This window comes from Ranitomeya variabilis, chromosome 6 (genome assembly GCF_051348905.1).
Source record: "Ranitomeya variabilis isolate aRanVar5 chromosome 6, aRanVar5.hap1, whole genome shotgun sequence".
Taxonomy (NCBI): Eukaryota; Metazoa; Chordata; class Amphibia; order Anura; family Dendrobatidae; genus Ranitomeya; species Ranitomeya variabilis.
Window position 1 is genome coordinate 33,806,871 of NC_135237.1, and position 244,844 is coordinate 34,051,714.

At 44.9% G+C, this 244,844-nt stretch overlaps 4 protein-coding genes across 7 annotated transcripts in view; 2 read left to right on the forward strand and 2 right to left on the reverse strand.

Annotated features, from left to right (window-relative positions):
• The first annotated feature begins 10,344 nt into the window (after positions 1 to 10,344).
• On the forward strand, positions 10,345 to 174,332 carry CDK6 (cyclin dependent kinase 6). The gene is made up of 8 exons (XM_077268202.1): positions 10,345 to 10,504; positions 15,753 to 16,206; positions 65,059 to 65,194; positions 82,901 to 83,068; positions 150,020 to 150,129; positions 168,557 to 168,607; positions 170,963 to 171,098; positions 172,439 to 174,332. The coding sequence occupies exons 2-8, from the start codon at positions 15,971 to 15,973 to the stop codon at positions 172,598 to 172,600; spliced, it is 999 nt and encodes a 332-aa protein (XP_077124317.1). The 5' UTR covers positions 10,345 to 10,504; positions 15,753 to 15,970; the 3' UTR covers positions 172,601 to 174,332.
• Positions 174,333 to 182,203: 7,871 nt separating this feature from the next.
• On the forward strand, positions 182,204 to 193,663 carry LOC143781555 (uncharacterized). Of its 3 annotated transcripts, none has more exons than XM_077268194.1 (8): positions 182,204 to 182,473; positions 185,148 to 185,526; positions 185,682 to 185,825; positions 187,458 to 187,634; positions 187,934 to 188,054; positions 188,969 to 189,181; positions 190,459 to 190,671; positions 192,060 to 193,663. In XM_077268194.1, the coding sequence occupies exons 2-8, from the start codon at positions 185,389 to 185,391 to the stop codon at positions 193,160 to 193,162; spliced, it is 2,109 nt and encodes a 702-aa protein (XP_077124309.1). In that variant the 5' UTR covers positions 182,204 to 182,473; positions 185,148 to 185,388; the 3' UTR covers positions 193,163 to 193,663. The 3 variants fall into 3 exon arrangements, with proteins under 3 accessions (XP_077124309.1, XP_077124311.1, XP_077124310.1); XM_077268196.1 differs by having other exon boundaries at positions 182,210 to 182,473; positions 185,148 to 185,530; XM_077268195.1 differs by having other exon boundaries at positions 182,210 to 182,473; positions 190,459 to 190,560.
• A 3,575-nt stretch (positions 193,664 to 197,238) lies between these two features.
• On the reverse strand, positions 197,239 to 205,479 carry GATAD1 (GATA zinc finger domain containing 1). The gene is made up of 6 exons (XM_077268203.1): positions 205,270 to 205,479; positions 200,038 to 200,256; positions 199,433 to 199,558; positions 199,027 to 199,086; positions 198,047 to 198,230; positions 197,239 to 197,907 (listed from the first exon to the last, which is right to left on the reverse strand). The coding sequence occupies exons 2-6, from the start codon at positions 200,254 to 200,256 to the stop codon at positions 197,717 to 197,719; spliced, it is 780 nt and encodes a 259-aa protein (XP_077124318.1). The 5' UTR covers positions 205,270 to 205,479; the 3' UTR covers positions 197,239 to 197,716.
• Positions 205,480 to 217,527: 12,048 nt separating this feature from the next.
• The window catches only part of ANKIB1 (ankyrin repeat and IBR domain containing 1), a 93,987-nt gene continuing 66,670 nt past the window's right edge, over positions 217,528 to 244,844 (reverse strand). Inside the window, exons 17-20 of one of the 2 annotated variants that reach the window (XM_077268198.1) lie at positions 234,117 to 234,168; positions 232,819 to 232,927; positions 218,601 to 218,641; positions 217,528 to 218,493 (exon numbers count right to left, since the gene is read on the reverse strand). In XM_077268198.1, coding sequence (XP_077124313.1) covers positions 217,777 to 218,493; positions 218,601 to 218,641; positions 232,819 to 232,927; positions 234,117 to 234,168 — 919 coding nt within the window. In that variant the 3' untranslated portion in view covers positions 217,528 to 217,776. Of the gene's footprint in view, positions 218,494 to 218,600; positions 218,645 to 232,818; positions 232,928 to 234,116; positions 234,169 to 244,844 lie in introns of both variants that reach the window. The other variant, XM_077268197.1, reaches the window with a different exon arrangement.

Consider the following 244,844-nt stretch of genomic DNA (forward strand, 5'->3'; position numbering starts at 1 on the left):
CCCCCACACACATAAATGGTCTTTGGGTGCTTTACTGTTGCCAGACACAGGACTCACCTTTTTCATTCTTCCAGAGGTCCAAAACAGTCTGAAGGGGGTTTCATCAGAGAAAATACCAGGAAATGCATTGATCGGACTTCAGATGATGGGGGTAACGTTATTTTTTTCTGAAGAGGCCTTGATTTTGGGGAATCTGGAATATACATGTTGCTCCTTTTGATTTCAAGAAAAATTAAGAAAAATTATTTGTTTTTTTTTTGTATTAATTTACTGTTTTCTTTTACGTTTTATTGTATTACTGGTGCTTTCATTACACACCTCTTTTATCTATTTTTTTAAGCAGTACAGATGATAGATCATTGGAGGTCCAACCACAGAGACCCTCAAACTGTTTGAGTGAAGTGCCAGTGAATATGCTTGACCATCGCTCCATCTATTCTCAGTAGCAGACCTGGGCAAACTGCGTCCCGAAGGCCGTAACAGCCGAAAGGGCTGAAATAGTGACCTCTGAGCAGCACCATGCCCCTGCCTGCCGTCCGCCCGCCGCTGTCACCGCTATCTGCATCCTCAGGGTGCAGACAACATTAATACATTGGTGGATGAGGGGACTGCCGGCTCCATCTTCTAACAATCAGCGTGTGAGACAGCGGACGCAATTACATCATTTGATCGTGCTGCTGAGGGAATGAGGGTGAGATAAGTATGTGGGGTTTTTCATGTGCATAGGATATTTGTATGAATATAGGAGTCTATGTGAGGCTCACACTATATATATGGAGGCTATGTGAGGGTCACACTGTATATATGGAGGCTATGTGAGGGTCACACTATATATATGGAGGCTATGAGGGGCTCACACTGCATACATAGAGGTTATGTGAGGGTCACACTGTATATATGGAGGATATGTGAGGGTTACACTGTATATATGGAGGCTATGAGGGGCCTTACACTGTATATATGGAGGCTATGTGAGGGTCACACTGTATATATGGAGGCTATGAGGGGCTCACACTATATATGGAGGCTATGTGAGGCTCACACTGTATATATGGAGGCTATGTGAGGGTCACACTGTATATATGGAGGCTATGAGGGGCTCACACTATATATGGAGGCTATGAGGGGCCTTACACTGTATATATGGAGGCTATGTGAGGGTCACACTGTATATATGGAGGCTATATGAGGCTCACACTATATATATATGGAGGCTATGTGAGGGTCACACTGTATATATGGAGGCTATGTGAGGGTCACACTGTATATATGGAGGCTATGTGAGGGTCACACTGTATATATGGAGGATATGTGAGGGTCACACTGTATATATGGAGGCTATGTGAGGGTCACACTATATATATGGAGGCTATGTGAGGGTCACACTGTATATATGGAGGCTATGTGAGGGTCACACTGTATATATGGAGGATATGTGAGGGTCACACTGTATATATGGAGGATATGTGAGGGTCACACTATATATATGGAGGCTATGAGGGGCTCACACTGCATACATAGAGGTTATGTGAGGGTCACACTGTATATATGGAGGCTATGTGAGGGTCACACTGTATATATGGAGGATATGTGAGGGTTACACTGTATATATGGAGGCTATGAGGGGCCTTACACTGTATATATGGAGGCTATGTGAGGGTCACACTGTATATATGGAGGCTATGAGGGGCTCACACTATATATGGAGGCTATGTGAGGCTCACACTGTATATATGGAGGCTATGTGAGGGTCACACTGTATATATGGAGGCTATGAGGGGCTCACACTATATATGGAGGCTATGAGGGGCCTTAGACTGTATATATGGAGGCTATGTGAGGGTCACACTGTATATATGGAGGCTATGAGGGGCTCACACTGTATATATGGAGGCTATGTGAGGGTCACACTGTATATATGGAGGCTATGTGAGGCTCACACTGTATATATGGAGGCTATGTGAGGGTCACACTGTATATATGGAGGCTATGAGGGGCTCACACTATATATGGAGGCTATGTGAGGCTCACACTGTATATATGGAGGCTATGTGAGGGTCACACTGTATATATGGAGGCCATGTGAGGGTCACACTGTATATATGGAGGCTATGAGGGGCTCACACTATATATGAAGGCTATGTGAGGCTCACACTGTATATATGGAGGCTATGTGAGGGTCACACTGTATATATGGAGGCCATGTGAGGGTCACACTGTATATATGGAGGCTATGTGAGGGTCACACTGTATATATGGAGGCCATGTTAGGGTCACACTGTATATATGGAGGCTATGTGGGGCTCACACTGTATATATGGAGGCCATGTTAGGGTCACACTGTATATATGGAGGCTATGTGGGGCTCACACTGTATATATGGAGGCCATGTGAGGGTCACACTGTATATATGGAGGCGATGTGAGGGTCACACTGTACATATGGAGGCTATGTGAGGCTCACACTGTATATATGGAGGCCATGTGAGGGTCACACTGTATATATGGAGGCTATGTGAGGGTCACACTGTATATATGGAGGCTATGAGGGGCTCACACTGTATATATGGAGGCTATGAGGGGCTCACACTATATATGAAGGCTATGTGAGGCTCACACTGTATATATGGAGGCTATGTGAGGGTCACACTGTATATATGGAGGCCATGTGAGGGTCACACTGTATATATGGAGGCTATGTGAGGGTCACACTGTATATATGGAGGCCATGTTAGGGTCACACTGTATATATGGAGGCTATGTGAGGCTCACACTGTATATATGGAGGCCATGTGAGGGTCACACTGTATATATGGAGGCTATGTGAGGGTCACACTGTATATATGGAGGCCATGTTAGGGTCACACTGTATATATGGAGGCTATGTGGGGCTCACACTGTATATATGGAGGCTATGTGAGGCTCACACTGTATATATGGAGGCTATGTGAGGGTCACACTGTATATATGGAGGCCATGTTAGGGTCACACTGTATATATGGAGGCTATGTGGGGCTCACACTGTATATATGGAGGCCATGTTAGGGTCACACTGTATATATGGAGGCTATGTGGGGCTCACACTGTATATATGGAGGCCATGTGAGGGTCACACTGTATATATGGAGGCTATGTGAGGCTCACACTGTATATATGGAGGCCATGTGAGGGTCACACTGTATATATGGAGGCTATGTGAGGGTCACACTGTATATATGGAGGCCATGTTAGGGTCACACTGTATATATGGAGGCTATGTGGGGCTCACACTGTATATATGGAGGCTATGTGAGGGTCACACTGTATATATGGAGGCTATGTGAGGGTCACACTGTATATATGGAGGCCTATGAGAGGCTCACACTGTATATATGGAGGCTATGAGGGGCTCACACTGTATATATGGAGGCTATGTGAGGGTCACATTGTATATATATGGAGGCTATGTGGCGATTATTACTGTATATATAGAGACTATGAGGGGCTCACACTGTGTATATGGAGGATATGTGAGGGTCACACTGTATATATAGAGGCTATGTGGGGCTCACACTGTATATATGAAGGCTATGAGGGGCACACACTGTATATATGGAGGCTATGTGAGGTTCACACTGTATATATAGAGGCTATGTGGGGCTCACACTGTATATATGAAGGCTATGAGGGGCACACACTGTATATATGGAGGCTATGTGTGGGCTCACACTGTATATATGGAGGCTATGTGAGACTCACACTGTATAAATGGAGGCTATGTAGGGCTCACACTATATATGGGGGCTATGTGGGGTTCACACTGTATAAATGGAGGCTATGTGGGGCTTACACTGTATATATGGAAGCTATGTGAGACTCACACTGTATAAATGGAGGCTATGTTGGGCTCACACTATATATGGAGGCTATGTGGGGCTTACCCTGTATATATGGAGGCTATATGAGACTCACACTATATAAATGGAGGCTATGTGTGGGCTCACACTGTATATATGGAGGCTATGTAGGGCTCACACTATATATGGGGGCTATGTGGGGCTCACACTGTATATATGGAGGCTATGTGAGACTCACTGTATAAACGGAGGCTATATAGGGCTCACACTGAATATAGGGAGGCTAGGTGGGGCTCACACTGTATAAATGGAGGCTATGTGTGGGCTCACACTGTATATATGGAGGCTAGGTGGGGCTCACACTGTATAAATGGGGGCTATGTGGGGCTCACACTGTATATATGGAGGCTATGTGGGGCTCACACTATATATGGGGGCTATGTGGGGCTCACACTGTATATATGGAGGCTATGTGAGACTCACACTGTATAAATGGAGGCTATGTAGGGCTCACACTATATATGGGGGCTATGTGGGGTTCACACTGTATAAATGGAGGCTATGTGGGGCTTACACTGTATATATGGAAGCTATGTGAGACTCACACTGTATAAATGGAGGCTATGTTGGGCTCACACTATATATGGAGGCTATGTGGGGCTTACCCTGTATATATGGAGGCTATATGAGACTCACACTATATAAATGGAGGCTATGTGTGGGCTCACACTGTATATATGGAGGCTATGTAGGGCTCACACTATATATGGGGGCTATGTGGGGCTCACACTGTATATATGGAGGCTATGTGAGACTCACTGTATAAACGGAGGCTATATAGGGCTCACACTGAATATAGGGAGGCTAGGTGGGGCTCACACTGTATAAATGGAGGCTATGTGTGGGCTCACACTGTATATATGGAGGCTAGGTGGGGCTCACACTGTATAAATGGGGGCTATGTGGGGCTCACACTGTATATATGGAGGCTATGTGGGGCTCACACTATATATGGGGGCTATGTGGGGCTCACACTGTATATATGGAGGCTATGTGAGACTCACTGTATAAACGGAGGCTATATAGGGCTCACACTGAATATAGGGAGGCTAGGTGGGGCTCACACTGTATAAATGGAGGCTATGTGTGGGCTCACACTGTATATATAGAGGCTAGGTGGGGCTCACACTGTATAAATGGGGGCTATGTGGGGCTCACACTGTATATATGGAGGCTATGTGGGGCTCACACTATATATGTGGGCTATGTGGGGCTCACACTGTATATATGGAGGCTGTGAGTGGGCTCACACTGTATATATAGAGGCTATGTAGGGCTCACACTATATATGGGGGCTATGTGGGGCTCACACTGTATAAATGGTGGCTATGTAGGGTTCACACTATATATGGGGGCAATGTGGGGCTCACACTGTGTATATAGAGGCTGTGTGTGGGGAGGCTTATACTGTATATAGTGAGGCTTTGTGGGGCACATGTTGTATAAGAGATGCTTTGTGGGGCTCACACTATATATAGGGGCTATGTGGAGGTTGATACTGTATGTGGGGCTGTTAGGGCTCATATTGTATTTAGGGGCTATGTGGGGGCTCATAGTGTATATAGGGGCTTTGTGTGGCTCATATGGTATATAGGGGGCTGAGTGTGGCTGAAACGGCATATAAGGGATGTCAGCATATTAAATTCTGCTCAATATTAAGTGATACAATAATTATTAATAATTATAATGAATATGCTAATATTGAGCAGAATTAATTTCAGCCTATTGGTATGGCTCCACAAATTTCATGGTCTCTCAGGAAAATGAATTGCCCACCCCTGCTCTATAGGACTGCAGTGATATCCAGCCGACGAAAAAAGAATAGATAGGTGCATCCAATAATATATATTTTTTTCAAGCTTTATTTAAGTTGCATAACATTAAATTCCACTTGGAAATGACGCGTTTGTGGCACCTACTGCGCTTTTGGGCTGTGTGCACACACTGCGGATTTTGATGCGTTTCCGAAGTGTTTTTGGATGCGTGGAATTGCATCAAATCCGCAGTGTAGTACAGTCACAATGTTAGTCAATGGGAATTTGAGAATTGTTGTGCACATGCTGCAGAAAAATCTGTGCGGATTCGCTGCGTTTTTTTTCCACAGCATGTCAATTCTTTGTGCGGAAACGCAGCGTTTCTGCACCCATATACACTGAGTAAGGCAAATCTGCACATCAAAAAACGCATGACAATCCGCAAGAAATCCGCGTCAATTCCGCAAGCATTTTGGCCTGCGGTTTTTGCCAAGAGATGCAGATTCTGTGCGGAAAGTTCCTCAAGCCAATCTTCAATGTGTGCACATACCCTAAAGCTATGTGCCCACGTTCAGGATTGTTCAAAGAATTTTCCTGATCAAAACCGGACTCCTTTCGCAGGAAATCTGCACGCGTTTTTATCGCGTTTTTTTAGTGGATTTTCCGTGTTTTTTTCCAGAGCATCCAAACACAATAATATAGTGGCAAATTCACAGATTTTCCGCAAAATTAATGAACATGCTGCGTTTTTTTCCGCAATGCGTTTTTTTGGGAAAAAAACGCAGCATGGGCACAAATATTGCGGAATGCATTCTAATAATGGAGTGCTTAATGTAAGCTTTTTTTGCAACGGAAAACTGCCGCAAAAACGCTAAAAAAAAACGCGAAAATTCCTGAAAGTGGGCACATAGCCTAAGTAATGGAGTGTGAATACTGAAATGTTACAACCACATTTACATCTTATCATGTGCTAATTAATTAATAAATCCACATAAGACAATCATGGTCAGAAACGCCCACAGTCAGTGTATCATTAGCTTAGAGCTCTGTTCAAATGACGCCTGTACTTTAGGTTTCTTGTGTTGAACCCAATATGGAACTGGATCTGCAGATAGAGGCGACGATATCTGGAGATTGGGGGCTCTTTCTTAATACAAGTGTATTAGTAAGTAATAAATATTTACATTTTAAACAAATCTATGCTATATTTTTTATTTTCAGTTCACATCCCCTTTAATAGATTTTGCATAAATTTGCACCAATGGCAGATGCAGTAATGCAGAATGCTCTCATTTTACTGTACAAGGGAGAGCAGGGAATTAGCAGCTCTAATTATAATAAAATATAAATTACTGGGAAACGGGAACAAAATTCCAAGTGCGGTGAAAAACACAATTCAGTCATTGCTTTTTTTTGGCTTTTTTTTTTAAGCCACTTAAGGTGACTTCAGCCTGCTATCTGCTGATCGCTTGTTCTATGTCCTGCAATATCGCTGTCCTACAGTATATAGGTAAAGTCGCCATCGTGTAAGAAGCCCAAACTGTGTCTGAGCTTCACAGCAGCACCAACATGGAGTACACCTATCAGCACTGAGTACACCACAGTGTAGGTGCATAAACTGCCCTAACAATGCTGGCTGAGCGAGCAGTATATACACCTACACCGCAGAATATACTCATACACTGCTGGTGTGCTCACAGTATACGCGGTGCTCGGTGCTGTACTCTCAGTATACGCGGTGCTCGGTGCTGTGCTCTCGGTATACCCGGTGATCGGTGCTGTGCTCTCGGTATGCGCGGTGCTCGGTGCTGTACTTGCTGTATACGCGGTGCTCCGTGCTGTACTCTCAGTATACGCGGTGCTGTGCTCTCTGTATACCCGGTGCTCGGTGCTGTACTCTCGGTATGCGCGGTGCTGTGCTCTCAGTATACCCAGTGCTCGGTGCTGTACTCTTGGTATGCGCGGTGCTCTGCTCTCGGTATACCCGGTGCTGTGCTCTCTGTATACCCGGTGCTCGGTGCTGTGCTCTCGGTATACGCGGTGCTGTGCTCTCTGTATACCCGGTGCTCGGTGCTGTGCTCTCAGTATACCCGGTGCTGTGTTCTCGGTATACCCGGTGCCGTGCTCTCAGTATACCCGGTGCTGTGCTCTCGGTATACGCGGTGCTGTGCTCTCTGTATACCCGATGCTCGGTGCTGTGCTCTCAGTATACGCGGTGCTCGGTGCTGTGCTCTCGGTATACCCGATGCTCGGTGCTGTGCTCTCAGTATACGCGGTGCTCGGTGCTGTGCTCTCGGTATACCCGGTGCTCAGTGCTGTGCTCTCTCAGTATACGCGGTGCTCGGTGCTGTGCTCTCTGTATACCCGGTGCTGTGCTCTCGGTATACCCGGTGCTCGGTGCTGTGCTCTCAGTATACCCGGTGCTGTGCTCTCGGTATACCCGGTGCTCGGTGCTGTGCTCTCGGTATACCCGGTGCTGTGCTCTCAGTATACACGGTGCTCGGTGCTGTGCTCTCAGTATACGCGGTGCTCGGTGCTGTGCTCTCGGTATACCCGGTGCTGTGCTCTCGGTATACCCGGTGCTCGGTGCTGTGCTCTCGGTATGCGCGGTGCTCGGTGCTGTGCTCTCAGTATACCCGGTGCTCGGTGCTGTGCTCTCGGTATACCCGGTGCTCGGTGCTGTGCTCTCAGTATACCCGGTGATCGGTGCTGTGCTCTCGGTATGCGCGGTGCTCGGTGCTGTACTTGCTGTATACGCGGTGCTCCGTGCTGTACTCTCAGTATACGCGGTGCTGTGCTCTCTGTATACCCGGTGCTGTACTCTCAGTATACCCGGTGATCGGTGCTGTGCTCTCAGTATACGCGGTGCTCGGTGCTGTACTTGCTGTATACGCGGTGCTCTGTGCTGTACTCTCAGTATACGCGGTGCTGTGCTCTCTGTATACCCGGTGCTCGGTGCTGTACTCTCGGTATGCGCTGTGCTCGGTGCTGTGCTCTCAGTATACGCGGTGCTCGGTGCTGTGCTCTCGGTATACCCGGTGCTGTGCTCTCAGTATACGCGGTGCTCGGTGCTGTGCTCTCGGTATACTCGGTGCTGTGCTCTCGGTATACTCGGTGCTGTGCTCTCGGTATGCGCGGTGCTCGGTGCTGTGCTCTCAGTATACGCGGTGCTCGGTGCTGTGCTCTCGGTATGCGCGGTGCTCGGTGCTGTGCTCTCGGTATACCCGGTGCTGTGCTCTCGGTATACTCGGTGCTCGGTGCTGTGCTCTCGGTATGCGCGGTGCTCGGTGTTGTGCTCTCAGTATACCCGGTGCTGTGCTCTCGGTATACCCGGTGCTCGGTGCTGTACTCTCGGTATGCGCGGTGCTCGGTGCTGTGCTCTCAGTATACCCGGTGCTCGGTGCTGTGCTCTCAGTATACCCGGTGCTCGGTGCTGTGCTCTCAGTATACGCGGTGCTCGGTGCTGTGCTCTCGGTATACCCGGTGCTGTGCTCTCGGTATACTCGGTGCTCGGTGCTGTACTCTCGGTATGCGCGGTGCTCGGTGCTGTGCTCTCAGTATACGCGGTGCTCGGTGCTGTGCTCTCAGTATACGCGGTGCTCGGTGCTGTGCTCTCGGTATACTCGGTGCTGTGCTCTCGGTATACTCGGTGCTCGGTGCTGTGCTCTCGGTATGCGCGGTGCTCGGTGCTGTGCTCTCAGTATACGCGGTGCTCGGTGCTGTGCTCTCGGTATGCGCGGTGCTCGGTGCTGTGCTCTCAGTATACGCGGTGCTCGGTGCTGTGCTCTCGGTATGCGCGGTGCTCGGTGCTGTGCTCTCGGTATACCCGGTGCTGTGCTCTCAGTATACGCGGTGCTCGGTGCTGTGCTCTCGGTATACTCGGTGCTGTGCTCTCGGTATACTCGGTGCTCGGTGCTGTGCTCTCGGTATGCGCGGTGCTCGGTGCTGTGCTCTCAGTATACGCGGTGCTCGGTGCTGTGCTCTCGGTATGCGCGGTGCTCGGTGCTGTGCTCTCGGTATACCCGGTGCTCGGTGCTGTGCTCTCGGTATGCGCGGTGCTCGGTGTTGTGCTCTCAGTATACCCGGTGCTGTGCTCTCGGTATACCCGGTGCTCGGTGCTGTGCTCTCGGTATACCCGGTGCTGTGCTCTCAGTATACGCGGTGCTCGGTGCTGTGCTCTCAGTATACGCGGTGTTCGGTGCTGTGCTCTCGGTATACGCGGTGCTCGGTGCTGTGCTCTCGGTATACCCGGTGCTGTGCTCTCAGTATACGCGGTGCTCGGTGCTGTGCTCTCAGTATACGCGGTGCTCGGTGCTGTGCTCTCGGTATACGCGGTGCTCGGTGCTGTGCTCTCGGTATACCCGGTGCTGTGCTCTCAGTATACGCGGTGCTCGGTGCTGTGCTCTCGGTATACCCGGTGCTGTGCTCTCGGTATACGCGGTGCTCGGTGCTGTGCTCTCGGTATGCGCGGTGCTCGGTGCCCCGGGGGTCTGCAGCGCACAGAGGAGGCGGCGGCGCTTTGTAGTCGGGGTGGAATGCGGAAATGTACAAGCCGTGTCAAAGTTTTGAAGTGGGGTCAAGTCACACTGAGCAGCGTGGGAAAAGCTGCAACAAAAAGAGCGAGGAAGGAGGCGGCGGCGGCTCTGGGACAGCTGCACCCTGGGGCCCGGAGCTCGGCAGCCCCCGCTCTCTGCTGACCCTGCCCCTTGTGCTGCACTCAGGATGGCGCTGCGGAGCGGAGCGGAGCTACCTGTGTGGCCCGGCCGGGGCTCTGCGGCAGCCAGGACCATGTAACCGAGCACCGGGACGGATCTCCAGCTCTGCCACACTCGGACCCGGCGCTGCTCTGCGGCAGGTAAAGGCTCTGCCCCCCGGTGCACAGCGCTCATTGTGGGGATGCCATGTGCTCTGCAACGCTGTACGGCCATGCAGTGCTCTGCACACAGCTCCTGAGTCCACACGTGTACCCATAGAGGTACCCACAGATGTACCCACAGATGTACCCACACACGTACCCACAGAGGTACCCATAGATGTACCCATACGTGCATACGTGTACCCACACACGTACCCATACATGTACCCACAGATCATGTACCCACACATGTATCCACACACGTACCCACAGATGTACCCACGGATGTACCCATAGATGTACCCATACATGTTACCATACGTGTACCCATACATATACCCACATATGTACCCATAGATGTACTCACACATGTACCCATAGATGTACCCACAAGTGTACACACAGATGTACCCACACATGTACCCACACGTGTACCCATAGATGTACCGATACGTGCATACGTGTACCTATAGATGTACCCACACATGTACCCATACGTGTACCCACACATGCACCCACATGTGTACCCATACATTGAAGCATACGTTTACCCATACGTGCACCCACACATGTACCCATAGATGTACCCATAGATGTACCCACACATGTACCCACACATATACCCACACATGTACCCATACATATACCCACACATGTACCCACACATGTACCCATAGATGTACCCATACATATACCCACACATGTACCCACACATGTACCCATAGATGTACCCATACATATACCCACACATGTACCCACACATGTACCCATAGATGTACCCATACATATACCCACACATGTACCCACACATGTACCCATAGATGTACCCATACATATACCCACACATGTACCCATACATATACCCACACATATACCCACACATGTACCCATACATATACCCACACATGTACCCATAGATGTACCCATACATATACCCACACATGTACCCATACATATACCCACACATGTACCCATTACTGCAGGCGAGTGCGGATCAGCGCTGTGTAATAAGTTCTCATTTCCAGCAGTCACATTCAGGCGATGCTGACACACAACACTTTTTTTTTTTTCCACTTAAAAAGCAGAAATTCTGCACTTTTTTTCGTAGATTTTTAACTTCTTTCATCTCACCGGGGAGAAACTTTAATAACGGAGAAACAATTGACATCCTGCTTTTAAAAAACAAAAAAATGGGGAAAAAACATCTCCCTGTTATCGTGAAACGCTTCGGTGTTTTTTTTTTTTCTGCTTTAAGAAACCGCCGCGTGTGAACAAGCCCTAAATATTCTCACGGCAAAAGCCGGCAGCAATTTATTCCCAATGAGACCGTCTTTATTTTTAATCGGGGCATTAATGAATATTCTGAGGGAAGGATGTGACGAGAGAATGCTGCACCCTGCAGAACAGCTCCCCGGCATATGTCAGCTGCATCCATGAACCCAGCGGACGCAGGACGGTGCATATGGCTTATACCATAAGGATATATATATAATGTCTGTTTTTCTATGGTAGCCTATAGATTGACGGACGCCTATAAGTTGGGAAACGCGTAGAAGTTGGGAAATCCTCCTGTATTGTCCCTGTGACTAAATGTATTTTTAAAAGACCGACCCTGCCATAAAAAAAAAAAATTCCAATAATAACTTTGCCGATCATGGAAAGGTGGCGGTGAAGGGTTAATGGGACCTCATGCCTGAAAAACGTGCTCGCATTTAAAGGTCCAGGCACGCGGTAACATCTGCAGGAGTGAAATGTGCAGCACAGAAAGCCACGGTGCTGTGAAATACGTCATTTCGTTCAGGATTTTGAGGGTTAAAGGGGGTCGCATCGCTGGAAACCTCGTGTGAGCCCCCAATTACTGGCGTCCCGGTCGCTGGCGCAGTTGAACAGTTCTGTTATATTCACCATCTAAAACAAAAGAAGATGAAATCCTGAGACCCGACTTCATTATTTTATTTGCACCTTTTTGTCTCGTTTTTAGTATTTTTTCGCCTGTTTTTCATTTTGGCCATATTCTTTTTAGTTGCTGCCTTCTTTTACAAGTCTATTTTGCGTGTTCCCCTGTTTGTTTGTTTTTATGTTTTGCCTTTGTGGTCGGGGTTTGGGGTTTTCCAGATGTTTTTAGTCGATTCATCAACAACAAAACTCTTTAAGTCGCAAAAGTTTTGCACATGTGCCCCCCCCTCCCCCCGACTCCTGGAGTTGTTTTATGGGCGTCAGTAAATTCTGTGCAAATCTTGCAACCTATTAGCTAAACGTGTGACTTTTTGCGCAAAAAAAGTTGTATAAAAAAAAAAAGGGTAAAAACTAAAGTAAATGAAGAATTTGGTGGAAAAAAGTAAATGAATATAAGACAAAAAAAGATAAGGAAGTTAAAAAACCCCCCAGCAAATTATGAATCGTGCGCATAGATTTTTTTTTTTTTATTTGCAAGGAAATTGGCAGATTTTTTTTTTTCATCATCTGGGGTGATTTATGGTCTGCAATGACAATTCCAACCTTATGAAGAAGAGTTTTCTAACTATTATACGTGGATGTTTGCCTAGACGGATGGCGCGACTGGACTCATTTATAAATTAAACTGTTTGTCGTTTATTATTACCATTTTAAATAATTTTATTTGAATTAATTAATTTACAATTATTTATAATTTAAAGGGATTGCCTTAGATGGATGGTAGATGTGGATCCCTGTGATTGAGATCTGCAGGAGGGGAAGTCAGAATTCCCATCTATTTGTATGGGAGTTCCGACCACCTCTTGAATGAAAAACGCATGGCCCTGTTCTCAAGATGGATGCATCTACCAGACATTTCGGCCATATTGTGTCAATTTACCATAAATATAGAGATGGAAGTACCCGTTTATGATAGAAGGGTCTTATGGTTGGTAGTTGCGTACAATGATGGAGGATTATGTCTAAATCACCGAAGGCGCTCCTACTTTGCCCATCCTGCCTGCAGCCTCGTTCCTCATCTTGGTGAAGGGCATCGGGAATGACGGATGACTGTGAACAGTGTCTTAGTGGCTGGACTTCTGGACTTGGGGAGTTTGTTGACCTTTGTAGGGTCCACCTCTACCAGTCCCTGGGAAGCTGGTGGGCGTCAGGTGTATTCATGGAGACGTCAAGAACTTTCCTGTGACCCAGGTCGATGTTGACACAGACTGTGGATCCCACAAACTACGAGTGGTCAAAGACTTGTTATATCCCATAATTATCGGTTATGATTTTCCTCTGTTTTGGGATTTGAGGGGGAAAGTGTTATAGCCTGGTAACTCAGCTGATAACCAGGTCACAACTGAAGAAACCTCTTCACGGGCCACAGCCATTGAGCTGCCGTTGTTGATATTTTTTGGCAAAATGGAAGAGGAAGCATCCACTGAAGCCAATATACCTGAGCTGGAGGTGTCCAGGGGAAACCTTGGGACCACCCAACTTTGGTAAAGAAAAATACTTGGAAGGGGTGTAGCCAGGAGTGGCAGGGGGGAGTGAGGGTGTTCAATGTTATCCTCCAGAACTGGTGTTCGGGTTAAGTGTTTGGCTAGGCATAATGACTGGTTATGTCAGTGGACCAAGGGGACGGGTCAGGTAAAAGAGCGCCTCCTCAAGGCACAATCCAGGGTATATATTCCATTGTCTCGGGTGAAACAATATAAACCTGGAGATTGGGTGTGGTTGTTGCTGCCCACCATGGGGAACAAATTCCTCACCAAGTGGCAAGGACCCTATGAAGTGTTGCTAAGGGTTTGTGATGGCCTCTATAAAGTTTACCAAGCAGCGAAAAGGAAGCCTCACTAGCTATGTGATATCGACTTGGTCAAGCCTTGATGGGGGTTCACGATTGGTTGATTGAAGATGCCCAGCCCCTGGCTTTGGACAGAGGGGAAGGGTATGTAGATAGGCTCCTGGAAGAATCCATCTAGGAAGTGTTGGTTAACAAGACCAATATATGGGACCGGGTTTTTTAGGAATGATTAGTTGAGATGGGCGAAATTAGTCATTCCCACCTTCCAATTCAGGAGGTGCAGCTGGTTTAAAAGGGTAGCTGAGCTGTTAATTTCTTGTCAGGGAGTGGAGGAGCAAACACCTCTGGTATTTGGGTCTGTGGAAGCAAGGTGGAGAATGTGTGTATTTTGTTTAGACTGTGCAAGAGGCTGAGTATTGGACTTTGAATATTGAGCAGCTGAACCACGGTTTTCTCATATTTTTGAGAATTAAAAGGGTTTTCTCATGGCAGACATGTATATGTCATAGCCACAGGATATGTTATAACCTTAAAATACAGGTCCCACTTATGGGTTTCATTATAATCGAGAGAAACGCGACCGACAGCGAGAAGCGGTGTCCATGCATGTGCCATCTTCCACCATTTGCTGCTATTGGAGTTCCAAATAAAGCTGAGCGAACTTGAATGAAATGGCGCTTATGGAGTCACCTCTTCTGTCACTGTAAAAAAAAAAAAAAAGAATAAAAATAAAATAATAAAAACAAAACTACAAAAACAAATTTGCTATCATCAATTGTATAAAAGTCCGATCTATCACAATATAAAATTATTTAGTGTAAACCATAGGTGAAACCAAGATAAAAACCTTTGAAATGTCAGAATTGCTGTTTTCTGGCTGCTACAAGTTTTAAAAAAAATGCAATAATAAGCCATCAAAACAACATGTGCCTCAAAATGGTATCAATAAAAATGTCATCTCACCACACACAAATAAGCCCTTACGCCGCTCCATTGACGGAAAAAATAAAAAAACCTTACAAGTCTGAGAACATGCGACACAAACCAAGTATTTTTTTTTTTTTTTTTTTTTTAACAAAGTCCTGATTTTATAATTTTTTTTGTAAGCCCTTAAAATACAAAAAACCCTCCCATATAAGTTGGGTATCGCCATAAGCGTACTGACTGGATGAATTGTATCGCCGAATGAAAAACAAAACTCAAAACACGCCAGCAGAATTTAAGTTCTCCCCTTTTTCACCTCAGAACATTGCATGGTAAAGTGAATGGTGAACATGAAACACTACAACTAACCCTGCAAAAATAAATGTAAGACCTCACACGGCTATGTCGACAGAAAACTTAAAAAAAAAAAAAATTACAGCAACAAAAAATGAGAAAAGAGCAAAACCGGTCATAAAGGGATTAATACAAGCTGATATGTTTTTATTGTAATTTTGCTGGCTATTGCACGGTAACGACTCTGACTACGTTCACACGCGTTTCGCTGTGTCTTCCCTCCAGATAATGTGATCTCCTTGGGCTGGTGCTATCGATGTGCTGCTTCCTGCATCTCTCCGTCCAGCTGTGCGCAGCTCTGTCTGCAGCTGTCTCGGGCAGCTCCGGCTCCTTCTGACCATCACAGTCCTCCTTCCATATCTGGATTACAAGAAAGAAAAAGAGGAAAACCTAAATCTTCAGCTCCTATCTCGTCCCTGGACCTCCCTCCCCCTCCGAGGGTGATGATGACGATGGAGAAGGACTGCCTGGCAGATCAACAGTATGAGTGTGTGGCGGAGATCGGGGAGGGGGCGTACGGCAAGGTGTTCAAAGCTCGGGACCTGAAGAATGGTGGGCGCTTTGTTGCCCTGAAGCGGGTACGAGTACAGACTGGAGAAGAGGGGATGCCACTGTCCACCATCCGGGAGGTGGCGGTGCTGCGACACCTAGAGACCTTCGAGCATCCTAATGTGGTCAGGTGAGAACGGGTCACATCTTCTATCGGAGTTCACGGCGCACTCGTCTCAGAACGCGAAAAAACATGGTGACGGTAAAACTCAGCGTGGGCATTCATTGTTTTATTTCTGCTGCTGCAGAACCTCTTGGTCTTTCTTTTTCCAGCTGCAAAATTTCACATCAAGTTATTAAACATGTCCTTCAATGGCTTAGTTGTCAGTTTCTGGGAAAGTTGGGTGACAACCTGTATGGGCACCACGACTTGTCTCACCATGGTTGTCGCCCTTCTTTCACAGTTCTGGTAGGAGATTTGTAGGAGAAGCTGTGGGGAGAACCAGAAATATGTGAAGGATGATGACTCAGGGAGGTGACTGTACCGGGGAGTTTTCAGAGGGAATGTCCCGAAATCACAATGATGACTTATTTTTCTTACTGTTTTTTTTTATTCTGGCATCTCACTTCTTAATGTCGAACGTTTGCTTAGTCAGAGTGTGATACAGTTCTCCTGTCATCATGGCCGTGTGTGGCAAATCTGATTCATATCAGCCATAGTAATAAAATATGTAAATGTATAAGTAGTGTGTCATATATATATATATATATATATATATATATATATATATATATATATATAGTCAAAGAAGCTTTATTCGCAGGACCAAACAAACATTAGTTGGGGAAAAAAAATTATATGATTTTTTTCCCCAACTAATGTTTATTTGGTCCTGCCAATAAAGCTTCTTGGAATTGAATACAATAAATATATAATAATATATCATATATATTTATATATTATATACTTATGTGTACATCCTACAAGAAATTCTAAGAATATTAGAGTTTTGTGATCCTATAAAAGTCTATAACTGTAAGTTCTTTGGCAGCTGAGGTGTTTATTATGAGGTTCTGCAGCAGCTGATGTTCGTATTATGAGGTTCTGCAGCAGCTGAGGTTCGTATTTATGAGGTTCTGCAGCAGCTGAGGTTCGTATTATGAGTTTCTGCAGCAAATGAGGTTCGTATTATGAGTTTCTGCAGCAAATGAGGTGTGTATTATGAGGTACTGCAGCAGCATAAAGAGCATATTTCAGTGATCCGTATATAAATTATATACAGTTATATGAAAAAGTTTGGGCACCCTATTAATCTTAAGCTTAATGTTCTATAAAAATGTTTTTTTTTGCAACAGCTATTTCAGTTTCATATATCCAATAACTGTTGGACACAGTAATGTTTCTGCCTTGAAATGAGGTTTATTGTACTAACAGAAAATGTGCAATCTGCATTCAAACAAAATTTGACAGATGCATAAGTATGGGCACCTCATCAGAAAAGTGACATTAATATTTAGTAGATCCTCCTTTTGCAAAAATAACAGCCTCTAGTCGCTTCCTGTAGCTTTTAATGAGTTCCTGGATCCTGGATGAAGGTATTTTTGACCATTCCTCTTTACAAAACAATTCCAGTTCAGTTAAGTTTGATGGTCGCCGAGCATGGACAGCCCTCTTCAAATGATCCCACAGATGTTCAATGACATTCAGGTCTGGGGACTGGGATGGCCATTCCAGAACAGTGTAATTGTTCCTCTGCATGAATGCCTGAGTAGATTTGGAGCGGTGTTTTGGATCATTGTCTTGCTGAAAGATCCATCCCCTGCGTAACTTCAACTTTGTCACTGATTCATGAACATTATTGTCAAGAATCTGCTGATACTGAGAGGAATCCATGTGCCCCTCAACTTTAACAAGATTCCTGGTGCCGGCATTAGCCACACAGCCCCAAAGCATGATGGAACCTCCACCAAATTTTACTGTGGGTAGCAAGTGTTTTTCTTGGAATGCTGTGTTTTTTGGCCGCCATGCATAACGCCTTTTTGTATGACCAAACAACTCAAATCTTGGTTTCATCAGTCCACAGGACCTTCTTCCAAAAAGAAATTGGCTTCTCCAGATGTGATTTTGCATACCTCAGCCGACTGTTTGTGGCGTGCTTGCAGAAACGGCTTCTTTCACATCACTCTCCCATACAGCTTCTCCTTGTGCAAAGTGTGTTGTATAGTTGACCGATGCACAGTGACACCATCTGCAGCAAGTTGATGCTACAGCTCTCTGGAGGTGGTCTGATGATTGTTCTTGGCTGATCTCACCATTCTTCTTCTCTGCCTTTCTGATGTTTTTGTTGGCCTGCCACTTCTGGCCTTAACAAGAACTGTACCTGTGTTCTTCCATTTCCTTACTATGTTCCTCACAGTGGAAATTGACAGGTTAAATCTCTGAGACAGCTTTTTGTATCCTTCCCCTGAACAACTATGTTGAATAATCTTTGTTTTCAGATCATTTGACAGTTGTTTTGAGGAGCCCATGATGCCACTCTGCAGAGGAGATTCAAACAGGAGAACAACTTGCAAGTGGCCACTTTAAGTAGCTTTTCTCATGATTGCATACACCTGGCTATGAAGTTCAAAGCTCAATGAGGTTACAAAACCAAAAAAAGTGCTTTAGTAAGTCAGTAAAAAGTAGGTAGGAGTATTTAAAACAAGAAAATGATAAGGGTGCCCATACTTATGCACCTGTCAAATTTTGTTTGAATGCAGATTGCACATTTTCTGTTAGTACAATAAACCTCATTTCAAGGCAGAAACATTACTGTGTCCAACAGTTATTAGATATATGAAACTGAAATAGCTGTTGCAAAAAAAAACAATTTTTATAAAACATTAAGCTTAAGATTAATAGGGGTGCCCAGACTTTTTCATATAACTGTATTTTTTTTCTTACATGATATTTACTCTTCTATTTAGATGATTTGTGGCTATGCACTTCCTGAGAACTTCGATTCTTTCAGAAAATGTTCACAAACGTTCTGCTCTGCTTGGTCCAGAAATCTATAATGAAAGATGCTGATAATAAGCATTTACATAAAGTCGGAACCTGTTTCTTGGTTGATAATCAATGATTAATATAGGGAGGGAGGTTGTTCCAAACATCTTGAAGGTCTGACCACAGATCAGCTGCTGCAGAATTAATTTGGAGCCAGTCAGACGCCTCCCTGATGGTATTACATGATGGGTAAGTATCTGCCTGGATTTCTCACCATTGAGGACACCATTCATTTTGACCAAATCTCCAACTCCATTTGCTCTAACGCATCTTCAAGCTTGCAGGACTGTCGTGATTCTCAATGGCGAGAGAACATAGCCCAGCATATATGAGAACTAGCTCTTGGAAGATGGAAACTATACTGACCATGAACTAAACCTGCCGCACAACTAGAAGTGGCCGGGTAGCATGCCTACGTTTTTTTATCCCTAGATGCCCAGCGCCAGCCGGAGAACTACCTAATCCTAGCAGAGGAAAAGACAGTCCTGGCTCACCTCTAGAGAAATTTTCCCAAAAGGCAGACAGAGGCCCCCACATATATTGGCGGTGATTTTAGATGAAATGACAAACGTAGTATGAAAATAGGTTTAGCAAAAATCGAGGTCCGCTTACTAGATAGAAAGAAGACAGAAAGGGCACTTTCATGGTCAGCAGAAAACCCTATCAAAACACCATCCAGAAATTACTTTAAGACTCTAGCATTAACTCATAACACCAGAGTGGCAATTTCCGCTCACAAGAGCTTTCCAGACACAGTAACGAAACAGCAGCTGTGAACAGGAACAAAATGCAAAAACACACAAGGACAAAAGTCCAACTTAGCTGGGAGTTGTCTAGTAGCAGGAACATGCACAGAAAGGCTTCTGATTACATTGTTGACCGGCATGAAACTGACAGAGGAGCAAGGTTATATAGCGACTCCCACATCCTGATAGGAGCAGGTGAACAGAGGGGATGATGCACACAAGTACAATTCCACAAGTGGCCACCGGGGGAGCCCAGAATCCAATTTCACAACAGTACCCCCCCCTCAAGGAGGGGGCACCGAACCCTCACCAGAACCACCAGGGCGATCAGGATGAGCCCTATGAAAGGCACGGACAAGATCGGAGGCATGAACATCAGAGGCAGTGACCCAAGAATTATCCTCCTGACCGTATCCCTTCCATTTGACCAGATACTGGAGTTTCCGTCTGGAAACACGAGAGTCCAAGATCTTTTCCACAACGTACTCCAACTCACCCTCAACCAACACCGGAGCAGGAGGCTCAACGGAAGGCACAGCCGGTACCTCATACCTGCGCAACAATGACCGATGAAAAACATTATGAATCGAAAAGGATGCAGGGAGGTCCAAACGGAAGGACACAGGGTTAAGAATCTCCAATATCTTGTACGGGCCGATGAACCGAGGCTTAAACTTAGGAGAAGAAACCCTCATAGGGACAAAACGAGAAGACAACCACACCAAGTCCCCAACACAAAGCCGAGGACCAACACGACGACGGCGGTTGGCAAAAAGCTGAGTCTTCTCCTGGGACAACTTCAAATTGTCCACCACCTGCCCCCAAATCTGATGCAACCTCTCCACCACAGCATCCACTCCAGGACAATCCAAAGATTCCACTTGACCGGAGGAAAATCGAGGATGAAACCCCGAATTACAGAAAAACGGGGACACCAAGGTGGCAGAGCTGGCCCGATTATTGAGGGCGAACTCCGCCAAAGGCAAAAAAGCAACCCAATCATCCTGATCCGCAGACACAAAACACCTCAAATATGTCTCCAAGGTCTGATTAGTCCGCTCGGTCTGGCCATTAGTCTGAGGATGGAAAGCAGACGAAAAAGACAAATCTATGCCCATCCTAGCACAGAATGCCCGCCAAAATCTAGACACGAATTGGGTCCCTCTGTCAGAAACGATATTCTCCGGAATACCATGCAAACGAACAACATTTTGAAAAAACAGAGGAACCAACTCGGAAGAAGAAGGCAACTTAGGCAAGGGAACCAGATGGACCATCTTAGAGAAACGGTCACACACCACCCAGATGACAGACATCTTATGAGAAACAGGCAGATCCGAAATAAAATCCATCGAGATGTGCGTCCAAGGCCTCTTCGGGATAGGCAAGGGTAACAACAATCCACTAGCCCGAGAACAACAAGGCTTGGCCCGAGCACAAACGTCACAAGACTGCACAAAGCCTCGCACATCTCGTGACAGGGAAGGCCACCAGAAGGACCTTGCCACCAAATCCCTGGTACCAAAGATTCCAGGATGACCTGCCAACGCAGAAGAATGAACCTCAGAGATGACTCTACTGGTCCAATCATCAGGAACAAACAGTCTACCAGGTGGGCAACGATCAGGTCTATCCGCCTGAAACTCCTGCAAGGCCCGCCGCAGGTCTGGAGAAACGGCAGACAATATCACTCCATCTTTAAGGATACCTGTGGGCTCAGAATTACCAGGGGAGTCAGGCTCAAAACTCCTAGAAAGGGCATCCGCCTTAACATTCTTAGAACCCGGTAGGTAAGACACCACAAAATTAAACCGAGAGAAAAACAACGACCAGCGCGCCTGTCTAGGATTCAGGCGCCTGGCAGACTCAAGGTAAATTAAATTTTTGTGGTCAGTCAATACCACCACCTGATGTCTGGCCCCCTCAAGCCAGTGACGCCACTCCTCAAAAGCCCACTTCATGGCCAAAAGCTCCCGATTCCCAATATCATAATTCCGCTCGGCGGGCGAAAATTTACGGGAAAAAAAAGCACAAGGTCTCATCACGGAGCAGTCGGAACTTCTCTGCGACAACACCGCCCCAGCTCCGATTTCAGAAGCGTCGACCTCAACCTGAAAAGGAAGAGCAACATCAGGCTGACGCAACACTGGGGCGGAAGAAAAGCGGCGCTTGAGCTCCCGAAAGGCCTCCACAGCATCAGGGGACCAATCAGCAACATCAGCACCCTTCTTAGTCAAATCAGTCAATGGTTTTACAACATCAGAAAAACCAGCAATAAATCGACGATAAAAGTTAGCAAAGCCCAAAAATTTCTGAAGACTCTTAAGAGAAGAGGGTTGCGTCCAATCACCAATAGCCTGAACCTTGACAGGATCCATCTCGATGGAAGAGGGGGAAAAAATGTATCCCAAGAAGGAAATCTTTTGAACCCCAAAAACACACTTAGAACCCTTCACACACAAGGAATTAGACCGCAAAACCTGAAAAACCCTCCTGACCTGCTGGACATGAGAGTCCCAGTCATCCGAAAAAATCAGAATATCATCCAGATACACAATCATAAATTTGTCCAAATAATCGCGGAAAATGTCATGCATAAAGGACTGGAAGACTGAAGGGGCATTTGAAAGACCAAAAGGCATCACCAAATACTCAAAGTGGCCCTCGGGCGTATTAAATGCGGTTTTCCACTCATCCCCCTGCTTGATTCGCACCAAATTATACGCCCCACGGAGATCAATCTTAGAGAACCACTTGGCCCCCTTTATACGAGCAAACAAATCAGTAAGCAGTGGTAACGGATATTGATATTTAACCGTGATTTTATTCAAAAGTCGATAATCAATACACGGCCTCAAAGAGCCGTCTTTCTTAGACACAAAGAAAAAACCGGCTCCTAAGGGAGATGACGAAGGACGAATATGTCCCTTTTCCAAGGACTCCTTTATATATTCTCGCATAGCCGCGTGTTCAGGCACAGACAGATTAAATAAACGACCCTTAGGGTATTTACTACCCGGGATCAAGTCTATGGCACAATCGCACTCCCGGTGCGGAGGTAGTGAACCAACCTTGGGTTCTTCAAAAACGTCACGAAAGTCAGACAAGAATTCAGGAATCTCAGAGGGAATAGATGATGAAATGGAAACCAAAGGTACGTCCCCATGAGTTCCTTTACATCCCCAGCTTAACACAGACATAGCTCTCCAGTCGAGGACTGGGTTATGAGATTGCAGCCATGGCAATCCCAGCACCAAAACATCATGTAGATTATACAGCACCAGAAAGCGAATAACCTCCTGGTGATCCGGATTAACACGCATAGTCACTTGTGTCCAGTATTGTGGTTTATTACTAGCCAATGGGGTGGAGTCAATCCCTTTCAGAGGTATCGGAGCCTCCAATGGCTCCAAATCATACCCACAGCGTTTGGCAAAGGACCAATCCATAAGACTCAAAGCAGCGCCAGAGTCGACATAGGCGTCCGCGGTAATAGATGACAAAGAACAAATCAGGGTCACAGATAGAATAAACTTAGACTGTAAAGTGCTAATTGAAACAGACTTGTCAGGCTTCTTAGTACGCTTAAAGCATGCTGATATAACATGAGTTGAATCACCACAATAGAAGCACAACCCATTTTTTCGTCTAAAATTCTGCCGCTCGCTTCTGGACAGAATTCTATCACATTGCATATTTTCTGGCGTTTTCTCAGTAGACACCGCCAAATGGTGCACAGGTTTGCGCTCCCGCAGACGCCTATCGATCTGAATAGCCATCGTCATGGACTCATTCAGACTCGCAGGCACAGGGAACCCCACCATAACATCCTTAATGGCATCAGAGAGACCTTCTCTGAAAATCGCCGCCAGGGCGCACTCATTCCACTGAGTAAGCACAGACCATTTGCGGAATTTTTGGCAGTATATTTCAGCTTCATCTTGCCCCTGAGACAAGGACATCAAGGCCTTTTCCGCCTGAAGCTCTAAATGAGGTTCCTCATAAAGCAACCCCAAGGCCAGAAAAAACGCATCCACATTGAGCAACGCAGGATCCCCTGGTGCCAATGCAAAAGCCCAGTCTTGAGGGTCGCCCCGGAGCAAGGAAATTACAATCCTGACCTGCTGTGCAGGGTCTCCGGCAGAGCGAGACTTCAGGGACAAAAACAATTTGCAATTATTTTTAAAATTTTGAAAGTGAGATCTATTCCCCGAGAAGAATTCAGGCAAAGGAATTCTAGGCTCAGACATAGGTGCATGAACAACGAAATCTTGCAAATTTTGTACCTTTGTGGCGAGATTATTCAAACCTGTAGCTACACTCTGAAGATCCATTTGAAACAGGTGAACACAGAGCCATTCAAGGATAAGAAGGAGAGAAAGAGAGGAAGGCTGCAGTATAGGCAGACTAGCAAGTGATTCAATTAAGAGCACACTCAGAACTAGAGGAAAAAAAAAAAAAAAAAAAAATTGTAGCAGACTTCTTTTTTCTCTCCTTTCTCAGCCAGTAATTTAACCCTTTTTTTTGGGCCGGTCAAACTGTCGTGATTCTCAATGGCGAGAGAACATAGCCCAGCATATATGAGAACTAGCTCTTGGAAGATGGAAACTATACTGACCATGAACTAAACCTGCCGCACAACTAGAAGTGGCCGGGTAGCATGCCTACGTTTTTTTATCCCTAGATGCCCAGCGCCAGCCGGAGAACTACCTAATCCTAGCAGAGGAAAAGACAGTCCTGGCTCACCTCTAGAGAAATTTTCCCAAAAGGCAGACAGAGGCCCCCACATATATTGGCGGTGATTTTAGATGAAATGACAAACGTAGTATGAAAATAGGTTTAGCAAAAATCGAGGTCCGCTTACTAGATAGAAAGAAGACAGAAAGGGCACTTTCATGGTCAGCAGAAAACCCTATCAAAACACCATCCAGAAATTACTTTAAGACTCTAGCATTAACTCATAACACCAGAGTGGCAATTTCCGCTCACAAGAGCTTTCCAGACACAGTAACGAAACAGCAGCTGTGAACAGGAACAAAATGCAAAAACACACAAGGACAAAAGTCCAACTTAGCTGGGAGTTGTCTAGTAGCAGGAACATGCACAGAAAGGCTTCTGATTACATTGTTGACCGGCATGAAACTGACAGAGGAGCAAGGTTATATAGCGACTCCCACATCCTGATAGGAGCAGGTGAACAGAGGGGATGATGCACACAAGTACAATTCCACAAGTGGCCACCGGGGGAGCCCAGAATCCAATTTCACAACACAGGACCTTCCATCATACTTCACTGTTCCTGCAGACTCTCATTATTGTGCTGTTCTCCAGCCCTGCCTCCTGTTACAGACAAATATTTCACATTTTAAGTCATCATTCCAGAGCACCTGATGCCATTTTCTGCACCCCAGTTCCTATGTTTCCTGCTTAGTTGAATTTCTTAGCCATATTTCCATGCAGAAGGTTTCTGTCTTTGGCCACAATAGGTCCATGCAGACCACTTCTGGCCAGACTTCTCTGAACAGAAGATGGGTGTAGCTGTGTCTCGCTGGTTGATGTCAGTTCTGTGCTGATGGCACTGCTGGACATCTTCTGATTTCAAAGGAAAGTATAGGAAAAGCATGATGTGACTTTCATCTGCTGCACTAAGTTTTTTTGACTGACCACTAAGTCTATGGTCCTCAATGATGAGAAATACAAGCAGATACTTACCCATCAGGGAGGTGTCTGATTGGTTCCAAATTCTGCGTCAGGACGACGACCCCAAATATACAGCTAATGTTATTAAGATCTATCTTCAACGTAAAGAAGAGCAAGGAGTCCTGGAAGTGATGATCCGGCCCCCGCAGAGCCCTGATCTCACATCATCCAGTCTGGCATCACATGAAGAGGCAGAAGGATTTGCACAAGCCTCATCCACAGAAGATCTGGGGTCAGGTCTCCGAGACGTTTGGAGCAACCTCCTGCCGATTTAGTTTTTCAATGATGTGCAAGTACCTAAAAGGATTGATGATGTTTTGAAGGTAACGGGCAGTCACAGCAAATATTGATAAGATTTTAGATTTCTCTTTTGGTCATTCATTTTGCATTTCGTTAAAGGGGTTGTCTGGTCCAAATCCATAAGTCTGCAGGCCCTCTGTGTGACTGCTGACTTATGAATCCCCTCAGCACACGCTCTGTGGGTATTCGCCGGTGTCTGACCCAGAGTGCAGCCTCTCTCTATACAGTTGTATTGAGCCGAGGACGCACCCCGACTAGTGACATGGCCGTCTAGTGGGCCTGGCCAAATAGAGGTCGCGGCCTTGCTCCATGCAGGTATTTGAATGTATATAGTGGCTTACAAAAGTATTTTTTGTGTGTTTTGCCACCTCACTGGGTTTTATTTTTTTCAGGGTTTGCATCAGTTCATGTAAAGAACATGCCTGCAACTGTGAACATTTGGTTTTCTTTTTATTGTGAAGCAAATAACAAATGGGACAAAATAAGTGTAAACTTCAGTGTGCGTAACTATTCACCCCCGTAAAGTCAGTACTGTGTAGAGCCTCCTTTTGGAGCAATTACAGCTGCAAGTCGCGTTGGATAAGTCTCTATGAGCTTTCCACATCTTGCCACTGGGATTTTTGGCCATTTCTCAAGGCAAAACTGCTCCAGCTCCTTCAAGTTTGCTGTTCACCAGAGGAAACCACCTATCTTCAAGTCCAATCACAGATTCTTAATTGGATTAAGGTCTGTGCTTTGATTAGGCCACACCAAAACATTTACAGGTTTCCCTTTAAACCACTCGAGTGTTGCTTTAGCAGTATGCTTTGGGTTCTTGTTGGAAGATGAATTGTCCGTCCCGGTCTTAGAACAACTGACAGACTGAAACAGGTTTTGCTCAAGAATATCTCTGTATTTCATACCATCCATCTCCCCCTTGACCCTGACCATTTTTCTTCGTTTTGGTGGCCCTCTCTTGGCAGGTTTGCTGTGATAACATGTTCTTTCCATTTGATGATAATCGATTTGATGGTGCTGAGATTTCACATTGGGATATCTTTCTTTTTTAATAACCCAACCCTGACTTTTACTTCTCAGCAACTTTGTCCCTGACTTGGTCTTTATGGTGTTGTTTGGAGATCTCCTTGGTCTTCATGGTGTTGTTTGGAGATCTCCTTGGTCTTCATGGTGATGTTTGGAGATCTCCTTGGTCTTCATGGTGTTGTTTGGAGATCTCCTTGGTCTTCATGGTGTTGTTTGGAGATCTCCTTCTTCTTCATGGTGTTGTTTGAAGATCTCCTTCTTCATGGTGTTGTTTGGAGATCTCCTTGGTCTTCATGGTGTTGTTTGGAGATCTCCTTGGTCTTCATGGAGTTGTTTGGAGATCTCCTTGGACTTCATGGTGTTGTTTGGACATCTCCTTGGTCTTCATGGAGTTGTTTGGAGATCTCCTTGGTCTTCATGGAGTTGTTTGGACATCTCCTTGGTCTTCATGGAGTTGTTTGGAGATCTCCTTGGTCTTCATGGTGTTGTTTAGAGATCTTCTTGGTCTTCGTGGTGGTGTTTGGAGATCTCCTTGGTTTTCATGGAGTTGTTTGGTGATCTCCTTGGTGTTTATGGTGTTTGGTTAGTGGTGTCTTTTGTTAATGGTGTTGCAGCCTCTGTGGTCTTTCAGAAAAGGTAAAATGTATATACGGACAGACATGTGACACTTGGATTGCACACAGGGGAGGTCCTGTCACTAAGCATGGAACTTCTGAAGAGAATAGTTTGCACCAGACATTTTTAGAGGCTTCATAGCATAAGGGGTGAATACATATGCACAGGCCAATTCTTAGTTATTTGATCCCATGAATGTAGTTTATGGCTATATTTTTCTCACTTCACCAACTTAGACTATTTAGTGCTGATGCCTCACACACAAATCGGATTACAAAAATACTTAAACACAGGTTGTAATGTAACAAAATAGGTAAAATGCCAAAAGGTGTGAATGCTTTCGCAAGCCACTGTGTACGTCTGTGTGTATGTATGTATATATATTGCCAGTAACATGGGCCCCCTGATAATCATGGTGGGGATGATAATCATGGTGGTGAGTACAGTGGAGTAAAAAGAACAAATTAATTGAAGTATATTCCTGTCCATACGCCAGAAAAGCGAATCTACGCCTGCTATGTATGAGCAGATGCTCTGTCTGTCCTGATAAAGTCCACCAACTTTATGGATGTGTGAATTGCAGAACGGATTACATCTAAATGTGCGACGCCTGTACGTAATGAGCCAATAATAATCCCCCCTCCCCATTTTTGTCATTGTCTTATTCACATTATTCATTTAATAATGATGGGTTATCTCTATTCTATTCAGATTTTTACATCTTTTTCAGCCATGGAATTAAAAACAAATTCTTGCTGCCATTTGTCACCACAAGAGGGAGCTCATAGCATACATATTCTAATGATGTCAGCTGGAGCAGTATAAATCCATAGGCAGCAGGCTCCCCCTAGTGGCAGATGTAGAGGCATGCGCTCCCTGTGTTTATTTCATTTTTATATATCGATGTTGATAATAATATTTGTTTTCTCATGAGGTATTTGAATATGTTAAGCGGCTTCCTGTATTGAGATTCCTTCGCTTGCTCCTGTGTAGTATAATAAGTGGTGGTTTCTTATATCTGGCTGAAAAATTTATTTTATCCATACATTTATCCCTTTATTGCTGCTCTATTCACTCTCTATAATTTTATTGGATTATCGTATTTGTGCGCTTTTTTTTTTTCACTTCGCAATTTCAGTCTATCGTACAAGTCATTTCAATTTTCTTTTTTTTTCTACGTATATCTTCATTTTCAGCCTCTCAAATCTTATAGTAAATGTTTCCCCATGAATACTTGACTTAACAAGTCAGTCCGGATTAATATTCTATTATAGGGGGTCAGAGCTGTGTTTAGTGTATAGATTTGAATGATGAAATTGTGTCTGCCAGCGGTCACCACTAGGGGGAGCATAAGATTCTCCATGTGAGAATAAGTGTGCTGTGGGCTCCCTCTAGTGGTGGCTGCCGGCAGCGTACCAGATTACTGCAGCATAAAACAGCAGCAGAGTTTACACATCAGTAATAAAAAAAAACAAATTAAACAAAAAAATATATATTTTTTTTAATTTTTTTTTTTAGTATGTTGCCTTTTTTTACATTTGCAAGTAGTATATGTAAATTAGCCAGCCCCTTTAAAGGGGTTGTCCAGTCCAGCACTACTTTTCTGCTCCCAGCGCATTGTCCCCTACTGGTCTCATCATACAAGCAATGTTATGCGACCGCTGCAGACCATCATCAGCTGTTGATCTGCTGCAGTCTTCACAATAACGTCTGAGTGGAAGGACAGTGTTTTTTCCTGTTCTGTTGCAGTCGTGTGTGTGTGTGTGTGTATATATATATATATATATATATATATATATATATATATATATAGCCTTTAGTCACCACATTGTGTATTTGGACGATTCTGCCGTGAATTTTCCAACACACTGCAGAACATTAAGGACTTTGACAAACGGCATTATTAAATTATATGGCGGTATTATTTATGCAGGTGTTTTCCATGAAGGTATTTGCCCTCCCGGCTGCTGCTGCAGCCGTATTATGGATACTTACGCTACAAATGGCCATCTGTAAAATTCGATGGCGCAGTTATATTGATTTTCAAGAGACCCGTAAGGTCATTATACATCAGGGAAAAGAAAAGGTATGAGTTATATATTTTGACAAATGCTAGGACGCCTTTTATAGGTCTTTTATGACTTCAGGCCTAATTAGGTTTAAAGCGTACTAGCTATGGAAATCTACACCAAATGAAACTTTTAGATATATTTTTTTCATGTTCCGTTATTAAAACACATGGGGGGAAAAATGGTGTCCTTTCTTTCTAAGACATTTCATTTTAAGTCACAGTTTAAAGAGGACATGTCACTGGATCAAAAGTGAACAATTTTTGCTCTTATTTTATTCCTTCTGCTCTCCTGAGTGTTCTGTTTTTTCTTTTTTTAAAATCGGCTATACGGTTGCAGAGATATGGGCTAATTTCTATAATTACGGGGTTTTTTTATCAAGGGGGCGTGGCTCACAGGGAACAATGCAGAACAGCCTACAGCCACGCCCATAAAGAATCATGAGCCACGCCCACCTAGTGAACCCCAGAAAAATTGATAAATTAGACGCACTAAATAAAAAGGCTCGTATCTCTGAAACCGTATGGCGTATTTAAAAAAAGAAAAAAACAGAATACTCAGGGGAGACGTGAGTATAAAATAACAAAAAAACTGGCCTCTTTTGACCTGGTGAGAGGTCAGCCTTAAAGGGTTGTGAAAATGTTACTACAACCAGCTCAATATAAAAAATAAACCAAAATCTTTTATGGAGATCCAAAAATATGAGTACGGAAACGAGATACCAATGAAAGCAGACCTATCCCAGACAATCCGGTGCTACCCTGCATTATATAATCATACGCACCTTCATGTAATTTTTAATGAAAGTGTAACTTTTGCAAAAAAAAAAAAAAAGTCTAAAATGTCATGCTTGTGGCTAGAAATCTGACCGAATCAGAAACCAAGATGCTTAATTTAATAAATATTTAAGTTTAGGATGTGCAGAGTTCATGGTTTTTCGCCTGCACTAAATAGACCAAAATCTCCCAGATGCAGTGTATTGACTTACATAATGGAGATGGTCGACAAATGTAAGTGCAGAGAGAGATTAGATTTGTAACTGCGCACATTCTAATTCCTTTTCTAAAATGACAGTGGGCACATCATCTTATTTCTGAATGAAAAGATGGGGTGGTAACACGACGAAATGTTCCTGGATTCCTCCCAACCTCGTCATTGTTGACTGTAAAGAGGGAGTGAGTTCAAAAGGTTCCTGCACCTCCCCTAGATCCCCGTAAGGCTGTTTGGGAAGTAGGTGATAGTTACAGGTTATGATTGATAAGAAGGGTGATGGCATGAAGAAAAGTTCCTGTATTCCCCTGGGCCCACTGGTGGCTGTACAGCAACACGAAATCACTGCAAGGCTGTTTGGGGAACAGGTGATAGTTACAGGCTGTGATTGTAGGGTGATAGCATGAAGAAAAGTTCCTGTATTCCACAGGGGTCATTGGCAGCTATACAGGGACAACAGAAACAGTAATAGGCTGTGATTGGTAAGTAGGGTGATAACATGAGGAAATGTTCCTGTATTCCACTGGTGTCTCCGTTGGCTGTATAGGAACCGAAAAAACAGAAACAGGATGTGATTGGTAATTAGGGTGATAGCATGAAGAAAAGTTCCTGAATTTCCCTGGGCTCACTGGCGGCTATACAGGGACATTAGAGACAATAATAGGCTGTGATTGGTAAGAAGGGTGATGGCATGAAGAAAAGTTCCTGTATTCCACAGGGGTCATTGTCGGCTATACAGGGACAGATAAGCCACTAACAGGCTGTGATTGAGAAGTAGGGTTATAGCATGAAGAAAAGTTCCTGTATTCCACAGGGGTCATTGTCGGCTATACAGGGACAACAGAGACAATAATAGGCTGTGATTGGTAAGTCGTGTGATAGCATGAAGAAAAGTTCCTGGGTTCCCTGGCAACTATACAGGGACATCAGATACAATAATAGGCTGTGATTGGTAAGAAGGGTGATAATGTGAAGAAAAGTTCCTGTATTCCTATGGAGTCACTGGTGGCTATACAGGGACAAAAGAGACAGGGACAGGGTTTTTCTGCAATGAAATCCATGTGGAGCAGTGGAAATGTGTCAGAACAGGAGCCATGACGTTGTTGACGATCGTCCCTGTATCTTAATATTAATGATCTCCATGATTATAATTGTCTGGAATTCTAAGTATTTCTGGGAATGGAGTAAAATTCAGAAGAAACTGAGTTGAATAAAAGATCACTTTCACTTATTGGAGGTCACGATCAGTGAATCATCTTAAAGGGGATTTCCACCGTTGGATAAGGCAGATGGTGCCGCAGCACTGATGTGTGATGTTTGTCAGTACGACAAGGAGACATGTCTTTGTACGTAGAAAGCCACAAGTGCCCTTAAAGTGTAGCTAGAAGCCATATTATGTCCATGGGCCTAGAAAAATAAAAAGGCACACTCATCTTTCATCCGAAAAATACACTTTAAAATTAGCATTTTTCATGTTATGTATTCTTGAAGAGGTTTTCCAAGTTGTGATAAATGCAGCATCACATCTAAATCAAAGAAATAATACCCTCCATTCAGTAGCCTCAGCAATATATAGCCAGAGTCCGCTATGTCAGACCTTAATTTGGAACTTTTTGTATATTATTTTTATTGCTCGGATGAGTCGAAAGATAGAAATTTACTAAGTTTTTAAATAGCGGTAATTAAAATTGTCATTTTAGAGTTTACAGCTTCTATACAGAGCCACATGTCTCCACGGTAACAGACTACAAACAAACCCTGTGTAGTCTGGTTCTGAAGTCGTATTGTAAACTATTTTTTGCTAACCTACCACAGGCATAATAGCAAGACAGATAAAAAGGAGCATAACTGCAGAATTAGACTACAAAGAGGTAACGATTTAAAGGGAATCAGTCAACAGGTTTTTGCTATGTCATTTGAGGACAACACGAGGTGGGGGCTCAGATACAGATTTCGGGAATATGTTGCTTATTAGGCTGTGAGCAGTGGTTTTGATACAATAAGTGTTATCACCAGGAGATTATCACTGCCTGGACTACAGCGCTTGTGAACCCTAGTCTGACCACGCCCCACCCCCTGATAAGCAGCTTACTGGCAATATACAATGTACACAGAATGCTGTGGTGTGGGTGGGATCAGTTTTTGAGCTTTGCTACATCTAAAAAATATCACAACTGCTGCATGCAGTAAAATAAGTGATACATTGTTGGAACCAGGGTCCTACTCTACCTGGGTTCCGATGAGGTAGCAAAAAACCCAGTGACAGATTCTCTTTAAAAGGTGAATATAAGTTATTTTATTTTATATTCCCTCTTGACAATTTTGTAGCATCTCAGAAAACCCCTTCAATGTTTCCCCTACTGAAATACATGTCATCAATATACCTCAGTCTATGATCATATATGGTGTTGAATATCATTACCAACGAGTCTTGATGTATAACCCTTTAGACACATATCATATGTTTCATGTTCAAGTTTTAGGGCTCCCATTCACATTAGATAAGTCGGTCAAATTTGCCTATTTCTATCTCATGTGTATGGAGCGGGAACAGTCGAGCAGTTGAAATTCAAACGCTGGGTGGGAACAATCGAGCAGTTGAAATTCAGATGCCAGGAGGGAACAGTCAAGCAGTTGAAATTCTAACGTTGAGTTGGAACAATCGAGCAGTTGAAATTCAATCACCGGGAGAGAACAGTTGAGCAGATTAAATTCAAATGCTGTGTGGGAACAGTCGAGCAGTTGAAATTCAAACGCTGAACGGGAACAGTCGAGCAGTTGAAATTCAAACGCTAAACGGGAACAGTCGAGCAGTTGAAATTCAAACGCTGAACGGGAACAGTCGAGCAGTTGAAATTCAAACCCTGAACGGGAACAGTCGAGCAGTTGAAATTCAAACGCTGAACGGTAACAGTCGAGCAGTTGAAATTCAAATGCTGAACGGGAATAGTCGAGCAGTTGAAATTCAGACGCCGGGAGGGAAAATGTCATGGCTCCCAATGGCAGGGACTCAGGCAAAAACGGACTAGCTCTAGGAATGATGGAATCTCAGATGACCGCGACGCTGAACCTAACACGCAACTAATAGTAGCCAGGGGGTGTGCCTACGATTATCCCTAGACACCTCGCACCAGCCGGAGATCTAGTTACCCCCTAGTAGAGGAATACACAGACCTGGCTTGCCTCCAGGGAAACCCCAAAAGTGATAGTAGCCCCCCACATATAATAATGGTTAGGTAAGAGGAAAACACGTACGCAGTATGAATATAGATTCAGCAAAGAGAGGCCCTCTGACTAGATAGCAGAAAATACAAAAGAGGACTTCGCGGTCACCTCAAAACCCTAAACAGCCATCCTGAAATTACTTTAACTCCGTTATCAACTCATGACACCGGAGTAGTAATTTCAGATCACTAGAGCTTCCAGCAGCAAGAGAAATAAAAATGCATGCTGGACAAACAAACACAAAAAATGCCAAAGATCCAACTTAGCTGAATTGCAGACTTGGAGCAGGTAGCAAGCAACAGAGGTGCTCTGGTAACATTGATTGCCGGCACTAGAATGAATGAGAAGCCAGACTAAATAGGAAACTCCCAGTTTCCTGATGGGAACAGGTGCAAGACAAAAGTCAGCCAGTACCACCAGTAACCACCAGAGGGAGCCCAAAAACAGAATTCACAACAGGAAAAGTCGAGCAGTTGAAATTCAAATGCCGGGAGGGAACAGTAGAGCAGTTGAAATTCAAACGCCGGGAGGCAACAGTCGAGCAGTTGAAATTCAAACACCGTGAGGGAACAGTTGAGCAGTTGAAATTCAAACGCCGGGAGGCAACAGTCGAGCAGTTGAAATTCAAACACCGGGAGGGAACAGTCGAGCAGTTGAAATTCAATCGCTGAGCGGGAACAGCCGAGCAGTTGAAATTCAAATGTCGGGAGGGGACAGTCGAGCAGTTGAAATTCAAATGCCGGGAGGGAACAGTCGAGCAGTTGAAATTCAAACGCTGAGCGGGAACAGTCAAGCAATTGAAATTCAAATGTCGGGAGGCAACAGTCGAGCAGATGAAATTCAAACGCTGAGCGAGAACAGTCGAGCAGTTGAAATTCAAGTCTCGGGAGAGAACAGTCGAGCAGTTGAAATAAATACCGTGAGGGAACAGTCGAGCAGTTGAAATTCAAATGCCGGGAGGCAACAGTCGAGCAGTTGAAATTCAAATGCTGAGAGGGAACAGAAGAACAGTTGAAATTCAAACACCAGGAGGGAACAGTCGAGCAGTTGAAATTCAAGTGCCGAAAGGGACCAGTAGAGCAATTGAAATTCAAACGCTGGGAGGCAACAGTCGAGCAGCTGAAATTCAATTGCCGGGAGGGAACAGTCGAGCAGTTGAAATTCAAACACCGAGAGGGAACAGTTGAGCAGTTGAAATTCAGGCACTCAATCCTTTTATTTTCAGGGGGGCAAGCTGCTGACAGTGCTTTCTGGCAGTGGCTTTCTCCCATCTGCCCACTGAAAACACATGAACTTTCTGTCACACTGAATTTTAATGTGTATAGAGGAGCGTAACCGCTGTCAGCTAACACATGTGTATGGCCATTTTTTAGATTATTGCATTGACTACAGGAAGTCGAAAAACAGCTGTTGTCTGCTGATGTCACCTTGTTAAGTTTGCGGTTATCTAATATTTCTATCCTATGAGCACAATGAAGTGTTTCTTTAAGAAAAAGGCAAATAAAAGCTCCCCCATTCCCATTTATATCCCAGATTTACACACAATTCAGTGTATTAAAGTCATCTGTTTCATCACCCACACAACATTCTTCATCGTGTTCTGCAAGTCACAGGGGAAGTCTGGAAAAGAGTTAACGTTTATAAAATAATAAGTATCCTAACCATAATATCAGGAACATGTGTGCCCCGAAAAGCAGGAAGTTCTGTGCCCGAGACCCTCAGTGCTGACAACCAGTGATGAACAGGAGAATATTACAGGATGGCGAAAAACCTCACAGACAACATCCCCTGGGTGGCTGATTTCTGCTCTCTAATTCAGAATGTGGATGCGAAATGCTGAAGCTGCAAATTAAACTGAATGTATACAGAGCAAAATCTTCGGCATCTGGCGGTCCAGAAACATTAGGACCTGTCACAAGTGGAATTTAATAAATTAGCTAAAACTTCAAGGATCGCAGTGATTGGTGGAGATCCAGATTCTCGGCGATCGGTGTGATCCTAGAAGTTGTATCAGGTTTATCAAATTCTAATGCTTCTGGACCATCAGACCACTATGATCTGTAGGGATCCGGAATCTCGGCAATCACTGCGATCCATGAAATTTTATCTCATTTGTCAAATTTTATTTGTTCTGACATTTCTGTTCTTCCAGATCATTCTGATCGGTGGTGATCCGGATTCTTGCCCATCAGTACGATTCTTTAAGTTTTTTACTAATTTATCAAATTCCATTTGCGATGGGTCCTGATGTTTCTCTACCGCCGGATCACTATGATTGATCGGATCCTGATTCTCAGCAATCACTGCGATCCGTGAAATTTTAGCTAATTTATCAAATTCCATTTGTGACGGGTTCTAATATTTTTAGATCACCAGATCAATTCGATCGGTCGGTGGGGATCCGGATTGTCAGTGACTGGTGTGATCCTTCAACTTTTGGCCAATCTTTCACAATCCATTTGTAATGCCCTGACCTTTCTCAGCCACTGGATGACTGTTTAAACTGAGACCTTTCTGAATTGGTAGAGCATAAAGTTGAGGTTCTCTGCTGAATTTGTTGACCCCCTTAACCCATGATGGCACTTTTTGTAGATCTTAGTGTGGGCGCAAAACCAACTATGGGCTGAGGACAACTGGTAAAATTGTTTTCCCATCTCCATTAATTAACCCAACCTTTCATCTTCGTTAACATTGTGCTTCCTACAATCATTTCTACCGGAACGGAAGTTGTAGTAAAATATCCGAGCATTCTTGAGCCCAGAAGTTGGCATTTTCTTGGGCGATCTGTGGTAGCACCATTAGGAATGGAGGGACAATGTTCCGAGGACCTCAAAAGCCTCCCATAAACAGGTTTCCTGGGCCTGCTGTGATGGCTCGATAACGAGCCCGACTTCCAATCACAAATTCAGGAATTAAGAAATGGGTTATAAAAACAAAAAAGGGGCAAGGAGAGGCATGGCTGTAAGAGATCTTGTTTGGCATCCTGGTTTCACGCGGAAGAATTTGCTATCCAGGAGAAATATGTAACAACGTATATTTGAACTGGAATGGCTACCATGTCACTTTGGGGAAAAAAAAACATCCAAGAAGGAAACTACAGATTTTTTAAGATCTTAGAGAGCACCTTAAAGTGATTCTCCGTTTTGGACTGTTTCTACTTGTCAAAAGGGTCTCCTAAAAAGTTCATCACAACTTGTCTGGTTACTGGGACTCCCGCTGATCAAATCAACAGTAAACTGTAGGAAAACCTGACATAGGGTGTTAACATTTTCCTGCAGCTCCTCCGCAGGAGAAATGAAGTATTACACAGTGCCTGTTCATAATAATGTGTATAATGTAGGACATGACAAACAGGTCTTTCAGAGCGAGAGACATTCTTTGTGGCCAAAAAAAATGAGGCTCCTCTATTAAATCAATCACCTTATACAGTAGGGAAGTGATTCGAGATTAGCAGAGTTCCCTCAATTGTTGGAAGTCAGATAAAATCCGTTTTTATCCTTGCTTGATTTTCCTGTCTCCCAGCGAAAGTGTGGCTGATACTCTGTATTATTTTACTGGTTCCATTTTAGAAAAATAAGAAGGTTGGGTAACTCTTTCCACTTTATTGTTTACTGAAATAAACTTAATTGAACTTGCAGAAATTCTTATTACGTAAAATATTCTAAGTTCCTCTATATCGTTGAAAAAAAAAAAGAAATGAAGCTGAGACTCAAAATTAGGAAGCAATTTTTCAGAGCAGTTTTAATTTCTGCAATTTTTTTTTTCTATAAAATACTTTATTTATATGGCGTACTCAAAGGAGAAATTCAGTCTTTGCCAATACTCCCTTATTCTTTCCATTATGAAAGGTTGAACAGTTTTCTAATATATTTTCTGTATCCATTTCTCACGGTTTTCAAGATCTCTGCTTGCGGAAATGTGGGGCGAAGCCTTGGAAGTGCTGCTCAGCCAATCACTGGCCACAGTGATGAACCGCCTCAGCTCGTGATTGGCTGAGCAGGTATTTACGGTATGTCCATTTCCTGTGTATTAAAACTGGTTCTATAGGGATTCGGTGACTGCCTCTTCTTTTTCATTTTTTATCCCCTCTCTTCTGGGCAAATTTTTTTTCTTGTGATTTTGTTTTTTTTCTTCCTATACTTTATCCAAGAGCCATAGCTTTTCAATTTTTTTCATCGAGAAACCAGTATAAGGTCTTGCTTTTTATTGGACGAGTTGTAGTTTTTAAAGACACCCTCCACTTATCCGTATAATATACTGAAATATGGGGGGGAAAAATCCAAGTGGAGCAAAATGATAAAAAAATATAAAAAAATTCCACCATTCTGTTTTTTTTTTATTTTGGTTACAGTGAGTATTTTGCATGTTTCATAGCCTGGACTATACTTTTTGTGCCAAGAAGGCAGCAATGGGGTAAGCCGGTAGGAGCGCAAAATGTCACATCATATGCATAATGCCGAGATCTGAGATATAAAAAAAGGCTTTTATGGGTTAAACGAAACAATGGAAAACAGTCTTAGGAGCGCAGGAAAGAGACACAGACAAGAGATGGGGTTAAACCACAACGCGTTTCGACGGAGGATCCGTCTTCATCAGGTGGATGTGGTCATATGACATCCACCTGATGACGGATCCTCTGTCGAAACGCGTTGTGGTTTAACCCCATCTCTCGTCTGTGTCTCTTTCCTGCGCTCCTAAGACTGTTTTTCATTGTTTCATTGCTCCGATCCTCCATTGGAGGTTTTCGGCTGGAGCTGCGGTGGAGACCCGACATCCTGTCCATCACTGGGCTGCTTCCTAAGCGCTCCTACATGACCGCTCATCACTGACTCTTATTTATGGGTTAAACGGCACGATCTGAGATGGCTGGCAGAGGTGCATGCCGGCTGCATAACACAGCCGGCATACAATGGTGTGGAGCAAGCTCAGCTCCTGAGCCTGCTTCATACTCTGCATTTAACATGTGACGTACATCGGGAAGGGGTTAATTAGTTGGAACTTTTTATTTTAAAAAGGTTCTTTCTTTTTTTTGTTTGTTCTGGAATACCACTTTAAATCCTCTGCGGTTCTGTAGACCGTTGCCTGCATGTCATCCTCGTTTTGCTTGTTGTTCGGTTGTTAAGAAGCTATCAGAATAGTCATCTCTCCCTTTTAGAAATATCTCATCTGTTTTGCAGCGACCGCCCGTAACCAGGCACAACATACAAATAGACCTGCTTCTCTGTCGTGTGGCCAGCACCGGAACCTGCACAACAATTCTGTAGCATTTTTTTTAATATACACCTCTGTATAGGGCTGTTCCTATTAGAAATACTGAATACATTTACAACTGGGTGTTGCCAACTGGGGGCGTGTCCCTGCACAGTCTGACACACTCCGTTCTGATTGGATGAGGTCAGACACACCTCCAACTGGTCACGCCTACTGTCAATTTATTCAGAGGAACGGCACAGCACAGAGCTAAAAAGGAAAATGCTACACTTTGGAGGCCGATATGTCCCGAGAGATGGCAAATACCCTCCAAAGAGTTTCCATGTCTTAGTGACTATTTGCATAACTGATATAAGAACATTGTCAGACCACCTCTGTGACCTCCTCACTGTTCCTCTGTTATTCCTCCTTTTAAAACGGAGGATTCAGTTGACTAACAGGTGGTACCATTCCCCTTTAACATATGGTATGTCACTACACAATGTGACTAAACACCAATTAGACAGTATCAAAGTGTATACAGACCCGTTCCCTGACAAGAGGTATGGAAACCCCAATCACCAGTTTATTTCCAGGAGGACTAACCGAAAAACGGCTCAATACAAAGTTGTAAACCATTATATTGCAGGAAGGAAAGTATTTTTGTTCACAGACTGTCAGTAATTATGATCGATATCAGATATGGACGATGGCCATGAGCGATAATTTCTGTAAGTATAACAGGTGACCGCTGAAGCCAGTGATTGGCTGCAGTGGTTAAATGTGTCATTGCTCTAAGGGACCAGCAAGCAGAGACTTTGTTGATGCAGTTTAACTACCTTGTGTTTTGCTGATGTGCTCAGGCTTGTCATGGTGTATGACATGTGACCAGAAACTGTCTTCTATAACCTCACCTTTTGTAGAAGACTTTGTCCGTTCCTCACCCAGTTTTAAGCTTCTTACACTGCTTTTTCTGTTTCAGTTAATACATAGGAAAATGATGATCATTATCACCTGTTTCGTAGAATTGATTACTCATACACCTGACTATAATCCTACAAAATTCCTGACATGACATGAAACTGTCTTCCACAACCTCACCTTTATAGAAAACCAGAGAAGAAAACGCGATCGAGAAAGGCCAAAATAGTAAAAAGTAGAAAAACTTTATTTATACATATAATTTAACAGGAATTAACAGTGGGTACTCCCACAGAACAAATGGGCTATCTAACAAAAGAAAACGCGGGACATCTTTTGTTAGATAGCACATTTGTTCTGTGGGAGTACCCACTGTTAATTCCTGTTAAATTATATGTATAAATAAAGTTTTTCTACTTTTTACTATTTTGGCCTTTCTCGATCGCGTTTTCTTCTCTGGTTTTCTATTTATATTTGTGGCGATTGGGCCTGAAATATTTCCAACCTTTTGCGGCTATTTAAATGATGGATGATTCCTCCTTTTTCTGATACTAAATATAATCTTTGATATAATGCTGCCTAATGGTTCATTGAGATTTCTTTTAACCTCACCTTTATAGCAGACTTTATATTTTCCAACACCCAGTTCTAAGCCCCTTAGGCTACTTTCACACTAGCGTTAACTGCAATACGTCGCAAATGCGTCGTTTTGCCGAAACTACGCATCCAGCAAAAGTTCTTGCTGGATACGTTTTTTTGTCATAGACTAACATTTGCGACGCATTGCCAAACGGTGCGTCCGTTTTGCGACGCTTTGGCGTGTGGTAGCGGACCGTCGGGAGAAAAAAACGTTACATGTAACGTTTTTTGCTCCCGACGGTCCGCTTTTTCCGACCGCGCATGCGCGGCCGGAACTCCGCCCCCACCTCCCCGCACTTCCCCGCACCTCACAATGGGGCAGCGGATGCGTGGGAAAAATGCATCCGCTGCCCCCGTTGTGCGGCGGAGACCACGCTAGCGTCGGGAACATCAGCCCGACGCACGGCGACGGGTTGTTCCCGACGCTAGTGTGAAAGTAGCCTTAAACAGCTGTTTCTGTTTCAGTTAACCCCTTACTGACCTCGGACAGGATAGTACGTCCGAGGTCAGCTCCCCTGCTTTGATGCAGGGCTCCGCGGTGAGCCCGCATCAAAGCCGGGACATGTCAGCTGTTTTGAACAGCTGACATGTGCCCGCAATAGGCGCGGGCAGAATCGCGATTCACCCGCCGCTATTAACTAGTTAAATGCCGCTGTCAAACGCAGACAGCGGCATTTAACTACCGCATCCGGCCGGGCGGCCGGATATGAGCGCATCGCCGACCCCCGTCACATGATCGGAGGTCAGCGATGCTTCAGAATAGTAACCATAGAGGTCCTTGAGACCTCTATGGTTACTGATCCCCGGCAGCTGTGAGCGCCACCCTGTGGTCGGCGCTCACAGCACACCTGCAATTCTGCTGCATAGCAGCGAAGATGAGATCGCTGCTATGTAGCAGAGGCGATCGGGTTGTGCCTGCTTCTAGCCTCCTATGGAGGCTATAGAAGCATGGAAAAAGTAAAAAAAAAAAGTTTAAAAAATGTGAAAAAAATAAAAAAAAATATAAAAGTTTAAATCACCCCCCTTTCGCCCCATTCAAAATAAATCAATAAAAAAAAAATCAAACCTACACATATTTGGTATCGCCGCGTTCAGAATCGCCCGATCTATCAATAAAAAAAAGAGCATTAACCTGATCGCTAAACGGCGTAGCGGGAAAAAAATTTGAAACGCCAGAATTAAGTTTTTTGGTCGCCGCGACAAAAGAACGTATCTGCACCGAATTGGAATCATTAAAAACGCCAGCTCGGCACGCAAAAAATAAGCCCTCAACCGACCCCAGATCATGAAAAATGGAGACGCTACGAGTATCGGAAAATGGCGCAATTTTTTTTTTTTTTTTTTAGCAAAGTTTGGAATTTTTTTTCACCACTTAGGTAAAAAAATAACCTAGTCATGTTAGGTGTCTATGAACTCGTAGTGACCTGGAGAATCATAATGGCAGGTCAGTTTTAGCATTTAGTAAACCTAGCAAAAAAGCCAAGCAAAGAACAAGTGTGGGATTGCACTTTTTTTGCAATTTCACCGCACTTGGAATTTTTTTCCCATTTTCTAGTACACGACATGGTAAAACCAATGATGTCGTTCAAAAGTACAACTCATCTCGCAAAAAATTAGCCCTCACATGGCCAAATTGACGGAAAAATAAAAAAGTTATGGCTCTGGGAAGGAGGGGAGTGAAAAACGAACACGGAAAAACGAAAAATCCCAAGGTCATGAAGGGGTTAATGGTTGTGTTTCATCTACATATGGAAATGATGACCATTATCACCTGTTTGGTAGAACTGGTTACTCAGACACTTGAATATAATCCTGCAAAATCCCTGATTTTATGTAAGCACCTAGGAGAAGTCACCAAATATTGATGGGATTTAGAGTTCACTGTGCATTTTGTTGATTCAAATAATACTCAATTATCACTTCTATTTTCCAAACATTCTTGCTTTGCTGCATTTTTTCCACACTTGCCTAAATTTTTTGCCCACTATATACTGTATATATATATATTTTTATAGGAAAATGCAGCACATATTGGGCATTTTTAACATTGTGGTCGATATGCAGCATATCCTCAACTCCCATCACGAATGATAAAAGGACCTATAGACCTCAATTCAGCGGACAGAGACCATTTTGGCCTCTATTCAGCACTATATGTGAGGATTTCCATCTTTGTGGCTGCGCTATTCCATCACCAGGAGCCAAAAAAACACCCCAAACCTCTGTGGGAAACGAGTCTAAGGCAGGGATTCACTTTAGCATTCTACTTTGAATCTATGCTTTGTCAGGGGTTATTCGAGTTTAATTGGGCAAATGGAGTCCAAAGTTTGCAATGTTGGGTTTGTCTTTTTAGCCTCGGTTCTGACTATTTGTATTTTTGGCGGGACTCAATAGCTTAGTCCGGTTACAGGCCAATGTGAACGTAGCCTTAAACGGGTTGTCCAGTGCAAACAATTGATCACCTATCCACAGTATAGATGATAATCTTATTGATCGATGGGGGTCCGACCGCTGGGATCTGCACAGATCGGGAGAATGGGGCACTTTCATTCCCACTAGAATGGAGGTCGGTTGTTGTGAATTCCGTTCTCGGACTCCCTCCTGTGGTCGTGAATGGTACTTTGTTGAGTTCTGTTCGTGGGCTCCCTCTGGTGGCTTTGAGTGATACTGCTGGTCTTTAGCTGGGCTCCCAGCTGCCTCGTTTTCTGCTATGCTGGCTGCCTATTTAACTCCACCTATGATCTTTACTTGTTGCCAGCTGTCGTTGTATTCAGTATTGGTTCAGATCTCTCTGGAAGTTCTCTTGTGACCTGTCTCCTCCAGGAGAAGCTAAGTTCATGCTAGTTCATTTTTGCTCATTGCTTTTGGAAAATGTTTCTCAGTATATGATAAGTTCAGTCCAGCTTGCTTATATGCTATTTTCTTGCTAGCTGGAAGCTCTGGGGAGCAGAGTTGCTCCCATCACATCGTGAGTCGGTGTGAGGGTCTTTGGTATTCTCTGCGTGGATATTTTTGTAGTATTTTATACTGACCGCACAGTTCACTTGCTATCTTCTTACTATTTAGTACTAGTGGGCCTCCTTTGCTAAAAACCTGCTTTCATTCCTATGTTTGTATTTTCCTCTTAACTCACCGTTATTATTTGTGGGGGGCTGACTTTACTTTGGGGAAATTTCTCTGAGGCAAGTGAGGCTTTTGTTTCTCTCTAGGGGTAGCTAGCTCTCAGGCTGTGAAGAGGCGTCTAGGGAGAGTTAGGTACGCTCCACGGCTGCCAATAGTGTGCGTGATAGGATCAGGGTTGCGGTCAGTAAAGTTTCCACGTCCCCAGAGCTTGTCCTATATTTCTGGTTTACCTATCAGGTCATTCCAAGTGTTCCTAACCACCAGATCCATAACAGTCGGTGCACATGTTCGACCACCGATCCATTAATTTCTTGTTGCGCCGCCAAGTGTTGTGCTCCATAGAGAACGATTGGATCATCAGTCGGGTATCCGTTATGTAACGGAGGTAAAGAGTGCGCCATTCTGCCGAGTGGTGGGTGTCCCAGCTGTCGGACCCCCCACCGATAAGTTATCACCTATCCCAGACAACCCCTTTTAGATGTATAGACTGGATGCCCAATTTTCTCTGTAAATATGATTATGAAATAATCCCTTGAAGCAAATTCTGAGAATTGGCGTCAGACAGGAGTTCACATCTCTAAACATCTGATCTTCGTGTAAATGACAATGGCGTTAATTGGCGGCGTTATTTTTTTGCTTTTTTTTTTAACCCTGTGTGGATTTGCAAGGCCTGGACATGTGTTTTATGTCAGAAACAGATGTCTTGCGAGGTCTGGTGGGGATAGGTGTAGTTGCCTAATGTCTCGTAGAACAGATTTAACAGGCTGCAATGTATGATGGGAAATATTTAAAGGTGTAGTGGATTCGTCGCTCTTTTGATGCAGTAAAACAGTAAAAAGTGTAGATTTGGAGATTTATGGCCCCCATGTAAACTGTATGCCCATTATTGGACTACTAAAAAAAATAATAAAATTAAAAATAATAAATGAAAAAATTAATTAAAGGGGTTCTCCGCTTTAGGCAATTTTTTTCTTTTTAGAAGGATCCCTTGACAATAAGCTGATCAGTCTGTCTCTGCTGGAACCCTTACGATCTGCTGTTATCTTTATGGAAGCTTGGCAGTAAGTGGTCTGTTTCGCTGCAGCGCCTCCGCAGGAGAAATGTAGCATTGCACAGCGTTTTCTCACATCAATGGGTTGTCTGTGTAACACAGGAGTGGACAGGTCCTCCAGAGCGAGAGACGCTCTTTATAACACGCTTGAACGGAGGACCCCTTCCCATTTATTAACTTACATTTCCTGAATTTAAGCTTTATAACCCCTGTATATTTGATGCTTGGGCGTCATCTAATCATCATGGTGTAAATGTAAGATTTTTAGCCAGACATGATCTGGAAATGCAGACGTTGGATTAGATTGCATAACTCCATTGCCTATATTGCCTGCTTGTTCTGTGTATGTTACTTTTTTATAGTAAAAATTAGGAGTTGTCACAGCACAGAATTTTGGCAATTTCTTTTATAGCTGCCATTTTTAAAAGGATCCTGTCGACTCGTTTTTACATATGGGAATAGGGGTATAGGCTGCATAGGCACCTGTCTCCCAATAAAAATTACGGTATACTTTTTTTTTTGTAGAGATCCGATGTGCCAATCATGAGAAATCTAGAAGTGATGTGAAATTCGGGCAGGAAGTGCAGTGGGGAGTGTCCATGTAGTCCAAGTGCACTAACACGCCCCCGGTGCACTTCCAGCCTGATTTGCATACAGCTTCTAAATTAGATTTCTCATGACTGGCACATCCGATCACTACAAAAACTGTATAATTTTTATTTGGAGGGGTGTGGAATTTATAAAGGGGGCTTAGCTGTTTAAAATGGGAGTATGGTGTATGGCCCCAAATTTTTAGCTCTCTCATCTCCCCGACCATAATTTTTAAACAGTATCGTGTGGCAAATATCATAAGCAATAGAACTATTTGTGGATGTAAATTGTCAGGCCTCCATTGACAAGGGAACGACTGCTTGTTTCCAGCACCAGAGGGGTCATGATGACCTTGTTGGTGGGAGATGGTTCCCATCGTGCTCCTACAGAAGATCTTTCTCTATGGGGACTCAAGTTTTCAATGGAGCTGAATTTTTTTTATTGTTAAAGTGGTAATCCCTTTAACACTACCCATAATAGTACTAACCGATTTCTGTGAAGTGTAACTTATTTACATTATCATTGCTGTCCCTATTGGGACTATCAGTATGTCTCTGGAATATGGAAGGAAACTTACTGCCTCTTGCAGATGTCATCCTGGGTGGGATTTGAACCCAGGACTCCAGCGCTGCGAGGCTGCAGTGTTAACCACTGAGCCACCGTGATATCACAGAAGGCCTGTTGACCATTTTTCTCAGTGACTGCACTATGTCCTCCGAAATGAGCGATTATCTTTACTTTTTCTCCGCTGTGTATTGATTTGGTGAAGGACTACATTCAGTGACATCCATAAGTCCGGTCCAAAGTAAAGGACTACGTTCAGTCACATCCGTATGCCAAGTCCAAATTGAAGGACCACGTTCAGTGACGTCCAAATTGAATGACTATGGTCAGTAACATCCGAATGCCCACATCTCATTTAAATATGTCCACTTTTTGCTCTCATTTTCTTGCCGCTGCTCTCCTGAATGCTGAGCTATTTTTTTTTTAAATTCCACCTCACAGTTTCTGAGATAAGGGCCTTTTTATTTAAGGCCATTTTTTCCCCCTGCTATTTAAAAAAGGGCGTGGCTCACAGGGCAATAATGCTAAGGACACTCCCCTGAGGATCCTGAGAGACTCTAAAAATCATCAATAAATAAAAAGACCTATATCTCTGGAGCCATATAGCTGATTAAAAAAATTAATAAATGCGGAATACTCAGGGGAACAACGGGATTAAAATAGGAGGCCCTTTTGAACTGGTACCTTTTTATATTAGTGGGTTTTTTTGTTTTAAACCACTGTTTCATAATTAGTAAACTTTACATTACTTAGTCATTAGTTTCTTATAATTACATCTTTCGCGTCCTTGGTTCGCATTAGTTCTCGTCAGTCATGGAGGGGCTTTCAGTCGTATTTCCCCTTTATCTCGGTGACTTTTAGCTTCTGCTCGGCGCGTGTCTTGGTATTTCGTGTTGACTTCCACGGCATCGCACAGATCTGGAGGAGTTCTAGGTTTGGTGTGACGGAAGCAGGAAGCCATATGAAAAGCTTGTGATTTCTGGTGGCTTTCAACACCCGACGTGTATCACATACAGTAATGTAACACCAAAGGAGGTAAAATCTGCCGCAGACACCTATTATTGAATTCCGTAACTCTCTCATGTATGTTGCTGGTTCTTAAAGGGGTTGTCCAAATATAAATAAAAAAATAAAACTAGCAGCAGGAAATGAAACAACCTTTGAAATACTACGCCACTCCGGTGCCTTCGTGCCGATAGTCCTCCAATGGTCCTTTGCTTTCCAGGAACCATGTGATTGCTGCAGTCTTTATCTTTATTACTTGCCCTACTTATGGCATCACCAATGGGGCAGGAGAACACTTGATGCTACCGGAAAGAAGGTCTACCCAGTAGTATATAAAGTATACCCAGCAGGGACCCTCAGCGATCAGGTGTTGTCTGTTAGGCCGGCCATACGCATTACACGGCCGCCGGCTGAAAGATTCTTCATTTGGGTGAACGCTCTTGTGTTGTGCCGTCGGCTGACTCGAGGAGAATAGTGCAATCGGCAGGCCGAAATTGGCTATGTGCGATCAATATTTCTCTCGACCATCACCCCCACACATATTAGCCCATGGGCCAAGCTCGTCAATATCGAATGTTCACCTGACATTAGTCTATTGTGTATGGGGGGCTTTTAAATCCCCAAGCTGTAACTGTTCTGTTTCCCTGCATCACCCCCAGAGGGGAAACGGAGTATTACACTACGCCCATGCTGTCTGTATTGGAAAGGATAGGTCCTCCAGATAAATAAAAGGTGTTGATTGTTACCGACTTACACTTTGGCCAAGAGATGAGGATCCTGAACAGAAAATTCCCCTCTATTAACCCAGAATATCCCAGTAGAGTATGTGAAAAAGGACAGACCGCAGTGATATTTACTTTTGCATTCATGTCTAGAAGTTTATGCAGAATTGTCATCAATATCAGGTTGGTGGGGTCAGACACCGGCACCCCCACTAATGAGCGGTTTGCAACTCCCTTGATACAGACAGAAATAGAACAGTGCAGCTCTGCACTGCGCAGCTCCCATTCACTTCTATAGTAGCTGAGCCGCAGTACTCCAGAACGGCCACTATACCGTGCATTGAGCTCCGTACACTGCGTACATCCAGCCAGATGATCAGGGTGGCATCTGGGTGTCGGACCCTCACCTATCCTTGATTGATGAGCTATTCTAAGGAGAGGTCATCAGTATCTAAGTAGTGGACAACCCCTTTAAATAAGGGTTTTTTATTTTTACGAATATTTTCATAAACCTTATTATTGTTATTTGATTCTCCAGACAAACTCTCATTCCACGATCCATCCATAAAACTCCCCTTTCTGTTCCCGTATTTATTTATATGGGATTTAAAGTCTTCACTTATCTGCTGAAACTATTAATACCCCATATGTAAAAATAATATCTGATTCCCAGCGAAGATGACGCCGATTCAAGACTTGATTAATGAATCGTCCATCAAGCCCTCGAGTCAGAATATGAGACTCTGTCCACCAGGACGTGGAAAAAGTTATGTCCTAAAACTATTAATCATGTCAGACGGATGTAGCCCCCCTCGGTGGCCAAAAGGGGGCTACATCTTCATAAATGGATATTGTTGGAGAGCACTTTTGCAATTTACTGTTTAGTAAAAATATTAGCCCTTCTTGAAACATTCACACTTTTTCTTTTGTATACAGCCCGTTGCCTTGGTGACTGACCACCACTGATGACTAACGGCGGTGGTCGAACGTGCACAGTGCTTACAAGCTTTTCTATTGATCTTTGATACTGTCTGGGTTCTCTGGAGGGCTCTGTTGCTCCCTAATCCAGGCCAGCCTCATCGCTGTGTTTAACAAGTTAGACAGCCGTGGTGGTCGGTCTCCTAGGCAACGAGCGGTAAACAAAAGAAGTGTTACAATCTCAAGAATGGCTGCAAATTTAAAGAAACAGTAAATTGCAAAAGCGCTGGTTTTTACAAGCTATATCCGTCAATAAAGACGTTAATTTTTAACCATAAAATGCATACAGCTGGTGAAATAGGTATTGAACACGTCACCTATTTTCTAAGTAAATGTATTTCTAAAAGTGCTATTGACATGAAATTCTCACCAGATGTCGGTAACAACCTATCCAATCAACACAGACAAAGAAATCAAACCAGAGACATCTATAAATTAAGTTATGTGTAATAATGAGAAATGACACAGGGAAAAAGTATTGAACACGTTACTGAAATGTATTTAATACTTTGTACGGAAGCCTTTGTTGGTGATAAAGCTTCAAGATGCCTCCTGTATGGAGAAACTAGTCGCAGGCATTGCTCTGGTGTGATTTTGGCCCATTCTTCCACACAGTCTTCAAATCCTGAAATTCCCTGGGCTCTTATGAACTCTGAGCTTTAGTTCCATCCATAAAATCTATTGGATTCAGGTCCAGTGATCGGCTCGGCCATTCCAGCAGCTTTTTCTTTCTCTGAAACCAATTGAGAGTTTCCCTGGCTGTGTGTTTTGGATCATTGTCTTGCTGAAATGTTCACCCTCGTTTAATCTTCATCATCCTGCCAGCAGATTTTTATCAATAATGCCTCTGTACATTTGACCATTTAACCTTCCTCCAATTATATGAGTCTTGCCAGTGCCGTATGCTAAAAAAAAGCCCCACACCATGGTATTCCCACCTCCAAACTTCACTGTTGGTATGGTGGTTTTGGGGTGATATGCAGTGCCTTTTGGCCTCCAAACATGGTGTGTATTATGGCATCCAAAGACAATTTTGGTCTCATCTGACCAGACTATATTCCCCCAGTATTTCACAGGCTTGTCTAAATGTTGCTGAGACAAACTTTAAACGTGCTTGAACATGCTTTTTGTTCAGCATTGAAGTATTGTGTGGTGAGCGGGCATACAGGCCATGGAGGTTAAGTGCATTACTTTATAGTTTTCTTTGAAACAATTGTACCTGCTGAATTCAGGTCTTTCCGTAGCCCTCCACAGGTGGTCCTGGGCTCTTGGAAAACTTCTGATAATTTTTTTCACTCCTCTGTTTGAAATCCTGAGAGGAGAACGTGGTCGTGGCCTGTTTATGGCGAAATTACCTTCGTTCGTCTTCTGGTTTATGGCCTCAACAGTGCTCACTGGAACCGTCAATAGTTTAGAAATTCTTGTGTAACCAATGCTAGCAGTATGATTTGCAGCAATAAGTGTTAGAGACTGGTGGCCTAGGAGCAGCATGGACGAGCTCTGGAGTAGGTGGCCTCTATACTGACCGCAGACCCTGAACTTAACACATCAACTAGAAGTAGCCGTGGGATGTTCCTGTCACTCCCTAGACACCTCGTCACGGCCGGAGGACTAATTACACCTAAAGAAAGAAACAGGAATACTATCTTGCCTCAGAGAAAATTCCCAAAGGAAAGGCAGCCCCCCACAAATATTGACTGTGAGAGGAGAGGGAAATTACAAACGCAGACTGAAAACAGAATTTAGCAAAGGAGGCCACGCTACCTAGAAAGAAAAGACAGGAAAGAGTACTGTGCGGTCAGTATAAAAAATACTACAAAATCCACCACAGAGAATACAAAAATCTCCACACCTAACTAAAGGCATGGAGGGTAACTCTGTGACTCCAGAGCTTCCAACTTGGCTGAGTAAATCTTAACACAGACAAAGCTGGACAAGAAAAAACATAGCAATTCACAGAACTATTAAGTCCACCGCATGTGGACTGCAAAAACAGAGCCAGGACTTATCTTTGATGATTTGGACAATCCAGAAGGAGAAACCAAGCAGAGATGTGGATCCCTAGAAAACAATGGACAACTGGCACTCACTAAAAGAAGGAGCCAGACTAAATAGCCCCGTCCAAAGTGGAAGCAGCTGATGACTGTTGTGAAGGACAAACAGCAGCACTACCACTTATAACCACCGGAGGGAGCCCAAGAGCAGAACCCACAACAGAATTCACAACAAATAAGGTTGTGAAGGTCTTGAGACAACTCGCTGGTTTCACCCATCATTAAATGTTGGTAATGAGACACCTTTTATAGGCCATGAGTTGCTCCAGCTGATATTATTTGTCACTAACTGGCAGGATTGCTTTTCAATTGTGTCATGACTTTCCATGGCATTTTGCACCTCTATTTTTTCTTGTGTTCAATACTTTCATCCCTGTATCATTTCTCATTATTACATATAATTTAATCTATGGTGATTTCTTTGACTGTGTGGATTGGATGGGTTATTATTGACATCTGATGAGAATTTCATGTCAATAGCACCTTTTAGAAATATATTTAGTTAGAAAATCGGTGACGAGTTCAGATCTCGGTCATTATAGTTTTGGCCAAGTGGTGGGGTTGGTCAATGGGCCAATAGCAGACAGGTTTTGGTATCCAATAGGGGCGCATGGTTCTCTATATAAATGTCCCTGCGCTCGGGTCTCGGTGTTTTGGCTGCAGCGGTGACGTCAACTTTCAAGTACCTTTTTTCCAACAACTAAAACTTTTACCACCATCTTTCTGCAATTTTGGGTTGCCGATTAGATCTAAGCAGAGCGTCCCACTCGAATAAAAAATTAAAATCTTGCAGAATTTCCATTAATTGAAACTTTTTCCTGAGCTTTCCAGCACTTGGAGAGTTAAGTGCGCCTCCTCGGTTCCCCCAAGAATGTAATTATTAGCTGTAAAGCGTCTTTTGTCTCTGTGGAGCGGTGGAAGGGACCGATGTCTATCGTTATATTTTTTTGCTTTTTTTGATGTGGTCGTTTGCATACAGCTGCCGAGTAGACAGTTACCTTTGAAAAGAACATTTGGCTGCTTTAATTTGATTAGGGAAAACCACCTCAATCATTTGTAGACTAGAAGCGTTCTCATTTTCACTTGGCAGAAGGAGTTGGGAATGTACTGTTTGCCGTGACATTACGAGGGGGAGCGCTAAGGGGGACATGGCGAGGCGCTTAAAGGCACAGTTCCGCTTTCATTAAAAATGATAAAAATCAATGATTATGTGGACGATCCTGTCAAGTTAGATGTGAAGCCGCAGACCTCGATGACATGATGGACTTCATGTCATAACAGCTGGAAAGCCGTAGGTGCCATCTCACAAGGCCGGGTTCACATATATGGACAAAATCATATGCCCCCTCCACATTGCACCTACAGGGGCTTTTATGAGCTCTCGCTCTTCATCCAACGACATTAATATGGGGTCAGTCCCTCTGCAGGTATAACGGCACCCGCTCTTCTGGGAAGGATTTCTACAAGATTTTGGAGGCGTCGGTGGAAAGTTTTGCCCCTTTATCCAGGAGAGCATTTGTGAGGTACAATGATGATGTTGGGGTGAGCCCGGGCTCATAATCTCCATTATAGGTGTTGGATGGGGTTGGGGTCCGGGCTCTGTGCGGCCGCTCATGTTCTCCTCCCATGTCTGTATGGAGCTTGTGTACTGGGCACAGTCATGGGGGACAGATAAGGATCTTCCCCAAACTTTTCCCACAAAGCTGAAGCTAAAATTGTCCAAAATGTCTTGTGATGAAGATTAAGATTTCCCATCACTGGAAATGAGGGTCCGAGGCCGCCCCCTGATAACAGCACATAGCATTATCCTCCTCCACCATCTGTACAGGGGGCACAATGCAGTCAGGGGGTAACATCCTCCTGGAATCACCAAACCAAGATTCCTCCATCAGATAGAGAAGTGTGATCCATCACTGCACAGAACACGTCTCCTCCAGAGTCCGGTGATGGCAGTTTTACACCACTACATCCGACGCGCAGAATTGTGCTTGGTGATGTACGGCTGCATGTAGTTGCTCGGCCATGAAGCTCCCAGAGGAGGTACAGTGTCTTTGCTGATGTTATACTAGATGAGGTCTGGACTCTGCAGTTATAGGGTCATCAGTGCGTTGGTGAATTTTCTGCCCTCTGCTCCTCTACACTCGGCCCTCGCCGTTCTGTAATGTTACGGGGTCTCCACTTCATGGCTGAGTTGCTGCGGTTCCTTCCACTTCTCAGTAATATCACTCACAGATGATGGGGGGAAATCAGAAGGCAGAAATGTCACGAATGGACTTGTTACCCCGGTGGCTCCTATTACAGGACCGTGCTGGTATCAGTGAGCTCTGTGCCACCGGCTGCTATGTCATTTGGTAGTAAAGGCAGGTGGCATGTGGGGGGCTGGATGTTATACTCTGGGGGCAATGAGGATGGATGTTATACACCGGGGGAGGGGGGCGAGGAATCGGATGTTACATTGGGGGGCAATGAGACCTGAATGAATGGAGTAAGAATTGCTTTTTCCATTCCAAATATATTATTCATGCCTCGTAGATACTGCAGTTATAAATGGAGGGCTCTTTCCATCTTGCTGTTCTCCTCCTTGTACCGTCACTTACTACATTACGGTTCTCAAAAGGTGTCTAAACTTATAAAATAAGTTTTGATTTGTTGTAGCCATGGTTTTGTTTTGCTCAGTGGTGGTCTGGGTTCAGAGACCCCACCAATTTCTTAATCCTTAAAGCGTGAGCAGAGCGGTGTTTGGAGCCACCGACTTTCTATGGAGACAATATTTTGTTCTTCCCCTTCCTTGAAGCGATCAGTTGGGCTCTCAGGACACAAACCCCAACAATCAAAACTACTAAACAGTGGCTACAGCATATCAAAACTTTTTAAACTTTTAGCCTCCCTTTAACACTCTTGGCCTTTTCCGTTATGCAGAAACAGAGTGGGATTGAACCTGCAGCTGCATCCCCCTCCTCTCCTTCCCTTTCCATCTTCTATTGTCTGTATTTGTACAAAGTGATTTTTGGGAAGACTAATGACTACAGTGATGATGCCACAAATATGTTTTTCTAGTGTAAAGGTGAGACTACGTGTCTTGTAGTATCCCGCAGTCCCTCACTAAATGAACATTCAGTTGCCGGATTTTTATTATGAAGACTGCAGCTCTAGTTGCCTGCTCTTTTACCCTTTATCAATTCTTGGAAAATCCCTTTAAGGTTAAGACTTCGCAAACTTCAAACAGACACTACTGTGTTCCAGGATATGCTAAATACTAGTCAGTTGCCAATAAAACAGGTAAAGCTGAAAAAAAAAGTTTACAAATCACTGGGGCAAAATTAGCAAACAAACTCCTGGTGACTCGGGTCACTCTGACACCAACTCCGAGCAAACAAGGAGGTGGCTCCAAAATTCTACCAAACAAACACTGAGATAGAAATCTGGCATGGAAACACATGTAAAGCAGGGTACTACCAAAAAGTGAGAAGGTACCGAATATGCACCCTTGAAGGCTTATTTCAGGATAAACAAAAAGTCTCTAAGCGCCCACAAAAGCCACCTGACCTCCTTACTTTACTTTTGGCATTTGTGTCCAGAGCCCACGGTCCTATCGGTTTCTTCCGGTATTTCTGGTCATGTCCCTTCTTTGCCTCTAAATCTGTATATACCCTTATTCACCCTTCCCTGCTGCCTTTTCACTTTTCCATTTGCCAATCTTTATGTAGCACGAGTGAAGTTTATGCTTTAGGTCCTTCAGATCCTGTAGTTTTAGGTCCTTCGGATCCTGTGTCCTGCTTGGACTGAATGTGACTTTAGAAGCCTCAAAAGCCTAAACGGGTAAGTATATGCTGCAATTTGTGCATTGGTGGTATTGACATACCCAATATGGTGGAACTATTGTCAAGTATAAGTGTCATGAGAAAGCATTGTATGGCAACTACTGTGACAGTCTTAAGGTCACTTGTGTCATGAGCTTGGCTTCCTTGAATCCAGGAGTGATCATCTGTCAGGCTACACTGGTTTGCTCCCGAATTGACTTACTCTTCTGCGAGCCAATCAAGAAGTCTGGCAGACTGGCCGGTTACTGGAGCCAGGCAGTGATCCTATCGAATGGTGGGCCCTACAAGAAGTAGAGGTCCTTAGTTCCTTATTTTAAGAGGTTCTCTTGTGTTCTTTAGAAGCTAGCAGCAAAAAGAGATGCTTATAAAAGAAATTAAAAGGCATACTTACCCAGGGCATGCGCCTTCCACTTCTTCCACTCCGTTCTTACTTTGTCCGCCTACACTGAATTGGAAGAGATGACACAACGACCACCAGTTGCCTGACTCTACAGCCAGTTGGAGGCTTCAGCGTGTAGGTGATTGGTGGTCATGACGCCATCTCCCCCAGCCAGAGCTGGAGTGACGTACCAGAGGACAGATTCCAGAGGTAAGTATGCCTTCTTTTTTTTTATCAGGATATCTTCCAACTGCTACCTTTTTGACGTAAGACTGAAAAACACTTTCTTTTGCATATTTTTGTTGTAACTTGACCCAGATTCTGATTACTATGATTTTGAAATACATTTTTGTTTGCATCCTTGTTGCTTTAGTACAAATCCAGCTTGTTAAATTCCACCTTCTGAACCCAGGTGTCCTTGAGTTAGGTCTCACCAGGTGGGGTGGGTCCTCTAAGCCTTAGGTCTGGGTTGGAACATGGCCTTTGGGCGTTGATGCAGGAAGGGATGTGAGCAGCAATTACTGTAAAAGCACACCAGGAATCTCAGGGTAGGATCAGTAGGGCAGATGAAGTGGAAAGTTAAGTACAGTATGCACAGAAGGTGGAGCACACTAAACAGAGGTCTAGCGCCTCAATCTCAAGACATGGGGGTGTGTGTCAATGGGCCTCAAATAGGTCTAAGTAGATGATGTCATGGATTCACCCTGGGCAACCTTGAAAACTCGATATGGAGCACAACAGAGGGCGGCGGTGCCAGGAGAAGGAAACAGAACTTAGGATACCTGGTACAAGTGTGTAACACACTGCAGAGAAGATCAGCTCTGGCCTTCAAGAATCACCAACAGATCATGTTTTCGGGATTTCCTTAGTACTGCAGAGGTGGTGGTCCCATCACATGTTCAATAATAAGGAAATCCTGAAAACGTGATTTGATGGCAGGCCTTGAAGACTAGAGATGGGAAATACTGGGTTCGAAGGTAGATGCCTGGAATCTCCATTGTCCTGGTAAATTGGAGTTGTCAGCACCAAATCTGACTTTAGAAGCCCAGTTTAACTTGCTGTATCTTTTTGGAAAATTTTTGGAATTTTCCCATGACTCCTAATTACAATGACTCCTCGTCTCACCCTATGCTCATTAGCATCAATAGAATACAGGCCAATTATAGACTGGCACCAGTTGTAATTTCCTTGCCACAGTGACCACAAGGTCATATAACTGCCCAGTTGTATGTAATATTTCATCCGTCATGGGCTTCATAATTGCAATTGTCGTAATTAATTTCAGATGGAATTCAATGGAAAATGCCGTATAGCAGCACCTCTCAGTTCACTGCTTTAGTTAGTTTTCCGCGATGGACGCGGATAATCCCTGGAACAGAAATGTTCTGGTTTATCTGTTTACTTGTGGTACTGAGGCTTAGCGCTGGTTACATGCATCCTCACATTTGTAAACCTCCTTTGATGTCTTAGTGTGACTGACGTAGTAAGCAATGACTGATGAAATTATTGGAGTGATTCACTTTAGTGTGCCTTTCCACATTAGCAATCTGTGTGGTTCAGATACTTTTTCTTTTCCAAACCTAATGATGCTCTGCTAGCTCCAGACTTATATAGCAGCATTCATTCTGTACGAGCGGTGCTCTACGGGTTACGTACCAATAGTAATGTTTGGGTCAAGTTATAAAACTAAATAGACCCTGATGGAATTGGAACTTGAAGAACCAAGTTTACAAAGACTTTTCCAAATTCAACAAAATTTATGTTGCGTCTCAGGACCCATGAAAGATGCCAACCAGAGAAGCCCCTCAAAGAAGCCTGTGCTTTTAGACAATTTGGTAGATAATAAAATATATAGAGGATCGGCAAATCACTTTATTTAGAAATATTATTGTTTATCCTCACTCCGAAGTGCCGGCCATTAGGTGTCTTTCTTCTGTTACCTGTAATCCGTCTCTAGAAGCAAAGACATTGAGACGAATTACAGGATGTGGGGATGGCTGTTTCTCTACAGGAAGTGGGGGCGTGCCCCTACTGGTACAGGAAGTGGGGGCGTGTCTTAGTATATTTACAGGAAGTTGGGGCGTGTCTTCGTCTCTCTACAGGAAGTGAGGGCGTGTCTTTATCTGTACAGGAAGTGGGTGCATGTCTTTGTCTCTACAGGAAGTTGGGGCAGCTCTGTCTCAGCAGGAAGTGAAAGTATTTATATTCTATATATTTTTTATATTTTTTTCTATATAGGAAGTGAGGTTGGGTATTTTTCTCTACATGAAGTGGGAGTGGCTCTGTCCTACAAAAAGAGGAGGCTGGTCTTTTATTTCCACAGGAAATGGGGGTGGTTCTGTCTCTACAGGAAGTGTGGACAGGCCTTTGTCTCTTTACCAGAAGTCGGGGTTTCGGTGTCTCCTTACAGGAAGTGGGAAGCAAGTATTTGTTGCTCTACAGGCAGTGGAGGCTGGTCTTTTTCTCTCTACAGGAAGCTGAGGCAGGTGTCTCTACAGGAAGTGGGGGCGTGTCTTTGTCTCTCTACAGGAAGTGGGGGCGTGTCTTTGTCTCTAGAGGAAGTGGGGGCGTGTCTTTGTCTCTCTACAGGAAGTGGGAGGTGTCTTCATCTCTACAGGAAGTGGGGCGTGTCTTTGTCTCTATAGCAAGTGGGGGCATGTGTTTGTCAGCAGGAAGTGATAGCAGTTTTTATATTTTATATATTTTTTATATTTTTTTCTATATAGGAAGTGGAGGCAGGTTTTTTTTCCCACAGGAAATGGGGGTGGTTCTGTCTCTGTACAGGAAGCGTGGACGGGCCTTTGTCTCTTTACAAGAAGTAGGCGGTGGGGTAGGTCTTTGTCTCTTTACAGGAAGTGGAAAGCAACTATTTGTTGCTCTACAGGCAGCGGTAGACGGTCTTTTTCTCTCTACAGGAAGCCAAGGCAGGTTTCTCTACAGGAAGTGGGGGCGTGTCTTTGTCTGTCTACAGGAAGTAGGGGCGTGTTTTTGTCTCTCCAGGAAGTGGGGGTGGTTCTATTTAAATCTCTACAGGAAGAAAGGGCAGGTCTTTGTTTCTCTACAGGAAGTGAAGGCGAATCTTTTTCGCTGTAGAGGAAGTGAGGATTGTCTTTATCTGCAGAAAGAAGAGGAGGGTCTTTGCCTCTCTACAGGAAGTGGGGTGGGTCTTTATTTCTCTGTTTCTGCTTTCTTGACTGACAGATTGCATACAGGCATAACAGAAAGATAGGATTTCAGTACAGGGCAGGCAAACTATTAGACAGTGGCAAGGAGCAATGGAGCCTGGGAGTTGAGAAAGGAGGTTCATGCCCCTATAGTGCTGGTAGACTGCTTAAGAAGAACTAAAAAAAGTATATAGGAAGTTACAGAACATGAGTAACAACACAGTTCATGGACATATTAGACTGATATGAGTACCAAAAATGGTCTCAAATTTATGTCGGGAGTTGAGGGCATCAATGACAGGTACAAAACACCTATCACTTAAGTTAAGTATCTGATCACCATTATTTTTGTCTTCAGAGTGGTTTAAGGATCATTCTATTTGCTGTAAAATTAAGTATATAGTTTTGGTTGCGGAGTCAAGACATCTTGTGCTTCCAAATGCAATATCTGGATTACAGGCTCTATCCATCACTGTGTAAACTTATGTTGCCCTTGGAAAAACGAAAAAAGAGGCTATGATTTATGTATTCCGCTCTATTACTGGGGATTTTTTTTTTTTTTTTTAGTTTTGCCAGTGCACTAAATACCTGGCAGGAAAGGTGTTTTCGAAAATTTAAGTAAATGTAGGTCAACACAAAGGAATCATACAGCGGGGAATATTTTCCAGTGTTTATACTACGCTGTTGAGACCTGCCTGGTTCCTCAGTATTTGCATGTGTTGGGTTATAGGCAGTTCTCCTGCATTCCTTGTGTCCATAATATAAATGTTTAACGCAGGTTACTAAAGGACAGACAGACCCCCGTAAATGGGGGAACAAGATCAACATAGTTCGCTCACTGGTTACGGGGATCCTCAGAAAGGTTTTGTAGTTAGAAGTGATGTCCCTGTGAGTCGTTCTTGTGACTTTTTGGATTGTCTTGACCAGTCTGGAGTATACCACATGGTTATAGAAGCACTCCAGCTAATATTTTCTTTTTCCATGTACAGTGCATCCTAGGATATTATTTAAGAATAATGTAGAGATTTGGGGTATGTCCTGTGTATAATTGTTTACTTGAAGTGACATGTCTGGCCTGTCTGCCACCTTAATTCCTTCCTTCCGCTTTGATATAGTTCACCTGTTGCAGACTACATTTCCCTTGATACTGGAGTCTCATACTTCCCCCTATTCCTTCCTAATGGAAACCAGTGATAGATCAGTAACATAGAGCTGCTGTTCAATCATATATAGAGCAGAGTCTCAGTGTTTCTTATGTGACGTATATACAGCAGTCTGTGTATCCTATGTGATGTATATACAGCAGTCTCGGTGTCTACTGTGTAATAAATACAGCAGTCTCAGAGAATCCTATGTGATGTACGGTATATATATATATAGCAGTCTATCCTGTGTGATGTATATACCATTCTCAATGTCTCCTATGTCTACTTACATCAGCCTCAGTGTATCCTATATGATGTAAACAGCAGAGTCTCATTGTATGCTATGGTATGTATACAGCAGTCTCAATGTAACATATATGATGTATACAGCATACATCTAGTTTCTCCTATGTGATGTAACAATCTCAGTGTTACCATGTGACTTATATATACAGTAGTCTCAGTGTATTCAATGTGATGTATGCATCAGTTATTGTTTCTGCTTCTATGTGATATACAGTTGTGTGAAAGTGTTTGCCCCTTCCTGATTTCCTATTCTTTTGTGTGTTTGTCACACTTTCATGTTTCAGATCATCAGACAAATTTAAATATTAGACAAAGATAACACAAGAAAACACAAAATGCAGTTTTGAAATGAAGGTTTTTATTATTAACCCCTTAATCCCATTGGACGTACTATCCCGTCAAGGTGACCTGGGACTTAATTCCCAGTGACGGGATAGTACATCCAGCGCGATCAGCTGGATCGTGGCCGGGTGTCAGCTGACTATCACAGCTGACATGGTCACGGACCGCCCCCGGCACATTAACCCCAGGCACACTGCGATCATACATGATCGCAGCGTTCCGGAGGCATAGGGAAGCATCGTGCAGGGAGGGGGCTCCCTGCGGGCTTCCCTGAGACCCGCGATACAAGGCGATGTGCTCACATTGTACCGAGCGTCTCCTCCCTGCAGGCCTCAGATCCAAAATGGCCGCTGGGCTGCTTCCGGGTCCTGCAGGGAGGTGGCTTACCAAAGCCCGCTCAGAGCAAGCACTGGTAAGCCTGCAGCCCTGCATGTCAGATCGCTGATCTGACAAAGTGCTGTGCAAAGTGTCAGATCAGCGCTCTGACCCTATAACATGATGCCCCCCGGGCAATGTTATAAAGTAAAGAAAAAATATTCATATGTGTAAAAAAAAAAAAAAACTTGTGGGGGGTTTCTACTGTTTAGGTACATCAGGAGCTCTGCAAATGCAACGTGATGCCTGCAGACCAAACCATCTAAGTCTGCATTCCAAATGGCGCTCCTTCCCTTCCGAGCCCTGACATGCACCCAAACAGTGGTTCCCCTCACATATGGGGTGTCAGCGTACCCAGGACAAATTGGACAACAACTTTTGGGGACCAATTTCTCCTGTTAGCCTTGGGAAAATACAAAACTGTGTGTTAAAGATAATTTTTGTGTAAAAAAAATATTGTTTATTTTCACGGCTCTGCGTTATTAACTGTAGTGAAACACCTGGGCGTTAAAAATTCTCACAACACATCTAGACATGTTCCTTAGGGGGTCTAGTTTCCAATATGGGGTCACCTGTGGGGGGTTTCTACTGTTCAGGTACATCAGGGGCTCTGCAAATGCAACGTGACGCCTGCAGACCAATCCACCAATCCATCTAAGTCTGCATTCCAAATGGCGCTCCTTCCCTTCCGATCTCTGCCGTGCGCCCAAACAGTGGTTCCCCCCCACAAATGGGGTATCAGCGTACTCAGGAAAAATTGGACAACAACTTTTGGGGACCAATTTCTCCTGTTAACCTTGGGAAAATACAAAACTGGGGGCTAAAAAATAATTTTTGTGGAGAAAAAAAAGAATTTTTATTTTCACGGCTCTGCGTTATAAACTGTAGTGAAACACTTGGGGGTTCAAAGCTCTCACAACACATCTAGATAAGATCCTTAGGGGGACTGCTTTCCAAAATGGTGTCACTTGAGGGGGGTTTCAATGTTTATCACGTACTCAAGACAAATTGGACAACAACTTTTGGGGTCCAATTTCTTCTCTTACCCTTGGGAAAATAAAAAATTGGGGGCGAAAAGTTCATTTTTGTGAAAAAATATTATTTTTTATTTTTACGGCTCTACATTATAAACTGCTGTGAAGCACTTGGTGAGTCAAAGTGCTCACCACACATCTAGATAAGTTCCTTAGGGGTTCTACTTTCCAAAATGGTGTCACTTGTGGGGGGTTTCAATGTTTAGGCACATTAGTGGCTCTGCATACGCAACATGGCGTCCCATCTCAATTCCAGCCAATTTTGCATTTAAAAGTCAAATGGCGCTCCTTCCCTTCCGAGCTCTGCCATGCGCCCAAACAGTGGTTTACCCCCACATATAGGGTATCCAGGTACTCAGGACAAATTGTACAACAACTTTTGGGGTCCATTTTCTCCTGTTACCCTTGGTAAAATAAAACAAATTGGAGCTGAAGTAAATTTTTTGTGAAAAAAAATTAAATGTTTATTTTTTTTAAACATTCCAAAAATTCCTGTGAAACACCTGAAGGGTTAATAAACGTCTTCAATGTGGTTTTGAGCACCTTGAGGGGTGCAGTTTTTAGAATGGTGTCACACTTGGGTATTTTCTATCATATAGACCCCTCAAAATGACTTCAAAGGTGATGTGGTCCCTAAAAAAAAAATGGTGTTGTAAAAATGAGAAATTGCTGGTCAACTTTTAACCCTTATAACTCCCTATGAAAAAAAAATTTTTGTTTCCAAAATTGTGCTGATGTAAAGTAGACATGTGGGAAATGTTAATTATTAAGTATTTTGTGTGACATATCTCTGTGATTTAAGGGCATAAAAATTCAAAGTTGGAAAATTGCGAAATTTTCGCCAAATTTCCATTTTTTTCACAAATAAACGCAGGTAATATCAAAGAAATTTTACCACTATCATGAAGTTCAATATGTCTCGAGAAAACAATGTCAGAATTACCGGGATCCGTTGAAGCGTTCCAGAGTTATAACCTCATAAAGGGACAGTGGTCAGAATTGTAAAAATTGGCCCGGTCATTAACGTGCAAACCACCCTCGGGACTTAAGGGGTTAATGGAAATAGAAATCCAAACCTACAAAGCCCTGTGTGTAAAAGTGATTGCCCCGTAAACCTAATAACTGGTTGGGCACCTTAGCAGCCACAACTGCAATGAAGTGTTTGTGATAACAGGCAGTGAGACTTTTACAACACTCTGGAGGAATTTGTCCCACTCATCTTTGCAGAATTGTTGTAATTCAGCCACATTGAAGGGTTTCTGAGCATGAACCACCTTTTTCAGGTCATGCCTCAACATCTCAATTGGATTAAGGTCAGGACTTTGAATTGGCCACTCCAAAGTCTTAATTTAGTTTTTTTTCTTAAGCCATTCAGAGGTGGACTTGCTGGTGTGTTTTAGGTCATTGTCCTGCTGCTTAACCAAAGTGCGCTTCAACTTAAGGTCACGAACAGCTGGTCAGACATTGTCCATCAGGATTTTTTGGCAGACAGCAGAATTCATGATTCCATGTAACATAGCAAGTCTTCCAGGTCCTTAAGCAGAAAAACAGCCCAAGACCATGACACTACCACCACCATATTTTACTGTTGGTATGATGTTCCTTTTCTGAAATGCTGTGTTACTTCTACGCAAGATGTAATGGGACATGCACCTTCCAAAAAGTTCAACTTTTGTCTTGTCAGTCCACAGAGTATTTTCCCAAAAGTCTTGGGGATCATCAAAATGTTTTCTGGCAAAACCAAGATGAGCGTTTATGTTCTTATTGCTCAGCAGTGGTTTTTGTCTCGAAACTCTGGCATGCAGGTAATTTTTGCCCAGTCTTTCTTATGGTGAATTTCTGACCACTGACCTTAAATGAGGCAAGTGAGGCCTGCAGTTCTTTGGAAGTTGTTGTGGTGTCTTTTGCGACCTCTTGGATGAGTTGCCCCTGCGCTCTTGGAGCAGTTTTTGTCGGCTGGCCCCTCCTGGGAAGGTTCACCATTGTTCCATGTTTTTGCCATTTGTACATAATGCGTCTCACTGTGGTTCGTTGGAGTTCCAAAGCTTTAGAAATGTCTTTAGATTCTTTTCCAGACTGATAGATCTCAATTACTTTGTTTGTCAGTTGTTCCAGAATTTCTTTGGATTGCAGCATGATGTGTAGCTTTTGAGGATTTTTTGGTCTACTTCACTTTGTCAGTCAGGTCCTATTTAAGTAATTTCTTGATTGAGAACAGGTGTGGCAGTAATCAGGCCTCGGTGTGGCTAGGAATTTGTACTCAGCTTCCCACTGATGTGATAAACCACAGTTAATTTTATGTTTTAAGAAGTGGGGGGGGGGGGGGGGGGGCAATCACTTTTTCACACAGGGCATTGCAGGTTTGGATTTCTTTTTCCCGTAATGATAAAGACCTTCGTTTAGAAACTGCATTTTGTGTTTACTTGTGTTATCTTTGTCTAATGTATTTACATTTGTTTGGTGATCTGAAACAACATTTAAGTGTGACAAACATGCAAAAGAATAGGAAATCAGGAAGAGGGCAAACACTTTTTCACACAACTGTATATGCTATGCACAATTGCAGAGACCAGCAAGACTGGCACCAAAGCAGCAAAAGGGCAGCCACAGACTCACTTGGTGCAAACTGCGTCATCTAGATGGACCGTAAAAGGCCGGGAATGCTCTTCACTGAGCTCCCACTAAATAGGAGGCTGACTTTGGAAGGCCCCCTCTCAGGCCCGCTGTCGTCAGGCTAGTGGCATAGGGTGACATGACCAGAGCATAGTCAGAAAAGGTAAATACCTCTGCGAGAAACCCAGGGAGTGTAGCACGATGAAAAATGAGAGCAACCAATACTGCTAGCACCTCTCACCACCATAGGACATAGGAACTGCAATAAATATAAGACAGTTTCAGTGTATCTTGTGTGATTTTCCCATCAGTCTTGGTGTATCTTGTGTGATGTACGCAGCAGCAGTCTTTGTATCCTGTGTGATGTATGCAGCAGTCTCTGTGTATCCTGTGTGATGTACGCGGCAGTCTCTGTGTATCCTGTGTGATGTATCCAGCAGTCTCGGTGTATCCTGTGTGATGTACGCGGCAGTCTCTGTGTATCCTGTGTGATGTACGCAGAAGTCTCTGTGTATCCTGTGTGATGTACATTGCAGTCTTGGTGTATCCTGTGTGATGTACAGTACAGACCAAAAGTTTGGACACACCTTCTCATTTAAAGATTTTTCTGTATTTTCAGGACTATGAAAATTGTACATTCGCACTGAAGGCATCAAAACTATGAATTTAAACATGTGGAATTATATACTTAACAAAAAAGTGTGAAACAACTGAAATTATGTTTTTTATTCTAGGTTCTTCAAAGTCTGTACTGTACATGGCAGTCTCTGTGTATGTATCCTGTGTGATGGACATGGCAGTCTCTGTGTATCCTGTGTGATGTACACAGCAGTCTCTGTGTATCCTGTGTGATGTACACAGCAGTCTCTGTGTATCCTGTGTGATGTACACGGCAGTCTCTGTGTATCCTGTGTGATGTACGCAGCAGTCTCGGTGTATCCTGTGTGATGTACACGGCAGTCTCGGTGTATCCTGTGTGATGTACGCAGCAGTCTCGGTGTATCCTGTGTGATGTACGCAGCAGTCTCGGTGTATCCTGTGTGATGTACACGGCAGTCTCGGTGTATCCTGTGTGATGTACGCCGCAGTCTCAGTGTATCCTGTGTGATGTACACAGCAGTCTCGGTGTATCCTGTGTGATGTACGCCGCAGTCTCGGTGTATCCTGTGTGATGTACGCAGCAGTCTCGGTGTATCCTGTGTGATGTACACGGCAGTCTCGGTGTACCTGTGTGATGTACACAGCAGTCTCTGTGTATCTCATGTTCAAATAAAATTATTTCCTGAACATTTTTGTTTTTTTTTCCCCCAGGTTATTTGATGTTTGTACCGTTTCACGGACAGACAGGGAGACGAAGCTTACACTGGTTTTTGAACATGTCGACCAAGATTTGACAACGTATTTGGATAAAGTGCCGGAGCCTGGAGTTCCCAATGAAACGATAAAGGTATTAATGGCTTATGAAATTCAGTATTACACATACCCTAATAGAAACAAGTAGGGACCCTTGGGAAATGATCAGGACCCTGATATCGTTGAGGGCCGCAATAAAAATGTAAGGTCTCCGTTGCCTCCACCTGTAGCTGGGCGTCATAGGAGATCAATAATAATATACTACAATACTTTATATTACAGTATATCGAACAAGTGATCAAATCATTGCAGGTTCAAGTCCACTAAGAGGATGAAAAAAGAAAGTAATACTTTTTAAAAATGTAAAAAAAAAAATTAAAACACCTCCTCCCTTTTTCCCAATTCAAAAAGGGTCTGCAGAAGACCCTCGTGTCTGTCATTGTGATACTCCTGTGAACGCTGACTTGTGGCCGGCATTCATAATGTTATCGTCATTTCTGCTATATACAGTATAGCAGTGCTGAAGCCCTGCTCTGTGTATCACAGGTGATCGGAAGATCGCAACTTAAAGTCTCCTAAGGGGACTATTAAATAAAGTAAAATAAAAAAAGTTTTAAAAAAATATAAAAAAAACCCCAAAAAGCTTCAAGTTCAAGTCCACCCCTTTTACCTCATTGAAAATAAAACAATAAAAAAATACACATTTGTTATCATTGTGTTCATTAATGTCCGAACTATCAAAATAAAAAGTACATTCATCCAATCAGTAAACTGCGTAACCAAAAAAATAAAATAAATCAAAATGCCAGAATTACGATTTTTGGATGCAGAAACATTGCGATAAAATGCAATAAGAGGTGATCGAAATATTGTATCTACCCCAAAGTGGTATCAATAAAAACGTCAGCACAGGACAAAAAAAATAAGCCCTCTCCCAGCCCCAGATCCTGAAAACTGAGAGTGTTACTTGTTTTGGAAAAAAGGCAAAAAACGCGCAAAAAACTTTTTTCCATACAAACTTCAGATTTTTTTTTTCCCCACCACTTAAATAAAAAATAAACTACAGATGTTTGGTATCTGCGTACTCATACTGACTTGGGGACTCATATTGCCAGGTCAGTTTTACCATATAGTGAACATGGTAAATAAAAAATCCAAAAAACAATTGTAGAATTGCACTCTTTTTGTAATTTCACAGCACTTAGATTTTTTTTTGCCAGTGTGGTAAAATAAGTGGTGCATTTTAAAAGTACAAGTCGTCCCGCAAAACGGAAAAAGGCCCAGGGGTGAAGGGGTTAAGATTCTTTTTTGTGTCAGGAAGCGTCTTCCAGAGCAATGCATACTAATAGAAATATAATGAGACTTGACAGCATTCAGCCACCAGTGTTCAAGACGCTTTGTATCTCCGTCATGGGGCGCGCTCGCTAAAATGGACAGAAAAGAAACTTCTCTTTGCCAGGAAAAATATTCGTTGTCTTAAATAAAACATTTCTCCTACCGGAAACTAAATATCTTTCACATCAAGAAACGTCCCACAGGCATGAATGGCCGCTTACTGTACTTTCCTGCTTTATATATAGTCGTCGAAAAACATTTTTTTATTTTTCTTGTCAGGCGACTATAAAGTCACAGTAACACTATACAGTTAGGCAGTGTTCACATTGCACTTTGATGCCCGTTCAGCTTTTCCTTCTGAATATCCGGAAAACAGTAATCAGATGTTCCCCTGATTGAGTCATTGATCTCAGTGAGACTGTCATACAGTATTACGAGTCACTATACCGCCATATTACCATACACCGCCATATACTACTATATACCAATCCCACTATAGACTTTCTACATTTCTACACATCCACTATACCGCTGTATGCTTCAAGTTATATACCAACTAGATTCACTATAGCATTAGTACAGTACTACAGAACCACTATACCGCCATATACTTATACACTACTATATACCAATCCCACTATAGACTTTATATAGTACCACAGAGACACTATACCGCCATATACACTGCTAAAGCGTAATCCCACTATTGACTGATTGACAGCTCCTCAGTGTCCCTCCCCCTACCGCTGCTGAATCTCCGCCCACCTATCCTGATTAACAGCTCCTCTGTGTCCCTCCTCCCTACCGCTGCTGGATCTCCGCCCACCTATCCTGATTGACAGCTCCTCAGTGTCCCTCCTCCCTACCTCTGTTGAATCTCCGCCCACCTATCCTGATTGACATCTCCTCTGTGTCCCTCCTCCCTACCACTGCTGGATCTCCACCCACCTATCCTGATTGACAGCTCCTCAGAGTCCCTCCTCCCTACCTCTGCTGAATCTCCGCCCACCTATCCTGATTGACAGCTCCTCACTGTCCCCCCTCCCTACCTCTGCTGAATCTCTGCCCACCTATCCTGATTGACAGCTCCTCAGTGTCCCTCCTCCCTACTGCTGCTGGATCTCCGCCCACCTATCCTGATTGACATCTCCTCAGTGTCCCTCCTCCCTGCCTCTGCTGAATCTCCGCCCACCTATCCTGATTGAGCGCTCCTCAGTGTCCCTCCTCCCTACCGCTGCAGGATCTCCGCCCACCTATCCTGATTGACAGCTCAGTGTCCCTCCTCCCTACTGCTGCTGAATCTCCGCCCACCTATCCTGATTGACAGCTCCTCAGTGTCCCTCCTCCCTACCGCTGCAGGATCTCCACCCACCTATCCTGATTGACAGCTCCTCAGTGTCCCTCCTCCCTACCGCTGCAGGATCTCCACCCACCTATCCTGATTGACAGCTCCTCAGTGTCCCTCCTCCCAACCGCTGGTGAATCTCCGCTCAAATATCCTGATTGACAGCTCCTCAGTGTCCCTTCTCCCTACCGCTGCTGAATCTCCGCCCACTTATCCTGATTGACAGCTCCTCAGTGTCCCTCCTACCTACCACTGCTGAATCTCCGCCCACTTATCCTGATTGAGAGCTCCTCAGTGTCCCTCCTCCCTACCGCTGCTGAATCTCCGCCCACTTATCCTGATTGAGAGCTCCTCAGTGTCCCTCCTCCCTACCCCTGCTGAATCTTCGCCCGCCTATCCTAATGTATGCTATTGATATGGAGGTATTATTATTATTTTTACGGTGTAAAACTTCTATTTTGATACGCTGATCAATAAATCTTAATGAGTGTTCCTGGTGATGAGGATCATGTGGTCCCTGTGATTGTGTTGGCTATGTGGTGTGTGACTGCTGTGCATTTTACCACTTCCCAAGGTCCAGTTACATGCAGTCATGTGATATCCTTCAGGAATCACGCCGACACCATTAGAATGGGAAAAGTCTGTTCACTGTCTTACTTTTTTTTTTGTCCACTCTAAGGCTACTTTCACACTAGCGTTAACTGCAATACGTCGCAAATGCGTCGTTTTGCCGAAAATACGCATCCTGCAAAAGTTCTTGCTGGATACGTTTTTTCGTCATAGACTAACATTAGCGACGCATTTGCGACGCATTGCCAAACGTCGCGTCCGTTTTGCGACGCTTGGGCGTGTGGTAGCGGACCGTCGGGAGAAAAAAACGTTACATGTAACGTTTTTTGCTCCCGACGGTCCGCTTTTTCCGACCGCGCATGCGCGGCCGGAACTCCGCCCCCACCTCCCCGCACTTCCCCGCACCTCACAATGGGGCAGCGGATGCGTGGGAAAAATGCATCCGCTGCCCCCGTTGTGCGGCGGAGACCACGCTAGCGTCGGGAACGTCGGCCCGATGCACAGCGACGGGTTGTTCCCGACGCTAGTGTGAAAGTAGCCTTAGTCATAGTCTCAATAGTTTACATCTCTCATTACAGTTATCTATAAAAGGCTGGGAAGTTTATGTAGTGTGTGAAAAAAAAATGTTGTCACAGTTTTGATATGTGTTTTGTTGATGTTTAGATTTGTTTTAAAGGGAATCTGTCAGCAGGTATTTGACATTTAATCTGAGAACAGCATAATACAGTGAAAGAGAGACTGATTTCAAGGATGTATCACTTATCACTGTTTACAATACAATCAGTGTTTTATCAGCAGGATATTATCACTAGAGGACTATGTCTCATGTGCAGGCTAGTCAAGCTAATCTGTGTAATCCCGCCGACACGACTGATTGGTAGCTTGCTGACAATGCACAGTGTACATCAATCAGGGGCGTGGGCGGGGTTATTCACAGCTCAACAGTCTTATCAAAACTGCACCAAGCAGCCCAGTAAGTGACACATTTCTGGAATCGGGGTCTCTGCCCCTATATCATATTGCTCTCAGATTTCATAGAAAAACTTGCTGATAGATTACCATCATTAAGGGAACTCTCCAGCTGAAAAAAATGTTTTAAAGGGTTTTTCTTATTTCAGAAAAGTTATATTCCCAGGCGCAGTTTGATGTAAAAACAAAAACAAAACATTTTTGCTTTATTCACCCTTCAAGGGTCCAGCGCTGAGTTTTACGGCACTGCCCAGGTCTCTTGTTTGTTTGCAGTGGTGACCTCACATCGACCGCACTGCAGCTAATCACTGTGTTAGACGGCTTGTAACTTCTACATGGCCAGGTCCGATGTGCAGAAGCAGAAACTTGGCACTGGATCTGGGGAGGGTGAGAAAAGCGCAGTTTATTTCTGAGGGAAGGCCGTTTTGGAAAACCTCTTCAAAGAATTCCCAACACCCTCCTCACTTCGGGTTCGGATGTATGGAGTGGTCTTGCCTTGGGAGCTGGGGCTCGGATTCATAAGAGAACGTAAATTTAATATATACAGCAAACCTGTAGTGTTGACATACAGTATATACTGTAGAACCAAGGAAAAGTGAAAAAAAAAGGGTTTTCAAATGTTTAAAAAATGTAAACATACAGTTAGCTCCAGAAATATTTCAACAGTGACACAAGTTTTGGCATTTTAGCTGTGTACCAAAAACATATTCAAGATACAGTTCTATAATCAATATGGCCTTAAAATGTCGACTCTCAGATTTAATTTGAGTGCATTCATGTCCTAATTGGAATAAGGTTTTCGGAATTACAGCTCTTTAATATGTAACTGTTTCTCCTTAAAGGGACCAAAAGTAATTGCACAATTATCTCAAAAGTGCTTTAATGGGCTACATGGGCTATTCCCTTGTTAATACATAATCAATTAAACAGGTAAAAGGTCTGGCGCTGATTCTAGGTGCGGCATTTGCTTTTGTAAGCTATTGCTGTGAACCTACAACATGCGGTCAAAGGAGCTCTCAATGGAACAGAAACAGACAATCAATAGGCTGGAAAAAAAAGAAGAAATACATCAGAGAGATAGCAGAAATGTTAGGAATGGCCAAATCAACATTTTGTTACATTCTGCAAAAAAAGCACACTGGTGAGCTTGGCAACACAAGAAGGCCTGGATGTCCACGGAAGATAACCATGGTGGATAATTGTAGAATAATTTTCTTGGTGAAGAAAAACCCTTCACAACATCCACCCATGTGAAGAACACTCTCCAGGAAGTTGGTGTATCAGTATCTAAGTCTACCATAAAGAGAAGACATCAAGAGAGCAAATACATAGGGTCCACCACAAGGTGAAATCAGCCTGAAAAATAGAATGGCCAGCTTAGACTTTGCAAAAAAACATCTAAAGAAGCCACCCAGCTTCTGGAAAAGGAAAACTAAGATCATCCTGTACCAGAATGATGGGAAGAAGACAGTATGGAGCAGACTTGATGGCTCATGATCCTCAGCACAGCATACCCTCTGTAAAACATGGTGGAGGCAATGTGATGGCGAGGGCACACATGGCTTCCAATGGCACCTGGTCACTCGTGTTTATTTATGATGTGACTGAAGACAGAAGCAGCCGGCTGAATTTTGAAATGTCCACTTCCTGCGAAAGGAAAGACGTGGAATATTCTGCAAAGGCGGAGTTATGACCAAATCTCAACCTCATTGAGCAGCATTTCACAGGCTTAAAACAAAATTTAAGGCAGAAAGACCCACAAACAAGCATCAATTTAAGTCAGCAGCACTAAAGACCGGCAAACCCTCACAAAGGAGGAAACCCAGCTTTTGGTGACGTCCATGGCCTCCAGACAGACTTCAGGCCTTCATTGCCTGCAGAGGGTTCTCTACGAAGTGTTACAAATAAACGTCTTATTTATAGTAAAAGGTCATTTGTCCAATTACCGTATATACTCGAGTATAAGCTGCCCTGAGTATAAGCCGACCCCCCTAATTTTGCCACAAAAAACTGGGAAAACTTATTGACTCGAGTATAAGCCTAGGGTGGAAAATGCAGCAGCTACCGGTAAATTTTAAAAATATAAAAATAGATACCAATAAAAGTAAACGTAATTGAGACATCAGTAGGTTAAATGTTTTTGAATATTGAAATCAGGAGCCCCATATAATGCTCCATAAAGTTCATGATGGGCCCCATAAGATGCTCCATACAAAATACGCCCCATATAATGCTCCATAAAGTTCATGATGGCCCCATAAGATGCTCCATACAAAATACGCCCCATATAATGCTCCAGTTTATGATGGACTCAATAAGATGCTCCATACAAAATACGCCCCATATAATGCTCCATAAAGTTCATGATGGGCCCCATAAGATGCTCCATACAAAATACGCCCCATATAATGCTCCATAAAGTTCATGATGGGCCCCATAAGATGCTCCATACAAAATACGCCCCATATAATGCTCCAGTTTATGATGGACTCAATAAGATGCTCCATACAAAATACGCCCCATATAATGCTCCATAAAGTTCATGATGGGCCCCATAAGATGCTCCATACAAAATACGCCCCATATTATGCTCCATAAAGTTCATGATGGCCCCATAAGATGCTCCATAGAAAATGTGCCCTATATAATGCCCGATAAAAGTTGATGGCTCCATAAGATGCTCCATAGAATAATATGCCCCATATAATGTTCCATAAAAGTTGATGGCCCCATAAGATGCTCCATAGAAAATATGCCCCATATAATGTTCCATAAAAGTTGATGGCCCCATAAGATGCTCCATAGATTATGGCCCCATAAGATGCTCCATAGAATAATATGCCCCATATGCTGCTGCTGTGATTAAAAAAAAAATAAAAAAATGACATACTCACCTCTCGTCACTGGGGGTCAGGTGCCGGTGTCGCCGCTTGTTCAGGCCCCCGGCACTTGCAATATTCACCTGTCCCCGTTCCACCACCGCGTGCCGCTTTGTCTTCCGTGTCTCTGTATAGATTTTTCAGGCAGAGGGCGTGCACTAAATACGTCATCGCACCCTCTGACCTGAACGTCACAGCCAGAGGACGCGGAAGACAGAGCCCAGCGGTGGAACGGGGACAGGTGAATATTGCATGGCTCACCCTCCCCCGTCATACTCACCCCATCCTGGTGCGGTCTCTGCACTTCCCTGCTTCTCCGTTGTCCCGGGGCGGCAGCTCCTTCCAGTGCTGAGCGGTCACATGGTACCGCTCATTAAAGTAATGAGTATGCGCTCCACGCCTATGGGAATGGAGTCGCGTGCATATTCCGCTGAACACAGGAAGAGCTGCCGGTGTCGGAGACCATCTGAGAAGCAGGGAAGTGCAGAGACCGCGCCAGGAGGGGATGAGTATGATGTGACAGCTGCCGACTCCTGCCGCTCTGCTGACCCCCTGGTACAATGACTCGAGTCTAAGCCGAGAGGGGCACTTTCAGCCTAAAAAAATGAGCTGGAAATGTCGGCTTATACTCGAGTATATACGGTACCCTGAAATGAGGCTTTGTAGAAAAATGGTTGCAATTCCTAAACGTTTCACAGGATATCTTTGTTCAACCCCTTTAATTAAGCCTGAAAGTCTCCACTTCAATTGCATTCTCATTTGTTTCATATATTAAATAAAAAATAGTGGCCTGCAGAGCTGAAATCACGAAGATTTGATCACTGGCCAAACTTTTTGGACCTAACTGTATGTGATATTGCTACATCCATAAAAGTCAAGATACCGGTATATCAAAGTATACATTTTTTTTAACCCATATGGTAAACGTAAATTAAAAAAATAATTGCCAGAATTGGAGATTTTTGCCTCTTTGCCCCAAAAATGCCATAAAAAGCAATCAAAACATCATATGTACCCCTAAAAGGTACCAATAAAACATAATCTCACAGCACAAAAGAAAAACAAGCTCCATCAAAAAAAAAAAAATGGTCTCAGAAAATAGTAAAAGACCCGATTTTTTTTTTTTTTTTTACAGACTTTAGATTTTTTTTTCATCACTAAAATAAAAACTACAAGTTTGATATCAACTGGAGAAATTATGTTGTCAGGTCATATACACTTGTATAGAGCAGCTTGTCCGGCCATATACTTGTATGGAGCGAGGCCGCCCCCACTGGCCGGGGGTGTGTGTAACTCATACATACCCTCCATGCGCTGGGGGGATTCATAGTTCTGTAGTCACACAGAGTGACCGGACAACACCATTTCGCATATACCATTACTTGTATGTACGTCTTCTTGTAACTGTTTATTCATTCCTATCAGGATGGTGTTTCTTTAGGACAAAGTCATGTTCGTTATCAGTGTCTCATTCTAAATATACATTGTCCTCCTGGCATCCATCTTGGCTACACCATGTTAATCATGCAGCTGTTCTTCTATTAGGCATATTTGATATATTTTATGTCATTTTATACTTTGCATTAGCCATTGGGCTTATTTAACATATTTTACGTTATGTGACACTTTGCACTTTAAACTAATATTTATATAATGATATTTGTCATTATTGGCTATTTTTCCTGTGGATTTTGATTCTCATACTTGATCGGTGGTAATCCCATTATATTGTTACCCTTTGTATTCAGTATCCTGCATGATTCACTTTAGACACTGAGGCTATGTGCCCATGTTCAGGATTTCTTGCAGAAATTTCCTGACAAAAAAACGGACATTTCTGCCAGAAATCCACATGCGGTTTTTTTGCCGGTTTTTATGCGTTTTTGCGCGTTTTTTTCGCGTTTTTTTCACGTTTTTTCCCAATGCATTAAATAGCGGGAAAGACGCGAAAAATCCGCAAAATTAATGAACATGTTGCTTTTTATACTGCGATGCGATGCGAATGCATTCTAAATGATAGGATGCATATGTATGCGTTTTTATGCGTTTATGCGAAAAAATGCAAAAAAAACGCGAAAAATCCTGAACGTGTGCACATACCCTGACAGTTTCTCCTGTTATTTGATGTATTACCGGAGACTACTATCATATTGAACGTTAATTGTATACCTGATTGTTGTGGTATTTATGTGTATATCTACTATATAATTGTCTAAGGGTCACTTTCGTCTGTCCTTCTGTCTGTCACGGATATTCATTGGTCGCGGCCTCTGTCTGTCATGGAAATCCAAGTCGCTGATTGGTCGTGGCAAAACGCCCACGGCCATTGACACGACCAATCAGCGACGGCCATAGTCTGGCAGCGAAATGGCCGCTGCTTTACTGCCCTGCAGTCAGCGCTGAGCGCTCACACAGGGTTAATGCCAGCGTTAACGGACCGCGGTGTAACACACTCCGTTAACGCAGCTATTAACCCTGCATAACCAACTTTTTACTATAATAGTAAAAAGATCTAATGTTACAAATAATAATAATAAAAAAAAAAAAGGTTATTCTCACCATCCGACGTCACGCGCTGTCCTCGGCAGTGCAAGCGGCAGGTTCCGGTGCCAAGGATGCTATGCAAGAAGGACCTGCCATGATGTAACGGTCATGTGACCGCGAAGTCATCACAGGTCCTGCTCTCATACCAACCCTGGGACCGGAAGCTTCCGCGTGTACCGCACACCGGCGCCAGGACTTCAGGGGGCCTTCGGAAGGTGAGTACGGTATATGTTTATTTTTTATTTTAAGTCTTTTTTAACCACTACCGCATAGCTGTGCAATATACTACGTGACTGTGTTATATACAACGTGGCTCTGCTATATACTACGTGGCTGACCAATATACTACGTGCCTGTGCAATACTCTACGTGGCTATATACTACGTAGCTATGTTATATACTATGTCGGTTGTGTAATATACTACGTCACTATGCAATATAGTAGGTAGCCTGTGCTGTATACTACCTACATATTCTAGAATACCCGATACTTTAGAATATGGCCACCATCTAGTAACAATATATTTGCATTTTTTCTCATTGGACTATTATGTATTTTTCCTGATTGCTGTCACTTTGTTAATTTGCTATGTTTTTTTTATTTTGATCAGCTCTTATGTTTTTAATAAAGCCATATTTTTTCGTCTTTCATGCGAGAGTGTGCACCACTACTCTATTTTCCGTATATTTTTTGTGGTGCGGACTACGTCTTTATTCCTGGAAGAACAAGCAAAAAGCGCGAAAAAAACCCACAAAAATTGGCAGCAAAGTAGTTAAGTTATGTAAAACTCTGAGATTTTACCATAGATCCTGGGTTAGGATACAGTTCACACATGTGTACATAGGAAATAACTGCGGTGCCCATTGATGCCGTCCCACTAATGACTCTCATTCTTTTGGTTACTGTTCTTATCAGCTGCCCGATTCGGTCATGTTTCCTGATAGCCGCGATCGCCTCTATTACAAGTTTTTAATGTCAGATTTCCGGATTTGGGATGGCAGCCAATTCTGTTCATTGAAGTATCGCTCGCTGCCCTCAGACTACCCCAGTAAACAATGTTTGGCATTGTATGGAGAGGATGAGGATTTCATTACAACTCAATGAAAGACGATGTAGATGTAGATTCAAGGGCAGCGTACGATTTTTCTATGTGTTCGTCGGGGTCAGGGCACAGCCGAGGACCTGGAGGGTCCGACGTATAGATATACAGATGCCCAGTGTGTCCAATTAAAGGTCTAAGCCGTCTGCTTTCTGTGGGTACGGACTCCTGTTGTGAGATATATTTGACTTATATGCTAATATTATATCACAATAACAAGCATTAGACTCGACCACTGTGGAGTGGGTTCACTTACTTATGAGCTAAGAATGAACACCAATCAAGGATATAGGAAGCCATATTGTAATCATAAAGGAGGGGTTCATATGATCAGTCTTTGCTCCTTTACTAATGTTCTCGTGTTTTAATCATAAAGGAGGGGTTCATATGATCAGTCTTTGCTCCTTTACTAATGTTCACGTGTTGTAATCATAAAGGAGGGGTTCATATGATCAGTCTTTGCTCCTTTACTAATGTTGACGTGTTGTAATCATAAAGGAGGGGTTCATATGATCAGTCTTTGCTCCTTTACTAATGTTCTCGTGTTGTAATCATAAAGGAGGGGTTCATATGATCAGTCTTTGCTCCTTTGCTAATGTTCACATGTTGTAATCATAAAGGAGGGGTTCATATGATCAGTCTTTGCTCATTTACTAATGTTCACGTGTTGTAATCATAAAGGAGGGGTTCATATGATCAGTCTTTGCTCATTTACTAATGTTCACGTGTTGTAATCATAAAGGAGGGGTTCATATGATCAGTCTTTGCTCATTTACTAATGTTCACGTGTTGTAATCATAAAGGAGGGGTTCATATGATCAGTCTTTGCTCATTTACTAATGTCTACATGTTTTATTCATAAAGGAGGGGTTCATATGATCAGTCTTTGCTCCTTTACTAATGTTCTTGTGCTGTAATAAAGGAGGGGTTCATATGATCAGTCTTTGCTCCTTTGCTAATGTTCACGTGTTGTAAACATAAAGGAGGGGTTCAAATGATCAGTCTTTGCTCCTTTACTAATATTCACGTGTTGTAATCATAATGGAGGGGTTCATATGATCAGTCTTTGCTCCTTTACTAATGTTCTTTGTTGTAATCATAAAGGAGGGGTTCATATGATCAGTCTTTGCTGATTTACTAAAGTCTGCATGTTTTAATCATAAGGAGGGGTTCATATTGTTGATCATGGCTCATTTACTAATGTCTACTTTTAATCATCCGGAGAGGTTTATATGATCAATCGTTGTTCATTTACTAAGGTCTACGTGTTAATATGAATTATCGTTGCTCGTTTACCACTGTCACTTGTTGTAATCATCAGGAGGGGTTCATTCGATCAGTCGTCGCATAAAAAATGTGATCAGCAAAGAGTCGAGTAAACCATCATCGCCCCATGTAAAAGCCCTTTAGTTCTACAGCGGTAATTTCTATTAACATACAAAGCCGTGCGGCATGTTTTACGACCCATAGATAAATCTACACAGCACAATGTACCATAACTCCCAGCTAGTATATATAAACTACGGAGGGCAGTAGTCCTAGGCATCTTTCCCATTTCTTAGGAATGATTGTTTCCAGACAATTGTCCTGTTCACATTAGATCCTAATCACCCGATGAACAAGCAAAACACTTATTATTTTTTAATTATCACTCTGCAGCACATTGTCCTGTGTATTGTTACACAGGGCAATATTCTGCCGAGAATGATGATTTTTAAGCAAGTTTTAATAGCATTTGACCTGATTAATGAGCGTTTTTCTGATTTTGTATCAGTCAGCCTATTTAGACAAACTGATAATCGGGAAACAAGCGATCCTAAGAACACACGTTTCCATTAATGGGTCAGTGTAAATGCACCTTAAGCCGGAGACGTGCTGCCGAGAACAATGATCTTCTATGCACAGAACGATCGGTAGTATAATTGTTCTGTGAGCATGGAAGTGAAGTTCTCAGTCATTTAGTAGCCCAAGTAGCTTTAATAGCCATGGGTCGGCCGCCGGAAATTCATCTTTAGTCTGATGGCAAATGGGTGAAGCATCCACGAATCAAAGATTGACGGCCTATCCACGCGGAAGTCCTGGAAAGCTTCTTTAAGGCATTTGTTACTTAGGAGAAGCAGCTGAGATGACGCACAGACATTTTTTTTTTATGGTCTTGTGTCCGTCGAGTAGGTTTGGATGAGATTCGGGGGGAAGGCTGAGGGGTCTGCAAAAACTACAAGAGGGTTAAAACAACTTTGCTTTGGAGCAGTTGCTAAACCTTTCCCTCTGTGACTGCGAGGCATTGTTTTATCTCTTTAATCAGCAACCAGCTGGCTTGTCAGTGAATAGCGCAGTGGGCCCCTGGCCACGTTTCATGTGAGGTCTTGGCTCGGTGGCCGAGCAGGCAGCCCGCATCCAGTGTCACAGCTATTCAAGGCTATTGGCACAGCAGTGTCCCCATTAATTTCTGCTTGTCACATGCTGTCATGCAAGTTACACCAGAGAGGAAATGACCGTTATAGAGAAAAAAATGTCTTTCGGGCTCCTACAGACATTATCTCTGAGGTGACACGAGTGGAGAGAGTTTGCGTCTATCCAGTCACAGCTGCAGGAAAGGGGATACGAAGAACCAAGCCCCATGCTGTAACGTACCTTTCCTGCCTGCCCGCAGCTTCGCTTATCAACATCTGCCACATTGAAGTTCCTCAAACTACCACCGATATTCCATTTCCTGGAGTCGCGGTTCATTCATTGAAGACCCAACGAAGATCTGAAACGCGTTTGTCACCTTCTTATATTATTTACAAAAATAGATGGTTCACATAACTGCGGACCTGGAGAAAAATCAGTAAAGTCTATTCCACCAGTTATGGATGGATGTCTTCCATGATGGGGGTCACTCATCTGGGACATCAATAAATCGGAGTAGAAAGCAACTGCAGAGGCTTCTCCTTCTCTGAAGAACCCAGTCTGTCGTTGCATTACATGGACATCCTTTTGGTTTTAGTACGGACTGTGCATTATTCATTTCTCCTGTGGAGGTGCTGCAGGGAAATTGAACACATGTTGCTAGTTCCTCCATAGAGGAGGTGAAGGCTGCAGGACAAACTTCAGCTTTTATAGGGGAAATTGTTCAAAGAGGACAACCCATTTAAAGGTCTTTTCCATCTCCATAAGCATTTATAGGATATGCCATCATGTAATGATATCTGAGGGTCTGATCTCTAGGAACCCTAAGAGTCTTGAGAATGAGGGGTCCACAGCACTGACTTAATTCAGTGGCCTCTTTAACTGTGTTTCTTCTTTGGAGGTGCATTCATGACCAACTTTCTGTGTAGGTATTATATCTCACGTGCTAAGATGGATCCTCAAAGCCCTTGATTTAGATGAGCAGTTGTCAAACAGCACGGACAGGAAACATCGGTGCAGCAGGCAGATCCACATGGAACAACGGAAGATGATGTGGCAGATCGGCAACAGGAGAAGCAACTGGGAATCATAGGATCTGATGAAGCAGAGATGAGGTAACAGGATAACATGTAAAACTCGTTTTCCTGCAGAATTTATGCAGATGAATAAAGGGGCTTTCTTCTCTCACCAATCCCTTTATACTGCAAATACCCATCTGAAAATAAGTTGATTGCAGGAGGAAATACTGCTGAGACCCCTAGCAATCATCTGTGATCTGCAGCGATGCATGTTAGCAAGTGTTTATTTCTCTTTTAGGGGCACTGCAGGAAAATTAAAGTATAAAACGATGTCCATTAAAATATTCGGAGAGTACAGTACAGAGCAAAGGTTTGGACGCACCTTCTCATTTAAAGATTTTTCTGTATTTTCATGACCATGAAAATTGTACATTCACACTGAAGGCATCAAAACTATGAATTAACACATGCGGAATTATATACTTAGCAAAAAAGTGTGAAACAACTGAAATTATGTCTTATTCTAGGTTCTTCAAAGTAGCCACCTTTTGCTTTGATGATTGCTTTGCACACTCTTGGCATTCTCTTGATGAGCTTCAAGATGTATATCGTGTCTACACCTACCACTTGATGGGAGATGTTACATTGACTCACTGGCAGAAAAGCACTTCTGGTATTGGTTTAACCTGGAAGAGCTTTCACGGTCATCCTCTTCATCTCCTCTTCTTTTTTTTTTCTCTGTGTCTCTCCTCCATTCCATAAATCGAGACACACCAGGAAATGTTGTCAAAGTACTCATTAACCGTGCCGGTGACTGTCATGAGGACCAAAACATTTGAGAATGTATTTTTTTCGTTTGTCTGTTTTTTTCAATGCGGCTACTAAATTTGAGATTTTTTCAGCCATGAGGTTGCTTCCAGTTCTATTGACGGTCTTCAGTTTTAGCACTCTTGTGTCTCTGCTCCTATATTGGGCCTCCACCTCCGACTCTCCGGTGGCCTGCCTGTTGTTGTTAAATGACGTTACACCTGCATCTCCAAGCTTAAGAGATATTTCCCCATTTAGGCCGTCAACGAATACCCAGCTGTCACTGCAAAGTAAAGAGCTGCATGAGAACGTGCAACTGTAGAAGCGAGGACTCCAATACCAGACACAACCAGACCACAGAGAAGGCAGAGATGGTTTATTACCATCTATGCCTTCCTAATCGCTCCATACACATTTCTAAACAATACCGCTGACAGTGCTTCCTCCTTCTCCTCTGGACATAGCGATCATATGATCATCAGTTTTTGGATGAAGTAACAAAGTTAAAGGGTTTTTACAATTGGGTAGAAAAAGGATCTGGTCGATAGAACAGTTATTTACAAACTCTGTCCTTTAAAAGTTTTCAACAGCTCCATGAGGAGTTCAATTTATCGCGTAACACTTTTTACCAATATTCTACAAGTCCGACATGCTTTCTCAGCTCAATCGGGTTTGGTGGATCTTGGCATACAGCATCATCCCCTAGTAGATACTATTACTTTTACGGGTTATACATAGAGTTTTATTTCTACCATATACAAGTGCCTGTTGTCATTCCAACAGGATATTCACCCCCTGACAGTTGCAGCTAAATGGGGGGGTGGATAATATAATCTGGTTGGAAAGAGGAGTCTATCAAAAACGGAAGTCTATTTGCAAATTTGAGAAAATGCGTAGTCCTTGGTTGGCTCCTCTAGGGCGGCCCACAAATCTTCTAATTAGAGAGAATATTTATCATGCTATCTCTTAATTACAGTAGTAGTCCTGTTTTTTTTTTCCCCTTCTCTCCTACGAATTTTATACTCTGTTATTCTAGAACTTCTCTGAAAATGAAAATGGTCCTCTCTGGAATTTCGGGATTTGGGTCTAGGGTGGGTTAGGGATTTGAAGTTGAGATACTTTGTTTTTGTTTTATACTATGGAATTATTACGTCATTTATGGTATTTGAATGATGGAAAATTTGTATTTGGAGTTTTTCAATAAAAATTATTTGATTTAAAGAAAAAAAAATGTTAACATGTTCCCAAAGGGCCTTAAGAATGGTGCAATGCGTGAAAAATGCATTAAAAAATAAAATAGAAAAGTGAAAGGAAAAAAAGCTACCGCCAGTCCCAATCACGGTTTATAGCCACACCCAATCGAAAAAATAAATAACACTTGACCAATATATAAAAAGAATTGTTATGCAAAGGGGACACCTTTTAAAATGTACTTTAGTGGTCCTTTGTGGTTGTAAAATAAATGAAAAATAGACACAAATTTACTTATTTTGCCTCATGATATCGGCTAAAAAACAAACAAACAAAAAAAAAGAATATAAATACATATAACGACATAGAAACTAAACATCATGTATGACAAAAAAAGGACAAAAATTATTAAAATATCTGAGTGAGAAACATTTTTAGAGCTCTTTAAAACCTCATGTACACGTATGAAAAGGAAAGCACCCCCCGATCATGACGGGTGGAAAATGACCCGCTCCTCAATTGGTTTAAAAGAAGAAGCTGATAAACGGCCTTCTACGATTATTGTATTTTTTCTTTTTTGTTTTTTTTTATTTTTGCAGCATCTTTTCCTTTTTTTGATTTATTTAAAACCGTAACTGTATTTTTTACATGCATTTTTTTTCAAGCTCCACATAGAACTTTGCAACTTTTCAGGGAAAAAACATACTGTGAAAGCCGCCGGGAAACTAGTTGAACAGGTTGGTCTCCGGAGGCTTCTCTCTGCCCACTCCCCTGGATTGACGGGTTTCTGCCTATGCGACCATGCAGGGAGAGACCCGTCACTCAAGGACAGCAGGCGGGGAGAAGATGTCGGGGGCCTGCCCGTCCGACTAGTCTCCCATGCAGCTCGGTTCCCGCGGCTTTTATATGTTTTTCTCTGAAATGCCGCAGTGTTTCAGATTCCTATGTACCTGCCTGAAATCATGCAGCCAGTGTCTGATTCATGCTGCCCGTGGATCGGGGAACATGTATCAACAATCAGGTTCCCTTTAAAAATGCAGCAGGTTTTCTGCACAGAAAAAAAAGCTGAATTTACGCTACATGGCCTACAGATTTATATGGGGAGCCTTAAAAGATGCATATAAAAAAACAAAAAGTTTTTAAGTGCAGAATTCCAGCTTTTCTGCACATTAAAAACACTTCAATCTGCACCAAAAAAGCGTAAAATAGGGAAAAATGCACAAAAAAAATGCAATAATCAGAGCAGGTTGCTATTCCTTTTTTTTTTTTTTTTGGTAAAGCTGTGGAAATATGACCACCTCTGTCACTGTAAAATAAAATTAGGAAAAATTAATGGTGCATTTTTTTTGTGTTTTTTTTTTTTGCTGCGTTTTTCAAAAATACGGTACAATTGCTTCTGCTTTGCGAAAATGTGTTGTGCGAACAGGGTCTTAAATAATAGCAGGGTCTTGTCAATATTCTGCCAGCAAGAACGCATTGACATTTCACTGTAGATGGTCAGCAGATAACCAAGTTGGATCCAGGGCCGGTTTCATGGCACATTCCCACTGTTCTGCCTCTTCTTCTGCATCGGATACACTTTTCGAGTGATTTGGAGCTGAGATGTATTCTCATCTTTTTTTTTTTCTGTCTCTCACTGTTTTTTCTCAGGACATGATGCATCAGCTTCTTCAAGGACTGGACTTTCTCCATACGCACAGAGTCGTACATCGAGACCTTAAACCTCAGAACATCCTGGTCACCAGCAACGGACAGATAAAGCTGGCGGACTTCGGCCTCGCCAGGATCTACAGTTTTCAGATGGCCCTTACGTCGGTGGTATGTTTCAGATTTGCGTTATTACATTGGTTTGTATTATGTACATTGTAACTGTTCCCACCAGGTCCAGATTCGCTATATTCTGCTTGTAGTATGGACGAATTGTTGGCTCCACACATCCAAGTTTAACAGCTCATGTACGGACTGTGATTTCCAGACCGGCCCGAATAGGCTGTTGAGATCAGGTCAGGAGTTCCGTGGCCGGTCTAGAAATCGCCGTCCATACAAGGGCCATAAAATAAGGACACGACACCGCAGAAGTTTACTGTCTGTTGGTGAATGTTGTATATAGGACCAAAGTCAATTATAAGAATATTCCAAATCATGGGGCTGCGACACTCATACATCTCACTGAGCTCTCTGTTATTTAGGCCAGTTTCACATTAGCGTTTCTGCGCGCAGCGTAGGCCTGCGTACTTCTTTCCTTAAGATCCGCATGCATCTTGTGTACCTATATTTAACATATAGACATATAGACATGCGTTGTATGCGGATGCTTCCCCGTGCGTTGTTTTGACGTGCCCGCTGAGCGCAACATACAGATCATACAAGTTTTACCCTTTAAAAACAAGGCCTCATACATCAAGGCCTCATACGGCCACATCAGCAAAAATAAATAATTAAGTAAAAAGTTCTGACTGCTGAAATGCAAAAGCAAAAAAAAAAAATTGTTTTAAATTGCCGGGTAATTAAGGGGTTAATATTCTTGTTTGTTTCAGGGTAAAAGCAGTGATAACCAGAACTCCGTCCTATTAATACGATTTCTCTGTAGCTCCGAATATAGTGATCCTTCCCATAGTGGTCGCCTCTTAGTCACGGATAGATTTTGAGTAATAAACAGTATCAGAAATAAAACTCGCCATTTGTAGAATGAGTAACCTGGAAATTACCAGGTCGGGCTGAGATGTATCATGTCCTGCAGCCAGTCAGACGCAGAAGATGAGCCGTCACTCCTGGACTACAGAGATGACTTCTCCGCAGTACTAAGAACCTGAATCTCATAGGAACAGTTATTTCACAGAGGCCTCCCAAAGAGACCTGAAAAATGTAAAAAATAACAAACTCAAAACAACTCAAAATGTCAAAATTTCCTTCCTTTTTTTTTGGTGTGTGTGTGTGTGTGGGGGGGTTCATTGCACCTCCTTCAAAATATAAAAGAAAAAGTCATATAAAACTCATACACAGATAATAAAGAATTCCGCCCTATTGGTAGAAAATTCAGAAAGTTATATATTTATTTTTAGAACAACTTTTTTTTCCAGTTTTTCAAATATTATACTGGAAATGAAAACGACCATGAAGATATAATGGAATGACATAAAACCAATAACCAACTGGGGTCCTTTTCTGTATTGATTTTTTGTTATCCTCAATAAAACAATACTAAATATTTGAGTTCTGACAGTTTTTCCACCCTGCCAGTATTTCCCCAACCTCCTCTCAGGATCTCCTAGTTGTTTATCTCAGGCCCCATACACTGGATCAGAACACACAAGTACTAGAGTCCCTCTCATTTTTCCATCTATTGTGGAAATGTTTACAGTATTCATGTCCAATGTAATAATATCATCTTGTTCGCTATGACCGATCTCTCCAGTGACATTCTGTAAAGATTGCTTTAATATATTTTTTGACTTGAGCAAATTGTATCGCCTGAACATGAGAAATTCCATACTTGTCTATAAGCTCTATACACGTCAGCCTAATCTATATCACAAATGTGACGCTCGTCACTACTCACGGACAAGCCGCGAGGCTGGGCATTCAAGAGGTCCAAGGTCAAAAGACAGGAGGATACGTCATAGATAGATGGGTGAGACAAAGCCAACAGTCCAAGGTCAGAATTCCAAGAAGGTAGCTGATCACAACAAAAGGGCAAGGCAAACGGATGGTCAAGGCAAATCCAAGGTCAAGCATAAAAGATCAGAATACAAGACTAGGCACACAGAGCAAACACACAGCACTTGAGCAAAAAACTACTATTGGCAGCAATCAAAGGCAGAGAGCTGGTTAAATAGCCAGGTAATTAATCTGAAAGGAGAGGCATGGATAAAGCCCCGGAATACCCTGGTCCTGATTGGACGGCTAAACTGTCACTCAAGACACTGACAGCTCAGCATGACCCTTTCCTAGATTGGACGGCAGAACTGTCATTCATTGCGTTCAGACACTCTGATAGGATGAATCGTGACACCATAGTCGTTCTCTAACTGACCATATACCTATCAGATACCTAGCAGAAGACTTCATCCACTATAAGTTCATGCTCAAAACCTATAACTCTGCCCTTTATCTGGCCAAACAATCCTACTTCACCACCCTCATCACCTCACTATCCAACAACCCAAAACCACTTTTTGAAACCTTAAACTCCCTCCTGAAACCTAAAGTACAGATCCCCATCACCAACCTCAGCGGTGAGGATCTGGCCACTTATTTCTTAGAAAAAATCAACCACATCCATCAGGATATCTCAGCGCAATCTCCTCAGTGCCTGGATCCCCTTCCCCGCCGCACCTCAAGCTCACTAGACATCTTTGAGCCTGTTTCAGAAGAAGAAGTTTCCAAGCTCCTCGCTTCTGCTCGGCCTACAACCTGCAACAGTGACCCCATTCCTTCACATATCCTGCAGTCTCTCTCACCAGTGGTCACCACTCACCTGACTAAAATATTTAACCTCTCTCTTTCTTCAGGTATCTTTCCCTCCTCATTTAAACATGCCATCATAACCCCTTTACTTAAAAAGCCATCCCTGGACCAGAACTGCACTGCTAACTACAGACCTGTCTCTAACCTTTCCTTCATCTCTAAACTCCTGGAATGCATGGTCCACTCCTGTCTAATCAGTTATCTCTCGGATAACTCTCTTCTTGACCCCTTACAATCTGTTTTCCGCTCTTTACACTCCACTGAAACTACCCTCACTAAAGTCTCTAATGATCTAATAACAGCTAAATCCAAAGGTCATTGCTCTCTGTTGATTCTCCTGGATCTATCTGCCACATTCGACACTGTGGATCACCAGTTCCTTCTCACTATGCTCCGCTCCATAGGCCTCAAGGACACAGCCCTCTCCTGGTTCTCCTCCTACCTCTCTGACCGCTCCTTCACTGTATCCTTTGCCGGCTCTTTTTCCTCTCCTCGTCCCCTTACTATCGGGGTTCCACAGGGCTCAGTCCTAGGCTCCCTCCTCTTCTCTCTTTACACGGCCCCTATTGGACAAACAATCAGCAGATTTGGGTTCCAGTATCCTCTCTATGCTGATGACACCCAATTATAAACTTCTTCCCCTGTCATCACCCCTACCCTAATTCAAAATACCAAGGATTGTCTGTCTGCTGTCTCTAACATCATGTCCTCCCTCTACCTGAAACTAAATCTCTCCAAAACGGAACTTCTTGTGTTTCTCCCTTCTACTAACCTCACTCTACCCAACATCAAAATTACCCTGGAGGGTTCAACCATAACTCCCAAGCAGCATGCCCGCTGTCTTGGGGTCACATTCGACACCGATCTTTCCTTTACTCCCTATATCCGATCACTCACTCTTGTCACCTGCATCTTAAAAACATCTCCAGAATCCGACCTTTCCTCACCATTGAAACTGCTAAGACTGTCGCTCGTATTCATTCTCGTCTGGACTACTGCAACTCTCTTCTGATCGGTCTCCTTCTTACCAAACTTTCTCCTCTCCAATCCATCTTGAATGCTGCAGCCAGAGTCATATTTCTGTCCAGCCGCTTCACTGATGCCTCCATCTTGTGCCAGTCATTACACTGGCTACCCATTCGCTACAGGGTCCAGTATAAACTCATCTCTCTCACCCACAAAGCTCTCCACAGTTCTGCACCAACTTATATCTCCTCTCTCATCTCTGTATATCGCCCTACACGTGCCCTCCTGTTGTGAATTCTGTTTTTGGCTCCCTCTGGTGGCTACTGGTGGTACTGGTTGACTTTGGTCTTGTGTTTCCAGTGCACCTGTTTTCATCAGGAAATTGGGAGTTTCCTATTTAGTCTGGCTTCTCAGTCACTCTAGTGCCGGCAATCAATGTTACCAGAGCATCTCTGTTGCTTGCTACCTGCTCCAAGTCTGCAATTCAGCTAAGTTGAAATCTTTGGCTTTTTGTGTTTGTTTTGTCCAGCATGCATTTATATTTCTCGTGCTGCTGGAAGCTCTAGTGATCTGAAATTACTACTCCGGTGTCATGAGTTGATAACGGAGTTAAGGTAGTTTCAGGATGGCTGCTTAGGGTTTTGAGGTAACCGCGAAGTCCTCTTTTGTATTTTCATCTATCTAGTCAGAGGGCCTCACTTTGCTGAATCTATATTCATACTGCGTTTGTGTTTTCCTCTTACCTAACCGTTATTACATGTGGGGGGCTACTATAACTTTTGGGGTTTCCCTGGAGGCAAGCCAGGTCTGTGTATTCCTCTTATAGGGGTAGTTAGCTCTCCGGCTGGCGCGAGGTGTCTAGGGATACAACGTAGGCACACCCCCTGGCTATTTTTATTTAAGTGTTAGGTTCAGCATCGCGGTTACCTGAGATACCATCTTCCTAGAGCTGGTCCGTTTTTGCCCATGTCCCTGCCATTGGGAATCATGACAGTATTGCCGGCCATAATGTATTAAAGGTATTGGCTAAAGAAGGAGAGAAAAAAAGAAGTTTCTGACACTTTTTTTTTTTTTTACTCAGAGGTTCTGTCCAGAAGTGAACGGCAGAATTATAGGCGTAAAAATGGGTTGTGCTTCTACTGTGGTGATTCTGCTCATGTTATATCAGCATGCTCTAAACGCACAAAAAAGGTTGATAAGTCTTTTGCAATTGGCACCTTACAGTCTAAGTTTATTTTGTCTGTAACTTTGATCTGTTCATTATCAACTATTACTGTGGATGCCTATGTGGATTCTGGCGCTTCCTTGAGTCTTATGGATTGGTCCTTTGCCAGACGTTGTGGGTTTAGCCTAGAGCCTTTGGAAGTTCCTATCCCTCTGAAGGGTATCGACTCCACACCTTTGGCTAGGAATAAACCACAGTTCTGGACACAAGTGACTATGTGTATGACTCCTGACCATCGGGAGGTGATTCGCTTCCTTGTGTTGCATAACTTGCATGATGTCTTAGTGCTTGGATTGCCATGGTTGCAAACTCATAATCCAGTCCTTGACTGGAAAACAATGTCTGTGTTAAGCTGGGGATGTCAGGGGGCTCATGGGAAAGTACCTTTGGTTTCCATTGCTTCACTCCCTCTGAAATTCCGGCATTTTTGTCTGATTATGGTGATGTTTTTGAGGAGCCTAAACTTAGTTCTCTCCCCCCTCACCGGGATTGCGATTGTGCTATAGACTTGATTCCGGGCAGCAAGTTTCCCAAGGGTCGTTTGTTCAATCTATCTGTGCCTGAGCATGCTGCTATGCGAGAGTATATTAAGGAGTCCTTGGAAAAGGGACATATCCGTCCATCCTCATCCCCTTTAGGAGCAGGTTTTTTTTTTGTGGGTAAAAAAGATGGCTCCCTGAGGCCCTGTATTGATTATCGCCTGTTGAATAAGATTACAGTCAAATACCAGTATCCTTTGCCACTACTGACTGATTTATTTGCTCGTATTAAAGGGGCAAAGTGGTTCTCTAAGGTTGATCTCCGTGGGGCGTATAATTTGGTGCGGATCAAGCAGGGAGATGAGTGGAAAACTGCATTTAATACGCCCGAGGGCCATTTTGAGTATTTGGTAATGCCTTTTGGTCTTTCTAATGCTCCTTCAGTCTTTCAGTCCTTTATGCACGATATTTTAGGTTAGGTTCAGCATCGCGGTTACCTGAGATACCATCTTCCTAGAGCTGGTCCGTTTTTGCCCATGTCCCTGCCATTGGAAATCATGACACCCTCCATTCTACAAATGACCCCTGTAATCCGAACCTCGCACCTCCGTCTCCAAGACTTCTCTCGTGCTGCGCCAGCTCTCTGGAATGCACTTCCCCAGACGATCAGACTGATACCTAGCCCCGACCTATTCAAGCGCGCTTTAAAAAACCATCTCTTCAAACAAGCCTACCACATCAACTACTCAGTAAACTAACTTTGCCCTGTTCCCTCCTTCCAAATATTACCCTGAATCTGCACCCTACTATTCATCTGTCTCCACACCCTCCATGCACACGATAACTGCACTGGATACTCGACTATTGCACTTAAACACACGGGCTGATGACCGGATCATGCAGCTTTATATGAAAATCCGTATTTATTATAATTGCCAGACCTGAAATAACAAGCACTTTTCACCTATTGTGTCCCCCCATTTCCTTGTAGATTGTAAGCTTGCGAGCAAGGCCCTCACCCCTAATGTCACTGTTTAAATTGTCTTAACTTGTATGGAATTTATTGTCTGTACATGTCCCCGCTTAATTGTAAAGTGCTGCGGAATATGTTGGCGCTATATAAATAAAAATTATTATTATTATTATTTCTTGCCATTCTTTAACATTCTTTAAATAGCTTAATAGCCCTGTGGGAAATCAGGGTGTATCCATAGACCCAAATATTTCAGAATTTTCCAGGATAGGCCGTATTTCTTTCAGAGCGCCTTTGGATAGGGTTGTGTGAAGATTAGAGCCTGAATCCCATGGGTGACAAAATTCTGCATCTAAAGACACCATATCTGGCCTTTCTGCTTCTTTAATTTCCTTTTATAACATCCATTAACAGCAATGCCTTGTGAATATTTATGACTGCGGATCTCCCTTTTATAATACCCACTTGTGGTGGTGAAATTAGTGTGGGTAAATATAAGGCAAGACGATTCACCATTCGATTCAAAAGTATTTTAAGATCTTGATTTATTATTGAGGTTGGCCTATAGTTTATTGGGTTGTCTTGTTTTTATCTCCTTTTGGTAAGACTATTATATGGGCTGTGATAGTCTTGAATCGTTTGATATCTTGTTACAAATATTGGTTATATTATTATTTATTTAACGGCCCTCAGCTCGAACTCGAGACGTGGCAACTTGATGGATGAACGATCTGTAGGAAGATCGATCTTGTGCAGCCTAGATAGGTCCACCAGGGTCTTCTCCGATGTTATCTTGATTGTATCAAGCCATCGAGTTGCTGGACATCCTCTTCGCCTTGTTTCTTCTACCTTGTTCCTTCTATTCTTCCAACCATGATGTCCTTCTCCAGTGATTGCTCTTTTCTTATGAGGTGTCCAAAGTAGACAAGTCGTAGCTTGGTGATCCAGTAGGTGTAATTTGATCTCTTTAGAGCTTTATAAAATTCTCCCGAGAAACCATCTGATCCAGGTGTTTTACAAGTGTGTAATTCTCCTATTATTTTCTATATCATTCTCCTGATATTTCTTCATCTAAATTGTCCAAGTCTTCCATTGACAGGTGTGGTGGTTTAACCTTCTTAAGCCACTCTCCCCTTTCCTTTCCATATGAACAGAGCTACATTTCAATTCCTAAAATTAAGGAAAATTTGTATTCCTATTACTTAAGCCTTCATCTCGCTCTCGAGCGACGGTGACTCAATGGATGAACGATCTGTAGAAAGCAGGGCTGTGAAGTCGGAGCCCATTTTGGTGGAGTCAGAGTCAGTGTCCTGGAAATTGAGGAGTCGGAGGTTTGGCTTACCGACTCCACAGCCCTGGTAGAAAGCTTGATCTTGTGCATCCTAGATAGGTCCACCATGGTCTTCTTCACCGCTATTTATAGTATCAAGCCATCGGGTCGCTGCTCTTCCTCTTATTCCTCTTCTTTCTATTCTTCCAACCATGATGTCCTTCTCCAGTGATTGCTTTCTTCTTATCATGTGTTTGCCCATCTTTAATGACCTGGTCTTGGATATAGCTACAGAAAACTTGAGGCCCATCGGTGCTTGTCCCTTGGCTTCCATAGTCGGCACCAATGGGATGACAGATGGAGCTCACTCTTTGTTTAACCGCTTAAACGCTGCCGTCATTATTGATCGCAGTATCTAGGGGGTACATAATATTCAGTGCCATGAGCAGAGCTCATTTTTTGATCCTTAAAACTTAGGGTAATTTTTTCTATGATGACCCTCATTGAGGTCCTACTCGCTTCTATACAATGTGTTAGGTGTGCCATTATTTACCAGTCAGGAGGGTAACATGCTTGGCATTCCGGTACGTATATAATGTCGGCTGAGATTGTGTACCTCGGAGTACAGGGATACAGCAAGGCCCCCTTTCCTTTAACCCTCTCCTGGCTGTCAGCATTTTGATGTAGACTTGCAAATACCAGAAGGCTCGGAATAGGGCGAGTTCTGCGCAGCGTATCAGTTCTTGTGGGAAAATATGCTCCAGTGAGTTGTTGGCACCGGGGCTGGAATGTGGCATTTAGAGGCACCTTTTTACAGTGGGAAGGAATTACTGAAGAATAAACAATCCAGCAGTGCTAATCGGACCGTGGTAATCGCATAACCCAGAAGCCTCTCGCTGCCAGATATTTACAGGACGCACATTTACTGTACGCCATTCCTGGTTGTAATCGCTATGTTATGCTGCGTCCAACAGGGGTTTCCAATTTTTTATTTTTTTTATCAGAGCAGTGGGAGGTCCTACACCTGAGACCCCCGCCAATCAGGTGTTAGCAGATCTCGCAGGCGCTGAAAGTGCAAAGTGAAGCCAGAATATCACAGCGCCATTCACTGTGTAGTGGCCGTTCTTGCGTACTGCAGCTCATCTCCTATTGAATTGAATGGGAGCTGAGTGTACGGAGGTGTGGAATGGGAGCTGAGTTGCAGAACCTGAGAACGGCCACAGCACAGTGTATGGAGGTGTGGTGTATGGTCCCCTACACTGTATACCTTCAAGAAGCTGCTAACAGCTGATTGATCAGACCCCCATCGATCTGGTATTGATGACTTATGCCAGGGCTAGATCATCAATATCATATTCCTGGACAATCCCGTTAATGTCAGAGGCACAAGGGTTTGGCATCTAACACCTTCACCTTTGCTGATTACCAGCTTGAAGGCTCTCTGGTTTGAGAACGAACTGCAATACCAGGTACTGCCACTACAGCACATATAGCACTGTGCCTCGCAAACGAAAACAATGGCGTCTCGCATTGTGCCCCACAAGGAACCGCGACTGTGACATGCAAGTAGCAAAAAAGGAAACTGGTTCTGACTTTTTGGGACTTTCTTGCCTCAGATGCAGAACTTTGCGACCTTTTCACTTACGTTATGCTGTGAAGTAGCAACAGCATACAGCGATCTTTGGCTACGTGATCTGTGTCGTGGCCAGAGTCGCTGTGTAGACCCTGTTTAGGCCTATCCAGCAGATCAGTGGGGGTGACAGTAGTCTAATGGTTGTTTTTAGCGATAATTTGCAATCACTGTAGTGTATCATCAGAAAATAATGTAGTGTTTAAATCAGATTTTTGCATTCAATGTATTTTTTTTAATTAAAAATCACAAATTGTATTAAAAATTAAAAAATATAAATCTTGCAATTTTCTCACTGGCCACTGGGGCTTTTGATTTTTAACCTTTAACTTCCTATTGTTTCCTGAACACACGTACGTTAGCCACAATGGTCGAATCCTGACACTACTATTGTAATTAATCATCTAAGGCCGGGTGCCCACGATCCGATACTACCGTAGCAGCGCTTTGGAAGCAGCACATGTTCGCTGCCGGCTATTGAACGCAGGAGGTGAGCTGTGACATCATCTATTGTGATTGGTGGATCCTGTGTTATCTACTGTATATACTGTAGATGTGTTATCAGTCATTGTACAGGAGGAGGAGGTGAGCTGTGACATCACCTATTGTGAATGGTGAATCCTGTGTTATCTACTGTATATAGAGGTGTTATCAGTCATTGTATAGGAGAAGGTGGTGAGCTGTGACATCACCTATTGTGAATGGTGGATCCTGTGTTATCTACTGTATATAGAGGTGTTATCAGTCATTGTACAGGAGGAGGAGGTGAGCTGTGACATCACCTATTGTGAATGGTGGATCCTGTGTTATCTACTGTATATAAAGGTGTTATCAGTCATTGTACAGGAGGGGAGGAGGTGAGCTGTGATATCACCTATTGTGAATGGTGGATCCTGTGTTATCTATTGTATATAGAGGTGTTATCAGTCATTGTACAGGAGGAGGTGGTGAGCTGTGACATCACCTATTGTGAATAGTGGATCCTGTGTTATCTACTGTATATAGAGATGTTATCAGTCATTGTACAGGAGGAGGAGGTGAGCTGTGACATCACCTATTGTGAATAGTGGATCCTGTGTTATCTACTGTATATAGAGGTGATATAAGTAATTGTACAGGAGGAGGAGGTGAGCTGTGACATCACCTATTGTGAATGGTGGATCCTGTGTTATCTACTGTATATAGATGTGTTATCAGTCATTGTACAGGAGGAGTAGGTGAGCTGTGACATCTATTGTGAATGGTGGATCCTGTGTTATCTACTGTATATAGAGGTGTTATCAGTCATTGTACAGGAGGAGGAGGTGAGCTGTGACATCACCTATTGTGAATGGTGAATCCTGTGTTATCTACTGTATATAGAGATGTTATCAGTCATTGTACAGGAGGAGGAGGTGAGCTGTGACATCACCTATTGTGAATGGTGGATCCTGTGTTATCTACTGTATATAGAGGTGTTATCAGTCATTGTACAGGAGGAGGAGGTGAGCTGTGACATCACCTATTGTGAATGGTGGATCCTGTGTTATCTACTGTATATACTGTAGATGCGTTATCAGTCATTTTACAGGAGGAGGAGGTGAGCTGTGACATCATCTATTGTGAATGGTGGATCCTGTGTTATCTACTGTATATAGAGGTGTTATCAGTCATTGTACAGGAGGAGGAGGAGGTGAGCTGTGAGATCATCTATTGTGAATGGTGCATCCTGTGTTATCTTCTGTATAACAAAGGGGGCAAGGGGGCATCCTCTACGTCTGGAGGAAAAAAGGTTTAAGCATAATAACAGACGCGGATTCTTTACTGTAAGAGCAGTGAGACTATGGAACTCTCTGCCGTATGATGGTGTAATGAGTGATTCATTACTTAAATTTAAGAGGGGACTGGATACCTTTCTGGAAAAGTATAATGTTACAGGTTATATATACTAGATTCCTTGATAGGGCGTTGATCCAGGGAACTAGTCTGATTGCCGTATGTGGGGTCGGGAAGGAATTTTTTTCCCCATGATGGAGCTTACTCCTACCACATGGGGTTTTTTTGCCTTCCCCTGGATCAACATGTTAGGGCATGCTAGGCTATGGGTTGAACTAGATGGACTTAAAGTCTTCCTTTAACCTTAATAAAGTAACTATGTAACTATGTAACTATGTATATAGATGTATTATCAGTCATTGTACTGGAGGAGGAGGTGAGCTGTGACATCACCTATTGTAAATGGTGGATCCTGTGTTATCTACTGTATATAGAGGTGTTATCAGTCATTGTATAGGAGGAGGAGGTGAGCTGTGACATCACCTACTGTGAATGGTGGATCCTGTGTTATCTACTGTATATAGAGGTGTTATCAGTAATTGTACAGGAGGAGGAGGTGAGCTGTGACATCATCTATTGTGAATGGTGGATCCTGTGTTATCTTCTGTATATAGAGGTGTTATCAGTCATTGTACAGGAGGAGGAGGTGAGCTGTGACATCACCTATTGTGAATGGTGGATCCTGTGTTATCTACTGTATATAGAGGTGTTATCAGTCATTGTGCAGGAGGAGGAGGTGAGCTGTGACATCACCTATTGTGAATGGTGGATCCTGTGTTATCTACTGTATATAGAGGTGTTATCAGTAATTGTACAGGAGGAGGAGGTGAGCTGTGACATCATCTATTGTGAATGGTGGATCCTGCGTTATCTACTGTATATACTGTAGATGTGTTATCAGTCATTGTATAGGAGAAGGAGGTGAGCTGTGACATCACCTATTGTGAATGGTGGATCCTGTGTTATCTACTGTATATAGAGGTGTTATCAGTCATTGTGCAGGAGGAGGAGGTGAGCTGTGACATCACCTATTGTGAATGGTGGATCCTGTGTTATCTACTGTATATAGAGGTGTTATCAGTAATTGTACAGAAGGAGGTGAGCTGTGACATCACCTATTGTGAATGGTGAATCCTGTGTTATCTACTGTATATAGATGTATTATCAGTCATTGTACAGGAGGAGGAGGTGAGCTGTGACATCATCTATTGTGAATGGTGGATCCTGTGTTATCTACTGTATATACTGTAGATGTGTTATCAGTCATTGTACAGAAGGAGGAGGTGAGCTGTGACATCACCTATTGTGAATAGTGGATCCTGTGTTATCTACTGTATATAGAGGTGATATAAGTAATTGTACAGGAGGAGGAGATGAGCTGTGACATCACCTATTGTGAATGGTGGATCCTGTGTTATCTACTGTATATTGAGGTATTCTCAGTCATTGTACAGGAGGAGGAGGTGAGCTGTGACATCATCCATTGTGAATTTTGGATCCTGTGTTATCTACTGTATATAGAGGTTTTATCAGTCATTGTACAGGAGGAGGAGGTGAGCTGTGACATCACCTATTGTAAATGGTGGATCCTGTGTTATCTGCTGTATATAGAGGTGTTATCAGTCCTTGTACAGGAGGAGGAGGTGAGCTGTGACATCACCTATTGTGAATGGTGGATCCTGTGTTATCTACTGTATATAGAGGTGTTATCAGTCATTGTACAGGAGGAGGAGGTGAGCTGTGACATCCCCTATTGTGAATGGTGGATCCTGTGTTATCTACTGTATATAGAGGTGTTATCAGTCCTTGTACAGGAGGAGGAGGTGAGCTGTGACATCACCTATTGTGAATGGTGGATCCTGTGTTATCTACTGTATATAGAGGTGATATAAGTAATTGTACAGGAGGAGGAGGTGAGCTGTGACATCACCTATTGTGAATGGTGGATCCTGTGTTATCTACTGTATATAGATGTGTTATCAGTCATTGTACAGGAGGAGTAGGTGAGCTGTGACATCTATTGTGAATGGTGGATCCTGTGTTATCTACTGTATATAGAGGTGTTATCAGTCATTGTACAGGAGGAGGAGGTGAGCTGTGACATCACCTATTGTGAATGGTGAATCCTGTGTTATCTACTGTATATAGAGATGTTATCAGTCATTGTACAGGAGGAAGAGGTGAGCTGTGACATCACCTATTGTGAATGGTGGATCCTGTGTTATCTACTGTATATAGAGGTGTTATCAGTCATTGTACAGGAGGAGGAGGTGAGCTGTGACATCACCTATTGTGAATGGTGAATCCTGTGTTATCTACTGTATATAGAGATGTTATCAGTCATTGTACAGGAGGAGGAGGTGAGCTGTGACATCACCTATTGTGAATGGTGGATCCTGTGTTATCTACTGTATATAGAGGTGTTATCAGTCATTGTACAGGAGGAGGAGGTGAGCTGTGACATCACCTATTGTGAATGGTGGATCCTGTGTTATCTACTGTATATACTGTAGATGCGTTATCAGTCATTTTACAGGAGGAGGAGGTGAGCTGTGACATCATCTATTGTGAATGGTGGATCCTGTGTTATCTACTGTATATAGAGGTGTTATCAGTCATTGTACAGGAGGAGGAGGAGGTGAGCTGTGAGATCATCTATTGTGAATGGTGCATCCTGTGTTATCTTCTGTATAACAAAGGGGGCAAGGGGGCATCCTCTACGTCTGGAGGAAAAAAGGTTTAAGCATAATAACAGACGCGGATTCTTTACTGTAAGAGCAGTGAGACTATGGAACTCTCTGCCGTATGATGGTGTAATGAGTGATTCACTACTTAAATTTAAGAGGGGACTGGATACCTTTCTGGAAAAGTATAATGTTACAGGTTATATATACTAGATTCCTTGATAGGGCGTTGATCCAGGGAACTAGTCTGATTGCCGTATGTGGGGTCGGGAAGGAATTTTTTTCCCCATGATGGAGCTTACTCCTACCACATGGGGTTTTTTTGCCTTCCCCTGGATCAACATGTTAGGGCATGCTAGGCTATGGGTTGAACTAGATGGACTTAAAGTCTTCCTTTAACCTTAATAAAGTAACTATGTAACTATGTAACTATGTATATAGATGTATTATCAGTCATTGTACTGGAGGAGGAGGTGAGCTGTGACATCACCTATTGTAAATGGTGGATCCTGTGTTATCTACTGTATATAGAGGTGTTATCAGTCATTGTATAGGAGGAGGAGGTGAGCTGTGACATCACCTACTGTGAATGGTGGATCCTGTGTTATCTACTGTATATAGAGGTGTTATCAGTAATTGTACAGGAGGAGGAGGTGAGCTGTGACATCATCTATTGTGAATGGTGGATCCTGTGTTATCTTCTGTATATAGAGGTGTTATCAGTCATTGTACAGGAGGAGGAGGTGAGCTGTGACATCACCTATTGTGAATGGTGGATCCTGTGTTATCTACTGTATATAGAGGTGTTATCAGTCATTGTGCAGGAGGAGGAGGTGAGCTGTGACATCACCTATTGTGAATGGTGGATCCTGTGTTATCTACTGTATATAGAGGTGTTATCAGTAATTGTACAGGAGGAGGAGGTGAGCTGTGACATCATCTATTGTGAATGGTGGATCCTGCGTTATCTACTGTATATACTGTAGATGTGTTATCAGTCATTGTATAGGAGAAGGAGGTGAGCTGTGACATCACCTATTGTGAATGTGGATCCTGTGTTATCTACTGTATATAGAGGTGTTATCAGTCATTGTGCAGGAGGAGGAGGTGAGCTGTGACATCACCTATTGTGAATGGTGGATCCTGTGTTATCTACTGTATATAGAGGTGTTATCAGTAATTGTACAGAAGGAGGTGAGCTGTGACATCACCTATTGTGAATGGTGAATCCTGTGTTATCTACTGTATATAGATGTATTATCAGTCATTGTACAGGAGGAGGAGGTGAGCTGTGACATCATCTATTGTGAATGGTGGATCCTGTGTTATCTACTGTATATACTGTAGATGTGTTATCAGTCATTGTACAGAAGGAGGAGGTGAGCTGTGACATCACCTATTGTGAATAGTGGATCCTGTGTTATCTACTGTATATAGAGGTGATATAAGTAATTGTACAGGAGGAGGAGATGAGCTGTGACATCACCTATTGTGAATGGTGGATCCTGTGTTATCTACTGTATATTGAGGTATTCTCAGTCATTGTACAGGAGGAGGAGGTGAGCTGTGACATCATCCATTGTGAATTTTGGATCCTGTGTTATCTACTGTATATAGAGGTTTTATCAGTCATTGTACAGGAGGAGGAGGTGAGCTGTGACATCACCTATTGTAAATGGTGGATCCTGTGTTATCTGCTGTATATAGAGGTGTTATCAGTCCTTGTACAGGAGGAGGAGGTGAGCTGTGACATCACCTATTGTGAATGGTGGATCCTGTGTTATCTACTGTATATAGAGGTGTTATCAGTCATTGTACAGGAGGAGGAGGTGAGCTGTGACATCCCCTATTGTGAATGGTGGATCCTGTGTTATCTACTGTATATAGAGGTGTTATCAGTCCTTGTACAGGAGGAGGAGGTGAGCTGTGACATCACCTATTGTGAATGGTGGATCCTGTGTTATCTACTGTATATAGAGGTGTTATCAGTCCTTGTACAGGAGGAGGAGGTGAGCTGTGACATCACCTATTGTGAATGGTGGATCCTGTGTTATCTACTGTATATAGAGGTGTTATCAGTCATTTTTTTCCTGCCTCTGATGAAAAGGAGACTGCTGAAAATGCTTCGAGAAAGCACAAGTAGTATGAGTCTAAAATAGGCCCCATTGCTAGATTACTTACTAGATTTTTTTTTTCTTTATAAAGATCAATATGAAAAAAAGAAAATTAAAATTACCAAAAATGTGTTACATGTAAGAGATACATGTGATTTAAACAATAGGTAATTTTTTGATGACGACCTTCTTTTAAGGGTTATGGATAGGCGATAATAACACAACCCTTTAAGGGTGCCTGCGTGAATAAAAAGCAGATACATTCTCTAACCAGGGTGAGGAACCCAATGAATAATCCCACAATGGTAGACACAACAGGATCAGGAAACAGAGGACACCCTGGAGTGTCTGGCACACATTGTTAGCAGACCCCATAGGAGGGCAGACAAGAAAAACAGAATTAGGTAAGACAGAAGGAACAAGACTAGGAAAACAGAGCTGAGGAGGCCAGACGAGGCAACATGGCCACAGCGGGGCGGAGCGGACATGGCAAGAACCCTATGAGCCTGTAGCACAGAAGTGAATAGAGCTGACCTGCAATACCACACATAACATATGGTCAAGTGGGGCGCTGTATCTGAAAAAGAATAAAATAAATCAGCCGTATGTTTCAAATCTTGCCAACCCCTTTTGGGCATGTATGCATTAATTCACTAAATATCAGAATTACAAAAAAAGGAAAATATGAAAAAAACAAAACTGGAAAATACTGGAAATGTATGACATTAAAAACACTGAAAAAGATTAATATTTATTATATCTATTTCATGAATATATTTATATAATATTATGATTATTTATTATGTATATTTCATGAAAATAATAATATATATAATTATTATTTATTATTATATGTATTTCATGAAAATACTCTCCAAGAGCTCCAGAGCTTCTGCATATGAAACTTTTTCAGTGTTTTTTAATTAAATGCATTTCCAGTATTTTCTTGTTTTTTTTATTGTTTTTGTAATTCTGCTATTCAGTGAAAATAATAATATTATTATTAATTATTATTATTATTATTATTATTATTAATATACATATATTTGTAGCTTTCATTTAAAGAGAACTTGCAGCAGAATATCTGGCTCCGCCTCTAGCTCCTCCCTCTCCATAGAATCTTATGAGCACCAAGAGTCATTTTCTGTCTTGGTAAAGGGAAAATTTGTCTTCACTGGATACAGATTTTACCCATTAATCGAGACTGAATCATCAGTCCAGGAGGATAAAGAATAGGAATTCTTTGATTAAGAAATATTCCAAAGTTTATTCTTTTTAAGTGTTTTATTGATTTGTGAAGTAAAATTAAAAGGATGTTACCCTTCCTTTAAATAAAAAAAGCAACAAAAACTGTAAAGAAAGCAGTTAATCTAAATACATCTATGGGATGTGATGGCCGGGGGGCGCCCTGGAGGCGAAGGGTGAATTTCTGCGCCTCTCCCAGTATAAATAGTAGAAATACCAATACCTATAATGCAAACACTGAGCGCATCCAAATATAACATTCGCCTACTCCACGGCAACCTACAGAATGTAAAGGAGGCCTAGATAAAATACAACAGGCCTGTGTACGGGGATCAGGTTTTCCTGTGCTAAGCGCTTTTCCATTACTGCTTTTGCTTTTCTTCAACATTACAGGCGACAGTCTTTCTAGCGTTTGTCTAGGGTGATCCTTAAAGCCAGCGCCCCTGAGAAAATCCTCTCAAATGTGAGAGCACCAATGAAAATGTGAAGAAAAGGACAGGAGCCTGGAAAAGTGGCAGCGGCAGCCACGGGGCCCCCATAGCGGACAGTCACAGCACCTCCACAACAATGGCAGCCAAAGGACCTCCACAACAGTCACAACCACAGCATCACCATAAGTATCAGCCATAGCACCTCCACAACAGTGTCAGCCACAGCATCAACATAACAGTCACAACATCACCACAACAGTGTCAGCCACAGTATCACCATAACAGTGACAGCCACAGCACCTCCACAACAGTCACAACATCACCACAACAGTGTCAGCCACAGCATCACCATAACAGTGACAGCCACAGCATCACCATAAGTGTCAGCCACAGCATCACCATAAGTGTCAGCCACAGCTCCTACATAACAGTGTCAGCCACAGCATCACCATAACAGTGTCAGCCACAGCATCACCATAACAGTGACAGCCACAGCACCTCCACAACAGTCACAACATCACCATAACAGTGTCAGCCACAGCATCACCATAACAGTGACAGCCACAGCATCACCATAAGTGTCAGCCACAGCATCACCATAAGTGTCAGCCACAGCTCCTACATAACAGTGTCAGCCACAGCATCACCATAACAGTGTCAGCCACAGCATCACCATAACAGTAGAACAAATAGAGGAGAAAATCCAGCTTCCAAAAATATCAAAATTTATTGAAGATAAAATCCAGAGTCCAAAAACATGGTTCACAGGAGAAGAAATAGCAGCAAGCTACATGTTTCGAACAATAAGTTCTTTTTCAAAGCTGCTCACCATGCACCAGAGTGAGGTTTAAATAGCAGCTGTGAAAATCACAGTGAATCACTCCACCACCTGATGCAGCAGTGATTATATACAATAAAAACGCAAAAATATCACAAAAAAACAAAGAAATATATAATATACATATGTAAAACATATAGTACAACTAGACAATGTGGATCTCTCAGTAATGAAACATAATTTCCTTGCGAGCATTTAAGCCCATGGGATAGCAAGTGTTAAGGTAAAACATCCAATAAGCTTCACGCGTCATTAGACGTCTCTTCACCATAACAGTGTCAGCCACAGCATCACCATAACAGTGTCAGCCACAGCATCACCATAACAGTGTCAGCCACAGCATCACCATAACAGTATCAGCCACAGCACATCCACAACAGTGTCGGCCACAGCACCTCCAGAGCAGTCACAGCCACAGCATCACTACAACAGTGTAAGCCACAGCATCACCATAAGTGTCAGCCACAGCACCTCCACAACAGTGTCAGCCACAGCACATCCATAACACTGTCAGCCACAGCATCACCATAATAGTGTCAGCCACAGCACCTCCACAACAGTGTCAGCCACAGCACCTCCACAACAGTGTCAGCCACAGCATGTCCATAACAATGTCAGCCATAGCATCACCATAACAGTGTCAGCCACAGCATATCCATAACAGTGACAGCCACAGCATCACCATAATAGTGTCAGCCACAGCACATCCATAACAGTGTCAGCCACAGCATCACCATAACAGTGTCAGCCACAGCATCTCCACAACAGTGTCAGCCACAGCATCACCATAATAGTGTCAGCCACAGCACAGCTATAACACTGTCAGCCACAGCATCACCATAATAGTGTCAGCCACAGCACCTCCACAACAGTGTCAGCCACAGCATATCCATAACAGTGACAGCCACAGCATCACCATAATAGTGTCAGCCACAGCACATCCATAACAGTGTCAGCCACAGCACATCCATAACTGTGACAGCCACAGCACCTCCACAACAGTGTCAGCCACAGCACCTCCATAACCGTTTCAGCCACGGGTCCTCCATAACAGTGACAGCCACAGCTGCTCCATAACAATGACAGCCAAAGGACCTCCACATCAGTGACAGCCGCAGCACCTACAGAACAGTGACTGCACAGGACCTCCACAATAGTGACAGCCACAGGTCCTCCATAACAATGACAGGCACAGACAGCCACAGCCGCTCTATAACAATGACAGCCAAAGGATCTCCACAACCGTGTCAGCCACAGGTCACCCAAACTAGTGACCGCACAGAAGGACCTTAACAATAGTGACAGCCCAGGACCTCCACCATAGTGACAGCCACAGCATCTCACTAACAGGGACAGCCACAGCACCTCCACGATAGCAACTACCCAAGACCACCATGATAGCGAAAGCCCAGGGACCTCCGCCACGGCGGCAGCACAGGTCATTGTAGGGAACCTTGTATTCAGAGGAGTCATACTTTTAGATTAAAAGTCCTCAGATTAGTTTTGGAGAAAAGCTTTTTAGGGTTCAAATGCAAATAAGGCACAGGAAGCACAATGGAATGCTAGCTTTAATTGAGCCAACCATCCTTGCGGAGATATCATGCATTCGCTGACTTACATAGTATTGGCGCATGCACAAAAAAGTCGAATTGATTCAGACGAAACCAGCAAAGTCAATCAGTGCACCAGAGGACATAGATAGCTGGCGAAACCGTTTGATGGGAGTTGTTCCAGACCACCAACCCCGACCATTCTGCTCGGAGCGCTACATTTCCTATTCAACCTAAAGAAAGTTGCTCTTCTCGGAGTAAGGAGCTGATCTGGACTTTGGACCAGACAGGCTCCCTTTGATACTTGCAGCCTTGTCCCAACCGGTGACCCATTTTCCTTTCATAACGTGGTTCGAGGGAATGTTTTTTTAAAAAACATTCCAGGCAATGAGGGAGCTGATATTTTTTTGGCTACTTTCAGGAATCTATTCTACGTTTCTCCTTGGGAATTCTGGTATAAAATCATTAGAACTCTTGTTTATTATCACAGATCATAACCCGCGGGTTGGCATGGCTGAATTAGACTATGAAATGACTTGAAAAAGCAGCATTCATACGTGGGGCCGCTCTACAAACCGCATTCTGCCTAGATGTGGAAAAAGCGAGCGCTGACTCCTCCAGTCCGTGCCAGGGCAGGAGGCGCTCGACTACTCGGTGTTAAGACATTTGCAGACAGCCGTTCCTCCGAGGCTTGCACTTCAGACACACAGACGGCCTCAGTTTACTTTGTGGGACGTAAGGACATCACAGCCCGGTCAGCCGGTGGCATGTGAGGTTTGGAACATAGAGCTGTAACCAAAATGAGAACCAGCAGTGTCACAGGTCCGTCCCGCTTGGTGTTTATTTGTGATGGCAAAGAACCGCAGCAGCCAGACCCCATACAGAAGGGACAGTATACATACATCACCACATAGGACCTCGGCCGGCGAGTGTCGAGAAACCAGGAAATGAGACACTTAGGAAAGGAACGTGTGAAAACGACATTCCGAGTGTCGAAGTGACTGACATCTTACATAATGGACCTGGTGTGGGAAAACTAGTGCAGACTCTGACTCTGGGAATAATAGGGAGACAGCGTCATTGGCATCCCCTCTCTCCGTACCTACCCCACCGGCTCTCCGGATTTTTCCATTCACCCATTTATTTGACTATTTATGCTAGATTCATTGCACACAGAGAACACACATTAGCATACATTTAGCTAATAATATTAGTATACAAAAAGTTGTTTACATCCTGTATTATGCTCGAGAGCTGCACTCACTATTCTGCTGGTGCTGTCACTGTGTACATACATTACATTACTGATCCTGAGTTACATCCTGTATTATACCGCAGAGCTGCACTCACTATTCTGCTGGTGCAGTCACTGAGTACATACATTACATTACTGATCCTGAGATACATCCTGTATTATACCCCAGAGCTGCACTCACTATTCTGCTGGTGCAGTCACTGTGTACATACATTACATTACTGATCATGAGTTACATCCTGCATTATACCCCAGAGCTGCACTCACTATTCTGCTGGTGCAGTCACTGTGTACATACATTACATTACTGATCCTGAGTTACATCCTGTATTATACCCCAGAGCTGCACTCACTATTCTGCTGGTGCAGTTACTGTGTACATATATTACATTACTGATCCTTAGTTACATCCTGTATTATTCTCCAGAGCAGTATTTACATTTCTGCAGGCTTCAGAGCTGAAACTTTTCAAGATCACCTGTTGGCTGCAAATCCGCAGCAAAATCTGTGTACACCTTGATAAAATCCAATGTTCGGAAATAATTGTGAAAACCCCTTTGCACTTCTTGTTCTGTACATTCTCTTGTGGATTTTCAGTGTGAAATTCACAGTACATTTTCCATGGCTGACTTTGGTCTTCCGTTTTCCATTCTTTTCAATTCATTTCTCTGTCTTTTTTCATTTTTGTGAAATTCAGAGTATCTTGGAAAGTTGCTGCACTTTTCACACTGGGATGGCTATCTTCTGTCTTCTTTCATGGCTGAATGGGACATTGTATACATTTTCGAGGTAACATTCCTTGAGTTTTTTTTCCTGACTTTTCCCACATTTGACCTGTCCTGTCCGGCTCCTGGCACCGTGCTTTGAAACCGTCCTGTGTAGTGAAGTCCTTGGCACTCTCTCCTTGGAATCCGGGCCCGGATGGAATGTATGTGTGTAGGATTCCAGGATATGCTTTCTAGCTTCCATTGATCAACAATTGCCTATTAAGTTGTGAAATCGCAGCGTTCTGTGCATTGGCATGGTGCACCATTATCCTTTGTATGGTCAGTGTCTGGCACATGCCAATGGCTTTAGTAAGTGTAGATATAGTCCTTAGCTGAGAAAAGTGAAAACTTAAAGTAAATTCTCATAGTGAAATGCATGGCGGCTGTAAGTCGGTCCTTAGTAATGAGGTTTTACACCCATCCTTACGGTTGGGAGCTTAGGGGTGGTTAAGTCCCGTCCCTAATTTTTTCAGGAAACTCCTATCCCAACCAATAATGCCTATTGTCGGGTGAAGTTTTGTGTCCACCCTTTTTCCAGCCCAGGAAGACCTTGAATTTGCAGGGATTGTGTCTTAAAAATTGGGACAGTTCCTACAAATTCGACAAAGTGATTATGACATGTAAGTTCTCACTAAGGGCGCATTCAAATGGCCGTACAACACGGACGAAGATCACATCTCATTGATCGGACTGAACGTCGGCTCTCCTGACCCAAGCGGGACAGCATGGAATTCTAGCCGGTTGTCTCTCTCAGGTCAGGAGAGCCGCCGGCCAGTCCTTACCAGGGCTGTGAAGTCGGAGTCGTGGAGTCGGAGCCCATTTTGGTGGAGTCGGTGTCATGGAAATTGAGGAGTCGGAGGTTTGGCCTACCGACTCCACAGCTCTGGCAGGGCTGTGGAGTTGGAGTCGTGGCGTCGGTGTCATAGAAATTGAGGAGTCGGTGGTTTGGCTTGGCGACACCAGAGCTCTGGCAGGGCTGTGGAGTCGGTGTCATGGAAATTGAGGAGTCGAGGTTTGGCTTACCGACTCCACATCTCTGGCAGGGCTGTGCAGTTGGAGTCATGGAGTCGGTGTAATGGAAATTGAGGAGTCGGAGGCTTGGCATACCGACTCCACAGCTCTGGCAGGGCTGTGGAGTTGGAGTCGTGGCGTCGGTTGTCATGATTCCCAATGGCAGGGACATGGGCAAAAAACGGACTAGCTCTAGGAAGATGGTATCTCAGGTAACCGCGATGCTGAACCTAACACGCAAATAAAAATAGCCAGGGAGTGTGCCTACGTTGTATCCCTAGACACCTCGCGCCAGCCGGAGAGCTAACTACCCCTATAAGAGGAATACACAGACCTGGCTTGCCTCCAGGGAAACCCCAAAAGTTATAGTAGCCCCCCACATGTAATAACGGTTAGGTAAGAGGAAAACACAAACGTAGTAAGAATATAGATTCAGCCAAGTGAGGCCCTCTGACTAGATAGATGAAAATACAAAAGAGGACTTCGCGGTTACCTCAAAACCCTAAGCAGCCATCCTGAAACTACCTTAACTCCGTTATCAACTCATGACACCGGAGTAGTAATTTCAGATCACTAGAGCTTCCAGCAACACGAGAAATATAAATGCATGCTGGACAAAACAAACACAAAAAGCCAAAGATTTCAACTTAGCTGAATTGCAGACTTGGAGCAGGTAGCAAGCAACAGAGATGCTCTGGTAACATTGATTGCCGGCACTAGAATGACTGAGAAGCCAGACTAAATAGGAAACTCCCAGTTTCCTGATGGGAACAGGTGCAAGACAAAAGTCAGCCAGTACCACCAGTAACCACCAGAGGGAGCCCAAAAACAGAATTCACAACAGTACCCCCCCTTAAGGAGGGGGCACCGAACCCTCATGAGAACCACCAGGGCGATCTGGATGCGCCCTATGAAAGGCGCGAACCAAATCAGAGGCATGAACATCGGAGGCAGTCACCCAAGAATTATCCTCCTGACCGTATCCCTTCCATTTAACCAAATATTGAAGTCTCCGTCTGGAAACGCGAGAGTCCAAAATCTTCTCCACAACATACTCCAATTCACCCTCCACCAGCACAGGAGCAGGAGGCTCAACAGAAGGAACAACCGGTACCTCGTACCTCCGCAACAACGACCGATGGAAGACATTATGAATGGTGAAAGATGCTGGTAGGTCCAAACGAAAAGATACAGGATTAAGAATCTCCAAAATCTTATACGGACCTATGAACCGAGGTTTAAACTTAGGAGAAGAGACCTTCATAGGGACAAAACGAGAAGATAACCACACCAAGTCCCCAACGCGGAGATGATGACCTACACGACGATGACGATTAGCAAACTGCTGAGTCTTCTCCTGAGACAACTTCAAATTGTCCACCACATGACTCCAAATCCGGTGCAGTCTATCCACCACCGAATCCACTCCAGGACAATCCGAAGACTCCACCTGACCAGACGAAAAACGAGGGTGAAACCCTGAATTGCAAAAGAAAGGAGAAACCAGAGTAGCAGAACTGGCCCGATTATTGAGGGCAAACTCTGCCAACGGCAAAAAGGCGACCCAATCATCCTGATCAGCAGACACAAAACACCTCAAATACGTCTCCAAGGTCTGATTAGTTCGCTCCGTCTGGCCATTAGTCTGAGGATGGAACGCAGATGAAAAAGACAAATCAATGCCCATCCTGGCACAGAACGCTCGCCAGAACCTAGACACAAATTGAGATCCTCTGTCAGACACGATGTTTTCCGGGATACCATGTAAGCGAACCACATTCTGAAAAAATAAAGGAACCAACTCCGATGAAGAAGGCAATTTGGGCAAGGGTACCAAATGAACCATCTTAGAAAAACGGTCACACACCACCCAAATGACGGACATTTTCTGAGAAACCGGGAGATCCGAGATAAAGTCCATAGAGATGTGCGTCCACGGCCTCTTCGGAATAGGCAAGGACAACAACAATCCACTAGCCCGAGAACAGCAAGGCTTGGCCCGAGCACAAACATCACAAGACTGTACAAAGGTACGCACATCCCGAGACAGGGAAGGCCACCAGAAGGACCTGGCCACCAAATATCTGGTACCAAAAATTCCAGGGTGGCCCGCCAACACAGAAGAATGAACCTCTGAGATGACTCTACTGGTCCACTCATCTGGAACAAACAATCTCCCAGACGGACAACGATCAGGCCTATCAGTCTGAAACTCCTGCAAAGCACGTCTCAAGTCTGGGGAGACAGCAGACAAAATCACTCCATCCTTAAGGATACCCATAGGCTCAGAATCACCAGAGGAGTCAGGCTCAAAACTCCTAGAAAGAGCATCTGCCTTCACATTTTTCGAGCCCGGCAAGTATGAAACCACAAAATTAAACCGAGAGAAAAACAATGACCAGCGCGCCTGTCTAGGATTCAGACGCCTGGCGGACTCAAGGTAAATCAGATTCTTGTGATCAGTCAAGACCACCACCTGATGTCTAGCACCCTCAAGCCAATGACGCCACTCCTCAAATGCCCACTTCATAGCCAAGAGCTCCCGATTACCGACATCATAATTTCGCTCGGCGGGCGAAAACTTTCGAGAGAAGAATGCACATGGTCTCATCACTGAGCAATCGGGACTTTTCTGCGACAAAACCGCCCCCGCTCCAATCTCGGAAGCATCAACCTCAACCTGAAAAGGGAGCGAAACATCAGGCTGGCGCAACACAGGGGCAGAAGAAAAGCGGCGCTTAAGCTCCCGAAAGGCCTCCACATTTTTACCCACGAAAAAAAACCCTGCTCCTAAAGGGGATGAGGATGGACGGATATGTCCCTTTTCCAAGGACTCCTTAATATACTCTCGCATAGCAGCATGCTCAGGCACAGATAGATTGAACAAACGACCCTTGGGAAACTTGCTGCCCGGAATCAAGTCTATAGCACAATCGCAATCCCGGTGAGGGGGGAGAGAACTAAGTTTAGGCTCCTCAAAAACATCACCATAATCAGACAAAAATGCCGGAATTTCAGAGGGAGTAGATGAAGCAATGGAAACCAAAGATACTTCCCCATGAGCCCCCTGACATCCCCAGCTTAACACATACATTGTTTTCCAGTCAAGGACTGGATTATGAGTTTGCAACCATGGCAATCCAAGCACTAAGACATCATGCAAGTTATGCAACACAAGGAAGCGAATCACCTCCCGATGGTCAGGAGTCATACACATAGTCACTTGTGTCCAGAACTGTGGTTTATTCCTAGCCAAAGGTGTGGAGTCGATACCCTTCAGAGGGATAGGAACTTCCAAAGGCTCTAGGCTAAACCCACAACGTCTGGCAAAGGACCAATCCATAAGACTCAAAGAAGCGCCAGAATCCACATAGGCATCCACAGTAATAGTTGATAATGAACAGATCAAAGTTACAGACAAAATAAACTTAGACTGTAAGGTGCCAATTGCAAAAGACTTATCAACCTTTTTTGTGCGTTTAGAGCATGCTGATATAACATGAGCAGAATCACCACAGTAGAAGCACAACCCATTTTTACGCCTATAATTCTGCCGTTCACTTCTGGACAGAATTCTATCACATTGCATAATCTCCGGTGCCTGCTCAGAAGACACCGCCAAATGGTGCACAGGTTTGCGCTCCCGCAAACGCCGATCAATCTGAATAGCCATAGTCATGGATTCATTCAGACCTGTGGGCGTAGGAAACCCCACCATGACATCTTTAACGGCGTCAGAGAGACCTTCTCTGAAATTCGCTGCCAGGGCGCACTCATTCCACTGAGTAAGCACAGACCATTTTCGAAACTTTTGACAATATACTTCAGCTTCATCATGCCCTTGAGAGAGGGCTAGCAAGGCCTTTTCAGCCTGAATCTCCAAATTAGGTTCCTCATAGAGCAACCCCAGTGCCAGAAAAAACGCATCCACATTGAGCAGCGCAGGATCCCCTGGTGCCAATGCAAATGCCCAATTCTGGGGGTCACCCCGCAACAAGGCAATAACAATTTTAACCTGCTGAGCGGGGTCTCCAGCGGAACGAGATCTCAGAGAAAGATACAATTTACAATTGTGCTTAAAATTCAAAAAGCGAGATCTATCTCCAGAAAAGAACTCAGGTATAGGGATCTTGGGTTCAGACATAGGAGCATGTATCACATAGTCTTGGATATTTTGAACCTTAGAGGCAAGAGTATTAAGATTAGAAGCTAAACTCTGGATATCCATTTCTCAACAGCAGAGATCTGAGCCATTCAGGGGTTAAGAGGAGAGAAAAAAAAACAAAAAACAGCAGATTGCAATTATGGCTAGACAGAACCTCTGAGTAAAAAAAAAAAAAAAAAAAATGTCAGAAACTTCTTTTTTCTCACCTTCTTTAGCCAATACCTTTAATACATTAGGGCCGGCAATACTGTCATGATTCCCAATGGCAGGGACATGGGCAAAAAACGGACTAGCTCTAGGAAGATGGTATCTCAGGTAACCGCGATGCTGAACCTAACACGCAAATAAAAATATCCAGGGAGTGTGCCTACGTTGTATCCCTAGACACCTCGCGCCAGCCGGAGAACTAACTACCCCTATAAGAGGAATACACAGACCTGGCTTGCCTCCAGGGAAACCCCAAAAGTTATAGTAGCCCCCCACATGTAATAACGGTTAGGTAAGAGGAAAACACAAACGCAGTAAGAATATAGATTCAGCAAAGTGAGGCCCTCTGACTAGATAGATGAAAATACAAAAGAGGACTTCGCGGTTACCTCAAAACCCTAAGCAGCCATCCTGAAACTACCTTAACTCCGTTATCAACTCATGACACCGGAGTAGTAATTTCAGATCACTAGAGCTTCCAGCAGCACGAGAAATATAAATGCATGCTGGACAAAACAAACACAAAAAGCCAAAGATTTCAACTTAGCTGAATTGCAGACTTGGAGCAGGTAGCAAGCAACAGAGATGCTCTGGTAACATTGATTGCCGGCATTAGAATGACTGAGAAGCCAGACTAAATAGGAAACTCCCAGTTTCCTGATGGGAACAGGTGCAAGACAAAAGTCAGCCAGTACCACCAGTAACCACCAGAGGGAGCCCAAAAACAGAATTCACAACAGTCGGTGTCATAGAAATTGAGGAGTCAGAGGTTTGGTTTGCCGACTCCAGAGCTCTGGCAGGGCTGTGGAGTCGGAATCGTGGAGTCGGAGCCCATTTTGGTGGAGTCGTTGTCATGGAAATCGAGGAGTTGGAGGTTTGGCGTACTGACTTTACAGCTCTGGTAGGGCTGTGGAGTTGGAGTCGTGGAGTCGGTGTCATGGAAATTGAGGAGTCGGAGGTTTGGCTTGCCGAGTCCAGAGCTCTGGCAGGGCTGTGGAGTCGGTGTCATGGAAATTGAGGAGTCGGAGGTTGGCATACCGACTCCACAGCCCTGGTCTGTACACTGCCATGTGATTGTCTTCCGTGTTATACGGCCGTCTGACTGCACCTCAAGGGTCTGATTCATTAAAGATATCAGGTCAGAATTGTGGCGTAAAAGCTTTAAAAAATTGCAAAAATTTGGGAACCACTCGGAGTTGTGCACTAGTTTTTCTCACCCAGTTTCTCCCAGCTCTGCCAAAATGGGCAGAATTGGGTGCAGGGGTGCAGCGGCGTGACACCGGAGCTCGTCTAATTCTTGATGTTCTATTGTAAAACCACTTTGGTGGTATTACGTTTTGGTCTTTTCTTGCGCTTCTGGTTTTGAAAAATGCCGGGTGGGAAAACAGAAGGTGCATGTCACTTCTTTGAAGTGTCTTCTGATGGAACCCTGCTCTTCACTAAGCACTGTCTAATTAAAAAGCTGCAAAAAAAAAAAAAAAAGCTTCAGGGAAAAAAAACCCCTTGAAAATATTCTTCAAAACTGATTGTGCGCCAGACTAATCAATAAAGTGTGCACCCAAATCCCCCTGCACAATTACACAATAAATCATCATATGATCGCCCCTGCGGTGATCGGCTTTTGTTAGGTAGAATTTGCACTGAGGTTTTTCCCTACAGTGGCCACTACAGGTGACATGTAGTATTACATGCTGGTATTCAAATGCTATGCGTGTAGTAAAAAGACAGTCTGTATATATAAGCACCACTGCTTATTAGTTACTCTTCACGCTGGAGTTTTGAAATGAGTCCTAAGCAAAGGATCCACCCCTTGACATCTGTATACCGTAATTATGCATATGAACTGGGCTTGTCTTTACAAGCCTACCTCTTTTAATCTATCATACATGCATTTTTTTCATATGGATTTTAAAATGTAGTTATAAAAAGAGACCTATTATCAGGTTTTACATGTCATGGATTTTTAAAACCTTTCTGGAATTTTTTTTATAAAAAAAAAAATAGTAATCTTGCACATGTGTTGTTTCCTGAAACATCAGAAGTTAGAGTCTAAAAAAAAAAAAAACCCCAATGGCCGGTGTGAAAACTTGCAAGATTTCTAATTTTTTATTATTGTGATATGTAAATAAATAAATAAATACATTTAATGCACCCAGATTTAAACAGCAGGTAATGTTCTGATGATATTTTCCTTTTAATCAGGTTTTGAATGCAAAATACAATTTCCCAGCCGTTTTTCTCATTGCTGCAAAGTTCTAGGATTGTCCCAAAGTTTGATTTAACTGAATTTTTTCCACTAACGGCAGGCAATCTGATAATATAATAAAGTAATCTTTTACATCCTTCACCGGTTCATTGATCACATGACCGCTGCAGCCAGTCACCGGCATGTGCGTGACATGTGACTGCAGAGGCCACTGATTGGCTGCATAAGTCACATGTTTGATGCACAAAGCTACAGCAGGTGCAGGATCGGAAGGGACCTATGTACTGCAAAAAAATATATATATTTTTTACTATGTATTTTTTTTTTACATATATGTCAGGAGCCAGACAATCCACCTGTGCACAATTTGCCTTTAGTTTTTTATTATATATGTTATTTTTTACAGTTCGACAGTGCTCGTGGTCTCAATTTTCACCCATGTTTCTGGTTATGACGCCGTACATAAGCATGATAGAGGTGAACGGCGCTTTATGTCACACTGATGTGGCTCAGCCGCCTCGGCCTTTCACTGCGCTGGGGCCCGAAACAATTGATTACGCATGACAGACCTTGGAAAACAACGAGTCTGTGTCCCGAATCTTCCAAATGAAGTGTACACGTCTCCATTACATTGTAAAACGAGGGGCCTGTGAGAAAAAGAAAAAGGAACCTTTTTTTATTGTATGTGTTTTCTTTTTTCTATAAAGCATTTTTATATACACTGCTCAAAAAAATAAAGGGAACACTAAAATACCACATCCTAGATATCTCTGAATGAAATATTCCAGTTGCAAATTTTTATTCATTGCATAGTGGAATGTGTTCAGAATAATAAAACAGAACAATTATCAATGTAAATCAAAATGAATATCCCATGGAGGTCTGGATTTGGAATGATACTCAAAATCAAAGTGGAAAATCAAATTACAGGCTGATCTAACTTCAGTGGAAATGCCTCATGACAAGGAAAAGATGCTCAGTGTTGTGTGTGGCCTCCACGTGCCTGTATGACCTCCCACTGTACAACGCCGGGGCGTGCTCCTGATGAGTCGGTGGATGGTCTCCTGAGGGATCTCCTCCCAGACCTGGACTAACGCATCCGCCAACTTCTGGACAGTCTGTGGTGAAACGTGATGTTGGTGGATAGAGCGAGACATGATGTCCCAGATGTGTTCAAACGGATTCAGGTCTGGGGAACGGGCGGGCCAGTCCATAGCTTCAATGCCTTCATCTTGCAGGAACTGCTGACACACTCCAGCCACATGAGGTCTGGCATTGTCCTGCATTAGGAGGAATCCAGGGCCAACCGCACCAGAATATGGTCTCACAAGTGGTCTGAGGATCTCATCTCGGTACCTAATGGCAGTCAGCTTACCTCTGGCGAGCACATGGAGGGCTGTGCGGCCCTCCAAAGAAATGCCTCCCCTCACCATTACTGACCCACTGCGAAACCGGTCATGCTGAAGGATGTTGCAGGCAGTAGATCACTCTCCACGGCGTCTCCAGACTCTGTCACGTCTGTCACATGTGCTCAGTGTGAACCTGCTTTCATCTGTGAAGAGCACAGGGCGCCAGTGGCGAATTTGCCAATCCTGGTGTTCTGTGGCAAATGCCAAGCGTCCTGCACGGTGCTGGGCTGTGAGCACAACCCCTATCTGTAGACCTTGGGCCCTCAAACATCCTCATGAAGTCGGTTTCTAACGGTTTGTGCAGACACTTGCACACTTGTGGCCTGCTGGAGGTCATTTTGCAGGGCTCTGGCAGTGCTCCTCCTGTTCCTCCTTGCACAAAGGCTGAGGTAGCGGTCCTGCTGCTGGGTTGTTGCTCTCCTACAGTCTCCTCCACGTCTCCTGGTGTACTGGCCTGTCTCCTGGTAGCACCTCCAGCCTCTGGACACTACGCTGACAGACACAGCAAACCTTCTTGCCACAGCTCACATTGATGTGCCATCCTGGATGAGCTGCACTACCTGAGCCACTTGTGCTACCACGAGTGTGAAAGCAAAACCAACATTCAAAAGTGACCAAAACATCAGCCCGAAAGCATTGGTACTGAGATGTGGTCTGTGGTCCCCACCTGCAGAACCACTCCTTTATTGGGGGTGTCTTGATAATTGCCAATAGTTTCCATCTGCACAACAGCATGTGAAATTGATTGTCAATCAGCTTCCTGAGTTTGATTTCACAGAAGTTTGATTTACTTGGAGTTATATTCTGTTGTTTAAGTGTTCCCTTTATTTTTTTGAGCAGTGTACTAGCTATTTCCTATTCCAGCTGCAGGAAATGTTCTGTATTTTTCTGTGTTAATAGTAAGCCACTAATGGCAGAAAGCCAAAAAAGTAAAGCGACAGATAAGGAGGGGGATGAAATGGCATCTGGACATTAAAGCTTTAAAAGTGCTGGAAAGTAAAAGGGGGGAAAAAAAAAACAAAAAAAAATTACGGCATAGATCTGGAATTTTCCAACTAACGATGCACGGATGTGGTAGGGCAAGAGAAAAAGAGCCAAACTGAGCTGCTTTGTTCAGGACAAGAGGCCCCTTCTGCATTCCATTCAGTGTGTGTATCAGACTCCACTTGTGCAGCGCATAGAGCCGTCCTGTTGTTACAGTGTGCCCCCCATTGCGTGCCCCCCATTGTATCTGCGCTCCTCCTCGGGTCAATATTTTATGACAATGGGGTTCACTTACATATTCTGGATTCTGCCGCCATCATGAATATTCCTAATTGAATTATGAAAAATATTAGAAAAGTTGTTCTCTTGTTTTTCTATCTGGAAAATGGGAGCAAATTTTATTTAAATGAGTTTTCCACTTTAACAAAAATGCTTTTGTTGATGTAAAATTGCATATGCAGCAGGTTTTCACCCTCTCCACGTCCAGTGGCGGCCCATCGCGGATGTCCCGGCGCACATCACCACTGCAGCCAATTACTGAGCGTAGAGGCCCCACTGAGCTCAGGGAGGCGTCTGGGGGAATTTTACTCCTTCATCCAGAAGAGCATTTGTGAGGTCAGGCCCTGGAGCAGAGGCCCTGGAGCAGAGGCCCTGGAGCACAGGCCCTGGACCAGAGGCCGGGCTCACAATGTCCGGTCTAGTTCATCCCAAGGTGTTGGATGGGGCTGAGGTCTGGGCTCTGTGCGGCCGCTCATGTTCTTCTGTGAGGGAGGGCCAGGGCCGTAGTCATGGCCGAGGAAACCGGGGCTTCTGTGCCCTGGCCTCCCATCACATGAAAACAATGTCCATTACTTTGCATACCCGTGGCTCCACTTTCTGCGCCATCGGGGTCCCCTCTGTTCTGCTGTAGGTGTAACAACTCTGCTGGCATCACGGCATGGCCTCTCATCTCTCACACTATCTTACCCACTGCTCCAGGTCATGTTGTGGTTTCTGTTTCATGCCAGCTCCATGTTCTGTGTCTCTGCTCTCTGCATGCTTCATGACTGTGTGTATAGGAGGCTGGCGCCTGAACTCTCTGGTTCTTATAGGAATCAGGTGCATCTGTCTAAGGCTACTTTCACACTAGCATTGTGCACCGCACGTCGCTATGCGACGTTGCGGCGCACCGACGCTAGCAGTGAAAGCTTCGCACAACGGGGGCAGCGGATGCAGTTTTACATCGCATCCGCTGCCCCATTGTGATGTGCGGGGAGGCGGGGGCGGAGTTCCGGCCGCGCATGCGCGGTCGGAAAAGATGCTGAGGACGCATAAAAAAGTTACATGTAACTTTTTTGTGCCGACAGTCCGACGCAACCGTCGCACGACGGTTGCGATGTGTGGCATTGCGTTGCACTGCGTCGCTAATGCAAGTCTATGGAGAAAAAACGCATCCTGCAAGCACTTTTGCATGATGCGTTTTTTTCTGCAAAACGACGCATAGCGACGTGCAGTGCACGACGTTAGTGTGAAAGTAGCCTAATCTGTTCCTGACCAATTGCCAGGAGGCCTCCAGTATTAAGTGCAGCTCCACCCAGTGGTCTGGGCCTGTGCAATGTGTTAGCTCAGTGTCTAGCTTCTGAGTTTGCCAGGCCTTGCTCTGTGTTACTCCCTCTCTGGAGGCTTTTCTCTGTGCTATTGCCTTGGTCTTGTTGTCTGCCCTCCAGGAGGCAGAATATCCTGGTCCCTGTGTCTTTGTCCTTGTTTCTTGTCTTGTTCCATTTCCTTGTCTGAACTTAAGTCTTATCTTGGTCTCCTTGTCTGTGGCTTCCTTCCCTGCTGTGTCTTTCCTCGTGTTCTCAGTCTGCTTACACTCCGCACTCTTGCGGCTCTGCCTGCTCTGTACCTTTGTGGCTTTACCTCTGCTCCATACTCCTGCGGTTTTGCTCCTTTCTGCTCTGCTCTGTTGCTGCAGCTATCCCTTTCTGCAGCTCCTCTCCACTTTCCTTGTGGCTCCGCTCTGTTTAGCTTCTGCAGAAATCTCTTGCTGCAGCTCCTCTCCGCATTCATTGCGGTTCTGCTCTGCTTAGCTTTTGTTGCTTCACTATCTCTTGCTTCTCTACCATTCCTATCCGCAGCCTTGCAGTTCTCTTCCTGTGTGAACAGGTCCCAACCTGTTCCTTCATTCTCCTTTCCTTCTGGCTTGTATCCGTTCCTGCACCTCCTGTGTGAACAGGTCCCTACCTGTTCCTCCATACTACATATCCGTACCTGCACCTCCTGTGTGAACAGGTCCCTACCTGTTCCTTCATACACCACATCAACCAGTCCTGTGTTCTCTGCCGTGCCTTCCAGTCCTGTGTTCCTGCCATCCCTGCCAGTCCTGTGTTCCTGCCAGCCCTGTGTTCTCTGCAGTGTCTCTGCCAGCCCTGTGTTCTCTGCCAGCCCTGTGTTCTCTGCAGTGTCTCTGCCAGCCCTGTGTTCTCTGCAGTGTCTCTGCCAGCTCTGTGTCTCAGCCGTGCCAGCCTACTCGTCCGAGTTTCAGCCGTGCTCTTCTGCCAGTCCTGCCTGATGCCCGCACCAATCCTGGTGTTCCTGTCTCCCAAGTGGGATCAGCAGCCACAGCCAGACACCACCCTGGAGTAGCACCTGGCAGCTGCACAAGCCTGACCTCACCATCAGGGGCTTCAGTGAAAACCCGGGCAGCTGTCATAGTCACGCCCCTTCCAGGGTAGTCTGGTTTGTGGCACAGTGGTGCCACAAACCCCTCGAGCTCACGCCCACCAGTCAGGGCGTGAGCGTGACAGTAGGCTCCCATTAGACGGTGTTATAAAGATTGAGACACAGTCGTTTCCAACTTTCAAATAAACAACTTTACTATTTTCCTTATGCAGCATTTCCAGAATCTTCACAGCATTTACAACAGGATTTGCATTACACGTCTCTCCTTTTTTCCCTGCACTTTCCGTCGTGTCACATAGCACACATCCTGGTTGGACCGTGCCACACGGTTCCTCAGCGTCCTCCCAATTCAGCTCTGCTACAGTTAGACATTCCTTTGTCTGTTTCGCACCAGACCAGAAAATTTCCATCCCCGAGGACAGTTGCCACTTGGTGAGCGACCTGCCCTTCTGTACTGTACTTTGTGGTGACCCAACGTACTCCTGTTCCAAACTCACTGCTTCTGAGAGTTCCCTCAGCCGTTTCCCCCCTGTACTGAGGGCATCTGCCCAAGCTGAAAGCTGCCACATCATGGAGCTACCTGTGTCCCCGTCCTGTCGCTGTTTTTCTTGATTCTCCTTTCCCGCTGCTGTACTGGCCCCTGCTGCTCACGCCCGATGCTATGGATGGCTTGGCTTCTCTCTTAGCCAACGTTGCGTGGTCGCTGCTATTGCCCTGAGCACTTAAAGGCAACCTGTCACCCCCAAAATCGAAGATGAGCTAAGCCCACCAGCATCAAGGGCTTATCTACAGCATTCTTAAATGTTCACAGTAGAGGAAAAACAACATTCACATACTTTACATTAATTACAACCTTGTCAACACAAGAAAATGTATACCCCTTATGCCCTGGACCAGCCCATTGGACCGGACCGCATCAGGACCACCCATGGGTGAGTATAATATAACCTCTTTTTCTCATCTTTCAGGATACATCGGGGGCTTATCTACAGCTAATGCTACTGCATCTACTCCATTCTGTAATCTGTTATCTACTTCATTCTGTAATCCCCTGATGTCGGTGGGCTTAGCTTATCTTCGATTTTGGGGGTGACGGGTTCCCTTTAAGCCCGTGTGGACTGTCTGGGCACCCGGGCTCTTCTGACTCAAATGACAAAGTGCTCCCTCTCTTAGCTGCATGTTATGATCCTTAATGGCTGAGGATCACAAATAGACCAGCAAGTGAATAAACTAAGGACGAGCTCTAGGGAGATGGTAACTGGACTGATCGCAAATCTGAACCTATCCAAAACAACTAGAGGTAGCCGGTGAACGTGCCTAAAAAATTCCTAGACGTCTCGAGCCAGCCTGAGGAACTAGCTACCCCTAAAGAGAAAGAAAGACCTCGCTTGCCTCCAGAGAAATAATCCCCAAAGATATAGAAGCCCCCAACAAATATTAACGGTGAAGTAAGAAGAAGGCACATACATAGGGATGAAATCAGATTCAGCAAAAGAGGCCCACTAGTACTAGAAAGCAGAAAATAGAGCAGGGGTCTATGCGATCAATAAAAAACCCTTACAAAATATCCATCCTGAGATTTCAAGAACCCACACACCAACTAACGGTGTGTGGGGAGAAACTCAGCCCACTAGAGCAACCAGCAAGTGAGGGAATTACATTTTAGCAAGCTGGAACAGAAAACATGAAAAACACTGCTGATAAAAAATGAGCAAACAAAACTTAGCTTGAGCTGGATGGACTGGGAGCAAGGTAGTCAGAAGGAATCTGAGTAGCACTGAATACATCGACAGCCGGCAACAAGTGGAAGTAAAACAGAGCTATATAGGAACCTCCCAGAGGATAACGAACCAGCTGATAGCCAGAGACCAGCAGGATAACAGACAAAGCCACCAGGGGGAGCCCAAAGCAAAAGTCACACCATACCACCAGTGACCACAAGAGGGAGCCTGAACACAGAGTTCACAACAGCTGCAGCTGACTCCTCCTACGTTAAACTATGTACACCAGAGGTGTCAAACTGCATTCCTCGAGGGCCGCCAACAGGTCATGTTTTCAGGATTTCCTTAGCATTCCACAAGGTGCTGGAATCATTCTGTGCAGGTGATTAAATTATCACCTGTGCAATACAAGGAAATCCTGAAAACATGACCTGTTGGCGGCCCTCTAGGAATGCAGTTTGACACCTCTGATGTACACTATTGTGCCCCCATCTAGTGGCCAGAAACGAGTACTACACCTTCCCTAATAGCAAGTACACTCTATAGCAAATATATACATTACATTTTACATCTAGCAGCATTCTTAAATGTTCACAGTAGAGGAAAAACAACATTCACATACTTTACATTAATTACAACCTTATCAACACAAGAAAAGGGAGTAGAGTATTAAACAGTCCCGGTATACCCCTTTCGCTTCCACCAAACTCCCCCTCCATGACTGTATGGAGCTTGTGCACTGGTCAAAGTCATGGGGAGCAGAAAAGGGTTTTCTCCAAAACTGTTCCCACAATGTTGGAAGCTGTAATTGTCCAATATGTTTCCCTTTCTTGCAACTAAGGAGCTCAGTCGAACCATTGAGAAAAAAGTCCACAGTATTCTCCTCCTCCACCATCTGTACAGCAGGCACAATACAGTCAGGGGGTAACGTCCTCCTGGAGTCACCAAACCCAGACTCCTCCGTCAGATAGAGAAGTGTGATCCATCACTGCACAGAACACGTCTCCTCCAGAGTCCAGTGGTGGCGGCTTCACACCACTCCATCCGACGCTCGTCATTGTGCTTGGTGATGTGCGGCTGCATGCAGCTCCTCGGCCATGAAGCTCCTGGCGGGGGCGCAGTGTTTGTGATGATGTAATACCAGAGGAGGTCTGAACTCTGCAGTTATGGGGTCAGCAAGACCATTGCTCATTTTTCTACCCTCTGCTAGTCGGAGGCCGGTCTCCAGAGTTTTCTCCCCACCCTGCCCCCATAGACTGCCGTTCTCCACCTTAGTGAGTGCGCAGACGAGCCCCCTCGATCGGGCTCTAAGACTGCTATGACATGAACTCGGCTTGTGTTTTTTTTTTCTGAACGTTTCCATCATTTCAGACAGGCACAGAAGCGTAGCAAACGAGATTCACCCGGGACCCCCCTAATTCCCGGCCCAAACAAGAATCTTCTGATTCACTGACCACAAACAAATATCTTAAAAATGGTAAGGAGTTGAAGACAAAGTATATGAGAAAGTTCCACAAGTTTCATTTTTAGACTGATTTATTATTTCCGGCACGTAATCGTCTGTGACGAATTATTACAAATTGTGGAATATTGGACAACCATAAAAATTGATACAAAACTCACAGGTAGAAAATCTTCACAAGGTTCCGCAAAAATAAAATATTACCATGAAATCAGTTTTGGGTTTGTTTTTTTTTCCCCTGCAAAATACATTTTTCATTTATTTTCTGGATAGGTGATAAATGTGTGACCGATCCTGAGAGCGAAAGGTTCTGAGCACTTTTACGGTCAGTCCCTAAGGCTGTGAATGGAGCAGGGGTCAGGTATGTGCACATAAGGGACTCTGGACCTTTATTTTTTGGGGAACGATGGGGGTCCCAATGGTGAAACTTCTTGCGTTTATGCATTAATAACTGATTACCTGCGGAAAACCCCATAGATAGATTTAAAGGAAGGGAAGGGAACATGAGTGGTTCATACAATCAGTACTCGGTACATGTGGCGCTGCTCAAGGAACTCTTACATTTCCCAAAAATGAGCAGTGGGTGAAGTGAAAAGGGTTGTGTTTCCCTATGTTTTATGGGCAACAGGGCAGCTGTTAACAAGCAAGAGCAGGAGGGTGTAATGAATACATAAACCCAACACTCAAGGTCATGGTGGCATCAGCAAAGGGATCCTGAAAGCTGCCGTGCAGAGCTCTTCACCCTGCTTTTCCCACCCAGGGGGCTGTAAACATTGGCTAATGGCCACCAAAATACAGACCCCGCTCTGTGCTCCTCTAAATGTATTCAGCTTAACTCTTTCATTCCTGTAGAACATGGCGAGCGCAGGGTATGGAGCGGCCCACTGTTCCTGCCAAGGAAGGTGTTAACGGAAATCCGAGGCATGCTCCTGTGATATCACATGGCAAAAGTGATCGCAAGCCGCTTAAAGATAGGCTCCAAAATGCATGAGGTTGCCACTGTCCTGTGCTGACATTTGGGGACTGCGAGGAATGTATAGTATGTTGTCAGAGAGATGGAAGTTCTGAAGAACCGTCGCTTCCTGCCATATGATCATCACAAGCAGCACTTGTCTTATCTGCCTGTCCCTGCCACCGCCGGTGTCACCACACAGATCAAATAAGGCTCTTGCCTGTTGCTCAGACTCTCTATAGATGGAGATGCATTGTTGCATTTTTCTTTTTTCCTGTCATCATTTGAAGGGATTTTACTTTTTTATCTTAAAAAAAAAAAAAAAAAAAAAAAAGTTTGAAAAGTTCTTCAACTTTTGGGACGATCCGCAATGTGTTTGTGTTAGAGTGGTGACTGTAATTTCAACTTTGCATAAATCACTAGTACAAGCCACCATAGACTTTGCAATGTATCTGCTTTTTTTCTCCACTTATGAGACACTTCTCTCCCAACACCACCTCCTGAACTCATTGTTCACTTTGAAAAATTGCTGAAATCTGTTGTGCTCAAGAGAAGACTGTCAGATCACCGAAGGAAGTGTATTGAAGAGGGAGTAGGAGCAGGCCAGAGAGAGAAGCAGAAAGATATGCACCCAGAATTGTGCTCCTTCTTTCTGGTAAGTGTTTAGATCACCAAAGAGCTGAACTCACATCTACACTGCTCATTACAACCTAATAACGTCCTCCATGCTGCTGCTGAACATGTACTACATAGAGGTAAGAGAGTAGGAGTCACTATTATTTGTGTGTGCTATAGAGACAGGAGAGCAGGAATTCCTGATGTCTGTGTGTGCTATACAGACAGGAGAGCAGGAGTCCCTCATGTATCTGTGTGCTATACAGACAGGAAAGCAGGAATCCCTTATGTCTGTGTGTACTATCGAGACAGGAGAGCAGGAGTCCCTCGTGTCTGTGTGTGCTATAGAGACAGGAGAGCAGGAGTCCCTCATGTCTGTGTGTGCTCTAGAGACAGGAGAGCAGGAGTCCCTCATGTATGTGTGTGCTATACAGACAGGAGAGCAGGAGTCCCTCATGTATGTGTGTGCTATAGAGACAGGAGAGCAGGAGTCCCTCGTGTCTGTGTGCTATAGAAACAGGAGAGCAGGAGTCCCTCATGTCTGTGTGTGCTCTAGAGACAGGAGAGCAGGAGTCCCTCGTGTCTGTGTGTGCTATAGAGACAGGAGAGCAGGGGTCCCTCATGTCTGTGTGTGCTCTAGAGACAGGAGAGCAGGAGTCCCTCATGTCTGTGTGTGCTATACAGATAGGAGACCAGGAGTCCCTCATGTCTGCGTGTGCTCTAGAGACAGGAGAGCAGGAGTCCCTCATGTCTGTGTGTGCTATAGAGACAGGAGAGCAGGAGTCCCTCATGTCTGTGTGTGCTATAGAGAGGAGAGCAGCAGTCCATCATGTCTGTGTGTGCTATACAGACAGGAGAGCAGGAATCCCTCATGTCTGTGTGTGCTACAGAGACAGGAGAGCAGGAGTCCCTCATGTATGTGTGCTATAGAGACAGGAGAGCAGGAGTCCCTCATGTATGTGTGTGCTATACAGACAGGAGAGCAGGAGTCCCTCATGTATGTGTGTGCTATACAGACAGGAGAGCTGGAGTCCCTCATGTATGTGTGTGATATAGAGACAGGAGAGCAGGAGTCCCTCATGTCTGTGTGTGCTATAGAGACAGGAGAGCAGGAATCCCTCATTTCTGTGTGTGCTATAGAGACAGGAGAGCAGGAGTCCCTCATGTCTGTGTGTGCTATAGAGACAGGAGAGCAGGAGTCCCTCATGTCTGTGTGTGCTATACAGACAGGAGAGCAGGAGTCCCTCATGTCTGTGTGTGCTATAGAGACAGGAGAGCAGGAGTCCCTCATGTCTGTGTGTACTATACAGACAGGAGAGCAGGAGTCCCTCATGTCTGTGTGTGCTATAGAGACAGGAGAGCAGGAGTCCCTCATGTCTGTGTGTGCTATACAGACAGGAGAGCAGGAGTCCCTCATGTATGTGTGTGCTATACAGACAGGAGAGCTGGAGTCCCTCATGTATGTGTGTGATATAGAGACAGGAGAGCAGGAGTCCCTCATGTCTGTGTGTGCTATAGAGACAGGAGAGCAGGAATCCCTCATGTCTGTGTGTGCTATAGAGACAGGAGAGCAGGAGTCCCTCATGTCTGTGTGTGCTATAGAGACAGGAGAGCAGGAGTCCCTCATGTCTGTGTGTACTATACAGACAGGAGAGCAGGAGTCCCTCATGTCTGTGTGTGCTATAGAGACAGGAGAGCAGGAGTCCCTCATGTCTGTGTGTACTATACAGACAGGAGAGCAGGAGTCCCTCATGTCTGTGTGTGCTATAGAGACAGGAGAGCAGGAGTCCCTCATGTCTGTGTGTGATATAGAGACAGGAGAGCAGGAGTCCCTCATGTCTGTGTGTGCTATAGAGACAGGAGAGCAGGAGTCCCTCATGTCTGTGTGTGCTATAGAGACAGGAGAGCAGGAGTCCCTCATGTCTGTGTGTGAAGTATAAGGGAGATATCATAGCAGGTAGTCTCCACCCAGCAGCCCAGAGAAAACTGTAAATTAGAGATGGAGCCTGCAGAGGGGAAACAAGTGAAAATGCAGGCTACAAGTCATACAATAAGAACAAATAGTGTTACATTAAAAAAGTTTTCCAAGACTTGTATGTTGATCACTTATTCGTCAAAAGAGCAGAAAATATGCCTGTAACACCTCATTGTTACCATGGAGTTATTCATTCCTGTATATGGATGTGGTCGTTGGTAACTTAGTCTCCACACCATAAACCATACTCCAAAGGCAGCTATTGTATGGGAAATATTCAGGGTTTTTATGTTGATAAATCTAAGAGCCCATGGATTTGAATCAGTTGTATAAGGCTACTTTCACATTAGCGTCGTACTCGGCCCGACATACCGACGCTAGCAGTGAATGCGCCGCACAACGGGGGCAGCGGATGCTGTTTTTCCACGCATCCGCCGCCCCATTGTGAGGTGCGGGGAGGAGGGGGCGGAGTTCCGGCCGCGCATGCGCGGTCGGAAATGGCGGTCCGTCGGCAGCAAAAAACATGTAACGTTTTTTGCAGCCGACGGTCCACCACAACACAGCGCAACCGTTGCACGACGGTTGCGACGTGTGGCAAAGTGTCGCAATGCGACGCAAATGCAAATCAATGGTGAAAAAACGCATCCTGCAAGTACTTTTGCAGGATGCGTTTTTTCAACCAAACGACGCATAGCGACGTGCAGTGCACGACGCTAGTGTGAAAGAAGCCTAAGTGCTATAGCTTATAAACACCAAGTCCACCTTACCATTTTTTTTCAATGCAAATGAGATATTAAAATTAATAAAAAAACAAAGCTTATATTTTTTTTGCCTACAGCTCATATGCAAGCTTATGCATCTCCATGGTAACAGACTACATACAACCACTATTTAGTTAGATCCTGTCACAATCCCATCGGTTGGGTTCCCTACGTCTTGATACTGTAAACCAGGTGACTTACAAAAATAAAATTAAACATTTTTTTTAAACATATTTAAACCGTAACATACTAACAAATATATTTCTGCATGATCAGACTACACAGGGCTGGTTTGTAGTCTGTTACTATGGAGACGCAGTATGAAAGTCTTGATTTTTAATCAAGATCTATTGCAGATTTGCTTTATTTCTTATTTTAGCTATATTGGAACAATAAAGTGGTTGTGAAATTGGACATAGCGTTCACATTCCTTAGTCATGTCTTGCAGGGTTGTGGGTGAATTTTTTCAAGATTTTTTTTTTGTACCTTTTGCATAAATTTAAGGCCGAAATCAATGATTTTTCCTAACCTGAAATGTGAATTATGCGCCACATCCCCTGTGCTGCGCTCATGGGCAGAGGTTGTGTTCTGGGCTGTTTTCCTTTCCTGCGCAGGTAATGTGCAAGACGATGACTAATCTCTCTCCTCAAACAGCGCCATTAGGGAATGCTCACTATGTTATTTAACATTCCTGGGTTTCGGATACAGAAAAACGTGTCCCCAGGTGTCCTCACACCCCCCTGGATCCTGGCTGGACATATTAGGAACTGCCAGACAGTCCATCTCAAGGACTGATGGAGCAGCTGCTTTATTAGAATCAGTGACAGATATCTGCTCTCCAATAGAAACAGCGCCACCACTGTGCACAGGTTGTGTCTGGTATTGCAGGATATATACACTAACTGGGCTAAGCTGTAATAACACGTATGACCTCTTTAGGGGGTTAAGTTTTATTTTCATGCCATTTTATTTGATATGACCCTTTAATATCCCCTTCTTACCTAAGAATACGTGCAGTTTGTTTTTTTTTCTAGTAGATGGTCTTATCCAGACCTAATTTTTCAACAGTGTGCTGGATCCGATTTTCATCATCCATTTTTGCCATTATCATGCACTTTTGCCATATGCAAAAAAAAATTAAAAATTGCAAGGGTCTCCTACACAGTAAACAATAAAAAATTAAAAATAATAATAATAAAAAAGACCGCGCTCGGATTTTTGACTTGATTGGACGAGTTTGATCCGTCACTCTGTCCTTAAAAAAAAAAGAAACATGTGAACAGCCCCATAGATTATAATGGGACGTGCTCTATCCATGAAAACCACATTAAACGGATGTGAAAACTGAACGTCTGAATGAGACCTTACTTTTTACTCATTTCATCATTGCTATGGAAATTTGCCAACATGCAAGATTCAGTCTGAAGAATCAGAGCTTCAGTGTAAAGCATGGGGGAGAGTTGATCTCACAAAGGAGTCGTGCATAAAGCTGTGACTGATAGAAGCGCTAGATCAGGATGGGTTTTCTGGCCCTGAATGTTGGGCTTGATTCTTTTCGCCAACTTCACGATGCTATTGCCACTTTTCAAAAGCTCCGTATTTATCTCTGTGTGTGTTCGCTGTTTTTAGCCAGAAGTATGAATTGCAACATTAGAAATAAAAAAATTAAAATAAAAAAAAAAACTTCCAGTACGGCTCTGTTCACACGTTGCGTTTTGCAGAAACGTAGCTTTTTGAGAATGCAGTTAGGAAAAAAAAAAAAACAAGCCGTTTGCATGAGATTTCTGAAATCGAAAAGATTTTGCTGGTACTGTGAAACGCAGCTGAAAATTTGCAATAAATAAAACGCATCAAAAAACGCAACGTGTGAACATAGCCTGAGGGGAATGGCGTAAGAGAGTAACATTTCTAGACAGACGCGAAATATCTTATTAAAATTTTTTTTTATTGTTGGCGTCAAAATAAAAGTGCATGTTTTGACATTTTTACACCACTGGGTGGAGCTTAGTGAAAGGGGGCGTGTCAGTGTACTTAGACGGCTTCTTCCATGTGCATTGACGCGCCCCCAGTGCACTTCCTACCTCATTTGCATATGGCTCCTATGCTAGGTTTCTCATGACTGGTACATTGGATCGCTGTAAAAAAAAAGGTCTAATTTTTATTAGGGGACAACCCCCAACAAAGCCATACCGATACTCTCATATGTAGAAACAGGTTCCCTTTAAACCGCTTGTAAGTCTCCAGTGCTGTGCAGCCCTCCCCTCCGTAGCCCTCCCCTCCGGCTCCTCTTGCCTTGTATAGTCCTTTTGGAGCTTTTCAGGATGATGGGACTAAACACCACTGATTTATACAGAAGGCCATCTGATCATTGCTCCCTGAAACGCGCCGGCAGCTCACATGTCGTTCTGAACAACAGCCGGGTCACTTGAGGATTTGTTTTCAGTGTTTGTTTTTTTGATGTGTGAAGGGAAATACTGAGAATTACTTTCTGATCTTCCAGCCTACAGCAGAGCATCTTCCTACACAGCGACATTGCTGCCTATTAATAACACATTTCATAGAAAGTGAAAGAAGCCTGTTCTGCGCGTTTCCGCTGGAGGAAGGAGAAAACAGTACAAGCAACTGAGAGTAAAAAAAACCCCTGAAGTTCAAAGGGGGCAATCATGGGGCATCAGTGAAAGGGGGCAATCACGTGGCATCAGCGTCCGGTGAAAGCGGGCAATCGTGGGGCATCAGCGACCAGTGAAAGGGGGCAATCATGGGGCATCAGCCACCAGTTACCTCTGAAAAAGTAAAAGACGAATGCACTAACCAATTCTCTGACATCGGTAGATTTGGGCATCTGTATAAAGAGCAGAAATACATGTAGTCAAGAAAACCTCCGCTGCTACTTTACCCGCAACTAATAAATCTTATTTATATTGTGCAACATTTTTCTCAGCACTTTACTTTACGGCAGTACCTGATGAGCAAAACCAATAAGCAAATGATCAAACAGTAAAGAGGAGCCATGCCCTGTCCCCAGGAGCTTACAGCCTGCATGGCACGGGTGGAGGAACACGCGCCGTCCATGGGTCTGGTTTGTACAAGAGATGCCCCACTGTATTGGCAGAATCAGGTTCTGACCCAATAGGGATATATATTTCAGAGTGACGCATTGTGGGTAGACAGTGGGGAGGAGATGCATTTTATAGACAAAAGTATGTGCCCCCCCTACATTCCACCTCCAGGAGCTTTTCCCTTTCTACAGCCATAGACATTAATATGGGGTCAGTCCCTCGGCAGGTATAACGGCTCCCGCTCTTCTGGGAAGGATTTCTACAACATTTTGGAGGCGTCTTTGGAAATGTTTTCCCCTTCATCCAGAAGAGCATTTCTGAGGTCTGACCCTGATGTTGGGGGAGGCCGGGTGTTATGATCTGGTGGCCTAAGAGCAGCATGAGACGTACTCTGGAGAAGGTGGTACCTGTACTGACCGCAGACCCTGAACCTAACACCGCAACTAGAAGTAGCCGTGGAATGTACCTAGCGCTCCCTAGACATCTCGACACAGCTGGAGGACTAATTACCCCTAGAGATAGAAAAGGGAAAACTATCTTGCCTCAGAGAAAATCCCCAAAGGATAGGCAGCCCCCCACAAATATTGACTGTGAGAGAAGAGGGAAAAAACATACACAGACGGAAATGAGAATTTAGCAAAGGAGGCCACTTCTAGCTAAATAGAAAGGATAGGACAGAGTACTATGCGGTCAGTATTAAAACACTAGAAAATATCCACCACAGAAAATACTAAATCTCCACAGCTAACTAAAGATATGGAGGGTATATCTGCATCTCCAGAGATACCAGCTTGGCTAAAAAAATCCTTATACAGACCAAGCTGGACAAGACAAAACATAGAAAAGAACTGAACAAAAAGACCACAGCATGTGGACTGCAAAATCAAGGCCAGAACTTATCTTTGTTGAAACAAACTGCAAAGCAGGAGAGACCAGGAAGGGATGAGAATCCTCCAGAAACAATGGACAACTGGCACTGACTAAAGGGTGAAGCAAGACTAAATAGCCCAGTCAAAATTGCAAGAAGTGAACACACCTGATAAATGCTGTGATTCAGAGACAGCAGCGCTACCACTTACAACCACCGGAGGGAGCCCAAGAGCAGAATTCACAACAGTACCTGTTGTGAATTGAACTTTTTGGCTCCCTCTTGTGGTCACTAGCGACATGACACTTTGATTTTCTTTCCCCAGCTTGGTACCCATCTGGTTCGTTAGTCCAGGGGTATTGCTATTTAAACTCCCTGGATTCTCAGTCTGGTGCCTGGCATCGTTGTAATCAGTTCCTTTCTGTTTGCTCCTGTCTGCTGGTCCTGGTTCTTTGCAAAATAAGCTAAGTCCTGCTTCCTTATTTTTTGGTTATTTGCATTGCTCTTATTTTTGTCCAGCTTGTACTAAATGTGATTCCTGATATTGCTGGAAGCTCTAGGGGGCTGATATTCTCCCCCCGTGCCGTTAGACGGTTCGGGGGTTCTTGAATATTCAGCATGGAAATTTTGATAGGGTTTTTGCTGACCGTATAAGTCATCTTCCTATATTCTGCTATTAGTCAGTGGGCCTCTCTTTGCTAAAACCTAGTTCATTCTTACGTTTGTCTTTTCTTCTTACCTCACCGTTATTATTTGTTGGGGGCTTGTATCCAACTTTTGGGGTCTTTTCTCTGGAGGCAAGAAAGGTCTATTGTTTCCCTTCTAGGGTTAGTTAGTTCTCCGGCTGGCGCGAGACGTCTAGAACCAACGTAGGTACGTTCCCCGGCTACTGCTATTTGTTGTGCTAGGATCAGTTATACGGTCAGCCTAGTTACCACTGCCCTATGAGCTGATTTTGTGTGTGCAGACTTGGTAATAACCTCTGAGACCCTCTGCCATTGGGGTTATAACAGTATGCCAGGCCAAAAGTAATACTTAATGCATTGCAGAAGTGGGATTATAAGAAAGGAAATTCTGAGTTTTTTTTTTTTTTTTTTTTTCTTTCTTCCTCCCCTTTATCTCTGAGTGGCTTGAGCTTGCTGCAGACATGAATGTCTAGACTTTGATTGCTAGTGTGGATCAGCTTGCTGCTCGTGTGCAGGGCATTCAAGATTTGGTTACTTGTAGTCCTATGTCAGAACCTAAAATACCTATTCCTGAACTGTTCTCTGGAGACCGATTTAAGTTTAGGAATTTCAGGAATAATTGTAAATTGTTTCTATCTCTGAGACCTCGTTCGTCTGGAGACTCAGGTCAGCAAGTAAAAATTGTTATCTCTTTCTTGCGGGGCGACCCTCAGGATTGGGCCTTCTCGTTAGCGCCAGGAGATCCGGCATTGGCAAATATTGATGAGTTTTTTCTGGCGCTCGGGTTGCTTTACGAGGAGCCCAATCTTGAAATTCAGGCAGAAAAAGCTTTGCTGGCTATCTCTCAGGGCCAGGATGAAGCTGAAGTGTATTGCCAAAAATTTTGGAAATGGTCCGTGCTTACTCAGTGGAATGAGTGTGCTCTGGCCGCAAATTTCAGAAATGGCCTTTCTGAAGCCATTAAGAATGTGATGGTGGGTTTCTCCATTCCTACAAGTCTGAATGATTCCATGGCGCTGGCTATTCAAATTGATCGGCGTTTGCGGGAGCGCAAAGCCGCTAATCCTCTGGTAGTGTTGTCTGAACAAACACCTGATTTAATGCAATGTGATAGAATTCAGACTAGAAATGAACGGAAAAATCATAGACGTCAGAATGGGTTGTGTTTTTACTGTGGTGATCCTACACATGTTATATCAGCATGCTCTAAACGCCTAACAAGGGTTGTTAGTCCTGTCGCCATTGGTAATTTGCAACCTAAATTTATTTTGTCTGTGACTTTAATTTGCTCATTGTCTTCCTACCCTGTTATGGCGTTTGTGGATTCAGGTGCTGCCCTGAGTCTTATGGATTTTTCATTTGCCAAACGCTGTGGTTTTGTTCTTGAGCCGTTGGTAAATCCTATCCCTCTTAGAGGTATTGATGCTACGCCATTGGCGGAAAATAAGCCGCAGTTTTGGACACAGGTGACCATGTGCATGACTCCTGAACATCGGGAGGTGATTCGTTTTCTGGTTCTGCATAAAATGCATGATTTGGTCGTTTTGGGTCTACCATGGTTACAGACCCATAATCCAGTTTTGGATTGGAAGGCAATGTCTGTGTCAAGTTGGGGCTGTCAGGGAATTCATGGCGATTCCCCGCCGGTGTCTATTGCTTCCTCTACTCCTTCGGAAGTTCCTGAGTATTTATCTGATTATCAGGATGTTTTCAGCGAGTCCAGATCCAGTGCTCTGCCTCCTCATAGGGACTGTGACTGCGCTATAGATTTGATTCCGGGTAGTAAATTTCCTAAGGGAAGATTATTTAATCTGTCTGTACCTGAGCATACCGCAATGCGTTCGTATATCAAGGAGTCTCTGGAGAAGGGGCATATTCGTCCATCCTCTTCCCCTCTTGGTGCGGGATTCTTTTTTGTGGCCAAGAAGGACGGATCTTTGAGACCTTGTATAGACTATCGGCTTCTGAATAAAATCACTGTTAAATTTCAGTATCCTTTGCCTCTGTTGTCGGACTTGTTTGCCCGGATTAAGGGTGCCAAGTGGTTCACCAAGATAGATCTTCGTGGTGCGTACAACCTTGTGCGCATTAAGCAGGGAGATGAATGGAAAACTGCATTTAATACGCCCGAAGGTCATTTTGAGTACTTGGTGATGCCTTTTGGGCTCTCTAATGCCCCTTCAGTGTTTCAGTCCTTTATGCATGATATTTTCCGGAAGTACCTGGATAAATTTATGATCGTTTATCTGGATGATATTCTGTTTTTTTCTGATGATTGGGACTCCCATGTAAAGCAGGTCAGGATGGTGTTTCAGGTTTTGCGTGAGAATGCTTTGTTTGTCAAGGGCTCAAAGTGTCTCTTTGGAGTGCAGAAGGTTCCCTTTTTGGGTTTTATTTTCTCCCCTTCTGCGGTGGAGATGGACCCAGTCAAGGTCCGAGCTATTCATGATTGGACTCAACCCACGTCAGTTAAGAGTCTTCAGAAGTTCTTGGGTTTTGCTAACTTCTACCGTCGTTTTATCGCTAACTTTTCTAGCGTTGTTAAACCTTTGACGGATATGACCAAGAAAGGTTCTGATGTTGCTAACTGGGCTCCTGCAGCCGTGGAAGCTTTCCAAGAGCTGAAGCGCCGGTTTACTTCGGCGCCTGTTTTGTGTCAGCCTGATGTCTCACTTCCCTTTCAGGTTGAAGTGGATGCTTCTGAGATTGGTGCAGGGGCCGTTTTGTCGCAGAGAGACCCTGGTTGCTCTATAATGAGACCATGTGCTTTTTTTTCTAGGAAGTTTTCGCCTGCTGAGCGGAACTATGATGTTGGCAATCGGGAGTTGTTGGCCATGAAGTGGGCATTTGAGGAGTGGCGTCATTGGCTCGAGGGTGCTAAGCATCGTGTGGTGGTCTTGACTGATCACAAAAATCTGATGTATCTCGAGTCTGCTAAACGCCTGAATCCTAGACAGGCCCGTTGGTCATTGTTTTTCTCCCGTTTTGACTTTGTGGTCTCGTACCTACCGGGTTCAAAGAATGTGAAGGCTGATGCTCTTTCTAGGAGCTTTATGCCTGACTCTCCTGGAGTCTCAGAGCCAGCTGGTATTCTTAAAGAGGGAGTTATCTTGTCGGCCATTTCTCCGGATTTGCGATGTGTGTTGCAGAGATTTCAGGCTGGTAGACCTGACTCTTGTCCACCTGACAGACTGTTTGTTCCTGATAAATGGACCAGCAGAGTCATTTCCGAGGTTCATTCCTCGGTGTTGGCAGGGCATCCGGGGATTTTTGGCACCAGAGATTTGGTGGCTAGGTCCTTTTGGTGGCCTTCCTTGTCACGGGATGTGCGGTCGTTTGTGCAGTCCTGTGGGACTTGTGCTCGAGCTAAGCCTTGCTGTTCGCTAGCCAGCGGGTTGCTCTTGCCCTTGCCTGTCCCGAAGAGGCCTTGGACACACATTTCCATGGATTTCATTTCAGATCTTCCGGTGTCTCAGGGCATGTCTGTCATCTGGGTGGTATGTGATCGTTTTTCCAAGATGGTCCATTTGGTGTCTTTGCCTAAGCTGCCTTCCTCTTCCGATCTGGTTCCTTTATTCTTTCAGAATGTGGTTCGTTTGCACGGCATTCCTGAGAATATCGTGTCTGACAGAGGATCCCAGTTTGTTTCCAGGTTCTGGCGATCCTTTTGTGCTAAGATGGGCATTGATTTGTCGTTTTCATCTGCCTTTCATCCTCAGACTAATGGCCAAACTGAGCGAACAAATCAGACTCTAGAGGCTTATTTGAGGTGTTTTGTTTCTGCAGATCAGGATGATTGGGTGACCTTCTTGCCATTGGCTGAGTTTGCCCTTAATAATCGGGCTAGTTCCGCTACTTTGGTTTCGCCATTTTTCTGCAACTCTGGTTTTCATCCTCGTTTTTCCTCGGGACATGTTGAGCCCTCTGACTGTCCTGGGGTAGATTCTGTGGTGGATAGGTTGCAGCGGATTTGGAATCATGTGGTGGACAACTTAAAGTTGTCACAGGAGAAGGCTCAGCGTTTTGCCAACCGCCGCCGCGGTGTGGGTCCCCGACTTCGCATTGGGGATTTGGTGTGGCTGTCTTCTCGGTTTGTTCCTATGAAGGTCTCCTCTCCTAAATTTAAGCCTCGCTTCATCGGTCCTTATAAGATTTTGGAAATCCTTAATCCAGTGTCCTTTCGCTTGGATCTTCCGGTGTCGTTTGCCATTCACAACGTGTTCCATAGGTCTTTGTTGCGGCGGTACGTTGTGCCGGTGGTTCCTTCTGTTGAGCCTCCTGCTCCTGTGTTGGTTGAGGGCGAGTTGGAGTACGTAGTGGAGAAGATCTTGGATTCTCGTCTCTCCAGGCGGAGGCTTCAGTATCTGGTCAAGTGGAAGGGCTATGGTCAGGAGGATAATTCCTGGGTGGTCGCCTCTGATGTTCATGCGGCCGATTTGGTTCGTGCCTTTCACGCTGCTCATCCTGATCGCCCTGGTGGTCTTGGTGAGGGTTCGGTGACCCCTCCTTAAGGGGGGGGTACTGTTGTGAATTGAACTTTTTGGCTCCCTCTTGTGGTCACTGTTGTGAATTTGCTTTTTGCTCCCTCTAGTGGTTACTAGTTTTTTGACTCTGGTTTTTCTGTCATTCCTTTTATCCGCACCTGGGTCGTTAGTTAGGGGTGTTGCTATATAAGCTCCCTGGACCTTCAGTTCAATGCCTGGCAACGTAGTTATCAGAGCTAGTCTGCTGTGCTCTTGTCTACTGATCCTGGTTCCAGTTATATCAGCTAAGTCTGCCTTTTGCTTTTTGCTATTTGTTTTGGTTTTGTATTTTTGTCCAGCTTGTTCCAAATCTATATCCTGACCTTTGCTGGAAGCTCTAGGGGGCTGGTGTTCTCCCCCCGAACCGTTAGACGGTTCGGGGGTTCTTGAATTTCCAGTGTGGATTTTGATAGGGTTTTTGTTGACCATATAAGTTACCTTTCTTTATTCTGCTATCAGTAAGCGGGCCTCTCTGTGCTAAACCTGATTCATTTCTGTGTTTGTCATTTCCTCTTACCTCACCGTCATTATTTGTGGGGGGCTTCTATCCAGCTTTGGGGTCCCCTTCTCTGGAGGCAAGAAAGGTCTTTGTTTTCCTCTACTAGGGGTAGCTAGATTCTCCGGCTGGCGCGTGTCATCTAGAATCAACGTAGGAATGATCCCCGGCTACTTCTAGTGTTGGCGTTAGGAGTAGATATATGGTCAACCCAGTTACCACTGCCCTATGAGCTGGATTTTTGTATTCTGCAGACTTCCACGTTCCTCTGAGACCCTCGCCATTGGGGTCATAACAGTTTGCCAGGCCAGTATTAAATGTTTAATGCATTGCAGAAGAGGGATTATAAGAAAGAAGATTCTGAGTTTTTTTTTTTTTCTTCTTCCCCTTTACCTCAGAGTGGCTATGCTTGCTGCAGACATGAATGTCCAGACCTTGATTACAAGTGTGGACCAGCTGGCTACTCGTGTGCAGGGCATACAAGACTATGTTATCAGAAATCCTAGGTCAGAACCTAAAATACCGATTCCTGAACTGTTTTCCGGAGACAGGTTTAAGTTTAGGAATTTCGTGAATAATTGTAAATTGTTTTTGTCCCTGAGACCCTGTTCATCTGGAGATTCTGCTCAGCAAGTAAAAATTGTTATTTCGTTCTTACGGGGCGACCCTCAGGATTGGGCTTTTTCGCTGGCGCCAGGAGATCCGGCATTGGCTGATCTTGATGCGTTTTTTCTGGCGCTCGGTTTACTTTATGAGGAACCCAATCTTGAGATTCAGGCAGAAAAGGCCTTGCTGGCTATGTCTCAGGGGCAGGACGAGGCTGAAGTGTATTGCCAAAAATTTCGGAAATGGTCCGTGCTGACACATTGGAACGAGTGTGCACTGGCCGCTAATTTTAGAAATGGCCTTTCTGAAGCCATTAAGAATGTTATGGTGGGTTTTCCCATTCCCACAGGTCTGAATGATACTATGGCACTGGCTATTCAAATTGACCGGCGGTTGCGGGAGCGCAAAACCGCAAATTCCCTCATGGTGTTGTCTGAACAGACACCTGATTTAATGCAATGTGATAGAATCCTGACTAGAAATGAGCGGAAAATTCATAGACGCCGGAATGGCTTGTGCTACTACTGTGGTGATTCTACACATGTTATCTCAGCATGCTCTAAACGTATAGCTAAGGTTGTTAGTCCTGTCACCGTTGGTAATTTGCAACCTAAATTTATTCTGTCTGTAACTTTGATTTGCTCACTGTCATCTTATCCTGTCATGGCGTTTGTAGATTCAGGTGCTGCCCTGAGTCTCATGGATCTCTCATTTGCTAAGCGCTGTGGTTTTACTCTTGAACCATTAGAAAATCCTATTCCTCTTAGGGGTATTGATGCTACACCATTGGCAGCAAATAAACCGCAGTATTGGACACAGGTTACCATGTGCATGACTCCTGAACACCGCGAGGTGATACGTTTCCTGGTTTTACATAAAATGCATGATTTGGTTGTTTTAGGGCTGCCATGGTTACAGACCCATAATCCAGTCCTGGACTGGAAGGCTATGTCAGTCTCAAGTTGGGGCTGTCGTGGTATTCATGGGGATTCCCTGCCTGTGTCTATTGCTTCTTCTACGCCTTCGGAAGTTCCGGAGTATTTGTCTGATTATCAGGATGTCTTCAGTGAGTCTGAGTCCAGTGCACTGCCTCCTCATAGGGACTGTGACTGTGCTATAGATTTGATCCCAGGCAGTAAGTTTCCTAAGGGAAGACTGTTTAATCTGTCGGTACCTGAACATACCGCTATGCGTTCATATATCAAGGAGTCTCTGGAGAAAGGACATATTCGTCCGTCTTCTTCCCCTCTTGGTGCGGGATTCTTTTTTGTGGCAAAAAAGGACGGATCTTTGAGACCTTGTATTGATTATCGGCTTTTAAATAAGATCACTGTCAAATTTCAGTATCCTTTACCGCTGTTGTCTGACTTGTTTGCCCGGATTAAGGGTGCCAAGTGGTTCACCAAGATAGACCTTCGTGGTGCGTACAACCTTGTGCGCATTAAGCAAGGTGATGAATGGAAAACCGCATTCAATACGCCCGAAGGTCATTTTGAGTACTTGGTGATGCCTTTTGGGCTCTCCAATGCGCCTTCAGTTTTTCAGTCCTTTATGCATGACATTTTCCGGAAGTATCTGGATAAATTTTTGATTGTTTATCTGGATGATATTTTGGTTTTTTCTGATAATTGGGATTCGCATGTGGAGCAGGTCAGGTTGGTCTTTAAAATTTTGCGTGAAAATTCTTTGTTTGTCAAGGGCTCAAAGTGTCTCTTTGGTGTACAGAAGGTTCCCTTTTTGGGGTTCATTTTTTCCCCTTCTGCTGTGGAGATGGACCCAGTCAAGGTCCGAGCTATTCTTGATTGGACTCAGCCCTCGTCAGTTAAGAGTCTTCAGAAGTTCTTGGGCTTCGCTAACTTCTACCGTCGTTTTATTGCTAATTTTTCTAGCATTGTGAAACCTTTGACGGATATGACCAAGAAGGGCTCCGATGTAGCTAACTGGGCTCCTGCTGCCGTGGAGGCTTTCCAGGAGTTGAAACGCCGGTTTACTTCGGCGCCTGTTTTGTGCCAGCCTGACGTCTCACTTCCCTTTCAGGTTGAGGTGGATGCTTCAGAGATTGGGGCAGGGGCCGTTTTGTCGCAGAGAGGCCCTGGTTGCTCTGTTATGAAACCTTGTGCCTTTTTCTCTAGGAAGTTTTCGCCTGCCGAGCGAAATTATGATGTGGGCAATCGGGAGTTGTTGGCCATGAAATGGGCATTTGAGGAGTGGCGTCACTGGCTCGAGGGTGCTAAGCATCGTGTGGTGGTCTTGACTGATCACAAAAATCTGATGTATCTCGAGTCTGCTAAACGCCTTAATCCGAGACAGGCCCGCTGGTCATTGTTTTTCTCCCGCTTTGATTTTGTTGTCTCGTATTTACCAGGTTCAAAGAATGTGAAGGCCGATGCTCTTTCTAGGAGCTTTGTGCCTGATGCTCCTGGAGTCGCTGATCCTGTTGGTATTCTTAAAGATGGAGTTATCTTGTCAGCTATTTCTCCGGATCTGCGACGTGTGTTGCAGAGATTTCAGGCTGATAGGCCTGAGTCTTGTCCACCTGACAGACTGTTTGTCCCGGATAAGTGGACCAGCAGAGTCATTTCCGAGGTTCATTCCTCGGTGTTGGCAGGTCACCCGGGAATTTTTGGCACCAGAGATCTGGTGGCCAGGTCCTTTTGGTGGCCTTCCTTGTCAAGGGATGTGCGGTCATTTGTGCAGTCCTGTGGGACTTGTGCTCGAGCTAAGCCTTGCTGTTCTCGTGCCAGCGGTTTGCTCTTGCCCTTGCCTGTCCCGAAGAGACCTTGGACACATATCTCCATGGATTTCATTTCTGATCTTCCGCTATCTCAGGGCATGTCCGTTATCTGGGTGATATGTGATCGCTTCTCCAAGATGGTCCATTTGGTTCCTTTGCCTAAGCTGCCTTCCTCTTCCGATCTGGTTCCTGTGTTTTTCCAGAACGTGGTTCGTTTGCACGGCATCCCTGAGAATATTGTGTCAGACAGAGGATCCCAGTTCGTTTCCAGGTTCTGGCGATCCTTTTGTAGTAGGATGGGCATTGATTTGTCGTTTTCGTCTGCTTTCCATCCTCAGACTAATGGACAGACGGAGCGAACCAATCAGACTTTGGAGGCTTATTTGAGGTGTTTTGTCTCTGCTGATCAGGACGATTGGGTGACATTCTTGCCGTTGGCTGAGTTTGCCCTTAATAATCGGGCTAGTTCCGCCACCTTGGTTTCGCCTTTTTTCTGCAACTCTGGTTTCCATCCTCGCTTTTCTTCGGGTCATGTGGAGCCTTCTGACTGTCCTGGGGTGGATTCTGTGGTGGATAGGTTGCAGCAGATCTGGAATCATGTGGTGGACAACTTGAAGTTGTCACAGGAGAAGGCTCAGCGCTTTGCCAACCGCCGCCGCGGTGTGGGTCCCCGACTACGCGTTGGGGATTTGGTATGGCTTTCTTCCCGCTTTGTTCCTATGAAGGTCTCCTCTCCCAAATTTAAACCTCGTTTTATTGGGCCTTACAAGATATTGGAAATCCTTAATCCTGTATCTTTTCGTCTGGATCTTCCTGTGTCGTTTGCTATTCACAATGTATTTCATAGGTCCTTGTTGCGGCGGTACATTGTGCCTGTAGTTCCTTCTGCTGAGCCTCCTGCTCCGGTGTTGGTTGAGGGCGAGTTGGAGTACGTGGTGGAGAAGATCTTGGATTCTCGCCTCTCCAGGCGGAGGCTTCAGTACCTGGTCAAGTGGAAGGGCTATGGTCAGGAGGATAATTCCTGGGTGGTCGCCTCTGATGTTCATGCGGCCGATTTAGTTCGTGCCTTTCATGCCGCTCATCCTGATCGCCCTGGTGGTCGTGGTGAGGGTTCGGTGACCCCTCACTAAGGGGGGGGGTACTGTTGTGAATTTGCTTTTTGCTCCCTCTAGTGGTTACTAGTTTTTTGACTCTGGTTTTTCTGTCATTCCTTTTATCCGCACCTGGGTCGTTAGTTAGGGGTGTTGCTATGTAAGCTCCCTGGACCTTCAGTTCAATGCCTGGCAACGTAGTTATCAGAGCTAGTCTGCTGTGCTCTTGTCTACTGATCCTGGTTCCAGTTATATCAGCTAAGTCTGCCTTTTGCTTTTTGCTATTTGTTTTGGTTTTGTATTTTTGTCCAGCTTGTTCCAAATCTACATCCTGACCTTTGCTGGAAGCTCTAGGGGGCTGGTGTTCTCCCCCCGGACCGTTAGACGGTTCGGGGGTTCTTGAATTTCCAGTGTGGATTTTGATAGGGTTTTTGTTGACCATATAAGTTACCTTTCTTTATTCTGCTATCAGTAAGCGGGCCTCTCTGTGCTAAACCTGATTCATTTCTGTGTTTGTCATTTCCTCTTACCTCACCGTCATTATTTGTGGGGGGCTTCTATCCAGCTTTGGGGTCCCCTTCTCTGGAGGCAAGAAAGGTCTTTGTTTTCCTCTACTAGGGGTAGCTAGATTCTCCGGCTGGCGCGTGTCATCTAGAATCAATGTAGGAATGATCCCCGGCTACTTCTAGTGTTGGCGTTAGGAGTAGATATATGGTCAACCCAGTTACCACTGCCCTATGAGCTGGATTTTTGTATTCTGCAGACTTCCACGTTCCTCTGAGACCCTCGCCATTGGGGTCATAACAGGTCACTAGCGACATGACACTTTGATTTTCTTTCCCCAGCTTGGTACCCACCTGGTTCGTTAGTCCAGGGGTGTTGCTATTTAAACTCCCTGGATTCTCAGTCTGGTGCCTGGCATCGTTGTAATCAGTTCCTTTCTGTTTGCTCCTGTCTGCTGGTCCTGGTTCTTTGCAAAATAAGCTAAGTCCTGCTTCCTTATTTTTTGGTTATTTGCATTGCTCTTATTTTTGTCCAGCTTGTACTAAATGTGATTCCTGATATTGCTGGAAGCTCTAGGGGGCTGATATTCTCCCCCCGTGCCGTTAGACGGTTCGGGGGTTCTTGAATATTCAGCGTGGAAATTTTGATAGGGTTTTTGCTGACCGTATAAGTCATCTTCCTATATTCTGCTATTAGTCAGTGGGCCTCTCTTTGCTAAAACCTAGTTCATTCTTACGTTTGTCTTTTCTTCTTACCTCACCGTTATTATTTGTTGGGGGCTTGTATCCAACTTTTGGGGTCTTTTCTCTGGAGGCAAGAAAGGTCTATTGTTTCCCTTCTAGGGTTAGTTAGTTCTCCGGCTGGCGCGAGACGTCTAGAACCAACGTAGGTACGTTCCCCGGCTACTGCTATTTGTTGTGCTAGGATCAGTTATACGGTCAGCCTAGTTACCACTGCCCTATGAGCTGGTTTTGTGTGTGTGCAGACTTGGTAATAACCTCTGAGACCCTCTGCCATTGGGGTCATAACAAGTACCCCCCCCCCTTGAGGAGGGGTCACCGAACCCTCACCAGAGCCCCCAGGCCGATCCGGACGAGCCAAATGAAAGGCACGAACCAAATCATCAGCATGAACATCGGAGGCAACAACCCAAGAATTATCCCCCTGGCCGTAACCCTTCCATTTGACAAGATACTGAAGCCTCCGCCTCGAAAAACGAGAATCCAAAATCTTCTCAACCACATACTCCAACTCCCCATCAATCAACACCGGGGCAGGAGGATCAACAGAGGGAACAACGGGCACCACATATTTCCGCAACAAAGATCTATGAAAAACATTATGGATGGAAAAAAAGGCTGGAAGGGCCAAACGAAAAGACACTGGATTGATAATCTCAGAAATCCCATAAGGGCCAATAAACCGAGGCTTAAACTTAGGGGAAGAAACCTTCATAGGGACATGACGAGAAGACAACCAGACCAAATCCCCAACCCGAAGCCGGGAACAAACACACCGATGACGGTTAGCAAAACGCTGAGCCCCCTCCTGAGACAACACCAAATTGTCAACAACATGAGCCCAAATTTGCTGCAACCTGTCAACCACAGAGTCCACCCCAGGACAATCAGAAGGCTCAACCTGCCCTGAAGAAAAACGAGGATGAAAACCAGAGTTACAAAAGAAGGGTGAAACCAAGGTAGCAGAACTAGCCCGATTATTAAGGGCAAACTCGGCCAATGGCAAGAAAGCCACCCAATCATCCTGATTGGAAACACAAAGCATCTCAAATAAGTTTCCAAAGTCTGATTAGTTCGCTCGGTTTGGCCATTTGTCTGAGGATAAAATGCGGAAGAAAAAGACAAATCAATGCCCAGCCTAGCACAAAAGGCCCACCAAAACCTAGAAACAAACTGGGAACCTCTATCGGACACAATGTTCTCCGGAATGCCATGCAAACGAACCACATGCTGAAAAAACAACGGAACCAAATCAGAAGAGGAAGGCAACTTAGGCAAAGGTACCAAATGAACCATCTTAGAAAACCGGTCACAAACCACCCAGATAACTGACATCCTCTGGGAAACCGGAAGATCCGAAATAAAATCCATAGAAATATGCGTCCAAGGCCTCTCAGGGACCGGCAAAGGCAAAAGCAACCCACTAGTGCGGGAACAGCAAGGCTTGGCCCGCGCACAAGTCCCACATGACTGCACAAAAGAACGCACATCCCGTGACAAAGAAGGCCACCAAAAGGACCTACCAACCAAATCTCTGGTACCAAAAATCCCAGGATGACCGGCTAACACAGAACAATGAACCTCCGAAATCACTTTACTAGTTCATCTGTCAGGAACAAACAATTTCCCCACTGGACAGCGGTCAGGTTTATCAGCCTGAAATTTCTGAAGAACCCGTCATAAACCAGGGGAGATGGTAGAAAGAATCACCCCTTCCTTCAGAATACCGACCGGCTCAAGGACCCCAGGAGAATCAGGCAAAAAGCTCCTAGAGAGGGCATCAGCCTTAACATTCTTAGAACCCGGAAGATACGAGACCACAAAATCAAAACGGGAGAAAAATAAAGACCATCGGGCCTGTCTAGGATTCAGCCGTTTGGCAGACTCGAGATAAATCAGATTCTTATGATCGGTCAAGACCACAATACGGTGCTTGACCCCCTCAAGCCAATGTCGCCACTCCTCAAATGCCCACTTCACAGCCAACAACTCACGATTGCCGACATCATAATTGCGTTCCGCAGGCGAAAACTTTCGAGAAAAGAAGGCACATGGTTTTATCAAGGAACCATCAGAATTCCTCTGAGACAAAACGGCCCCTGCCCCAATCTCAGAAGCGTCAACCTCAACCTGAAAAGGAAGAGAAACATCCGGCTGACGCAACACAGGGGCAGAAGTAAATCGGCGTTTAAGCTCCTGAAAGGCAGAAACAGCCGCAGAGGACCAATTCGCCACATCAGCGCCTTTCTTCGTCAAATCGGTCAGGGGTTTAACCACACTGGAGAAGTTGGCAATGAAACGGCGATAAAAATTAGCAAAGCCCAAAAATTTCTGAAGGCTCTTCACGGATGTGGGCTGGATCCAATCATGAATGGCCTGAACCTTAACCGGATCCATTTCTATAGATGAGGGAGAAAAATGAAGCCCAAAAAAGAAATCTCCTGTACTCCAAAGAGGCACTTAGACCCCTTCACAAACAAGGCATTATCACGAAGGATCTGAAATACCATCCTGACTTGTTTCACATGAGACTCCCAATCATCTGAAAAAATCAAAATATCATCCAAATATACAATCATGAATTTATCAAGATAATTCCGAAATATATCATGCATGAAAGACTGAAACACAGATGGAGCATTAGAAAGCCCGAAAGGCATCACAAGGTATTCAAAATGGCCTTCGGGCGTATTAAACGCAGTTTTCCATTCGTCACCCTGCTTAATACGAACAAGATTATATGCCCCTCGAAGGTCAATCTTAGTAAACCAACTAGCCCCCATAATCCTAGCAAACAGATCAGAAAGCAAAGGCAAAGGGTATTGGAATTTGACCGTGATCTTATTCAAGAGGCGATAATCAATACAGGGTCTCAAGGAGCCATCTATTTTGGCAACAAAAAAAACCTGCTCCCAATGGTGAAGAAGATGGCCGAATATGCCCCTTCTCCAAGGACTCCTTAACATTGCTCCGCATGGCGGTATGTTCTGGCACAGACAGGTTGAAAAGTCGACCCTTAGGGAACTTACAGCCTGGAATCAAGTCAATAGCACAATCACAGTCCCTATGCGGTGGAAGGGAACTGGACTTGGGCTCATCAAATACATCCTGGAAATCTGACAAAAACTCAGGAATTTCAGAAGAGGGGGAGGAGGCAATTGACATCACAGGAACGTCACCATGAACCCCCTGACAACCCCAACTAGTCACACACATAGATTTCCAATCTAATACCGGATTATGCACCTGTAACCATGGGAACCCAGCACAATAGCATCATGCAAATTATGCAACACCAGAAAACGACAATCTTCCTGATGGGCTGGCGCCATGCACATGGTCAGCTGTGTCCAAAACTGAGGCTTATTTTTAGCCAACGGTGTAGCATCAATGCCCCTCAAAGGAATAGGACTCTGCAAAGGCTGCAAGGGGAAACCACAACGTCTGGCAAATTCTAAGTCCATTAAGTTTAGAGCGGCGCCTGAATCCACAAATGCCATGACAGAAAATGACGATAATGAGCAGATCAGGGTCACAGATAACAGAAATTTAGGTTGTACAGTACTGATGGTAACAGAACTAGCGATTCTCTTGGTACGCTTAGGGCAATCAAAAGTAACATGAGCAGAATCGCCGCAGTAAAAACACAACCTATTCTGACGTCTGAATCCTTGTCGTTCAGCTCTAGACACAATCCTATCACACTGCATAGGCTCAGGACTCCGCTCGGAAGACAACGCCATAGTGTTCACAACTCTGCGCTCGCGCAAGCGCCGATCAATCTGAATGGCCAGAGACATAGAATCACTCAGACCAGCAGGCGGATTCAGAAAGACCCTTTCTGAAAATTGCCGCCAAGGCATCCTCATTCCATTTAGTCAGTACAGACCATTTTCTAAACTTCTGGCAATATGATTCTGCCGCTTCTTGACCCTGACACAGGGCCAACAAGGTCTTCTCAGCATGATCCACTGAATTAGGTTCTTCATACAATAACCCAAGCGCCTGAAAAAATGTGTCTACATTAAGCAACGCCGGATTCCCAGGTTCCAGGGCAAATGCCCAATCCTGGGGGTCACCACGCAGCAGAGATATAATAATTTTAACCTGCTGGATGGGATCACCAGGGGAACGGGGTTTCAGAGCAAAAAACAGTTTACAGTTATTTTTAAAGCTCAGAAATTTGGACCTATCCCCAAAAAACAAATCAGGAGTTGCAATTCTAGGCTCTAAAACTGGAGTCTGAACGATATAATCGGAAATACCCTGTACTCTAGCAGCAAGTTGATCCACACGAGAAGCCAATCCCTGAACATCCATACCAGCACCGAACTCCTGAGCCACCCAGAGGTAAAGAGGGAAGAGAAAAAAAAAACACAACAGACTACAGAAAAAAAAATGGCTCAGCACTTTCCTTCCCTTCTTCTGAGATGCGGTTAACTCATTGTTGGCCAGTTGTACTGCTACTGCTATGATCTGGTGGCCTAAGAGCAGCATGAGACGTACTCTGGAGAAGGTGGTACCTGTACTGACCCCAGACCCTGAACTTAACACCGCAACTAGAAGTAGCCGTGGAATGTACCTAGCGCTCCCTAGACATCTCGACACAGCCGGAGGACTAATTACCCCTAGAGATAGAAAAGGGAAAACTATCTTGCCTCAGAGAAAATTCCCAAAGGATAGGCAGCCCCCCACAAATATTGACTGTGAGAGGAGAGGGAAAAAACATACATAGACGGAAATGAGAATTTAGCAAAGTAGGCCACTTCTAGCTAAATAGAAAGGATAGGACAGAGTACTATGCGGTCAGTATTAAAACACTAGAAAATATCCACCACAGAAAATACAAAATCTCCACAGCTAACTAAAGATATGGAGGGTATATCTGCATCTCCAGAGATACCAGCTTGGCTAAAAAAATCCTTATACAGACCAAGCTGGACAAGACAAAACATAGAAAAGAACTGAACAAAAAGACCACAGCATGTGGACTGCAAAATCAAGGCCAGAACTTATCTTTGTTGAAACAAACTGCAAAGCAGGAGAGACCAGGAAGGGATGAGAATCCTCCAGGAACAATGGACAACTGGCACTGACTAAAGGGTGAAGGAAGACTAAATAGCCCAGTCAAAATTGCAAGAAGTGAACACACCTGACAAATGCTGCGACTCAGAGACAGCAGCGCTACCACTTACAACCACCGGAGGGAGCCCAAGAGCAGAATTCACAACAGCCGGGCTCACAATCTCCATTATAGGAGGGGGTTGGGGTCCGGGCTCTGGGCGGCCGCTCATGTTCTCTCCCCCATCTCTGTTTGGACCTTGTGCACTGGGCACAGTCATGGGGGACAGATAAGGGTCTTCCCCAAATTGTTCCCACAAAGCTGAAGCTATAATTGTCCTCAATGTCTTGTGCTGAAGATTAAGATTTCCCATCACTGGAGCTGAGGGTCCGAGGCCGCCCCCTGATGACAGCCCAGAGCATTATCCGCCTCCACCATCTGTACAGGGGGCACAATGCAGTCAGGGGGTAACGTCCTCCTGGAATCACCATACCCGGACTCCTCCATCAGATAGAGAAGTGTGATCCGTCACTGCACAGAACATGGATCCTCCAGAGTCCAGAGGTGGAAGCTTTACATCACTCTATCCGACGCTCAGCATTGTGCTTGGTGATGTACGGCTGCATGCAGCTCCTCGGCCATGAAGCTCCTGGCAGGGGCGCAGATTTTGTGCTGATGTTAATACCAGAGGAGGTCTGGACTCTGCAGTTATGGGGTCAGCAGATCTTTGGTGACTTTTTTCCCCTCTCCTCCTCAGCACTCGGTGTTGCTCAGCACGTTAGTGGATTGGTTGATTAATACTGAAAATGTATGATGGCGCAGTATATTGAAGAGTTCTATTTTTCCTTTACAATATTACATCTGTATGATTTTTAGTAATATGTGTGAGCAGGCAGCGCTGCCTTGTTTCTGTGGTGGTAGATCACTTTTCCCATTGACACATACTTGTAAAACTCTCGGCTGCCTTTTGCCTTTATTAATAAGCCGATAGATCCGCCGGCCCCAATCATGGCAATAACAACTGTATATAGACTGCCCCCTAGTGGCTGTAACGGGCAGTCACCTAGTTAGTGAGGCCCAATATGAAATTTAGGCTGCGGACCAGAGTTCTTTTTCATTCTAAGCAGCCATGATTTTTCAATGTATTAAAACCCCTTTAAGTCACTTTAAGACGAATGCCGGACCTTCCGGATCTCACTTGTGAGAGTATCCTGCGTTGTAGTTTAGAATTCTTGAGGTTTTTTCCTAGCACCAGTAATTAACAGCCAAACTACAATTACAAAATAATGCTGCAGTGTAAAGTATGGCAAACACTATTCAGAAGTGAACATCACTGGATAAGGTAACGTATTTTTTTTTGTAAAATGAGCTGTAATTTTTTTGTTAGGTGCCATTTTGCCACACACATACTGAGTATTACATTAAGACCACGTTCACACGATCAGTATTGGGTCAGTACTTTATATCAGGAGTGGAACAATCAGAGGAAAAGTAGAATAGAAACCCGTCACCACTTCTGTATTTATCACCCTCCTGGTTTTGGCTTACAAATACTGATGTAAAATACTGACCAAATACTGAATGAGTTAAATTCCAAAAAATATATATTTTTATTTACCCCAGTCCCCATAAATTAAGTATTCACAGTATTGTACAGGTAGTTAAAAATACAGGGATGACGAGTATGATTATTATTTACTGGTTTGTTAATTATTTATTTATTTATTTTTTTTTATGTATTTTTTTAAAAATTTTTGTACTGTAATTTTTTCGCCACTGAAAATTACAAATAAAAATCAACTTATTTTTTTTTTTTAATTCCTAATAATGCACTTGTATGTAGATATATATATCTATATATACCAGTGCAATAGAGCTATAAAAAGCATAAAGAAGAAAAAAATTGTGAAATACCCAATAGTGCATCCTGTGGCTCACTGTTAGAGTTTCTGCCCACCAAAGACACGTTAAAAAAAATAAAATAATTGCATTTATAAATTAATCCAGTGAGCGTTGTCCCACGTCTGGGACTATGATATGACTTGGGTCCCCTTCTCCAGGGGTCTTTGTGCAGCTAAAACTTGACACCTTCCTAATATTTTTTTACAATGGCTCAAGTATTAATGCGGAGTGATTAGATCAGGGGTATTCAGAAAAGCCTTATGTATGTGACCGCCTTGTACAGTTGAGCTGTAGCAATACGAGATGAGTATTTAGCAATGCTTACAAACTCGTTACGGTTAATTGATACTTCCCCTTTAAATTACATCATTATTAGTGATGCTAATAGCTAAAGACTTGTGTAAGTGTTTGTGATCTCCCATATTAAAGGGGTTGCCCAGGATCATGATATTGATGGCACCTCCACCAATCGGATGTTTTCAGGACTTGCGGTGGCCGGGGCACCATAGCGCCGCACACGTTCTCAGGTACTGTAGCTTTGCTCTCATTGAAGTGAATGCGATCCGAGTTGCAGTACCCAAAAAAGGCCTTTTGCGCAGTGTACGGCTCTGCATATTGTTACTTCTGGCCCTAAAATCATCTGATCGGTGGAGATGTAGGATGTTGGACCCCCCCACTAATCTTGTATTAATGACCTATCCAATGGATACACCATTAATATCTAAGTCTGTACCTAACTTTTGATGTGTGAAAGCGAAATCTAAGGATCAGCCGAGCAGAGCTGAAGAGGCGCAGAGCTCAGATCAGTGATCATTTCACCGATGCCGGTATCACAATCTTTATTAAAAATGAGTAATCTTGCAATTTCCACAATTTTTTAGCCTATGTATCAGGAAATGCACATGCACATTAACAGCAATGAGCAGAAACCCAACCCTATTTTTTTTTTGTATTGAAGCATCTAATGAGCGTGTGCAGAGGTCATTGTGAATCGAGGGGGATCTGTAACATTATGATTATTGGATCCTGTATTATCAGCTGTGTATATCGGCATTGTGAGTAGCAATTGACCAAAATGGAGAACCCCTTTAATGCCGCCACTGCTGAAGGTAACATTGACTGAGCTGCGTTTATCGGCTACGTAAGTGCTTGAGGAAAGCCAGATAATCAGCCGAAATGTGTCTGCTGAGCGCTGCTGCCTGATCTTACGCTGGAAACGATTTCTATGTATTCTTATCTACTCACTTGAGAGGACGCCGGCAAATATTTATTTGGTTCCCATAGTGAGTGGGGTGTAAATGTTTTTAGTGAGAACCAAGGTGCGTTGGACTTTCTCAGGGGACGCGATGACCTCTTTGGCTATTTCGACTTGTTCACAATTTAATTTATCTTCCGAAAAGTTCTGATTAGTTACTTTTTAGGTTTTGGTCTTAATATTGTTTTATTGGAAGGATGTGATTTTTCCCATCTCTATTTTTTTTCTTTTTTTTTTTCTTTTTGAAGTTATTATTTTTATAGCACCACCATATACCAGAGCGATGGGGCAGAGATTGTCACCACTCATATTGGTCCCCCATGTCCCATTGGGACTTGCAATCTAGTTTCCAAATAAACTTCTTAGTATTATGTTTTTTATTAGTATTTTTTTTTTTTTAGGTGTGACCCATGCAAACATAACTCCATGCAGATGTTGGTCTCTGGCAGGGATTGAATCCACTGAGCTCAACATTTTTAAAATATTTAGGGTATGTGCACACAATGCAGATTTAGTGCAGAATTGGTGCAGAGCCGCACTGTGATGTACAGTACAATGTAAATCAATGTGAAAAAAAAAAAGCTGTGCACATGGTGCAGAAAAATCCGCGCAGAAACGCTGCAGATTTCAAAGAAGTGCACGTCGCTTCTTTTGTGCATTTCTGCAGCGTTTCTGCACCCCTCCATTAATAGAAATCCGCAGTGGTAAAATCTGCACAAAAACTGCACAAAATCTGCATCAATTCCGCACAAAAAACGCACTAAAACCGCATAAAAAACGCACCTGCGGATTCTGCCAGGAGATGCAGATTTAGTGCAGAAAATTCTGCATCACATTTCCTACATTTGCATATACCGGTAGCTGTTGTTGTTTTTTCAACGTTTTTCAGCAAAAAAATATGGTTTTATCCACACACACACACAAAAAAATTATGACTCTGGGAAGAAGGTGAGTAAAAAACAAAAGTGCAAAAATGAAAATTAGCCTTAGCGGGAAGGCGCTTAAAGGTTGCAATCTACCAGAATAATGTAAGCAGGAAATTATTTGGGTGACATATACCGTAAATTTTTCCATGGAGACAGAGATATGTGAACATTTACGACGGAGCTGTGGGCACAGTAGTTCTGCGGTTTAGTACTTCTGTATTAGATCAGAATCAGAGACGCGGGATTTCCAGGACAGACAGACAGACAGACAGAAAGACAGACAGACAGACGGAAAAACCCTTAGACAATTATATATATAGATATATATATAAATATATATATATGTGTGTGTGTTTTTTGCGCAGTGTCCAACAACTCACGTGTGGCCATAGAGTTGTATACCTAGAAGGTATATTTGGTACTCCTGAGATATTCTGCCAACGTATGGACCAAATAACCTTCTCTTTGTTACTTTTCAGGTGGTGACATTATGGTACAGAGCTCCGGAAGTTCTCCTCCAGTCCAGCTATGCCACGCCGGTGGACCTTTGGAGCGTTGGATGTATATTTGCAGAAATGTTTAGACGAAAGTAAGATTCATTTATAATCTGTTATATTAAATCCTTTCTTTTACTGTCTACTTACCGTGCCGTGTTGAGAAGCTAAAGGGGTTGTGTAACATCTGTCAGTTCCACCAAATCTGCTCATCGAGCAGGATATCCATTCCGACATCCAGAAATTATTATGGGACCCAGCCAGGATACTTACTGAGCTTCTGACTGTGCCTCCTTGGCGTGTGGCAGCCTTTTTGCACACTCATAGGTGAGCCCGCTCCATACATGATGGGTGCCGGCTGTGTTATACAGCCGGCACCTTACTCTAACAGCAACGATTGGAGCTAGCTCTGATAACTGCTGCTTAACCGCTTAGATGCGACTGTCAATCTGACAGTGGCATTTAAATGGGTTGAAGTGGTGCTGGCTTCTGATCTGGCAACCATCCACCCCACTCCCCCGTGCTCTACTATAGGCTCCCGTCACTGCCAGCATGGCACTTTTGTGAAGCTATGACTGTGACTGGGCTTCATAGTAGATTGTTATTTTTATTATATACTGCAATATTATAATATCCCCTTGAGAAAGCGGTATTCTAACATGAAACGCGCGTTGGGGTCTTGCCACCAGTTTTTCCTGAGAGCCTGAGTCTCTCCACATAGGTAAGATATACCCTTCGAGACCCTGTAGTTATGTCCACTTGCTCTGAGTAATTAGGCTAGGATCACATTAGCTGAATAATCATCAAAAAGAAGAAAATATGCGGCACTCACCCTTCTTTTGCTGTGTATTCGTGCTCTTTATTGGATATAACTTATACAAGTTTAAACATCCATGTTAGGACATCAGGTTCACAGGAGGGTGCGGTAGTGGAGCGTGGACACATTAGCGTTTCTGTGCACAGCGTATCATCTGCATGCGCAAGCGCATGCCAAAAATAATGCTTACGCCTGCGCATCATCTTGCGCAAACAAAAACGCTGTGTGTGCATGCGTTTTGGCATGCTTTTGTGTTTTTTTATGGGCATGGTGGAGGCGGTGACATCATTTTCTGGACATTCGCAGACTAAAGTATGCATGCATATCGAACACATGTGTACGCATGTCCTTGCATACCAATGCATTCCCATAGACAGTAATGCATTTTTTTGACGCAATCGTCTGCATGTGGACGATGGCGCAATATTTGACGCCTCAAAAAATGCAACATGTTGCGTGCGCTGGACATCGCGAAACGACGCATGCGAACGCATGCAAAAACATGTCCCTGCGTACACAGTGTTAAAGATATGTATGCATGACGCATGCGTATGTATGCGGACTATACGCTGTGCACAGCAACGCTAATGTGAGCCCGGCCTTAGATTTGCATTAATGGGCTGGTGTGGTGCTGCTCTTAGCTACAAATATATGCAATGTAACTGTCACTTGACTTGTTGTGTTTCTCATGTATTCATGGCTGTCTTTCGTTTGTCTTTTTTATACACTGTTATTCTAAAAGAAATGTGTTAATAAAAATCACTATTTAAACCCTTCTACTCCACAAACTTCTGTTTCTACAATACTATAATATTGCAGTAGATAGTACAAATGACCGCAGGTTGAAATTCAATAAGACGTCTATAAAAAGAAATATGTAAAAACTAGTTTAAGAATGTAAAACAAAATACTAAAAATAAAAAAAATAAAAAGTTGAAATCACTCTTGTGTTCTCAATAGAAAAAAAGAAATGTAAACATATTTGGTATCACCATGTTTGTAAAATTGCGATGTGTGTGTGTGTATATGTACAGTTGTGGCCAAAAGTATTGACACCCCTGCAATTCTGTCAGATAATACTCAGTTTCTTCCTGAAAATGATTGCAATCACAAATTCTTTGGTATTATTATCTTCATGTAATTTGTCTTAAATGAAAAAAACACAAAAGAGAATGAAGCAAAAAGCAAAACATTGATCATTTCACACAAAACTCCAAAAATGGGCCAGACAAAAGTATTGGCACCCTCAGCCTAATACTTGGTTGCACAACCTTTAGCCAAAATAACTGCGATCAACCGCTTCCGGTAACCATCAATGAGTTTCTTACAATGCTCTGCTGGAATTTTAGACCATTCTTCTTTGGCAAACTGCTCCAGGTCCCTGATATTTGAAGGGTGCCTTCTCCAAACTGCCATCTTTAGATCTCTCCACAGGTGTTCTATGGGATTCAGGTCTGGACTTATTGCTGGTCACCTTAGAAGTCTCCAGTGCTTTCTCTCAAACCATTTTCTAGTGCTTTTTGAAGTGTGTTTTGGGTCATTGTCCTGCTGGAAGACCCATGACCTCTGAGGGAGACCCAGCTTTCTCACACTGGGCCCTATATTATGCTGCAAAATTTGTTGGTAGTCTTCAGACTTCATAATGCCATGCACACGGTCAAGCAGTCCAGTGCCAGAGGCAGTGAAGCCACCCCAAAACATCAGGGAACCTCCGCCATGTTTGACTGTAGGGACCGTGTTCTTTTCCTTGAATGTCTCTTTTTTTCTCCTGTAAACTCTATGTTGATGCCTTTGCCCAAAAAGCTCTACTTTTGTCTCATCTGAAAAGAGAACATTCTTCCAAAAAGTTTTAGGCTTTTTCAGGTAAGTTTTGGCAAACTCCAGCCTGGCTTTTTTATGTCTCGGGGTAAGAAGTGGGGTCTTCCTGGGTCTCCTACCATGCAGTCCCTTTTCATTCAGACGCCGACGGATAGTATGGGTTGACACTGTTGTACCCTAGGACTGCACGGCAGCTTGAACTTGTTTGGATGTTAGTCGAGGTTCTTTATCCAACATCCGCACAATCTTGCGTTGAAATCTCTTGTCAATTTTCCTTTTCCGTCCACATCTAGGGAGGTTAGCCACAGTGCCATGGGCTTTACACTTCTTGATGACACTGCGCATGGTAGACACAGGAACATTCAGGTCTTTGGAGCTGGACTTCTTTCTTTTCTCCATGCTCAATGTGGTACACACAAGGACACAGGACAGAGGTTGAGTCAACTTTAATCCATGTCAACTGGCTGCAAGTGTGATTTAGTTATTGCCAACACCTGTTAGGTGCCACAGGTAAGTTACAGGGGCTGTTAATTACACAAATTAGAGAAGCATCACATGATTTTTCGAACAGTGCCAATACTTTTGTCCACCCCCTTTTTTATGTTTGGTGTGGAATTATATCCAATTTGGCTTTAGGACAATTCTTTTTTGTGTTTTTTCATTTAAGACAAATTAAATGAAGATAATAATAACAAAGAATTTGTGTTTGCAATCATTTTCAGGAAGAAACTGAGTATTATCTGACAGAATTGCAGGGGTGTCAATACTTTTGGCCACAACTGTATATATATACAGTATAATTTGCAATATATAAAATTAATGAACCAATATGATAAACGCTATAAAGGAAAAAAAATCAAATTGCTAATTTTCAGTCTCAATATTTCTTCTAAGCAAATGCAATAAAAAGTGATCAAAATGTTATGTGTTCCCCAAAATAATATCACTAAAAAACATCAGATCTTCATGCAAAAAATAAAACTCTCATACGAGGTCATAGTCAGAAAAATATAAATGTTACGGATCTCAGAAAATGGCAACAAATACCAAAGTAAAAGGAGTAAGGATGACTAGACTGATGCATCTAACAGAAAACCATGTGCATAAGACTATGGCGAAACACAACGTTCCGTGTAGCTGTATGTGCCAGCGCTGGTCTCCACGGACTGGCTTATAGTCTCCATGAAATTAAAGGCGTAAAGAGACATTGAGGGGGCATTATACATTGGGTTGGGGTGCAAAATAAAAAATGCAAATTTTGGAGCAATCCTATTTTTGCAAAAAATTTGCTAGTTGTTTTCAATTGTGAAGAATTGTGGCCAGGCGCATGTACTAGAATTTACGCAATTACATAATCTGTACCAGTTTGTAACACGTGCCTCTTATTAAATACTAGATGGTGGCCTGATTCTAACGCATCGGGTATTCTAGAATATGTATGTAGTTATTTATGAAGATTTAAGAATAATGCAGTGAATACGCAGGATTTTCCTGGTAAAATATATACATTATCATTAAATTTTATTGCTCATAGAACTTAATACAACTGAACGAATCAGCCTGACTGCGCCTGTCGCTGATTGGTCGCGGGCGGCTGGCGCAACCAATCAGCGAAGCGTGGTTCAAATCTTGCGCCAGTCCGGGGCCGGACTGCGCCTGTCGCTGATTGGTCGTGGCCGGCCGGGCGTGACCAATCAGTGAAGCGTGGTTCAAATCCTGCGCCAATTCGCAGCTGGACTGCGCCTGTCGCTGATTGATCGCGGGTGGCTGGCGCAACCAATCAGCGAAGCTTGGTTCAAATCCCGCGCCAATTCGCAGCCAATCAGCGATGCGGAATTTCCGTTACAGACAGACAGAATTAGACAATTATATAGTAGAATATGCATCTTTCCGCAGCCTTTATGAAAGACTGGATCTTTGTAAATTTACACCCTCCATTATCTATATGTAATTTCCTCCTGAGTTTCTTCGGACCGGACAGATGTTTTCTCGGCATCAGCAGTTTGATTGACAGCCGTTGTAAGACGCAGTAACAGCATGAATCTGCGGTCGGCGCTTGCTGTAACAGTAGGGACCTGGCAGCACAAATGTGGTTTTCTTCCCAGCGTTGGTCCTCGCCAGGCGCCCAGTGCGGGCTCGGGGCTGCGGTGAGATCAGCCTGTGGCAGTGAAGAGGGAAATACGAGGAAGTCTGTGACTGCAAACCGTGGCAAACACGTGGGGCGGCCGTGGCGAGGCTGACAGGAGGGGAACAGAAGATTTATCCTCCATTATTGAGGTTAAGAAACCTGATTTACCGTCGATTCCAGGAAATTAGGATTTTCTGTCTTTTCCTGGAATCTGTGACCTAAAACTGCACTAGGGAATGCTGGGAAGGTCTAGCTAGCCGTTACCGGTAGTAAATCACAGCTGGATTAGTTATCTGTATGAATATACACAATATGGAGAAAAGTACTGGGACACACATCTTTGTCATGGAAATCAGATTTCTCCTCAGTCCCATTGCCCCCTGACCAACTGTGGTTCTCACAGATAGTACAGACACTTGGACCGTGAACGTGTGAAACCGACATTAGTTTTGATAAATGAGGCCATTTTCTAAAAGAAAAACTGGGTTACTATGGCAGCAGCTTTGTTTTCATTTCTTATTGTTCTGGAAAAATGCAAACTCTGCTGTTATTGGTTGCTGCGGTCAACAAATACAATTTTTCTTTAGACCGTTTTTATAAATCTGCTTTGCTGTATGTAGAAGAATGGAACAGGTAGGCCTCATTTATCATCTGTCTTTGTAGCCCATAGCAACTAATCACAGAACAGCTTTCATTTTTCCAGAACAGTATAAGGAATAAAATCTGAGTTCTGATTGGCTGCTATGGGAACAGCTTTGATAACTAAGGTCCAATTGTCTAGTTACTCATTACACCCAGTCAAGCGTAGCACACCCTGGATATGGCGGGAGATGTAGCGCCATAGTGCCACGTGTTAGAGGCCACATTACTGTTAAATCTGACTTTAGAATAAAAGGATCTATTAATGTCCCAAAAGGGCCGTCACACACTAAGCTTATTGACTTGACGACGTAAGCGACTGTAAGGAAATGTAACCCCTTAGATGCCGCTGTCAGTTGTGACAGCAAAATTTATCCGGTTGGACATACGGTAATATTTAAAAGTTTGGGCACCCCCTGGTCAAAATTACTATTGTTGTGAGCAGTTAAGCAAGATGAAGATGATATGATCTCTAAAAGGCCTAAAGTTAAAGATGACACATTTCCTTTGTATTTTAGGCAAAAAAAAAGTGTAATTTTTTTTTTAAATGAGAAAAAAGACAATATAAGGAAAATGAGCCTCTGCAAAATGTTGAGCGCTGTGATGGTGTGATATGCTATGTGGGGTCATTTTTCTGTATATTTCTATTTTACTTATTTTCATGGTGTTCTCTTGTAGGATGAGTTATTTGCTAATTGATGAATGGCTGTTGCTGCCATCTGATATCAGCCCCCACAGTATTGTTTGCTAATATGCTAATGACATGTTGACCTAGCTTGTTGAAACAATGAGCCCCTGCGACCTTCCCCCTCCTGACCTGAGAATGAGGAGAGGGACTTGTAAATATCAGGGAGGTGAGACACAGATCAGTCCTGTGTGGAACTATGATGTGTTCACAGCACCTCAGAGAGAAAGAAGAGTATATTGACTATGCTATCCTCTGTCTGCTGGATTGTTGTACTTTTATCCTCTTACTGAACTGCATTCAGGTTCTGGACTATTTTATCCTTTGCGTGGTGGATCGTATTTGGGCCTTTCATATTTTTGCCTAAATAAAGGTCTTGGAATTGTTTACTATACTCTAGCTCTGTTGATTGTGTGGTACCGGAGAAGGACCCAGTGACAGGCGCCCTGCATGGTTAGTATCAAGTCTTTCAATTCTTGTTTGAGGGATTTTCTTCCATTCTTCCTTGTAGAATTCCTCCAGTTCTGTGAGATTCCCGGGTCGTCTTCCATCCTGTGCTATTTTGAGGTCTGGCCACAGATTTTGAATGATGATCAGATCAGAGGACTGTGAGGGCCATTGTAAAACCTTTAGCTTGTGCCTTTTGAGGATGTCTATTGTGGATTGTGACGTGTGTTTAGGATCATTATCCATATATAGAAGCCATCCTCTTTTCAGCTTCAACTTTTTACAGATTGTGTTATGTTTGCATCAAGAATTTGTTGAAATATCATTGAATCCATTCTTCCCTAGACTTGTGAAATGCTCCCCGTGTCATTGGCTGCAACACAACCCCAAAGCATGATTGATCCACCCCCATGCTTAATGGTTGGCGAGGTGTTCTTTTCCTGAAATTCTGTGCCCTTTTATTTCTACACATACCTGTGATCATTGTAGCCAAAGAGTTTTAATTTAACCTCATCAATACACAGGATTTGTTTCCAAAATGCATCAGACTTGTTTAGATGGTGTTTTGCATACTTCTGATGCTGAATGTTATGGGGAGGATGCAGGAGAGGTTTTCTTCTGATGACTCTTCAATGAAAGTCATATTTGTGCAGGTGTCTCTGAACAGTAAAACAGTGTACCCAACACCAGAGTCTGCTAAATCTCTGAATTTCTGAAGGTCTTTTGCAGTCAAGCGGGGTTTCTGATTTCCTTATCTAGCAATCCTACAAGCATCTCTCACTGAAATTTTGCTTGGTTTTCCAGACCTTATCTTGAACTCCACTGTTCCGGATAGCTGCCATTTCTTAATTACATTTCGAACAGAGGAAAGGGCAACTTGAAAACACTTTGCTATCTTCTTCTTATTGCCTTCTCCTGCTTTTTGGGCCTCCACCATTTTCAGAGTGCTAGGCAGCTGCTTAGAAGAACCCATGGCTGTTTGTTGTGAATTCTGTTTGTGGGCTCCCCCGGTGGTGTTTTATGGTAGTGCCACTTATTTGCCTTCTTCTATCCTTGATCACCTGTTGACACCCATTAGGGGAGTTTCCTATTTAAGGCTGCTTGGCTGCTGGTCCGATGCCGGCCAACAATGTATCAGTAGCATTCTGTTGCATTCTCCTGCCTCAAGATCCTGTTCAGCTAAGTTGAATTTTGTTTCTAGTTAATGCTATTTTTGTCCAGCTATTTGCAATGTGACTCTCTGTAGCTGGAAGCTCTCGTGGACTGAAATTGCCACTCCAGTGGCATGAGTTGTCACTGGAGTTTTAAAGTAATTTCAGGATGGTGTTTTTGAGTAGTGTTTTGAAGTTGACCGTGAAGTGACTCTTTCCTGTACTTCTGCTATCTAGTAAGCGGACCTCACTGTGCTAAATCTGCTGTTCATCCTACGTATGTCTTTTCCTCTTGACTCACCGTCAATATCTGTGGGGGGCTGCTATCTCCTTTTGGGGTTCATCTCTGGAGGTAAGGCAGGCCTGTATATTCCTCTGATAGGGGTAGTTAGATCTCCGGCTGGCGCGTGGTGTCTAGGGCATCGTAGGAAACACTCCCCGGCTACTTCCAGTGTTGTGTCAGGTTCAGGTCACGGTCACTTTAGTTTCCATCACCCGAGAGCTAGTCCGTTGTTATTTTGATTTCCCTGCCATTGGGAAAATCATAACAGTTTGGCCGGCCTTCATGTGTTAAAACTATGCACTAAAGCAGGAAAGGATATGAAAAGGTTTTTTTTTTCCTTCTGTGTTTGGAAAGTGCACCTTAGTGCTTATTTGTACTCCTTGCTTAAACTGCAGTCTTCAGCCTTTTTTTTTTTTTCCTCTCCTCTTAATCTCTGAATGGCTTTGGTTACACCTGTTTGAATCATGGATCCACAGAGTTTGGTTGCAGGTCTGAATAACCTGGCTACAAAGGTCCAGAACTTACAAGATTTTGTTATACGTGCTCCAATGTCTGAACCTAAGATCCCTATGCCTGAATTTTTTACCGGAGACAGATCCCGTTTTTTGAATTTCAGAGAGAATTGTAAATTGTTTTTGTCTCTGAAATCTCACTCTGCTGGTGATCCTGCGCAACAGGTTAAAATTGTTATTTCTCTATTGCGGGGTGACCCACAAAGTTGGGCATTTGCATTGTCGCCAGGGGATCCTGCGTTATTAAATGTAGATGCGTTTTTTCTGGCTTTGGGGTTGCTTTATGAAGAACCTAATTTAGAGATTTTGGCTGAGAAAGCCTTGATAGCTCTTTCCCAAGGGCAAGATGAAGCTGAGATATACTGCCAAAAATTTCGTAAATGGTCGGTGCTTACTAAATGGAATGAGTGCGCTCTAGCAGCTAATTTCAGAGAAGGTCTCTCTGATGCCGTGAAGGATGTCATGGTGGGGTTCCCTGTGCCTACAGGTCTGAATGATGCCATGAAATTGGCTATCCAGATTGATCGGCGTTTACGGGAGTGCAAATCTGTGCACCATATGGCGGTATCTTCTGAGCAAAAATCTGTGCACCATATGGCGGTATCTTTTGAGTAAAAACCTGTGCACCATATGGCGGTATCTTCTGAGCAAAAACCTGTGCACCATATGGCGGTATCTTCTGAGCAAAAACCTGTGCATCATTTGGCGGTGACCTCTGAAAAGGCACCAGAGCATATGCAATGCGATAGTGTATTGTCTAGAGGCGAACGACAGAATTACAGGCGCAAAAATGGGTTGTGCTTCTATTGCGGAGATCCAGCTCATGTTATATCAGCATGCTCTAAACGCATAAAGAAGGTTGATAAAAAGGTTGATAAATCTTTTTCTATGGGTACCTTGCAGTCTAAATTTCTTTTGTCCGTGACATTGATTTGTACTTTATCATCTGTTACTGTGAATGCTTATGTGGATTCTGGCGCCGCTCTGAGTCTCATGGATTGGTCCTTTGCCAAGCGTTGTGGGTTTGATTTAGAGCCTCTGGAGGTTTCTATTCCCTTAAAGGGTATTGATTCTACACCTTTGGCTAGCAATAAACCACAATATTGGACACAAGTGACTATGCATCTTTCCCCAGACCATCAGGAGATTATTCGTTTCCTTGTGTTATATAATCTACATGACGTATTAGTACTTGGATTACCATGGTTACAAATTCATAATCCAGTCTTGGACTGGAGATCAATGTCTGTGCTGAGCTGGGGATGTCGGGGGATTCATGGGGATGCACCTTTGGTTCCCATTTCTTCATCTACTCCCTCTGAGATCCCAGCATTTCTGTCAGATTTTTATGATGTCTTTCAGGAGCCTAAAACTGATTCTCTCCCCCCTCACAGAGAGTGTGACTGCGCTATTGAGTTGATTCCCGGTAGTAAATTTCCTAAGGGTCGCTTGTTTAACTTGTCTGTACCTGAACATACTGCTATGCGGGAGTATATCAGAGAATCTTTGGAAAAGGGTCATATTCGCCCCTCTTTGTCTCCACTGGGGGCAGGGTTTTTCTTTGTGGGTAAAAAGGATGGTTCATTGAGACCTTGTATCGACTATCGACTTCTGAATAAGATTACAGTTAAATACCAGTACCCGTTACCTTTACTGACTGATCTTTTTGCTCGCATAAAGGGGGCGAAGTGGTTCACTAAGATCGATCTACGTGGTGCGTATAATTTGGTGCGGATTAAGCAGGGGGATGAGTGGAAGACCGCATTTAATACGCCTGAAGGCCATTTTGAGTATTTGGTAATGCCTTTCGGTCTCGCGAATGCCCCTTCCGTTTTTCAGTCCTTTATGCACGATATTTTCCGTGAATATCTGGATAAATTTATGATTGTGTATTTGGATGATATTTTGATTTTTTCAGAGGACTGGGAATCTCATGTTCATCAGGTCAGGAGAGTTTTTCAGGTTTTACGAGCTAATTCTCTATTTGTGAAGGGCTCAAAGTGTATTTTTGGGGTTCAGAGAATTTCCTTTTTGGGATATATTTTTTCCCCTTCATCTATGGAGATGGACCCTGTTAAGGTTCAGGCTATTTGTGATTGGATTCAACCCACTTCTCTAAAGAGTCTTCAGAAATTCTTGGGATTTGCTAATTTCTATCGCCGATTCATAGCGGGTTTTTCTGCCATTGCTAAACCTTTGACTGATTTGACCAAGAAGGGTGCTGATGTTGCTAATTGGTCCTCTGCGGCTGTGGAGGCCTTTCGGGAGCTTAAGCGCCGCTTTTCTTCTGCTCCTGTGTTGCGCCAGCCTGATGTTTCGCTCCCGTTCCAGGTTGAAGTAGATGCTTCCGAGATCGGAGCAGGTGCAGTTTTGTCGCAGAAAGGTCCTGACTGCTCAGTGATGAGACCATGTGCGTTTTTCTCTCGAAAGTTTTCGCCCGCTGAGCGAAATTATGATGTTGGAAATCGGGAGCTCTTGGCCATGAAGTGGGCATTTGAGGAGTGGCGTCATTGGCTTGAGGGTGCTAGACACCAGGTGGTGGTCTTGACTGACCACAAAAATCTAATTTATCTTGAGTCAGCCAGGCGTCTGAATCCTAGACAGGCGCGCTGGTCGTTGTTTTTCTCTCGATTTAACTTTGTGGTTTCATATCTGCCTGGGTCTAAGAATGTGAGGGCGGATGCCCTCTCTAGGAGTTTTGAGCCTGACTCGCCTGGTGATTCCGAACCTACTGGCATCCTGAAGGATGGGGTGATATTGTCAGCTGTCTCCCCAGACCTGCGGCGCTCTTTGCAGGAGTTTCAGGTGGATAGGCCTGATCGCTGTCCGCCTGGTAGACTGTTTGTCCCTGATGACTGGACCAGTAGAGTTATTTCGGAGGTTCACTCTTCCGCGTTGGCAGGTCATCCTGGAATTTTTGGCACCAGGGATCTGGTGTCTAGGTCCTTCTGGTGGCCTTCCTTGTCTCGAGATGTACGTATTTTTGTGCAGTCTTGTGATGTTTGTGCTCGGGCTAAGCCCTGCTGTTCCCGGGCCAGCGGGTTGTTGTTGCCCTTGCCTATTCCTAAGAGGCCTTGGACGCACATCTCTATGGACTTTATTTCTGACCTTCCTGTTTCTCGTAGGATGTCCGTCATCTGGGTGGTGTGTGACCGTTTTTCCAAGATGGTTCACTTGGTACCTTTGCCCAAATTGCCCTCCTCCTCTGAGCTGGTCCCTCTATTTTTTCAGAATGTTGTGCGTTTGCATGGTATTCCTGAGAATATAGTGTCTGACAAGGGTACTCAGTTTGTGTCTAGATTTTGGCGGGCGTTCTGTGCCAGGATGGGCATCGACTTGTCTTTTTCGTCTGCATTCCATCCTCAGACTAATGGCCAGACTGAGCGTACTAATCAGACCTTGGAGACTTACTTGAGGTGTTTTGTGTCCGCTGATCAGGACGATTGGCTTGATTTTTTGCCATTGGCAGAGTTTGCCCTTAACAATCGGGCCAGTTCTGCCACTTTGGTTTCTCCATTTTTTTGTAATTCAGGGTTTCACCCTCGCTTTTCGTCCGGTCAATTGGAGTCTTCGGATTGTCCTGGAGTAGATGCTGTGGTTGATAGAATGCATCAGATTTGGGGACAGGTTGTGGACAATCTGAAGTTGTCCCAGGAGAAGACTCAACAGTTCACTAATCGTCATCGGCGTGTCGGTCCTCGTCTTTGTGTTGGGGACCTGGTTTGGTTGTCTTCTCGATTTGTTCCTATGAAGGTCTCGTCTCCTAAGTTTAAGCCTCGGTTTATCGGCCCTTATAGGATTCTGGAGGTTCTCAATCCTGTGTCCTTTCGTTTGGACCTCCCAGCATCTTTTACTATTCATAATGTTTTTCATCGGTCATTGTTGCGGAGGTATGAGGTGCCGGTTGTTCCGTCTGCTGATCCTCCTGCTCCTGTGCTGGTTGAGGGTGAGTTGGAGTATGTGGTGGAAAAGATCTTGGACTCCCGTGTTTCCAGACGGAAACTTCAGTATCTGGTTAAGTGGAAAGGCTATGGTCAGGAGGATAATTCTTGGGTGACAGCATCTGATGTTCATGCTCCTGATTTGGTTCGTGCATTTCATAGTGCTCATCCAGATCGCCCTGGTGGTTCTGGTGAGGGTTCGGTGCCCCCTCCTTAAGGGGGGGGTACTGTTGTGAATTCTGTTTGTGGGCTCCCCCGGTGGTGTTTTATGGTAGTGCCACTTATTTGCCTTCTTCTATCCTTGATCACCTGTTGACACCCATTAGGGGAGTTTCCTATTTAAGGCTGGTTGGCTGCTGGTCCGATGCCGGCCAACAATGTATCAGTAGCATTCTGTTGCATTCTCCTGCCTCAAGATCCTGTTCAGCTAAGTTGAATTTTGTTTCTAGTTAATGCTATTTTTGTCCAGCTATTTGCAATGTGACTCTCTGTAGCTGGAAGCTCTCGTGGACTGAAATTGCCACTCCAGTGGCATGAGTTGTCACTGGAGTTTTAAAGTAATTTCAGGATGGTGTTTTTGAGTAGTGTTTTGAAGTTGACCGTGAAGTGACTCTTTCCTGTACTTCTGCTATCTAGTAAGCGGACCTCACTGTGCTAAATCTGCTGTTCATCCTACGTATGTCTTTTCCTCTTGACTCACCGTCAATATCTGTGGGGGGCTGCTATCTCCTTTTGGGGTTCATCTCTGGAGGTAAGGCAGGCCTGTATATTCCTCTGATAGGGGTAGTTAGATCTCCGGCTGGCGCGTGGTGTCTAGGGCATCGTAGGAAACACTCCCCGGCTACTTCCAGTGTCGTGTCAGGTTCAGGTCACGGTCACTTTAGTTTCCATCACCCGAGAGCTAGTCCGTTGTTATTTTGATTTCCCTGCCATTGGGAAAATCATAACAGCTGTTATTTTAGAGGTTAGAGGAGGCTGGGTAATTATAAAGCTGGGAAATTTGTATTGCTTGGCCTTTCCTAACGGTGATAGTGAACAAGCCATAACACTAACTGGCTAACTAAGGTCTGAAACCTTGGTCAAAGTTATCTGAGCACACAAATCTCCAAGGCTGCCCAAACTTTTGCATCGGCACATTTTCCTTTTTTGTTATTTGTAAAATGTAAAAGATGAAAATATACAATATATGTGTGTGTGTGTGTGTGTGTATATGTGTGTGGGTATATATATAATTTTTTTTTGCTTAAACTTTACACCTGCGATAATTTCATCTTTAACTAGCTTAACTCTTGACAATAACAGTAATTTTAACCAGGGGTGGCAAAACTTTTATTTGCCAGTGCATATCCCCTTTGATGTTGCTCTCAGTTGCAAAATTTAAAAGGTTAGAAATGTAACCCCTTAGATAAAATTTTTAGAATTAAAAGAAAATTTTTTAAAAAATGTAAATATTTGATATCTCCGCGTGTGTAAGTGTCTAAAATAATAATCACGCAATGGCCCATAAACCTGGTGGCACTCAGAATGCACCGTTAAATTTTGCAGAATTGTCACGTTTCAGGGTCTGAAACAACTTTTCTAGTAAATTAATCCGCACAGATTAGATACTGTCAACCTCTCAAGAATTGTAATTTAATAGAAAACTGTGTCCAGACTGTGGATGAAGCCATGCATCCTTCCCTCTACAGCAAGATATCAAAGCACATGTTGATCGGGCCAGACTCCCCAGATAAACGTGGGCCAACATTTTTGCTTTGAATGATTTTGGCTGAACAACAGTTGAAAATGTTCTGCCTCCACGTTTTGTAAATGTATTTTGCTTTTTTATTTTCTAACACTTGATTTGTTGGAGTGTTACTAGCTGCATTATTTACGTATGATTAATCATCCGCGACTTGTTGCTACTCATCACCTCCCACACTTCACTATCTATGGCAGTAGGAAGTATTCGGCAAACGCTTTTGTGATGTTTAGGGGAAGTTGTGGTTTTGATTGGCAGCGGCAGGTGCAGGACTATCAATAACCTGTATATGATAAAAGCTGTATTTATAGCACAAAAAAGTGAATGTTTCCATTTTAGTAGACAACTAGCACACCTCTTTTTCATAATGCTCCATTTTTGCAATTGTTTAAAATCATTTTGTTGTTAGCGAGGCTTTTCATTCTGGTAGCAAATAACTTTTAGGATTTGTATTACAAAATCAATTCAACAATACTGATAATGGAAACTGGATCAGTCGGGGTCATACTGTCTCACCAGAGTAACAGAGCATCCTCCAGTGGAGAAACCAGAAGGTCCAGCGGAAGACAACTCTGGGAACCAGAAGGTCCAGCAGAAGACAACTCTGGGAACCAGAGGGTCCTGTGGAAGACAACTCTGGGAACCGGAGGGTCCCGAGGAAGAAAACTCTGGGAATCGGAGGGTCCAGCGGAAGACAACTCTGGGAACCAGAGGGTCCAGCGGAAGACAACTCTGGGAACTGGAAGGTCCAGCAGAAGACAACTCTGGGAACCCAAGGGTCCATCGGAAGACAACTCTGGGAACCAGAGGGTCCTGTGGAAGACAACTCTGGGAACCGGAGGGTCCCGAGGAAGACAACTCTGGGAACCCAAGGGTCCAGCGGAAGACAACTCTGGGAACCAGAAGGTCCAGCGGAAGACATCTCCGGGAACGAGAGGGTCCAGCGGAAGACAACCCTGGGAACCGGGGGGTCCAGCGGAAGACAACTCTGGGAACCGGAGCGTCCAGCGGAAGACAACTCTGGGAATCGGAGGGTCCAGCGGAAGACAACTCTGGGAACTGGAGGGTCCAGCAGAAGACAACTCTGGGAACCAGAGGGTCCAGCGGAAGACAACTCTGGGAACCAGAGGGTCCAGCCGAAGACAACTCTGGGAACCGGAGGGTCCAGCGGAAGACAACCCTGGGAACCGGAGGGTCCAGCGGAAGACAACCCTGGGAACCGGAGGGTCCAGCGGAAGACAACTCTGGGAACCAGAGGGTCCAGCGGAAGACAACTCTGGGAACCAGAGGGTCCAGCAGAAGACAACTCTGGGAACCGGAGGGTCCAGCCGAAGACAACTCTGAGAACCAGAGGGTCCAGCGGAAGACAACTCTGGGAATCAGAGGGTCCAGCGGAAGACAATAGTCGGAACCAGAGGTCCCAAAAGAATCTACTTTGATAAGGTTATTTACAAATAAGAGTTTGATTTTGGTAATTGGTATCTTGGTAACAACCACAATAGCAATGAACCCGTTAAAGATGTTGTAAAGCTCAAAATGTTATCTTTTATTGTGTTAATAATAGTGAGATATATAAACTACTAATATACGGTATGTCAATCACAAATGGTGCCGCTTCCATCTTTGGTTCAACACAGAAGAGTGTTTCCTGTATCAGCTGGTGACCAGCGCTGTGTGAAGGGGCTGGCTGACTGCTCATTTCAAAAGCTAAAGCCAGTCCCCTTTTCCAGCATGGACTAAGATATAGTAAAAAAAAGTAGACTGCTGCAGCCAATCACTGGCCATAACAGAGACTAATGGGACACTGGCTTCCCCAGAGTTGCAGCCTCTTGCAGTGTGTCACTGGGCGCTTCCTCTTTATAGGACATCCGTATCTTATAATATGGTATACTTTATTATTTAATCAATAAATACAGTATTTTTTACAGTCATATTCTGTATATTACTAGTAGAAATACTAATTAATTATTACTCACCCACAGTATAGTATGGAGTTGTACGGAAATCCTAGCTATGTCTCCAGACAATCGTTATCTGATATAGTACTAAATAAATCCAGGACCTCTGGGGCCTCGGCAGCAGCATCATCATTTTTCGCCGTCTGTTCCTTCCACTTCACCAGATGGTCTCAATCTGTAGATATCTGACTGCGAGTCGTACAGCGGGTGTTCATTGAAGGTTTGGATTATTGTCAAGAAGCTGTTATATCAACATGCAGCACATTTCCAATTCTTGGAAGGAAACATATCATGGAAATAAAGGAATGGCTGGACATGTCAGAGAGGACTACCTGGTGGCGTGAGAATATTTTGCTGAACTGGTTCCAATGAAGAAGATGAAAGAAGCAAAAAGAATGACGAAATGTTGGAACTTTGCTCAACAACCAAAATGGACATGCGTGAAAATGTTCACATGACTCCGGGCCAAGGCCTCACAAATGATACAACATCTGCCATATCATCCTAATTGCAGAGGCTCCTTGTTCACTTGTGGTTTTGTGCCTGGTTATGTCCTCCTCTGAGAATATATCTCCGACGATTTCCCCAGTGATATCACAGCTGTCAGGCTTTAAAGTGCCAACTCTCTTACCAAGTCAATCAGAGGGAGCAAACTGGATGAGTTTCATTGGAGGCTTCTAAATATGGCTGCTAATGAGGGATGGTGGCCCTTAGGGGCCTGCATAGTGATCCTAACTGAAGACAGAAACACCCAAATTACGTAAATGTGCAGACATTAGGTGGAACACAGCCTAAGCCCCACAACAAGTCTTGTGCTTGGTGTTTTAGGACATGTTTTCAGAGACTTAAAGACTTAAGAATTCTGTGGAAAAGTGTATATAATTTGGATGTTCATTAGCATCCTAAATGCAAAAAATAAGAAGTTTCAAAGTAGTGGCTAAACATTTTCAACCATTTTACTGCTGTAGAGTGTGTGCAAGTCCTTTTAACTAGATAAGTGCTCTACAGGGCCATCAGTATCCTGCTCCTGCCGCCGACGGGCAATCTGTTCTCCGCCTCCTTTCTCTGTGTTATAGATAGCTCTAGGGAGAGGTATGGGTTGTACAGCGCAGATCAAAGTGTAGAAAGTAGTGAAAGCATCTATGTTCTCAAGGAGGGCAGAGAAAACAGGCTGTAGATAGGGAAGAAGTCTATCAAAATTCTGCTCCTAGTTACGATTGTCTCTTCTCCCTTCTCTCAGTGTTAGAGATAGCAGCAAGGGGAGGGTTGTACGTGGCAGATTAGAGTATGGAGACAGAATGGTGAAAGCATCTATGTTCTCAAGGAGGGCAGAGAAAATGGGCTGTAGATAGGGAAGAAGTCTATCAAAATTCTGCTCCTAGTTACGATTGTCTCTTCTCCCTTCTCTCAGTGTTAGAGATAGCAGCAAGGGGAGGGTTGTACGTGGCAGATTAGAGTTTGGAGACAGAATGGTGAAAGCATCTATGTTCTCAAGGAGGGCAGAGAAAATGGGCTGTAGATAGGGAAGAAGTCTATCAAAATTCTGCTCCTAGTTACGATTGTCTCTTCTCCCGTCTCTCAGTGTTAGGGATAGCAGCTAGGGGAGGGTTGTACTTGGCAGATTAGAGTATGGAGACAGAATGGTGAAAGCATCTATGTTCTCATGGGGGCAGAGAAAACAGACTATAGATAGAGATGAAACCATATTTAAAGAAATTAAGGTGTGTATTACATGAAAGCCAGTGAAAAGTTTCCTGGACACACAAACTGCATATCATTAGTTATGAAAACTTTTTAAAGCAACAGTAACCGCTATCAAATATAAAATGATATTTTCCATGTGAAGTGTCTGGCCTTAAGCTATATATCTTAGATGTTTTTGGTCCGAATGCTTATGTGCTTATTGTGTGCTTATTATTAGGTTCTTTACTAAAAGGGGTTGTCTTTTATTTTTTTAAAGTTATCATAGCTTAAGAAACAAGCCATATTTACCAACCCTCCTTTCCCTTGGACTGAAAGTGATGACTTTCTGACCACCAGTGATATGACTGCTGAGGTTAATGGTTGGCTGGAGGGTTAGGAGTCAACACTGGAGCGGGAAACAGATTCTGGTGGCCAGTAGGGCTTATTTCTTTATTTTATAAGCATTTCTACACTATAAGGACTTGTTAAAAAATGAGCAGAAAATCCCTTTAGTGAGACCAGAGGTAGAAAAAAATAGTGAGTACTTAAGAAAAGTGGAGCGGAAACATAAATTAATGGATACCCCCTTTAAATGACTTGGCAGGGCTTCTTATAGTGAGAAAAATAGTAAATGGTGAACAGTACAGGCCCAGGATGATTGAGATTTTTTTCCACTAATTGATAACTGATCCCCCCCCCTTCTTTTTTTTGTCTTTCAGACCTTTGTTTCGTGGAAACTCTGATGTGGATCAGCTAGAAAAGATATTTGAGTAAGTTGAAGAACTGCATTTACTGTTTGGTAATCAGGATTAATGGACAGTGCCCTGAAAAAAAGTATTTGCCCCCCCCCCCCATTAGAGGTCTCTTTTGTTGGTCATACTGAATGGTTGTGGCTTTGTAAACATAATAAATAGCTTTTATCCTGGAATGCCCAATACCTTGTAAGTCGAATACTGGTAGCCGTAAAAAAAGCTTTATGTCACGATTCCATGTCCCTTGCGTGAATGGAGCATGGTCATAGATGCAGGTCTATGTCTAAAGGAGAGATGGAAAAAGTAGAGCGCAGCAGTTATGAAGCAAAACCATTTAGGGGTGTCCCAGTGGTTAGACCCCCCTAGTGATCATACATATATCATTATATATCTTGTTGGTTCAGCACACCCATAACTTACCCTCTAATGATAATGAGATGACTCTGGTCATCCTGTCTTAGTCTACACAGCAAAAGAAGTGTCAGAAGAGAAAGTGTCAGACTCTTCTCTCTAATCTGCTCTAGTGACCTGTATAAAGAGTATAATAATTCTGGATGTTTTTTAGATAAAGAACTAAAAAAAAGTACTAAAAATAAATAACACCCAAGAAAAGGGGTATGAATTCCTGATTTACATATTACAATATTTTCAGATCATATATTCCTTCAAAGAGGCGTGATAAATATATTTTCTCCAAACGACCACTAACCAGCTGCCACGATATTTCTCAGGAGCAATGTCTCCTGTTATGATCCGGTGACCTTGGAGCCGAATATGCCCTTTCTCCAAAGACTCCTTAACATAACTCCGCATGGCGGTATGTTCAGGCACAGACAGGTTGAAAAGTCGGCCCTTAGGAAACTTACTGCCTGGAATCAAGTCAATCGCACAATCACAGTCCCTGTGCGGTGGAAGGGAACTACACTTGGGCTCATACCAACCAAATCTCTGGTACCAAAAATACCAGGATGACCAGCCAACACAGGACAGTGAACCTCAGAAATCACTCTACTAGTCCATCTGTCAGGAACAAACAATTTCCCCACAGGACAGCGGTCAGGTCTATCAGCCGGAAATTCCTGAAGAACCCGCCGTAAATCAGGGGAAATGGCAGAAAGGACCACCCCTTCTTTCAGAATGCCGACCGGTTCAAGGACCTCAGGAGAATCAGGCAAAAAACTCCTAGAAAGGGCATCAGCCTTAATATTCTTAGAACCCGGAAGATACGAAACCACGAAATCAAAACGGGAAAAAAACAAGGACCATCGAGCCTGTCTAGGACTCAGCCGTTTGGCAGACTCGAGGTAAATCAGATTCTTATGATCGGTCAGGACCACAATACGGTGCTTAGCTCCCTCAAGCCAATGTCGCCACTCCTTAAACGCCGATTTACTTCTGCTCCGGTGTTGCGCCAACCGGATGTTTCTCTTCCGTTTCAGGTTGAGATTGACGCTTCTGACATTGGCTTGAGGGAGCTAAGCACCATATTGTGGTCCTGACCGATCATAAGAATCTGATTTACCTCGAGTCTGCCAAACGGCTGAGTCCTAGACAGGCTCGATGGTCCTTGTTTTTTTCCCGTTTTGATTTCGTGGTTTCGTATCTTCCGGGTTCTAAGAATATTAAGGCTGATGCCCTTTCTAGGAGTTTTTTGCCTGATTCTCCTGAGGTCCTTGAACCGGTCGGCATTCTGAAAGAAGGGGTGGTCCTTTCTGCCATTTCCCCTGATTTACGGCGGGTTCTTCAGGAATTTCAGGCTGATAGACCTGACCGCTGTCCAGTGGGGAAATTGTTTGTTCCTGACAGATGGACTAGTAGAGTGATTTCTGAGGTTCACTGTTCTGTGTTGGCTGGTCATCCTGGTATTTTTGGTACCAGAGATTTGGTTGGTATGAGCCCAAGTCCAGTTCCCTTCCACCGCACAGGGACTGTGATTGTGCGATTGACTTGATTCCAGGCAGTAAGTTTCCTAAGGGCCGACTTTTCAACCTGTCTGTGCCTGAACATACCGCCATGCGGAGTTATGTTAAGGAGTCTTTGGAGAAAGGGCATATTCGGCTTCAAGGTCACCGGATCATAACAGTACAACTGGCCAGGACTAATGAATCCTACACACCTAAATACCCCAGTCAGAACTGCAATCAGCAGACACACCTGACCAGGACTGCAACCCAGGGACAACTGCATTACCACCTACTACCACCGGAGGGAACCCAAAAGCAGAATTCACAACAGTCTCCCCCTGGTGATTGTGGATTTTGCAGACATGATTGGATTAATCTGCGTGAAATGTTATACAAGTTGCGGCATAAAACAGCCGGAGAAGGAATTGTATGACTTGTACATATGACATCTCTGTGCTTTTATCATCAGCGTCATTGGGCTTCCGGAAGAAGAGTCCTGGCCGAGTGAGGTGGCCGTTCCTCAGAGCGCTTTTCATTACAGACAACCTCAATCCATAGAAGATGTCGTTCCAGACATTGACGAGCTGGGCAAAGAATTACTTCTGGTAAGCCATTCCTCTGCCATCCTCATGCCACGCAGTTTTGCACTGGTTCCGTGCAAAAAAAAAATCGATTTCTTTTGCGCATTCATCAGTCCTGATGTCACTTTCTGGTCATCAGCTTTCATCATTGCATCATCTCTCCCTTTTAAAGTGGTGTCACCAGTTTTGCACCAACACCGCAATGACAAGTGATGAAGCCAATGGCGCCAAAGTGATACGGAAACTGCGCCAAAAGAAGTTGATTTTTCCCAGGGGTTGAAGCTGTAAGCGAGTTTTCAGCAAATATTAATTAGGGACGAATAATTCCAAAGCCATATTTACACATTGCGGAAAATTTCCACTGTGCATTTGCTCACATGCGGATTTTGTCTCTTATTTCACCCTATTGCATTGCATAGGATGAAAATCTGCACAAGAAAGAGCATGCTGCAGATTTGCCTGCTCCCATTTCCGTGCTTATTTTTTCTGCAGCGCGTGTGAGCGTGTTAAGTACTGTAAATTGGTGCAGAGTCTGCAGTAAATCTTGAGTGAGTAAATTTACTGTAGGAAGGAGCTTATCGAACTGATTAATGAAAAACCCGCACAAGAAAGAGCATGCTGCAGATTTGCATGCTCCCATTTCCGTGCAGACTTTTTCTGCAGCGTGTGAATGTGCTTAGTACTGTAAATTGAGTCTGCAGTAAATCTTGAGTGAGTAAATATACTGCAGGAAGGAGCTTATAGACCTGATTGATGAAAATCCTGCACAAGAAAGAGCATGCTGCAGATTTGCATGCTCCTGATTTTGCGCAGATTTTTTTTTTTGCAGTGACTGAACATGCTCTTTACTGTAAATTGCTGCAGATGTGTGGTGCAGAATCTGCAGCAAATCTTATGGAATGAGCTTTTTGAGGAATACTTTCTTCAGAAATTGTACGGACCAATCCCATCCAGCATAGGGCAATCGTCAATGTGAGGTCAGAGGAGTGGAAAGTAAAGGAGTCGCCAAGCACTTGGATACCGATCACTATCCTCAAAATAAGTCATCAATATAAAGTCAGAGGAATTTGACCCCTGGTAGCCCCAATGATCAACTCTGGTAGTGGTCGGGGCATCTCTGTACATTATATAGTGGCCGTACTGCAGTTCAGATCACATTCACTTCAATAGGAGCTGAGATGCAGTACCCAAGAGCATCCACCCGCTGTGGTAGCTGCAAACAGCTGATCGATGGATGTGCTGGTGATCTGACCGCGTACCGATCTAATTTTTCCTAAGGATTGGTCACCAATATCTATGTCCTGGACAATCCCTTTAACCCTCCATGTAAAATCATGAATTTTACCTTCTTTGTTTACTTGCAGAAGTTCCTGACGTTCAGTCCGGATAAGCGTATAACGGCATTCGGCGCCCTGTCGCATTCTTACTTTGATGATTTACAGTCGAACAAGGACAGTTTGGATCGTCCCCGGGTGTGCGGGCCGAGGGCGGCCGATGAGACGATGGCTGATGCCAAGAGTCCTTGAGTTTGGTGTTCATGATACGGACAACACGACTTTGCCGGGGGTCTCACGCCAAGCCATTGACATGCAGCAATCTGCTAAGGAACTCTGTTTACTTCATTGAAATCAATGCAAGCCGAGCGCAGCTTCTTCTGTTGTGTTCTGAGTTTTGTTCCTTTTTTCCTGTTGCTGGATGGTCGTGTAAAGCTGCTGAGCAATGATGCTGCCTTTAATTTAAGGCTGACAGTGTTGTGTAGGGTAATCCAGTCACTGCCACCACACCATGGACTCCATGTTACCAGCTGCTAAACTTTAGAAGTTTCTGTTTTCAATGCTTTTTGTTAAAATGTTCCCTGTATGTACAGAGTGAGATGTCTGCATAGTAGGAAGAATGTTTATTTCAATTGTCAGTAAGGCCAAGGTCATATTTCACGGACATATGAGGCTGTGAGATCTGTGAAATACGCCCGTCTGAACCTCGGCCTAAGGCGCCCGTTTCGACATAAACACACACAAATTGTTGGAAATTTTGGAAGTTTTTGGAGAAAAAGTTGCTTCAAGAACTTCCAAAATTTCCAACAATTTGCCGCTAATCCCACATCTCTGCTCCCTAGGGTCCGGTCACTGGCCGCAACTGTGTCATATCGTACCACTGGCCGGTAACATTGGAAGGATGCACAATTTACAGTATGGTGGATTTTTTTTATCAACTGAAATGTGTTTTGGGGGTTAAATCCCCCCCCCACTCTTTATCATACCCATTGATTGCAGGAGGCTGAGATACAGAGGGCTCTTTTACTAGACCTATAAGGGGTTGTCCGACATTAAAAAAAATTATCTTTTGGGCACGGATGGTGCCAGTACCCCTGTGGATCCAGCGACGGGCCGCTCCAGAGGTTTGTGCTGGCTCCGGAAGCTTTGGTCCATTTGGAGGTTGAACGACTGCTGCAGTCAATCACAGGATGGAACAGATATTGCTTTTTCTGGATCTACCAGGAGGAGAGTATCCCTGTTTATGAATTTAAAATCATCCGTGCCCCCCGCAAAATTATTTCAGCGTCGAACAGAATCTTCATATTTTTTTTTTTTAATTGGCTCCCCATAGAATGTCCTTCTAATCTGTGGGGATCTGGTTCTTGCATAAAGAAGCCGAAGCCTATAGACGTTCTATTAATCTTGTACACCGTTTTATGGATTTGCTCCTTCAGGAGCTCAGCTCTTCGGCCTAAGTAGGCGAATTTTGAGCTATCGGTGGCGGTCTCCAGAACTGGACCCCCACCAATGTGCAGAACATGTAATGAGGGGAAAAGATAGAAGAAAAATTATAGCTTTCATACTGTCGAGCTTCATTACTTGCAAAATTTTCTTCCCTTATTAATACAATGATTTTACGCCCTAATTTTTGCTCCTTTAGCCGACGGTCTACCCGCATACTAACACTATAGCGTGTGGCTCTATGACGGCTCCCGCCGAGCCAAACCATTGTCTTTTCCGTGGCCAGTTGTGATGGCCGTGGGGCGCTCTCGGGGCTCGTAGACCGCACTCTTGATTACGCTATTGTCTGTCTCTACGGCTGGATCGTGAGAGAGGCTACATTTATGGGTGAGGTTAAAGGTAGACCGCGCGCTATAGTGGCATGTCGCGAGGCAAGAAAAGACTCCAACCAGCATCTCATATCTCAGCTTCCTGGACTCCTGTGTGACGTTGTCAGCTACAATGACATTTAGATTTTCAGGACATGAGTTGAGTGGACTTTAAAAAAAAAATAATAAAAAATTCCTGGTAGAATTGATAATGTTATGTCTAGTGCCGCCCATATAGGGGTGGAGCATGACACAGGAAACCAATAAGCCCCTCCCCCTGGACTAGACAGACATGACACATTGCATCAGCTTTGTTTGAGTATTTCTTGGATCCTAGATGAGACCACAACTGTGCCGCCCTCGCGGTGAGCAATAATAGCCCCGATTTTGTAAATGTATTAGTGATAAGGAACGGGTCAGCCTTCAGGATACGGTACCGGGGGGCATGCACCGTGGTCCTACGATGGAACGATTGGTACAGAGCAGTTTTAGTAAATGTTAATTTTGGTGCATTTTTTTGTATTTTATATATTACTCAGATTCGTAAAGAGTTTTATAGAACATATATCTGATGGAAGGCACCAAACTCTGTTCTCTGTTTTTTTTTTTTGGTTCATTTTTTATTTTTTTAATACTAAATGAGAAATGTATGAAATGAGAATTAAATAAAAGATATTTAACCATCTGGTAAGAATGGAAGGCGGAAGTCCTCCTCTGACCTTCTGCGGAAGTCCTTAATCCTGCAGACACCTGAGCCCAGGACCTCCACGTGGTGGGCTACACCTCAGCTTACACGCAAGATGTGATTTCAATGACTGCTGAAATGCAAAACATAAGCTTTTTTTTGTATTTTGGGGGTTAACATTAATCAGGGTGTTGAGTATCAGACCCTTGCGTATCAGGGGGGCTGGTGAAGGTCCTGTCACTACTTTTTGTCACTCCTGTGACGCTCAACCTGTGGCTCGGCTTCATAAAAAAACATGAACAGTATACAGCAATTCTTGGGTATTGTGGTATATTGCTCAAACAGTCACAGGTTTTAAGTGCCCTATGGATACAAAAAAAGTGGAAAGTTAATTAAAATAAAAAGTTTAAAAAAATATTAAAACATTTAAAAAAAAAAAAAAAAAATCTCGAGGAATCACCAGCCGTATACCGTCTGCGGACCGTTACTGACATCACCACCTAATGCACATTTTTATTGCTCTATTAGTACAGGTGTGTATTGTTACCAGTCTGCACTAACACCATCTACCACCCTCTGGTGGACACAAGTGCCCTTTCTGCCCTTATTTCAAGGCTTCAAATAAACCTTTCTCATTCCCCCCCAAAAAAATCAAATCACCCTTCCTTTTCCAAGTTAGAAATAAGGAAATGTAAAATAAATAAACATGTTCGCCGCATTAGTAAAAGTCTAACAAAATATAAATTTGTTTACCTGTTATGGTAAAGGTTGCAACGCAAAAAAAAAAAATTTAAATGACAAAATTTACTTTTTTTTGTTACTGATCCCGCAGCAAAAAATGCAATAAAAAGTCATCAAAACGATATAGACTACCGTTCAAAAGTTTAGGGTCACTTAGAAATGTCCCTATTTTTTAAATAAAAGCACAGTTTTCTCCAATGAAGCTAACATTAAATGATTCAGAAATACACTCTATACATTGTTAATGTGGTGAATGACTATTCTAGCTGCAAACGTCTGGTTTGTAATGCAATATCTTCATAGGTGTATAGAGGCCCACTTCCAACAACCATCACTCCAGTGTTCTTATGGTACTTTGTGTTTGCTAACTGTGTAAGAAGGCTAATGGATGGTTAGAATACCCTTGAAAACCCTTGTGCAAGTATGTTAGCACAGCTGAAAACGGTTTGGCTGATTAGAGAATCTATAAACCTGACCTTCCTTTGAGCTAGTTGAGAATCTGGAGCATTACATTTGTTGGTTCCATTAAAAAAATGGAAAATTTCAAAATGGCCATAAAAAAAGAACTTTCATGTGAAACTCGACAGTCTATTCTTGTTCTTAGAAATGCAGGCTATTCTATGAGAGAAATTGCCAAGAAACTGAAGATTTCCTACAACGGTGTGTATAACTCCCTTCAGAGGAGAGCACAAACAGGCTCTAACCAGAGTAGAAAGAGAAGTGAGAGGCCCCGCTGCACAACTGAGCAACAAGACAAGTACATTAGAGTCTGTAGTTTGAGAAATCGACGCCTCACAGGTCCTCAACTGGCAGCTTCATTAAATAGTACACGCAAAACGCCAGTGTCAACGTCTACAGTGAAGAGGCGACTCCGGGATGCTGGCCTTCAGGGCAGAGTGGCAAAGAAAAAGCCATATCTGAGACTGGCTAATAAAAGGAAAAGATTAATATGGGCAAAAGAACACAGACATTGGACAGAGGAAGATTGGAAAAAAGTGTTATGGACATACAAATCCAAGTTTGAGGTGTTGGGATCACACAGAAGAACATTTGTGAGATGCAGAACAACTGGAAAGATGCTGGAAGAGTGTGACGCCATCTGTCAAGCATGGTGGAGGTAATGTGATGGTCTGGGGTTGCTTTGGTGCTGGTAAAGTGGGAGATTTGTACAAGGTAAAAGGGATATTGAATAAGGAAGGCTAATACTCCATTTTGCAACGCCATGCCATACCCTGTGGACAGCACTTGATTGGAGCCAATTTCGTCCTACAACAGGACAATGACCCAAAGCACACCTCCAAATTATGCAAGAACTATTTAGGGAAGAAGCCAGCAGCTGGTATCTATCTGTAATGGAGTGGCCAGCGCAGTCACCAGATCTCAGCCCCATTGAGCTGTTGTGTGAGCAGCTTAACCGTATAGTACGAAAAAAGTGCCCATGAAGCCAAACCAACTTGTGGGAGGGGCTTCTGGAAGCATGGGGGGAAATTTGTCCAGATTACCTCAACAAATTAACTGCTAGAATGCCAAAGGTCTGCAATGCTGGAATTGCTGCAAAGGAGCATTCTGTGACGAAAGCAAAGTTTGAAGGAGAAAATTATTTAAAATAAAAATCTTTTTTTTGAACCTTGTCAATGTCTGGACTAGATTTTCAATTCACTTGGCAACTCATTTGATTAATGAAAGTATGAGTTTTCATGGAAAACACAAAATTGGGTGACCCTAAACTTTTGAACGGTAGTATAAATATACAGGGTGGGCCATATATAAAGTTGGATTCAAAATGGCTGACTACAAAATGACCGCCATGGTCACCACCCATCTTGAAAAGTTTTCCCCCTCCCATATATCACCAACCATTCCCACTTTATTTAGGTGTATCCATATAAATGGCCCACCCAGGTTTATCCCCACATATGGCACACCCTGTAGATATATATTGTTTTGATCATTTTTTATTGCATTTTTGGGGGGCGGGATCTGTCACAAAAAAAATGCAATTTTGTATCCAAAATGGTACCAATACAAACAGAACAGAAACCAAGCTCTCATACGGTCCAATGAACGGAAATAAAAAGTCAATAAATTTTTGAAGACCCTAAAAAATGAATATAAAAAAAAGGTTGGTGTCACTGTAACCCCACTCACTGGGATAACCATGTTGACAGGTCATTATCACTGCACAATTAGCGTCGTAAAAACGAAATAAAAAAACAAACAATAGTGGAATTAGATTTTTTTCACAATTAACTCGCTTGGAATGAATTTTTTCCCCGCTTTTCATGACATGAATGGCGTCATTAGAAACAAATACTCTTTTGGCTGTAATATTTTGTGATGACCTTCCAGAAACAGACTGCGGACTGAACCCTTCTAATTTCTGAAGAACGGCACCCGTGATCTGCTCAGGACCGACCCAAGGTCACTCGATACCCAACTGTAGGTCCCAGATAGAAGAGACACTTGGTAAGATTGGCTCCTGTCCCCTCACACATGATCTATGCACAAATCAGCAGAGAGGGGCTCAGAACAAGACTGATAAGTTACAAACTGCAACTATCAGACGGCTAAGAGCTCACTGACTAATTCTCAGTTAACTTATTCTGCAGCCACCAATAGAAAGTGCAAAACAGAGTCTATAGAAGGCAAACGGTGCAACATTTTTTAGTGGATCACAATTGCAAAAATGATTTTAAGCCCCAAATACAAGCATTTAAATAATATAAAAATGAAAAAATATAGGTATATCCAGACCCTGCAAATAAATATATAATGAATTAGGAGCATCTTTCAGCTAACGTGCACCACCACAAGAAATGCACTGGAGTACATTTCTATCATAAGCCACTATTGACAAAAAGTGGGCGAGCCTGCACTAAACTGGTGTAAAAATGGCAAAAGTCATGCAAATTTTACAGGAACTATTTAAAACCAGACGTCTGTCCAAAACTGTTTGATTTAATCTGACCCTTAGGCTGAAGTCACACAAGCGTTTAAAAATATTGTCCGATGTTAATCCAGAAAAGTTGGCCAAGTGTCTTGCAAAAGGCATGTGTGTAAAATGCAATTTTTCTCACCTAGCATCCGAATAACATTCATATGCAATCCGATTGCAATGTGATTATAATACGAGGTTTTGCAAAAAGCAATTCTCTGTCATTTAAAGATAGTTTTCTATAAATATTCTTCAATACATACACACGCTGCTCAAAAAAATAAAGGGGACACTAAAATCCCACATCCTAGATATCACTGGATAAATAATCCAGTTGCAAATCTTTATTCATTACATAGTGGAATGTGTTGAGAACAATAAAACATAAAAATGATCAATGTAAATCAAACCTAATAGGTCTGGAGGTCTGGATATGGAATGATGTTCAAAATCAAAGTGGAAAATCAAATTACAGACTGATCCAACTTCAGTGGAAATGCCTCAAGACAAGGAAATGATGCTCAGTAGTGTGTGTGGCCTCCATGTGCTTGTATGACCTCCCTACAATGAATGGGCATGCTCCTGATGAGGCGGTGGATGGTCTCCTGAGGGATCTCCTCCCAGACCTGGACTAAAGCATCAGTCAACTCCTGGACAGTCTGCGGTGCAATGGAACAAGGAATAAGACTAGAATTCTAGTGCCACCTATAGGAAGTAGCAATCCTAAAAGTCAATGTCGACCATCTAACGAGCCTTGTCACATTACTTAGGATAAAAGCCAAAGCCAGTACCTCAATTTACAGACACTGTGTTTCAGGGTGCTGCCCCTCATCAGTGCAAAGTGCGAGATCTCGTTTGGCTGTGTGAGAGGCGTATGACCAGGATCAAAGGGGTAAAGTTTCTCCTTGCAGAGAGTGACATGTTAAGCATGCCGAGATGAGGAGACTTTTAAGCTGCAATACCCCTCATCTCGGCATGCTTAACTGTGTCACTCTCCACAAGGAGAAACATTTCCCTTTGGATCCCCTCCAAAAAATGATGTAGGGTTCCCCGATAATTAATAACCAGCAAAGGCTAGGCAGACAGCTGTGGGATGATATTAATAGACTAGGAAGGGGCCATGGATATTGCCCTATGCCAGGCTAAAAATATCAGCTCTCAGCTGCCCCAGAAAAGGCACATCCATAAGATGACCCAATTCTGGCGCTTAGCTTCGCTCTTGCCCTGGTGCGTTGGCAAGTGAGGTAATAGTATTGTGGTTGATGTCAGCTTTGTATTGGCAGCTGACATCAAGCCCAGGGTTTAGTAATGGAGAGACATCTATAAGACACCCCCATTACTAACCCTATAGTCATTTCACCCTGAATAAAGTCATTTAATTGAAATAAAGACACACCTTTTTTTTATCAAAAATAAAAAAGCTAAGTTATACTCAACTTTACGCCTAATCCACTGAAGCCCATGTCCCCTGTAAAGGAGTTTAAAAAAACCCCAACATATTGCTCACCTCTCAGACGAGAATATAATCCATTTGTTCCTTGATGGGTCTAGCTCTGCTACATCTAGCTGGCGCAGCTCAGTGCCTCGCAATGACATGAGAAAGTTGAGCGGAGTTCATACCCAATGAACTCCATTCACCTCACTGACGTCAGCGCGAGTGTGAGAACTTTCCATCGGCACTTGCGCTAATATCAATGAGGTGAACGGAGTTCATTGGGTATGAACTCAGCTCAATTTTCTCACGTCACCATGAGGCACTGAGCTGTATTAGAATGTTCATGCTTAACGCTCTCATTATGCCAGTGTTCAGCAGAGCTAGACTCGTCAAGGGACAAATGGATTATCTTCACGTCTGACATGTGAGGATTATTGTTGTTTATTAATTTTAATCTTTTACAGGGGACATAGGCTTCAGTGGATTAGGCGTCAAGGTGATGATATATATATATATATATATATTTAATTTAAAATAAAGGTGTGTCTATATTTCAATTAAACGACTTTATTCTGGGTGGGTTTTTTTTATTTACAATATGACTATAGGGTTAGTAATGGAGGCGTCCATGCAGCTAGTGCGATCTAGTGACACCGCGTCTGCTGCGCTGAGACTCAAATGCGCAGGCTGCAATGGTGGAAGTGAGAGTCTACATGAGCGAGGAAATGCACGTCGTGAGGTCCAGCTCTAGTGGCCAGTATCAGAAGAATCTCTGATTTGCCAGTCTAGGCTGTTAAAAATAGATAATAACAATATAAACTACAGGGGAATAGCTTTTTTTTCAGTTTTTTTGCTAAAACTAAAAGAATTATATGCAGTAAAGTAACTATATCAGGGGGCAGTGTGTTAGTGCTATGAACCCCTGTAAGCACCATAATGTACATGTATGGCAGAGTGTTGTGTGTGTACGGAGAGGGATCAGTAGCTGAGACTGCTCAATACAGTGATGTCGGCTATTATATGCTCAGCACCTACATCTAAGAGCAGCCACCAGAGCCGGCAGCTGTATAACCATCTAGATGTCACTGTCAGTCACTGACAGCGACCTTTACATTTTTCGGTTGCTGTTGGTAATGCGATTGCCAGCAGCCTATTGGTTACCATGGAAGCAAGAGGCCTACTGAAGGTGCTCATCACTGCCATCTTGGTCCTCCCATGAAGCACAGCCTGAATGTCAATTCCTATACAGCATACACTGCAGTATTAAAGTATAGAGTACTAGCGATGGACTGATCCGGGATGACTAACACATTAAGCAAAGATTAATAAATGTTTAAAAAAATGGGTGTATATATCTGTGTATAGACACATATACGTGTATACACGCAGATATATACACCTATTTTTTTATGAGTATATATATATATATATATATATATATATATATATATATATATATACACAAACACTCATGCATTATAAACTTGAAATCACCCCACGTTTTGTAATTACTGTAAAAAATAGAGAAATTAAAATAAAATTTGGCATAGTCATCACGTGTGTAAAAATTCATAGTATGAAAATCTAAATACGGACGGTAAACCGCAGCGCAGGGAAAAAAATGCATTAAAAGTGATCAAAACAATGTCACTAAAATCTGCTTGCTGCACAAAAAAAGTGTCACTCGCAGCAGCTCCATTTAGAAAAACAAGATGCCAAAATGATCGGTCTTACAAATCTTCTGATTGTTATTACAAAGCTTTCAAATGTCTTTACATACCAAAAAAAGGATGAGTTGGAATAAACAGAAATAAATAATATATATTATATATATATATATATATATATATATATATATATATATATATATATATACATACAGTATATATGTATATATATATAAGTAAAAAATATAAAATATAAAAAATATATAAACTGTATATGTACAAGTGAAAAAAAGAATATAAATCATATATATATATATATATATATATATATATATATATAAAGCAACAACAGCAATACTAAAACACACCTAAGTATATGTGTAGACACTCACATACACACGTGTAAAAAAATATATAAACAAAAAAAAATAATATATATATAACAGCAATACTAAAACACACTCATTTATAGTTATACGTAGACACTCACGCACATGCATGACGCGTGTGTTTTATTAATTTATTATTGTGTTTTTTTTTAAAATAACTTTATTATTCTCAGACAGAGGAGTGGCTAGGCTGAGGCGAACACTTCCGGCGCGTAGAAATGACGTCATGCGTGTCACAGCGTCTGTTCTCTGTGGCTCACCGAGATGACGTCGCCTTATGTGTCCCGTCCTGCTCCTAGCCGGGGAGTGAAGTGGTTTATTGCAGCCGGAGGAGCAGAACGCTCCATGTTATTACCGGGGCGGGATATACAAGCAGCAGGGTGACCGCTCAGGGTGACATGTCAGGACGGAGGAGGGATCCTGTATGTGCAGCGGTCTGCGGAAGGATTTACGTTATGCCAGGTATATACAATGGTCCTGTTCTGTGCTGCAGGTGTCCCGAGTGTTCTTTTTCAACAAAGTATCATTATTGACAGGTCTGAACTACCTGTGTAACCATGGTAACCAAGTCTGTGTTAGATCAATGTCACAAGGGTGTTTTTTTTTTTTTTTTCTCTGCTTGAAAGAGATGTAACTTTATTGTTGTTTGGACAATTTGCTTGGTTCCATGGGTGTTTGCTTTTTTTTTTGGTGCACCCTAAATATCCTAAGATACTGTAGGAACATCCCTTTATCTGCTTCCTGCTGCTGCCGCCATTTATCATTTTCTCTTCCGTGAGCCGTAACTTTTATCCCCCATTTTCTGTTCACCTTCCCATATGAGGGTATTTTGTAGGACGAGTTGTAGTTTTGAATCGCGCCATTTATTTTAACATTCAGTGTGATGGAAAATGGGGAAAAAATAACGGGTGACATTAAAAAAATAATTCACAATTTATATATATACTTTAGTGGATTTAAAAAGAATTCAGAATTTTTTTTAAGTGAGAAAAAAAAGGTTTTTTTCTTTGTCTCCATTTTCTCTGAGATCTCTACCTGTTTAATTTCTGTCAGTGAAGCGGTGTGAGAACTTTTTATAAGTGGTGCGGTGTAGTATTTATTTTACTATTTGGGGGTTGATACAAGGTTTTGATCGATTTTTATTTATTTATTTTTTATTGCATTTTTTTTGGTGGAGACATGTTGACCACAAAAAAGGCAATGTTTCCGTTTTGATTTATTTTTCTTTACCGTACAGGTGACAGAGTTTTATATTTTCATAGATGGGATTTTTATGCCTTCTGTGCTTATTGTTTAGGTTTTTCATTTTTAAATTGGGAAAAAGGGGGGATTCAAACTTTTATTTTTTATTTTTATTTTTTTTATACACTGTTAAAATATATTTATAAAAAAAAAAAAATCTGGAAAAAAAAGCACATTTAGAACTTTCACATCTGTAAAATATTGTATTATTTAGCCCCACGTGGAAATTCACTATAAAAAAACTAGAATGTAATTTTTTTCTTTTCGTTTGTCAACTACTTATATTGTAAATTAATTATTGCTGTTAGGAAAGAAAAAAAAATAGCCTAAACTAACAATGTGAGCCGCCATGGCGTCTGTCTGATCCCACAGAAGCAGAACATAGCTGAAATTGGTGTCAAATTTAAAGGGGTTGTTTATATTCTAAAAAATGACCTATAAATCTGTTCAGAATTATTTTTTAAAATTAATAATATACTTTTTTATTTATTTATTTTTTTAAATGTCCTTTTGGGAGATCTGGGCAGTGTCCAGAGGTTCTACAGCTCCGCATCATGCCCGGTGTTGGAAACATAAGCATGCGCGTGAAGGGGCTGGCTGAATTTAATATCTCCGGGTGGTCTTCTCTGTCAGAGTTGATGTATAGAAAAAAAAAAAGAAGGGCGTTTGGCTTAGATGTGGATACACCAGACTGCTGATCAAATCTTCAATTTAGGGAAAACCGATGTATATAAATGTAAACCATGTAAAAGAGATGTTATTGTCATTTTTTGGGAAGATGATAATCCTTAATGCTGGTTGTAATAGAAAGATGGCGGAACACACGGCGTGACTTAGCTTGTTGTGTATGGGGCTGCTACCATAGAACCGTAGAACCTGGACGCTTGCTTAGTAGCTTACAAATATAAGAAAGATTGGTCTGATGAAGATTAGGAACCTGCAATGTCTTGCAAATTTTTAGGGGACATAGAGTATCCATGCAGACCCCTGTCCATCAGCAAAGATGCCTACAATGGGTATGAGAGCATCGGCGTGGTCTGGACGGCGTCTGGGGTAGAGATGATTCTTACCGGTCAGAACTGCTTTTGGAGATACAAAGGAAGACTTACACATTATTAGGCATGTGGTTTTCTTATATAAATAAATCAACTTTTTGTAGGTGTAAATGAAAAAAAAAATAAAAAAAATAAAATAAAATATATATATATATACACACACAGACATTTTTCTGATAAATTTAACCTTGAAAATTACAGCGCAGGATTAAATGTACTGTAGGAGGGGTGTCTACGACCGGAGTGTCTGTCAGCTGTGGACCCAGTAGAGAAACAGGAGCCGTTTATCACCATTTCTGTCATCACTCTCAATGAGCACCATGTAGTGTACAGCAGAGGTGTCAAACTGCATTCCTCGAGGGCCGCAAACAGGTCATGTTTTCAGGATTTCCTTGTATTGCACAGGTGATAATTTAATCACCTGCACAGAATGATTCGAGCACCTTGTGGAATGCTAAGGAAATCCTGAAAACACTCATGGTTTGAGGCCCTCGAGGAATGCAGTTTGACACCCCTGGTGTACAGAAGCCCATACCTGCCAATACCTCTGTAGGACCTGTCAATCACATGATCGCCGGGGGTCTCTCCAGCCTGTGCAGAGCCTGGTCTGCCAGTGACTTGTGTCACTTAAGTGGCTGTTTTTCCTCTGGAACTGGGGTTTATTTAGAAGCCCTGGTTACAGTAGGAGAAAAATAAAAAATATGTTCCCTAGGGAGGTTTTATAATCTTACCGGGGACAACTTATGTAACCTCCTCTCCCCCGCCCCGTCCCCATAAAATAAATGGAGAAAAAAAAGTGGCCAGTCATTTTGGGGTTAACACCTGATTTTCTGTTTCAGATGACAGATATGCCCTCCGGCTGCTCAGATCGTACCGGAAACAAGGAGAAGATCATCCTACGACTATTTCCGCTGATGAAAATTAAGTGCTGGCTCACACAGATTAGTACGGACTTCAGAGATAGTTTTGCAAAGAAGATTTTGGACTGGGAGAAGGCGGACAGTTTCCGCATTAGCTCTCAGTTCTTCTCACCAGATTCATACAGACAAGCAAAAGGAAATTCCAAAAGACTGCTCCCATATGCCCACAACATGTACCGCTCAGGTCAGGACGGTGAAAGCTAGCACTGCTACATATGTGGCCATGAAGGAGGTCAGCACTTGTACCGATACCACGATGGACCCGACCAATCCGTTCCTAAGAGTACAGCATGCACGTGTAGGTACAACATTTACCGGAAGGGGAGGGCGAGGATGTGCGGCTACAATGGAAGCCATGACACTCGAGCTTTAACATAAAGGTTCACTTTTACAAAACTTTGATAAAACGATATAGTATAAGTTCCCTAATCATCTTTCATTTTGTTCTCCCAGGTACAGGGATCATCTCCGGCACCACTGTTCTCAGCAGGAAGACCGCCTGTTCTCACAGTGACCTCCATGGATGATAACAGGATTTACATGACCGATAGGATTTTAAGCCTCACCCTGGAGATTATGTTCCTCCTGACTGGAGAGGTGAGCGATATTAGGACAGTAATTGCATCTTAACGTCTTATATCCGGATTTTATTACAAATCCATGAGGACAATTTGCGATAAAAGCTTTGGCCGGGGACCAATAGTGCATGAACCATCATAGGGAGGCTATTCTGATGGACAGATTTGTATAGGCGAGGGGTAAAATGCTCAGCTTTTGGGTATAGGAAGGAATAAAGGATTAGCCGCTGCTGCGGACCTTGTGGCGTATAGCAGGTAGTGGGAGGATAGGTGTAGTAGTCGGCGCTGCTGATGTAATTCAAGAAATCTACAAGGTCTTGTACAGGATTGACTACGCAGTTTATTCTCCACATGTTTCAAAGTTGGACCAACTTCTTCTTAGGCTATGTGCACACGTTGCGGAAAGGTGTGCGGATTTTGCTGCACTGATTTTGGTAAATCCGCAGGAGATCCGCACTGCGGAATTACTGTGGATTTACCGCGTTTTTTGTGCGGATTCCTATTATGGAGCAGGTGTAAACCGCTGCGGAATCCGCACAAAGAATTGACGTGCTGCAGAAAATACAACACAGCGTTTCCGCGTGTTTTTTTTCTGCAGCATGTGCACTGTGGATTTTGTTTTCCATAGGTTTACATGGTACTGTACAACGCATGGCAAACTGCTGCGGATTCGCAGCAAAATCCGCAACGTGTGCACATAGCCTCACATTCTGATTCTCCTGATGAAGTTGGTCCAACTTCTTCTTACATTGTGTTTCTCATGAAGAAGTTGGTCCAACTTGTTATATTGTGGCTCTCCTTAAAGGGAACCTGTCACCCCCAAAATGGAAGTTGATCTAAGCCCACAGGCATCAGGGGCTTATCTCCAGCATTCTGTAATGCATTCTGTAATGCTGTAGATAAGCCCCGATGTATCCTGAAAGAGGAGAAAAAGAGGTTAGATTATACTCACCCAGGGGCGGTCCCACTGCGGTCCGGTCCGATGGGTGTCGCCGTCCAGTCCGGGGCCTCGAATCTTCATATGATCACGTCCTCTTCTGGTCTTCACGCTACGGCTCCAGCGCAGGCGTACTTTGTCTGTCCTGTTGAGGGCAGAGCAAAGTACTGCAGTGTGCAGGCACCGGGAAAGGTCAGAGAGGCTCAGCGCCTGCGCACTGCTGGACTTTGCTCTGCCCTCAACAGGGAGGATAAAGTACACCTGCACCGGAGCCGCGGCGTGAAGGCAAGAAGAGGACGTCATCCTATGAAGATAGAAGGCGCCGGACCGGACCGAGACGCCCACCGCAGCGGGACTGCCCCTGGGTGAGTATAATCTAACCTCTTTTTCTCATGTTTCATTATACATTGGGGGCTTATCTACAGCATTACAGAATGCTGTAGATAAGCCCCTGATGCCGGTCGGCTTAGCTCAACTTCCATTTTGGGGGTGACAGGTTCCCTTTAATGAAGAAGTTGGTCCAACTTCTTCTTACATTGTGGTTCTCCTGATGAAGTTCATCCATCTTATATTTTGGTTCTCCTGATGAAGAAGTTGGTCCAAATTTGAAATGCCTCGAACCTTATCTGGTAGCGGCATGTCCGAAGGTTTGGGGGACTCCTTAGTTTACAGTCAATGTTATGGTCAATGCATTATAAAAATTGTCATTTACAGGATTACACGATAGTGAAGAAGACGTATGTAGATCATATCATGTCAAGTATCAGCCCAGGAAGAAGGAGCGAGGCCAAGGAACCGGTCCCGGTGCCAACCGCTGAGTATGTGAGCCAAGAGAAAAGCGAGGAGATTCTGCAGCTCAGTAACCAGATAGTCCAGCTGCTGACCGGCGAGGTGAGCACCGCAGTGAACGCCATTTGCTGCTTCTTAAAAATAAGATCCAACCCTCGTCTACCTCTGTCCCACCTGCTGCCGATGTATTATGAGATCCGTGCACCCACCGGCTGCAGAATTAACCCCATTGTGATGATTTTTCTGACGTGAATGTTTCTGCAGTTTGTCACCCCTTACAGATACGTACGAGGTTACCTTTCTTATACGGTAGTGTATCCGCCCCTGTCTGTCTCAGCCTTACTGATAGCGGTCACTGATCACAGCAGTACGTATGTAATCTGTATCCTCGTATATTGCAGATTCCTGTTCGGTGTCAGGACGTCGCCGTGTACTTTACTATAGAAGAATGGGAATACATAGATAAAAACAAGAATCTGTGCGAGAACATCGTCCTGGAGGAGCAGCGGCTCCCGTCACAGGGTGAGGAGATGAAGCCTCTATGTAACAGAGGGTTAACGGTGCCTGTCATTGATATGGATCCATCTGGAGTTCAGAGGTTTGTCCCAGACACATTTACAGGAAAATCCTAGTGGTATCTGATCTTTATTGTAACTCACCCCTGTCCGGAGGAGAAGATATCAATATCAGATCAGTGGGGTCCCCCAACGTTAAATGGGTAACCGGTCCCATGTCCACCGAAATATACATTGTAAAGAGCTGGACCAGCACAAGTCTGCACTCTGTGTATTGACCGTTCTTTGGTACCACAGCTCAGCTCCTGTTCACTGGACCTCTCACTTGGGTTTCTCCTTTTATTCATAAATGGATATTGTCAGATAGAGCTCGTGAAAACAAGCACTTTTGCAATTTGCTGCTTCTAAAAATTTGCAGTTCTATTAAGAATATTCTTTTGTTTACCAGTCGTTGCCTAGGAGACTGACCACCACCGATGCTGTCTAGTTTGTAATCACTGCGCTGAAACTGGCTGGGATTAGGAGATAGCAGCACTCTGTTACCAACTTCAAAACAGTGCTTACAAGCTCATAATTAAAGAGCTTGTAAGCACTACACATGTTCTGTTGACTAAAGGCAGTGGTCGGTCTCCAAGGCAACTAGCTCTAAACAAGTGTTAATATCTCAAGAACAGGTGACAATTTTAATAAGCAGCAAATTGCAAATGTGATTATATTTAGAGGCTCTATCCGACACCATCCATCTAGGAAGATAAGATTTTATTCCTAAATCTGAGCATTAATTCCTAGTTTAAAAATGTTAAATATTTTTTTTATAAGAAATACTGTGTGTTGTATTATATGGTGGACATGTTTAACGTTTGCACCCCTAAAATAAAAAATGTATTTATTTGGATCTTAAATGTATCTTACTCTCAACAGATGAGACATTATTATCGACTCCCAAACGTAATATAGAGGATAACTTCCTAGAGAAGCCTATATATGACCTGACGACCATAACTATAAAGTCTACGACTGCTGGTACCGGTTTCTCATCTGACCTCAGTCAAAAGGAGCCAATGCCTGCAGACACCATGGACCCGGAGGAACTTATTGGGACGGCACAGGAGCCATCATCTTGCTCCGAGTGCGGTATGTTTTACTTTTTGATCAAGACTTGTTGCAGATTAGCATTCACACCTATCACTAGTTTTTGCTTAAACTTTTTTGAACCCAAATCTATTCTGGGAGTACGGTCATTCAACATAACAAAACTAAGGAAATTACTTAAAAGCTTTGTAAATGTTGCTGCTGTGACCCCCAACAATCAGATATACTCTTTAAGCCCTGCTGCTGTGACCTCTAGGAATCGGATGTAAAGTGTAAATCCTGCTGCTGTGACCTCTAGGAATCGGATGTAAAGTGTAAATCCCGCTGCTGTGACCTCTAGGAATCGGATGTAAATTGTAAATCCCGCTGCTGTGACCTCTAGTAATCGGATGTAAAGTGTAAATCCCGCTGCTGTGACTTCTAGTAATCGGATATAACGTGTAAATCCCGCTGCTGTGACCTCTAGTAATCGGATATAACGTGTAAATCCCGCTGCTGTGACCTCTAGTAATCGGATGTAAAGTGTAAATCCCGCTGCTGTGACCTCTAGTAATTGGATGTAAAGTGTAAATCTCGCTGCTGTGACCTCTAGTAATCGGATATAACGTGTAAATCCCGCTGCTGTGACCTCTAGTAATCGGATATAACGTGTAAATCCCGCTGCTGTGACCTCTAGTAATCGGATGTAAAGTGTAAATCCCGCTGCTGTGACCTCTAGTAATTGGATGTAAAGTGTAAATCTCGCTGCTGTGACCACTAGTACTTGGATGTTATCTGTTAATTCTACTGCGGTGGCCCCAGCGATTGAATCTAATCTGCATAGCAATATGCCAAATAAATATCTTATTCCCTGCAGCTCCAACATGGGAGAAATTAAGCTTTAAACAGTTTCCAATCTATGGGATGTCCGTGTAATTAGTCAGGTTGGGATCCTCAGGGGGGCGAGAAACTCTTTGCTGTCTACTCTTACTGAAAGATAAGGTTCCTTCATATAGGACCTCTCCTCTCCCCATTAATCAGCGTTACTCCCCGTCTGCTGCTCCAGCACTGCCTCTCCGTGCTGCAGTCGTAACGTTACCGCTGCTGGGGATAGCAGAGGAAAGGCGGGTTTGGCGTGGAATGAGTAACGCTGGTTTTGGTAATTTTTTTTACAGGAGATGTATAGAAAAAAAAAAAAAAAAAAAAAAATCAATCTGGACAGTCCTTTAACTCAGAATTCCCGAATAGGGTTTCTGGAAATGCATTTTCGAAAGCAGATGACTTACAAAAAAAAAAAAAGAAAATTAGTATAAAACTTAAATATGTCTTATTTTTGACAGGGGAACAACCAGCTTTGATTCTCAAGCATGAAATAGAAGACGACCTTATAGATGAGCCGTCGACTTACTTCAGTACGACAACTATGAACTCTACGGACGACAGTGAGTACATCTCATCGGACCTTACTAAACAAGAACCACCATACGCTGGCAGCACGGACCGCGTGGATTACGTTGGCACAGCACAGGAGCCATCGTCTTGTTCAGAGCACGGTAAATGTTTTGGCAAGTTTCAATCAAGGCGCGTTCACACCAGGGAAAACCTTTCCCCCGTGCTGAATGCGGGAATTGTTTTTGGTAAACTCACAAAAGAGGAGCCGTGTTTGAAAGCTTGCGGGAAGTATTTCTAAATTAAAGGAGTTTTCCAGGACTTAGATAATGATGGCCTATCCTCAGGATAAGTCATCCATATGAAGACCGTGGTGGTCTCACACGCAGTACGGCCATGATCCACTGTTTGTAGCTCAGGTAGCGACTGGATGCAAACTGTGAACGGAACCAGAGCAGCACCGCACCTTGTTTAGTGGCTGTTCTCAGGTGTTGTAGCTCAGTGAATAGAAGGTAAACTGCCGTGACCGGCCTCCAAACAGTGAACGGAGCGCCATGCTGTCCTTCTGATCTCCCTCCAGACCACCTGATATGGATGACCTGTGCAACTGTGGAACTCATTAATTGATTCTTGATCTTTGCCCTACTGCAGCCATATCTGAGGCTGCACCATCGTGGCCACATCTGTGACGCTTCGTTCCATGCTGTTCCAATTTTGGTCCTATGAAATGGTGCCTACTTGATGCATGACATAGCAAGCGAATACACTACACCAGGGGTGTCAAACTGCATTCCTCGAGGGCCTCAAACCATGCGTGTTTTCAAGATTTCCTTCTCATTGCACAAGGTGCTGGAATCATTCTGTGCAGGTGATTAAATGATCACCTGTGCAATACAAGGAAATCCTGAAAACATGACCTGTTTGCAGCCCTTGAGGAATGCAGTTTGACACCCCTGCACTACACCCACTCCTCAGTATTATAATTGCAACACCAAGAAGTAAAAGTCTTGGAATGATAGAAATCACATGATTGAGTCATGATATTGATCTGCAAGTGGTGAGAAAAAAAAAAAGGCAACTACATTTTCGAAATATTGATTTATTCACGCACAGAAATTCTCGCTCTTAAGAGCCTCGGCTGCTATCAGTGAGATTATTAATGATCGTCTGAGCAATGTTTTGTTGTTGAAAGCACTTGGGCAGATCATCAAGATCCGCTGCTGGCAGCTCCTGTGTAATCACCGACCAATGACGTCCTAGATGTGCTCGACGGGAGAGAAGACCGGAGACGCTGCAGCCATAAGAACATGTTTAGGCCACGCAGGATGCTCTCAGTAGCACGAGAAACATGCGGTCTGGTTGAGTTATGCTGAAAAATGGCTCCTGGGACATCCACGCAACTGGTTTAATCCCGTGATTTCCTTAATTCCAGAACTCTTCCTTTTTAGATATGCAATTTCAATGTTTAGGGGTGTAGAACATCATTCCAGGAAATCTCTCATGTAAAAAAAACCCCAAGATCTAGAAGTCTTTTTTTTTTTTTTATCAACAGGTGCACAAGAAATTTTGACTCCGAAGCATGAAATAGAGGATGACCTGATGGAAGAGTCAGCAAATGACTTAAATACCATATCTCTGAGCGGTGGATCCTTTATCATCTCTGATTTTAGTGTACAGGACCCGATGCCTTCAGGCCTCCTAGCCCAGGATGATTGCCTTGGCATGGCCCAGGAGCTGCTGTCTTGCTCGGAGTGCGGTAAATGTTTTAGGTTTAGATCAAGACTGATTACGCACGAGCGCGTACACACAGGAGAAAAACCATTCTCCTGCCCCGAGTGCGGAAAGCGCTTTATAAGGAGATCGCAACTCATTCAACACACAAAAATTCACACAGGCGAGGAGCAGTGTACGTTTTGCGGGAAGTGTTTTACACAAAAATCTAAACTTATCCAGCACGAGAGAACCCACACGGGAGAGCGTCCGTTTTCTTGTGAGCGCTGTGGTCTTTGTTTTGCACAGGAAGCGACGTTGACGAGACACGAGCGCATTCACACTGGGGAGAAACCGTTCTCTTGTTCCGAGTGCGGGAAATGCTTCATGCTGAAATCTTATCTGCGCTGTCACCAGAGGACTCACACCGGGGAGAAGCCGTTCTCTTGTCCTTACTGCGACAAAGGCTTTGCACAGAAATCACATCTCTCCGAACATATTAAAATTCACACAGGCGCAAAACTTTTTTCTTGTTCGGAGTGCGATAAAAAGTTCGCCCAGAAATCCGGACTTGTTCTGCACCAGCGACTGCACACGGGAGAAAAACCTTTTTCCTGCTCGGAGTGCGGTAAAAGTTTTATAAAGAAAGCGCAGCTCGTCGAACACAAGAGGATCCACACGGGAGAGGAACAGTGTTTGGTCTGCGGGAAATGTTTTACACACAAATCTAAATTAATCGCTCATCAGAGAACTCACACGGGGGAGAGGCCGTTTACGTGTCACGACTGCGGGAAAAGTTTTGCACTCAAAGCGTCTTTGGCACGACACCAGCGGCTCCACACGGGGGACAAGATTCTGTGTTGTGCCGAGTGTGGGAAAGGTTTTGTGCAAAAATCAGATCTGTGCCGTCATCAGCGGACGCATGCGGAGCAACAACCTCTCTGATATATCTGAAAAGTTAGCAGAGAGTAGGTATCCTAGAAGAGACAGTAGTGTCTACTAGAATTCCTGCACCGATGGTTTCTGTAAGGACCTGAGTGACGATGTCTAGTTCAGCAGGCTCCTGACCATTACACCTAATCGGTGGTCTCAGCAGTCAGATGATGAGTGGTCGGGAGACAGAGACTACTGGAGGAGGCAGTTTATGCTGTGGATACACAAAGATGATTTTACATAAATCCGTCAGTCCCTTGAGACATGATAGATTACTAAGGTCAGATTCACACACGCACGTGCGCAGTCTGAATACGGACCTGCTTCGGGTGTCTGACAAGATGCCGACATCCTTATAAATGCCTAAGAGGCTGCCGAGATCGGGTTGGAAGACTCGCGGGTGGACTACACTGTGTGAATGCAGCCCGACACCAAAAGTTTTCATGTGCAGCAGGTTCTGCCTATTTATTGAATCCATATCAAAGTGAATAATAAAGTATCACTAAGTACTTACCCAAGTGTTTTGTTTTTGTCCAACAACTCAGACTATATGGGTAATAATTTGGGGACAGTACCTAAAGCCGGGTATTAATGGGAAATATTTTATCATGCAAACCGACCCTGAACACGTTGCACGGCGTGTAGTTTCATCGCTTTGTTAGGGATAAACTTACTTTTACGCACCGTGGCCCCCATACACATTAGACTAATGTCGGTGGGTTCAGCTGATTAATATGCATGGGGGACGCAAGCCAACTGGTGGTGTGAGATGTTGATTGGACATGTCCGATCACTTTGTTCCCGTGGGTAGAGATGAGCTCTTGGGTAAACGAGCGCTCATGTGATGAGAGGAGATGGCTGGCAGCTGAAGCATCAGTTCGCCGAAAGCCATCTAATTTGTATGGCCGGCTTTACTATACAGTTTTTACGTCTCCACGCAGAAATGATTTCTTGGTATTAGCTGCTCTCGGTGATCAGTTATTGATTATTGCTGCCTGGACTAATCACAAAGCACATTTAGCTTGCCCCCTAGTGGTGGCTGTAGGCATAAACAATTTTGGGATTCTGAGCTGTAGAGGGTCATCTCAAAGCTTCTGGTGGAGAAAGAGAATTGGTAAAGACATGGATTGCTGACATAATGTAAAACAGGAAGCAGATTTGTTAGGAAAAAAAAATCAAACAATGAATCGACCTACCTTACAGGGACTCTGTCAGCACAGAATGACTGGTCAAACCAAGCACAGGCGCTTGGTGCACCCTCAAAGTGGCCAAACATTTAACCCCGGCGTTCATAGGAAATCGTGATTTCTGTTATACGTGTAAACGGCACAAGGGATCACAGCTTCAAGTTTCCTAAAGGGGACTATTACATAAAGTGTAAGGTAAGGAAAAAAAGTTTAAAAATTAGGAAAAAATCCCCACACCATTTTGCCCCATTGAAAATAAAGAAAATAAATACACATGTATTTTTTAATCGCAGCGTTCACAAATGTCCGATCTATCAACGTATAAAATTAATCCGATCGGTAAACGGTGTAACTGGAAAAAAAAGAAATCAAAACTCCAGAATTAGGTTTTTGTCTGACGCAATATTGCAATAAAGTGGAATCAATAAGAGGCGATCAAGACATCATATCTACCCCAAAATGGTATCGGTAAAAACAGCTCAGTACACAAAAAATAAGCCCTCGCCTAGATCCCGAAAAAGAAGAGCTCTACAGGTCTTGGAAAATGGCAACAAAAGTAAAAAAAAAAAAAAAAATATATTGCAAATTTCCACATTTTTTGGATATCTGTGGGCTCGTGCTGACCTAGGGAACTGTATAGTGAACATGATAAATTTAATGCCATCAAACAATTGTGGAATTGCACTTTTTCTTTTACATTTTGGCCCATTTGGAATTTTTTTCCCCGCTGCCATTCAAAAGTACAACTCGTGCCACAAAAATGAAGCACTTATACTGGTATATTGATAGAAAAATAAAAGTTATGGCTCTTGGAAAAAGGGGAGTAAAAAAGAGCAAGAATGGAAAATCGCAAGATCGTGAAGGGGTTAAGAGCACCTGCTCACCTACTGTATATACTCGAGTATAAGCCGACCCAAGTATAAGCCTTTTTTTAACAAAAAAAAATATCAAAAAAAAAAAACTGGGAAAACTTATTGACTCGAGTATAAGCCTAGGGTGGGAAATGCAGCAGCTACTGGTAAATGCTCCATACAAAATACGCCCCATATAATGCTCCATAATGTTCATGATGGCCCCATAAGATGCTCCATGCAAAATACGCCCCATATAATGCTCCATAAAGTTCATGATGGCCCCCATAAGATGCTCCATAAAATATACGCCCCTTATAATGCTGCATAAAGTTCATGATGGGCCCCATAAGATGCCATATAATGCACAGGTTATGCTGCAAAAAAAAAAAAAAATGAAATACTCGCCTATCGTCGTTGACCGCTGCTCCTTAGTGTCGCGGTCTCTCTGCACTGACCACGTCATTGCGCCCTCTGACCTGAATGTCACAGAGGACCCGGAAGACATCGCAGCGGTGGAACTGGGAGAGGTGAATATTGCAAGTGCTGGTGGCCTGAGCAAGCGGTGGCACAGGCACCTGGCCCCCATAGCGCGCCAGAGTCCCCGACCTGCTCAGGACCCCAGCACTTACCCCGCTGCTAACGCTGACCGCCGGCTCTGCCAGCAGCCACCGGAACACTGACAGAGGCTGCGGGTGCGCGCAGATGACCAGGAGAGACCGGGGACCACCTGCACTGCAGCAGAGAACAGGTAAGTGGGACTGTGACTCGTGTATAAGCCGAGGGGGGTCTTCTTCGGAAAAAAAAAAAGTGCTGAAAAACTCGGCTTATACACGAGTATATACGGTATTTGTTTTCTCTATCTCCACACATCCTGAATTTTGATTGACAGCTCTGGTTTTCTAAACAGAATAGCAGAGATAAATGAAATACAGGTAGGTGAGAGGGTGCACTGAATTGTTTGGCCACGGCAAGAGTGCACCAAGCGCCTGTGCTTGATTTGAACAGTCATTCTGAGCTGACAGACGCAGTTAATATCAATCCAGCTTGTATAAAACATCTTAGCTAGTGATAGCGAACGTGCTGGGATAAGGTGTCATCTGAACATGCTCAGGTGCTAACGGAGACTTCGGCGTGCTCGAATAATATGTTCGAGTCACTGCAGCTGCATGTCTCGCGGCTGTTTGTTAGGCAATCCCTGTATGTTGTGCCTTTCGAACAGCTGTGAGAAATACAGCTGCTGGGACTCGGAACATAATACTCGAGCACGCCGCAGATGCTCTAATAGCACACGAGCATGCTCAGATAACACCTTATCCGAGGATGTTCGCTCATCACTAATCTTAGCACAATATGAGGCTGCATTCACGTCTGCGGTTCACGGACTGCAATCCCCGGACCAACAGCCTCATGGGGCTCTTTGGAACAGAAGTCCAGCAGTCAGTCTGGGGATTATGGTCCTTAAGTTGATGTGTAAACCGCTTTGGTCAGTTTAGCATGCGCTAGCCCTGCCGGAACTGAAAGCAGCTTGTAACTTACCAGGTTGATTTTTTTTTTTTTAGTATCAACCGAGGATCCAAAAATCTAGTTTCTGCACCTCAACAGGCCCAGCTCTAAGCTACCTATATACTTGTAAGCATGGATTGTATTTGAAAATGAATGTGGACCACCCAAGGTCTTAAAACAGCACGTCAGTCCACCCATCACTCTGCGATGATGGTTTAGTGGCTGGCCAAGCAGCAGTAGAAGAAACTGTCAATAGGAAGATTGTGCGGTCTGTGGCGCACACGTCCATATAGCACACTCATCTGAACGAGTGCTTCTGCATCGCGAGCCTATGCGACAGCCGAGGCGGGTATGATGTAAGGCATGGTATAGTGTCGTGCATATTGCAGTTGCTGAAGAACCTCTTTGATAAACAAAAGAGCACTACTTGTCAGCAGTTTACACAGGAGAAACTTCTAAAGCAATCTGCATCTTATTGCCTCTGCAGAAATATGCGGCGCCAATAGTTACACGAATATTATTTACAGGCCCATCGGTTGCAGACTTCCATTAACATGCATTTAATAGATGTCCTATGGAGCAACTCCAAAATTAAAAAGCAAATGTGCCAGACAACTTGCTGCAGCTCGTATCCAGTGTCGGGTCATGAAAAAAATGACATCATGATAAAAGAAAAAAAAAAAACCTACCGATCCGCTGTACTGATTTCACAAGGAGGATTTGTGCTTCCCTTACATTTAATTGTCCCAATTCCTTGTTTGTTTGTCACTACGAGTTAATTCTAAAGCTTCTCTTTATTACACCGCCGTCACTTTACTACCGAGCCGTCGCAGGACAGAGGTTATATACCGCTGCCGCAATACCGGGTCCATCCCTGCATCCGATAGGCTTCTGCAGCCATATTGTGGATGGATTATGGCTTAAGACTCCTCCAGAGAAGCCGAATCCTTCCTATTTTACACGACTGACCCTGCGCGTATCAGGATCACAGAATCTTCTTCATCCGCAAAGTCCAGACATGATTATAAGTGATTGCCGACAACATCCTTGATATTGATTGCCGGGGTGGGACCGACGTGAGTCCAGATATATCCTCTCTCAGGCCGGGTGGGTAACGTGGGGAATGGCGATGATCGGGGCTTGAAGTATTCAGATGGGGCATGACACACAAAGTCCAAACAGTCCATTTTCCGAGGAAGATCTTCATCCGGACCTTATAATGAAAAAAAAAAAAAGAGAAACAAAATCGATTAATCACTGACTAGAGATTATCGTCTCTATCCCACCATTATGTCCGTTGATCAGTCTGATGAAGGTTGCAATATTTTATGGCAAATAAATAATTCTGTTACCTATGATGTAGGTCGCTGGATCAAAGCCATCTTTAGGGCTACAGCCTGTAGGGATCAGCCACGACAGGGCCGCGCTCTTCTCACAGTACTGATCCTGAACAAAGCCCCTGATTTGCGCATAATATGTTTTACCGTCATCATCATCCACGACCGCAACCACGTCACCTATCTGATAATACAGACCCTGGGAAAAAGGAGCAAAGAGAGGTCATGTAATAGATGAAATCTTAATGGTTTCCCCAATACTGAACTTATTGTTGGAATAAACCCGGAAACAAGGCTGTGTGACGTGGAGAGGCAGTCTCCTGTAAAGCAACTAGTGTGATCCCTTCTGTACTTTACCGACATGACTTCACATAAACACAAGGTCAAGTCATAAACAGAGCAACTGTATAAAGGATTAAAAGGGTGATGTGCACTAATGGAATACCCCCCTGAAGACCCCCGAGGAGCATCATAACATTAAAGAACTGCTATACTTATCTCCCAAACCAGCGCTGGTCCACCAATCTCAGCGCCGTGTCCCATCTGCAATCTGATATCAACAATGTATTCCGTTCAGAAAAAAACTGAAAGCTGCAGCTGATCAGCAGCCGCTGATCGGCTGCAGCAGTCATATGACATTGTTTATGGCAGGTTACCGATGAGGGACATGGCACTGAAATTGAAAGAGCACCGGCAGTGTGGGTAGTAAGTATAGCATGTTTTTTTTATGCACCTTGGGTCAATTCAGAAGTGGACAGCCCCTTAAAGAACTTATAGCAGTAATCAATCTTAAAAGGAATCTGTCACCAGGTTTGGCCGATTCGAGTTACGCCCACCGCTTTTTAGGGCTTATCTACAGCATTGTTTGGAGGAAGCAGATTTTATTCTAACTATAAGGTGTCCAGTAGCTGAAGCTCATGTAATGTACATTAAAAAAAAAAAAAAAAAGATATCGGCACATATCAGATTAACGTTTCCTCTACAGAATGACGTACCTTGTGGAAGATGGAGTCAGAAGTCACTATTGTGGATACAGATTCTGGAGCTTTAATAGGCTACAAAAAAAAGAAAACAAGATTAAAACTATAAATGGAAATAATATTTTAATTCTGTTCCAGGATTCCATGAAAATTCAAATAATCAAATACATGAATGACAGTGAGACACAAACGTATCACCTACGATTAACGCTCAGTTTAAGAAAGTCTTTAGCCTAAAGGTTTTTTTATCAAAATACTTCTGGACGGATTAATTTTATGATACACTGATGGAGCTGCCCTGATACCATCGCTGCAGACATTCTTAATAGACAGAAATGATAGAATTCTCACAAAGACAAATCCTTGTACATTGAGTTCCGCTTCCATATAACCGGGAAGGTTCCGTATGTCATGGACTTACGTTTTTTAGCTTAAATATATGTCGCCTGCCTTTTCCCTTGGTTGAGACCTTCTTTTCTACGGCAGGAGCGGACTTGTACTTCGTGTTCCTCAGTCTGGCCGATCGTCTGTGGATCTCCTGTTTGGACTAAGGGAGAATACAGGAGGGACATAAGACGACAAACAGGTCACAGCTCCAGCCCAAATAAGCCACAAATCTCATTAACGAGGTTTTTCAGGTTCAAGGTTATAGTTCTAATACGGCAAGATTCAATGTAACATATTGTACTGAAAAAAATGTGGTGAAAAAGCAGGAAAAAAAACAAAACCAGCAATGCTGTCATTATTTTGTGTTTTTATTTATTTTTTTTTAATTTTTATTTATAGCATTTATTGTACGTTAAAAGCAACCTGGCAACAGGATTCTCCAGGTCATTATGATTACAGTGATGCCAAAAATAAAAAAAATATATAATAATAATAATAATAATAATAATAATAATATATATATATATATATATATATATATATATATATATGTTTTTTTAACTTCAATTTTGGAATGGAAAAAATAAACACTAATAATTTTGGGGGCTGCTCCTTCATGCAGCTGTCGCCATCTCTTGCCTGTTTACTGCCTCCTCCGTTGCTTTGCTGAGCAGTTGAAGTACTGGCAAAACTTGTCCCGGTGCTGCTGGTCGGGGCACCTCCGGTGTGATTGCCGCCCCCGGTGCCTCCTTTGCCGGTGCAGCTGTTGCACAGAATCTCCCCCTGGCTTCCTTTCTTCCACATGGAGGAGGAGGTGGTCTTGCACATGCTGCATGTCGGCTTCACTCCAAGAGGCATCTGCAATAAAATGGCAAAATACCAACAGTAACTACATACACATAGTATACAGCAGAATCTGAGGTGGGCTCTTTAATTACCGCACCCACATGTTGCTCCTTAAAGTATTGTGCAGGCAGTGATAGATAAATAAGCTGCCACTATACAATAGACTGCCCTCACTGATACACAGACTTGTTTTGGTGTATCACAATGAACTGATCAAGACAAGGGGGGAAATGTGCAGAAAGCTCGGAGCACACAGCAACCATACGATTTACTAATGGAGCAGCCAGCGGTGATCAGCACTACTGCACCAATATACAAGACCAGCGCCATAGCTCTGATGTGTCACAAAAAAAACCTCTGGAGGGTCTTGAATGATGTAATTACAAATGCTTCTCACATAATTAGAATATCATCAAAAAGTTGATTTATTTCAGTTCTTCAATACAAAAAGTTAAACTCATTATATAAAGTCATTACAGAGTGATCTAGTTCACGTGTTTATTTCTGTTAATGTTGATGATTCTGGCTTACAGCCAATGAAAACCCAAAAGTCATTATCTCAGTAAATTAGAGGGAAGCATAAAGTGCTCTAAAATTTCCTGGTAGACGGCTGCGCTGACTTTGGTCTTGATAGAACCCAGTGGACCTACACCAGCAGATGACATGGCTCCCCAAACCATCACTGATTGTGGAAACTTCACACTAGACCTCAAGCAGCTTGGATTGTGGCCTCTCTACTCTTCCTCCAGACTCTGGGACCTTGATTTCCAAATGAAATTAAAGATTTACTTTCATCTGAAAACAACACCTTGGACCACTGAGTAACAGTCCAGTTCTTTTCCTCCTTGGCCCAGGTAAGACGCTTCTGGCGTTGTCTATTGGTTATGAGTGGCCTGACACAAGGAATGCGACACTTGTAGCCCATGTCCTGGATACGTCTGTGTGTGGAGGCTCTTGAAGCAATGACTCCAGCAGCAGTCCACTCCTTGTGAATCTTCCCCAAAATAATTGAATAGCCTTTTCTTAACAATCCTTTCAAGGCTGCAGTTATTCCGGTTGCTTGTGCACCTTTTTCTACCACACTTTTTCCTTCCACTCAACTTTCCATTAATATGCTTGGATACAGCACTCTGTGAACAGCTGGCTTCTTTATCAATGACCTTTTGTGGCTTACCCTCCTTGTGGAGTGTGTCAGTGATGCCTTCTGGACATCTGTCAACTCTGCAGTCTTCCCCATGATTGTGGAGCTACTGAAACAGACTAAGGGACCTTTATAAATGCTTAGGAAGTGTTACTGAGATAATGACACTTGGGTTTTCATTGGCAGTAAGCCATAATCATCAACATTAACAAAAATAAACACTTGAAATAGATCACTCTGTGTGTAGTGACTCTATATACAGTGCCTTGCGAAAGTATTCGGCTCCCTGGAACTTTTCAACCTTTTCCCCACTTATCATGCTTTAAACAAAGATACCAAATGTAAATGTTTGGTGAAGAATCAACAACAAGTGGAACACAATTGTGAAGTTGAACGAAATTTATTGGTTATTTAAAATTTTTGTAGGAATTCAAAAACTGAAAAGTGGGGCGTGCAATATTATTCGGCCCCTTTACTTTCAGTGCAGCAAACTCACTCCAGAAGTTCATGGTGGATCTCTGAATGATCCAGTGTTGTCCTAAATGCCTAATGATGATAAATATGATCCACCTGTGTGTAATCAAGTCTCCGTATAAATGCACCGAATACTTTTGCAAGGCACTGTAATATATGATTTTCACTTTTTGCATTGAACAACTGAAATAAATCAACTTTTCAATGATATTCTAATCTAGTGAGAAGCACCTGTATACAGAATATCCCACAAGTAAAAACAATGTTCCTCAACTTCAGCAGGATGTCAACATCACTTCATCTACAAATCAGCTAGAAGACAAAAGAAGCAGAAGGGGTTATCTGATGTTCAATACAAGAGTGCCCCAACAGGGAATATGAATATCACAGCTGCAGGAGGCGTAGTGGTCCTGAGTTACATCCTGTATTATACTCCAGAGCTGCACTCACTATTCTGCTGGTGCAGTCACTGTGTACATACATTAGTGATCCTGAGTTACATCCTGTATTATACTCCAGAGCTGCACTCACTATTCTACTGGTGCAGTCACTGTGTACATACATTACATTACTGATCCTGAGTTACATCCTGTATTATACTCCAGAGCTGCACTCACTATTCTGCTGCTGCAGTCACTGTGTACATACATTACATTACTGATCCTGAGTTACCTCCTGTATTATACTCCAGAGCTGCACTCACTATTCTGCTGCTGCAGTCACTGTGCACATACATTACATTACTGATCCTGAGTTACATCCTGTATAATACCCCAGAGCTGCACTCACTATTCTGCTGGTGCAGTCACTGTGTACATACATTACATTACTGATCCTGAGTTACATCCTGTATTATACTCCAGAGCTGCACTCACTATTCTGCTGGTGCAGTCACTGTGTACATACATTACATTACTGATCCTGAGTTACATCCTGTATTATACTCCAGAGCTGCACTCACTATTCTGCTGCTGCAGTCACTGTGCACATACATTACATTACTGATCCCGAGTTACATCCTGTATAATACCCCAGAGCTGCACTCACTATTCTGCTGGTGCAGTCACTGTGTACATACATTACATTACTGATCCTGAGTTACATCCTGTATTGTACCCCAGAGCTGCACTCACTATTCTGCTGGTGCAGTCACTGTGTACATACATTACATTACTTATCCTGAGTTACCTCCTGTATTATACCCCAGAGCTGCACTCACTATTCTGCTGGTGCAGTCACTGTGTACATACATTACATTACTGATCCTGAGTTACATCCTGTATTATACTCCAGAGCTGCACTCACTATTCTGCTGGTGCAGTCACTGTGTACATACATTACATTACTGATCCTGAGTTACATCCTGTATTGTACCCCAGAGCTGCACTCACTATTCTGCTGGTGCAGTCACTGTGTACATACATTACATTACTTATCCTGAGTTACATCCTGTATTATACTCTAGAGCTGCACTCACTATTCTGCTGGTGCAGTCACTGTGTACATACATTACATTACTGATCCTGAGTTACATCCTGTATTATACCCCAGAGCTGCACTCACTATTCTGCTGGTGCAGTCACTGTGTACATACATTACTGATCCTGAATTACATCCTGTATCATCATGTGCGGTGGATTGGAAGACTAGTCGTGAGCACTGCAATATTTGTTTTATAACATTTGTGGCTAATTATTGATGAGCGAATATACTCGTTGCTCGAGATTTCCCGAGCACGCTCGTGTGTCCTCCGTGTATTTGTTAGTGCTCGGAGATTTAGTTTTTATCACTTCAGCTGAATGATTTACATCTGTTAGCCAGGCTAAGTACATGTGGGGGTTGCCTGGTTGCTAGGGAACCCCCACATGTACTCAGCCTTGCTAACAGATGTAAATCATTCAGCTGAAGTGATAAAAACTATTGCTAATATAAACATATTTTAAACAGTGGTTTGTTCCTTTTGTGGCTTCCCGACATGTAATCACACGTTGGATGCAGGGGGGTATGGGGAGACCTCAGGCGGTGCTGCCAAATCCACCGATGCACAGAATCTCCCCCTTAGACTATGTGCACAGGGATTTTTAAAAAATTTTTAGTTGTCAAAAGTGAAGGTGTGTCTATTACAAATAACGCTCCTTCTTAGGAGTTTTCAAGTGTTTATTTCCAATGCGTTCTTTGCTGCCTTCTGGTTTAGAGCAGATTCCATCACGCACTGTCTAATGTAATACCGAAACTGTGAAATAAAATAAATGCTCAAAAGACTGAAGGTGTAAAGGGGATTCACAATAGAGGTGAAGAGAAAGAGTCTTAAGTGATTTTCCAGAGTGATCACCCCCCATATACAGCCCGCAGCAGAACACCCCCCATATACAGCCCGCAGCAGAACACCCCCCACATACAGCCCGCAGCAGAACACCCCCCAATATACAGCCCGCAGCAGAACACCCCCCATATACGGCCCGCAGCAGAACACCCCCCACATACAGCCCGCAGCAGAACACCCCCCCATATACGGCCCGCAGCAGAACACCCCCTACATACAGCCCGCAGCAGAACACCCCCAGATACGGCCCGCAGCAGAACACCCCCAGATACGGCCCGCAGCAGAACACCCCCATATACCGCCCGCAGCAGAACACCCCCCAATATACAGCCAGCAGAACACCCCCAGATACGGCCCGCAGCAGAACACCCCCCATATACGGCCCGCAGCAGAACACCCCCATATACCGCCCGCAGCAGAACACCCCCCATATACAGCCAACAGCAAAACACCCCCCATACACGGCCCGCAGAAGAACACCCCCCAATATACGGCCCGCAGCAGAACACCCCCCATACACGGCCCGCAGCAGAACACCCCCCAATATACGGCCCGCAGCAGAACACCCCCCATACACGGCCCGCAGCAGAACACCCCCCAATATACGGCCCGCAGAACACCCCCCAATATACAGCCAGCAGAAGAACACCCCCATATACAGCCCGCAGCAGAACACCCCCAATATACGGCCCGCAGCAGAACACCCCCATATACCGCCCGCAGCAGAACACCCCCATATACCGCCCGCAGCAGAACACCCCCCATATACGGCCCGCAGCAGAACACCCCCATATACCGCCCGCAGCAGAACACCCCCATATATACGGCCCGCAGCAGAACACCCCCCATATACCGCCCGCACACAGCGGCCCACGCCAGCAGTGACTGGACCGAGTGACAATAAAACTGCCGAGGCCACATCAGCACACACGGCTCCATTACTGATAAACTAAAAAACCTCAAATATCAGAAGATCCATTTTTTCACCAGAAAATTATGGGAACCGGATGTTATTGGGATTCCACAGCATGACTGGTATACAACTAGTACTACATGTCCCAGCATGCCTGGCTGAGGGCGCACACACCTCGGGAGTCCTAAGAGGGCGCTCGGAAATCCACTACGGAGACCGGACGGCGGCAGAAGCGGAACGTAGAGGACAGCGACCGACGGGGGCGCGACTGCTGAGACCAGTGACGTCACCGGAAGGGGCGGAGCCTCCCACAGGGCACACCAGGAAACAGCACGGAAGCTGCAGTCAGTGAGTGAAAGTGTGCGGCACCGAGCAAGTGTGCGGCACCGAGCAAGTGTGCGGCACCGAGCAAGTGTGCGGCAGATAGAGGAGCCGCAGGATGGAGGGGCTGCATGTTGTGCATACCGAGGGAAGATGTGATGTTATTTGTATGGGGCTGCACGTTGTGGATACCCAGGGAAGGTGCGATGTTATTTGTATGGGGCTGCACGTTGTGGATACCCGGGGAAGGCACGATGTTATTTGTATGGGGCTGCACGTTGTGGATACCCGGGGAAGGCGTGATGTTATTTGTATGGGGCTGCACGTTGTGGATACCCGGGGAAGGCACGATGTTATTTGTATGGGGCTGCACGTTGTGGATACCCGGGGAAGGCACGATGTTATTTGTATGGGGCTGCACGTTGTGGATACCCGGGGAAGGCGCGATGTTTTGTGTGGGGCTGCACGTTGTGGATACCCAGGGAAGGTGCGATGTTATTTGTATGGGGCTGCACGTTGTGGATACCCGGGGAAGGCACGATGTTATTTGTATGGGGCTGCACGTTGTGGATACCCGGGGAAGGCGTGATGTTATTTGTATGGGGCTGCACGTTGTGGATACCCGGGGAAGGTGTGATGTTATTTGTATGGGGCTGCACGTTGTGGATACCCGGGGAAGGCACGATGTTATTTGTATGGGGCTGCACGTTGTGGATACCCGGGGAAGGCACGATGTTATTTGTATGGGGCTGCACGTTGTGGATACCCGGGGAAGGCGCGATGTTTTGTGTGGGGCTGCACGTTGTGGATACCCAGGGAAGGTGCGATGTTATTTGTATGGGGCTGCACGTTGTGGATACCCGGGGAAGGCACGATGTTATTTGTATGGGGCTGCACGTTGTGGATACCCGGGGAAGATGTGATGTTATTTGTATGGGGCTGCACGTTGTGGATACCCAGGGAAGGGGTGATGTTATTTGTATGGGGCTGCACGTTGTGGATACCCAGGGAAGGTGCGATGTTATTTGTATGGGGCTGCACGTTGTGGATACCCAGGGAAGGTGCGATGTTATTTGTATGGGGCTGCACGTTGTGGATACCCGGGGAAGGCACGATGTTATTTGTATGGGGCTGCACGTTGTGGATACCCGGGGAAGGTGTGATGTTATTTGTATGGGGCTGCACGTTGTGGATACCCGGGGAAGGCGCGATGTTTTGTATGGGGCTGCACGTTGTGGATACCCGGGGAAGGCGCGATGTTTTGTATGGGGCTGCACGTTGTGGATACCCGGGGAAGGCGCGATGTTATTTGTATGGGGCTGCACGTTGTGGATACCCGGGGAAGGCGCGATGTTTTGTATGGGGCTGCATGTTGTGGATACCCGGGGAAGGTGTGATGTTATTTGTATGGGGCTGCACGTTGTGGATACCCGGGGAAGATGCGATGTTATTTGTATGGGGCTGCACGTTGTGGATGCCCGGGGAAGGTGCGATGTTATTTGTATGGGGCTGCACGTTGTGGATACCCGGGGAAGGTGTGATATTTGTTTGGGGCTGCACGTTGTGGATACCCGGGGAAGGGGTGATGTTATTTGTATGGGGCTGCACGTTGTGGATACCCGGGGAAGGTGTGATATTTGTATGGGGCTGCACGTTGTGGATACCCGGGGAAGATGCGATGTTATTTGTATGGGGCTGCACGTTGTGGATGCCCGGGGAAGGTGCGATGTTATTTGTATGGGGCTGCATGTTGTGGATACCCGGGGAAGGTGTGATATTTGTTTGGGGCTGCACGTTGTGGATACCCGGGGAAGGGGAGATGTTATTTGTATGGGGCTGCACGTTGTGGATACCCGGGGAAGATGCGATGTTATTTGTATGGGGCTGCACGTTGTGGATGCCCGGGGAAGGTGCGATGTTATTTGTATGGGGCTGCACGTTGTGGATACCCGGGGAAGGTGTGATATTTGTTTGGGGCTGCACGTTGTGGATACCCGGGGAAGGGGTGATGTTATTTGTATGGGGCTGCACGTTGTGGATGCCCGGGGAAGGGGTGATATTTGTATGGGGCTGCACGTTGTGGATACCCGGGGAAGGTGTGATGTTATTTGTATGGGGCTGCACGTTGTGGATACCCGGGGAAGGTGCGATGTTATTTGTATGGGGCTGCATGTTGAATAAGGGGCAGAGGTGATGCTGTTTATGTGTAGCTGAATGTTCCGGGGGCTACATAGAGATGAGATGCTACTTATATGTAGCTGAATGCTGGGGGTTATAGGTGGTGATGCCAGTTGCGTGGGGCTGCATGATGAAGATTGCACAAGGAAGAGAGTGATGTCATTTGCATGGGGCTGTTTGTTGGGTTCACAGGGAATGGAGTTATGTTACTTGCAGGGGATATGTTGGGGAATCTGAAGGGAGGGATGGTTACTAGTGATGAGCGAGTATACTCGTTGCTCGGGTGACATCCGAGTATTTTTTTTAGTTTTCATCGCCTCAGCTGAATGATTTACAGCTACTAGCCAGGCTGAGTACATGTGGGGGTTGCCTGGTTGCTAGGGAATCCCCACATGTACTCAGCCTGTCTAGCAGGCGTAAATCATTCAGCTGAGGTGATGAAAACGAAATCTCCGAACACTAACAAATACTCGGAGGTCACCTGAGCGTGCTCAGGAAAGCTTGAGCAACGAGTACACTCGCTCATCACTAGTGGTTATTAGTTACATGAGGAGTATCCTTTACAAAAAACAAAACTGGACCGAAGCGCTAACATTCAGGTAGTTGTACCTTGCCGGCCTGCCGTGCACAGCACCGTTCTTCCCTGCCGCAAAGTGATCACAGACGCTCCTGCTGGGCATTCAGCTGTCTGTGCGGACGTCACGTCTACAGAGCGGAGGCTTCTTTTCCAGTCGGCGGGTCGGGACTTCCGAGGTCATTCTGATTGACAGCTGGATCCCTGCTGCCTAACTGGGGGAGCCGATTGTCAATCAGAATGATGTCAGAAGTCCTGCCCCATCCGTCAGCAGAGGCAGCGGAATCCACAGCAGGAGTGTGACCGCTCTGTGCCAGGGAAGAATGGCGCCATGCACAACAGGCAGGTGAGGTGCAATTACCTGCCTGTTAGAGCTTAGGTACATTTGTTTTTTTTGTAATATTTACCCTTAAATATTGAGAATTATGTCTGGTCCACTGCTCCCTGCACTGCCACGTTTGCTGATTGTTGGTCAATTAATAGCCTGTTAATTCACAGACCGCCCTTCACGATGCGCTGCTGAGAACGACCATCTTTTGTTCAAACAAAAAGATTAGGGATGAGCGAATATCTTTGAATAAATCCTTATCTGAATAGCTGGAGCGCTCCCAATAATCACCTGTCCGGCGCCGCAGCTACATGTGTACATGGGGAGCCTGTGTGTTGTGACTGTCACACAGCCGTGCCACATGCAGCTGTGGAGCCGGACAGCTGATTATCGGGGGGGGGGGGGGCGCTCCAGGTATTCGGTAAGCGCTATAGCTATTCCGATAAGGACTCACCCGAAGCTATTCTCTCATTTCTGAAAAAGTTGATTACAGCCGATGGAAAAAGCATTTTGCTCATCAATCATGCTGCTGATCACCCAATGGTCTTGAAACAATATTTATGCAGGGTAAATGGACAATTATGCATTCCCAAACTTAAGAATATATACTTCTACTGACCCAAACCCTAAAATGTGATCAAAACCACACAAAAAAAGCCACAGAACTTTTGAGATTCAGTTCTATGGAGCAATGGAACAAAACTGGAACTTTTCAGATCTAAGGATCAGCAATATGTCTAGAGGATGAATGAAGCACGCTTTGAAAAGAACACCCTGATTATAATAAAGCATGGCAGTGGCTCCGTGATGCCTACAGGGAAGCATGGCAGGGGCTCGGTGATGCCTACAGGGAAGCATGGCCGTGGCTCAGTGATGCCTACAGGGAAGCATGGCGGTGGCTCGGTGATATAAGAAAAGTGGACTAAGAACACCGAGAGTGTTCGAAACGCGTTCAGCTATTTCATGGATGTCCCTCTGTAAATATGTTTTTCGCTGATTTTGAAATGCAGGGTTTCCATTTTTAATAATTTTTGGAATAAAGAATTTTTTTATCTTTAAATACTTTCTGAGGTGGATCTTATCTTCAATTACGTGGCTCGGTGATGCCTACAGGGAAGCATGGCCGTGGCTCAGTGATGCCTAGAGAGAAGCATGGCGGGGGCTCGGTGATGCCTATAGGGAAAGGGAAGCATGGCGGGGGCTCGGTGATGCCTACAGGGAAGCATGGCGGGGGCTCAGCGACGTCTGCAGGGTAACATGGCGGGGGCTCGGCGATGTTTACAGTAATGTGATGGGGGCTGCTTTGCTCCCTCAGGCACTGCAATCTTCAACATGTGAAGAACAAGTTGGATTCAATCAAGCATCAGTGAATGATAGAAGTAAACGTCTTGCCTTCTGTGAGGAAGCTCAATCTTTGGCCATATTGAACCTTCCAACAGGACAACGATCCCAATCATACTTCAAAGTCCAACCATGACTTGGTTTCGGAAGAAGTCCTGGAATATTTTGGAGTGGCCGTCAGAATTGGAACATGTAATCCTAAGAATATTAGTGAAGTGGAGACCACTGCCATTCAGGAATTGTCTAGCCTTCCTCGGGATCGCTGTTGGAACCTGGGGTCTGGCGATGCATCACATTTTCAGCTGGTCATAGGAGCCAGGGGGGCTCCAAGTACTGAAGATGCTTGTAATGAAGGGGTTCAATAATTCTAAAACCAGCATCTTATTAGTTGTCCTGAGCTATAGAAACTATTCTTTGCTAATTCTACAATAAGGGAGGAATAATTTGCATTCTAACTGTATTTTTTTTTTAGATTGTAAGAAAAACGTATCAAGTGCATTCAGCACAAATAAAACACTGAATATGATAATGATCACATAACGGCTGCTGCTAAAATCCCGCTTAATAAGGTCAATGAAACCTTCACCAGATGTGCACATCGGATCAAACGAGACAAACGAAGAAGCGTTAAAGTAATAAATGTTTAATCAGTTTTTGTTGTTGCATTGTATGAACAGCATTCATTTGGCCGAACATCTACATTGTTATATCCTAATGTATAGAAAATGGGAATGTATCAAGTATACTCATGAAAGTGCAAATAACAAGTCAAGGTTACAGGAATCATCTGTGTCTTTACATTATAAAATAACCGGTTTACAAAAAAAAAAAAAGTCACCAGCTTCATAATTAGTGGATCTGAGAATTGTATCTTCTGCTGAATGTGGTTGCCAATTAATCCCTTGTGGTAGGTGTAGTGGCGCCATATTGGTTGTCTCACAGCTGTCCCAGAAACAAATAAGTTCTGATCAATCAAATCATGATTAACGATAGGGACGAGCGGACTCATCGAATTCGACCGAACTTTAATCCAAAGGTCGGTTTGTGTTCCCGAACTTGAACCCCATAGAAATCAACGGGGACCCGAACTTTGGATCTGGAAAAAAGAATCTCTAAAAGGTGCCGTGGCTCTGTCCAAATGGGGAACTTTATTTTACCCCCGTTATATGACTCAGGAGCTTATGCAAAACTAAAAACGGAAGTTCGGAAACCCAGAACTGATAAGTGGCTTTGTGCACTATTGCTAAAGCCCAACAATGACTCTCAGGGTGTTTTCAAATCTTAGAACTTTTTTACAGTTTTTCTAAGGTTACAAACATTTTCTTCACTGTAGGGAAGTCATTTTCGAGCAGCGGTATTGCTGAGATTTTACTGCAGGTCTCGGGCAATTCTGAGTTGATCCTTTGGACCAGGGTCCATTGTTTGAGGACTCAATGACCCTCGAGTGGTAGTTGGAAAACAATGGACCAGCACGACCCACTACAGCAATTTATCAAATCCTGTTCACAGTGCAGTCAAATGCTGCACATTTTAAAAATAGCCGTACCCATAAGTACAGAACTCAAGTAAAAGGGGGCAAATATTTAGATTACAAGTACCCCATTCAAACTTTTGAGATAGTTATACCCTCAGGGCCGGCACTATTGAATCAGTAGCCACAGGGCATCGCGCACCAGTCCAATTTCCATTACAGAGTAGAAAACAAATAATGCAAAAAAATGTTACAAACAATCAACACAAATGAATATGGGTTCTAATAATTTATATTACTTTTTTTAATCATTTTTCTTCATTAAAGAATAGTTTTCACATCAATGATCAGTAAATGTAACGCTTTGGCCTTATTCCGACATCAGTGATTTTTCTGGTACGCAAAAATAAACTTAGTCCTAGTTTCATCAGGGTTTTACTTTTCACGTACGGAAAAAAAAAAATTACAAAGCTTTTTCTACCCATTACAATGTTAATCACGGGCTGTGAACTGAGCCATCCGTGTGCTGCCTGTGACTTTCACGGACCCATAGACTTGTAGGGGTCTATTCGATGGAAATGTCTCTATAGATTGTACTGGGTATGCACCAACCACTGATGGGACTCATATGTGAAAAACAGACGTCTGAATGAGGCCTTAAAGAGAGTAATGGCGCCTATGAAAAAAAATTAAATTCTAAGAAGGCAAACAATGCTCCGGCGGATTTCAAGTTGTATTTTCAGATCTATAACAGCAGCAAGTATAAAGGGGCTCTCCACCAAAGAACAAAAATCTGATTAATAAAAGTAGACTGGGAAGGAAAATGGTAATAGCCTGACTGTTGCCAGACTATTTTCCCCTCCCCTTTAAAGATCAAGGATGAACAAGTGTGATACAGGAAGATACGGGTCGGGAATTCTTGCAGCATGCCAATTGCACATTTATCTCCTTTATGCCTTAGTAATCAGATTTCTAATCAAGGTGAAAAAACCCTTTAAAGAGTAAACTTTTTTAAATTAACTATTGATAAGCCTTTGCAAAAGTTTTCTGTAATATACTCCACTGCTGTTTTAGCTGCCTAGTTGATAATCTTTTATAAGCTGCTTTTAACTGCAGTTCAAGTATGAATTGGTCCTCAAAACCCTCCTGCCTCTTGGAGCAGAGGAGCTCACAGGGGGATGAGGTTTGTAAAAGGGTTTCGGTATGTGCACACTACATATGTTTCAGGCAGATTACACCTGAAAAGCCATAGCAAAAAAAACTTAAAACAATGCACATCCATGTAAAAACAATATTGCTGTGCACACGTTCGTCTTTTGTTTTAACCGCTTCAAGATTCGGAAACCCTGTACCTGTTAGTACACGTAGGACATGCATACTTTGGGTGGCTTCGGCAAGAAAAATTTCAAGGTCTTAAAGATGTCGTGTGCACATATTCTTTGAGTATGGATTTTTGCTAGAGCCACAGTTCAAAGCAACTTCTAAAAGATCATAAACCAGGCAGTTAAAACTGCACTTTCAGTGTAGGGTTTGACAGAGAACAAAGCAAAATGAGGAAATGGAACGTACAGTAGCTACCCAAAAGTTTAGCTTTTTTTTTTTTTTTTTTTTTAAGTGTGATAACTTCTGTCTGGTTGCTGTGATGCAGTTTTCCTTATGATGTTCGTAAACCAGAAGATAATATTATTCTGAGCTTGAAGTCAGGCAAACGCCAAAAAGATGTAGGAATGGAATTCAACTGCTCTCAGAGTCAAGTGTCACGTATAATTAAGAAAGAAAAAGAAGGTTATGGAACAGCTGACAAACCTAGAAATGGACGACCGCGGAAAACTTCCTCCAAAGTTGATCACATTATTAAGAAAAAGTCAGTATCTGATGTCCATAAAAGTGCTGTATAGATTTTGCATGAAATTATGGAAGAATATGGGGTCAAAGTGATTTGCCAAAGTGTGGGGTGATGGCTAAGAGCAGTAGGGTGGAATGCACGAGTTCGAGTCTAGAAGTCTTTGATTTATGCAATGAAACAGAAGGTCTGACTTTTTGGCCAAAGCACAGAGTCAATGGAAAGAGACAGATTGGTCTAATCTAATCTGTTTGGTGGTGATGGCAAGCACTGTATGTACCGTCCAATTGGAAATTGTAATGATGTAAGGTACCACACACCTACAGTGAAACATGGTGGTGGCAATGTCATGGTTTTGGGTTGTTTTTCTGCATCTGCCATTGGCCCTCTGCATAGAATTGATGGAAATAAGAATGCTACCATTCATACCACTTTTAGTTGCTACTGATATTATATATATTTGCAAAGACTTCGATAAATTAAAAAAAGTTTACCCTTTAAACATTGTCAGACAGTAGTTGCTGGTTAGCAGACGCGCAATAGTTGGTCTTCCCTGTTTCACAAAAAAATGTTCATTTGTTGCATCCTAAAAACACGATTACAAAGACAATCAGATTAAAGCCGCGACAAGGGACTAGAACCGTTGTCCCGAAAACCAGACCATTTCACATCAACGTAGTACAAGAACCGCGATCGCGTCTCCACCCTCTGGACACGGCGTGCGGGTCATCCCTAGTGGTCTCGCACAAGGAGCCTCCTAACCCAACGCATATTGCAGGTTTTATCAAATGATATATGTTTATTTTCACTACAACAGGAATGAACACATCAAATATATACAGTGGAATAACCCCAAACAGCAGTCAGGTCTAGGTCTAGCTCTGGATTAGTCACTTATCAATACTACTGGCGGACATTTTGTAGCCCCAATACATAGGATTAGAAAAAAAAGATTCAGGTTTATCCTATATGGGGCTCTTTTTTGAACACTTTTTTTTCCCCAAGCCCATACAACCCCTTTAAAATATTGTTTGCGATCAAAAAATGGCAGCCGACTAATTTTTAGGTGACAGATTCACTGTAAAAGGAAAAAGGCCATGACTGGTTTAGTGGAGGTTGTAGTATAGATTTTCTCGTTACTTTACGCCCAATGCTCCCATACAGTTTGGCAAATACAACCCGAGAAGGAAAAGGCACAGGAACGTCTCGTGCGGCGTATCCCAAGGACTCCATTACCAATTTCAAATAAGGGAGACCCGCTCCATAAAAACGAATCGGTATCGATCATACTATGCGGAGAGGAACGAGCAGCCGCCCAGTCACGTACAAAAATATACACATTTCACAGGGCTTTCATTTTTTATTTATTTCTAAATAATTGAGGTGACGAAGTCTGAAGCTTCAAGGGAGTATTTTTATCGGGGCAATAATTTGCTTTAATATTAATCCACTTTGCTGTTCCTTCAGGTAAAACATGTCATTTCTTTGAGGCGGATTCCTCTTAGAATCCACCACGAATTTGACGCATCGAGTCTAACGGCTGCCCCCCCAAAAATAAAACATTTTAATGGAAATTTTTTTTTAAATAAAGGAGGATTTCCTAAAGCTGATTACGCTTGAAAGCAAATCATCGTTTTTGAAGGTCTTAAAAAAAAACAAACAAATTAAACTTGGTCTGAGCGTCGCCTAACATAGCAGTGTTTACCGACATCCTGTCAGGCAAGTAAAGGCGCAGCCAAAAGCTCTTGGTTGCTATGGTATCCGCTACATCTCCTTCAGTAAAGACATAGAGACAGATGTGGCGGGCGGACATTTTGAAGCCTTAGTCATATTTCATGCACTCTTTTACAAATGTGTACCGTGCCTCAGAATGATTAGCAATTTATAAAAGGATTAAAGGAGGTTTTCCCAAAATCAAGTAAATCCCCCTAACGCTCTAACGGTCTGATAAGAAATAATAAGGTATTAAAACAAATAACAAGACGTTCAATGACAACTATGGAAGCCCATCGCTGTCAATCATGGTAACCGGTCATCCACAGCGACGCAATATCCTAAAACATCATGTATAGACGACACGTCACAAGAAAGACTGTAAGAAGATCAATTGGGGGAGATTATAATAATAAAAATGGAGGCGTTGCCCATAGCAACCGACTGTACATTTACCTCAGACTGAAAGTAATAATATAATTGATTGCTATGGACAACAATCCAACACTTCCCTCGCCGGTGAACAACGCTGCCCATCAACTAGTTCTAAAATCCCAGCACTGTGGGCCCTAGCAACCAATTACACCATTATGGAGTCTGCTACCACGTGCTTTATACAAAACTACCAAATGATGTGCTAAAATGGGGTAAAGTTTATGGACTAAGGTCAAATTCAGACATCCTTGATCCTGGACTACCCACAGACTCATCCTCTACCAGTTCCGGTCAGAAGTCGTGCTGCCACGCCATACCACGAGTACATACCGCCATACACGAACATCTGAATGAGGCCTGAGGGAGAAATTTGAGGACGAACTTGTCAAATCACCCCTCAAGCCTTAATTTTTATTTTTTTTTAACACCAAATTAGTACATCAAGACTTTAACTGTCCATAGACACTTTCTTCTGGTTTTGCCTTAATTTTCACTTACTAAACCCCTCACTTTAGACGAATCCTCTCGAAAACTTAAATCTTTTTTTTTTTTTTGTATGGAATTTTTGGTATATTTTTTGTAAAAAAAAAAAAAAAAATCTGTAAAACGAAAAGAACGGAAACGATGACCTCAACTGCCATAAAGTTATTACATAAAATGAGGGAACTGGACGTGGTCTTGTCCGCCGGCCTTTTACACCAGTTATCAAGTCCACTGGCTTCACGGAAGAGCAATCGTATAGAAAAATATGACTGAAGTAGATCGGTAGAAATCCTTATAGGTGAGTGGTACAGATATAACGTGTAGATTACTAGATCAAATGGTATTTGCCGTAGATGCAACAGTCTATAAAAAAAATCATACCGATGTATGTGAAATGCCGCATTACTTGATCCTGGACTAAGGACAGTTCATTAAGTGCCATTCCCCCATTAAGTGCCATTTTTTGAAATGCATAAATGGGAACTTAAAAAAAAAAAAAAAAAAAAGCATATATTTATGATAAAATTATTTTTTTTTTAAGCCAAAATTTCTGATTATCTGGCAAAGAACTGCAACAGCAGAATAAAACCAGAGAGAACTAATTATTAGGCTCTAACCCATCACACAAAAATGTTATGTACTAACGTAGTACTGTCCGAAGATCCAATACACTTAATATCTGACAGGGTAGCAATTCCTTACCCCCTCCATAAAAAAAATTATATTACATAAATACGTTAAAAGGGAGCTTCCAGCAAATAATAGTTATTCTTAAAAGATGAGTGAGCAGTTAAAAAAATAAAAACCTAACTTTTATTCCCCCTCCATGGATAAAGTTCTGATGTTCGTCCAGTCCCGCTGGTCTGCTCAGTCGATCTTTGGTGGCTGCAGTGGTGAACTGTCCGGTGTGCCAAGATGGCAGAAAAAGCACTGGGTAAGCACTGAAGTGGGATCTGTGAAGGATCCGTGAAGGTATTACTACTTTTATTATTTTTTACCAGTCTGAGTCCTTTTAAGAATATTTTTTTATCACTTTGGAAACCCTTTTAAGATCATTACAAGTCCGTTCTCTCAGTTCAACTTGTCAGAAAAAAAGACTTTGAAGGGGTTGCAGCAATGAGTTAGTGCTCATTAATTCTGAGGATCCTAGCGATTATTACAGGTGAGAAAAAAAAAAACGTTATGCAACAAAAAGCCTGTAACTAACAATCCTCCTTTTTTGTGTTTTTTTTTTTTTTTATACAAATCTCATCCCCATTTTAAGGGAAATTATAAAACGACAAGTAGATTTGCATTAAAGTGAGACATTTTTTAGATTTTTGTTTTTCATGTTAAGAAAAAAAAAGGTTTGTGGAATTATATAGCACTGGAACTAGGGAAATAAAGGTGTAAAAAAAAACAAAAAAAACATAAACAAATAATCACCACCCAGGGTTATACAACTGGTTTTGACCACACATGGTTTGACAGAGCCACTTAATATTATGAACGTTTCACGCTTGACGCCATCATTTCACATGATCAAATATTTCACCGTCTCTTGGACGCACAAGACAGGAGGAGTGACATCACCGACGACGTTGTTTAGGTTCCAACCACAAATGCAACCTTGCACTACATCAAGTCTTCTCATAGAAAATAACGTAGATGATACGTATTTCAGCATCGTCAGGGGGGCTGGAGATGCCACCACTACCATTTTATATTTTTGTTTGTCAAAAAAAAAAATGTAATTCTTACCAAACTAAGGCTACATCATGACTGCATTTTATTAGAAGATAAAATTTCACCCTATGTATTTCTTGGAAAAAGAAAAAAGAAAAAAAGGCAATCAAACTCCATAAATTGCAGAAAAGACGGAAGTTCAAGTCAGTTTAAAAGATTAACTGGAAATCCAAAAACAGTAATTCACTTCCTTGCAGTGGTCAGTAACGGCATCTTCATCTGTTTATGACATCCGAGGGTTAACTTCTAGACAGCTTGGTTGGTTGTGTTCATACCAAATGGACTTGTTCGACCCATTCGGTGGAAGGTTCAGGAGTTCTACTCGAGATGTCCTCGGAACTGGTCATACTGCTCGTGACGTCATTCGCGTTGTGTTCGTCGCTCTGCGACAGCGTTTCTGGCGGAGGCGCCGAATCCTCGGAAGTCATTTCGTCAGTTCGAGATTCGGGGTCTTCGTGAATTAGTGAGTCCTGAAAAAGAGCGTGGTCCTCGGTGACATCAGGAGCGGGATGTTCGCTGGTGCTCCCTGATGGTAGATCAACGTCAGTTTCCGAGTTCATAGAAGGAATAAGGGCGATGCTTTGAGGGTTCATGTCATGAAACCAAGCCATGATGTTTCCTAGTAGGTTTTCGCTCACGTTGGGATCATGACTAGTGGAGTCGAGGTCACTACTGGACATTGGGGCATCTGTGAATGAGTGTGAATTTATCCGGTCTGACGTATATGGATCGTTACTGGCTCCAAGTCTGACGAGACTCTCGCTAAGTTCTAGCAGTTCCGAACTACTGAGTGCCGACCTCGGGTTCTCAATGCTTAACGGGGAAGGGTCCAGCCTGGTGGGCAGAGAAGATCCTATGGCTCCCAACGGTGACTCGTTATTGAGGAACTGTCTCGTTTCTTCATCCACGTTAAGACTGGTTTCTTGCAATGACAACTGAATGGCCAGAAGGATGTTGGGGTCGTCATCATCTAGCGAGCTGAGTGCCTGGAAGCAAAATGACCCATTAACGTTTCCATAGTTAGAAGGATGCAGTCAACGAAAACAAAAAAAAAAAAGGGAAGAATTGGGCACCAGAGAGCAACTAAACTCACCGTGGACGTGCCGTGTCTTCTGCTGCCACGAACCTCCAGGGCTTCTGATAATAAGATGCAGAAACATGATGAAACAGAAATGAAGACAAATGACTGATGCGAATATATACCAAAATAATTCACCCCTTCTGTAAGGGATCTCTAGGCTACAATGGGTTGTGCAGGGCTAGAAGAACATGGCAGTTTCCTTCCACACATTATAAATTGTGTTGCTGTTCATCTCTATTGAAATGAATGAGACTGAACTGCAATACTGCAGCTATCCTGTAGATAGAGGTGGTGCTGTTTTTGGAAGAGAGCAGCCATGTTTTTTTGATCCTTTGCAACCCATTTAAGCACTGTGTCTCCATCATAGACTAGAAGTCTGAAATTTTTCATAAAAACAGGATTTTTGGTTGCTTACCATAAAATCTGTTTCTCGGAGCCTTCATTGGGGGACACAGGAACCATGGGTGTATGCTGCTGCCACTAGGAGGCTGACACTATGCACAAAAAAAATTAGCTCCTCTTCTGCAGTATACACCCCACTGACTGGCATTCTGATAATCAGTTAGTGAGAAAGCAGTATGAGAAATGACAATTTGAAAGAACACAAAACAGACATCTTAACTGTAACCATAAACAAAGGAACAGATCAGCATGGGAGGGTGCTGTGTTCCCCAATGAAGGCTCCGAGAAACAGATTTTACGGTAAGCAACCAAAAATCCTGTTTTCTCTATCTCTTCATTGGGGGACACAGGAACCATGGGACGTCCGAAAGCAGTCCCTGGGGGGGAAAACAGACTTCCATCAGGTCGGAGAACTCACCACTGCCGCCTGCAAGATCCTTCTGCCTAGGCTGGCGTCTGCCGAAGCGTAGGTATGGACCTTGTAAAATTTGGCGAACGTGTGGACGGAAGCCCAGGTTACCGCTTTGCAAAGCTGTAGGGCGGAAGCCCTGTGGTTTTACCCACCAGGTCATCTCAGTACCGCTCCGTAACCACCAGGTCATAACAGGCGACAAGAAAGGGTCGCCAACTTTGAAACGCGCCGGATTGAGGTGATTGCCACAAGAAAGGCCACCTTCCAGGACAGAAATGACAGGGAAACCTCCCTGAGAGGCTCAAAGGGGGAACCCTTCAGGGCCTCCAGGACTAGATTGAGATCCCATGGATCCACAGGAGCCCGGTACGGAGGAGCTGCATGCGCTATTCCCTGAAGGAAGGTCTTGACCTGCAGTCGGGATGATAACGTCTTCTGGAAAAGGATGGAAAGCGCTGAAACTTGACCCTTTAGGGAACTAAGGGCAAGACCCGCGTCCAGTCCTGCCTGGAGAAACGTCAAAATAGAAGGGAGAGAAAAGGACATAGGTGGGAGGTGATTGGACTCGCACCAGTGAAAATAGGCCTTCCAGGTTCGATAGTAAGTCCTGGAAGATGACGGCTTCCTAGCCTGGATCATGGTTTGAATCACCCGATCTGAAAAACCGGACGCTTTCAGAACCGCGGTTTCAACAGCCACTCCGTCAAACTGAGCGACTGAGAATTCAGGTGGCAAATCGGACCCTGAGACAGCAGATCGGATCTGTATGGAAGCCTCCAAGGAGCATCCGTGAGAAGGTTGATGATCTCCGCAAACCAAGACTTTCTGGGCCAGTCCGGTGCGATGAGAATGACCGGCACCCCCTCCGCCTTGATCTTCAACAGCTTGGGAAGAAGGGGAAGGGGAGGAAAAAGATAGGGAAGCACGAACTTCGACCAAGGAATGGCCAGAGCATCAGCGCCCAACGCGAGAGGATCGCGGGACCTGGAGATGAACCGAGGGACCTTCCTGTTCAGTCAGGACGCCATGAGGTCCACATCCGGAGTCCCCTATCGAAGGCAAATCTGATGGTCGAAGGCAAATCTGATGGAAGACCTCCTGATGTAGGGACCATTTCCCTGCTGCAAGGCCCTCGCTGCTGAGAAAATCGGCGGCCCAGTTGTCTACATCAGGGATATGCACCGCGGATATTGCCGGAACAGTCACCTCTGCCCAAAGGAGGATCTTGGATACCTCGGCCAACGCCAAGGAACTCCGAGTCCCTTCCTGGTGGTTGACATATGCAACTGCCGTGGCATTGTCCATCTGAATTCGGATTGGCAGACCCCTGAGAAGCCTTTCCCAGTGAAGGAGGGACAGAAAAATGTCCCATATCTTGAGGACGTTGACCGGCAGAGTAGATTCCTGGGACGACCAACGTCCCTGGACAGTCAAGTGTTGAAACACCACCCCCAGCTGAGGAGGCTGGCGTCTGTCGTCACCACCTGCCAGTAAACGGGAAGGAAAGACCGACCCTGGAAGATGAGGGGTGACGTCAGCCACCAATTGAGAGACCGTTTGACCTGGGACGAGAGCCGAACCGGACGATCCAGAGAATAGACAGACTTGTCCCACTGCCACAGAATTGCTTGTTGAAGTGGTCTTGTGTGGAATTGAGCGAAGGGGATTGCCTCTGACGTTGCCACCATCCTCCCCAGGACCTTCATGGTCGATCGGAAGGATGGAGGCCGAGGGCCTTGAAACAAGCAAACTTCCAGGCAAAGAATTGTTCTCTTGGGGAAGGAAAACTCTGGTATGACGGGTGTCGAACAGCATGCCTAAAAACACGAGGCGCTGAGATGGAACAAGACAGGACTTCTTCCTGTTGACAAGCCACCTGAAACGGGACAGGGTGTCGAAGACGATGGTCAGACTTTCGTGAGCCTGAGAAAAGGACATAGCTTTGATGAGGATGTTGTCGAGGTACGGAAAGAGCACCAGACCTCTGATCCTCAAAATGGTCATCAACGCTGCCATAAACTTTGTGAAGACCCTGGGAGCGGTAGCGAGACCAAAAGGCAGGGCGACAAACCGAAAATGTTCCTGATGTACAGCAAAACACAGGAATCTGTGATGTCCCGGGAATATAGGGACATGAAGGTAGGTGTCCTGAATGTCTATGGTGCACAGAAATTCCTGTGCCTCCATGGAAGCGATTACTGAACGAAGGGATTCCATCCTGGAATGTCGCAGACATTTGTTCAGTAACCTGAGGTCCAGAATGGGACGAACCGCGCTGTCTTTCTTCGGCACCACAAACAGGTTTGAGTAGAAACCTGTGAATCTTTCTCTTTCTGGAACGGGGGCGATTACCCCCGAACTGAGGAGGGAGGAGATGGCTGCAAAAAAATCCGGAACCAGAGCATGGTCTCTTGGAAGGCGAGATTCGAAGAATCGATCCCGGGGTCGAGAACCAAATTCTATATTGTATCCTGAAGATACAACTTCCCTGACCCATGCGTTGTCCATCGAGGTGAGCCAATCGTCTCTGAAGAAAAGGAGACGGCTACCCAGCTTGGGAGAAACGCTGAGGCTTCATCGTGAGTCATGCCGAGGTGGGCTTTCTAAGTCTAGACCTGGTGGATCTACCTTGGGAGTAGCGGAAACGCCAGGAAGGGGTGGGCCTAAAGGAAACCTTCTTCCTATCTTGACGCGCTTGCGGCCTCTGCTGGTGGGAAAAAGAATCTGTCAACGAGAAACGACGAAAGGGCCGAAAGGACCGAAATTGCAGCCTCGGAAGAGGCCAGCGAGGTTTGGACTGAGGAAGAAGGGAGCTTGTCCCCTCAGTGGCGTCCTTAATAATTTGGTCCAACCTGGAACCGAAACTTCTTTGATGATAAGTCCGCCTGCCAGGCCTTAAGCCAAATGGTCTGACGGATGGCAACAACATTACTGGACACCTGAGCTGCACAAGGCGCAGCATCCAGGGAGGCAGAGACCAAATACTCCCCTGCATGAGAAATCTGGTTGGCAAGCTCCGCCAGCTGTTCTGGCTGAGCCCCAGCCAGAAAGCCCCGATGGAGTTGTTTGGCCCATTTGACTACAGACTTTGAAACCCAAGTACAAGCAAAGGCCAGACAAAGAGTGGACGCAGCCGCTTCGAAAGCTGACTTCACAAAGGATTCCATAATTCTATCATTAGAATCCTTCAGAGATGCTCCACCAGAAAGCGGGAGGACTGTGTTGGTAGACAGTCTAGAAACTGGTGGGTCCATGGAGGGAGGAGCTGTCCAGTTGGTGATGAGCTCCGGAGAAAAGGGGTATAACACGCCAAGGTGCTTTCCTCTTAGAAAGCGTCTGGTCAGATTCTCTCTTTCTCTGGCCAGAAGCTCCTCGAATTCAGAATGAGGAGCGAAAACCTTGAAAGGTGGTTTAGACCGTCTGATCCGCGGGTTCCGTAGAGGAATCTTTGATGCCACAGGTCTGATTGATCGCTCCAATGAGGCTTTGAACCATATCCCTCATGTTAGCAATTTGATTTGAATCCAGCTCCAAATCATCCTCCGAAGGCGCGTCTGAGAACGCCTCGCCTGACTCGGGAGAGGAAGACCGGGGAGAAGCAGACCGCTGAGATGGACCGTGGAGCGAGATGGAATGGGAAGAGGACTCAAACTGGCGTTCCTGTCAGGATCTTTTGCGGCCTATATTGGCAGGCTCGGGCGGAGCGCCCTGTGACCCGCTGGCTACTGCAGATGTATGAAGGGGCAACCCATCAAGAACAGACACCAGGGTCTGAGACACCCTGGTGAGATCCGCCACAGATTGTGACAGAGAGGAAGCCCACCCAGGGATAGAGGCATCACTCTCAAGCGGAGCAGTAGGGGGTTCCTGGACGGTGGGCACAGTGAGGTTGCTGCAGTCCTGACAGAGGGGAGAGAACTGACATGTGGGAAGCCTGCATTAACAGGAAGAACATACAAAATGTCTGACTAAAACAGATGAAGAGGAAGAGGAGGAAGCAGGAGGACGAGGACGTTCTCACCTTAGAATTAGACATGGTGAAAGAAACAGACCCAGTAAAAAATACCAGAGGGTTAGGGGACAGGAGAGGAGAGTGTCAGTCTGCAGTGCAAAGTTACTCACTGCAGATGTCCTGTAGCTTCCGGGCTGTAGGGGCTGAGAAGATTGTAGATAAGGCAGGTCCTGCAGGGAAAATTGCCGCCGGATCCACACGCCAAAAATGGCGGCCGCCAGGAGATGCAGGTGAAAATGGCACGCTGCAGAGGAAAAGGTGGGCGTAAGGGAGCGAAAGCCCGTTCTCTAAGGCGGGAAGAGGGGGCAGAGTCAACCGCGTGATCCGGGAGTACCAAGATGGAGCGATTGCCAGCAGTGCTGTGGCCGGGAGGAGTGGGCAGAGCTAGGCGCTGTGCAGGAAGAAAGAGACGGGCAGGAGAAAAGCCCGCCCGAAGGAGAGAAGACTGGGGGTGGAGTTACCATGCAGGACTAGGCCCAAGAAGCCGGGGCCTAGAGTAAAAAACCCGGCGACCGCCGGAGATGAGAAACGGCGTGGAGGTACAAGGAATCCTTGGCCTCACCGCAGCGATTGCCCCCCGTCTGAGTCACATCCAAAGGTAGCCCATAAAAAATGCGTTGGGAATGGGGGATCCTCTGAGCACAGGAAGACAGTAGCTGCCAGAGACAGACATAAGAGTCCCGGGGCCCCTGCATGTAAAGCCTCAGAGATTTCCCCTGAGCTACTGAAGTGACAACAGCTCAGGGTCCTACCTTTGGGAAAGAGATCACATGCTGAAAAAGGTGGGCGAGTGGGTGGAAGACGGGGGCTAGGACCGGTCCGGATCGCCTGAACACTCATCTGTGTTAGGGGCTGGGGTCCTGCCGGCCAGACATATGAGGATACGGGGTGGCAGTACACGCCGTACTCATAGTGTCTTTGTGGGAGTACAGGAGTGACTGTTCACCCTGTATCACTCCGTGGTACCTGAAAAGGAACGACGCACATGGAGGTAGATAAGGGTCTAATGAAAGACCCGTGTCCACCTCCTACTGACACTAAGCTACACTGAGTATCAGAATGCCAGTCGGTGGGGTGCACACTGCAGAGGAGGAGATTACTTTTTTTTGTGCATATTGTCAGCAGCATACACCCATGGTTCCTGTGATAGCGATAGAGAAACCCCTATTTCGGGGACAGGCCTCTCCTGATTTCAGATACACTGGATTGGATCATTGCGAGTGGCATTTTGTGACTTGCCATCGCTCAGGAACCATATTTTGTATCCCCCAACTTGTGTGCCCTTAGTGCTCCTTGAGTCTCTTCCACCCGTCCATTATTGAATCCTTCACCCACCCAAACACTCATAGTTTAAGAAAATATTTAATTATTAGTTAGCCTAGTTAGAGTTAGAAAAATTATGTATAAAATGTAATTATTCTTATTAACAGTTTGTATTTTTTGTTTTTAATTTGGAGCAGCTCTTCCGGCCAAAAGGAGATACAGTGAGCTGTAGAGCACAGTGTAGTGACAGAATTATTACTGTTGCTGCCTATGCAGAGCGCAGCAGCTAAGGTGAGTTTGTCATTTGCTGTTGCGCTCTGCATAGGACTTAAGATGACAAAACTCAGGCTTTGTAATCTCACTGGTCAGGCAAATCACTGCTCCAGGAGGAAGTGGATCAGTGCAGAGGAGTCCTGGATCATATGATAGGATGGGGCGGGGAGGAACTTGAAATTTGGGATTTTGTTCCCTAATAAATAAATAATGAAGCCCCCCCCCAAATCCTCACTCTATTTTATATACAAGTATGGACATACACCAGGGAGGATGCACACAGACTCTGTGCTGAAATCCTTTCTGAATCTTGATGGTCTGAACAGGCCCCTAAGTTACATCATGGACATGTTTGGGAAATACAGTGTCAGGAATAAGTACTTGATACCTTGCTGATTTTGTAAGTTTGCCCACTGACAAAGACATGAACAGTCTATAATTTTAAGGGTAGGTTAATTTTAACACAGAGATAGAATATCAAAAATAAAATCCAGAAATTCACATTGTATAAATTATATAAATTTATTTACATTTTGCAGTGAGAAATAAGTATTTGATCCCCTACCAGCCATTAAGAGTTCTGGCTCCTACAGACCAGTTAGACGCTCCTAATCAACTAATTACCTGCATTATAGACAGCTGTCTTACATAGTCACCTATATAAAAGACTCCTGTCCACAGACTCAATCAATCAGTCAGACTCTAACCTCTACAACATGGGCAAGACCAAAGAGCTTTATAAGGACGTCAGGGACAAGATCATAGACCTGCACAAAGCTGGAATTGGCTACAAAACCATAAGTAAGATGATGGGTGAGAAGGCGACAATTGTTGGTGCAATAGTAAGAAAATGGAAGAAAAGGAGATTTTTGTTTACTTACCGTAAAATCTTTTTCTCCGAGCCACTCATTGGGGGACACAGGACCATGGGGTGTATGCTTGCTGCCACTAGGAGGACACTAAGTAGACAGAAAATTTAACTCCTCCTCTGCAGTATACACCCCTTCACTGGATACAATTTCAACCAGTTCGGTAGTAAAGCAGTAGGAGCATGAACAAAGACAACTATGTCAAAACCAAAGAAGTAACAACAAGCCAAAACAGGCTAACAGGGTGGGTGCTGTGTCCCCCAATGAGTGGCTCGGAGAAAAAGATTTTACGGTAAGTAAACAAAAATCTCCTTTTCTCCTACGCCTCATTGGGGGACACAGGACCATGGGACGTACAAAAGCAGTCCCTGGGTGGGGAGCAATATGCTAATACCCCATGTACCACTGGCTTACGGCTTAAGGAACTGCCGCTTGCAGAATGCGCCTGCCAAGGGCGGCGTCTGCAGAAGAAATAGAATGAATGTGGTAATGCTTGGTAAAAGTGTGCAAACTGGACCACGTCGCAGCCTTGCAGACCTGCTGTGCCGACGCCTGATGCCGAATGGCCCACGAGGCGCCCACCGACCGAGTAGAATGAGCCTTGATCCCAGCTGGGATAGGCACACCCTTGACACGATAGGATTCTTGAATGGCTGACCGAATCCATTTTGCCAGAGTGGCTTTTGAAGCAGGAGAACCCCTCCTGGGCCCCTCTGGAAGTACGAACAGGACGTCTGACGTACGAAAGGGAGCCGTCCTCGAGACGTACCGACGAAGAGCTCTCACCACATCAAGAGTGTGTAGAGCCTTCTCGATGCGATGAACAGGTGTTGGGCAGAACGAAGGTAAAACAATCTCCTCATTGAGGTGGAAAGAGGAGACGACCTTGGGCAAAAAGGTGGGAGAGGTCCTCAATACCGCCTTGTCCGGATGAAAAATTAGAAAGGGAGGGCGGCAGGAGAGCGCAGCCAACTCCGAGACCCGTCTGATGGACGTGACGGCTACCAGGAAGACTACCTTCCAAGAAAGGAAGGTTAAAGAAACGTCCTGCAGTGGTTCGAAGGGAGCCTCCTGAAGAGCTCCGAGAACTAAGTTGAGATCCCACGGATCTAAGGGTGACTTGTAGGGAGGCGCCACACGGGAGACTCCCTGGAAAAAAGTTTTCACCGGCAACCTATTGGCAATCTTCCGCTGGAAAAGAACTGACAATGCCGAAACCTGACCCTTTAGGGAGCTAAGGGCAAGTCCCGACTCTAGTCCGGACTGAAGAAACTCCAGTATGGAAGGGACAGAAAATACTAGAGGAGACCGTCCCTGTGCCTCGCACCATGAGAAAAAAATTCGCCAGGTACGGTGATAACTACGCATGGAAACAGGTTTCCTAGCTCTGATCATGGTGGAGGACACCCTGGGAGAAAAACCCGCTTGGCCTAGAATCCAGGACTCAACAGCCAGGCCGTCAAAGACAGGGCCCTTGAGTTCTGATGGAAAATTGGGCCCTGTGAAAGAAGATCCGTGCGATCTGGAAGACGCCAAGGGACGTCGGTTACCAGCTGAACCATTTCGGCGTACCATGCCCAACGCGGCCAGTCTGGCGCGACGAGAATCACTGGTACCCCCTCTGTCCTGATCTTTTTGATGACCCTCGGTAGTAGGGGAAGAGGAGGAAAAATGTACGGGAGTCGGAATTGGCGCCAAGGCAGGACCAGGGCGTCTACTCCGAGGGCCCGTGGGTCGAGGGACCGAGCAAGGAACTGAGGAACCTTGTTGTTCATCCTGGAAGCCATAAGATCCACATCCGGGGTCCCCCAGCGATGGCAAATCTGCTGGAAGACCTCCGGGTGGAGGGACCACTCTCCGGAGGCGATGCCCTGGCGGCTGAGGAAGTCCGCCGCCCAATTTTCCACACCTGGAATGTGGATCGCCGAGATGGTCGAATGGTTCGACTCCGCCCAATGGAGGATGTGAGACACCTCGAGCATGGCCGTCCTGCTGCGAGTTCCGCCCTGACGATTGATATACGCCACGGCCGTGGCGTTGTCGGACTGGATTCTGACTGGATTACCTGCCAGAAGACGGTGAAACTGGTACAATGCTAGCCTGATAGCTCGAATCTCGAGGATATTGATGGCAAGGCGAGACTCTTGAGCGGACCACCGCCCCTGGGCTGTGTGATGGTTGAAGACCGCTCCCCAGCCTATGAGACTGGCATCGGTGGTCACCACCAGCCACCGTACTGGGAGAAAGGACCTTCCCTGAGTTAGGGAGGACTTCAGCGTCCACCACCTGAGGGTCTTCCTGACCCGAGGGGACAGGATGAATCGGCGATCGAGGGAGGACGGGTTGCCGTCCCAAGCCGACAATAGTGCATGTTGCAGGGGACGGAGGTGAAACTGCGCAAATGGGACCGCTTCCATGGCCGCTACCATCTGCCCGAGAACTCGCATGCTGGCGCGAATGGAGTGGGATACTGGGCGAGAAAGACGCTGGGCTCCCTGCTGCAAGGCCAAAACCTTGTCTTGAGGGAGTATGACCAGACCGCGGGAAGTGTCTAGTATCATCCCCAGGAAGGAGATTTGTTGAGCCGGAATTGGAGAAGATTTTTCGTAATTTATCTTCCATCCCAGACGAGAAAGAGTATCCACCGTGAGAACGACGGACTCTTCGCACGCCGGGTAGGAAGGACCCTTTATCAGTAGATCGTCCAAGTACGGAATTACCACCACTCCCCTGGAATGAAGAATGGCCATGGCAGCCGCCATGACCTTCGTGAAAACTCTGGGGGCGGTGGCGAGACCGAAGGGCAAGGCCACAAATTGGAAGTGTTCCCCGCAAAAGGCGAAGCGAAGGAACTGCTGATGCGGAGGGAAAATCGGTATGTGCAGGTAGGCATCCTTGATGTCTATGGATGCCAGGAATTCTCCCTTTTCCATAGACGCGACCACAGAACGGAGGGATTCCATCCTGAAGTGTCTGATTTTTATGAATCTGTTTAGTAGCTTCAGGTCTAGGATCAGACGAAGTGATCCGTCCTTCTTTGGAACCACGAACAGATTCGAATAGAAACCCTTGAATCTTTGTTCTAGGGGGACCGGAATGATGACTCCGTCCCTTTGTAGTGCCCGTATTTCCTGGAGAAACGCTGTGGTCTTTGACCTTTGAGGGCAAGATTGGAAGAAGCGTGTAGGGGGGAGGGAGGAAAATTCTATCTTGTATCCGGTGGACACCAGCTCTCTGACCCACTCGTCGGAAACGACTGAGAGCCAGGTCTGATGGAACAAAAGTAGACGTCCGCCTACTTTGTCGGAGTCCACCGGATGGAGCAAGGAGTCATTGGGCGGAGGATCCTTGGGATGCGGATCCCTTAGATCCGGGAGGTTTAGGCCTGGGTCTCCAGTTACGATTAGGTCTGTAAGAGACCTGGGTGCCTCGGCCACCGCGCGAACCCCGTCCAGATGCGGGGGTAGGAGATGAGGAAGACCAGTTGGAATTGGGCCGAAACGGCCGAAATGGAGGTTGCTGCTGGTACCGAAAGGGCCGGGTAGGCTTTTGCTGGGGGAGAAATTTACTTTTCCCTCCGGTAGCATCCGAGATCATTTGGTCCAATTTTTCTCCAAATAACCGACCCGCCTGGTAAGGCAGGGCTGTTAGAGAGCGTTTAGAAGCCGAATCTGCTCGCCAATCCCTGAGCCACAGGGCTCTCCTGATGGAGATTGCATTGGCGGCTGCCTGTGCAGCGCAATTAGCTGCGTCCATAGAGGCGTTGACTATGAAATCTCCGGCCTGCGCTATCTGGTTAACCAGGATGCTGGCTTCTGGAGGTAAATCACTGGCTTGGATGTTAGAGGAAAGAGTCTCAGTCCAAGAGACCATAGCCTTAGCCACCCAGGAGGCGGCGAAGGATGGGAAGAGAGACGCTCCTGTGGCCTCGAAGGCGGAACGAGCCAGATAATCAATCTGGCGATCGGAGGGATTCTTAACGGAGGAACCGTCCGAAAGAGACAGGATGGTCTTGGACGCGAGGTGTGACACAGCAGGGTCCACCGAGGGAGACTGTAGCCAGTCTTTGACTAATTCCCGAGAAAAGGGGTATTTGGCCTCTATGAATTTTTGCCCTATGAAGCGTTTATCTGGGCGATCCCTATGTTTTTGTACAACCTCTTTGAAGTGAGGGTGAGTGACAAAAACCTTTTTAACCCGTTTAGTTTTTTTGAAAGACACCGCGTGTTCGGGTTCCGATGCGGTGTCCTCAGTCACCTTCAGGGTCTGATTTACCGCCTCAATGAGAGAGTCGAGAGACTCCTGGGAGGAGGGGGGTTCCTGAACGTAGGAAATGTCGGACTCATATTCAGAGTCATCCGATTTAGGAGAAGGGGACCGGGAAGCAGAGCTTGCGGGTACTGAAGGGCCCGCTAGCTGATGGTCAGGGGATGAAACGTGAACACGTTTTCTAGAGCCCCGGTTGGAAAGTGACCGGTTACGCCCCCTGCTGGTAGACGACTCCATATCGTCGTCTGAATCCTCCATGGTCCGACCTGGAGGGGGGCCCCGGAGGGAGTCAATTGCCCTGGCTAGGGAAGCCACAGATCGTGACAGAGAGGTTGCCCACTCAGGGGGACTAGGCTCTACCGGGTCGACGGCTGCGGCATCGGCGACGGTACCGGCGTCGGCAAGGGGCGGCTGCACAGAGGGTGAGACGCAGTCTACACACAAGGGGCTAGTGTGGGCTCGGGGCAGGGCCGCATTGCAAGTGGCACATACAGTGAAAAACACTGTGTGCTTCTTGTTACCCTTTTTTGTCTCCTTGGATTGAGACATGGTGCCTTGGGGACAGAGCGGGCAGAATGCGCAGAGAAGGGGTTAAGCTTTCTTGAAGCAGCTTACCCACGGTCCTTTCTGTGTCCCCAGAGAGAGATTGGCGGTTCTTTTCCAGGAATTCTCCAGGAGCGCTGCAGCAGCGTGGGCTCCGTACAGAGAGAGAGTGAGAATATGGCCCCCGAGATTTGGAGAGCGCTTCTCGTCCCAGACGAGAAGCGCCGGTGTAGGGGGCGGAGCTACGGCCGTGGGAGGAGATTTTTCCCCCTGCGGCCTACTCCGGCTGAAGAAGCCGGGGACTAAATTTTAGGGCCTGCCGACGATGTGCGGCGGCGGCCGCGACGTAGCGCCGCCGAGCACCACCGACCCCCGGTCGGCGGTGCCTCTCCCTGGGGACCCGGACCGCAACGCTACCGCTAAGGGGGAGCAGGGGGAGATCCCCTGAAGGTACTTACAGCCGCCTGTCCCGGTTCTCACAGGCCTGCGGACGCTCCTGTGAGGATGTGCACTCAATCCATGCACCCTGGACGGGGATGGAGAGGCCCCTGATGCATCAGGCTGCAGTAGCAGATGGGGGCTGCGGCACAACATCCCCTCCGGACTGCATTCTTCTCCAAATTACATTGCTGTAATGCAGGGTCCTGGAGGGGATTGGGGGAAAGCGGGACCGTATAGGAACCGTTGCCCTGGCGCAAACGTTTCGTGCGCCATACGTCGCAGGAGAGGGACGGGGAGGTATACTCGCCGTGCTCGCCTGTTGTTGGTTCGGGGGAGAGCGGACCCTATGAAAAAAGGACCCGTCGCCCCCTTCACTCCGTTAAATTAAAAATTAAAAATTTACATAAAATTAAAAAATCAAAAATCAAAATAAATAAAGTTGGGGTCTGGGAAAAAAGACCCAAGTGCCTCCTAAGACACTAAGCAAGAACTGGTTGAAATTGTATCCAGTGAAGGGGTGTATACTGCAGAGGAGGAGTTAAATTTTCTGTCTACTTAGTGTCCTCCTAGTGGCAGCAAGCATACACCCCATGGTCCTGTGTCCCCCAATGAGGCGTAGGAGAAATACAAAATAGCTGTCAATCGACATCAATCTGGGGCACCATGCAAAATCTCACCTCGTGGGGTCTCCTTGATCATGAGGAAGGTGAGAGATCAGCCTAATACTACATGGGGGGGGAGTTGTTAATGATCTCAAGGCAGCTGGGACCACAGTCACCAAGAAAACCATTGGTAACACATTACGCCGTAAAGGTTTAAAATCCTGCAGTGCCCGCAAGATCCCCCTGCACAAGAAGGCACATGTCCAGGCCCATCTGAAGTTTCCAATGAACACCTGGATGATTCTGTGAGTGATTGGGAGAAGGTTCTGTGGTCAGATGAGACAAAAATTGACCTCTCTGGCATTAACTCAACTCGCCGTGCTTGAAGAGAAATGCTGCCTATGACCCAAAGAACATTGTCCCCACTGTCAAGCATGATGGTGGAAACATTATGTTTTGGGGGTGTTTCTATGCTAAGGGCACAGGACTACTTCACCGCATCAATGGGAGAATGGATGGAGCAATGTACCATGAAATCCTGAGTGACAACCTTCTTCCCTCCACCAGGACATTAAAAATGGGTCGTGGCTGGGTCTTCCAGCAGGACAATGGCCCAAAATATACAGCCAAGGCAACAAATGAGAGGCTCAAAAAGAAACACATTAAGGTCATGGAGTGGCCTAGCCAGTCTCCAGACCTTAATCCTATAGAAAACTTAAGGAGGGAGATGAAGCTCCGAGTTGCCAAGCGACAGCCTCAAAATCTTAATGATTTAGAGATGATCTGCAAAGAGGAGTGGACCAAAATTCCTCCTGACATGTGCGCAAACCTCATCATCAACTACAAAAAACGTCTGACTGCTGTGCTTGCCAACAAGGGTTTTACCACCAACTACTAAGTCTTGTTTGCCAGAGGGATCAAATACTTATTTCTCACTGCAAAATGCAAATAAATTTATAGAATTTATACAATGTGATTTTCTGGATTTTGTTTTTGATATTGTATCTCTCAATGTTAAAATTAACCTACCCTTAAAATTATAGACTGTTCATGTCTTTGTCAGTGGGCAAACTTAAAAAATCAGCAAGGGATCAAATACTTATTTCCCCCACTGTAACTAACCCTACAGTCCATCCAAACTTACCCAACGTGTTCTCCGTGTGATCGTCTAGATCAGGAGTGTTGCTCCTCATACTGTGCAAGTCGCGGCGACGCTGCCGGTGCCTTCTCCGATACTGGAATTCTGCGTATTCCTGCGAGTGGATACAGAGAAACTTCCATAAGAGGAAAATTCTTTACCATCACAGACACGATCAGCCTCATTTGTATCGTATCACTACATGCTTTTCTCAGAGACTCCTTAAAGGGGCATCTCCACAATCTGTAGGTTCCGCCTCCTAGAACACAGAGATTGAAACGAGCACCGTGTCAGGAGCCGCGAGGCAGAATCACTAAAGTGAATGGGGCTCTAGTAAGTGACGACGTCCTCAACAGCGCCTCCACAGGGAAAATAAGGCCGTACATGGTGCCCAGTGACAACAATGAAGTGCAAGGACAATTTGGGTCCTCCAGAAGAAAAAAGGGATAAGTAACCCACGCTATTAAAGGGGATGTTCACAAATGGGTTGGTCCACAGGCTTGCACCATCTAAAAATAACAAAATCAGCCTTAGTCGGGGTGACTACTGCTCCTGCACTGCTGCCTCGCCGCTGCCCCTGGTCTTTGAGGACATGGCTGAAGTGGTGACCGCTGCAGCCAATCGCGGTGCCAAGGTAGACAATATAAGTCCGCTGAGACCAGTGACTGGTTGCAGCGGTTACAAACAGTAGAGAAGACATTACAAAGACCAATAGCAGCGCTGGGACATAAAGGAATGCATAAATAATGGATAAAACCCCTCCATAAAGGGATATTCCAGCTATAGCAAAAAAATACATATTTGTAAGTAAAAGAAATGAAAACTTCCTAAATTTACTGTGGTACAATAAAAAGGTAGCGGCCTGGTTATAGTGACAGAAATCTGTCCTAAAATGTTAAAGGGACAGGTCCTCAGTGAGCATGTGCAGTAGGAAGCTCAACGTATGTGACGTGGAGATTACCCGGTGGTCGGCGGTTCGCCTCTTTTTATCCCTATTTTATTGTAGTATAGGGATTATTTCCATACGGAAAACAAACATGATTTTTTTAATTAAAGGCATTTGGTAATTTATTGAGAATTACTTTTTTTATTTACTCATTTTTCGATTTCCGGAGCACTCGGGGTATATGAAAAGCAGAGAACCTTTCTTACCTAATACACAGTTTATTTAAAAAAAAAAACAACCTGAATAATGTATTTGGAGTAATTAGCAGACGTGATGATCCATGACATCTACATGACTAATAGCTATTACCGGCACGAGAGGAAAGTCTTATATCAATCTGATTAAAAACACCTCTTACCTCCGGGGAAGCAAATCCTAAATACTCCCAGTCCCATGTTCCTCCAGCAAAACTAAAAAAAAAAAAAACACACACAAAAGAAAGAAAAATCAGCAGGATAAGATGATGCGGCCAATTTTGTTGGTTTTTACTGCAGCATTTGTATTTATGTTGTGTAATGCTCAACTTCTCCTGCGGAGGCACTGCAGGCAAATTGAGCACCTACTTTCAGGTTTCACCACAGATTAGAAATGATCGCTGGTAGGGGTCTCAGTACATTGTCAAGGGAGCCTTCTAAAAAGGACGCACTACCCTACGAGGAGTTCCTAATCCCCTTCCCACTCCATAATGTACTAGAACATCACATGGAGTGGGCTCAGGAACTAAGCTGCCTCCACGGAGGGCAGGTGCCGGCCGTGCCGTACACTCAGCACCTGTCTCTAATAGCATTGGCATTTAGGTGGCACGATCCTGGTGGGGACGTCCATTCAGACGTCTACTGCCCCCTCACGGGGTACAAAGTTGTTGTTTTTTTAAATATTAAAAAAAATAAGAAAAAAAACTAAAAAATAAAGATATTACAAAAGTAAACAGTCAGTATTGCCACGTCTGTAAAAAGCTGTTATACTAAATTTAACATAAAGGTAAACACCAGAATTGTAATTTTTAAATGTTTTTGTCACCACACCACCCACAAAAAATGCAATACCAATGGATCAAAACAACGCAAAAAAATAAACCCTCACGGAGGTCCATCGTATATTAAAATGTGTCTTCTTAAAGGGGGTTTTCCAGTCTCTTTCCCAGTGCACTTTGTTTTAAAAAGACAAAAAAATTAGGTTTCTCACCCTCCCCAGGTCCGGCGCTGAATCTCTGCCGCTGCTACTGGTGTATTGTCTGTATATATATATATATATATATATATACACAGTGGGGCAAAAAAGTATTTAGTCAGTCAGCAATAGTGCAAGTTCCACCACTTAAACAGATGAGAGGTGTCTGTAATTTACATCATAGGTAGACCTCAACTATGGGAGACAAACTGAGAAAAAAAAATCCAGAAAATCACATTGTCTGTTTTTTTATCATTTTATTTGCATATTATGGTGGAAAATAAGTATTTGGTCAGAAACAAAATTTCATCTCAATACTTTGTAATATATCCTTTGTTGCAAATGACAGAGGTCAAACGTTTTCTGTAAGTCTTCACAAGGTTGCCACACACTGTTGTTGGTATTTCGGCCCATTCGTCCATGCAGATCTCCTCTAGAGCAGTGATGTTTTTGGCTTTTCGCTTGGCAACACGGACTTTCAACTCCCTCCAAAGGTTTTCTATAGGGTTGAGATCTGGAGACTGGCTAGGCCACTCCAGGACCTTGAAATGCTTCTTACGAAGCCACTCCTTCGTTGCCCTGGCGGTGTGCTTTGGATCATTGTCATGTTGAAAGACCCAGCCACGTTTCATCTTCAATGCCCTTGCTGATGGAAGGAGGTTTGCACTCAAAATCTCACGATACATGGCCCCATTCATTCTTTCATGTACCCGGATCAGTCGTCCTGGCCCCTTTGCAGAGAAACAGCCCCAAAGCATGATGTTTCCACCACCATGCTTTACAGTAGGTATGGTGTTTGATGGATGCAACTCAGTATTCTTTTTCCTCCAAACACGACAAGTTGTGTTTCTGCCAAACAGTTCCAGTTTGGTTTCATCAGACCATAGGACATTCTCCCAAAACTCCTCTGGATCATCCAAATGCTCTCTAGCAAACTTCAGACGGGCCCGGACATGTACTGGCTTAAGCAGTGGGACACGTCTGGCACTGCAGGATCTGAGTCCATGGTGGCGTAGTGTGTTACTTATGGTAGGCCTTGTTACATTGGTCCCAGCTCTCTGCAGTTCATTCACTAGGTCCCCCCGCGTGGTTCTGGGACTTTTGCTCACCGTTCTTGTGATCATTCTAACCCCACGGGGTGGGATTTTGCGTGGAGCCCCAGATCGAGGGAGATTATCAGTGGTCTTGAATGTCTTCCATTTTCTAATTATTGCTCCCACTGTTGATTTCTTCACTCCAAGCTGGTTGGCTATTGCAGATTCAGTCTTCCCAGCCTGGTGCAGGGCTACAATTTTGTTTCTGGTGTCCTTTGACAGCTCTTTGGTCTTCACCATAGTGGAGTTTGGAGTCAGACTGTTTGAGGGTGTGCACAGGTGTCTTTTTATACTGATAACAAGTTTAAACAGGTGCCATTACTACAGGTAATGAGTGGAGGAAAGAGGAGACTCTTAAAGAAGAAGTTACAGGTCTGTGAGAGCCAGAAATCTTGATTGTTTGTTTCTGACCAAATACTTATTTTCCACCATAATATGCAAATAAAATGATAAAAAAACAGACAATGTGATTTTCTGGTTTTTTTTTTCTCAGTTTGTCTCCCATGGTTGAGGTCTACCTATGATGTAAATTACAGACGCCTCTCATCTTTTTAAGTGGTGGAACTTGCACTATTGCTGACTGACTAAATACTTTTTTGCCCCACTGTGTGTGTGTATATATATATATATATATATATATATATAATTGCCTAGAATACTACTTCCTGCAATTTGTGCCAACTTCCGTGGCTTTGTCCGGAGCTAATGTCCGGAGCTAATGTCCGGAGCTAAGTGACGTCACCAGTGTCCTACACCCAGGCAGAGCACAGGGGCCCCAGGCAGCCTATGGGGCCCCAGGCAGAGCACAGTGGCCCCAGACAGAGCACAGGGGCCCCAGGCAGCATATGGGGCCCCAGGCAGAGCACAGGGGCCCCAGGCAGCATATGGGGCCCCAGGCAGAGCACAGGGGCCCCAGGCAGCATATGGGGCCCCAGGCAGAGCACAGTGGCCCCAGGCAGAACATGGGGCCCCAGGCAGAGCACAGGGGCCCCAGGCAGCATATGGGGCCCCAGGCAGAGCACAGTGGCCCCAGGCAGAGCACAGGGGCCCCAGGCAGAGCACAGGGGCCCCAGGCAGCATATGGGGCCCCAGGCAGAGCACAGTGGCCCCAAGCAGAGCACAGTGGCCCCAGGCAGAACACAGGGGCCCCAGGCAGAGCACAGGGGCCTTAGGCAGAGCACAGGGGCCCCAGGCAGCATATGGGGCCCCAGGCAGAGCACAGGGGCCCCAGGCAGCATATGGGGCCCCAGGCAGAGCACAGTGGCCCCAGGCAGCATATGGGGCCCCAGGCAGAGCACAGTGGCCCCAGGCAGAGCACAGGGGCCCCAGGCAGAATATGGGGCCCCAGGCAGAGCACAGGGGCCCCAGGCAGCTTATGGAGCCCCAGGCAGAGCACAGTGGCCCCAGGCAGTACATGGGGCCCCAGGCAGAGCACAGTGGCCCCAGGCAGAGCACAGGGGCCCCAGGCAGAACATGAGGCCCCAGGCAGAGCACAGGGGCCCCAGGCAGAGCACAGGGGCCCCAGGCAGCATATGGGGCCCCAGGCAGAGCACAGGGGCCCCAGGCAGCATATGGGGCCCCAGGCAGAGCACAGTGGCCCCAGGCAGCATATGGGGCCCCAGGCAGAGCACAGTGGCCCCAGGCAGAGCACAGGGGCCCCAGGCAGCATATGGGGCCCCAGGCAGAGCGATGTGGTCCCAGGCAGAGCACAGGGGCCCCAGGCAGCATATGGGGCCCCAGGCAGAGCACAGGGGCCCCAGGCAGCATATGGGGCCCCAGGCAGAGCACAGTGGCCCCAGGCAGAGCACACACCAAATCGGAGGCCGAGGGGCCCCGCCAACCAAATCGGAGGCCGAGGGGCCCCGCCAACCAAATCGGAGGCCGAGGAGCCCCGCCCACCAAATCGAAGGCCGAGGGTCCCCGCCCACCAAATTATTCTTACATTTGAATAAATAAAGTATATATGGATTCTAGACTCCCGATTCTTTAGAATCGGGCTGCCATCTAGTATATATATATATACATACACACACACACACACACACACACACACACACACACACACACACACATATATTATATATATTATATATATTATATATCTAATATATAATTGCCTAGAATACTACTTCCTGCAATTTGTGCCAACTTCCGTGGCTTTGTCCGGAGCTAATGTCCTGAAATAATGTCCGGAGCTAATGTCCGGAGATAAGTGACGTCACCAGTGTCCTACACCCAGGCAGAGCACAGGGACCCCAGGCAGCATATGGGGCCCCAGGCAGCATATGGGGCCCCAGGCAGAGCACAGTGGTCCCAGGCAGAGCACAGGGGCCCCAGGCAGCCTATAGGGCCCCAGGCAGAGCACAGTGGCCCCAGGCAGAGCACAGGGGCCCCAGGCAGCATATGGGGCCCCAGGCAGAGCACAGGGGCCCCAGGCAGCATATGGGGCCCCAGGCAGAGCACAGTGGCCCCAGGCAGAGCACAGGGGCCCCAGGCAGAACATGGGGCCCCAGGCAGAGCACAGGGGCCCCAGGCAGAGCACAGGGGCCCCAGGCAGCATATGGGGCCCCAGGCAGAGCACAGGGGCCCCAGGCAGAGCACAGGGGCCCCAGGCAGCATATGGGGCCCCAGGCAGAGCACAGGGGCCCCAGGCAGCATATGGGGCCCCAGGCAGAGCACAGTGGCCCCAGGCAGAGCACAGGGGCCCCAGGCAGAACATGGGGCCCCAGGCAGAGCACAGGGGCCCCAGGCAGCATATGGGGCCCCAGGCAGAGCACAGGGGCCCCAGGCAGCATATGGGGCCCCAGGCAGAGCACAGTGGCCCCAGGCAGCATATGGGGCCCCAGGCAGAGCACAGTGGCCCCAGGCAGAGCACAGGGGCCCCAGGCAGCATAGGGGGCCCCAGGCAGAGCACAGTGGTCCCAGGCAGAGCACAGGGGCCCCAGGCAGCTTATGGGGCCCCAGGCAGAGCACAGTGGCCCCAGGCAGAACATGGGGCCCCAGGCAGAGCACAGTGGCCCCAGGCAGAGCACAGGGGCCCCAGGCAGAACATGGGGCCCCAGGCAGAGCACAGGGGCCCCAGGCAGCATATGGGGCCCCAGGCAGAGCACAGAGGCCCCAGGCAGCATATGGGGCCCCAGGCAGAGCACAGTGGCCCCAGGCAGAGCACACACCAAATCAGAGGCCGAGGGGCCCCGCCAACCAAATCGGAGGCCGAGGGGCCCCGCCAACCAAATTGGAGGCCGAGGAGCCCCGCCCACCAAATCGAAGGCCGAGTGGCCCCGCCCACCAAATCGAAGGCCGAGTGGCCCCGCCCACCAAATCGGAGGCCGAGGGGCCCCGCCCACCAAATCAGAGGATAAGGGGCCCCGCCCACCAAATCAGAGGATAAGGGGCCCCGCCCACCAAATCGGAGGCCGAGGGGCCCCACCAACCAAATCGGAGGCCGAGGAGCCCCGCCCACCAAATCGAAGGCCGAGCGGCCCCGCCCACCAAAGCGGAGGCAGAGGGACCCCGCCCACCAAATCGGAGGCAGTGGGGCCCCGCCAACCAAAGCGGAGGCCGAGGGTCCCCGCCCACCAAATCGGAGGCAGAGGGACCCCGCCCACCAAATCGGAGGCCGAGGGTCCCCGCCCACCAAATCGGAGGTCGAGGGTCCCCGCCCACCAAATCGGAGGCCGAGGGTCCCCGCCCACCAAATCGGAGGCCGGTCCCCGCCCACCAAATCGGAGGCCGAGGGTCCCCACCCACCAAATCGGAGGACGAGGGGCCCCACCAACCAAATCGGAGGCTGAGGAGCCCCGCCCACCAAAAGTAAGTGCGGCCCCAAAAGTAAGTGCGCCCCGGGTGCAAAAGTAAGTGCGCCCCCGGGTGCAAAAGTAAGTGCGCCCCCGGGTGCAAAAGTAAGTGCGCCCCCGGGTGCAAAAGTAAGTGCGCCCCCGGGTGCAAAAGTAAGTGCGCCCCCGGGTGCAAAAGTAAGTGCGCCCCCGGGTGCAAAAGTAAGTGCGCCCCCGGGTGCAAAAGTAAGTGCGCCCCCGGGTGCAAAAGTAAGTGCGCCCCCGGGTGCAAAAGTAAGCGCGCCCCCGGCCCCGGGTGCAAAAGTAAGTGCGCCCCCCAGTCCCGTGTGTGAAAAGTGCTGCTGTAAAGCTGGTAGCGCTGTTCAAGCACCATGTATTTCCTTCAGGAAATGCCCATCTAATATATAATTGCCTAGAATACTACTTCCTGCAATTTGTGCCAACTTCCGTGGCTTTGTCCGGAGCTAATGTCCGGAGCTAATGTCCGTAGCTAATGTCCGGAGATAAGTGACGTCACCAGTGTCCTACACCCAGGCAGAGCACAGGGGCCCCAGGCAGCATATGGGGCCCCAGGCAGAGCACAGTGGCCCCAGGCAGAGCACAGGGGCCCCAGGCAGCATATGGGGCCCCAGGCAGAGCACAGTGGTCCCAGGCAGAGCACAGGGGCCCCAGGCAGCCTATGGGGCCCCACGCAGAGCACAGTGGCCCCAGGCAGAGCACAGGGGCCCCAGGCAGCATATGGGGCCCCAGGCAGAACACAGGGGCCCCAGGCAGCATATGGGGCCCCAGGCAGAGCACAGTGGCCCCAGGCAGAGCACAGGGGCCCCAGGCAGAACATGGGGCCCCAGGCAGAGCACAGGGGCCCCAGGCAGAGCACAGGGGCCCCAGGCAGCATATGGGGCCCCAGGCAGAGCACAGGGGCCCCAGGCAGAGCACAGGGGCCCCAGGCAGCATATGGGGCCCCAGGCAGAGCACAGGGGCCCCAGGCAGCATATGGGGCCCCAGGCAGCATATGGGGCCCCAGGCAGAGCACAGTGGCCCCAGGCAGAGCACAGGGGCCCCAGGCAGAACATGGGGCCCCAGGCAGAGCACAGGGGCCCCAGGCAGAGCACAGGGGCCCCAGGCAGCATATGGGGCCCCAGGCAGAGCACAGGGGCCCCAGGCAGAGCACAGTGGCCCCAGGCAGCATATGGGGCCCCAGGCAGAGCACAGTGGCCCCAGGCAGAGCACAGGGGCCCCAGGCAGCATATGGGGCCCCAGGCAGAGCACAGTGGTACCAGGCAGAGCACAGGGGCCCCAGGCAGCTTATGGGGCCCCAGGCAGAGCACAGTGGCCCCAGGCAGAACATGGGGCCCCAGGCAGAGCACAGTGGCCCCAGGCAGAGCACAGGGGCCCCAGGCAGAACATGGGGCCCCAGGCAGAGCACAGGGGCCCCAGGCAGAGCACAGGGGCCCCAGGCAGCATATGGGGCCCCAGGCAGAGCACAGGGGCCCCAGGCAGCATATGGGGCCCCAGGCAGAGCACAGTGGCCCCAGGCAGAGCACAGGGGCCCCAGGCAGCATATGGGGCCCCAGGCAGAGCACAGTGGTCCCAGGCAGAGCACAGGGGCCCCAGGCAGCCTATGGGGCCCCAGGCAGAACATGGGGCCCCAGGCAGAGCACTGGGGCCCCAGGCAGAGCACAGGGGCCCCAGGCAGCATATGGGGCCCCAGGCAGAGCACAGGGGCCCCAGGCAGAGCACAGGGGCCCCAGGCAGCATATGGGGCCCCAGGCAGAGCACAGGGGCCCCAGGTAGCATATGGGGCCCCAGGCAGAGCACAGTGGCCCCAGGCAGAGCACAGGGGCCCCAGGCAGAACATGGGGCCCCAGGCAGAGCACAGGGGTCCCAGGCACAGCACAGGGGCCACAGGCAGCATATGGGGCCCCAGGCAGAGCACAGTGGCCCCAGGCAGCATATGGGGCCCCAGGCAGAGCACAGTGGCCCCAGGCAGAGCACAGGGGCCCCAGGCAGCATAGGGGGCCCCAGGCAGAGCACAGTGGTCCCAGGCAGAGCACAGGGGCCCCAGGCAGCTTATGGGGCCCCAGGCAGAGCACAGTGGCCCCAGGCAGAACATGGGGCCCCAGGCAGAGCACAGTGGCCCCAGGCAGAACATGGGGCCCCAGGCAGAGCACAGGGGCCCCAGGCAGAGCACAGGGGCCCCAGGCAGCATATGGGGCACCAGGCAGAGCACAGAGGCCCCAGGCAGCATATGGGGGCCCCAGGCAGAGCACAGTGGCCCCAGGCAGAGCACACACCAAATCAGAGGCCGAGGGGCCCCGCCAACCAAATCGGAGGCCGAGGGGCCCCGCCAACCAAATTGGAGGCCGAGGAGCCCCGCCCACCAAATCGAAGGCCGAGTGGCCCCGCCCACCAAAGCGGAGGCCGAGGGGCCCGGCACCGCCCACCACATCGGAGGCCGAGGGTCCCCGCCCACCAAATCGGAGGCCGAGGGTCCCCGCCCACCAAATCGGAGGCCGAGGGTCCCCGCCCACCAAATCGGAGGCCGAGGGTCCCCGCCCACCAAATCGGAGGCCGAGGGTCCCCGCCCACCAAATCGGAGGCCGAGGGTCCCCGCCCACCAAATTGGATGCCGAGGGTCCCCGCCCACCAAATCGGAGGCCGAGGGTCCCCGCCCACCAAATCGGAGGCCGAGGGTCCCCGCCCACCAAATTGGAGGCCGAGGGTCCCCGCCCACCAAATCGGAGGCCGTGGGGCCCCGCCAACCAAATCGGAGGCCGAGGGTCCCCGCCCACCAAATTATTCTTACATTTATAAATAAAGTATATATGGATTCTAGACTCCCGATTCTTTAGAATCGGGCTGCCATCTAGTATATATATATATATATATATATATATATATATATATATATATATATATATATATATATATATATATATATATATATATATATATATATCTCTATCTATATATCTATATCTATATCCCCCCCGAGGTGCAATTTGTGCAATGGAAATCTCTGGGGCCCATCATTCAGAATGAAACAATGACTAACCCTTTAGGTATTAGTGCCACACACGCAGCGCCTGTATGATGCACCTTTACTTTTGACATTGTAATAAAAAAAATAATAATAATTGAGATTTTAATAAAAAAATATATTAAATAATAATACAAAAATACATTTTAATCTTTTTTTTTCCCCAGTTTCTTTGCCAACTTATAATATTCATGTCAACACAGAAATCATAAAGATTAAATCTAACATATATGTAAAACAAAATAAAAAAAAAAATTATATATATATATATATATATATATATATATATATATATATATATATAAAATATATAACGCTGGGAGCGTCACTCTGTCCGAAGCCTCTATAGACTGCGCAAGCGCACGCGCCGGCGCAGTCTAGACCCCACAGAGCGACGCTCCCAGGAGATCGCGGTATGTGTAAACACTGAACGCACACCGCGATCTCCAACGGAGAAGCAGGGACCGCCAGGAGGGTAAGTATATTTACCTGTCCCGTTCCTCCGTTGCGCGCTGCTCCTCCGTCCTCCGGTCCACATCCTCTGTCTGTGACGTTCACAGTTCAGAGGGCGCGATGACGCGCTTAATGCGCGCCGCCCTCTGACTGAACAGTCACAGCCAGAGGACCCGGAAGACAGACCGGCGCGCAGCGCTGGATCAGGCCCAGGTAACTATAGCAAGTGCCGGGGGCCTGAGCTAGCGGCGACTCCGGCACCTGACCCCCACAGCGCGCCGGTGTCCCCGCCTGCTCAGGCCCCCAGCACCGCCGCGCACAGCCACCGCACCCAGCACAGCCTGAGCCACCGCACCCAGCACAGCCTGAGCCACCGCACCCAGCACAGCCTGAGCCACCGCACCCAGCACAGCCTGAGCCACCGCACCCAGCACAGCCTGAGCCACCGCACCAAGCACAGCCACCGCACCCAGCACAGCCGCCCGCACCCAGCACAGCCTGAGCCACCGCACCCAGCACAGCCTGAGCCACCGCACCCAGCACAGCCTGAGCCACCGCACCCAGCACAGCCTGAGCCACCGCACCCAGCACACCCGCCGCAACCAGCACAGCCGCCGCACCCAGCACAGCCGCCGCACCCAGCACAGCCACGCACACCTAGCACAGCCACGCACAGCCGCCCGCACCCAGCACAGCCACGCACACCCAGCACAGCCACGCACACCCTGCACAGCCACGCACACCCTGCACAGCCACGCACACCCAGCACAGCCACGCACAGCCGCCTGCACTCAGCACAGCCACGCACACCCAGCACAGCCACGCACACCCTGCACAGCCACGCACACCCTGCACAGCCACGCACACCCAGCACAGCCACGCACAGCTGCCCGCACTCAGCACCGCCACGCACACCTAGCACAGCCACGCACACCCAGCACAGCCACGCACAGCCGCCCACACCCAGCACAGCCACGCACAGCCGCCCGCACTCAGCACAGCCACGCACAGCCGCCCGCACTCAGCACCGCCACGCACAGCCGCCCGCACTCAGCACCGCCACGCACGCACAGCACAGCCACATACAGCCGCCGCACCCAGCACAGCCACGCACAGCCACCGCACTCAGCACAGCCACGCACAGCCGCCCACACCCAGCACAGCCGCCCGCACCCAGCACAGCCACGCACAGCCGCCTGCACTCAGCACAGCCACGCACAGCCGCCCACACCCAGCACAACCACCCACAGCCACGCACAGCCGCCTGCACTCAGCACCGCCACGCACAGCTGCCCGCACTCGGCACCGCCACGCACAGCCGCCCACGCACAGCACAGCCACATACAGCCGCCCGCACTCAGCACAGCCGCCCGCACTTAGCACAGCCGCCCGCACTGATGGGGGCGCAGGATGGAGCAGCACATGATAGGGTGGAGCAGCACATGACAGGATGGGGGCGCAGGATGGAGCAGCACAGCCACCGCACCCAGCACAGCCACCGCACCAAGCACAGCCACCGCACCCAGCACAGC

Excerpts from the sequence above, each read along its gene's own strand:
- GATAD1 (XM_077268203.1), bottom strand. The coding sequence starts at position 200,256 with ATGCCTCTTGGAGTGAAGCCGACATGCAGCATGTGCAAGACCACCTCC. Across the intron at positions 199,087-199,432 it reads ATATATTTAAGCTAAAAAAC|CCTATTAAAGCTCCAGAATC; the intron begins GTAAGTCCATGA and ends TTTTTTTTGTAG. Across the intron at positions 197,908-198,046 it reads TCCAGCGACCTACATCATAG|GTCCGGATGAAGATCTTCCT; the intron begins GTAACAGAATTA and ends TTTCATTATAAG.
- CDK6 (XM_077268202.1), top strand. The coding sequence starts at position 15,971 with ATGATGACGATGGAGAAGGACTGCCTGGCAGATCAACAGTATGAGTGT. Across the intron at positions 65,195-82,900 it reads TTCCCAATGAAACGATAAAG|GACATGATGCATCAGCTTCT; the intron begins GTATTAATGGCT and ends GTTTTTTCTCAG. Across the intron at positions 171,099-172,438 it reads TGGGCAAAGAATTACTTCTG|AAGTTCCTGACGTTCAGTCC; the intron begins GTAAGCCATTCC and ends GTTTACTTGCAG.
- LOC143781555 (XM_077268194.1), top strand. The coding sequence starts at position 185,389 with ATGCCCACAACATGTACCGCTCAGGTCAGGACGGTGAAAGCTAGCACT. Across the intron at positions 185,527-185,681 it reads TAAGAGTACAGCATGCACGT|GTACAGGGATCATCTCCGGC; the intron begins GTAGGTACAACA and ends TTGTTCTCCCAG. Across the intron at positions 188,055-188,968 it reads GCAGCGGCTCCCGTCACAGG|ATGAGACATTATTATCGACT; the intron begins GTGAGGAGATGA and ends TACTCTCAACAG.